Source organism: Glandiceps talaboti, chromosome 7, assembly GCF_964340395.1.
Source record: "Glandiceps talaboti chromosome 7, keGlaTala1.1, whole genome shotgun sequence".
Lineage (NCBI taxonomy): Eukaryota > Metazoa > Hemichordata > Enteropneusta > Spengelidae > Glandiceps > Glandiceps talaboti.
In genome coordinates, this window is record NC_135555.1 from 860001 (window position 1) to 1105000 (window position 245000).

A 245000-nucleotide genomic window follows, 5' to 3' on the forward strand; every position below is an offset into this window, starting at 1 on the left:
GGGACATCTACAACAGTCTACTCCAATGGCGGGATTATTCTGTCACATGATCCCAGCTTTTACCCGTCATACACCACCTGTACTCAGACTATTTTTGCCAATGGACACTATGACAACGTCTATCTCAAGTTCATCAAAATTGACTTAATATATTCGTATGGTAGGTTATCGTATTCTGATCCTTCAAATTCCTTTAACAGATAAATAGTCACTGGTTAGGAAGAGACTATAATAAGGTGTAAATGGAATACACTGGGATTATAGTAATGAAGTGAATAACAAGACCCAATCGATGATTTATTATCCTCCTTGACATTAGCCTAAAATCCAGACGACTGGGAATTTTAAAATTTAATTTCCCAGTCAAAATATTGTGTTGGGCAGATAACGAATCCAAAAAAAACCACCCGCATGGATTCCATGCTACTTTGAAACAATATCTACAAAACATACACAAAAAGTCATGAAAATATATCCCATTCAAAATATACATTCGTACCTATCCACCTACCTACCCATATTCATACATACACACATACACACCTATATACATACCTACCCATTCATCCATCTACTTACCCACCAATACCCATATATTTACACACACACACACCCCCCCACACACACACACACGGAAAGATTAGCTTAATACCACCAGTGCAAAATCTTCATCTCACTGACGTCCTCCACCCAGCTGACCCAGAAAAAAGCTTGTATTCAACCTTTTAGTAAAGACATAGTTTTCCTTTTTTATAATTTTAGGGTGCAGCAGTGACTACATTACAGTAACTGATGCATATGGTACTGTCCAGGGAATATTTTGTGACTACACGAGCACGACAGAGTTTACTACGGACAGTGGTAGCTTGACAGTCGCTTTTACGGCGGGTTACCATTACACTTCTTACGGTGGATTCGAAGCAATCTTTACTCTGTATAGTAATAATTGTAAGTATCACCCTGCATGTTGGTACTTATATTGTAAATATCGCCCTACACGTTGGTACATATATTGTAAATATCGCCCTACATGTTGGTACATATATTGTAAGTATCACCCTACATGTTGGTATATATATTGTAAGTATCACACTACATGTTGGTACATATATTGTAAATATCACCCCACATGTTGGTACATATATTGTAAATATCACCATGCATGTTGGTACATATATTGTAAGTATCACCCTACATGTTGGTACATATATTGTAAATATCACACTACATGTTGGTACATATATTGTAAATATCACCCCACATGTTGGTACATATATTGTAAGTATCACTCTGCATGTTGGTACATATATTGTAAATATCACACTACATGTTGGTACATATATTGTAAGTATCACTCTGCATGTTGGTACATATATTGTAAATATCACCCCACATGTTGGTACATATATTGTAAGTATCACTCTGCATGTTGGTACATAAATTGTACATACCTTACAGCTTAAGTACAAAGGCTTCTGACTACATTTTGTTTCGTTTCACCTCTTGATGGCTAAGCTTGCATGGATGTTTATGTTAGCACGCCCTCGAAATGTTGCAAACTGTCTACCCAGTAACAAACTGCCCAATCATGGCTCCCCTGATATCAAATTACAGATAACTTCTTGAAATAACGATGTTGCAATTAAAAATTTCGTCACTTGTCCAGTTTTCCAATTTTAGTACGAAATCATATAATTCATACAGATGATGAATGTTTTCATATCATGACCGGTGATTTGTTTGTTGTATTTCTTACACAGACGGTACTTGCTACAGCTATGATTTTAATTGTAATAACGATTGGTGTATAGACAATGCTCTTCGTTGCGATGGCAACAATCACTGTAGTGATTATTCAGACGAAGTTGATTGTGATGAACCAGGTATGTGAGATATTAGTCATCTCTTACAGGTATGTGAGGTATTAGTCATCTCTTACACGTATGTGAGATATTAGTCATCTCTTACAGGTATGTGAGGTATTAGTAATCTCTTACAGGCATGTGAGGTATTAGTCATCTCTTACAGGCATGTGAGATATTAGTCATCTCTTACAGGTATGTGAGATATTAGTCATCTCTTACAGGTATGTGAGGTATTAGTCATCTCTTACAGGTATGTGAGGTATTAGTCGTCTCTTACAGGTATGTGAGGTATTAGTCATCTCTTACAGGTGTGTGAGGTATCAGTCATCTCTTACAGGTATGTGAGGTATTAGTCATCTCTTACAGGTATGTGAGGTATTAGTCATCTCTTACAGGTATGTGAGGTATTAGTCATCTCCTACAGGTATGTGAGGTATTAGTCATCTCTTACGGGTATGTGATGTATTAGTCATCTCTTACAGGTATGTGAGGTATTAGTCATCTCCTACAGGTATGTGAGGTATTAGTCATCTCTTACGGGTATGTGAGGTATTAGTCATCTCTTACAGGTATGTGAGGTATTAGTCATCTCTTACAGGTATGTGAGGTATTAGTCATCTCTTACAGGTATGTGAGGTATTAGTCATCTCTTACAGGTATGTGAGGTATTAGTCATCTCTTACAGGTATGTGAGGTATCAGTCATCTCTTACAGGTATGTGAGGTATTAGTCATCTCTTACAGGTATGTGAGGTATTAGTCATCTCTTACAGGTGTGTGAGGTATTAGTCATCTCTTACAGGTATGTGAGGTATCAGTCATCTCTTACAGGTATGTGAGGTATTAGTCATCTCTTACAGGTATATGAGGTATTAGCCATCTCCTACAGGTATGTGAGGTATCAGTCATCTCTTACAGGTATGTGAGGTATTAGTCATCTCTTACAGGTATATGAGGTATTAGTCATCTCCTACAGGTATGTGAGGTATTAGTCATCTCTTACAGGTATGTGAGGTATTAGTCATCTCTTACAGGTATGTGAGGTATTAGTCATCTCTTACAGGTATGTGAGGTATTAGTCATCTCTTACAGGTATGTGAGGTACTAGTCATCTCCTACAGGTATGTGAGGTATTAGTCATCTCTTACAGGTATGTGAGGTATTAGCCATCTCTTACAGGCATGTGAGGTATTAGTCATCTCTTACAGGTATGTGAGGTATTAGTCATCTCCTACAGGTATGTGAGGTATTAGTCATCTCTTACAGGCATGTGAGGTATTAGTCATCTCTTACAGATATATGACGTATTAGTCATCTCCTACAGGTATGTGAGGTATTAGTCATCTCTTACAGGTATGTGAGGTATTAGTCAGCTCTTACAGGTATGTGAGGTATTATCATCTCTTACAGATATATGACGTATTAGTCATCTCCTACAGGTGTGTGAGGTATTAGTAATCTCTTACAGGTATGTGAGGTATTAGTCATATCTTACAGGTATGTGAAGTACTAGTCATATGTTACAGGTATGTGAGGTATTAGTCATCTCTTACAGGTATGTGAGGTATAATTTGAACTTCGATCATCCTTACAAGGGCCGGTGTATTGGCAACATGTAAATAACCCACGGGGGGGGGGGCTAAAACTAAAAGGAAAAACAGGTAATTTGAAAACTTACATAATACTCTCCTAAACGTAATTGGTGAATGACACCGAGTGTTAAAATGAGAGAACTAAAACTACGTATGGCAAAAATGGCTATGACAAAGTACTAAGAAAACCATTTTATCTTCCAAACAATGGAGTTTGTACTAAAGTTGACCTAGTATTCTTGAAATTTTTATAAGCAATGAATTAAGGCTTTCTCATCGTACTACGATTCATAGCGGGGTGGGGGTGGATTAGAACAATTAGAAGTCTAAACTTTATACCTTTATATCTTTAGCTGATATTGGAGCAATAGTTGGTGGAGTGGTTGGAGCCATCTTTGTTCTTATCGTCATAATAGCAATCGTAGCCTGCTGTTGTTGCTGTTCTAAAAAGTCATCATCAACCGCGCCATCTACCACAACACCAGCTGCGACAACACAACCAAATACGGGGAGCACCATGTAAGTATCTGCGGTACCTTATAAAATGTCATATAAGGTGACAACGGTAGTAGAGTGGACAGTAGCAGGTTTTGTGGTAGACAGATAATTCATATGAACTCACGTGTGTTTGAATTCCAAGATGATTCATCGTCAAACTGTTAATATCGATGCCATTAAGTTACTTATTAAATGCCTTGACAGACACTTTAAGCATTCTCCACTGTATATAACTAACAACAAAAGTAAACTTGTTTTCTGTGGTATCAGCACAATTGCCTATAGAAAACGATAAATGAAACAAATACCTAATAGAAACAAGGGTTTGGATATTATCTCACACTCGTGTCGAGTCTACATAAAATATTAATTTCTCGACCAATTTTTATTTATTGTTGTGTTTGTTGTTGTTTACAGTCCTACAGTCACTTACCATGTACGGATGGTTGCACCACAAGGCTACAGTGGTGGATACAACAATCAAGGTTATAATACAGGTCCACCTCCTATTCAGGGACAGACCAATACGGCAGCTGCTCCAGTAGATAACACTCCGATGCCACAATCTATGGGGTACAATCCGGCACAATATCCACCCCCAAAGTCGGATGCTGTGGGGTACAATCCAGTACAACATCCTCCCCCACAGTCACAATCTATGGGGTACAATCCGACACAACATCCTCCCCCACAGTCGGATTCTGTGGGGTACAATCCGGTACAACATCCACCCCCACAGTCGGATTCTGTGGGGTACAATCCGGCACAACATCCTCCACCACAGTCAGAATCTATGGGGTACAATCCGCAATACCCTCCCCCACAGTCAGAATCCACGGGGTACAATCCTGCACAATACCCTCCCCCACAGTCAGAATCTATGGGGTACAATCCAATGTACCCTCCTCAACAACAAGGATCTGCAGGATATAACCCTGCCTACCCACCTGCGACTCAGGGTGTAAATGTACCACCGGAATCAGTTGCCTATGGTGATACTGCGGGCTCCCCTCCTGCTATGCCTCCTCCAACCTATGACACCGCAGTGAGCCATAAATAAACCAGATTTAGACCGATTTACTTCCATATGGGCAAAGTCTTTAGATTTTCGTTCCTACACACAATAATTATTGGAATACAAAGTTCTTAGCCATAGCTACCATAAATGACATACCCCAAATAGTTATTCCCAGCTATGAGAAATCTGAAGTTTGTATATTTACGATGTTGCCTAGTTACCGAAAATAATTAATTATGCAAATGAATAATTCTAACTTTATAGGATACATATAATTTGTTAACATCAATGTGTGCATCAATGTGCAATTTGAAGCTTCTACTCTCAAATCATTAATTATAGAAATGATCGATTACAATTAAAAACTACATCAATTAACTATATCAATAACTGTAACAAATTAATACATCAGATACAGTCTAATTACTGAAAATCATTAATTATGCAAATGATGCATTAAAACTAAAAGCTATATCAACAAGCTTTTCCGAGCATGTGTAATTAGTTATGGTTGAAGTACGTATGTAACAAATTATATTGAATTTGAAGCTTGCGCTTTCAAAACTATAGCCTAATTACTAAAAATCGTTAATTCTGCCAATGTGTTACATAAATATGCTTTACAATTACAAGATACGTGCTCTCTGGTATCATGAATGTGTGTACCAAATTATATAGAATTTGAAGAATGCATTCTTAAGATATAGCCTAGTTACTGAAAATCATTAATTATGCAAATGACTCATTAAAACTAACCATATGCACATTCAATGCTAAGTCAGTGAATTTCGTTTACTTATTGTTTTCCAGGCAATAATTCACGATAGTAGATTTTTGTATACATAATGCAAACATTAGTCGAGAGAGGTGAATTAACAAACTTCTATTTTTCTATAAATACTACACCACAAGAGTTAAACAGACTGACTAGCAACTCAGTTACTCTACAATATTCACGTGTTTTGTGAGAATTTTTTTGAGATATCTTATTTTGTGAACTTGTGTTTTTGAGAAACCTTTATCTCAAATTGAACATTTACCACTTTGTATATAGTTATTTATCTTGATATCCAAGTGTGAGAAAAGTTCAACTAATATATACATAAATTCTTACTCTTTGCCAAACTATCACTGAAACATACTTATGTACTGAATTGTCATTATCTATCGTATTTGTTTACAATTCAGTATCTAGTGTAGGCTAATATATGGCATTAATTGACGATTAAGACATGTATGAAGATTTTCATCTAGTAAAGACAAAAGTCCCCATATTTGTGTTGTCATAGTGATAGAATTAAGACTTACGTATGTTTATTTGTAATCTTATATTATGATATTGAAGTACATACATTTACAAATATTTACAAACTTTTATTCTATGTCTTTCTATAACGTTTTAATGTAACAACGTCCAGAAACGATGTCTATAGAATTTATTATAATTCACAATGAAATATTAAAGGTTTTTGTCACGTGTTAAACTCTGCATTAATCATATCATTCTCCAGTAACTGTAAATAAAAACTTTCCTACAACAAGATCAAACCAATTCTTGAAAGATATCTGTTTTCTCATTCAGAAATGCCATATCACTCGTTAGTACGTTGCGAACCCCCTTATCTCCATGTAAGTGGTATGGTTATGTGGAGTCCATCATACATGTAATTTGGATGTCTTTCGTAAGGAGGAAAAAAGTAAGATTTGGTAATTCAAAAAAATATGCAAATTAGTCATTAATATAAAAGCCACAGCCATCATATCTATGAGACGTAAATGTCAAGATATAATCATTACATTCATCAACTTTGATAAATGAGATTTTGAGACACCATTTATATACATATCGCCTAATTGGTAAATACAATTGATTATGCAAATTAGTCAAGTAATATACATATCACATTTATCATATTTGCAGGACAATTGTGTCATAGTATCATGAATATATCCGCAAAGTTATTTGTAATTCTAAACAATCAAGTATTGCCTAATTAAGAAATGTCATTAATTATGCAAATAACTCATGTACGTGAAATGTTGCTTCGATAAGATTAACAGAATACTGCTTATCTTCAATTTAATTTGAAATTTGAAGTATGCATTCTTATATTATTAAATAAAGGAAAATCTCTTAATTATGCAAATGATTTATCAATGTGTATACACATAATGTTTACCGAACTCTAATTGGTTCTCACCCCGCTCATCAGAAATGTATTTACAAAATTGAATTAAAATTGAACAAAGATTTTTTGAGATATTGCAGTCATAAAGAGATACATTGTAGACAAACAAACATCGGTAAAACATTATATTACCAAAGACATAATTTCTACTCATAATTTAAGAACATTACATAATTACATAGAAATGAATATGAAAGAATATGGAGATATTGTAATACAGGTAGAAAGACCTTTCACAGACATAGTAGTGTATGTACAGGTCGGGTATGATGAAGTGAGAAGAGCTTTCAACACCACCACCCAGCTGCACTAGTCGGCGGCTTACTGGAAACACACCCTTTTTTTTAAATTCTGCATTAATGTTGACGCACACGAAAGGGGTTGTAACCGTTACGATTAACAGTATTCACTCAAACTACTGTCCCCTATGTAATCCATAGAGATGCGTAATCCTGCTTGTATGAGTGAATAACATTACAAATATGAACATAAATGATATTACTACTTTTAGTCCATCTTGCTTGTAGGGAAAAATACAAAATATACTATTGCCAAATTATGCTGCCAGTATATATTTTCCTTGTATCAAGTGAGCATTTATAGTTCAAATTTCCCCCATTGTAATGATACTGCAAACTATTTACACGAGGCCTTTAACAGTAGGAAAAACTTTATTTACAATTAAAACGTATGTGATATTTATTTATTTATGTATTTAATTTGATATTATTTGTGTCCTATAAGCCAGAGGGCTGGGTGTGGCTCTTTTTTGTGTGTAAATTTTATTTAAGTCCACACAGGACACCTTAATAAATATATGTATAGTGTATGGAAAAGACGCTTATACATAACACACATTATTTGACAGTTGGTGGGCCGTCATTGTATACATCTTCAATCCAGTCAACATTACTCGTCCCTGTGGTAGATATAATGCCGTCCTGGCGTTATATACATGTATGTAATACACCTTTAGTATATAGACATTTGTTCGAGCATAAACGTCGATGGTTCAAATGAACCGTAGCTGCCCCTTGCCTAGACTATGAAAAGATACACATACAATGGTCGACCACTTCCATTGGACAACTGACCCTTTCATAGTGTCATTCTTTGTACAGTTTCTAGTGCGCACTTCTTTTGTGACGTCATTTGTTTGCTTTTTTACTGTATATGTGTAGTTGTCAGGGAGAGGCCAACACAACATTCACTTAGAGCATATAATGAGAAATGTATGAAATCGCATAAGTGGCGCCCAGTTCGCAAGATTGACGGTGAATGTTCTCAATCATGTTTACGTGATTTTTGCAACTCGGAGCCTCAATCATGTCATAGACAGTTTAACATTTGATCAGTGGAAAATATATTTACGGTAAGTACAATATGCATGAACAGTGTATATTTTTATAACCGGTATATTGAAAAGTAAATGTGTTTCAAATCATCTCAGCACGGCACTTCTCTATAATTGACTACATGCAAAAGATATACTCTAGATATTAATGGTAGAAGGGTTTAAAAAAAGAAACATACTTTTTAAGTTTTTTTCCAAACAATGGTCACATTTGACAGTTTGATATGCCTTGCGACATAATGACAGAGTGAAAGGTGATTCATTACCTCGTGTGTTTAAATGAAACTATACAATCACATGTATATACAATGGAAATAGCCAACCTTTTCCTCTACGTCAGTACATTACTATATCGGTTAACACTTTCAAGGTTTCATATACGAAAACAATTCACAACACTCACTCACTCACTCACTCACTCACTCACTCACTCACTCACTCACTCACTTATATATCTATCTATCTACCTACCTACCTACCTACCTAACTACCTAACTAACTACCTATCTATCTATCTATCTATCTATCTATCTATCTATCTATCTATCTATCTATCTATCTATCTAGCTGTCCATCTAGCTGTCTATCTATGTGTATGTATCTGTGTGTGTTTGTGTGTATATGTATGTATGTATGTATGTATGTATGTATGTATGTATGTATGTATGTATGTATGTATGTATGTATGTATGTATGTATGTATGTATGTATGTATGTATGTATGTATGTATGTATGCGACCTATGTGTGTGTCTGCATGTGTGTTTGTTTGTGTGTGTGTGTGTGTGTGTGTGTGTGTGTATGTATGTGTGTGTGTGTGTATGTGTGTGTACGTGCCTATCTGTCTGTCTCTGACGCTTCGAACTTGATACAGTTGCAAATCAGTGACCAAGCCTTCTCTTGAGTCGAATATGTGTATTATCCATAAGCTTACAACAATTCATTTTTTTAAATGTCTCATAGCTCTAACCATGTATTTAAACCAGTTTATCAATGTCGCGCATGTATGCCTAGGGTACACATTTATAAAAAGACGAGGAAACTCAGGATAGTCTGGTAACTACCAAGCCTTCTTAAGTCATCTTAAGATATTGGAGTATACAGGTATCGAGACATATTGTATGATACCATGTTATCAGTTTTCGTTGACACTGTATGTATAAGTTATTTGCCTAGCGTACATCTAAGTACCCATATTGAATATATACAACTATCTACATTTCAGCCTCAAGACTGACACCTTCACCATCCTGATACAAATAACGAAATGTACAAGATAAAGACATTATTCATCATTGCATTTACCCTGATAGAGGGCGTCTTTCTCGTTCGAGATCATGGAACTGATGTAGTTCATCACCAAGGTAAGGGTAAAGTTGTGGTCATGGCAATAAAGCAGTTGAGATTAATTTCATCCATTGACATTTCTTTGACGTTGTAGTCTTGACTTTCTTAATACAGAAAGAAGAGCACTCGGAGACTGTGGTGGGAATTTTTATACAGATACAGGGCAATTGGCTTCACCAGGTTACCCAAGTGATTACTCAGATGATCAGAACTGTTATTATTATATATACACCACATCTAATCTACGGATACGTGTAAGTGTAGCCCGTGAAGTGTAGTTTTAGCTCATTTGCATTAGATATGCTATTGATCTCATATAAAGTGTAACCATGGTAACAGTATGAATAAGCTGATACCTCATTATAGTATCAGCAAGTCAGTCTTGGAGACCAACAAGGAAAAAACAGCCATCCAACATACCTACACACCTACACACACCTGTATTCACACAGACAGAAAGACAGACTGCATAGAGTACAAATACCTAAAATTTGCACTTCGGATTCATTCTAGTTGGCATTCTCGCTGTTCATCACTGAATCAACGCATGATTACGTAGAAGTGTACGACGGTTCAACGACATATGTCTCCTCATTTGGCAAGTACTCCGGGTCAACCATTCCCTCCATTATTCACTCCACGGGTTCATCCCTCCTCCTACATTTCCATTCCGACTACGCAGTCTCATATCAAGGATTCCTTGCCACATATACTAGTGTCTCTGAAGTTGCTGCTGACACATATAACTTTGGGGACTGTGGCGGTACTCTGACTTCAGAAACTGGGGCTATTGTGTCACCTAACTATCCGTACTATTACACTGAAAATGCAGACTGTTTTTTCTACATATCGATTTCATCAGGACAAACCGTAGAGGTAAGACAATGTGTATTTCAGAATCGTGTATGCCAACTCTGCTTTTCAGTGACACAATCAGATACACTTACATTCATATCATGACGAAAGAACTCAGCAACTATCAACTACAACATATATGTGTAAATGTGTAAAGGAAAAAACGTTCATTTATGACCTGCAGATGAGCCGGAGATATGTTTGGGGCAAAATGTTGGCGGGCGGGGGGGGGGGGGGGGGTACTCAAAAGACTGTGACAAGTAGGGCGTACTAAAATCTATTTTGTAGTATACAAAAATGGGTAAAAAGACATGAGGTTCATCGATAAAAATCTCAACAACAACAACAACAACAACAACAACAACAACAACAACAACAACAACAACAACAACAAATACCCATCATGTTACAACGATGTTATCCAAATTTCTATATTCAGTGATGTAGGCCTAGCGGCTAAGGATCTCTATAAGGTGATCTAAAGGCCAAACACATGGAGCTAGGGCTTACATTTGTACTTGTAAGATGGTGATTCCATGTATATATGTATGTATGTATGTATGTATGTATGTATGTATGTATGTATGTATGTATGTATGTATGTATGTATGTACGTACGTACGTACGTTCGTGCGTGCGTGCGTGCGTGCGTGCATGCATGCGTGCGTGCGTGCGTGCGTGCGTGCGTGCGTGCATGCATGCATGCATGCATGTATGTATGTATGTATGTATGTGTGTGTGTGTGTATGTATGTATTTATGTTTGTATGTTTGTACCATAGTATAGTCTTAACTAGTGATTGGCAGGAGATTAACTTTACCAGTAGCCAATAAGGATATGTATGTGTGTGTGTGTGTGTGTGTGTGTGTGTGTGTGTATGTATATATGTGCGTGTATGTGCTTGCGTGCGTACCATGGATGGGTGTATGGGTGTGAGTGTTGATGTATACCTGTTTATTATTCATGTGTTTATTTGACTATTGTAAATTGAAGCTAATCCTGTGTCCATTGTGAGTAAATAAGCAAGCAAAATAATCTAACTGTCTTTTCTTCAACAGCTTGAATTTGACACGTTTTCATTAGAAACGTGTTGTGATTACGTGGAGATTTTTGATGGAAGTTCAAGGTCATCACCTTCCATTGGCAAATACTATACATTCCCCGGTTCTGTGATTACGTCATCTGGGTCCAACCTCTTGCTCTACTTCCATTCTGATGATAGTATAAGCAGTCAAGGATTTTCTGCTTCATATGGACCTGGTACTGGAAGTAAAGCATACAGTATGTAAAAATGATATTATATTATATCATGCTACTATGCGCCATTCTGATTGGATAATAACTGTGGTAAAATCCCATTTTACCACGGCTGGCAGTGGTAAAATGGGCCCCTAAACTAGCATATGAATAGTACATACAAGCTGAATGTGTTCGTTCTTATACCAATAAGTTAACACTTCCCCAGAGTAAAGGTGTGTCAGGTATCCTGTACAATAGTTTGGGTTACAGTAGTCCAAATAATTCCACTGATGACCTTGCGATCGAAAGCAACTATCGATTAGTGGCTTCAACATCACTGATAAGGTACAAGTTCTCCCAATGCAACGAGCCGTCTCAGCGTCCTACTCTCGTTACGCGTTGAATCAAGCAACACCGATTCAACTTTTAACCATCAGTCAAGGTGCGTCAGGATTATTTCGAAACTGTACATTTTCAGGTTCGGTCAATGTTCAATTTGTTACCCATTAAATTAAAGTAGACTGTGTAACGTCGCGTCTCTGATTTACTGTCTCGCGCCTTCTCCGATTCAACGCCGAGACATCTATTTTTAGCAGTGTACAAGATTGTATTGTTCTTACGAAAATATCCAAACAAAATTGTTACTTTCTTTGACCTCTTACCCCCTTTTCTTTGTTGCTAGTTTTCAACGCGTTTTCGTTATGCATTATATGATGTAAATAAAGTAATTTATAAATGCAATGCAATGCATTGCAATGCAGTGTATGGTTGTGTTCATGCAGTGTGTGTGGGGGCTACATGAACGTATCCACTCATTAAAATATGCTCGTTCCCGACGATCTATTACCGACGATCTTTTTCTGTACGTGCGAATTCGCCTTTTCGGGCATATAAATAACCACAGAATCACATTTAGAAGAAATATACACACATTTTGATATAATATAATAGCAATAACTCCCGCCGAAGGAGGGTATACACTCGAATTTGGTACAATTCGCTCCATACCCGCCTTCGGCGGGGGTTATTGCTTAACTCTATGTAACTATAACGTTCCGTATTTGAACTGGACAAGTAAACTTCTACTTTAAACTTTCCAGGGTATATACATTTTGAACTGACGACAAAACCCCGGGAATCAATTTTCTATAAAAACCAAGTTTCTGAAAATTTCTTCAAACTATGCCATTTGAGAGTTTTGTCTGGTCCTTTTTGAAATAATCATAGAATTGTTGCTGTCGTAGTCTTTATTCAAATATCAATAAAATTATCAATCGTTGATTTTTCCACAGTATTTTGCGGCGGGTCATATTGGATTTTAAAATCGGCGGTCATATTGGATTTTAAAATCGGCTAATTTTTATATAATTTTGTCCCCTGTTTAAAACTTCTGTTCAGTAATCAAGAGAGAGGTTATCATTTTCTTTCTACGTTACATGTACATTTGTAATTTGTTATGACGAGTGGGGTTGATAGCCTATCGTCCCAAACAAACAAATCTCCTAGCAGGTGCAACGGTAGAAAAGATTTCAAAATTTCCCACACGTTTGTGCGTATAGAATATCAACGGAGGTGAAGAATGATTCATGGCCAAGCGTTCTTTAAAAAATCAGCCCATGAGAAGATTTTTCGAACAACACTGCAGGTAGATTCGCCATAACTTAAATTTTGGCTTTGTTTCAACTTTTAAGTTTGCAGTGACACTTCCTCGAGTGTGGATATATTCGGTGGTACCATCCAATCCCATGACCCTGACACAAATCCTTCATACACGACTTGTACTCGAACGATTGTTGCCGATGACAGCTTTAATCAAATATATCTCAAGTTCACCAAGATCAACCTTGCAGAAGATACTGGCGGTTAGTTAAAGTTTTAATATACTTTGTCATGACGCGTGACGTCAATGTACAGTACAAGGCACCCTGTAAGAAGAAAATCAGTTATCAGCTGCAGTGATTAACTTCTAACGAATCAGAGATTACTTGACAATGACAAGTTCATTGATACAGAATCAATGAATAATCAATAATATTTAAATTCTTAATTATCGCATTTCGCCTTGGAATTTATCCGAATATTATCAAATTTTACAGAAACAACAAGTCAACTTTATTAACTTTAATGACTTTGGACGCTACTTGGGAACATAATATAGTTTTCGTTCTGTTTGGTTTTCCAATTCTGTTTGGTTTACCAATATGTAGAGACAACGAGAAAGTTTACACAGGAGATGAAAAGTATTGTTTTTTATATGAACAACTTCTGATTGTAGTTTCGTTTGTTTTATCTGTCACACAATCTTACACGTGGTACAAATATTTCTAAATTGTCGTTATAAACAGTTGTGAAATAAGAATACAACACTTTCTGATTTAAAGTTATTGAAACTCCGAGTCGTGTGGTAAGTAGGTAAAATCTACCCGAATTCTTCCTGGTAATTTCATTGGGGTTCCTACCATGCAAAATTATGGTTCAAGGTATGGAAATCTGTCATGTAAGTTTTTTCAGAATTTCACCATCTTTTACTGGGGTTCACATACGAAAAGACTGACATATTAATGTGGTGACAGTTGTGAGAAGGTTTACCAGTCTGGAATAAAGACAAGCGGGAGAGGGTGTGTTAGACAATCGAACGACGAAATTTGCCTAAATCTGAATCAAATGTTTCTCCTTCTCTTTCAGGATGTGATAATGATTATGTTACTATTACTGATGCATACAGTAATCAACTTGGCAGTATATGTGACAGTGATGGCAACACAGAATTCACAACAAATAGTGGTAGTTTAACATTGTCTTTCACGGTTGGATACCATGATACACCTTATGATGGATTTGAAGCAGTTTTTACTCTCTACTATTCCTCATGTAAGCAACATTCGTCTGATGATTTATATATTATGTGATTTTAGCATGGAATGGCGAGAGAAAATTGAGGTCAAATGACATATAACGTTCTTTCAAATACATACAAGGGTATCGTTTTGATAAGAAGCAATTAATTATTCCGTCACCTGATCAATGCTGAAGATTTCGTCTACAGTGAAGCTTTCAAGTAAATTTTACAAGATTATTTTGACAAAATTATAAACTTTATAAAATTATGTTAAAGGAGTACATTTTGTAACTTTACGAATCGCACAAAGAAGGCAGTAACCAGGGTAACGAAGCGTGACCATGAGTCATATTGTTTCCTGACACCGTGATTTCAACGATTCTGATACGTCAAAAAAAATATACATTTGTGTTACTGTAGTATAACGTGAAGGAACGATGTCGACACCCACTCCGACTCATTCACTAGCATTTGAAATTGTATGACAGTGGAAGGGGTTCTTTCATTGAGCATTCTAGAAAATTATATTTTATTCATAAATATGATACAAGAATAATCGACCAAAACTATGTCAACCTAATACAACATTCAATCAGTCAAATGAACCGCACAGTTCTACACACACACACAAGCAGTTTGTGCAAACTGAGTTTACACGCTTTTTATACTAGGGAGACAATACTTCCATAGTAAACCTGTATATTCTTAGTTAATGTTGAGGCATACTTTCTGGGTGTGCGCGGCTTTGTGGGTATTACACATAGTCGTGAATGCCATTAACGGTTCATAGACTCGACACGTGTAGGGTCTACAGTTTCAGGTTGCTGACATACACACTTTTACAGATTTTTTTTTCGTATGTACCTTTGCAGACGGCGTTTGCTTCAGCGATCACTTCCTATGTGCCAATGACAAATGTATATATTCTACACTTCGTTGCGATGGTAACGACCACTGTGGAGATGATTCAGATGAAAAAGATTGTTCAAAAGGTACATTTGAATTTTTGTTCCAACTCAAGATCGATCTGAAAACAAGTAAATTCGATAGACAGACAGACAGACAGACAGACAGACAGACAGACAGACAGACAGACAGATAGATAGACACATGTATACCTAGCTAAACAGATACAAAGTCATACTCATATATACATATAAACTGACTGACTGACATATATCAACAGAGACATACAGCGACAGGATGACGGGTAGACATATACATCTATTGGATTGATGGACGGACGGACGAACGGATGGATGGATGGGTGGGTGGGTGGACGGACGGATGGATGAATGGATGAATGGATGGATGGATGAATGGATGAGTGGATGGATGGGTGGGTGGGTGGGTGGGTGGGTGGATGGATGGGTGGATAGATGGATGGATGGATGGATGGATGGATGGATGGATGGATGGATGGGTGGATGGGTGGATGGACGGACGAATGGGTGGATGGATGGATGGATGGGTGGGTGGGTGGATGGATGGGTGGATGGGTGGATGGGTGGATGGACGGACGAATGGATGGATGGATGGATGGATGGGTGGGTGGGTGGATGGATGGGTGGATGGATGGATGAATGGGTGGGTGGGTGGATGGATGGATGGATGGATGGGTGGGTGGATGGATAAATGAATGAGTGAATGAACGAACGAACGAATGGGTGGATGGATGGATGGTGGATGGATGGGTGGATGAATGGATGGATGGACGAGGTACGGACGGATTGATAGGCTGACGGATGGATAATGTCACGAAGACATCAGTCAAAATTTGTTACCCTCTATTTCTACCATACAGTTCCCGTCGGTGAAATTGTCGGTGGAGTTATTGGTGGTCTTATACTACTTGTTATTATCATAGTTATCATTTATTGCTGCTGTAAAAAATCGTCATCCAGTGCGCCCTCAACATCTACAGCTACATCAACAACTCGAACTGGAAGTAGGCCCAGACCAGTAACGACGACTGTCCGCCCAGTTGAGCCAAAACCAAAGGTGTATGTATTCATTTAATTTGATTGCAATATATCCAATTCTTAACCATACATATTTCAATAAATAAACCAATATGAACAAACATTTTACAAGTTATTACTAATGTAAAAATGTTTATTATTTTATACTCTTTGTCGACAGAACCGTCACATACAATATACGGATCACGGCAGCACCAGGATACACGGGTGGACAAAGCAACCCAGGATACGATCAAGGTCAATCATATCCACCACCATCCTCCAGTCCAATGTATCCTCCTCCAATGCAGGGACAGGGTCCGAGTACCAATACAACAGATGATCCGGCATACCCGCCATCGTATCCACCATCTACGGGATACGACATGGCATATGCACCTCCACCATCAGATATTAATGCACCAGGACCAGCAAAGTATGATGATCCGGCATACCCTCCACCATCAATGCCTCCCCCTTCGTCATAGGTAGCATTATATCAATACCCCCCACCCCCCACCCCCATACTCATAGACGGCATTGCATCTGACTACCCACTCCATTAATTCCCCGTTCGGCATACTGATGAAGTACTTGATGGGGTACTGATGAAGTACTTGATGGGGTACTCCTCAAGTGAAACTTGGAGAATTACTGGTATATTCAAGTAAATAACTACCCTAAACTTTAAATATGATATTTCGTTGTACATGTACAGGTATTAGTAAATGGCAATACTTCACAAATATCAGTATCGTATCTAATTTCTTCATTAAAAAGAAGAAAACAGATTATGAGAGGTTGCTTAGTAGCATAAATTGTGGCTCTGGTTTATTTCGCAATAAGTTTCATCTTTTTTGCAATGTATTTTTTCAGTGCATAGTTTTTATCTGTCGAGGTTTGCAAAAAAATTAACAAGGGGTACGTCAGTAATATAAAAAAGGGGCGAGGGCAAAAATTTGCTTCGATTACAGCAGCTAAGAGGTACTGTACACTAGACAGGGCTAGAGATGTGACTCTTCGCTTCGGTTACTGTAACTATCAAAATACTTTAGTCTGTACACTAGACAGAGATGTGACTCTTCCTCAATACTACATGTCGATTGAGTAGAATAATTCCAAAGACAACTATTTTAGCCGTAAAGATTTACATTTGTCGTAAGAAGAGTACAAATGGTATTTTTGTACAACAGACGCAATTTGTCAGGGAGGGAATATTGAAACATTTACAGGATGTTAATAACTACATTTTTTCGAGTTTTGAGCACAGAAATTTTATAATATTTATCTGCATTACATCCTCAGGTTTGACATTCCAACAACTGAAGTGTTGTCCACTTTATTGTAAATAGTAAAACTACATACACTGTATATATACTTTGAAACAACTAGCTCACTGAGGAGTTTGTTTCAAAACGATATAGATATTTTTTATATGTAATTTTCAATAACGATTTTGTTGTTTTTTAATGAAGACAATTTTCAAGAGAAACGTTGTGTTTATGTCTGTAAACAGAGGATTTTGTCAAATGCTGCAAAATACATCATAATCATATCTTCAATGATGCAATTATTTCTTGATACAACCAAATAATTTCTCAGAAGAATTTTGAAAGTTCCCTTATCTGAAGCAAATGATGAACCTTCATCTTAAACCTGAACTAGCTGCAACCGGGGCGTTTTCAAATAATAGCCAAAGATATATTCACTAAACATTGGTCCCTTACCTCTAAAAAGACATTGTATCTGTTGATTAGTGGTCAATATTATCTGTAGGTAGTGTAGTGGCAAGTTTTAAATTTGTCACCATGTTAAAACTGTACTAATTGTAACTGGAGTATCACTTTTGATCAGACAACCACAATATATTCATAGAAAATTGTCAAAATAAGAATAATTACACATTGTACATGTTGATCAGTAAGCAGTACAGAACAGGTTGAAATCGTGGTCGCCGTTGAGGGCGCTGCTACACGTTTATCCACAGGTGATGCGATACATTTCACGGTGTACGATACTATGAGTAAGTTATTACACCTAACAACACATTTTCAAAACAATACAAAAAACGTTCCAGTCGCAGCTATAGCTAGAACAACTTTAAGGGAAAAGAATTTTTTTTCGTGATGAAGTATTAAAATCGGATAACATCTGTTGACAAAGTTTTAAAACAACAGGAATAAGTAAAAAAAAAAGAACTTATCTAAAAACACATCTTACATATTGCTATTATTGAAATGTTGAATTTAGTAGTATTGTCTTTCTGCCACTTGTTTGACGGTATTATTAATAAAGGATCTCAATATATGGAACATGCATACTATTTGGGTGTTGTCATTGGCCACATTTGGTCAATCTGGAATTGCACTTTATCTCATTGGTCAACATAGAACACAATGTGTGTTTTGTGAATTGTCTAGTCTGCCACCACATTCCACAAAGCAAATAATAAGTGACTAACCAACCAGGTGGCATCCACGTCCTAGAATGACTGAACGAGAACATCCGGGTAGTGTGTGTGTTATGTACACTAACTAGGTAGACAAAGGGAAAGTGACCGTTTGAGCCATCTAAAGTGTAAATCCCTGACCATCTCAAGAAAGAGGAATCCAGCTAGGTCAGACTTATTCTTTAGAAACCCTAGACTTGTAGAAAAGGACAAACTGGGCTAAGCACATTTCAAACATCAAAGCCAGACAGAAGTATCAAACTAATACTTCTCGACCCCATCTAGCGTAAATCATTGCTTTGAATTAGTTTTCATCTAGACCCCTAGGAACATTTTTACCAAAATGCATTGAAGATATTTGGCCCAGTTGGCTTTGGAGTTCAATCTTTTGACTTTTACACTCACTTTGTCAATTTTGGGACCCTTATACCTACTTTTGATACAATGTTACACACACACACACACACACACACACACACACACACACACACACACACACACATGGGTCTTCTCATGATCAGATGTGATGTTTCCTTTATGCTTCCTTTGCATACGAATCATTGTCCACGAAATATACGTAGTGCTTTCGAGGCCGTCATTATTTTCATGAAGACCACGCGAAACGTAAAATCATTGCCGATAAATAAAAAGGAATTGGGCGAGGATGCTGGTCAGAGCAGGTCCTGGAGTGTGCCACCACGGAGATGTGGTACGCCAGATTCCTGGTAAGTAAGTGTTATCAGGGGTTCATCGCGCCCCGATAAATTTACCGGCGCTCCCCACGGGTACGTGTGGCAATGGTCAAAGTGAAAAAATATATAATACTTTGAAAACGGTGTTTTAAAGTGGCCGTATGGATGTCTATTTTGGATATTTATTTTGGATTTTTAATTTATAAAACAATTTTACCAAGGCTTCCTTCTTGAAAAATCAACGTGAACCAACATATGGTGTTCGTGGTGTTCGTTGAACATGTATAAAACATATATAAAGTGGGGTACACACAACCACTAACACTTTTTGTCTAGCTTCAATCCTTTCCTTTCTTTTCCACAAGGAAGATTTTGTGTAACAATGTGAAATGGAAATGGTCTAGATGTTGACTTTTCTCAGTTACTTTAATTTTATCTGAGTAGCTTCTTTTGTCATTCCACTTATCGAACACAAGTTAACACAGTTGAAAGTTCTGCTCAGAGAATAAACATAGTAATGCATGGTTCATTGCATTGAGTAATGCATCTAACAACTCGATGGAAATGAAAATGAAAGAGGAAATTGTTATATTATAGCATGCATTCAGTTGTACAATAACTACATGAGATGTGAATTACATACAAAATACATAAAGAGACAGTATGGATACTATATTGTACATTTTAATTTAAAATAAAGTACATAACAAATTATTTAGTTTTTGAAATTACAGTGATAATAAATGACTAAGTTGCACTTTACACCATTTTACATGTGATTATGATTACACCCATTCCATGATATCAAAATTACAAAGTTTTAAAACCACATCTCTTTGAGATGAATATTCTAAATAAATGTGTATGCAGGAGTGGCTTGAATATCTGCTTTTCATGTCAGATAAGAGGTTACACAATCTTATTACAATCTAAAGTAGGAATATGGCTAAATTTCTTTCATTTTCATCATACCTGTCATTGTTTTTTATTTGTGATTGTGAGAATGATCATCTTTACCTTAGGATGATTTGAATCAGATAGAAGACTACCAGGGTATTTGAGATAGGAGATTAACAGGGTATTTGAGATAGGAGATTACCAGGGTATTTGAGATAGGAGATTACCAGGGTATTTGAGATAGGAGACTACCAGGGTATTTGAGATAGGAGACAACCAGGGTATTTGCGATAGGAGACTACCAGGGTATTTGAGATAGCAAGGAATAGTTAAACATAAAATTATGCAATGTACAATAAGAAGACTCAAGCCATTTTAAAAATCTTATTTTAGTGTTGAATGTAATAAGTGACACTAATAAACCTAACAAGATCCAAACTATTTTTGTACTCATTTCCTGTAGAATAGTGCTAACCCCAAAACTACTATATGTGACTAAGTTACAACATATCATGGTGTATAGATATGTGCATATAATATACATACATGCATACATACATATGCACGCACACACACACATATGCATGCGTGCGCGCACACACACATACCAACTTGTGCGTATTGAACAGCAGAAATCGCTGCATTTCTACATACAACTGCTAAAATGGCAATGGATACAAATCTATTGTTAATGACAACAAGGTTCATTTTAATAGTGTTCAGGATATCACATGATTCTAAAATTGAAAACAAAGTCCTCAGTTTGTTTCACCCTGTCCTTATTTTTGAGATATTGCAAATTGAAATCCACACTATTTTCAAAAGTACTGAATCCATCTTGTACTTGTTAACTTGTGGTGACAATATTGGATTGCATCTTGTCAAAACTTATTTATTTTAGTATTACCTAGTGTTAATGGTATATATAATTTAAAAACTTGAACTGTCAGGTTTAGTGTTAGTCTGTAAGGTATGCCGTGACGGCATGCCCTCACACATCAGCCAACCCCTCCCAATGAGAGGAGGCCAGTGAGGGCGGAACGTCACGATATATATCTTAGTCTAGTTTAGTGTTAGTATGTACATATCCTTTTTTTTTAAATCTTTACATCTAAAAGTTGCCCGTTCCTCCCATTATTTCTATTTACATAAGATGATGGAAAATTGGATTTTATAAATTCTAGAAATTTGATAATGAGAGGAGCAGAGCTTTGCCAATTTTTATATTTAACAGAATACCAGTAGTAGTGACTACCATGGCATTGGGGCAGTGGTACCACACTCTAGCTTTTACAATCACATTACATTAAAATTGGACCACCAATTAACTTTTGAAACCCATACATGTGTCTCTTAGTCCACTACCAATTTTTCAAAAAGTCGACACAAAATATTAGTTTACAATGCATAAAAAAGTTTTAAATTTAAAATTCCTACAGTACAGTGTAGGTACCTTGGCTGCATTAGTTTTTTTTTTTACTTGCCTAGGGAGTCATAAAGCCATACTGTATATGACATTCTAAGGGTTAATCTGTCAATCATTATTACATTGACTACTAGATGCACTTTGGAAACTAGGTCAATCACGTACAATACCATATTTTTATTTTGTGTATGGGTGGTTTTATAGAATTACATACTGTGTTTCATAGAATTTTACTTGAATGTAATTTAACCACTTCTAACTATGCTATGAGAAATTACTAATCAGCTAGAATTTGACATCTGACCTTTGACCTTCCCTCAGTACTGATATACTATGTATACAATATTTGCATTCATAGATGCCATGCATAGTTCATCTCTCTTACAATTTACAAATGTAAAATACAAACAAATGTTTATTCCTACTGATCTGTTCTCTCCAACAATTATTTATTTCTGACGTGTGGAAGCTTATTGCTAAAATGGTGTCACGACATTGACCCAAATTTGCTGCAGTAAAATCAAAACTACTGATTCTTCAGATTTTTGTCCATTTTAGATTTTTAAACAGTTTATATATTAACATGTGAATTCATCACATTTTCTGATTACAATCATATGACCAGATCTTAACTTTACTTTCGTCAATCACAATATTATCCATTCTAATTAGTTCACTTGTCTAACAAGATATATTTTATTAATGTAGAATGCACCTCAGAAATAAACTATTTTAACTTTTATTGTTACTTTCTTCAAGAAAACTGACATCAAATTTTTGAAAGCGATGACATCATGAATTTATCAAAATGAAGCCATTTTAGAATCCAATATGGCCGCCAAATAGTGTTTTTATAATTTTGAGAAAATTCAAAAGATGTCAATGTCCTTAAAAACAAGATGGTGGACTTCCTTTATTATTTCAAAAGGACAAGGAGTAAGTTTCCATAGGGCAAAGTTTGGAGAAATTTAAAGAACTTTAGTTTTCAATGAAATTCATCCCCTAGGCACATTCTACCTTAAATCAAGCAAAAACATCTTATGTTGAAGTTCATTTTTTAAAGTTTACATTAAAATACTTAAAAACCGACACTAATGCAATTAACCTTACCAAGTATAAAATGTATATCAAAATAATGAAATGTTCTTACTGTAAATACTTAAATTTTGATAAAATGAGTTGCAAGTATATCTTACATAAAAATAATCAAAACAGCCTTTGACCAAAACCTTTATCTCCCAAAAAAATAAAATAAATATATACATCTATTTGTTTATCTTTTAATAGTTTTGTTGAGATAAAAGTTCATACCTGTATTTAACCACACTACAATAAACTGTGCGTTGTTTTGATTATAGTCTCTTTACATTCTCATTAAAAATGATGACTTATTATTTCTAGGTTTCTCATCACAATACATTTAAAATGATGGACCGGCTGGTTGGTTGGTCAGTTAAAAAAAGAAAAAAAACCCAGAAAAAGTAAGTGTATGCATATGTATTGGTGACACTTTCAATTTATCGATTTTGTTCAATTTATAATCATCGTTATAATTTAGGTTTGGAATAAATCCGTTCTAAGTTTAAGTTGCCGATTGTACTGTCTTTTCTGTACGTAACACTATAAACAGTCAATTTAGTTTATCAAAATGTCAGCAATCAAAAATGATTTTCATCCCTGTAGTGATTTTTACCTGATTTCACCATAGAGGGCGTCATTTCTATAAAAAAAATGATATACATACTGCGTTGGTTGGATCATGAGAAGTGATTTTTTTCTGATGCAGCTTTAGAGGACTACATCTTCTGAATGTTTTGGTCAACTGCTATGAATACAGGACCAGTCAAGTAATGAGAAGTACTTTTTCTTCATCTGGCCATACAGGGCATTATTTTCGAAATAAAATTTTTCATCGTCAGCTGCTTCTATAAATACAGAGTTGGTCAAGTCATAAGAAACATAGAAATAATAGAGCCATCTTTAATGAACAGCAGCAAAATATTAATGTACTGTTTGTTCCTCAAATGCTGAAAAATAACTTTACCAATTTTGTTCAACTTTGTAAATACCTGACTTTGATGAAAGTAAAAAGTTGCTTGTCTGTTTCTAGTTTTACATGATTAAGGCACCCATAAACAATATTAGAAATGTGAAGTTCTAAAAACTTTACTTATTACATAATTTGAAATCTTACCCACATTGTCTGATGTCACCAATTTTTATTATTCCTTATTTCTGATATTATCATTCATTTTCATTGTTTTCTTTTTGTGGTTACACTCTCTCTTTCTTTATTCATCTTTCTGTAAATATTTGCGTCTTGTAAGATGACGTGTGATAGCCAAAGCACCACCCTTGAGGAATCGTACAAAGTTATCCCCAACAAGTGGACCCATGGCAAACATACCAGGAGATGTAACACTTTCATGTGTGCAGTAGTCAATGGCAATAGGATTGCTTTTACACGTTATCGGAATTTTAGGATTAACTCCGAGACTCTGTCCATTGCAACACAAATATGACAAATTAGGTTTAGCACCGGTCATTGCCATCACCATGGATACTTTGATATATCTGCAGTCTTTAGGTCCAGAGATGACTATCGTGTTGTCTTCTTTGAACTCCTCAACTTGTTGTTTGTCATAGCATTGGTAAGTACCGGGGCATTTTATCTCCCCTACCATCATCTTGTAGACTTTGTGATATTCGGGGTACACTGTACCAAGGAGCTGTTTCAACATAATACCTGAGTCGTGTACATCTCGGCGGATAATATGAACGATGGGAATATTATTGTTATGTGCACATAAGATGGCATCTGCTGCACTGAGTCCAGCACCAATAATAACGACTGGGTCAGAATTGGAGTTAATGTGCCCTCTCTCAATTGCAAGTTCAAGGTCTTGAATGTTACTTTTGACATAACATCTATCATCTCCGGGCACCCCTAGTCTGTTTGGGAGGTCAGATGTACCCGTTGCCAAGACAACATTTCTTGCATGAATTTTAAACTGTGATGCCCTGCCTTCAACTTCATCAATCTGTTCACAAATAACTTCAAATAAGTTATCAGAATACTTGTCAATGTCATACCCAATTTCTGGCATATTTTCATTTTCTCCGTTTTCATTGTTTATCCTCTGACCTCTGATTCGTCGGACTGATTTCACGTTGACATGTGAAAGGAAATTATCCCTGATGTTCATCTGATCAACATAGTCGGTATAGTACTGAAAGACATCGCTGAAACTGGCTCTCTCTTGATTTTCACCATCGATATCTTCTTGCCTTAAAATCAATTAATATAATAACTATAAGTATTTAATCATTACACTGAATCATAAAAAATTCATAATTCTATAACCTCAATAATAAACCATTTCATCAATTTGACTATTTTTCATAACTGTACGTCATTAGCTGATCGTACCTCCTAGCCCTTGTATTCTCCGCTTGTCATGATTACTTTGTCAAAGCTGATAGTAATGGATTGACAATTTTTGCCAATGGCCTGGTCGATTACATCGTGCAGCCCTTCTAACATGACAACTAGTCAGACTGTCATTATTCAAATGAATCAGTACGTAAATATATACAAGTTACACTACATGATGTGGTAATTTACATGTTATTTACATATGTTTTATGTAAATTTAACCCTATGGGTGCTGGATAATCATGCTGACGACTTTGGGGGTGTGCCTACATGAATCATTTGAAATGTTTCCCAACACAAGCAGAGAATACAAGCTCAGGGCTAAGAGGTATGGCCAGCTAACGATGTATCTTGACAGTGCAGTAAACAGGCAGTGTTACTGAGTAAAAGGTGTCACTTACTCATGATTGCATCGTAACCAGTCTTCAAAGGAAAGTCCTGGCATTTCCATCCAGTTTTTTAGGCTCAATGTTAATTTAGAGTTTTCCATGTTCTGTAAAGAAGAACGAAAAACATTAAAACCATACTTCTTGAAACTCAATGTCAATTCAAAGTTCTCCATGCACTCCATGAATTACCACTTATGATTTCACTTGGAGGTCACACTACAGGTCAGAGGTCACATTGTAGGTCAGGCTGTCAATGCTGTCACTGAATACTAGTATTCCCAAGACACTGCTGGGACCGGACAGCTGGAAGGCAGGGACCTCCTCAAGGTGGCCAGCACCATCTGGTATTCATATAAAATAGCCAGAACAACAAAAATGCTGTTCACTACAAAACATTCTATTGTTCTTGGATGTTACTTATAATATAAGTACATAATAATATAATATAAATACTATCACACCAGCCATTGAAAATACATAAAGGTAACACATCTGAGGAGAATGGCACTTTGAAACAATGAGTAGGAAGACATTCAAAACTGGCCTGAAGTCCTGTAGACACCTGTGGTTATACATGTGTGAAAGTCCATATATGGCACCCCTTTGTTTCTCTTCATTACTATGTATTTATTTGTCGTTATGCTAATTATACCACAAATATTAATTAGCTCATGAATATTAATATCATCAGGGAGTGAGTCACAAACATTGACCATAACTGCAGTATGAGTTGCAACACCACGCAATATATAAATAGCATAATTGAAAGGTTACGAAGATAAATGATGGGAATATACAGATATACTGGTATTATAATATCAAAAACACTGGTGTTAACATGACACGACACAATTTTTGGTTGCAAGTATGTATGCCCTAGGTGAAACTCGGCGACACCGAGAACAATTTTATTCTGTATCCGACAACGACGACAAACTATGCACCTGCTACCTACATAATAGAGGATTATGTATGACAGCAGGAATAATGTATATATGAGTTTCATTTACTGTTCTTTACTTCTCTCAAAGAAAAACTGATTGCCTAGACCACATAACTCATCTTACAAAAAGTGTATTGAACTAGATCTTTCCCTTGATAGGATTATAACATTCATTTAGTCAATTCTAACATGGAGTGAAGACAGAGTACCGGATAACTTGGGGCTAATCACACTAACCCTATATCTGTTATCTAATTCAACCCTACATATGGAGCAAATTATCAAATGATTTGATTTAATATGATTTAATATGATTGCCATGGTAACATCCATGGCAAGTAAGGGAGAAAAGCCTTAAAGGCCTATATAATCCCTGTAGTGTTCCAGTACTGGTCCAAGACAATTTTAAAGTCTTTAACAGTTTCTGCTCCAATAACATGTTCTGGTAAATTGTTCCAGTGGAGTACAACACAATCAATCAATCAATCAATCAAACAATTTATATAGCGCCTGAATCCATTACTCAGAATGTTCAAAGGCACTTTACAGGACACTAAAAATAGTTCTTATCAAAATGCTCTCATAAAAAGATGAGTCTTAATGTCTTTCCTGAACTTGTCCAGGGTTGGTGATTGACGCAGAGCAACCGGAAGACTGTTCCATAATTGCGGGGCAGCTCGTGAAAAAGCACGTTCACCATAGGATTTAAGTTTGCAGGGTGGGATGTGTAATAGACCTTTGTTGTTAGAGCGAAGTACACGTGGAGCATGCTTATAACTGATCAGATCCGATATGTAACTAGGTGCAGCATTGTTGAGAGCTTTGTAGGTCATCAAGAGTATTTTGTAATGTATTCTGTAGTAGACTGGTAGCCAATGTAGATCCTTGAGAACTGGGGAGATATGATCTGATTTCTTGCGGCGTGAAACAATTCTGGCCGCTGTGTTTTGAGCGTGTTGTAGATGAGTAATGTCTTTAGATGCTAAACCATATAAGAGTCCATTACAGTAATCCAGTTTGCATGAGACAAGAGCATGGACTAGATTTTCACATGCTTCACTTGTCAGATAGCGACGAATGCGACCAATTTTTCGAAGATTGTAATAGATCGAATTGCATGTTATGGTAATGTGCTTCCTAAGAGTGTGTTTATCATCGAAGGTTACACCAATATTGCGTGCATAGTTAACCAAGTCAACAGAACATGATCCAATGTTTATACTGTCAATGGGACGGGGTATGCGCATAAACTGAGACCTAATGAGTAGTACCTCAGTTTTACCATCATTTAGTTGAAGTTTGTTTTGTGTCATCCATGATTTTATGTCCAGTACTGCAGTCTCCATCTTGGCAACAGTGGTGGATGTGTCAGCCAAAGCAAAGCCTTCATATAGTTGATTGTCATCAGCATATTGTATAAAATTCAAATCATGACGTCTTAATAGGGTGGCAAGTGGAGAAATGTAGATGCAAAATAGCAGTGGGCCTAGCACAGAGCCCTGGGGTACGCCATATTGTAGATGTTGTGCTTTGGAGGTGTTGCTTGATATCAATACTGATTGATGTCGGTTCTGTAGGTATGATTTAAACCATTGCAGTGGGATGCCGGTAATGCCGAGGTTTGATAATCTTGAAATGAGTATGTTGTGGTCTATTGTATCGAAAGCAGCTGACAAATCTAGAAGAACAAGTAGTACACATTGTCCTTTGTCAAGTGCTATACAGATGTCGTTGTTTACTTTGATGAGTGCTGTCTCTGTGCTGTGGTGTTTCCTGTAGGCAGATTGTAGTGGCTCTAGTAATGAATTAGCTGTAAGGTATGCGGTTAGTTGGGCTGCAACGATTTTCTCCATTATTTTAGAAAGGAATGGTAGATTGGAGACAGGTCTGTAGTTCTTGAATACATTGGTATCAAGTGACGATTTCTTGAGAATTGGTTTAATGACGGCTGACTTGAGTGATTCTGGAACATTACCATGAGTAAGAGATGAGTTAATGATGAAAGACAGAATGGTCCACAAGTGTTCTTGGCACTGTTTCAGAAGCGATGTGGGGATAGGATCGAGGGAACAGGTTTTTGACGGCGTGCTGTTAATAATTTTGCTGATATCATCTGCATTCACTGGGTTGAAGACAGACAGAGAAGACGAAGTATGGGTTTCCAGAGAGTCAAATGCAGGTGTTGGTTGTGAATTGTCAAAGTTAAGGCGGATATTTCTTATTTTGTCAATAAAATATTGACTGAATTTCTCAGTGATATCGTTGACTGAAGTGTGATCTGGTAGGTCATCTTTTTGAGAGTTACTGGACAGAGTGGAAAATATCTGAAATAGAGTCTTCTGGTTGTTTGAGTTTTCAAGTATCAGTTTGTTGTAGTATGTCTGCTTTGCTTTCTGTAGGAGTTGACGTACATCTTTGCCTTTCTCAAGGAAAATTTGTTTGTGAACTTCTAGTTTTGTGTTGCGCCATCGACGCTCAGCTGATCTTCGTCTCTTTTTTGCTTCATCAATCTCAGGTGTATACCATTTAGTATTAGGCCTTACTGTAATTGTACATTGCTTTAAGGGTGCATGTTTATCCAGAATCTCCGAGAGATGAGTATTATACGCTAATACGGCAAAGTCTAAGTCGGATGGTGGTTGTCTGAAATCTGTTACGGATCCAGTGTCCTTCATGAAATCATCAGTTGAGATTGAGGATATTTTGCGGTAAACTATCTTGCGGCGTAATAGTGGTGGTTTCTCCAGCATAATCTTAGCATGAACAGGATTATGATCTGATATTATTTGAGAGTCAACAGAAATTGATGAAATGCAGTTTGATTGGTTAGAGATGATGAGGTCTAAAATGTGGCCTTTCACATGAGTTGGTTCCGCTACCCATTGTAGAAGACTGAAGGTATCGAATAAATACTTCAATTGCTTGGTGGTAGGGTCTTGCAGATCATCCATGTGAATGTTAAAATCTCCAACAAGGTAGAGGTGCTTTGTCGTGACCACGAGCCTTTCTAACAATGAACTAAATTCTAGCAAAAACTGTGTATTTGTGAGTTTATTCTTGGCTGTGGGAGGTGGACGATATACAATGATAATTTTCAATGTGATGCCCTGATGACAAAGTGTAGCTTCTGTTGCTTCAAAGGATTTAGCAGATTTTATTGGATTCCATGCTTTGAGTTTGAGTGATGATTTGAATAACAAGCCAATTCCACCACCAGTAGAAGAAGTACGTGGAGTATGTTTAAAAGTGTAACCATCAGGGGTGAGTTCATTAATTATATGTTCATCGCCTCTTTCACTCAACCAAGTCTCAGTCAGAGCAAGGATGTCAATATCCTTCTCCCTAGTGTAGTCTTCTACTTCAGTTGTTTTGTTGCGGACGGATCTGACATTCCATGTAGTTAGCATGAGTTGGCACTGTCGTTTGATCACACCACATTTGTCGATGGAGTTACAGGTTGGTATTTGAATGAGGTTGTTGAAGTTGACTCCATTTGCACGTGGTTTATAATTGAGGTTTGTGATACTAGTAATATTTGTTGTTGTAAACGTTTGGATGGGTCGAACTTTCTTAGTACCACCTCTTGTGCCTCTGTGTGTCACTGGTTTGTGGTTGAGTCTCAGGGATTTAATGACATTCCATACTGAGGTAGGCAGTCTGGAGTGGTATGAGGTGTTAAAAAGTTGCATAAATGATCTGCTGTACTGCATTGTTCATCTGTTGAAATATTACCATATGAATACACACAATTTGAGTTGAAAACTATGCATACAGATGACATCTAGGCTGTGTAACTTCTCACACTTCTACATTACAAAATTTAGCAAGACTTTTACCAGATATTTAACTTGCTACGAGCGTCTCTGACTTCTGAGATGTTTTCACCGGTGTGACTGAGTATTCATAGACCGAAAGCTGCATTCATACACAGTAGAAAACGTCTGTAGTCTTGTCAAACTCAGGAAAGTTGTAGGAGCAGGGTTTGGAGGCTGCCAACATGAGGGCGCACAACCAGTTTACACGTTGAGAAAAGAAGTATTTCCGGATATTCAATCTGACAGTTGGTTTAAAAATCTTGAGTGAGTGTCCTCTTGTCCTGTTTGTTGGATGGTAGGTGAATAAAACGCTTTGATCAATTTTGTCAAATCCTTTCAGAAAACGAAAGACTTGTATCAAATCTCCTCGCAACCGTCTTTGTTCTAATGTTGTTAAACTGAGTGCTTCTAGCCTTTCAACGTAAGTGAGATGTCGAAGTTCATGATGAAATGATGATGAAACAAAGATTAATGGTTTATGGATTATCACATTCTGACATTTATCCACTAATCCTACATCTAATACCTAATCTTTACAAATAGGCCACTTCCTATGATACCAATTTTATGCATAATGTTAAAAAAGAAATCCATAATGTAGAAGTAATTGGTCAAAATCATTGATACATCATCAAGGAAGGCTCCAATAGACTGTAAGATATTTTGTGTTATTCAGCTCTAACCAGTCTTGTCTGAATGAGTACTGGCTGATAGGCTGATATGACATATCATATCTTACAGGTCAAGTTGTGTCATTCAGCCCTAGCCAGTCTTGTCTGACTGATATGTTGATATGACATATCATACAACAGTGAGACACTGTGTATACATTAAGTTGTATTGTTCAGTCCTTATCAGGCTTCTGGTATCTGCTAAGGTGGCATAACACAAAGTAACTTGCAAACTGATAAGGTTGCACAGCATGTTATATATGATGCACAAGCCAGATTATTGTCTATGAACAGAAAATATGGATTATGTATCCTAGGTTGTTCTACAACATGACAACCTATGTTTACGTCGATGATTCTGTGGTGTTTAGAATACTAGTCAATATGTTCCAAATTGCCATTATTTTTCCGGATTTTTCAAAGATTTTGCTTGAGAAGGAATAACGCTATTATTCCCACAATTGTTATGAATGACAAGGCCTCATTAGGTCATTCATACTTTCCTTGGGTGCATGATGAAAAATTATGGTTTCATTTTGGGGGCTGAAAGTTGTATATATTGACCCTGTATATTGACATCCTGCACATCTCTAATATATGAACTTGCCTTCAAAACTGTTGTTGTTATGTGATGATAAAAAAAGAACTGTGTTGATTGCAATAAATATACCATGTACCAGTAAAAGAGGATGGGTCTATTTTGGGAGGGTCATTCCTATTGCAACAATATGAGAGAGCTTGTTGAATATCTCAGGTACATGTTATGTATATGGTTAAAAGCAGAAATATATTCTAAGATTAAGTGCTTCTTTCCCATATTTTCTGTTGTTTTGAAATGTTGCCAATAATATCTTCTTCCAGTCAGCATTTATTTACTCTCTTTGTTTGAGTACATTACCAGAACAAATGGAAATGACTGATCATTGATCTTGAAGACAACATTTGATCTCACCTGCCAGACTCCCCCTGTTAAAATCTAGAAGACAACGTATGATTTCACCTGCCAGACCCCCCCCCCCCCCGTTAAAATCTAGAAAACAACGTATGATCTCACCTGCCAGACTTCCCCTGTTAAAATCTAGAAGACAATGTATGATCTCACCTGCCAGACCCCCCCTCCCCCCTGTTAAAATCTAGAAGACAACGTAAGATCTCACCTGCCAGACTCCCCCTGGTAGTCCTCTACCTAGTACAACATGTGGAATTGCATTGTCTTTGCTATGCTTCCAGTCCAAGCATGACATAGCATTAGATCCAGTGTCTGCATTAGGATGGTGTAAGGCATCATATAGTAATGCTACTGGGTTAGATGATCTACCTTCTAAACCATCACTTAGGTACTCCAAATCCTGAAATAAAGACAAACAAACAAACAAAATTCAAATTATTCTTTATTCTCCTGTCTTGTAGTTTATGCTATCTAAATGACATAGAGGCTAAGGAATTTACTATAAAAGAACATTCAATCAATTCATTCTACCTACAGCCAGTGCTGAAATCAAAAGGAACAATTTGATCAAATGGTTAAAAAAATAGTCTAAGACTGGATAAAGGTATTTTAGCTAGTTGACATTATGACTCGGTCTCAACTATGTAAAATAGATCCATTCAAGTATATTAAGATACAGAAAAACAGACACACAATATTAAAAACTTGGTAATAATAAAAACAAAGTGATAAAACAATGTCTACTCTGTGTGACATTGAACATTTAATTTCTTTTTAATGTGATTTCCCACTGTGTTGAAATAATATTCTTTTTAATGTGATTTCCCACTGTGTTGAAATAATATTCTTTTTAATGTGATTTCCCACTGTGTTGAAATAATATTCTTTTTAATGTGATTTCCCACTGTGTTGAAATAATATTCTTTTTAATGTGATTTCCCACTGTGTTGAAATAATATTCTTTTTAATGTGATTTCCCACTGTGTTAAAATAATACTTTTTTAATGTGCTTTCCCACTGTGTTGAAATAATATTTTTTTAATGTGCTTTCCCACTCTGTTGAAATAATATTTTTTAATGTGCTTTCCCACTGTGTTAAAATAATATTTTTTTAATGTGCTTTCCCACTGTGTTAAAATAATATTTTTTTAATGTGCATTCCCACTGTTTTGGAATAATAATCATACATAAAAATAGAAATTATTTAATGTGACTTTCCACCGTGCTGAAAAAATACATTTGTTTTGCTATAAAGTCAAATTTACCATTACAGAATACCAATTCACATTTTAATTCATATTTTTCATGAAGTTTTATAAGTGCAGCTAAGTGCATTTTTTATTTACAAACACATACATGTATTGGATTGAAAATATACACACAATAAACATAGCCCTGTTTTCTGTCTGCTATAATTATTTATGTGCTGTCCTAGTAATTAAAACATCACAATAACAGTTTGGTTTATAGCATACAGGATGCAAATATTTAATATAAATATATCTATATTTAGTTACAAGAGAAAATGTAATTCTGTGTAGCCATTTATGTGACAAAACTTCTAAATATCATTAATGATAAAATATATCATTTTTAGATTTCCAAATTCCTATATTTCAATTTTTGAATGAAATGAAAATGTCTAAATAAAGTAAGATAATCAGGACTTTTTTTATGAATGACAAAACAGAACAGTTTTGATATATTCAACCTGGGACATACATACATGCCTGATTCAAAATATTCATACCTTGAACACCTGATGAAGAATCAATCTGAGCTCAAAATGTAGTGGAATAAAGAAGTTTGATGTGTGGTCTTTCCTGTTCTTAAAATATCTTATCTCTGAGATGTAATTTTATGTCAATTGGACATTTCATTATGAATCATTAACATGTTTGAAGGTTAGCATAATCACCTCATAACATCAACATCACAATATATAGTTATCTCCTTCAACCCTAATTAAAACTTTAATCAGCATATCAATATATAATTAGGGAGCCACCATTATTTACGGTTGGGGGTCGGAGGAATGGGGAGGGGTCACTTGAAAATTGGAGTTGGTCCGCGGGGTGGGGCTACCGAAAAATGAGGGAAAGGTATAGGGTGGGGGGGGGGGGGCCTACACAAAAATCTGTTTGGAAAAACTTGTGTACACAGTATCAGGATTATTTAACCTGTTACATAATGTAACTTTATTAACATTTTAAAACAAATAGAAAATATTTTCAAAAGATGAAAGCTTTTGGTTTTCCTAAATATTTGTTTATGTACTACATGTGGAGTTGTGTGTGAAGTAGAAACTAAATTATATAACAATATATGAGTAAACCCTGAAAGCAAACTTTGAATCAATTAGTTGTCAGGTTGTCACCCAGTTTGTAAATATGTACTGAAGTCATTATAATTTGACAGGTGTCACTGTAACACTAGCTTGTCATCACTAGTTTGGTTCAGCTTAGAAGTGTCTCTGCTTTGTATTAAATAAGGTAAAAATTCTGATTGCAAATATATCAATGGAAAGTCTCGACTAGTAAAACACATTGCAAAAAAACTGTCTTACAGTCTCGTAAATTTCACCTGATTATTTCACTCTTTGGATAAAATACTACTAAAAACAAAGCTATGCATTGATGCAATACCTGTGAGCAGACAGATGACCATTCCAACAAACTTTGGGAATTTGGCTTACTTTAATATCACACATTATTGTGATGGTTACCCTTACTCTCACAAGACTTGCCTTGTTTCTGGTGAGTCTAAATTATTTAAATTACAAAGAAGTGAGACAAGGGTTGTAACTAGATTTGTTGTGGCAAAACTTTATCAGCACACTATTGTTTTTCTTTTAATTAAAATAAAACGGATAAAATATAAACTTTGTCATATACATGTATGTGTCCTCCATCTAGAGGCACTGCAGCAGATTGCAAAGATAAGATCGACGGACAGATTTAGGAAGAGGGAAGAGGAAGATGCTTTGACATATGAAATGTATGATTGGTTGTCATTAACTCTCAGTGGAACACTTTCAAAACTCAAAGTTAAAGAATTGGACAAATACCTTGAAAGACATAACTTATCAAAGAAAGGGAAAAAAGATGATAAAATGAAAGCCATTATGGCTGACTGTCTTCGAAAGTCAGTTGTTGACAATGCAAAGCTTTCAAAAACAAAATATTGTGTTGAAAGTGGGCCAGATGACAGTGATGAAGATGATGTTGTAATGAGAGACATTGACAGTGAGAGTGAGGAAAGTGACTGTGTCAGTCAGACTGAATCAGTTGTTGGGGGTCATCCCAATTTCTAAAGTCAGGTGGGGGGTCATTGACTTTTTCCCCTGCAGGATGGGGGGGGGGGGGGGGCAGTTGAATTTCCACTTCTGGTCAATTTAAGCATTTTCTTTTTTACTTTATTGTACTATACTGATATCTAAAATGATAGATAAGGTTGCAATAAAGTTTATTATTATTCTTATCAACCAATTTCTCTGAATAATGACGACTCCCTTAATACTTCATTTTTTAATCCTAATTAACATTTCTATCAATCTAACTACTATTATTGATAATACAACTAATATCAATTCATCAAATTAGACACCGTCTGTAGGGAGTCTTTGTATCAAGACAACGTCCCTAGGGAGTCTTTGTATCAGTTGATAGTAATTACTGTAACCAGCTAGTTTTAGTCATTGACTGTGCTATTATTGAGTTGGTATGCTGTGGTGTTGCCATACCATGTATGACATGTATAAAAATCTACCAATGTTCCCTAACATGTTTGACTATGGTTCCCATCTGATAACTTTGAAAAGCTGTTTTAGTGAGCAATGTAAGAAAAAACGATTGTCTAGCAAAACCGTAGCAAAAGTTAGTTCTGAACAAATGGATGATGTACTTTAAATCCTATCATGGTTCCACTGATAAAACAGTCTATCCAAGCTAAGACTGTGAGATGCAAACATTGGGGTTTATAATAGATTTCCTTCTCTGCTACCAGAACAGTAACACAAAGCCACTGAACCATGAATCAAACTAGTATAGAAACTATACATGTATGTGTAGGCTCATTTACAATGATCTCTCTCTCCACATATAGTCAAATGAATTCTACTGAAATTCTTGATAAATCTCCTGCTAGGGGAAGGATGTCAGTAGTAATCCATTACACACTGACAAGCAGTTGTAATTGGTTACTTCATTCAGTTTACTACAAACACAACCTCCAATTAAGTCACATGAGAACAGGGTAACATAATCATGTTTATATCAACAACACCGATAAACATAATCATGTTTATATCAACAACACCGATAGCATTTAGACTGTGACCACTGTTGATTGTGCAAACAAAATGTGCTAGAGAAAGCCACTTGCATATACAATGGAGAAAATGAACCCACACTATAGTTTCTAGAGCCATCCTAATTCTACATGGGGACCTAGCATACTAGTAACATTAACACCTGACAACAACAGTGGAGGGATACCTATTTCAATAGACACACTTCACCACAGAGACAATATTGGTGATCATTAAGCTAATAATTGAAAACAGTGGAGTTGACAAAGTATATACCACTGTCAAGTGAAGAGTGTACACAATGATGACATGCATTGTACTTGTAGTCAAGGAGTAATTTTATTCAAAGAGAGCTCATATTGTCCATGTGGCACTTGTTCATGGTAGTTTATACCAGTCCTGTTCATTCAGAGACCATGTACATACATACTTATAAAAAAAGGGCAATCTATTCAAATTTATTCAGTTATCAAACTTTGTACATTTTGGCCATAACCATTACTACTGAATAAAGTTAAACATACAATAAAAAATACTCAAAATTTTCAGTACTGATTCTGACATTGAGATTATGATACCAAATCATTTACATTAATTTACATGTTTCTACCCAGTTTGCATGACAAAGGTCTAATAGTTTGCATGACAAAGGTCTAGTAGTTTGCATGACAAAGGTTTGGTAGTTTGCATAACAAAGGTTTAGTAGTTTGCATGACAAAGGTTTAGTAGTTTGCATGACAAAGGTCTAGTAGTTTGCATAACAAAGGTCCAATAGTTTGCATGACAAAGGTATAATAGTTTGCATAACAAAGGTCTAGTAGTTTGCATAAGAAAAGTTTAGTAGTTTGCTTGACAACGGTCTTATAGTTCACATGACAACGGTTTAGTAGTTTGTATGACAAAGGTATAGTAAGTTCATATAAGTTTCTGGAATGACTAATTATCTTGTCTTACCTTTTCAATGATGGAAATGTCCGGATTTTCACTCAGTTTCCGTTGTAAATGAGGAGTAGGATGAGGTTTGCCATTGTAATATGGCCAGTAGCCAGATAAGAGGAAAGACAAACAGATTGCTGATGGTCCATTACCTGTAAAAACACAAATTACACAATATTTGTCTTAGCATTTCACAACTTTGATTTACAAGCTCCTTGGTGTGAACTTGGTAAATGTGTAACCTTTATCCTTCAACTAAGATGAACTATGAAACTGATAAATAGACATATTTCTGTAAAGTCCAGTTCTTAAGATAACCTACATCATTACACTTATTGTAGCATAAGACTAGAAAGGCACTGCACATATTCAAAAATATCAAATAATTTAATTCTAACTTATTTCAAAATACAACTGTTTCATACACTCACATTCATTATTTCCTTACTCTGGAATTATATCTTGTATCAGTTCTGAACTCAAAGTGTAAATAATTTACCTAGTATATTTTGGCTGAATCACTCTCAACTTTACTCTGTAAATTTAATACAATAATCTAACTGGATTATATTATCCATAGGTAACTATATTTATGCTCTGTGTTCAGATTAATACAAGGCATGTGGACATGTACAGTTAAGTTGTTGGCTTTTACTAATGAAGTACATATAATATGTATTCACTTGGTATTTGGTTTTTAACTGTAAGAAAACCTATTACTAAGTTGTCATAGTTACTATGTAAACATAGTTTTTGTAAAGTGATACAGTTCATTATTCTATTTCAAAGAAAAGCTCTGATACACCCCCTCACTTCAATGATGTCTTTCAAGTTTTATTTGTTTCTACACAAAGAATCAAAAGATGGTTCTAGTCAAGTACCTCCTCCACCAATCACTGTGGGCATGCAATATTACATTTCTGCTACTACTACTGTGTGTGTGTCCACATGTCTGTCTCTCTCTGTTCATGTCTGTCTCTGTCTATGTGTTCTGTCTGTCTGTCTGTCTGTCTGTCTGTTTCTGTTTGTCTCTGTCAATGTGTTCTATCTGTGTCTGTCTGTCTGTCTGTCTTTCACTGTCTCTGCCTTGCATGTGTACTTTTTCTCTCAGTCTCCCCCCCTCCTCCTCTCTCCCCCCTCCCCCTCTCCTCCCTTCCTACTTGACATCCCATCCTTACCATTCTATTATAGGATATACTTTCAGTACAAATACAAACACAAGCTATACATATGTCCTATTTACCTATAATGGCAACATCAGTAGTCCAAATATCCTTTTTATTTTGTATGTTGTCATCCATTTTAAACACAGCAGCCATACTTCATGCTATGAAGAATTGAACCATATGAGCTCTGCAGGAAACAAAAAACATACAATTTAGTCGATGGGTAAATCTGAACAATCTTTACTAAAAATTCATCATTCCAGGGAAAGATGTATGATAAGCTGATCAAGGAACACATAATGGTGATTCTTTCAATCTCGTACTACACTCTATGACATGTACTCACAATCAATGGACAGTTTGTCAAGCTTGCAAGATCAACTTTTTTGGCGAACTGATTCTTGCCATTCAAGTCAACTTCATGGATAGACTTCCATACTGTATGGGCCGGTGACAGCCAACTATTAGCAAGTTGTTGGCCTATTGATCATACAGAGAACACATACAACTACATCAAATGAAGGAGTCACTCTGTTAAAACCACAGCGCCTTCAACTTGTACTATTAAAAGACAATTCAAAGAATTTCTAGTTGTCTATTCAAGACTTCAAATTAATTGTTTTCTCTTTTCAGTCTTGTACTCTTTATTTGTCATTGTATAACAATGAACATGTATATATAGAAATGACATTACCTTTGCACACTACACCACACCACATGACAGAGTGCACATTCACTGATGACCTAGATACTTGTAATAGTGTTACCAGTATCACACCACCATATTAGCATCCCTATCTTTCTTCAAAATCACACAATCTTCTTCAAGGTAATTACTGTTCTGTGAAGACAAAAAAAAAAGATGCAGCATAAGATTGCATGTAACTGTAACACCAAATATCACTCTACAGCTAACTGATTCTGGTACGTCTGATCTGTAACACCAAATATCACTCTACAGCTAACTGATTCTAGCATGTCTGATCTGTACCACCAAATATCACTCTACAGCTAACTGATTCTAGCATGTCTAATCTGTAACACCAAATATCACTATACAGCTAACTAATTCTAGTACGTCTGATGTGAAATTAGTCATTTGCCATTTTGATATTTGTAAACGTTAATTTGAAACAGACATACAGTTTATTACTGATCATTTTAGGCCAAGTCACAAACCATGACAATGCAAACTGTGACATGATATGAATATGTAGCATTGTATAATGTGTAGGTAGAATACAACAATCAGATACTATTTGGAACTACATGTAGTCTTGACATAAAACACAGTTTCAGTTGAAGCATGACTCAAAGAAACAGGTAATCCATTACTTGTATTATAATACATAAACTGGTGATACGACTTTACCAGAAAGCACACAATTAGTCAATTCAATACTAGTAATACGTATACAGAGATACTAACTAATCATAGTTTTGGCAGAAATTCACACAAAAATCTACTTAGTTATCAAGTTCACCTTTATGCCATATATATGTTAAACCAACTGAAAGTATAGACCACATCAACTGAGTTATTAAGTTCAACTTTATGCCGTATATATGTTAAACCAACTGAAAGTATAGACCACATCAACTGAGTTATTCTGTTTTACCTTAGAGTTATACACATGATGTTATACATACAATGAAAACAACGGTATTGGTGACACTTCATGTCAACACATTGTGATAATGTGGACTACCAGGAATCACCAAACCTTGATACATTTGTATATTACCAATACACAGTCAGAGATTAGCACTTTCACAAGTGTAGTGAGTGAAAGTTAGTGCAGCAGAAAACACTGCAAGCACGAGTACAAATACCTCGAGTACCTATACTGGCAGTAACGCGGCATGGGGTTCTGTTATATCATGATATATGTTTATCCGAAACAACAAATTACCATAAAAACTGACACTATGCGATCACACTTTTTTCTCTGGAACAAATGATTGTGTCCTCATTTGCATGCAGGTATGGAATGTTTTTAGTATCGCAATGCAGTGCAAATACCACTAGTATGCATGCACACCGGTGCAAGTAATCTCTGGTACATACATACACTAACACAGAGAAGCTTATTCAGATATGTATTTCATATCATAGTTATCTTCCACACCATCCTTGCTGCATTTCAATACAGAAAGTATTAATACATTCACCAAGTCACCTCTTATAAGCCTTGGATATCAATGTTATTGACAATACATCTATAGCATATGTCAAAACAAATACTTACACATCTGCAGGTAGAGGTACTCAATGTGAAATGAGTGCACGTCAAAGAGACAAAAGAATTAATCCACCTCATATGAACCATATGGTTATTATATTCAAATATTGGGTATCTATTAAGGCAAATTTTTAAAATAAATCCATCCATAAGGTTGTCTTATCGGTACGTGATGAACACTTATTGTAGCAGAAAATATACTTCTCACATTATACACAGGGAAAAATAATCCGCTTTTTTTCTGATAACTTATATTGTAAGACCGAACACTTCTATCCAAATCCAAAGTAGAAAAAAAATTAGTAATGATTGGTCATATACTATTTTCTTTGATTTAATATTGGAATTGAAGTGTCCTTAAAAAGACAGAAACTCTATCCTCCAGATAACTTTTTGTGAAGTTAATAGTGCTAGTGTTAACACTTCCAAAAGCAAAAATAAATTCCATTTATGTTACAGTACAATCTCATAAACTTCAGCTAAGATTTACTAGTATCCACGGGAGAACCATCTTTCTCATGTAAATTAGTCTTAAAGTAAAAACTAAGAACCCTATTGGATTACATTTGACATTGACAGAGACATTGGGTTTTATATAGGATCATTCTACTGGTACTAATGTCACTTGGACAGCTGTTATCAGTTAAATTTGTATTTGTTCCTATAAATGTTTATAACTTGAAAACAAAATATCCTTTGCAGAAATATGTCATGATTTGTAGATGTATCTAATTAATTTGCATTAATTAGTAAATCATACATAAAGGAATCTAATATGCAACTGCATGTTTTCACTTTTAAAGTTCTTTGCAAGAGACATCACAAAAAGAGCTGCTTTTTCTCAAGGATTACCTTATTGCTAAATCTCACAGGATTGAAAAATCACCTCATTGTGAAATCTCCCCATTATAATATCTCAGGCTTTCAAGGCAAATGAGCACATAGGGTCAACTCCTTCCTTTGAACTTTTTTGACAGCTGACAATTTTGAATGACTTTGCATCTTCTGTGTAAAAACAGGGGGTCACACTGATATCAAAAATGGACAAATCTGCTGTATGAAGGTTTTACAAAGTTTTAGAGTTTGACAACAATTGGAAAGATTGAAATCCAAACTGACTGAAACTTTAGTAAATTTTAATGAACCTGAATGCTACTCCTAAGTGTATGAATACCCTATACATTGATCAAGTTCAAAACACTTTGAATACTAAATAGTCACAGTGATTATATCTATTGTTATATATATATATATATATATATATAGATTACTTGCACTTGTGCATGTGCATACTTGCAATATTTTCACTGCAGTGCAATACCGAAAACAAAATTGCATACCTGCATGCAAATGATATGCAAATGAGGGCACGGTTGTTTAAGACACATGAAATCCTGTGATCGTGCTGTATGATTTTTTATGGAAATTTGCTATTTCAGATAAACATACAATGTATGTAATATTAACAGAACCATGACACATGTGTTCCAGTGTTGGTACTCACTGGTATTTGCACTCGTGCTTGTAGTATTTTCTGCCATAGAAAACACTGCAAGCACTTGTGCAAATACCCCGAGTACCGACATCGGAATTCATGTGTCATGGTTCTGTTAATATTACTGAAGAGGCACCCCCTGACAAAGGAATCTAACAGTGCAGTATACAGCTTTTACTGTTTCAGTGTCAAAGTTATAAAAAAAAACCTTTCAATCCCTTAATAAAATGAGAAACGTTCCGAAAATCAAATAAACTTCTTGTCATTGTTTCTCTTCCACAAGGAAAACACAAGAAATGATTGTGTGGGAAGCCTGCCAAAATTATATACCTTGCCTCTGAAGCTCACTGTGTTGACATTCAAATTGTCAAATTGTAATTGGTTTGTTCTTTTTTCTGTATGCAAGTCTTCTTCTTCATTGTATTCTACACTGATGGCTGTTCATGTGGATAAAGTAGTAGTTATCATTATATAAAGAATAAACACACAAGACGACCCTAGAAGTCTCAGACACATATCACTTGAGTGAGTTCTAGTTTTACTGTGAAAACACAAGATGACCCTAGAAGTGTCAGACACATATCACTTGAGTAAGTTCTAGTTTACTGTAAAAGACACAAGACAACCCTAGAAGTGTCAAACACATATCACTTGAGTGAGTTCTAGTTTTACTGTAAAAGACACAAGACAACCCTAGAAGTGTCAAACACATATCACTTGAGTGAGTTCTAGTTTACTGTGAAAACACAAGACAACCCTAGAAGTGTCAGACACATATCACTTGAGTGAGTTCTAGTTTTACTTTGAAAACACAAGACAACCCTAGAAGTGTCAAACACATATAACTTGAGTAAGTTCTAGTTTTACTGTAAAAGACACAAGACAACCCTAGAAGTGTCAAACACATATCACTTGAGTGAGTTCTAGTTTACTGTGAAAACACAAGACAACCCTAGAAGTGTCAACCACATATCACTTGAGTGAGTTCTAGTTTACTGTGCAAAATAGATGAACATTTCTGTATGGGTGCAATTTGTGGAGAGCATTGGTATAATCTGTTATCCCTCCTTTCAAGTGTCTATCACAGCTTGTCTAAAATTTTCAATACATAAAAAGTCACTGTACAATGCACAAGGTCTACAGAATTGAAAAGCGAGTCCAACTTTAGACTTGCATTCCCAAAAGAAGTAAAGTCACAGTAATATGTGTTGTTCCTCTTTTATTTATCACAGCTATTTATTCTTTTACTAGTCAGCAGCTTTGAATCTTTTGTTATTTATGGTCTGAATTGAATGCTTTTGTGATTTGGTTGACAATATCATAATATGAGGACAGAGGTAGTTGTCCTCTCATTAACCGACCTTAGTTTGGAGATGATAGAGTGTGGGAAAGGTCACGTGAATGAGGAGATGTTGGCTAGAAATGATGTATTCAAGATGGTATGCAGTGGGGTATGACTGGGGTGTGTATAGTGGTACAGGTAAACAGGGTGGGGCGACAATACGGCTGTGGGAGCTGGGTGAGGATAGGACTGTGCAGTGGTCTGTATAATGGTACTAGAATGCAGGATGGGGTTGGGGTAGTATGCAGGGTGGGGGGGGTGATGATATGGCTGTGCAAGCTGGGTGAGAATAGGATGTAGTGATATCATTGCAGTACTAGAGTTCAGTCAAATGTGCATATGTCACAAAACAAAGTACTTCTGACTTGGTGTCTCATTTTATCAAAATCATGGTAACAGCTGTAATTGTTTATGTTTTCTCTGTTTACAAATGCACTGCTGTCAATCTAAGGTACACAATCTAGAGTGAGTGGGGATAAAAATACTCCAAAACATTATATTTAAATGAAAGGGATATAATTAATTTAATCACTGACACCAGTTGTGTAATTTTATAGAATATTGGTTTAGCTATACAATCATGTGATTTGTTCACAAAAATCATCCATATCATAATCCTGCATAAGAAAACTGTCCTCTTCTGTATGTGTAATGTAACCAGTTAGTTTAGTTGACACTGGAATCTGCAAGTTGTCAGTTCAAGTCTCATTGCAACTATTTGCTTTTGATTGGCTATAGGCAAGATCTAAACTATGGCAGTCCCTAGGTCAACCTGTTTGCATAATTAGGGACCTGGTAGGATAGTGGTATGTAGCTATGTGTAGGACTTCATCCTATAAGCTCAATGAGGCAGTAAGGATTATATGCTCCCTGCTGAGTTAACGAACCTGCCATGGCCACTGTCTTTTTACATGGACTTGACCTGAAGAGGGATAGGGCTGGAGTGTCAGGGTTAATGATTGTAAAGAGCTTTGAGCACAGTGTTAGAAATAGCTTTATTTTCATTGTACACTATAATACATGTATGAGTTGTATAAATGTTTTGTCCTGAAAAATCCCCAAACATGTATGTACATGATGCAGAATTAATTGTATACGTTATACTCTAAAATATTGTTGTCATATGAATCTACTGAACCAAACTTATCCACCATTTATTCAAATAAATTTATAAATTAGATACATTAAACGTTTTAATATATTCAAAAAAAAAGTTTTTGAACATGTTTTCAAAACAGACACGTGTACATGTCTAATAAGCAACCACTAAGAAACTGCCCATACTGCACTTTACGATACTTTATGATAGCAAGGTTGAATGAATACTGTAACAATTTTGGGACATTTTTCTAATTTAAACTAAACTAACAAGGCACAATGCAGACATCAAAACATTGGCACCTGTTTGCCTGAGTCTAGTTGTAGTATATTTAAATGGTTTATTTCATTCAGACAAAATGTAGCAAGAAATTATGACCTTGCCTTGTGTAGAATTATTGGTTTCTATGTACTTGTATCAAATATACCCATTGAACACTAACATGAAATGAGCTGTAACACAGCCAGTGAACACTAACATGAAACGAGCTATAACACAGCCAGTGAACACTGACATGAAATGAGCTGTAACACAGCCAGTAAACACTGACATGAAATGAGCTGTAACGCAGCCAGTGAACACTCACATGAAATGAGCTGTAACACAGCCAGTGAAAACTAACATGAAGCAGGCTGTAAAAACATACATGTACAGAAACATTACATGTATAAATATATGCACTGTACAGAAGTAGGGGATACAAAGGTGGAAGTTCAGACCTAATTATTATTCACACATCACAACATTGTTATCAGAACCATTGTAGCTTTGTCAACACAAATACTGCAAGTCATGCAAACTCAACATAAATACCACAACTGACATTCCAATTTGAGAAGCTCAAGTAGAGAAGAAACATGTATTTGCACTGCAAAGACAAATTTATCTGGTTGGAAAAATATTTGCTGACCCCAAAGTCTAGTCAGGGTCATAGAGTCCTGTGTTTTGCTATGTCGGGATGACTTGCAATGTGTTATATCATAGAGTTAATTTGTATTCAACTTTACATGGAGATTTTATGATGCAAACTTGGTCTTTTTTTAAAAAAAAGAACACAAGAACAAGATTTCATGATAAACACACACATATTAATGAATGGATGAAGTGGATAGCAGGTTTGCAGTGGAAAGGCATAATGATATGAAGTCAAACTGACCTGGTGATCACCCTGGAGTCTTTTACCAAATACTGGTATGTTATACAGATATGATGAACCTACATATCTCTCTGATATCACTATCTGACATATCGTCTGAATCAAAGATATCAATCCTAAGAGTAGAACTACACTGAGTGAATAAACAGATTTTCTCTCTCTCTCTCTCTCTCTCTCTCTCTCTCTCTCTCTCTCTCTCTCTCTCTCTCTCTCTCTCTCTCTCTCTCTCTCTCTCTCTCTCTCTCTCTCTCTCTCTCTCTCTCTCTCTCTCTCTCTCTCTCTCTCTCTCTCTCTCTCTCTCTCATATATCAGTATGGTGATCAATATGTAAATTGGGGGTTCAGAATCAAAATAAATGGTCTAACATTTGTATGCCACATATATTAAAAACTCAGTGTTCTGTCAATTGATGACAACTAATATAATAAAGTCATGAATTCCCTGTTATTTTACATTTAGTAACAAATATCTGAACCCTATGAAAAATATAACCTTTCTGTCAGTAGGGGGGGTGGGGGGGGGGGCTCTCAATCTGGAAACTATGTTAATCTTATTCAAATTTCCCTGTTACAAGGGGTGAGAATATGTCAATTTTTACCAGATCCCCTCCCCTCCCCCATGTACAAGGGTTTTAAACCCTCAGCAAAAAACATTGACTGTACTACTGCTGGAAACTTGTCAATTTGACCAAATCATTCCCATTCCCCAGGTTTAAATAATACCTCAGCAAAAACAGTAAATGTAATGGAAAAGACAAACTTAATTTCATCAAATTTCCCACATTTTATCGATACAATTGTCAAAATCGTCAAAAATCAAAATCATCAGCTACAACACTGTCTATAATATTACAAGCATTCTAAACCTTTAACATTCACCTACTGATCACTATTAACAAGACTGCATTGTGTGCATCATACCGTGTCATAAAATATGAAATTATGCATTATATATTTATGAAATGAAAATGAGTTCATTGTCTTCATGAAAAGCATGATAAAATCATCAATAATTCAAATTAATTAATGTCCTGTCTTGTAGTTCCTTCAAAACTGAATGGTTTCTAATAAAAACACCTGTACATATAGGAGGCTATAGTACTACATGTAAGTCTTTGGTACTCAGGCAGTGTGGACACTGTTCACATCTTTGGCCATAAGTTTTTGTCATATGTGTAACTATCCAGATCACAAATACATTTCGATCTCAAAGGATTCGGTCAATAGTCGAGTTCATTTCATCTATATCCACCAAAAGATCTGGTTGCCATCAGAATAAGAAATTGAGAAATCTTTGAATTCCTGGCCAAGTCAATCACTAAATCATGTATAATCATTTCCATTCAATGTTTTTGAGAAATTCATTTCATCTCCATGACGACTCTGTGGGGTGACATTTTACAACTAAGATGCCTCTGTCTACTAGTATTCCATCAAAATCTATCACAGGTCCATGGGTCAGAAGTGTAGATTTCAGTGTGAAGGTCTGGTAATATCTGCTTAGCTGTCCCACTTTGTATGTATTGTATGTATACATATAGTGAGTGACAGCTGTACATGTATATAAACTCCAGGGTCCAATGATATATAAGACTGGAGTGTTGTCTATAATTCTGTTGATAGGCTATCAATGTCTATCATATCTAACATACATGACGTAAAATGTTCTATAACTCAGCAGTTTTCATATGATAGATATTTCAAACCCTGTTATGTGATTCACTTGTAACCGATTCCTTGTATGTGTACTTTATATTTTGTTGGGAATACTGGCAAAGTGCTTTGTAGGAAAATACAGTTAGATTTTACCCACCGTAATATATCTGTTTACTGCACTGTTGAGATACATCATAAACTGGTCGTATCTCCTAGCCCTATAGCCTGTTTACTGCACTGTTGAGATACATCGTTAGCTGGTTGTACCTCCTAGCCCTATAGCCTGTTTACTGCACTGTTGAGATACATCGTTAGCTGGTTGTACCTCCTAGCCCTATAGCCTGTTTATTTCACTGAGATACATCGTTAGCTGGTTGTACCTCCTAGCCCTATAGCCTGTTTACTGCACTGTTGAGATACATTGTTAGCTGGTTGTACCTCCTAGCCCTATAGCCTGTTTATTTCACTGAGATACATCGTTAGCTGGTTGTACCTCCTAGCCCTATAGCCTGTTTACTGCACTTTTGCGATACATCATTAGCTGGTTGTACATGGTTCCTACCTCCTAGCCCTTGTATTCTCCACTTGTGCTGAGAAAAATTTCAAATGATTCACATAGCAACACCCCTTAAAGTCGTTATCATGGTTATCCAGCACCCATAGATTAAATTTACATAAAACATATGTAAATAACATGTAAATTACCACATCATGTAGTGTAACTTGTATATATTTACATACAGATTCATTTGAATAATGACAGTCTGACTAGTTGTCATGGTTGAAAGGCTGCATGTTATCATCAACCAGGCTATTGGATGAAATTTTTTAAGTCAGTTTTAACAATATAATCACTACAAGCAGTGAATACGAGGGCTAGGAGGAATGATCAGCTAATGATGTATCTCAACAGTACAGTAAACAGGCTACAGCATTTTACATATACACTCCTTATATAGCGTTTTTTCTGTCCTCAAAGCGCTTTACAATTATTAGCCCTGGCATGAATCAATGGCGGCACAACAACAGCCCTTTATTCTTCCTCAACTCCCTGGGAGCATACAATCCATTGCAGCCGTTTAAGATCATAGGATTAAAGCATTCACATTGCAACCTCTATTCCTCCCCAATTATACAGTTGGGTTGACAGAGGCACAGTCATGGTTCACACCGTACCCAAGGACTTTAGCCACTCGGAAACAAATGGCAGCGATGGGGCTCGAACCAGCAACCTGTAGATTCCAAGCTGGCCTCGCCCACCATTTGACCGTCATGACTCCATCTAAACATCTACATCTACATTTATTTCCTGACTTAGTGGGTTCACCCCAAGCCTTTAGGAAGGGGTGGGTTCCATTCCAGAGTTCTCCCATAACCTTCACAGGGCTAGATTTGTATGCAATACAGAACCCATTTAGAGATTGCAGATTTCCTCCAGGCTTTTACGGAGGAGTGGGTTCCATTCCAGAGTTCTCCTGTAACCTTCACAGGGCTAGACTTGTATGCAATACAGAACCCATTTAGAAATTGTAGATTTACTCCAGGCTTTTCTGAAGGAGTAGGTTCCAACCCAGAGTTCTCCATATTTTACTCAGTGATATACTTCAAACAAATATTATTGTGTAAATATCAATGTTCTATAATTATTTTCTGGCCTAAATAGTGAATCTTACAGTAATATTATATGTATGTGTTACAACTTACATACCATCACTGAGTTGATACCATTGGCCTAGATAGTCTATAGCCTTACAATATTCAATATGATACATGAATGATTCTATCAACAAATTACAATACCTCCATGGTCACAACTGTACAATATGGTGGTGGCCAAGGTGAAAATAACAGAAACGTGACTGTTTGCACTAAAGATTGCAATGTCAGAAATTTCACCTTGACCATAAGTACAGCTGTAGACCCCAAGGACTGCCATCTAATGGGGACTGCCATCTAAGGAATTCTTAGCTTGGAAGGATTTCATGTTTTCTGAAAATCGTACATATGTAAACGATCAATGGTATGAAATAATACATATCTTAAATATGAATTCTTCTCAAAATACACATTTTTTTTATTGTCAGTACACTTTCTAATGTAGAAACAGCTATCTTCCTTACAAATGTATGTATTTGTGACACTACATTGTATAACGACATAGTTCAGTATGAGTGAACACTTTCTGGTTATTCATCAGTACACATGCACCACTGACAGCAAACAATACAGTATAAAGACTAAATTCTGGTATTTGAATCAATTCGCCAATGAACCAAAACATCTTTTAACTGTTATCTTCAATCTTTTCTAAAATGCAGACAAACTTTACAGAATACAAATGTAATGGAAATAAGGTTCATAAAACAGGTCATTATGTTGGAAGCTTATAACCCCCTGTCCTGTCTTTAGGATGGTTAATGACAGTAGGTATAGCCTACGGGATAAACAGCACACTCTTTTATATTTTCATTTATAGTTTGTTTGCTTGGGTCATGGCAGCACTCATTCATCCAGATTAAACAATACACAATAAAGCTTATGTGCATTCAGCAAGGCTTGTCTGTAGAAATAATGGTTTGGTATACTATGGTATGAAGATGACTTCCCTTGGTTTAAAAACATAATGATGTACTGTAAACAAAACTTACAGTGTAGAGTGTGGTCTCAGACTACATTTTGTACATGCATAATAATAATCTTTATTTATACTGGATAGTTCTTTAAGCATATAAACACTTGTCTCCCAAGAAGTCCAGTGAGGGCCATCCCTCATGGGTTCAGTGTTAATGCAGGAGGAAACCGGAGTACCCGGGGAAAACCTGTGTTGTTCGGTAGAGTCAAACTGAATGACACTCTTCTTACTTACAGCGTGGTAAATTTAATCGAACCCTGAATGGGGTTCGAACCCCGACCGCAGTGGTAAGAGGCAAGTGGTTTAACCACTCAGCCACCGACAACCAGCCACCCATAACCTAGTGTCTTGAAGTGCATGATGATTAGTATACTAGTTATTTAACAATATTGGAAATGTACAACTTATATTTGATAATTATTAGCATTACCATGTATATACTGCCACAGATGTCCATTATATGACATTTATGTACAATTCCTACAGTGATAATATTTTTGCATTGCAAGTACACAGCTATGTTGACAGTAGCAGGGTTAACATTTTATTCAAGATAAAATCGACACTAGGCTCCAGGGAACTACATTAGGGTTCTTCTACCAGTAAGTTTTCTAGGGGTGCTATGTGTAGCTAAAATCTAACTGAGTTTACGAGTCATTTTAATACCAGGGTTTCTACCATTTTTATTTATTCATTTATTCCCTTTTTGTTTAGATCAATCTACCTGAATTCCCAGGGCATACATACCAGGGTTTTCTCCTAAAATCATTAACAATGTTAAATATATATAACACTTCTCGGCTGAAAAAAAATCACCAGTCTAAGCACATCTTAGGAATGAAAGCATACACCTTCTATTTGAGTACAACTACAAAGTTCAAACTATCTAGAATATATTTTTTATTTTTTCGTTCAGCACAAAGTGCATTTACAAAAGTACAAATGCTAACAAAGTACAACATTTGTGCAGGGCTAACGCAGAAAAGTATGCACAACTTGTTTCCATTGTGGTCCTCCACCAAAGTTGGGAAAATTGACAAAAGTTTCATAATATATGGCATCATATTATGATGAATACACCAATGATTTATAAACACCAGGTCAACTAAGTTATGGCCAAGAATACAGACAAGCTAATTTTCGTTTGTCAAAATTGTCATTTTTTTCAGCAATGGCTAATGGAAATCTACTATTCGTGAGTCTTATTGTCAATTCTGAATAGGATGACAACAACATACATTAGCTAATGATAAATTGAGAGAAAACATGACAATAGGGCATACTAGTACTTCAAGAATGGGTACACAATAGAAATCATGAAACATCTTTCACTTCAGACATGTACAGAGGAGGAATACTAATGCTTGGACTAGACACAAGTTTCTCACACTTTCCTTGGACTAAACACAAGTTTCTCACACTTTACTTGGACTAGACACAAGTTTCTCACACTTTCCTTGGACTAAACACAAGTTTCTCACACTTTACTTGGACTAGACACAAGTTTCTCACACTTTACTCGGACTAGACACAAGTTTCTCACACTTTACTTGGACTAAACACAAGTTTCTCACACTTTCCTTGGACTAAACACAAGTTTCTCACACTTTACTTGGACTAGACACAAGTTTCTCACACTTTACTTGGACTAGACACAAGTTTCTCACACTTTACTTGGACTAGACACAAGTTTCTCACACTTTACTTGGACTAGACACAAGTTTCTCACACTTTCCTTGGACTAGACACAAGTTTCTCACACTTTCCTTGGACTAAACACAAGTTTCTCACACTTTACTTGGACTAGACACAAGTTTCTCACACTTTACTGGGACTAGACACAAGTTTCTCACACTTTACTTGGACTAGACACAAGTTTCTCATCTTAGGGAGGGGTATGCTGCCTTCAATAACTCAAACTTCAAATCTTAGGGAGGGGCATGCTGCCTTCAATAACTCAAACTTCAAATCTTAGGGAGGGGCATGCTGCCTTCCAGCTGACAAGCAATGGCTGCAATACTAGTAGTCCTCTTGTGGAAAATTCAAGAGAGAAATTGATGGAAGGCTGTAATCTAATATACAAACTAGAGAACTTGTACATGTATATTGCGGAATAACCATGATATAAACTTACCAGTGTAAGATTTAGGGTTTGCACAGTAGCAGTACTTCCTCCAACTAAGTGTTAACCAAACAGTACAGATTAGCAGTGTTAACCCTTCCAACTAAGTGTTAACCAAAGAGTACAAGTATAAACTACAGTACTATAACATAATTCTAACTTTTATATCCACAGAGAATATGAGACAATGAGTCCTGCCCTTGTTTACTTTGAAATTGCGGCATAATCCTTTGTACAACCTCAGACCACTAACACATTTTTTAGTGGTCTGAGGAACAACAAAACCCTGCTACTGTTCATTTGTAATGGTTTTATGTCTACCTATTAAGTTCTTATGGCACTGTTTAGAGAGAATCTCTTGGCCGTTATCCAATTTTCTTTTCATACTCCTCACAAAGTCACACACTGTGACTTGTTTGGGCATTCTTCGTTTAAGAAATTAACTTTTCAGTCAACATGTTATAAACTTATATTATAGGTTTTCTGTTCATAATTATTGGGCCTTGGCAAGTACCTTAAAAATACATCATGTGATAACACAAATAAGTCATTCAAGTATCCAGTAAGGAAAAAGCCAAACAATAACTTATGATCACAGACAATATGGTGCCAAAATAAATTGTAAATGTATATGAACATGTAAGATGTTTTCAAAGTCTATTTCAAAACCTTGAAATCACAAATAGCAAGCAAAACTATTTCAATTGTTTTTTTTATATTTATATTGCAGTTAATAACAATTTTTTGATCAATTTAAACACTAGTTGCTAACTTACAGACAGTATGCAAAGTTCAAGGTGTAAACTGCTGAGAAATATGAAACTTTAAATTTGTTGATGTTTTTTTTATTATCAGAATATTGTACCTTATAAAAGTTACTAAATAAAACAGTGTGAAGTGTTATAGGGGTACATTTTCTGTAATGAATACCAGAAGTCACGTATATTAAAGTTATTCAAAAGATCACCTATATGGTTGATACTTGGAATGGATGGATGGATGGATGGATGGATGGATGGATGGGTGGGTGGGTGTCGGTGGGTGGGTGGTTGGGTGGGTGTTTGGGTGGATTAATGAATGGAAGGAAGGATGGATGGGTAGGTGGGTTAATGAATGTATGTGTGTATGTGTGTATATGCACACACACACACACACACACACACACACACACACACACGTATTGTACAACATTGTTTATACTACAAATTGTAGCCCCCAGAAATTAACTTCTAGGCTTGGTGGTCTAATTTTCAGATTAAGCCAAGTGGAAGTGCTACAGTTTTCTATTGATTTCCACTGGCCTAACAGACCACTGTATATATTTGACACTCTAGATGATGTTCAGAAGTCAATGTCCTGGACTACTCTTAATTTGCCAGTCTGTTTAGAAGTTTATGTGTTCTGGACTACTGTTAATCTGCCAGTCTGTTTAGAAGTTTATGTGTTCTGGACTACTGTTAATTTGCCAGTCTGTTTAGAAGTTTATGTGTTCTGGACTACTGTTAATTTGGTAGTCTGTTTAGAAGTTTATGTGTTCTGGACTACTGCTAATTCTTAGATCTGACGAGATGGGGAGGGAAGGTGTATTTCTGATTACAACACATCAATGAGTCACAGGAAACTGTTACACCTGACTTATAATGCATGGATTACAGAGATTAGATAGAATAATTCTGAAAGGATAGCAAGGTATTTAGAATCTGAGCATTGTTAGATTGGAAAGCTACTAATCAATATGAACATCTGATCAGTTACATTGTTTTTGTATAACTGTACTGTTAGACAATCAAACAGTGATATGTACATCACATATACATGTACATAACTCTGGAAATGCATTAAAACATTCAGAAAACAATTTACCCACAAAAAAGGTAAATGTCAATATTACAGATAAAATAGTCAGTCCCTATAAGTCTGTTATAACATAGATAACTTAGCCTATGGTGTATGGTGTCTGCAGTGGCGAAGTATAAAAAAACCCTGGGGAAATGGCAAACCCTGGTATGTACCTATATGATGCGTAATTGTAACATGACGCTTTTAGTATCTCAGTGGTAAAAAGATCCCCGGAGAGAAAACAGTGCCGACTTTGGTCTGGGCTATCATTATGAATGTATAGTAAACTGAGTTAAACTTTAAGCATTGGGAAACCCCGAAAAATTCACTTTAACTCCAGGTCTATGTTGTCTATGTAAAATGCATGATAGCCAGTGGTAAAAAGTAATGAAAGACACCACAGAAAACAGAGAAACCAAGGTCCAGACTAGCATCATAAAACACACTGCAGCTCTTAGCACAGTAATACGCATACGTCATATACCGGTATTTATCAATATTGTTTCATCACAAGTCAAAATTCAAGCTCAGTGAGTTTTAGGCAGTATAAACCATCAAAATATATTCTTTCTATTTATGTTGTAAGGCTTAAGTATAATAACATCATTGTTAATTTATGTGCTAGGCCATTCACCCTCATAAAAAATTGACAGTATCATTTGATACCTACCAACTGTCATTGTCAATGGAGTCTGCAACACCTGTAAAAGTCACTCACAGTATTGTACTTTGAAGTATACTTAACCATCACCAACAACTGACTGAACTCAAACCAGGTATTAAGATATAACAATAGACAGGGGAGATCTCCACTGTCTATGATATAACATACAAAAGATCTGATGACATAATTTACTGTACTATCAAAAGATGTCAAGAAATTCATACTAGACAATCGATAGTTCTAACAGTGCCAGAAGGTAACTGTAATGTTATAGAAAAGAACGCATACATTGACACTAACGTTAATATGTACTATAACTTACACTTTAATCGAAATTTTATGCAAGTATTTTCATTTGAGTATACAAAAAAAGTTTATAAACTCAGATTGTGCCACTTTAATTAATAAACCAGTCTTTGGGTATACTGATTGCCTGAATGATTTGATAAACGTATAAAATAGCTTTGCTGAGGATAACAGAAAAAGGTTAAAAACTTATTTCCATTGTGGTCATTTTTGTAGTACATAAAAAGGTATTAACCACCACAGTGTTGAGATTGTGGTCAAATTCAACAGGAAATCAATACTGACAAATTCCATGAATAGCCTCTTAGGAAATAAATTGACGATTTTATTACCATGACTTGCACATGGTATTAGTGTGGCCCTGTGCTGTATACCTTTCGTTGAATTGCTAACTGGCTTTACATCGGAGACACTTTCATGTTTTATGGTTAATAAATTTTGCCTCCCTACACTACAGTACCGAACTGCGAATCCAAGATACAGCACTGTAACTCACTAACTGTGGATAGTACACAATATAATAAAACACGGATCCGTGTGCAGTCCTGCTTGCATACGGAGTAAGTCGTCCCTTCCTTCTCGGCGTTCCAGCGAAACGCGTGCACAGTCTGCAAGCAGGACCAGGAAGGACTACTCCATACCTAGCTCTGGATGTATACGCTACGAGGTTCGACACAGGGGGAAGACGTGTACCGCGTGTGGAACCTCATTGCATTCAGAGCTACTCCATACCGAGACACAACTTCAGAACATTGAACGAAACGACACTTAGTTTGGTGACATTGACATATACTTCATGTGCGAAATCATGTGACGTTTAATACCCATGACACGAAGCCGAAATTCAAAAGTTATTATGATGATAAATATTGGTACGAAAATACGACAGCACAGAGAAAATTGCAATATATTGACTTATTGTCATTATTAAGAATATGTTTTTCTGTGGTATATTCGAGAGTGGGCTGAATTTGGTTCACCTTACCTTACACTGGTTCACCCGATGAGATTTTGTCAGACACCCTGGACAGCAGAGCAGGAGTAGTAGCTTGTTTCACTCGTCAACAACCGTGACTAGTAACAATACCCTCCACGGATGACATGTGAGATATAACGCTAACTCTGTGTGTACCATCAATTATTACAATGCAAATTACAATATATTTTTGGCGGCCAGTGCGCTGTCTGTTGCGAAGGCCCCGAGGACAGAGCTACACCGTTTACTGATTGTTTACCCTGACTGGGGTGTGGTGTGCAACTATCACCAATACAAGATCTTCTTATTTCGGTTAGATCTAATAAGACCGAAGGACGGATACAGCAAGCTAGCTCAGAGTTCACGGAATAAGGTCACATAGAAAGGGCATGATCGTTAAGATTCACCACAACCAGCATCAGATTGAGATTGCAAGCCACATCCGAATTGATCATTTTGCTAATAAAGGAAAATAAATAGAAACTAAACAACCACCTAAAACAAGATCTAACAAAACTTAACATTCTGGAAAATTTAGTGGTACGAACAGCAGTTAAGAGACTAATGTCATTTATTGTATTTGTATTACCAATCCCGTGACAATATTTAATATTGCTGATCTTGGATTTTAATAGGTTGAAATTTCGTCAATCGTTGTTTTTATGATGTCATCTATGGGAAAGAAGACACATTGTCAGTTCCAAAATTCATTAGTGGGCCTAGTATTCGTTGTATCAAAGAATTGTTTCAAGTTGGTGGGCTGAAATGAAAAGCTCCATCAACGCTACCGACTGGTTTATGCCAATTTTCCTTTTCCGTCCTGTATCCTGATCAGGCTGAAAACGTAAACATGTACCACGAAGGTCAATTCAGGCAAAATAACGAAGGTAAAATAGCAATGAACGATTAGCCGACATCTACATCGGATTTTAATCAGATTGATGATGGACCGTATTCCGTACTACGTTATCTTCATACTATAATGTATAATATGAAGATAACTTGTCACGAACTCGATATAGGCGGGTTACATTCCCGGGGGTTACATTGCTTATCACAGGACGGTGTTGAGCGAACCGACGATATGGTCATAATGATACAATAAACGGTCATAATGATATAGTAAAAATGGACATATTTAAGAAAGTCGTGGCTTTCGTGCACCTTCTGCAAGCAGGATTAATAAAAGTGCAACAGATAAAGCTGTATGAACTAAACGCGACTCCGAGGACGCCTAAACAGATATTCTAAAAAGATGATGATTCTGTTGCGAGCTGGAAGATAACTTAATCGAAACAACCAATACCGCGCTGAGGGCGCATTCCAGAGGATGCATAAATTGACCGTCGATCGTACTTCTCAGAACATGCAGAAACGATATGAGTCAGCAAAAGAAGGAAACGAACTACGTTGGGTTTCTCGTTCTCACCGTGACAAAGCAGATTTTTTAGTGGCCCTCGGTCCCTCGTAGCACATATACACAGAGGTAGATTTTTACGTATAAAAATATGTCAAAGTTTTACGATTAATACCGTTCGAATTCTCCACCGGTTTTTCCCAACAATTTACTCCGAATATAGAGAGTTTTACGTCGAATTTCCTGAATTTCGATGAAATCATGTATCATAAACCTGATATCGATCTAACATGTTACGTGAATGACAACATACCACTACTTTCTCTTTCAAATGGATCATATGTACGACAGATCTAACAATATCGGACGGTGTGAGCAGTGTTAATATTAATAAGTCCAAAAACATGGAATACATAAGCTTACAAGTAATCTAGTATGATATGAACATTTTGGTTGGGTTACACATGAAGTTTTCTCCACGATGGCTAAGGTCTTTAAAAAAGTGTTTGGTTCCCGGTTACCCCATCCACCTAGTTGTTCACTGCCGGCCCTAAACTTTTTGTTTACGTATTCGAGAAAAAATAAATTAAATCGCGAAAACTGTGGTCTCACGAGAATGCGGAAACTGACATCAACTGTACTGAAAAAGACAACATAACACTGTTCTTCCAATCTGTAATGGCTGTACATCTTATGAGAAGAAACCAATAACACAGAGACCATATGGAATTCAACAGAAAACATAAGTACCTGAACTAGACAGTCACACCTGAAGAAAAAAAAATCAACAACAACAAAAAATCTACCTATCCCACCTTTTCTAAAATTGAGCGCGTAATCGGAACAAGACAATTTTTAGGCCTAAAAAATTGAAAGTCCGGAAATGAGAATTCACTCCACAGAAAAATAAAACTGGGAAAGAATTTGTGGATAAAGTTGTGGTTGACTGACTCACATGAAATTAAATTTAACATTGCGTTCTTTTTTAATTTACAACTTGAGACGTACGACAGCCCAGCAAGTAATGTGTCAGAAAGTGATGACTGCGATTCCTGCATTCTTATGCAATCCTACATCCTAGTAATAATTCTCGAGCACGTTGTTTTTATATGCATCTGCTTAATATGCATTATTGTGGTAAGCTGAAGGGACACACTGATTTATTTTCCCGTACTCGGGCAATTTGTGTCAAAAATAATGTTTCATTTCTTCGCTATATGTTTGACATACAATACTCTAAATCTGTCTTAAGAAATTTGAAAACATCTGGTATGTCAGATGGGCTGACGGACAGTGTCAGACAGCTTTTATATGCGAAGGATCCACAGAGTTGTCAAATTCTTAGCATGTTGTTGATGCCATTTTGACATTATTTTGTATGATTGTAATGTATCGTTTTTTCTTTTTTTCTCAGTGTTGGTTTCTCTTCTTGTGAAGGCTTAATAAATAAATAAATAAATAAATAAAAAAAAAATTTATACGTATATCACTGATGGCCACAGTAAGATATAAAGGCAAGCTATACATCATTGAAATGGTTACAATATAAGCTTTATTTGCTACCGATAAAAATGCTGTGTCACTACACACTTCCACAGAACTACGTTTTGGTGCATAGCTACCCCTAAATCAATGGATTATGAATAGGACCATGTGACACCAAGTATCACTCTTAAACCAATAGACAACCACAGGAAAGAACTGCTGTTTGCATTGTACACACACTACACTTTTCATAGTAGCACTACTGTAAACCATTGTTCAGTTGTGCTAAAAATGAAGATAACAGAAGTTTGTAGGCACAGTTTCTATGGTACTGTATATTTAACTTTGCTGGAAATCACTTGAAATACTTGCCATGTACACATTGTTAAGTATGCATGAGGCACTATTCCGACAATTCCTCTACCAGTTTATTGAACTTTATTCCAACCTTTTAACAACCCTGGATGCATAAAATGATGGTGGCAGTACCCAAATACATAAAATGATGGTATTAAACCTATTTTTAGCAAAAAGGTCATGTACAAACTTGTTCATAATTCTATCCAATACTTGCTATGTTGGTGCTATATTCAATGGCAGTCCCTCCATCTATGATCTGACAGAGGGCCATGATTGTAATTCAATAAACTGATCAAATATAAAACTTGTCAACTCACAACTATGTTCACATTTGAAACAAAATAACCTAAAAGTTGTTTAGCAAGTATATCAATCACGTTTACACTTTTCTAAGGTTTTCAAAACCTTCTGTACTGTGAGGAAAACTCAGTACAGGTAAACTTTCCAAATCCTATTTACGAATATCTAACATTTAATCTTGTTCTGTCGTATTCATTCAAAACAAGATATTTGTGGAGGGAAAGTCACTACCACATGTTATGTGTGTTCAAGTTCCTCATAATACCCACAGTGTTACAGCTGGGTCTGACCTCACATCACTGGTGATAAAGATCGTCAGAAAGTAACACTGTATGCAAATACAGTACACAACAAAGACATATAAAGAAAGAATATGTATACCTATTGGTGAATACTTATTTTATTAACATATCCTGTATAGACAGTTTGTATTCACTAATTGCAAACACAATAAAGTAAACAATGCATGCAGTGTTTCACATTACCCACTCAAAGGGATACTTCGTAACAACTAAATTATGTACCCATTCAACTTTGGATGCTCTTTGGAGACCTGCTTCATAAGATTATATAATCATATGCAAGATAAAATATGCATGTGAACATGTTTTACTTGTCTTTACATTTAGGCAAAACACATTATACATTATTGGTAAATGGAATCTAACTCTATGTCTATCATCTCTATGTTATGAAATGACAGTGGTAAGATTCACATAGTCTTTTATTATAATGAACATTCCTTTGGCAGCAATGTTGTACTTGTGATGTGTATCTAATTACATTTACAGTGCACTGTGTTGTTTTGAGGAATATTCAATGCTGGCTCCACTTGATGGCTTTTAAATCAATTCCTTCTTGTACCATTTCCCACAAAGGACTGAAAACAAACACAGTCAATAATTACTGAATGCATATAGTAATAATAATAATAATAATAAATTTATTGCCAGAAATTATAGGCTTACAAAATATTCTAAATTTATCTACAAATGTCCAAAATATCAAAATGTACAAGTCAAGTGAGCCACAAAATAGATAATGTAGAGAATTACAAAATAAATTTCTGGCTAGGGCCACAAAAATAGTTCTTATGAACTAGTGGAGCTAGTGGCCCAAAAGAAGAACTCAGTGCGATTATGTGATGGTTGTCAGAAGGACAGCTTGGAAACAGAACAGAAACAATAAACAAATCAATCTGAAAAAAGATGTTGTTTCAAATGCAGTTTAAAGTTGGCTCTTTTACTAGTTTTTTTTTTTTTCAAATAGTCAGGCAGTCAATATGACTGACTTGTAACTACTTGTTATATATCAATTTGTCATAATTAAATGGTTGTTTTTGTTTGGTTTTTAAATGATTATCCTATTTTTGTAACAATACCTCATTTCTCGCAGTAATTTGACATGTTTGATACATTTATCAGCTGTGTAGTCAACTTCCTCCTCTGTAGTAAACCTACCAATACCAAACCTACCAAAACAAAGAATAAATTAATAAGACCTTAATAAAAAAATTATGTGGTTCCGATTACGTTCAATTTTAGAAGAGGTGAGGTAGGTAGATTTTTTATTTTATTTTATTTTTTTTTTTTCTGTGTGAGTGTCTATTTTAGGTTTTCCATTGTTTTCCAAATGGTCTCTGTGTTATTTATTTCTTCCTATGTACAGCCATTACAGATTGAAAGAACAGTTTTATTTTTAATTTTTAAGTTGATGTCAATTTTTGCACCCACTATTTCTCATGAGAATTCACAATTTTTGTGATTTTATTGTATTTTTTTCTCAAATACATTTTTAAAAAGTTTATTGTCTGCAGTGAAAAGCTAGGTGGGGGCGGGTAATCGGAACCACACAATTCTTTTTTTAGGCCTAAGCAAATGGTTTATGCAAAGACATTATCAGCAGTTCTAAATACAAACACACAAGAATAACAAATTCAATGCTGCTGGAATTCTTCATGACAATGGACACATTCCTTGAATAACAGTATCTGATATTTTATGGCATCATGAGAATCTCATTAAGTTTTATGACTGTATAATATAATTTTCTAATTTAGTCACTCAGAATAGACAACTTTGAAATAGTTCACATTGCTTTCACTAAGTATCTACAAATGAATAACTTCATCATTCTGTAGAACTATGTCAATGCATGATTTTCAGTAGATTAGAATCCAGGTCATGGCAATTCTGAATTTTGTGTTCCCTTCTCATTGTGTCAATCACACACACTGTGGTAACTTGGGTCCTGTAAACACTGCTACAGTCCCAGCATACTCCACTTGTATATTTCAATGTAACATCTGTATATTCAAATTTAAACTCAAGACACAATATTTGCTATTTTTGAAAATCACTATCAATTCAACATGATCAGGATATACTTGTAATGTTATAATTGTCCAGATGTTTGAATATCTGATGATATGGTGTGCTTTGAGATTTAAATATATTACTTCCTGATGATATACACATAGTGTAGTGTTTACTGGTACTAAATCACTCACTGGGGGCAAGGCTCCCACCTCTTTCAGTCAAAATCATTAGCCAGTTACTGGGACGGTTGGTTATAATGTGTCTTTTCTACAATTGTAGTGTGATTATTCTGGGCTAGGCCTTCATCTAACATTTCTACATACCTGATAGATGAATGAGCTAGGTCTTCATCTGCTCCTATAGCTCTCAATACATAGGATGGTTCTAATGATGCTGAGGTACAAGCACTGTAATAATTGTACAATATAATATGAACACAAAATATGACATTGATATATTTACGAACAGATAAATACTTGTCTGCAGAAAATATAAATGGTCCATGTTTGCCCCCCCCCAGTATGACAATATATCTGAGATGTACACATTACATCTAAAGAAATTTGGGATTACCAATCCTGAGAAATCAGAGCACCAATATTCAATCTCGGGGTTCCTCTTTAGAATGATTTGTTTGATTCTTACATCTGACCACTAGGTGGCAGTATAATAGGCCGATTGACTACAAGACCACAGAGGTCAACATTTGTTGTAAAGTGGATTATCAACCATAACTTTACTAAATGCACCATGGTGGTATTACATAATAATGTCATCCTTATATCTTAGGTTACTTTCACTTACACAAACGTCATTTCTATAACTGCAATTATCAACTTTTTGAAGAAACTGACCTAAAATTAATATCTTCCTTTATACATTGATGAGAACTATTTTAAATGTGAGATAGACAAGACTTGCTTGAAACCCAACCTTAGAAGGATTACACTTGTACCACCTGCTGTCATGATGAAAATTAAAAATCAAGCAAAGCTTTTTCATTTTTCTTACCTTCCTGAAGACAGTGCAATGTCTTTCAGCGCCATCAATAAGCTCTCACCCTCAACATATGCAAATGACAAATTTAGACAACCTGGAAACAACATATATGGATGTTAGTACAAAACAGACTTTAACTACGGCCAAGATAGAAATGTTGACATCCTGTATTTAACACATTATCAATCCTAGTAACATGTGAGAGAGAACATTTTAATGATCATTAGTTGAGGATATGATTCCCAACATTGGTAAAGAAGTTTGTAACATTTAGTATTACCTAAAAGAATTTATTATATTAAAAACAGGGAAGTACCTTATATTGCATGTAATTCACTAGAAATTGAATGACATCAATAATTCCTCTTTCTGTATACTTATCATCAGTTGTCAATAAGATATACAAGTATTACAAATTACAGATATCTTGTATCATAGATACATGTATATTCAATCATTTACTTGTGTTACTCACAACCTATCTCTCTTTCTGTTTCCCCTCTCTCTCACCCTTCAGAGTCCTCTTTTCATTTGTTAGCATTATACCTATTAAATGGAATGAATGACCTACTGACCTGCATAACCGAAGTGAATGACCTACTGACCTGCATAACCGAAGTGAATGACCTACTGACCTGGATAACTGAAGTGAATGACCTACTGACCTGGATAACTGTTGTCTTTGTCTCCATTTCTTATGACATGTGGGACTTCATTCATAATTTTATCAACTAATCGGTCAGACAAGAATTTGATACGTCTATGATCATACTGTGAACAGAGAACAAAATGCAATGTTACAGATTGACAGCTGGTAGTATTTTGATAACTTGACAAGTGAAATATGTAGGGGGGGGGGGGAATGTCAATAACTTATGCACAACTAATTAAGTCCTCTTTCCACAATTAATTTGCTTAGATGAATTAAAGGCCAATGTTTGATTAGAATTCAAATCTGGGAGTGAAAGACAGTTATCTTGCAGAGCTAGTTACATTTGATCTGCAACAAAATAATCCTTTTGAATGTTTATGGTTCCTGGTTGTGGGCAGTGATATGACAGAACTAATTCAAAAATTGGGGTTTAACAGTTGGATGGGAATTACATAATTTACATATTGCCATGGTAACATGCTAAATGATGAAACTGTAATCTCTATGATGAATAACAATTACTTCACAATGGCTGCACACATTGATGTTCAAAACAGTAAAATGTTAAGTCATTTCAATATTTAGTTATGAAATTTATCAACAAGCCAAAATCTATCAACAATGTAAGTCACTGCAACAAAGCTTCAGAAGAGTTCCTCACACTTTGACAAACTTCAAACAAACAAACAAACAAAGTTCTGTCAAAGGTATATAAATAGAGTAGGTCCAACTAACAGGTGTACACATGTCACAAGAAATGTACAACATGTGTATGACAGCTAGGTGTACAGATGTCACAAGAAATCAAAACTTTGTTTTAGTTCTTGAATCATACCTCCATTTCCTCTTGTGCAATTCTACAGGCAGCTCCAAATCCAACCACTAGGGGTGCTGGTACAGTTCCACTACGCATACCCCTCTCTTGTCCTCCACCACTCTGTAATGCTTCTATTCTCACTCTAGGTCTACGTCTAACATAGAGGGCGCCAACACCTAGTGTTAGAAAGAGATACACGTTATCACATAGCTCTGATGCCAGGCCTACACCTAACATAGAGATGCCAACACCATTGAAAATAGACTATGTAAAAATTGTAACACAATAGAAAATGGAGAACATTATTTGATATATTGCAAACCATATATATATAAAGCAAAGAAAATTATTTAGTTTAATTTATGATATCAATTCAGAATCCAATAGTAGAGAAAAGAAAGAGCAATTTAAGTTTATAATGAAATCAAATCAAAAAGATATTATAATTGCTCTCTGTATGTCTCTAAACTCGTGTAAAAATATTTAATCATGAAAATTGTTTTATTCATATACTTATAACTATCACAATGAAAGTGCACATACCTTTAGGTCCATATATTTTATGTCCACTGATTGACATGAGATCAATTTTCATATCATTTACATCGACTGGTATTTTACCAACAGCTTGTGCTGCATCGGTATGGAAAAACACTTTCCTTTCCCTGCATATTGCACCTGTATTGAAAGACAGTTTGTATAAACATTTTAACAATGCTGTAGCATTGAACTACACAAGTACAACTATAACATTATATCATATCTTACATCCCTTTGATGAGCACATTGCAGATTCACTTCCACAAGCTTCCCTTAGGGTTGTGTTCTAGGGTTTCATTAAAAACATGGACATTGTTTAAATCATCATTCTTACCATCAACAGTGACTATTTTAGATTCTGGGTAAGACTGGTTTCAGCATTTATTGATTTGTCCATTCTCCATTGTACCATTGTGTTATATCCTTTGTTTCACTGGTGTGTGTGTGTGTGGGGGGGGGGGGGGGGTGTCTGTCTCTGTGTGTGTGTGTGTGCATGTGCATCTGTGCATCTGTGTGTCTGTGTGTCAGTTATGTGATTTTTAATTCTCTTATTGAAGATAATGTTTTTAAATTGACTATTGACATAATACGTACCAATCTCTGCAACAGGTTGTTTGACTCCTATCTCATTATTGACTGTCATAACAGATACAAGAACTGTGTCTGGTCTAAGACTATCTTCAAGTAGCTAATGAACAAAAATAGAAATACATGTCAGGGAAAGGTCAAAAACTACACAATCAATGCTGCATCTAGTTCAGGATCTGAAGGTCAGGTCAAAGGTCAAAGACTACAAATTTATATAAATCCTAAGTTAGGTCTGTTAGGTTTTAAGGAGTTTGACATTAATACATTGACATGCATGGGTACATGTAGCTGAGCAGCTCTTAATTGGGTCAAAGGTCAAATAGATTTCATTCACCCAAAATTGAGCCAGTCAGAATTATATGTGTGGATGATTTGGCCTGGAGTTGCTAACTAACTGTATTGCATATCTGGTTTCGCTAATGTAATCATCTAGCACATAATGATGTATGCATTGCTGATTGGGCAGGAGCTATATATAACTCCCTAGAAGACTAAATGTATATATATATAAATATACCCGCCAGGCTTAGATATATGTATCTATCGATGTATTCACACCTGACTGGACTAGAAATATAGCTATGTAGGTCAATGACTGTATGCTTGCATGGTTGGTTGGTTGGTTGGTTGGTTGGTTGGTTGACACTAAATTACATGCACACCTTTAAATCAAGAAGTCCATTCTGTTGTACTGGTAGATATGTGACTTGGAATCCTTCACCTTCCAGAGCACGACAAGAATCTAACACACATTTATGTTCCTGTAAGTGATGAAGGAAATGAATGTGATTAGCGCTGACTTTACATCAATGTTTACATCGCACAAAACAAAGTGTACAAAATAATGAATAGGAAAATACTGTATGATGAAATGAATATTAAGGCTATCACAGACTGTAAAATGAAAACTTTCACAACATCTAAAGAAATATGACCTCAACTATTGAACTATAATTGCAAATGTTGACATGTTGAAAACAAACCTCAAAAACAAGTAATCAGCATGTTAATTTTTCACAACTTTCACATGCACACACACACACACATGCACACACACACACACACATGCACACACACACACACACACACATGCACACACACACACATACACACACACACAGACAGACAGACACAGCCATCACATATTGTACAAAAAATGTAATCTAATATGCCAAATTAGAAGACTCAATAATACTCACAGTTTGAGTTGTAATAATATGTTTCTTTTTACTCTTGTAAAACCTTGCCACACCTTTGACTGCTATGTTATTCGACTCTGTAGCTCCACTGGTAAAGATGATTTCTCTAGGGTCAGCTCCAATAATTTGTGCTACTTGCTAGAATAAGAAAAAAGTTTTCAACATTTTCTAATTTTAGTAAACAATACCATCAGATATATTTGTGTCCAGTTAGCAAAGTTCATCCTCAAATTGAAAGTGTCTGGTTTTTTAATATCTTTATCAGACTCAACATGTAGAAATGTCTGCACAATTTTCTTTACGTCCCAGACCTTCATTTGTATAATTCACATTCAAATATGTATTTTACTCACATTTTGGCTAACAAGTTTTGTCTATTTCTTAAAAGTGTGACTTCAAAATGTTAATCAAGTATTTAACAGTATTACATACCAGTAGGTATAACCTACTACATCACAATGCCCTAAAAAGAACAAGTCTAGGGTGTTGTCAGTACAGTACAAACTAAAACTGAACATGATGTTGACATAGATGACATGATGTTACATCTTGAAATAGTCAAGATTTTCTGAACTGACTTACTCCTCTTGCTGTTTCCATGGCATCTTCTGTTTCCCAGCCATAGGAATGAGTTCTGGAGTGAGGGTTGCCATAGTAACTCACATGGTATGGCAACATGGCATCGTGGACTCGTGGATCCTGAAATTCATGCCAAGTTGTTATTATAAACATATCCGACTTTCTAGTAAAAAGTTTAGACCCTACATTGACATTGTTATTACCTCATCACCAGGGTTTTTTTTCACTTGATAAAACTGATCATGAATTTCACGTTTCACTATGAACAGCATGTAAACCAAACATTAAAAATTTACAAACATACTGATTTCACAGCATGTACAAGTATATGTATGGCAAACATTAAATCATTAGAAAGTAATTTGCCTCAGCTTTCCAAATATCATCAGGAAATGAAAATAACTGAGTGAACTATCTGATCAAAATTTGTAGGAGAAGGACCAGGCTAGGTTAGCTTTAGTCAACATTGATACATTTGAGTCTACTTCTTCATTTTTTGTTCCCTCCACTATAAAGTTTCTATCTTTAATATGGATTACAACATATCAAACCACAACAAATGATCATAATTTTTTTATATATGTGTACACAATAATTGAATGGAACCTACTACCCTCAACTGTTTGTGCAGCCAAGGATATCAACTCTTTCAAAACATTTCTACAACTAATAAACTTACAAGAACAGCTAACTAGAGTCCATCAAAAATTGTAAACTCATCACATCCAGTGCTGTGGCTAAAGTTGAGGAACACCAATAAAAGGATGGGGGGAATATGGTAAAACTGGCGTAGTCTCCAATACATTGTATACCATTCACCACACTAGATGGTAGACGTGAAATATGGTAAAACTGGCGTAGTCTCCAATACATTGTATACCATTCACCACACTAGATGGTAGACGTGAAATATGGTAAAACTGGTGTAGTCTCCAATACATTGTATACCATTCACCACACTAGATGGTAGACGTGAAATATGGTAAAACTGGCGTAGTCTCCAATACATTGTATACCATTCACCACACTAGATGGTAGACGTGAAATATGGTAAAACTGGCGTAGTCTCCAATACATTGTATACCATTCACCACACTAGATGGTAGACGTGAAATATGGTAAAACTGGCGTAGTCTCCAATACATTGTATACCATTCACCACACTAGATGGTAGACGTGAAATATGGTAAAACTGGCGTAGTCTCCAATACATTGTATACCATTCACCACACTTGATGGTAGACGTGAAATATGGTAAAACTGGCGTAGTCTCCAATACATTGTATACCATTCACCACACTAGATGGTAGTCATGAAATATGGTAAATAAATCAAACAAAAAGCAAGTGTCTGACTTTTTGATCAGATTGGACAGCAAGCTATATAATTACCAAAGAACAACTTACCAAAGGTGTAGTTGCTTGAACATCTAGATACAATGCTTTACCAGATAATTCATTTTCTGACTTCCTTTCCTTAAAAGCTTTCACATTAAAAGAAAAACAAGGAAATATTTTAGAGTAATACACAATGGCTAGTTTGTCTGACTCCTAGAGAATTAATACTGAGTACAGAAATAAAAACATAAAATAATGTAACTACTAGAACAAGCTAACTGCCATGTACGATGAGAGCTCTATCTACCAGCTGCCATGTACGGTGAGAGTTCTATCAACCAGCTGCCATATATTGTGTGAGCTCTATCTACCAGCTGCCCTATATGGTGAAAGCTCTATCTACCAGCTGCCATATATGGTGAAAGCTCTATCTACCAGCTGCCATGTACGGTGAAAGCTCTATCTACCAGCTGCCATACAAGGTGAGACCTCTATCTACCAGCTGTCATATATGGTGAGACCTCTATCTACCAGCTGCCATGTACGGTGAGAGCTCTGTCTGCCAGCTGCCATGTACGGTGAGAGCTCTGTCTGCCAGCTGCCATACATGGTGAGAGCTCTATCTACCAGCTGCCATAAATGGTGAGACCTTTATCTACCAGCTAGCTGCCATACAAGAGTCACTTTGTTTTAGTACCAGGTATAGAGCATGCATATTTCAATATGCAACAGAATAATCACTTGTAAATGTTACAGACTGTGTCCTTTTAATTGAGTTATTTTGTTCGTATAATAATATAAATACTTCAAACGTGGCTGACAGTGACATGTAATAATAATAAAAATAATAATAATAATAATAATTTATTCCCACGTACAAAATGTGATTACTTACAGAACAGAACAAAATATCCTTATATAAACGTGTTATTCGGGAAAAGGGTGTGGAAGTAGTTGTTACACAACTAATCGAGTCCTCCCCTCACAAAACATATGACACTCATCATTAATTTTGCCCTGTTTCAATCAAGAATATTTAAACGTGGTAGATGATACATGGAAATACACTGAAATTATAAAATAAATTGTATCCCTAACTATGTATTTATGTTTGTATTGACATGTATCTCTCTATTATAAATAAGCAAATACTAGCTTCTGCTATAAGGACACATTCCGCATAGTTATGTCTGGTTACATTTGATATTGCTGACCATGCATTGCATTGGAGGAGAAAGTTGGACATTTCGAGGCAACATTTACATCATCTCTGGTGTCGGCCTGTTTTAATCACCATCCTTCGATTCGAAGTTCGAGACCGAGGTACTACGTAGCAATCTCAGTAGCTGGTCTAACTTACCTGTTTTCAATTTGTCGAAGCAAGCACTCTGTGTTCTAATACTTCTCTTCTGACTTAAAATTCCTACAAGTCTTGAACTTGATCTAAAGGCTGAAAGTGTTATACTGGGATGCATGGTGGCTTTTGACTTGCATTTGCACTACATAACACTCTCCGCGCCGTGATGTTGTTGCGTAAGTAGACTGTGATTAGCGACCTCTAGGGACAATAAATGGTGAGGAAAGTATGATTCTGACCCCCTAACTTTGTATTTATTTTTGTCATTCCTTAGTGGCGTTCCATCAAGACATTCCCAACAAATTAGAAGATTTTCGATAATCGATGTGACAGTCCATTCCAGATAAGTGTACTCATCATTCAACCAAATTTCTCCAGCCACACTGTTCGAAAACCTGGTAATTTCTGGAGTACGATAAAGGTCATATGAGGAAAGTTCGTAGGGTTGGTTACTTGAGGTCATCAGTCACCGAACGCGTTCTTGTGCCGACTCACTGAGAAGAAAGACATGGGCTGAAACGTGTTTTACACTTCGTACGAGGGTGATCTGAGAATTTGTGTATATTGAGACTGTATCTGCATAGATCAAGGTACATTTATTACAACTTGACAGCTGAATAGAAAACTCATTACTGTTAAATTTTAACAGCACGTAGGAATGCAGCTGATGGTCACTGGACTCAGTCGAGTGTCACAATGGAGACACGGCAGCAGAGTCCTCGGAAAGACATTTTCTGTACATCGGAAACATTCACTAGGACGGGAAAATGAAGTCTTCACATGTGTCAAACGATCATTTGGCCTTGGAGCACGTATGCACGCTATGCTGACTCCAACAGAAGTGAGTAATAAGTTACGAGAACACGAGTTATCCGTTAAATTAAACCCCTACGAGGGAGGGGTAGTTACGTCTTTCGACACCAGCCAGCTACACTCGAATTCTCCAATCGAAGACAGACGGGTTGCATCGAAGTGTTTACGGACTGGTGGATTATTGTTCGGTGTGTTTGATGGGCATGCTGGGCATGCATGTGCTCAGGCTGTGAAAGAACGTTTGTTTGAGTACATTGCTGTATCACTACTGCAGTATGACAGACTTGCTGAGATCCACGATGCAATAGTTGATCGAAGACAAAGTTTACAACTTGTCAAGTGGTACCAGAATCCAAATGATTACACAACCGAGCTGATGCGAGAAAGATACAGGAAAAGTCTATTCAAGTTTGTCTCTGATAGTTTGCAAATGAACGTGGAACATGAAGACATTGCTGATGCTTTGGAGTTGGCTTTTGTTCGTCTAGATGAAGACATCTCATCAGAAGCCAAAACACTACACAACAGACAAAGTGCTGCATATCAACATTCACTAAGGGTAGCTACCTCAGGATCATGTTCATGTGTTGTGTACATCAATGGTGTAGATGTCTATGTTGCTAACGTAGGTGACAGTAGAGCCATCCTTGGCTCACAAACTGACAGAAGTGCCAGCGGATGGACAGCCAAATCATTATCTCATCGACACAACGGTTACAACAAAAATGAGATAGAAAGAATAAGAAGAGCACACCCCAATAATGAAACTGCTTTTGTTATAAAAAATGGCAGACTATTATCTGAACTTGCACCATTACGAGCTTTTGGTGATGTCAAGTATAAATGGAGTGCAAATCATATAAGAGGGTTACCAGATGGAAAAGGTATAGTACCTAAGCACTACTTCTCACCTCCATATTTAATATCATCACCAGAGGTTATCCACCATAGACTATCTCCAAATGACAAATTCCTGGTGCTTGCTACAGATGGCCTGTGGGATTTAATGACAAAGGAAAAGGCTGTACAACTGATAGGTGATCATATATGTGGCAAAGAGACACTGGAACCATTCCGTATTAAGACCACTGCACATAAACAAACCTTAGCCGATGTTAACCGTCAGCTACAAGCTCGACAAGTAGGACTTGCATCACAACCAATTGATGAAAATGTTGCTACACATCTTGTACGTCATGCACTAGGTGACTCAGAACATGGTATTAGTCACACTCAGATATCTGAGTTATTGTCTCTACCTGACAACATAGTACGTGCACATAGAGATGATATTTCTGTTTATGTCATTTTCTTTGATGCTGAAAAGAAAGTTAGAAAACAGTTTATATGAACCAAGACTATAGGAAGCTGATGCAGGTTTTTTTTACCCACAATGCCGAGACTCTTTGACTAACCCTTCTAGTTGATGTTGTTGATAATAATAATGATTTGTTCTGAATAAATTATGTGTTTTTCATTGCTTTTGTCGATTTGTAATTCTGTTGTATGAGTTTTGGCAGTGTATGCATTTCATGGATATTGTTTGACATAAAAAGCCATCAAGTGGAGCCAGCATTGAATATTCCTCAAAACAACACAGTGCACTGTAAATGTAATTAGATACACATCACAAGTACAACATTGCTGCCAAAGGAATGTTCATTATAATAAAAGACTCTCTGAATCTTACCACTGTCATTTCATAACATAGAGATGATAAACAAAGAGTTAGATTCCATGTACCAATAATGTATAATGTGCTTTGCCTAAATGTAAAGACAAGTAAAACATTTTCACATGCATATTTTATCTTGCATATGATTATATAATCTTATGAAGCAGGTCTCCAAAAAGCATCCAAAGTTGAACGAGTACATTATTTAGTTGTTATGAAGTATCCCTTTGAGTGGGTAATGTGAAACACTGCATGCATTCTTTACTTTATTGTGTTTGCAATTAGTGAATACAAACTGTCTATACAGGATATGTTAATAAAGTAAGTATTCACCAATAGGTATACATATTCTTTCTTTATATGTCTTTGTTGTGTACTCTATTTGCATACAGTGTTACTTTCTGATGAGCTCTATCACCAGCTTGATGTGAGGTCAGACCCAGCTGTAACACTGTGGGTATTATGAGGAACTTGAACACACAACATGTGGTAGAGACTTTCCCTCCACAAATATCTTGTTTTGAATGAATACGACAAAACAAGATTAAATGTTAGATATTCTAAAATAGGATTTGGAAAGTTTACCAGAGTTTTCCTCACAGTACAGAAGGTTTTGAAAACCTTAGAAAAGTGTAAACATGATTGATATAAACAACTTTTAGGTTATTTTGTTTCAAATGTGAACATAGTTGTGAGTTGACAAGTTTTATATTTGATCAGTTTATTGAATTACAATCATGGCCCACTGTCAGATCATAGATGGAGGGACTGCCATTGTATATAGCACCAACATAGCAAGTATTGGATAGAATTATAAACAAGTTTGTACATGACCTTTTTAAATCTTGCCCAAGGACTTTAGCCACTCAGAAACAAACAGCAGGCAGCGACAGGGCTCGAACCTGCAACCTGTAGATTCCAAGCCGGTCACACTAACCATTCACCCATCGTGACTCCACTGGTATCATACCTATATCAGTGGTCACCCCCCCCCCCCATATAGTGGTTTTGGTATAACTGGTTTATCATACCTATATCAGTGGTCTAGGGTGATAACTGGTTTATCATACCTATATCAGTGGTCTAGGGTGATAACTGGTTTATCATACCTATATCAGAGGTCTAGGGTGATAACTGGTTTATCATACCTATATCAGTGGTCTAGGGTGATAACTGGTTTATCATACCTATATCAGTGGTCTAGGGTGATAACTGGTTTATCATGCCTGTATTAGTGGTCTAGGGTGATAACTGGTTTATCATACCTATATCAGTGGTCTAGGGTGATAACTGGTTTATCATGCATGTATTAGTGGTCTAGGGTGATAACTGGTTTATCATACCTATATCAGTGGTCTAGGGTGATAACTGGTTTATCATGCCTGTGTTAGTGGTCTAGGGTGATAACTGGTTTATTATACCTATATCAGTGGTCTAGGGTGATAACGTGTTTATCATGCCTGTATTAGTAATATAGGGATTCAGTGGCCGGTCTGGGGTGATAGTTTATCATATCAGTGGTCTTGATGATGATTAGTTTGTCATAACTACGTCACGCTAAACAAAAACCTGTATGTAATTCTATTCATTTTCCGCAGAGTCACACTGCAATACAATGGTTCTGTGGTTACCAGTTCGAGCCACGTATAATAAAGCAATATAGGAAGTCCTGTAATTGTTACAATACAATAGCGCGGATAAAATTTGCATGTGATAAAACGTTACGGTGCGGAACACGGTATCCACGCTTCATTTCTGAGCAATCTTGAAGATTCCATTCGTTACATACTAATGTCTATTGTAAAAAAAAAAATAATAACACCAAGGGCATGTCTATGGGCCGCGGCTTCAAGAGTCTGAAAAGTGCCTCTTTGTCCTCGCACATAAAGCTACAAAACAATTCGTACCTACAGACAACACTTGCATGGCCGACCTAAGCCGGCAGTATTTTGTACGTACAAATGTCAACCTGTAATTTGTTTGTGTCTAGTCCTGCTTGCATGCGGAGTAATCCGGGACTCGATTCTGACAATTGGTGTTTTAGAGTCAAGTCAGTAATATAGACTCGTGCACCGTCATGTAAGCAGGACTAGTTTGTGTTGTAAATATAAAGTGAGGGTGTAGGAAATAGACGGGTTCCGGCAACTTGATTACAGATAACTTCCCCATTTCGGGAAAATGGTAAGATGACGATACCATAAATAAAGGAACGAATAAAATTAATGAAAAGATGTGAGATTTTTTTGTTGATGTTCACTTGTGTTGGACGCGGTAGGCCTACTATATACAGTGCGTCAAAAGTTTTAATGCGTTTCGGGTTGAGTTACTACGGGAACTTTAACAATTGGTGGCGCTGTTTAGCAAAATAAAAAAGAAAGAAGTAGGTTGTAAATCAAACGACTCCTTAAAAAACCTGTTACTTGAAAATTGTGGAAAATTCATGTTTGAATTCTGCTCCGGAGATTTCTGGATTCTCTTCTTTCGTAAACAAACTCGTTCGTATATCGTAAAAGTCTGCTGACAACCAACACTTGACCAATTAATGAAGACAGTTAATCGTGCCTGGGTGTCTTAGCTTTACCATCTTCTAGTCACCCTTTCTCTTGGCCACGTTATCGTCGATTTCTTCATCCATAAGGGGCGAAGTCAAAACTTCAGTTTTGGATAAAAACTTTATTGCTGGGACTGGCAACATGTGCTCTAGCATTACTGCCGCACAACAATAGGAATATTCATTCCAACAGAACCTGTCATACCAAAACTTAACATACATGTAAATTTACCATGTTTAACACTGTAAACGCCACGGTTTCTTCTTTTATCTAATAATTTATACTGGCGTGATTGTAAAACAGAAGGCAAAGGCATGGTCTGTGGTGCGCAAAGACATGGTCTGTGGTGCGCCAAATAGTTCGACTGTATCTCGCGGCTTCTCGTTTTTTCTCGATCTGACCTATTCGGAAGTATGACGACACACGACAATGGAATAGAACGATTGCATATTAGCAAAAGTATTACGACTTCGTGGTTATCTAAAATTCACCCTCTGATGAACTAAATGATGACGAAAAATCAAAATGTGATACTTCTATCTTGCACAAGATGAGCAAAGCTGGAGATAAAGATAAAGCCATGACAGCTAAGGAGAAGTCTGAGAAGCAGCCTGCTGCTGCAACGTCAACCAAGGATAAAGCAGTATCAGTTTTAGAAGCACATGGCTTTTCTATGGGAGAAACTTTAGGACATGGAAGTTACGCTACTGTCAAATGGGCATATTCTACAAAACATAAATGTAAAGTTGCCGTTAAAATTGTATCGAAAAGGAAAGCACCGGAAGATTACCTGGCGAAATTCTTACCGAGAGAAATTGAAGTCATCAAACACCTGAAGCATCCGAATTTGATATGTTTTCTTCAGTCAGTGGAAACAACGAGCAGAGTTTATCTTATCATGGAGTTAGCTGAAAACGGTGACTTGTTGGATTACATCAAATCTAACGGTGCTGTGTCTGAAACCCAGGCTGGTATATGGTTTCACCACTTAGTAGCTGGTATAGAGTATTGCCATGGTCAAGGCGTTGTTCATCGAGATCTCAAATGTGAGAATCTTCTCCTAAACAAACACAATGTTCTGAAAATTACTGACTTCGGCTTCGCAAGAGGCAGTATGCTACCGAAAGATGGTCGCGTTATTCTGAGCGAGACTTACTGTGGGAGTTATGCTTATGCACCTCCAGAAATATTACGTGGGATCCCGTATGATCCAAACATGGGTGATATTTGGAGTATGGGAGTTATACTTTTTACAATGGTCTTCGGACGTCTTCCTTTCGATGATACAAATCACCGAACTTTAATTCAACAAGTTCAAAATCGAGTGCAGTTCCCGGGAAGCAAAACTGCTTCTGAAGACTGTAAGGATGTTATCTGTAGAATGTTAACACCAGCAAAGACACGGATTAACATGAAAGAAATTCGCCACTCTGCTTGGTTTAAGCGATTTTCTCACTACCATAAAGCAAAGAATCCAAAAGCCAAGGAAAAACAACCACAGCCGGAAAGCAGTGCTACGGGACAACCAGAAGTAACTAGCAGTACCAAAGGAAAAGAGAGCAAGGGAGCGGTTGGTAGTACCAAAGGAGAGAGTAAGGGAGTTGTTAGTTCGTAATGATGACAGTGTGCGCTGTACAGGAACCAGTTCGAAGATGTACTTCATGATTATGTTCAAGTTTGTTTTAGAGTCGTGTTTTACATTTTGTATCAAAAAAGAACTTGAAGGATAGCTATATATATGTCATATATATCTGTTATTACGTCATAGATATATGTTACTACGTCATAGATATACACCTAGGAGTTTAACTTTGCTTACATATGATGATAGAGTAAAGATTTCTTTAAAAGCAATAACTGTACAGTGTATTTATTTCGAAACGACAGTAGCTTGATAGATTGGTAAATATGAAATATTTAATGTTTTAGGAGATCTACATGTATTACAAGGTGGGTTTTTATTGTTTCTTTGCTAACATAACAAGTACACCATGAATTCTAAACCCTGCTGAGTCATAATATATAACCAGCATCATTTAAAATTTAATACTTTAACAAAAGTCCAGAGAAATTTGCAAAATTAGTTTTAGGTTTTTCATTTAAAAGTAGATATGAGAGATAAAACGTCTAACATTTAGAAGGTAAACAACTGTTGTTACACTAGTTTATACATTTTATACGGGTTTTCACAATAACAGAGCATCACAGTAACATGTCAACAAAGTCAGTACAATGATATTCAAGTACAAAATAGCCCTTTCTGCTGGCGACCCTCCCGAGGCTGTGAGAGAGTCTATGGTGGTCTAAAAAGTGATGTATTACATTTGTTCAATGTTGCATCTTAGTGGTAAGAAATTGATCACTCTCTGTGAAGACTTAGTAATACACTCCTGACTGACAGTAAGAACAGTAGACTTTGTATGTAATCATGATTGGGTTGCTATGGTGTTACTGATCAACCAATCATGATAGACCTTGTATGTAATCATGATTGGGTTGCCATGGTGTTACTGATCAACCACTCATTATCCTATGATGACCAAACTGTACATCATTTACATAATCAATGACACATGGACACTGTATAAGATATGATAAAAACAATTTAATAATTATACCACAGAAACTGAAAATAGGGAGTACACATAATTCTTGATTTGTTTTTATGTACAAAAGTTCTGTTGGTTTGACTTTGTTTTGTTTAAGATCTCCATCACCATATCCCTTCTGTTTGTAAGTATTATATCAAGTGGTATAACCCAATATAATAATATATATATATACATATACACTTTACATCTACAATAAACTACTTTGTTGGAGCATATAAACATCTCTGACCTGTTATCCTAATCCAAGGAGATCTACATGACATCTTCAGCATGTAACTGTCACTATACATTTGTGTGCAGCATAGACCCTGGGTCAGAGATGTTCTGATGTGTGCATCAAAGACTCTGCTTTATGAATGCAAACTTACAAAGGTTTTGACTGTTGTTGTCTGAAATGACATCTACATTTACATGTATATACTTTGACCTACAATTCAATAATTACAAATAAAATTACACATGCTGTCAGATATGTATCTCCTTTTTGCCAATATATACTGACTACATAACTACAATTGTCCCTGATACCCTGGGGTAACAAAACGGTTAATATGCCATATTCCAGTAATGAGAAAAACAAAAGATTGCAATGTTTGGCCACTAGGAGTGCTATTTGAAAGGAGATGTTGAGTTGGAAATGAGGGCCAACATTAACAATCCATATGAGTGCTGTGAGGTGCATTGAAAATTGTCTTCTTAAAGTCTTTAGCAGCAATGGAATTTTCAGCAGACTGAAATAATTTACTTTGTTTTATTTTCAAAGGTACATTTTTAGAAACAGATGACACCCTTTTACGTACAATGTTTACTTCTTTACACACTACCTTGCTATTGGATCAATGTTGAAAATGTTAACCCTCATTTTTCCCAATGTGGGGCGCCCTCACACGATGCTTCTTTTGAAAATGGGTAACTGGAGTATGGTGAATGGGATGGTTTACTATCAAGCTACTAATAATCATGTAAATATATTTAACAGAATTCAATAGTCAAACCAAATTTAAAGTAGTATTTCTCGAGTATTAACAAAAGGAAGTATATTATTATGGGCTGATGACATAAAAAGAAAACAAATGTAAAAGTCTGTAGAATATTTGGCAAACATGATATCGACACTACTGCAGTGGTATTATGTGGAGCTTTTCAAAAGGTTCACTATGATTGGTTAAAAAGCACTGGAAAAAGAGACGTCTGTTAATTCACTGATTATAATTCGAAAGTACAGCTTTCCAATCAGTTGAAACCTTCTGAAAGCTTCACATAACCCCACTACAGTGTTCATACCACAATTATTCCATACTTCTAATACATAAGTAGTCATTAGCATAGTATAATTGCATAATGTCTAGTCTTTGTTACACAGGCTCTCATGGTGGAACCCTCAGGGGTGTCATAGTGGAACCCTCAGGGGTCTCACGGTGGAACCCTCTGGGGTCCCATAGTGGAACCCTCAGGGGTCTCATGGTGGAACCCTCAGGGGTCTCATAGTGAAACCCTCAGGGGTCTTGTAGTAGAACCCTTAGGGGTCTCAGTGGCACCCTCAGGGGTCCCATGGTGGAACCCTCAGGGGTCTCATAGTGGAACCCTCAGGGGTCTCATAGTAGAACCCTCAGGGGTCTCATGGTGGAACCCTCAGGGGTCTCATAGTGGAACCCTCAGGGGTCTCGTAGTGGAACCCTCAGGGGTCTCGTAGTGGAACCCCAGGGGTCTCGTAGTGGAACCCTCAGGGGTCTCGTAGTGAAACCCTCAGGGGTCTCGTAGTAGAACCCTCAGGGGTCTCATGGTGGAACCCTCAGGGGTCTCATAGTGGAACCCTCAGGGGTCTCGTAGTGGAACCCTCAGGGGTCGTAGTGGAACCGCCAGGGGTCTTGTAGTGGAACCCTTAGGGGTCTCATAGTGGAACCCTCAGCAATGAGAGTCTGGGTAACCGCAAAGACTACATAATTTCAGGATGCAAATATTGTCAAGCTGATCCACTATCACTGTATAATGTGTCCATTTCCTTTGTAAAGTAGTGATAGGCTTCCTTGATTCAGTTTCTTGATTTCAATCCTTTCTTTGAATTGTCAGCACAGGAAAGGTGTCAGGAAAGAATTCAGTTGCCATTACATTGCTATCCATCTACCACAGAACTTCACATATATACTAAATGTATCGTCTGAGAACCATGCATACAAATATTTAATTTCTTAAAGCTTGCAACCTGAAGAAATAGAAAGACACAAAAGATGGTTATTATTAATCCTGAATCTGAAATCTCATTGACATATCAAACCATATTATATAGTACTCATAGATGTTTGTATAACATACTAACAAACAACTCTCCAATCTGAAATCTCATTGACATATCAAACCTTATCATACAGTACTCATAGATGTTTGTATAACATACTAACAAACAACTCTCCAATCTGACACCATATCACTTTGTACAAAATATTAGAATATATTAGAGGTATCTTCAGTGTTTGCCTTTAATAATTAGGTGTAAGTCTCTGTCCATGACAATAGACATTCATAAATATTGCTTCATTGTTAACAGTATACAATTTTTGTGCTAGTTTTCAGTATTTTTCAACAAGTTTTGAGCTAAATAGAGACACACACTGCAGAATGGTAAATCTAAGTTTAAACTAAATATTTCTTGATTTACAAGGGTTATAACACACAAGCAGTTCAAAGTTTTTTTTTACCATTTAGCTTTCGAAAACTTTGGACTGCTTATGTGTTATAACCTACATAAATCATTTGATCTACCAAAGTAAATGTTTGTTGTACATGTTACATACCTTCTTGATAACTGATCTTCTGCTTGCTGTGATCTAGCTGAAGCTGATAATCCACCTGTTGGTACTTGTACATCAGCTAATTGATCCATCACTTCTAAACCGGCTTCCTCTGCTACTTGTTTAATTAAATCATCAACTTGATCAGTTGGTGTCGTCAAAGTGGTAGCTGTTCCCATGGAGTCTTCTAAGACCTGTGTAATGGGTGAAGATAGACACATTTCACTATTGTGAAGTTGCTAACAAATACATAGAACTGAGATTACTGATATATACAGGAATGGTAATAATAATAATAATAAGGTTTTATTGCTTTACTAGGCCACTGACCCATATGCAAAAAGAGTACATAATATGAAACAAAAATAACATGCACTTATTGCACAGGTACAGAAATTCTAAATACAGGAATGGTGGGTATTGGACATGGGGCAAACAAACACAGTAACCTCTAATTCATTCTGATAGAATCAAATGAATACAATGATTTGTCAGACTTGTCCATATACTTTACAATGATAATACATCACCATATGGACAAAGTAACACATTTTCATATCAGTACATAAACGTTTTATGTACAGACTACAGCAATACAACATGATACAACAAATGTAACATCAGAGTATTCCAAATCACATTTTGTCCTCAAATAGTTTTAAACTTTGCATTTGTTATATTGATCAATAAATTAGAAGTAACACATACAATGTACTTGGGACAGAATTGGACATATTAACATTATAGTGAGGTTAGTTTTAGACTGTAAAAACAAGGCATCCTTATCATCCCTCCCCTTACAACTGTAGGATAGCGAAGTGGAATCAAAGCAATAGAATCCTGCCTACTGTTGCCAATAGACATCAGTTGTACATGTATATAAATTGTTGTGTAATCTCACATTTATAGGAGTCAAATATAAACATTCACACCTTGCTAAGAGTTATCTTATGATTTTGATCAGGTATACCATGTGCATTATGGACAAACATACATGATGTAACTATCAATAAACTGAAATGGAGTGATATGATTGGATGCAACGACATTTTGTTGGAAAACAGCAATAACATAGACCCCTTCAGTTGTTTGTAGAAAGGGATGAGAGAGCGCCCTCAATGGCTGGGATATGAGAGCACCCTCAATGGCTGATCTTTTAGTCTCCAAAGTCCTCTGACAATTAGTGTTTCCTATAACAGGGTGAATTAAATGTCATGACAACTACTTACACTAGTGTGTACATCTAAATCTTCAAATTGTTTCTCAAACTTTTCCATGACAGCTGAAACCTAAAACAGAAAGTAAAACAACATTACTAGTTGATACAATGGCAGCTAAGCATACAGTATCAGAGTGTAAGATAGTAAAACACTGTTAGTTGACATGGTGGCAGCTACAATATAAGAGAACAGTATCAGAGCACAAGATAATCAGACAAGAATGACCATGGGCCCAGCTCATTATGTGATAATATGACAGAACCCCATGATGTGCAAGTGCAAATGCAAATGTGGCATACTTGGTGTATTTGCTTGTATATTGCCAAATGCTTGTGGTGTTCTCTGTGGTCAAATTTTCACAAGCATAGCAAGAAATACAGTGCAAGGATGAGTGTAAATATCTCTGAGTAGCCATACTGGCACTAAAGTTGGATGGGTTTCTGTTATTATCAGATATGTTCATGCAAAACGACAATTTGCAAATTTGCATAAAATCATACCGGTACTGTGCAATTACGCAATTTCTTGTGCAAGGAACAATCATGTCCTTATTTGCATGCAGGTATGCAATAACATTTTTGGTATTGCACTGCTAATACGTTCTTTATTCAGAGTACTGTGACCAATCACTTTATATCAGTCCCTGAGATATATGTTTACATAAATTTCATTTGGTTATCAGTAGACATTGTCACACAACACTGTGTATCGTGGAATCATTTTCTCGTCACACTTGCATATTATATTTGAAAACTCTTCTTGTTGAAGTACACTAACTGTACAAGTATTACTTACTTTTTGGAGATCCATTGAAGCCATAGCTTTATCCAGACCTTTCACAACTTGACCCATACTCTTGGTTACCTTAAAGTCAATAAGTATATACATATAACTTTTCAATTATGCTATAGTGACCCACAATATACACTGTCTGTGGTCTTTTATACATCATATTTCAGATGGTCCTGGATTCTGGCATTGACAGGATAATTTTGCATATCATAGGCAAGAGAGCATATGAACAAAAATAAAACAAGTTGAGGACAGAGTCAGGAGTGTTTTAGTAAGTGTCCTACATCAGCATGTAGAGAATGTTGTATTTACAGCTTATAAGTTCTAACTGAGGTAAAAGTTAGTAAGCATTTTTCAACCCCTTGTAAATATAGACTGTAAGATGCATCATGTTGGTCCACCCTCACCGGCCTCTGAGGGCGCCCTGTCATGGTATACCTTACAGACCATAAATAGGGCATCTGTCAATTTGTAATTCTTGCTTCACAACCAATACACAGACAGAACTCTTACCTGTTTCATAGTTAAAGCAGTCTGTACTTTAGAAGACACTGCATCAACTCGAGATGCTAGCCTTAAATAATTTAAACCTTCATTCTTTTTCCTGATTGCATTTTCAGCATATATTCTAGCTCCTTCTACATTCTTCTGTTGCAATGCCTACAAAAAATCAAAAGGAATTATATACAAAAACTATGGTTAAAAATTGCTATCATGAGAATTATACAAAATTCTTAGTACATGAGGACATGAAATACTCATAATTTGTTATATACAGGTATGACTTTGCAATGGAAGACTAAGCAAACTAGCCATATACTTGAGAGGTACTAGTAACTGGTGTTTCATAATTTGCAATGGAAAGATGTCAAACCAGCTATACACTCAAGAGGTAGCAGTACCTGGTGTTTCATAGTTTGCAATGGGGGACTAATCAAACCAGCTATATACTTGAGAGGTAGTAACTGGTGCTTTGTACTTTGCTGTATATTTGCTATACATTGCAACCATAAGCAGAATCCAACAGAACAAATCTCTATTCAAGTTTCGATAATAACATTAATAGACTGACCTTTTTGACTTTACTTTGCTGAACCTTCTGTTCCTTTTCTGATTTCTTGGACAACCTTTCAAGTTGCTTACTAGTAAACTGATAAAAAGAGAAAAATCATTGTCAATGACTACTTCTCACTGTTCCTTCTTCATCTCCTTGCCAGAATGATAGTGAAGCCTAAGCAGCTCCTACAACTTTATAGAAACACAGTGATGCAAAAGAGTATACTAAATATAAATGCAGTATTTTTATCAAGGGTTGTAAATAAGTAAAATCTACCTGAGTTCTCAAGGTATTTTACTGCAGTTCCCCACTACAATTATGGCACAGTGTATGGAAGTCTCTATGTTTTACCTGCCTCCCTCCCCCCACCCCAGGACAGGCATTCCTAGATCCTAGTAAAAACACTGGAATACAATCTGAAACCACCTCAGACTTGTAGACTTCTGTACCAACACATCTAAGTTAACCAACATAATGATATCACTGATGCACACAAATTTGTTATCCTTTAATTGGTGACTAACAAGAAAATAAATTTGTTATACTTTTGACCAACAACAAAAAAACCATGTCTTTTATTGCACACGACAACTAAATACCAAATACATATGTACAACTGTTACCAAAATGAAGACTGGTGTCCTGGTTGATACTAAAGTCATCCACAAACTCAAAGCAAATCTTATATCAGAATACTTGTAATAAATATCTACAAAGACTTACCTTCAATTGAAATAATGTATCTTCAGATATAAAGACCATCACAAACCAAAGGAATATACAAGAAAAAGTATATATTGTAATCAGTGTATTAATGTGCTAAAGTGTATGAATGTGGCATATGTTGGTGACAGCCTTGTGTCCCAACTGGGACCGGGAGGACCCATAAATAGTGTAAATGTGCAACTTAACTGTGCTGAAAGTATGTGAATAGTCATTGGGGTCGTTCTAAATCACTGAATCATATTGACAATACTTGTCTGACTGTAATCAGTTTTATGGCCCTGGTACAATATGAGTGGTAATATATATATATATTTTTTTTACAAGAAAAGCTTTGCTAAAATATCCAATGTGCGTCAAGTTTTGGCTTGCACAAGATAAGTGGAATACTTCTCCATTTTTCTTTAGTCAGCAATAAAATATTTGTACTGTAACCAATGCTATAGTACTCTGTAAGTCATCTTTGACTAGTTCTAAACTTGAGAAATGGCACTACGACTATGTATCTTAGTCAAAGCTAACATGCCATGAAATGTGTACAGGGTTTACAGGTATAAATTTTAAGCTTTATTTTGACTTGACTTGTCACTGAGAGTGTACACTTTGCAACTATATTATGACATCACTAAATTAACGTGACGACATATAAATATACATATTGCCTCATTACCAATACAATGGTATGAATTTTCAAATCTACATTTACGATGAAAAAAATATCTGTGCTGTGACAGAGAAATGAAAAGAGTACACTAGATATTGCCATGTTTTTTTAATATTTTCACTATGATTATGAAAGATAACAGTGGGGTTTATTTGCAGGCAGCCACATCCACAGTCCATCTATCAATAAATCTGATTTGTAATTTTGCTTAGAATTGTATAAGAACAATAGAACAATGTTACCCCAAATATCATTAGCTATTGTAGTACGTTTACGTTTATATTTATATGTACCTTTACATGTAACTATGTTAACCCCTTGCCTACAGACAACACTGTACTGTGGTACAGACAGACTACAGTCGGTTTGCAACGCCAAAGACATGCTCGCAATACAATATATTACATCGGAAAATAATATATACATACCTTCTATACCTGACATGTTGAGTCTCTTTGAAATCTTAGGAAATTTAGAGATGGTCAGATCTGGAACTTCTATAAGTTACTCACTTGCAATATCAAAATATCCTGTCACAGAAACTATGATCGCCGTTCCGATTCGTATTTACTTCCTTACAATTTGAAATAATGTACGCATGCGTCATTAAGGTCACGCGAGACTTCGTAATCCGAAGTGCCAAGGTGACTCTGAATCATAACAGGTAAGATGCGTGCGTAAGATGCGTAATTATTTTCTTTCTGATGGAAAAATCAATGTGACAGTCTTCAGCGCAAGATTTTCGAGTTGATTTATCCAACTTGCAGGTACATTGTATGCACAATGCCTTTTCAGTTGTAAGTAGAACTAACAAGTCCTGGGATCGAAGGAGACAAAGTAATCACCAGCTTGAGGAGCCAGTCTGTATAAAACATGCAAATTTCCATTATTAAGCATACTAGATTTCGTGAAAGTGTTGTTGATGTTTAACGTTTTTACTTCAAGTGTACGATTGCCACTGATCCCTGAATATCCATCTTCTTTGGGGCAAAAAAAATGTTCCAATTTTAATTGCTGCATTGTTGTCAGATTTTGTCATTTTTAATAGTAAATTTTGGAGAAGATTCTTTATTGAATGTTTGTAAATGTGTACTGTAAATTAGTCTTTTTGTGTCTGTTTTTTATGTTGTTCGTGCAATTTATTTTGTTTATGAGCTTGCTCTCGAAATAAAACTATTATTATAATATTATTATTATCAACTACAGAGGGCGCACCCTGGTGGTGAATCACAGCCATGAGATATGGCCAAAACTGTGGTTCACCTTTCACATGTACGGCGACGTTTTTGTTCCAAAAGATATCTTAATTATAATTATTCTGTGAATGTTCTGATAATATTTTGTTTGACTTCGTAGAGAAGAAGTTATGCTTGGAATTCTTCAACAAATCAAATGTTCAAGAAAGAGGTCCTTTATTTACATTCTGAGCTGTGATATTCATTTTATCACTGCATGGGTAAATAACCGTTCATGTTAGTCAATGCTCAAATGTATGTTTCTTGGAAACATTTTGTTTGTTTTCAGTTCAAAGTATTCTATGAAAAAGCTTGTCACCAATAACAAGGAAAGTATTGGTATCCCAGGGTGCCATGCTTCAAAGGTGTTTTCCCATCCTTGTTTATCTTTCAAAATTCCTATGTTAAAGACATGTATATTATGGAGACCACATTATGGAAATCATCCATGCAAATTTATGTGATATTGATACGTACATGTATATTATCAAATTGTCATCCTTGCCATGTAGCCTGGGAGAACATGTGTAGTATTATTACACATTTACCAGAGATTACTTGCACCAGTGCACATGCATACTAATAGTTATTTACACTACATGCAAATGAGGGCATGATCATTTGAAAGCATGGAACCACAGCAATGAAATTTTTATGGAAATTTGCTATCATGCCACACAGATTCCAGTGTGGGTACTGGGCGATATTTGCACTGGTACTTGCAGTGTTTTCTGCTGCACTCATGTGCTACACTCATTACAGTATAGCCACAGAGAACATGCATACATATGTTCTTGGACTAGTATATCATGGGGTTCTGTCAGATCTTGATACAAACACAACCAAAATGGTAAATGAACACACTAAGCACCACAGTTTAAACTTTGTCCTTTATTCTTGTTGCAGCACCTTCAAAGTGAAACTACTCCAAATTAAAAACATTTCAAAACGTCTACTGAATAAACAAAAGTATACTAAATAGAAGATCTACAACAATTACTCAACAGAATCTTGATTTTCTAAATGAATTTACCCTAGACACTACTTCAGTTACTGTTACAAATATATGTTGTTTATTTACAAACCAATGCTCTTTTCCTACAGAAGATGTACATGTATAAGAAGAGCAATTCTTGACTAAATAGTTGCATTTATACTACAACAACCAGCTGAAAACTGATCTTTCAAAACCTTCACTTCATCTTACACTTGATCAAACATACAAACACATTTTCTTTTTCATCAAAAGCACACATCTTTGGAGGTTAAAAAGTATAAAATTCATGACTGGAACTTGGCAAAGTAAGTCTGCCTCACAGTACAACTATGATATGCAACAAATTATACTTATCACGATATAGTTTAAGATTTTTGGTACAAGTGGCCTTAACTGAACAAAAAGATTTTCCTTCCAAAAGCTTTGTGCTCAAACATGTGCAACTGTAACATTTTATTTTTGAAGTCTGGAACTGGGATAGCAACGCTTTTAATGAAAAAATTCATTTTCTGTCCTTTTTTTTTTTAAATTTAACATTTGCTATATTTGTAAGTACATAAAGAACTGTGCAGTGACAGTGTTGTATGGACTGAAAATATACCTCACTGCTGTTTTATCTAGGATGTACACAAACTGCAGAAACCGTGTTTATGGAAAACAAAAGCCTGCTATTTTGTTGTGAGGCATCGACCCATTGTGTTTTTGTTAAGAGTGGCACATGGGTAGCATTGACTCCAGATTCCTACATCTCTTCATTCCTTTCCAAATGTATAAATGTATCGGTAATAGAGCAAGATTTACCAGCTTTCCCTCTTTTTGTCACCATGGATAGAAATCAGCGCATGGAATACACATATACAGCGAAAATGTATTTTGGCATTCTATAGTATATTTTCTGGTATTTTTTTTTTAATTGGCGCATACAATACACAGATATGCAGCTAGAATATATCTTGGTTTTCCATAGCACATTTTCCACTTATTCCTTGGGATATGGTCAAAAGAATATCCTCAAGACAAAGATAAGTCTTCCACCCTCTCTTTCACTACTTGTATGCAATGTAGTCATTGCAATATTTCAATATGAAAATATACATCATTAGGTACTTCTTGGTATAAATATTCATCAAAATGTCTCTATTTCCAAGGTAGGATTCATCCCTGCTGAGATGATGGCAGTAACTGTTGTGTCATTGTTATCGCCTGAGGAAACAAGGCATGGTAGTTGGCAAGTGGTACATATGTAGCTGTAATCATTTTACCTGTGGGAAGAAGACAAAGAGTTTGTCAGAATTACTTCATGATCCAAATAAAATTAAGATGTTTAGTTAACATTGAACAAGGCCAAACTCACAGAATTAAACAATCCTAACAGTAGGTGTTATATAGAACAGAACAATGAAGAGAGTTGTTTTGCCACTTAGCAATATCAGTTACCCTGTTTTGGTTAACATGCACCTATTACCCCAAAAGCCCTGTAATATTCTGGTGGTATATTATAACTGTACAGTGAAAAAAGCCCTGTAATATTCTGATGGTATATTATAACTGTACAGTGAAAAAAGCCCTGTAATATTCTGATGGTATATTATAACTGTACAGTGAAAGCATAGTATAAAACATAATAGCTGGCTATACATACCTGCAAACCACCTTCCATGAAGTGCATTTACGGCCAGTTGTGCTGATTGAACATTTGCCCCTTTTACATACACCATCCCTTGTGGATTGCTTTTATCAACAAATATATGAACACAACCACCATTCTTTGAGCATTCCTCTATGACGTCATCTCGGATTTCTTGGTCCCAGGTGGGTGAGGTTTCACTGCATGACAAAAATACAGGAAGTATTACTATATCTATTATAATGTAGTCGGGTTAAAAAATAAGCGATTTACAAAACACAAAAAAATTACTTAATTTATACATCCCTTGGTTTGACAAAAAGTGGCATACATTGCAATACCATAGGAAACAATCACCCAGAGATAAACAACTCCAAATAATGTGTAATTCTATTAGACATTTTAAGTAGTACAAGACCCTTTTTAATTTGCAGTTTTTTTTACTTTCAAATTTCTGACCTTAATTATTTTCTAAATCTGCTCATTTTATAAATAAATGTCAATTTTTCCCAAACTCACTTGGTAGGGTCAAACATGTTGGACAAGACAAAACAAGGAGTCGCAATGGCTGGCATGGCAACAGTATTTGGAGCAGATGGATGGTGGAGAGCTGCAGCCTGTTGGTGGGCTTGTTGTTGTGCTGCTGCAAGTGATGCTTGTAAGTTGACTGGTTGTTGTGGTCCTTGTACTACTGGCAATCCAACTCCAGGCAGACCTGCTAAAGGATTGAGTGCTGCTGCAGCTGCTGCTGGCATTTGGAAACCAGTACCTGAATAAGCAAATTAGGACAACAATAATTTTAGTACATCAATCAATTTGACTTATGTTTTAATCCTCAAATCATTTTTTTATCCAACTTGAGAAAGTACATTGTCTTCAGTACCATAAACAGATTAAGTAGTGCCCCATGTGGCAAGCCTTTCCACAAAATACAAACCAGTAATAACTTCCTTATATTAGGATTAGGATTCACTTTCCAATACATATTGCGACATTTTTATTCAGCTCCTAAACTTTATATAGAGTGATTAAATCATGAACAGTATAAAAGCCATATACATCACAACAATTTACACGTTGTTGTCATGTTACTACAAATACAGTAAATACTGCATGCACATACCTTCAGCTAACTTGGCCATAAGTTGTAATCTTCCTGTTGTACCCAAATCAATTCCTGACCTCTCCAATTCATCACTGTCCAGGAAAGATGCATCTGTGACTGCATCTGATCTTTCAGTGACATGACCAACTTTCATAGGTCTTCCTGCTAGTTCAAATCCATTCAACTGTTCAAGAGCCTTCTTAGCATCCTCAGCATCATGGAACTGTAACAAGAAAATCAATATCAATATCATACTTTGAAGTGGTGGATTTCAGAGGAGCACCCTTGGTTGTATTACATATAAAGTGTGAGTTCCTAGTTCTCCCTAGCCATTTACAAAGCAGTGGGAGCTCTCTACACATCACTCGACGAGAACACAATATCGAACATAATACTGTGTCATTGTAAAGGAACCGAACCATATTGTAACTTGCTGAGGAGAAAAGTGATTTGTGAGGACAGATGGAGGGTGTACATAAATCTGTTACACCATGATAGTTTCAAGAAAACACAAATCATATACAAACATGAAACACAATGATTTACCACAAATTATACTTAGAAATTGTCATTATATAGTTCATAAATGTCATGTACACACAAAAGGTATAAGCAATGAATACTTACCGTAATAAAACCATATCCTTTAGATCTTCCTGTTTCATTATCTTTCATTAACTGGATGTTATCAATCTGAATGGAAAGGTACAAAAGAAAAAAAAGATTAGCAAATTTTTTTTTTACATCTGACTCTCAAAAGACTACTCAATGCTGCCTTTGATAATGGTTTAGAGTCATATATCATTCTATGATATTCAACACACTGATAGTGTAATCGTTTGCTATCAGGGTCTGGATCTAGCTGATTTTTACATTGTGAACGGTAACCGAGATGAGATTCTTTGTAAATGTCAACTTCACTATCATTATGTGCAAGTTTTGAGACTTACCTTGCCAAATGGTTCAAATATTCCTCGCAACATTTCTTCTGTGATGTTGAAGTGGAGAGAACCCACATATAACCTCATTGGACCGGCATTGCCCTTTTGAAGGTTTTGAGAATTCTGTGCTGCTCTGTTCTTTTCTGCCTGTGATGCCTGTACCATTATAGGTACACCAAGTACTTTTTGTCCACTTAATCCAAGAGCCTTAAAAATAAATCAAAATGGTACAGCTATAAAGTTTTTGATGACATCGTTTGCAAATTTCACAAAACCCCTACATTTCAGATTCAAACCTTGTGGACAACACATACCCGATTTTCCCTTCCAGTATTTTCCTTTCCCAGACAACAATCAGTGTATTTATTTGTAGCAAAATTGGGTATAGACTGTAGTAATATTCATAAATTAGTTTTGATCGAGATATCTTATATATCAACTTCATGAGACCCTAACTGGACCCATTCTCGCAAACCAGAGTTGTTATTTCTTCCGCTACACTGCGAAATAACCTTAACGTCATCACTGCGTTTCCTGTTTGATTACTTCAATTCATTCAGAAACTGTAGCTGATTTAAAAGCACAACAACTCTAACAATAGACTGCATGATACACTGCATCATTCCATCTCTTCAAATGGTAGCTGATAGGGTGGGCATAACACATTGCATCTTTCAAATAACTCCAATAACTATCAATGTCATTGAAAGAAAATCTTTGACTGCAATATCACATGAATATTCTGCTGACAGAAATTCATGTTTACATGGATCACGCTTACCAGTGGCACAGCATCTCTGTTTGTAAATTCTACATATGAAATTCCCTTTGAACGCCTAGAATTCCTGTCTGCTATGAGGCGAACATCTCGTACCTATGAAAAGAAAAGGAAGCTGGTCAAGTTTTGTGAACTTTACATTCATAATCAGCATGAGAGAATACGTGTTACAAAATCAATGTACAAGGTCTCTAAGCTTTCGCCATTTCATTCATGTAACTGCTACAATCTTGTACTTTTGATCATTCTAAGGAAATTTGCAGATGAATGTACTGCACTGCCATCACAGCTTTACTGTATCTTGAGATTTCCCTCAAAATAAATAGTGCAAGATTTATTTTTATTTTTTTTGAACATTCATATATCAACAGACCAGAGAATAATTGGAAACAATTTCATTATTCAAAGTTTCTGCAATTAATTAATTTTTTACTCACTTTTCCAACTGAAGAAAAGAACTCTTCCAAGTCTCTTGGTCTGATTCGTTGAGACAACTGCCAGCAGAACACAGTCCTTGCATCCCGTTCTTCTGGAGCAATATCAGGAGAGGGTTCTCTTTTCCTGTAAAATAAGCACATTCAGTTTACCATAACAGTTCTGAATACAAGACTAATATTATTATGATAAAGCTAAATTTTGAACATTTCATATCTTTTTTAGTGATCTTTAATTAGTCATACTCTTCAAAAGTTTCTATACAGGAAACTTAAATGGCTAAAGTACAAAAAAAAAATAGATCCATTTCATTGTAAATGTTTTAATAACTATGAACGCTGATCTTTTACACTTACTTTGCCTTCGCTGGACTCGGTGACTTCTGTTTACGTTCTTCACGCCTGTCATATCTTCCACGAGATCTGCTACGACTTCTTCGCCGTCTTTCACGACTCTTTGATCTACTTCTCCTGCCATGATGATGACGAGAATCCCTGTAACGACCTCTGCTGCGACTACGACTGCGGCGTCTGTTACGACCTGGACTGCGGCTTTTCCTGGAAGTCACAAGACAATTATAATATGTCATGATACAAAGTTGAGATAATGTGATTAATACTGTTGGCCATCTGTGCCCTTTAGTCAAAGAAAATAGTGACACTACCTCCCATTAAAGTAATTTGCCTACCAAATTTTAAAAGTAAGTATCAGCAAGGCTTTAGTCTGCATAAAGTTGAAATCTCAAGGGTTATTTCATATAAATGCTGATTTTAGGCAGAAACTTGAAAACACTCTAGTCTACACTTTACTGATTTATGCAGGACAACTCAGTTGTGCAAATATGTATTGGTGTTTAAGTCGGGGTGTTTATTTCAAAACATGGCTGTTTGTATGGATTACTCAGTCTTCTTTTGAGGTGAATTATCAATATTAATGTGTATATGTTATTTTTGAATAATTAACCATACCTGCGTCTCCGTTCTCTACTACGACTTCTGCTTCTGCTCCTTCTTCTGTTCCTGTAGAAATTAAACAACCACTTCAAATCAATATTTATATATTTCTGTCAGTTCTCTAAAAAGAATTGAGTCACTAGTGTTTTTATTCTAAGGGTTAATATCTTTTATGACATTCACAATAACAAATATTAAATTAGCCTGGCAAATGGAAACATAATTTGTGTTCTGAAAAAATTCCTAATTTTTCAAATATCCAAGTGTTGCACGCAAACAAATACTGTTTCATGCAGATATAAAAGTTTATCTATTTCCTATTTCATGATGAAAATAAATAGGCACAAATCACTCCAGCAAAAACTTGGGGCAATTCTACTGAAAGTAAAATCATATTGTACCATCAAATTGAGTTTGGAGAACCTACCTGGCAATATGTAGCAGCTTTCATTTATATTGATACAACAAAGGAAGCTTCAAGTGTTCAAATTACTGACCAAGACATAACTGCGACCTAATTGTAACAGTCACACATAGGGAGGATTAATTTTGATTTGCAAGACATAATTGTACACTTTGGTCATGAAACACCACTCTTGTAAGAACGAAACTTTCAACTGATTGTCTTAAGATATACCAGTATTTTAAACTCTGTGATATTTGAATGAAGTTATAATTGAGCATAAAAATGTAATATAATGAAATACTTACGATTTCTTGCTGTCTCGAGAGTTTTCAACTTCTTTAGAGTCCTCCTATCAAGGTCCAAACAGAACAGCAATATGAAGAACACAATACAGGTAGTACACAGGCAGGCAAGGAAAGGATAGGGAAAGGAAAAAAATAAAAAGAATAGAAGAAACTGATCAGATTATTTTGCTAAAGTCTTTTGCAGCTGACCCAAGTTCTGCCAGCAGTTGAGCATGTCCCTGCTCCATTTCACATCATACACACTTCCGCGATAAAATCCTACCTTGTGAGTCACACGACAGTGACAATGTGTGGTTGATGGGATGAATGTATTTTTCAGAAGAAGGAAAGTATTTTCAGTGCAACAGGAGAAACTGATATAATGGTAAAAGGTTGTCTTTACAAGGTGTCCCTTCAAATTTTTGAATTGTGAATGTTATAAATCAAGGGCTGGGACTTTTAAAAATGCAGTACAAACAGCAGGTTTTACATCCTGCCCCTGGGTTAGAAAGACAAGTGTAGCTTGTAGATGTAAGTTGATGTCCAGGTAAACGCTTCCATCACCTTCTGTTCTTCATGGTCGCATACTGACTGGTACCACTACTCATGCCCTAAGATGACGAGAGTGGGATGGTACTTTTAGTTTCAAATTGTGACATTTTTTCTTTTAGTAAAATTCTAAAAAAAAATTCAGTATCAAGGTTAAACTGAACTGTTTCTAAGACCTACTATCTCTAATCTGGTGATAAATGAAGTGTAATTCTGACATATCAAAGTTTAGCAGTCTCCAGTGATATTCATGTAATGTAGTTCACTTTTATTCTTGTCTCAGTGATATGAACTATGCCAAAAAGCTGTAAGATAATACGATTGGAATTTTATATGCAGCTGATACTAAAATTGGACTATTTTCTAACACGTCTTAGTTTCAAATTATGACATGTCTTTTTTGGTCATTTTCAACAGTGATGTATCAAATTAATTAGTGTCATGTTCATTCATGGTACATTTTGATATTATTGTGTAGTCTGTGATGTTTGATTTCACCTTCTACTTCATTCGTCTCTGTCAAGAAGCAGCTTGTTTTCAAATAGACAGTTGAGCACAAAAGACAAAAATCCCAAAGATGACTACCTCTTTGTGCCTTGAATGCTGCTATGCTGTAAGTCAAGGGTTCTATAAGAAATCAAATGGGCAATATAAAATGTCAGAATTTTGTATCCATCAACAAAAATGCAAAATCAAAAAGTATGACTTGACTGCACTATACTGCTGCGACTAAAGAGTAATCTTGATATATTAAATTATATGTGATCATTGTTTTTATTTATAAATAATCTTAGTAGTACTGAGATTAGGGAGTCTTTTCTACTTGTACCAGTCATGTTTCACTGTTTTTACAACTCTGACAAGCTAGAAGACTATCTTCTGGCCAAAAACCAACCTGGACATGTTACACGATTGAATGATAGTAATAAATATTCACATGTCATGTTGGATTATGCATTCCCGCCAACAACAGCAGATAATGATTACAAGGAAGGGTTACAAAACATCTGATGTTATGTGACTTAAGTTCACTGCATAACAGTGAAAATGAAATTCTTACTCAAAATGCATCTATTAGGACACTTACAACCCACTGCTGAAAGAGATAAACATTCTATCATACACAAACACATCTGACTAAAGTAAGCTCCAAAAACAGTTAAACTTGGCATGGGTGTATTGGGGTGGGCTAACATTGTAATTTCAGACATGCACTCACAAATACATATAGACATGGGCTCTACATTCTACAGATAAATGAATAAGAAATTTTGCAGTGCCAACTGTGCTGGTTTACATTACTACAATTTATTTGATAAAACTTTTTCATCAAATTCATGACTCGATTACTGCTGTAGTTGTACCCATATCTATATTAAATGTGACATTTTTCCATGTATTTTATTCATTCATAAATTTGATAGACTGGCAGGGATCTCTCGTAATCTATTAATCTGATTGAACTTTCATCAACTCTTGGAGACCACAAACCTAAATTATTGCATTTCAATAAACCTCTACTGAAGTCACATAATCTTTTTTTTTAATCTCCCTAGGACAGAACAGACTACTCAGAGACAACATTCCCCTGCAAAAAAGAAATTCATCCAGGAGAAATGCTTCAGTTTGCCACCCTGGGATTATTAGGTTACTGCTGTAACACACTGAGTGACACTGAAAGAAACAAGATAGACCATTACTTCAGATCCATTTGTATAGGCCTTTCAGAAATCTTTAACCTCAAACATGTTTAAAGCTGGGAGATTACTAATTTTTTTAACAACACCCCTTCTTATACTTGAAGACATGATGGGAGATAAGTGATTCATTGTATATAATTTGGCTGGTCAAACTTTAATATCACCTCTGCAGTATTCTGGAAGCCTGTCTACATTTTTCAAACTATATTACTACCATGATAATTTGGGTATATTTCGAACAAACCCACTCTACTTGTGTAAACCAACCCTTTTTGCAAGTTTTTTTTCTGTACCCAACATCATATTACCTTTAGCTTGTAGTATATCACTATGTATACAGTTCACTATAATTCTCACCTATACACCCTGCACGACTGAAGTATTGGCTTCTTTCTGTGGGGTAACCTACATCATGACCCTTTTACAGGCTTACAGCAGTATCAGTTATATGTAAACCCCAGTTGTAGCATGGAATGACGAGGCCAAAATGTATGTATATTACAGTAACAGAGTTTGTCTATTTCAATGTTGTTCTTCTTCAACTATAACACCACAATCACAATTTAAATAAGCTACAGACATCCTTATTGTTGAACTGCAAGAGCAGCAACTATTACATTCATTTCTTTTCACATAGGTGAGGGACCATACTGGAATGTTACGAACTACATGTCACTGCCCACACTGTAAAACACAGAACTAAAATGTTTTGGTTGACTTGGTAGATATCAGTTCTGAGAATTTGGTTACATAATTTGTCACTAGTCACCTGCAATCTTTTATTAAAACCTCCAATGACATTGGGCCCTCAAATTAGAATAGTCCTGAAAATGGCTAAAATGCGTTAAAATTTACATATTTCCTTGCATCAACTTTCATATTTACAATTCCACACTTGTGAACTAGTGTAGTGTAGATAGCTTGACTTAGAATGAGCAGAGGCAAACCTTACACACTTCTCTTTTCAGTCACACTATACTTTGAAGTCAAGAAAAATCCATAGGAACTGGGTTGATACTATCTTTGAACACAATGCTGACAGCTTTGGTAACATCTCAAGATTCATCTGTAGAATTTCAACCAGAAACAATTCATGAAATGGTTGTATTTTTGCATAACTTTCACATGTGTTTTCTGGAGGAGTTCTGAAGCATGTGATCACTGATGCACGGATTCCCCAACTGTTTCATCCAAATTTATTTGGACTTCTTCATGAACGATAACATCTTCACCCACCCAACACTTAACAGAACAGAAACCTACCTCTTTTTTGTATGGGGCTTCAAGCATAGCTTCGACATCAAAATCTTCTGCCATTGCACCGTCTTTCATGTGTCCAATTTTCTCTTATCAAGTAAACAAACCTGCCAAAAAAAGAGAGTAAAATATTACTAAATTACTTTAATATGCCACATACTCTTGTGAAATGGTAACAAACTACAGAGTTATGATATCACAACTGTAGGTACATAGGACATAAATAACTCCAAAACTACCAGTACCTCATCAATTAAAATAACAAACTTCACATTCTGAATTTCTTAGAAGAAATGCATTCTCCTGAAGACTTCTCCCAACATAATTTGTGTTCGTACAATGTAAGACTCTTACATTAGAGAGACAGGGTAGTGTGCACCAGTCCACATACCTGTGTACATTACTTATTTACCTAAACATTTCATTTATAGTACTATTCCACATGCTACATAGTATTATCATTATGTAATATTTTTTATAAACAAATTGTCATTTTGGCAATCAATCCGATTGCACATTCTCTCACAAAATGTAAGTTACTCCAGCTTTATTACACAAACACCTATCATGGATATATAATATCTCCATAATAGATCCATGCACTTTATAGAGTAAATTACTCGTTGAAGAAAATAATAGTTACTGTATTATCATTATTATAAACAACACGCGTGCTACCCACAACGCATCCTCACGCCATTGGACATCACCACAGCGCAAAGCTCTTGCTTCAAGTTCAAGCATGGAAAAATCACCGCCGATGATACTTCCATGCTTCCAGTGATGAATTAATGTGAACAAAAAATGTCACATTGAGATCTAGTACACCAAGAAGAAGTTTTACCATGTAAACTCACACAATTTGCAGATTAGATACGTTAATCACTAAAATCACACATGTATTACAAATGTACAAAGCCAGCGATGGCAACACACAACATGACTTCCGTCAACTCATACGCGATGCAACGTTTCGCCTTCGCTTTACTGTGCACATCTTACGCATTTTCGTACGTGTTCAAGGAAAACACTAAATTTTATATACCATCCACCGCACAATGGAGAGATCGAGAAACGTTGTCCCGACGAAAATTGCCTCAATATTGACGTTTCGGTTTGTAGTTTGCGCGTGACCTCATTATGTTTGCAAATTCGAAGTCTATTCTCCACTCCATTTGACTAAATACGTAACATGTTACAGAACCAGACGGTAAATGAAAGCGACACAATGATTTACAAATAATTTGTTAAACCATTCGAACTCGGTATTCGTCAAAAGAATACCTCTCAAAACTGCAACTCACCTTTCAAAACAGTAGTACAATATCACGTTGACTTTGGGCACTGTGTCGGCAGCGTAATGCTTGGATGGGGCGGAGCATTACACACTACGGGATTTCAGGTACTGGAATAAAAGGAAATATCGAATATCGGCGAAAGTACGCGCATGCTCAGTTCATCCGGCGCCCTATTTATTTTCAGTGTGTTTGACAGAAATTCTACATTTTATTCCGTGATGATTATTCCATCAAGCTTTTTACTTCTGTTAGTTTTTTTGCTATATGAAATTACTACACTTTTGTTTGGTCTAACCAGTCTATCTTTCTTCTAAAAGAGATGTCCCTGTTTGGCCAGGGTGTTTGGTGTTTGGCCTCACAATTGCATAATTGCAAGTACTTTAGACAAAAATAAACAAACAGAAAGCCCCATATTAAAATTTAAAATTCTTTGTTGAACACATACTTCCAACTTTTCACTTAGTAATTAATAATCTGACTTTTTTATGACAAATATGGCCATCAATTGGTCATCGTTATGAAGCAAAGAGATGTGAAATAATTATGAAGGTTACTGTATCTGACATTTGTGCCAGGTTTGGTTAGTTCTATGTAAATCAGAGTTGTGCACTAGTATGATGATTTGCAGCTGGATAAGATAGCGGTCAAGGTCAAGTAGTCTGGCTGACCAGATTGGTTTCTATTAAACCCAAACCAGTCTAGTGAAATCCCCTCAATCAGCACACATTCCTGTGCTCCCTTCTACAGCGTTCATATAAACATGATTATGTTGTTTTGCGTTCCCACGTGATTTAGTTTAAAAGGACTGGCTGTGGAGTCCTGGTTGGACATTGTCAAAAACAGCTATACCAAATGATTATTCAAAGAGCGGTGATGACAGCTGTTATTACTAGTGACATTCGCCCAATATGAGGGCGATCAGGATAAAAACGTAAACATGTACCACGAAGGTCAATTCAGGCAAAATAACAAAGGTAAAATAGCAATGAACGATTAGCCAACATCTACATCGGATTTTAATCAGATTGCCACACACCATGACCACAAACCACCACACCACTGGTGACCACAAACCACCACACACACCATGACCACATACCACCACATACCTTGACCAAACAAATACAATTATTCTCCACACACTTCTAAGCAGAAAATAACCACAACTTCATCATTTGCTTGTTTGTCTTTTTTTAATGATTTTCAATCATTTAACAGTTACTTTAAACTGAATAAAATTATAAGTTCTTTTTAATACTAGAAATATACTTTGTGAACCTTTGACTTATGAGTAATCATTTTATTTTTTTAGTTGGAAATACATGTCACTGGATTCAAACTGCATGATGTAACAATACTGTAAATGAAAACAAGAAACGAATACAAATCTTTAAAGTTACAAATCTACATAAATTATATACACGTTTTTAAGTTAAAATTACTTTGAACGGTGATCTGCAGAACAGACAGTGTATTTCCCCCAGAAGAGGCAGATGCAGTGTTCATACAGATGCCAGTAGATTCCCTCAGTAAATTTTAAACTTGCAAACTTGCATGGTGTGAGAATATGTCATTCTCTGTAACAGATCAATTTGACACTACACAGAATATCAAGCAGACATATAACAGACACTATCAGTAAAACACGGAAAAAAAGAAGGAAAAAAGACGGAAAAAAAGAAGGGAAAAAAGGAACACACACAAAATTTAATTGATCTTTACATTTTATATTTTGCTACGATCAATGCCTGAATTTATGGTAATCGATGTAACATGAACATTTCATTGGCTTACAGTTTGTCACATGACTGGAAGTACAAAATCAGTAGGCGATATAGCCATGTCCAGAAATGTATAACAAAGAATACATTCATTTTCCCTGAATATAAAACTTACAAGTTATGTAGATCTTGAGATTTTCATACAACTTTTCTTGGTATTATTTTTAAGTTTTGTTTATTTTTAGCCTATCAAGACCCCACAGGAACAATACGGCACCATTCTCTGACAATATATCATTACATTTGCAGTTGTCTTAAATTTTGTTGGTATTTGTACCCACCATACTACATTCTGTTCAAACTCTTTCACATTTTTTAGAAAGCAGTCACTGTATGTAACAGGAATAACTTAATATGATAGAGAGTGATTGGGTACATGATTGAATCACAGCTCCAAAATTAGAGACAGTTGTTACATCACATAAACAAAATGTATACATATAATTTTGAGTTGTGAAGTCACAGAATAATAGTATGAATGGACGTAGTTTTGAGTTGTGCAGCCACAGTGGCGTAGCATGGTTAGTTGCAGCATAAACATATACAACATGCGTGGGTGTAGTTTTGAGTTGTACACCCACAGTGTTGTAGTATTGTAAGTTGCAACATAAACACTCTTCAACATGAATGGATGTAATTTGGAGTTGTGCAGCCAGTGCTGTAACATGGTCAGTTGCAGCATCAACATATACAACATGCGTGGATGCAATTTTGAGTTGTGCATAGTTGTAGCATGGTGAGTTGCAGCATAAACATATACAACATGCGTAGCTGCAGTTTTGAGTTGTGCACAGTTGTAGCATGGTCAGTTGCAGCATCAACATATACAACATGCGTGGCTGTAGTTTTGAGTTGTGCACAGTTGTAGCATGGTCAGTTGCAGCATCAACATATACAACATGCGTTGATGTAGTTTTGAGTTGTGCACAGTTGTAGCATGATCAGTTGCAGCATCAACATATACAACATGCGCAGCTGCAGTTTTGAGTTGTGCACAGTTGTAGCATGGTCAGTTGCAGCATCAACATATACAACATGCATGGCTGCAGTTTTGAGTTGTGCACAGTTGTAGCATGGTCAGTTGCAGCATCAACATATACAACATGCGTGGCTGTAGTTTTGAGTTGTGCACAGTTGTAGCATGGTCAGTTGCAGCATCAACATATGCAACATGCGCAACTGCAGTTTTGAGTTGTGCACAGTTGTAGCATGGTCAGTTGCAGCATCAACATATACAACATGCGCAGCTGCAGTTTTGAGTTGTGCACAGTTGTAGCATGGTCAGTTGCAGCATCAACATATACAACATGCGTGGCTGTAGTTTTGAGTTGTGCACAGTTGTAGCATGGTCAGTTGCAGCATCAACATATACAACATGCGTTGATGTAGTTTTGAGTTGTGCACAGTTGTAGCATGATCAGTTGCAGCATCAACATATACAACATGCGCAGCTGCAGTTTTGAGTTGTGCACAGTTGTAGCATGGTCAGTTGCAGCATCAACATATACAACATGCATGGCTGCAGTTTTGAGTTGTGCACAGTTGTAGCATGGTCAGTTGCAGCATCAACATATACAACATGCGTGGCTGTAGTTTTGAGTTGTGCACAGTTGTAGCATGGTCAGTTGCAGCATCAACATATGCAACATGCGCAACTGCAGTTTTGAGTTGTGCACAGTTGTAGCATGGTCAGTTGCAGCATCAACATATACAACATGCGCAGCTGCAGTTTTGAGTTGTGCACAGTTGTAGCATGGTCAGTTGCAGCATCAACATATACAACATGCATGGCTGCAGTTTTGAGTTGTGCACAGTTGTAGCATGGTCAGTTGCAGCATCAACATATACAACATGCGTGGCTGTAGTTTTGAGTTGTGTAGTCATTGCAGCATCAACATCCACCACATGTAAGGATGCAGTTTTGGGCTACGATTTCTAGCATGGCGAGTTGCAGCATCAACAACTACAACCAACACACAAATGCAGTATATTGTTGCGAGTCAAATTTCTAGTATGGGGAGTTGCAGCATCAACATCTACAGCACATGCATGGATACAGTTTTGGGTTGTGCGATCACAAATCTAGCATAATGGGTTGCATGAAGTTTTTGGGCTTGCAGTCAGAGTTGTAGCACTGCTTGTAGTTTGGGTAGTGTAGTCACATTTCTAATAAGGCAAATTGTAGCATCAACTTCTACACCACATGCATGGATGTGCTTTTGGGTCTTGCAGTCACAGAGTTCTAGCATGGTGGGTTAGAGTTGCAGCATCAACTTCTACACCACATGCATACATGTACTTTTCAGTAAATCATACAGTTAAAAATATGACTGTCAACAATTACTGACTATTATGCAGTTGTGTGATAACAAAGTTGCACCATCTATTAACAGTGAACGTCAGTAAATGATAGCGTGATTGAGTTGTAGCACAATCTACAGCACATAATAACCATACAGTGCAAAGTCAAAGCTGCTGTCAATAGTCTACTATGGATATAGCTTTATGGAATTAGAATCTGCTGCCACAAATACCCTCAAATCTTACTCCTTTGTGCAATGATTGTTATTGCAGAACTATCTGTGTGAGAGCTGCTGGAGCATTCATCATTTGTTATCCATTCTGTGAGGTATATATGGCAGTGCTCTGTTAGTAATTTGTACTATCATCTACAGTGTACCATATATCAGAATGCAATGAAGTGTTAGTAGCATACCACTAAGTATGAACCCACATCACATAGTAGATGCGATGGATCAAAAGCTATTGTGTCATCATCATCATCATAAATACAAAGAGTTCAATTGTGCTATCAAGTTACACTGCTACATAGTATATGGTATGATGAGGCAGCTGCAACATAAGATACATCAGCAAACACTCAGAGAGTTTTATTATTGCCAACTACAAATCACCAGCATCAGACAACAAGATTATCATGACAAGACATCACAACCTGGTGACATAGTCTGACATAATAAGTGAACTATAGCCTTTTCAGATGCAGTCATTTGTCATGGCAGTCAGATACAACAACATGTGACAAACTAGGTCAGCTGCATACATCTAAAACAAAGTCAGTTGCAGCATCTAAAATATATAATATATACTACTGAATGTAAATATTATCAATAACCAATCTTGAGTGTACACTGCTGCAAGACCATGTACCAAATGAAACATCTAATACACTGTAGTTGGCTGCAAGACAGAACAAAACACCCAGTACAGTGTTCAATATTGCATTGTTGGCTGTAGTTGGCTGCAAGACTGAACAGAACATCAAATGCAGTGCTCAACATGACACTGGAGGATGCAGTCAGTCACAAGGCTAAACAAAACATCCAATGCTGTCAACTCGATATGACACCTTGTGCCTAGGCCCCAGCAATGAGCAAATTGTGTACAGAGTGCAGCATACACAGTACCATGGCTTCAACACTGGCAGCAGTTACTTGTTTCCTTTGGCAGTAGACAAATACAAAAATGTTATAAACTTCAGACAGCAATGACACCTTATTCAAGGTATTATCACAGGATGTAAAAGCACCCTAGTTTACCAACAAACTGAATTTAAACAACTTCTATTATTTCATTCTTGCAAATTTCAAAAATAAACAGGTACATGAATACTATAATACATTTACACATAATAAAAGCAAGCAAAAAAAGTGACTTTCACAAAATTAAAGTGCTTAAAATTTCATGGTATTAGCCTTGTGAAAGCAGACAGACATGTATTCTTACTGATGCAAGATTTAACATAGTCTGGATATTCAATGTCTAATTTCTGAAAATATTTTGGCTAAGTTCATCTATATTTACATCCAGTGTACTTCCAACCATTCTAATAAATTTGAATGTTGTCATTCAATTCTGTCAAAATATTACAATGTAATGAGACTTACTGTCATGGGTATATAACCTGCATAAGAACATGGGGGGAGGGGTAACCAATGTTTCAAAGGACTGCAATACTGTACAGGGTCTATTTATTGAAAGCTTTTGCTATCCTGAAAGTAAGTAGGGTGAAACTTGATACCTGTCAACAATTAATGCTAAGACTTATCTCAGTATTATTTCAGTACGTTGAAGATTGACTGAACATTGGTTCTCCAAATAATACTTATCACATTTTTATTTCAATGTTTACAGTTTCGAACTGTTTTATCTACTTCTGCACAAGGAGACAAGGATGTTATTGTAAATTGAGAGACAGTATTGAAAAAGGAAATGAAAATCTCTCAAGAATTTTTAGTCTTATTTTTCAATATTTGAAACTAGGCAGTCTTTGGTTGCTAATGAAAAATGTTTGGCACAAAACTACGAAGACCTCTTAATACAAAGTGAAGTAAGTATGGTAATATTTAAGTAAATGAATGGCTTATTTTGTTGTATATGTTGTAATTACTGAACCAGTAGTATCGTGCTCTCTTCATCATCTTTACTACCAGCCTACCAGCAGTGGACTTAAAATTATTTTTCTTATCATAATAAGTTTGAACAGAGCAAGGAACAGTCAAAACAAAAAAACTATACACAACAGAATAAGCCTGTAAAAAATACCATACAAATCAACCTGCCAAACCCAAGAAGCATTCTATAACATATGCTAATGCAATGGTGATGAATGTATACACTGTAACATGTGTAACTGATGGTGGATTATGAAAGTAAACTATCCCTACAATGGACTGGACGTTGGTAAAGTTTATTGTTTCATATATATATCTCTATATATATACAAAGAAAAATTTTGAACTTTGGAATTCCAACACAGATATGCTTTTGCACTGACTGACTGACTGACTGACTGACTGACTGACTGACTGAGTGAATGGGTGAGTGACTGACTGACCAAAAATAACATCTGTATCAACACATAAAAACACATATGGTTACCTAGAACAGTAAAATCAATGAGACCTGATGACAACTATATTGAAAATAAATCATTGACACAACTTTACCAAAATGTCTGGTTGTAATATTCAAAACAATGTTAGTGTACCTCAGTTATATGTCTACCTTTCATAGTTCATGAGGACAGCCAAGGGTTTCCTAAGAACATTAACCATGATGTCCACTTGACCTCTTAAGGTAAGGTTGATGTTATAACAATGGCAATGACTGTCCAAAGAATATGATCAAAACTCAAAATATTTGTATTTTATTGCTACTCCAGTCTGAGGAACAACGTAACATTCATATAAACCTAACTTACATTTTGTTTTTATTTTTTTCTTTCGAGTATCATGCTTATCAAAATGAAAATCTTGATGACAACCTTTTCCTAAACGATATGAAAAAAATATCTCATCATACTTGGCTATGGTTCTGAAACCATCATCATCCTCTTTTGAACAGTTGAGGCACACATTCCTATCTGGTCCATGAACACTAGAGGGAGCTGTACTAATACATGTATATATCAATTATTTGCAAATGCCAAAAATGCTTCAGTGTCTGTTTACCTCTTGAAATCCACATCAGCTGATTTAAAAATATCATAATAACAATGTCAAAATTTGTGTTTGTACATTTGCAGCTGTCTACTGCTGACAAGGCCATGGTAAAGCACTTTCCGGAGCAATCTTTATACAGCAACTCAAGTTCAATTATCAATTTTTTTTTCAATAGAACACAACCACAGCTCCTATACACAAATTTTGATTCAAAATCTGTGTTTTTTCTCAAAAAATCTGCTTGGCTGTGCTTGTGGATATTTTAAATCACTTTTTTTTTTCTTAAATATTTTTCCTTCATTTTCTTATGTTGAAACAGCTAAACTCTTGTATGTTCTTGGCTGTCTATTTCAAATCGGGTCTCTTGTGTTCCATTCCTATTTGACTTTTGGCTCATTCTGGTTCACTTTCTGTCACTGGTGTGTACTTGAGATTGAATTTGCCTGTGAACAGAAAATGAAACATCAATATCTATAGATGTAACAGTATCAACATTTGGCTGGTATTTATCTATCAACTAAAGTGTTTCATGCAGAATTTACATGCTATTATTAGTGAGGGTTGTCTACCAATAAACTGAGCAACTGAATGAACTAGTAGTTTCTATTACAATTATTGTAACTTGATATGTACTATTCTTTCCTTGAGTTAGGAAATCACAGAGACAACTGACGGGCTTCTCTCCTCAAAAGACTGCTTTGTATGTATGTATCACATAAGCTATATCCATATATCATTATATCATTATAAGTGAATAGATACATCTGAGCAATACAATGGACATGAAAAACAGAAAACAGACATAATATAACTAAAAGGATGGTAGACATACATGTACTTGTGCAATGGTTAGGTTTAGACAATCCTATCTAAAAATCATGAAATGAGATTCTAACTAAAAATTAGATGTATGAAATTCTATTCACTCGGACATCATCCACCCACCCACCCACCCACCCACCAACATGTAAACACACACACACACACACACACACACACACACACACACATATAAGTACATACGTACGTACGTACGTACGTACGTACGTACGTACACACATGCGCACACAGAGCAAGATTTCTACATAATTTCTTACTTTGTAGGGCTTCCATGGTGAATTCTTTGCATTCATTAGCTCTGTGTCCAACTCCGCCACAATTGTAGCAAGTGACTTTCTTATGTCCAACAATATGGTGAGTCGGGTTTCCTGGATGTGCAAATAGCCCTAGTGGAAGAGGGACGCCCTGAGGTAGCATACCCAAATTTCCAGCATTGCCAATCCAAAAATCACCAATGCCATTTTGGAATGGTGAGTGTGGCACACGTGGAGCATAACGATGAGTTCCTGGTATTCCTGGGCTTATTAACCCATTAATGTTAGGATGGAGAAAACCTGGAAAATTTGCATGTTGTAAAGCATTAGGCATGTGAGTTGCTGTATATCCTGGATTAGGAGGGAATTGAAAAGCAGCTGCTGTATTGTTGTTGAGTGGATTGTTGGTTGCACATGGACTACCACACGATGTACATACCATACTATTATTTGCACTGTTACACGCATTGCCATTATTACCAGTATTGTTAAAATTAGCGCCTGGTCCTCTATTACCACCAAAGTTATTTCCATTGTGTGGAAAATTGACGACATGGTTGCCATGATAATTGTTACCTTGGTTACCCCCATTTCCATAGTTGAGGGGAATGTTATTGTGCGAAGTAACGCCATGTTCAGCAGTACTGTAGGTATTGCTTGGCTGCAATGAAACACTTGGATTATGTCCAACACTTGGTGCAACCACAGTAGCAGGTGGCTGTAAACTGTTTACACCTGTGCCTTCGTTGCCTCCTCTAGGTGGTGCAGTCGTATAGGTTACATTTGTATGTGCAACTGTAGCTAGTGTTTTAGCAGTAGTGTAAATAGTTTCCACTTTGGCTGATGCACTACTAGTTAAACATACAGTGTGAGTGCTGTGTACTATGGTAATAGGGATGGCAGGAGATGATACAACACTCTCTGGTTTGATTGATGGCACAGCTGGTGTAGATATAAGTGGTGGTAATGCTGGAACTACTGAAGTAACAACTGACATTGCATTAGTTGTTTGATTAGGTACGTAGGCCATGGATGTCTTGTAAGTTGTTACAGTACTATTTTCCATGCTGGCAGTGATCCCTGGTGATTTAATGACATGTTGAGATGAAACAGTAGTAGTACAAGTTGAAACATCACTTTGGTTTATTCCAGAAGGATTTGAGGATAGCTTGGGTGTAAATACCATTGCACTTGATCTGAGTGGACTTGTTGCATTGATACTAGTATTAACCTGTGTGTGTTGCCTACTCTGGCCATCTCCTCCAGGTAGTTGCTGTATACTATGTATAGGCATAGCAGTTTGTTGTTGAATCTGTCTGAGAGACATTTCTGATGCTGGAGATGAGGGAGTAGAATGGCAATGAGAATGTGTACCTCCAGGACTCTGCTGTTTAGAGTCCTGACTACCAATACGTTCCATGGATCTTGATTTGACCACATTGCTGTATGTTGGCATGACAGCAGGATGACTGGATGTCTTAGTACTGACATTCAATTGTCGACTTCTGGCAGGTAAGTCCTGCATACTTTGAGACCTTGAAGAACCACATGATGTCATGTTGGAGGGATGTACTCGACCTGACTTCTCATCCTTCATCACTGATCTCCTGGACAGATTGGACTCTGGTATTGAAAACGATGAACTTTCACTAGCTTCTGAATCTGAAAGGAACGAATTCAAAATGTGAATCAGAATAATTAGCATGTCAATTGTGGGAGGCAATACACACACTGGATTGCAATATAGATTCTTTATAAGTGGTTATGATAAGAGTGTTTCAGAACAGACAAACAGACAGACAGACATACAGAGACAGGCAGACAGACAGACAGACAGACAGACAGACAGGCAGACAGACAGAGACAGACAGACAGACAGACAGACAGACAGACAGACAGACACAGACAGACAGACAGAGCCGCATACATAATGCACATCAATTTACACACAGATAAAATACACATTCACAGAGTATCTACTCTGTGTAACAGTTATCCTGTTCTTAGTTCAAACATCATGGTAACAATACAAAATTGACACAAGAGAAAACTGTATTAACTCATATGTATAGAGATCAACATTCCATTTTAGCTTTACTGTACAGTCTTACCTTTCTCATTTTCATCAGAACTTTCTCTTGGACTGGAAGGAGTTGATGAACTATCTGAACTGGAGTAGTCTCCACTGGGGTTGGTATTATGGTGCATGAATTGTGGAGTGGCGAAGAGACTCTGTACTGGAGGTTGTTGAGGTGATACAGAGATATGACTACTACTGCTATATGACCTGTTATGAGGTGGGCTTAGCAATTGTAATGCCTCTGTCAGTATTGTACGTTCAGTCACTCCATTCACACATCGTTTCCCATATAGTACCCTATGATAGAAAATGATTGTAGAAACACAATGATGAGCATAACCAGAAATGTTACAATACACTTAAAATGTTAGTACAACCACTACACAGCATGGGAGTAGCCATAGAAATAGACTCTTTGCCACCAAGAACTCAAGATTCAATGTTTTAATGCTACTCGGCTTGTCATGTAAATACAAATGCTCTCTCTGTACTATTCCTACTATTATTATTATTACACTGTGTAGTTAATATTGCGTTAGGTATAACCTTATCATTAAAATGCGGGTAAAGTCAAGCAATCCCCCCCCCCCCCCCCCATCTCCACCCTTCTCCTAGCATACACAGTCCCCATATTGTACAGACAGGTGTTCTTCACCTTGGAACCAGCAACAGGTCTTGTATAGCTTCTTGTTTTGTCTTTCTCCATATCAAATCTCTATACAGTATCCAGACATTCTAGGACTAACATATGAAGGAGGCTTTATACTTCTCTGACTAAATATCTTACCTGAGCTGTTCTATGTGAGTCATGAGTTTCTTTTTAGCTCCATCTGTGATACCTTGCCATTTGTCCAAGTCCTCCATTGTGAGTTGCATGAGCTGAAAATATAACAGGTTGTCAATGAGAGAGTCAATACTGAAAATATAACAGGTTGTTGATGAGTGAGTCAAAACATGCATAATTAGGTATTAACTTACAGAAGTGATGTGGCCATACCTCTAAAGTGCACTGGAGTGCAAATGTCTTTTATGGGTAAAAAATTTTGTTTTTACTAAAATGCATGCATTCATAGTACACAGCACAAAAATGGTATTCAAGAATGTCCTTAATGATTATAAACTATCTATCTTCATCTAGACTGAATATCAAATTATGTTTCCTTGTGGTGACAGAAGAAAACACTATGGTACTGGGGTAATACATGATAAAAGCTCATATGTGCAAATGTTTGGTCTATTACATAAATTTAACTTCATTTTGCACCAAGAAATATTAATAGCTCACCAAAGCTTTCACCAGGTATCCACCATATTGGTAATATTTGCTTAAAGAACTAAACAATGTGATCGACTTACCTGTTTGAAATTGAACTCTTGGAAATGATTTGAGTACTTATGTAATCTGAGACCCTTCAACCATTCCTGAACAAAAACGCCTGATGGTTCTTGTGGTCCAACAAAGCCACTGGGACTGTGCATTAGTTGTCTTGGTGATGACATTGATGAAGGAGAGACTGATGGAGATATGTGGGGAGAGGACAGTGGCGATGGCAATGGTGAGATTGCCAAAGGCTGATTGGACATACCCTGTGTGTATGTTGGCCTGTAATACAATCAGTATACACATATTAGTTGTACACTGGACTGTCGTACATAAAAATGTACACATTTTCAGGAGTACATGTACACATGCACACACACAACAAATACACACACATACATACATGCATGCACGCACGCACACATGCATGCACACATACGCACACACACACACACACACACATACACACACACACACACATACACATCTTGATAAAACATTTGGAGCACACTTTGGTGATGGTAGAAAAAACACTTCAGAAAGTATGTTACCTAATGTCAGTATTATTACATGTAAAGGACAACCTTTCAACACTTCAACACTAAAACAATATAACATGTGACTTAGTTTACATTTTGCATTTTTCACAAGGTCACCTTATGCGAGTAAACAAATAGCATTTGAATCTGACCTTAAAGATATGACAGACATGACAACAATAAGACTATTGTAAAATTCCTATCACATATGCAGCTTATATTGACAATCTTTTTTCGTTATCTTTACTGTTGGCATTGGTGCATGTCAAAATTAAACTTCAGTCATGGATACAAGTCAAAAATCAGACTCATACACGCATGCAAGTCAAAACAAAAAAATCAAAATTACACTTCATACATGGAATCGGATGTATTTCTTTAGTTTAACTAACATAATACATCTGCACTAAAGTTTGAAAATATCAATTTGGATAACTGCCAAATACTTGAGATGCTTCTGTTACACACCATACAGATTCATTCTGGTTACACACCATACAGATTCATTCTGGTTCTACTGAACACACAGAATCATTAGGGAATATACTAGTACCATACTCTCAACACCTCTATGTTTTTAATCAAACTGTTTGACTGTTTTGTGGTCACATAACTTTCTGCCCAATTGAACTTCAATTGAATGTTCCTGGTGAGTTTGAAGGTCTTGCTCTACCATATTCACTAGTTGTAAGCCTGATGACCCATACTCTATTACAAACAATGTACAACTCTTATCCTAAAGACTTGTTTATTCCAAGCAACACTTTTTATGACAGACTGAAATCATTAAACATTTCAAATCCAAGTCTTGAAATACACCACAATGTTTGAGTACTTATAACGAGACAGTTCCTTTACTTCATCATCTTATCAATGGAAAACAACTTGTTGTCATAGCAAAGTTTTCTGTAGCCCTTATATGATGCCTGTTGTGTGTTCCTGGACACAAAACCTTAACTGATAATGCAGTCTAATCCTTACCTGTTGGTTGTAGTGCTTGTGGACACTTTGTGAATTACAGGTTTTGACACAGCAGTTCCAGAAACATCTAGAAAGAGACAAATAAATGTACATATGTCAATGCTGTCAGTAGTAAGTAGAGTTGAAGAAAATCTGGATGCAGAGAGGGTAGTCTTTTTTTAAAAGGGCAGGAATTCTATCCCAGGTCCTTGCATATATAAGTAACTTTATCAGTGGCACTATGAGAATCATTCATTGTTCTGGACAAGTTTTTCAATAGCTCTGCCAAATAATTGTTTTTCTTACCCAAATGATAATCCTAATTTGACCTGGGATTTGTTTTCAACAAAAATGGTGTTGTCAAGATTCTGGTGAACTAACCTTGACCAGCAGAACAATTAAATTACCATGGTAACAGAAGCATTTATTAGAGTGACAAGTGGATGTTACAAACAAGTAATATTACACAGCATAAATAATACATGCACCCAACCCTTCTGGCTTGGAACTTGGAAGTGAAATCAAACAAGAGTATCTCTTGGTTTATGAAATTTCAGAGTAGTATTTTACTTGACAAACAATTCTCTTCTTGAAAGCATTTTTACATGTGATAATTTTTGCCACGTGTCAAACAATGTTTATTGAAAAATATGGTAATTTAATAGCACTAAGCACAATGTTCATTCTGGTCAATAACCTTGACCAATGACCACTAGCACAACTTACTGCTACAAGCACTGCGTGGGAAAGAAGTGAAGATGTCAATCTTGATCAACTCCTCTATTTAAACGTAAAATTACATTTTCAGAGTAATATTTTACTATTACAGTATATTGTTACTAGTAGTATGCCAATACATATTCTCATACATTGAGACAAGAGATTCCATCCCAGAAGGGGTTGAGTGCATATATTATTTATTCTGTGTAATATTACTTGTTTGTAACCTCTATTTGTCACTGGGATAAATGCTACTGTTACCATGGTAATTTAATTGTTCTGGTAGTCAAAAATGTTAAATTTGAATTTGATAATTTACACAAAATACAAACTCACTTATATATATGGTTATAGTCAGGAGTGGCAATAACTTGACAAACTATTCTGCAAAGTTTACTTTTTTAATAAGATGATAAATCAAGAAATTAAAATTATCTTAAAATTGACATATCTGAAACATACATGCCACCTGAGTTAGAGTATTACTTTGACTTACAATGACTTTTTTTACATAAGTCTTCTCATATTTTAATGATGGGTGGGGTGGGGTGGGGTGGGGGGGTGGGGGGTTATGTACTTTGATGAAATCTCACCTTGGATTTTTTGACTGCTAATAGTTGTACTGGTAGGTGCAGGCATTCTGACAGCTTGTTGAGGCATGTTTTGTGGAGTGGAAGTTTCTTGATACTGGAAGAAATTCAGCATTTCTTCACATTGAAGAATACGCCGAGGTAAAGCTACCAATTGCCTAGAATTATGAAAACATCATAGTTTATATTGTTATATCATATAGTTCTATGCAGTCAAGGTAAAGCTACCCATTCATCACTTTCTTGAACTCTGTCTGACCCATATCCTGGCATTCCAGGAGACACATAGTAAAAACCATTCAATCTGAACAAAAATTTCATATTTTTCAATATCTTAGTTCACTTCGGAAGCCACTAAAAATGTAAATCTTTGTTCTTGGTAGTGGTATTGTGATAATTAGGAACACAACGGTTTGACGGCATGTTTATAATTTGATGTAAGTTTAGTCAACAATACATCACATACTAGTTCAGTGTGAAACAAAAGTCCTGAAAGTAGACTACAGACTAAGAATAGTGACAACATATCACATTAAACTGAATCTGTTCATGTTATTTGGATTCATGGAGCTTCTCTTTACACCTGAAGAATACCTACCATCCATGAATGATGATAATAACATAATTCAAAACAGTATCATCTTTATAACATTGCATTTATAAATTCATATTTTCACATAAAAAAACATACAACAAACATAAGATTAAAGTCAATAACACAAAAACCCAATTAATCACACAGACATTCACAGACTTTACCTTGCATATTCTTTAACTTGTGGCAACACTTTCTCTAATTCTCCTTTGTGGGCCATCTGAGAGCTTTGTTTTGCTGTGATTTGAAAAATGAAAAAAAAATTTATACATCAAGTTGCCATGGGAACTCAAAATAACAGCAGAAGATAATAATGAGAATGGTAAATTATGCAGAGCTAGGTGCATAGATTGCTGTTCCTGATATAACTACTGCTGGAATGGATCAGTTTACTCAATTTCATTTGTGTTCATGTGTGCTTTTTGCATGTATACATTTTCATTTCTTAATAAGTTTGTTCTCATAAACTTGGGTGTTTTTTTTCATGTTTTCAGCCAGTTGGTGTGGTTAGATTTTTGCAATGTAAGAGTTTCATTTGCGAGCATATTTAAACTTGTGGGTAAAACGGTTCACTTGTTTGATTTGTTCCTGTGGAACCATGTGGTAACTTTTTGTATAATCTTTGACTCGTATCACAAGATTTTGTTTAAATTATCACACCATGAAGGAACATTTGCTGACTGCAGAAGATATACATATTTTTTATTGATGACTTTCATGGAGAATCCACAAATGTAGTTAAATCACAAGGTCTATTTATCCTTTGCATTTCAAGAGTACCATAATTATCAGATTGTCAAATTATTGTTTAAATGACAATCATTCAAACTTTGAAATCTGACCACAATGACAAGGTGAAGATCTGATTGTAATTAACATACTGTATTAAATCATAGAACAAAAGTAAAACTAAGACTATACCTGGCAGGTATGGCATATTGCAATCTGACTGATGTGAACCGACTTCTGGTAACTGATTGAGTATCTGCAAAAACCAAGTGAAGGACTTGAAATTAGTAATATTTCAGGGTACATAGACTATTTAATATTGCAGCTAGACTACCAAATTAGCAGTAGTCCAGGACACAGACTACTGAACATTGTATCTACACTACCAAATTAGCAGCAGTCCAGGGTACATAGACTATTAAAACATTGTATCTAGACTACCAAATTAGCAGTAGCCCAGGACACATAGACTATTAAACATTGTATCTAGACTACCAAATTAGCAGCAGTCCAGGGTACATAGAATATTAAACATTGTATCTACACTACCAAATTAGCAGTAGTCCAGGACACATAGACTACTTTATATCGTATCTAGACTTCCAATTGTATAAGATGGTAATATGTTAGACAAATGGAATTTAAAAGAAAAAGTGTTGCTAGAATATTTCAGATGGCTAAATCTGACTACTACGTGTAGAAATTCAATTCAAGTCCTTTAAGTACATGGCAAGATTTGATGATACATAACTATATCTGGTTGAGAAATATCATGTATATGCAAACAGATGAATCATAATTATGTAAACATAAATATCAAGGTCTAGATTCAAAGGAATTTGTAAGAATGTCCACGGTTTGGACTAGGTGATATCACTATAGGAAACTTATTATTAGATAATCAAGTAAGTTCAACACCAATATCTAGAACAAAAGATTTTGATACTATGAACCGTTACATAACGTCCTCCAAGAAAATACTTGTAATCTTAATCTACTACCAGTAAATTGACACTAAATGGTACATACCACTTGAATATGGTAGCTACTAAAAAATTCCTCAATATATCTAAAAATCTTTACATGATGTTTTCTAAAATGTGTATATCCCTTACTTTGCAGATCCAAATGAAATGGGAAAAATTATTTACACAAAGAAAATATTGGATAGTTGTTCTTTGGTGCTAAAAATTCATTTTAGGTGAATCATAAGATTCACAGACAGAAAAGAGGACTCTACATGTACCTACGTGACACATATCACTTTCATTATAATAAATTACTGCTGTTATCAGTAAAATGATTTCCTGTATTAATACTCTTCTTATTCATTTATAGATGATTTATATACATATATAGGCCATCACTGCTACTCAAGATAATGTTTCCACAATTTTGGCTCCCATTACCCTTTAGATCATAGACAAGACGTAAACATATTTAGTTCAGATACCCAATTTGTTTTGATCTATGTGACATATACATCTCCACAGTAAATAGTTATTATATAAAAGCCATCTATGTCAGAAGTAATTATTGGAGGAAAGAGACAACATTGACTTACTCTACACTGAAAGGCAAACAATTCTCCATGTGTTTTACCAACAGTATTGACGACACCATTTGACCAGGTTATCTGTAAAATAACAAGTTAAACCATCAAAATGCTAATACTGAAATTAACAAGATATAAAACATAAATAGGTATGAATAATTAAGAATTCAGTGTTTTTGTTAAGGAAAACATGTAGGTATCTCCATGAGGGGAATAGTTCCAAAGGTATTTTACCTGCGGAATATTAAGGTAGAAGGTATGGAAATACAAATTTAACAACATTCCCCTCCCCTCCCCTCCCCTCCCTCCCCTGTTACCAGGTCCTCAACCTTAGCAAAAACTCTGGTATTAATATCAATCTAAATGTGTTGTTGTTTTCTTTCCTTTGTGCGTTTGTTTTGTTTTTGTTTACTTTTAAATTTTCAAAGTTTTGTACAATATGCTGAAACACAATGTAGGGCACCCAACCATTCTATAATATATATACTTCATTTCAAGCTTGAGTTCTTCCATATTGTCACTCATAAATGTATCTTTTACAAATATTAAGAGTGTAAATTCATAGTTTTACTAAAAATTAAAGGAGTAACCAGTGATCACTTCAGCAAGAGTCCAGATAAAAAGTGTTCTGACTTGTGGGTAAAGGTTTAGAACCTGATTGCAGCTAGTCTTTGATGAAAAAGTTAATACATTTACTCAGTCACCACTGAAAGAAATAATGTGACATCTATTGAAGCATTTGTCATTTCACTGAGTTGGGAGTTCAGAAAAAGAGGCCTAGCATCTCTGTTACCATGTCAACGGAGAATACAGCTGACAGGTATTGTAAGGCTACATCCTTTGAGGACCGATTACAGTTTAATTTGACCTCAGATGGTTGTATCAATTTGAAATCATGGTACATTTGCCCAGCTGTTGTGGAATCTTGATCTACACAGTCATGTTATAATAATATGCTAGAACAATTATATCATTATTATATGTATGCAGAAGGCACACAAACAGATATACATTCACACATCAATGGGACCATATAGAATCAACAAACAGGGAGGATGAGTAGATCAATTGATTTAGAGCAGAACTACATGGTATGTGCAGATCAATCAGTCTACTGTTTTCTAAAACTTAGCGGGTTTCAACCCATAAACAAGTTAGGGCAAAACAGTAGCTCTTTTGTCCAAATAATCTTTCAACAACTTTCAAGTTTCATACCATTTCTCCTAGGAGAATATGCCCATTTCAATGCCTGGGGCATCACCACCAGTCATGATAGGGTTAATAAGTTCTTTTTTTGGGATTGAAATTTAGTTGACTTTAGCAAACGCATTATTTCACAGTAAAGTCACGTACTGCAACTACCAGGGTAGAAGCTGGTCGATATATATTTTATTTTATATTTCACAAGATTAGAAATTTGTGAAATCAAAAGCTGAATAAAGTCAGTCAATTTTACAATATATGAAACATAAGTCAACAGTTTCTACCTATACATAAATGGTTTTCAGTATTGCATTCAAGTGTACATACCACTGGTATGAGTGCACACTGGTGCAAGTTATCACTGGTACATATTTATTGCACTGCAGTGTAAATACCACTAGTACACACTACCCTGGTACAAGTAATCACTGGTACATGTGTATCACACTGCAGTGCAAATACCACTAGTACACACTACCCTGGTACAAGTAATCACTGGTACATATGTATTGCACTGCAGTACAAATACCACTAGTACACACTACCCTGGTACAAGTAATCACTGGTACATATGTATTGCACTGCAGTACAAATACCACTAGTACACACTACCCTGGTACAAGTAATCACTGGTACATATATATTGCACTGCAGTACAAATACCACTAGTACACACTACCCTGGTACAAGTAATCACTGGTACATATGTATTGCACTGCAGTGCAAATGCCACTAGTACACACTACCCTGGTACAAGTAATCACTGGTACATATGTATCACACTGCAGTGCAAATACCACTAGTACACACTACCCTGGTACAAGTAATCACTGGTACATATGTATCACACTGCAGTACAAATGCCACTAGTACACACTACCCTGGTACAAGTAATCACTGGTACATATGTATCGCACTGCAGTACAAATGCCACTAGTACACACTACCCTCCAAATTTTCACAGATTTATTTTCACTTCTTTTGCTGGAAAACAAAGATACAAATATAAGTAGTGACTAAAATGCCTTCTTGTAAATGAACACAATGTACCAATATGGCAATTAGTAAAATTTAGTCTTTGAAAACTAGCTGAAGACTAAAATCACTAGGTTTACAGTATATCTTACCTGAAAGATATATTCATATCGTTTGTCAGATGGACGCCTCTTCAAATCCTTCACCTCAATATCCTTTATGTAAACTGTTTAGTAGGAAAAGAAAGAAAGACAAAGATATGTATCAAAACAGAAAGTGACCAGACTAATATATAATGAAAGTTCAAATAGTGAAAAGCTATTATCTAAACGAGACTTACATGAATTAATGACATTTGGTCATCGTTATCTCTTTTCCTACATTTTAAACAGACTTATGTTTTATCAATAAGAGTTTTACATCCTTGTGTTTACATTTTTCAGGCCAAAGTATAAATATAGTTACATGATTTGGTGGCAGCTGTACAGGCTGACAAAATAGCTAATCGTAATTATTATTTCCATACCACAGATGGTCAACAAGCAATCCGTTCCAGACTCCCGAACACAACAATACATTATTTATCATGGTCAATACATACAATGTAGGTCATGAGGAGTAAATAACAGAGGGCAAACTTTGCATGTAGCAGATAAGCAGTCAGCCCTGCAGACAGGCATGTGATGAGGCAAACAGGCAGACAAACACTTGAAACAGACATACATATCACATAGAAGAGACAGGAAGTCAGACAGGCATATCATGCACCATACTAGAAAACAAAAAGACAGGCATATCACACAGTTACAAGAAGCCATACAAAAATGAAACATGCAGTATATCAAACAGGCAGACAGACAGGTATATCACACAGCAAACCAGACAGGCATGTCATACAGCAAACAGGCAGCTAACATACATGTAATATCGTATAGCAAGATGGCAGACATACAGAAACAGCATGCAACCACACAGACAGACATATCACTCAACAAATATACAAACACACAAACAGACATACATATGTAACCAAATAGGCAGAGTTGTTCTTTGTATCAAACTAATCATAATAAGTCCTTAAGTTCTGGCCTCCCTACATGTATGTATCAGTCTGCACTCTGTCTAGTGTAGTTGGACAGATCTTTGTCTACTTCACAAACAAATAGGTACACATATTCTGCAAACAGGTAGATGTTACTTAACATACATATCATGCTGCAAATGTAGACAAACAGATCAGACTGCTAACATGTAAATAAACCATAGACCCTGAAGAGTGCACTCTGAGCCAATTTGACACACCACTGACACACACAATTCCTAGAGATGCACCAAAATTTGGTGTTCCCACATCTCACAGTATGTGGTGATTCACAAGATATTCCAGCTTCTCTCTTTTGACTCACAACAACTAATTTTGGCTATCATGTAGTAGCGGGCACATTGGACCCTACACAACATATTGGCAGGGATATCATGTATTACAGTAGCAGACAAAAACATACAGGCATATCAATCATATAGTATACAACAGGCAAATAACACAGGTTTACAGAATCAACTACAAACAATAATCTAGCCAAGTAAACCTATAACTCTAGCCTTGGACAACAAATCTATATTTATCACATTCAAGGTTTTCAGTTGTTCTTCCTATGCCTCATCAAAATATTACTACATAATACATTCTAGGTAAAGATGAACTAGTCCATCTATTTTTCCATTAGATGTGTGCTCAGTGGATCTATACTCCAGATGTATTAATAATATTCTAATTCAATATATTTATTTACAAGAATATAGAATATTCAATAAACAAGGCAGATGTCAACCCATAGGGTAAACCTGCACTACATATCGCTTTACTAATGGTTCGATTCTTTGACCTTTGACCGCAAAAAGGGCACCCCTTTGCTGTTAACTGATCAATGTTGCTTACAGTTTAAGAATGGCAAGTATTTCAAATGTCATGTTTGGCAAATTTGACTGAGTAATCTCTCCGTAAAAAATAAACAGTACTGATGAAAATGATGTGATAGATGTCTTTATTTGTGATACTGTATAACTATACACTATTATATCTACCTATTCAACAATGTAGACTTATTGAAAACTATAATAAAATCAGAACAGAATAGAGGTATATTAGGCTGCCATAAAAATGGGATAATCGGTAAAATTTATGCAGCCAGTTGTCAGTGAGTGTCTGCACCATTACAAAGGCGATAACATTTGCAAGACTTCATGTGGAACACTAGTTACGTTTAAAATATGAAATTGTGCTGGCTGGTACATTTATGACTGTTTATTTGTGACAGCTATTTCCAGTACTATAAATAGCATCCCCGTATTCAAATTGAAGTAAGCTTTCAATATTTGTCCGTCTGCATCAGTGTTATCCATAGCTATGTATGTATTATTACCATCGCAGTATTGGCCCTCTCAAACAACACCCATCCGTTTAATATTTTACACAGAGACAGAACTTTCTGTATTGAATATTTAGATGTTATTCCCCAATATTTTTCTTCATTTAGCAAAGGAAAATACAAGTGCCCTAAGGGAACTTTGTCACTATGAGTCGCTAGATGAACAGTGACAAACTGTTAGGTCACAAGTTTTTCCAACAGAATGAAGAAAAATATTGGGGAATATCATAATTATACCAGTGATATTAATAGCAAAGAAAAATCAGGGAAAGTAATGGCAATTTTGAACGTTTTGACTCATATTTCAAATACAGCAGAACCAGTGACACAGACACACATTGTGATATAGACACGCGTCATTGTGATGTAGAATGACAAGAAGATAAAATTCCATATTTTTTTGTTTAACTTGGCTTGTGTTTGGTATAAGATTAGACATTTAAATCAAGGCAATTGCTACTGTAAGTAAGTTTACTCAATGTACATAGATATAGGTTGTTGTTAGGGGTTAGCTGGGTTCATGCTTGTTTTCATACAGTGGAGAACATTATACAAAATCTTCACATATGGGGTCTTAGTATTGTTTTAAGGTTACAACTTTCCCCCAGGATACATTGTGTAAACAGTACATGATTTGCACATGAATGTTAACATTCAAATTAACTGCAATTGTTTCTTGTAATTCAAGGGGGGAGGTATTAAGTTACCATCAAAATCAATGATGTCCCCCAATGGCTAAACTATCATTTTTGATGACGCAGTAAATTACTATAAACAACCAATATGTGGTTTATTCAATTCAATTCATGCTTATAAAAATGTCTTTCCTTTCCATGTTGACTGAAGTATATTTTAAGTTCTTCTCACAATGTTGGTTAAAAAGAACTATTTCCTTGAAAACTTGGATGATTTTGTGCTTGTCACCATTTATAACTATAATTAGCCTGTGTTTTTGGCAATGTTGTTCTCGATTTCCACATGTGGAATAAGAAAGCTATCAAAGATCATTTCATAAAGGGCAAGATATAGTGAGGTATGTGATGTCACACAACTGTGTATGGGTTTGGGATGTGAAGATGGCCGGATGACAAGCTGTTTGTGTGTATTTAGGAAGTAACTAACTGTGCCAAAATTTCAGCATACAGGATATTTCAATTTTAAACATCTAACACGTTATGAATGGTTTCCTTTATATTTGAGAGCTGAAGTACTTTAGGGGGGAACTTGACTTCAATTTTAATTAATAGGCACATGTATGTTTGCAAATGTTGGGGTATCATGGTTGCAATTTCAAAGTCCTGTGGAACCTCTAAAAATATGAAACTGCACTACACACATGGCTATAATTGAAAATATACGACTCGTTACGAGGAAAATATACCATCCCTGGCTTTGCAGATGAAGGTTGAATCAAGTTACGAAACCTAAAAACAGCCATTTGCACCTTCTGTGGTGAACAAAGCATGCAAATTGCACCTTTGACAGTTGACAGTGAACAGTGACCACAAGTGTCAACCTTTTCATTGTTCAAGGAGAGGAGAATACATACATGTAAATGTTTAGTACATAAACCTTGTCTTTTATAGATGAAAACATTGCATGTACAACTTTAATAAATGAAATTTTTTTCAATATTTATTTATATAGATTGTCATCTGGATTAGGGAAATTATAAGAAAGGAAATCTCAAAAGTGTTTTTTTTTTATGGAGAGAAACAATTTTGTTGACATGCAGTCTACACAAAAATGACACTTAGCTTTATCTTTATCAAATATATTCTATAAATACAGGAATCATTAACTTGCTTCAAGACCTAATCAATACTTTTCATAATGAGACATTGCACAACATTTCTCACAGGTTATCTTCATGCAAATAAGTAACATATGTTAAACATGGTGTGTGTGCATGGGTTAATTTTCTCAACAACTATATTCTTGCTACAGAGAATGAACTTCGATAGACAAACAAGATTTCTGAAATTACATTTACAAAAAATATTTTCTATTTTCTGAGACATCCATACCTGGTTGTGGACCTGGTTCACCATTTGGTATGACAGGACTTGTTGGAGTGGCCACGGGGATGGTTGGAGTACTCAATTGAGACATTTCAGGTAGACCTATCCCTCCTTCTTCCTCATCTTCAACGGTGTCACTACACGATGAAGCTTTGCAACAACCCTAAAATTACAAGTATTTATAATTATCAATTTGAGGACAATCTAATAATACCCTGCATACTTTTGTCATGTTAATTTGATATTGATCATTACAACATATATGACAGTAAACAAATTGTGTGGTGAACTACATCATAGTACATGTTTCTGACAGGTGCTGTGAGAGATTGTATGGGAGAAAAAAGTCATATTCACTAACTTTACATATTTGTCATTCATACTTATCTATGTTCCTTTAACTATACTTTCATTATGATCTAAATAACAAATTTTGAAGCTGCTCGAAGCAATATATAAGTATAAATTTCGGCAACTTTGACAGTCAGCGCGCAATCCTGTCTGACATTGTGAATTTTCCATTGCACTTAATCTGTTTTCGGTAGCTAGCTGTGCACATAGTGAAAGTCTGTTTACCTGTCTCTGTATTTCTCGAAGGCGTATCAGTCTGTCGAGATAACTTTTGAGGCTGTGTTTCTGGTGAAAGGCGAAAGCGGGGTGATGTACAGTCATGGTTAGCAGTAATAGGAATTCTTCGTAAATTTGATCATCTGAGAGAATGTTAGTAAAATGCGGCTCCAGATGAGCAACTTGAAGTTGAGACTCTAACGTTCTGTACACAATATCAGAACACTCACGATTCGCAGAATACAGCAAGGCAAGGCTCAGTGTAAGTTTACTACGAATGCAAGGCTCAAAAATACTGTTTAACTGTCTAACATAAGCTGCCTTGTTAGCGTTATTTTCGTCTTCCCTGAGATTATTGTACTCCTTTCTGGCCAGATCTTCGATACAGGCACCCAGATACCTCAATTCGAATGGTCCGCACTTTAGCAACAACCCACACAAGAAATCTATTCGACTAGAACCAGTAAGACAGTGGAACCAGTTATACACTTCCTCCTTATACACCATGATTTAGATGTCAGGTCGCTAAAGCACCACAGAAGTCATAAATATAGGCAAAAATCCGTCAAAATAATCTCCTATTTGGAAATACTTGCAAATTTGTCGCCATTTGCAAAAGCAGCCTGGAACAGCCAACACATCCGGGTACTCGATTTGGACATTTACACTTAAGAGGAGGACATTTTCTGAGTACGGTTTGTCCCTCATGTGTTTCACCGCGTCACTTACAATGCGAAAGTATGGTTTTTTCACGCAAAAGTTTTAAAGCTTAACAAATTTATACTGTGTTCCGATGATTCCACACATAAAATTCAAATGAATTCACACACATGACCTAATCTTGTAAATTTATTCACCCTACTATACAAGATGCCCCCCCCCCGCTAACATTGCTAATTGTCCGTCCAAGCGCCTTGTCAACAAAGACCTTTGACCCAACCTACCGTTGACCATTTTTGACATGTGCAGAAACCTGTCATTGCCACACTCTTTTATATTTAAACTCTGTGAACCTTTTAATCATATTTAAAGGAAATTAATTATGGGTAAAAAGAACAAGAAAAAAGATAAGAAAGGACGTGGAGCCGAAAAAACAGCAGAGAAAACCGCCAAGAAGGCAGAAAAGAGAGCTAGAAAGGAGTTAGATGTGAGTAGAACCCATATAATGATGTATGATAAATTGCTATGCAAAAGTTAAGCAGAAATTTGAGGTTGGATAAAACATGATTTGCACCACTTAATCCGGACGAGCTTCCTCCTCATGTATTTTATAGGAAATACTTCTATTACAGTTCCCCATTTTACCTGTCAGACCAAATCAAAAACACATAGCTTAATCATCTTTACAATCACCCACATCATGTGTTGCAAGTGTTACATGTGTAAATAATATCAGGAATGAATCTTGGGAGACAAATTCTTTGAAGAAAAATCGAGAGCCTCAAAAACCATATATTGTGTTAACTTTAATAACCACAATGACTATAACTAAAATGGATCCATATTTCGATTGTGTTAACTTTAATAACCACAATGACTATAAAGTGGATCCATATTTCCCAGAGTGCAGATTAGGTGCTTACTCTATTAAATGGATATTTTAAGTTATGAAACTGTAAGTTCATATATTTTGAAAACTTTTATTTATTACAGGAAGATCTGGAAGCTCTGATTGCAGAATTTACTGAGTTGGACAGAAAACGTACAGATACAACTGAAGAACCATGTCAAGCACCATCGCCAAGGTGGTATTTCCAACAAATCAGGGTCATTTATCAAAAAATAATTTATTATTTATAATTAATATGGATGTGAAAGATGCAAGCAGATTATACTATTATCTGTAATTTTTGTAAATTGGGAATTTTAACCTCTAACGCAAAGAGCCTGTTGCTTAAGATCTCAAGATAATATAGGGCACTTGTACAAGCATTCTTACAAGCCAGAGTTATTATTTCTACCACTACATTTTGAAATAAGAGGCTCGTTAAGAACGTTGCCATAAAATAGGCTGTGGTTTGCGACGATGATGTACAAGATAAAAGTGAAATCATGCTAAGTATTCTAATTACTTATCGTTATCCACAGACAATGAATTGTCTATGCTTTATCGATATCTCAAAAATCTGATATTAAATTAAATCAAATTGGACTGAAACTCTAGTTCTCTATGTTTTCTATGTGTCATCTGAAATTTGTACCATAGAAGGGAAAGAAGTCATTTAATTGTAGATCCCTATGGTGTACAGCCTGTCAGCATAATACTGGATCTCTGACTTCAATGGCTCTTGTCTACCCACTGAATGTGTTACATTGATAGCTTTCACCTGAGACCTCCCCACTGGATCTCTGACTTCAGTAGCTCTCACCTACCCACTGAATGTGACTTCGATAGCTCTCACCTCCCTCAGCTAAGAGCTATCAAATTCACAGCTCCAGTGACATAGAGAGGCTATATGGTGTAATGTATTCCCATGTTTTATCCCCAAACCCCATACATTCCATTTTATGAAGAAAGTTACAAGAATAAATATGTTTGGAAAATATTTAAGTAACATAGCCAAAAGGATTATTTTAGACAATAACTGCCGCCAAGATGTGTGTGGATTATAGATTTATTATCAGAATAGTTGACAAGAATATATTCATGGTAGCTGATGACAGGTTCTCTCCTCACTTTCTCTTTTTTTTCATCTAACAAAACATTTTACAATGTACAAGACAACAAATCTGTTTACTGTGATATCAATATATCTCCAATGCTGTATATGACCTCTGTATGTTGAAGGCTTTGCATAATTGACCTTGGATGATACTAAATGTTTGACCTGTAGCAACTGATTGGTCAAATTGATATATTACAACTTAATAAAAAGTTCAAGTATGCATTGATTAAAACTTGAAGGGATTTCATCCAAAGAGAATGACAAGCTAAGCTTCTTTATTATTGTAGTTATTTATTTTACTTAAATCATGCACAGGTTTTGAAACAATGCATGTAATGAAAGATTGTCATCAGTCAGTGCATAATTATGTATTGCTACTTGGTGATTAGGATAACTGTGTTGATTCTTGCTTCATAATTTCGTGTTTTGAAAACAGTAAAAACATGTGGCAAGTCCACTACTGTATATAAAACATACCCTCAAGCCACTAACAATGTAATGTGATAGTGAGACAACGCAGATATATTTTACTCCAAACACAGTACATGGTTTTACTCTATATTTTACTCCAAACATGTAACACAGAACATGGTTTTACTTTTTCTTTTTTTCCTTCTATTCAATGTTACTCAGATGCAATATGACACTTACAGCCCATCCAGACAAAGATGAACTCATTATGTTTGGTGGCGAATATTACAATGGCAAAAAGGTATGGATATGCTAATTTATGTAAATTTATATTTGCATATTCTGAATTTTGCTGTATTTTAGGTATATTTGGCCCTTTGTGACTCTTTATTGTGGTTTTACATATTACAATTATATTAATTATAATAGCGGTATGTGGCTAGATTTAATTTGGGGAGGATAAATGCTGAATTTGGCCACAATTTAGGACAGAAATGTATAGCACATAAACCGAACATAAAGTTTCAGTGGGTTGATACATATACATTTCATGCCCTTTAAATGGTACTCATCAGTTTAGGTAATCCTTACCTGTTGTCCCAATGGGACATCAGTGAGGAAAAATGATGTTACAGAAGGGTATGATCTTCTATGAATTATACCTAGAGTTCGGAAGGTACTAGCAACGGCCTTCTGAATTCTGACTGAACCATCTGATGAGTCAATTGTCATACTCAATATGTAAAATATTTTGCATGGCCTTTTATTCTGTATTCAACAAAAAAATTAACAAAATTGCAAAGATTTTTAAGTCTTACAAGAAAAAGTGAATGTGGAAACTGACATCAACTTAAAAAGACACTCTAAAACTGTTCTTCCAATCTGTAATGGCTTTACATCTGATATGAAGAAATAAACAACACACAGACCATTTGGAAAACAATGGAAAACCTGAACTTAGACACTCGCTCACTTACATATAGACAGATTTATCAGTCAAACAGACTGTAAGTCCTATTATTTGAATGGGAATGTTTGATTCTAATGAGATTTGTCTTGTCTTTAGAACTGTGTGAATATTTGTAAATTATCTACATTTACTATCATTGTTTCCCCAGACCTTTGTGTATAATGACCTATACATCTACAACATACGAAGAAATGAATGGTCATTGGTGAAAGCACCAAATGCACCTCCACCAAGATGTGCACATCAGGTATTTAAATTCTGCTGTCTCATCTCACCAGCATGTTTTAGTTTTTCTTCTCTGTTAGAAATACAATATTAATGTAACATGAACATTGTGGTCAGTTGTATTCATTGGTTTGCAAGTTTGTTAATCACAGGATTAGTGTACCATTTTGTGTACTCACAAAATTTGACTTTCTTTTTGTACACAGCTTTTGTTTCTCTCTCAATAGAAGTATCTTCATATGTAGAGTGACAATGATTCATGTATCGGTCATTAGGTCATTAAAGAACAAACACCTTTGACCACTTTAGCTGGACATCCAGCAGAATTGTTACAGTCACAATGGTGATTTTCAAAAGTTTTGAAATCCTGATTTCTTAACTCATGAAGTGAAGAACATTAAAATTTCCAGCTGGGTTTAAAATTTGTGCTTGATATGTGATTCTTTTTGGACCAACTTCAAGATATGTTACCACCAAAATCATGTCATTTCTTTGGTAGCCTACTGTATATCTCTTTATATTTTGGAGAGCATATGAAATTTTAATTTTTTTTCCATGGAATGTTTTCCTAAGGTATAAATTCATCACAGTAGATGTATGGAACAAATACCAAAAGTATTATTCTTTGCTAACATAAATTATTCATATTTGTTTCATACTGATAATCTCTTCATATGTTCATATGTCAATATTTTTGGCCTTAGCTTGACCTGATTCACCGATTGGTTGGTTGATTGATTGATTGATTATTGATTGATTGATTGATATGATTGATTGATTGATTGATTGATTGATTGATTGATTGATTGATTGATTGATTGATTGATTGATTGATTGATTGATTGATTGATTGATTGATTGTCCATATTTCTCCACCTAACTATCTCTATTTGTAGGCTGTAGCTATTTCTCAAGGTGGGGGACAGTTATGGATATTTGGGGGTGAATTTTCCTCCCCAAGTCAGTCACAATTTCATCATTACAAAGACTTATGGGTTTGGCATCTCTCAGAGAAGAAGTGGGAAAAAGTAAGGTGAGTAGAATTGATATGTTAATGTAGAATTTCAGCTGTGAGAATCTAGGTTAGCCTAGGTGAGTAAAGTTATCCACAGTAGCTATAATATAGATTTTAACTGTGAGAATCTAGGTTAGGGGAGTGGAATTGATATGTTATCCAAAGCAGCTATAATATAGATTTTAACTGTGAGAATCTAGGTTAGGTGAGTAGAATTGATATGTTATCCACAACAGCTATAATATAGAATTTAACTGTGAGAATCTAGGTTAGGGGAGTAGAATTGATATGTTATCCACAGCAGCTATAATATAGATTTTAACTGTGAGAATCTAGGTTAGGGGAGTAGAATTGATATGTTATCCACAACAGCTATAATATAGAATTTCAGCTGTGAGAATCTAGGTTAGGTGAGTTGAATTGATATGTTTGTTATCCACAGCAGCTATAATATAGATTTCAACTGTGAGAATCTGGTGATAAGAACAGCTGCTAATATGGAAATAATAGCAAATATGTCATCTGAAAATCTGTCTGCATAATTTTATAAATACAAAGACAGAAAAAAATGGTATAGGTAGATGAAATTTTCTAATAAATGAATAATAAAATGTGAAATATTTATAAGGTACTAAAGTTATATTGTAAGAAATGTAGAAATTATCAACAATTGAAAAATGAGTGAAATCATTGTTACTGTAAAATACAGGAAGTGATTTATAAATAAACCAAGTAAATACAAGTAATCAGTATATCAAGTCCAGTCTGCACTGCATCTGTTGTGTTTCCACATAAACTGAAATATCACGATGTAAACTAAGATAATAACTTGTGTCCATCCAGCTATTTGCAGTTTATTAACTTACAAACATGTCTTGCTGTTTTACATTGCATTTTCAAGTAGAGCAACATTGAAAAGTTATATTAATAAAAAAAATCCTAAATAAATATACATTTCTCATCCATATGGCCATTAAAAGTATACAATTCTGTATAAAAGGTATTATGAATTAGAGGCTGCTTGCACACTAACCTTAAAATACAATGTACAACTTAAAGGCAAAGACTTGCGTTACCGGTAGTGACTACATACATATGACTTGAAGATAAATTTACTACCCATGCATCAAAATACATGTACAAACTGTGGAACACTATATATTTTCAAAGGATTTAATTTGCAATAAAAATAGAAATGTTTGGGGTTTTTGGCCTAATTTCACTGATATGAGGAAGGTATGCTGGGTAACTATGAGTAAAAAGTATTTTCACAGGGTTTTATTTTATTGGAAAAATACATGAGTGAAAATAATGGAAATAAATTTCAAATTAAATTTTAATACCTCACAGAGAATAGATTATGTAGTTTCTTTTATGAAATATTAGTATAAGCCTGTACATCAGAATCACCAGAATGACAATGTACAGCCCTGTGTGTGAGACTGTCAGATTTTATCTAAGTAGTAATATTTTATATTTATATTTTATATCATCAATATTTATTTCCTAGTTCATCAGGAGCACCATCATCACGAAGTGGACACAGGATGGTTGCATGTAAAAGACAACTTATTATATTTGGTGGTTTTCATGAGAGCTTACGGTATGTCAATAAAACCTAATAGAATGAATCATGTTGTACATGATGTATTGATAATAATAAAAATGATATGCAATATTATCAGTACCTATCTTATGTTGAATACATGCTATGATTTGATATCTATAATATACTGAGTGTTGGAAAGGCCTTGTCTTTTTGCAAAAGTATAAATAAAGGAGCCTTGAGTAATTACAAGGGGGAGGAAGGGGGATTTGGAAGGGTCAGTTTTCACAAATCCGTTCTTTGCAGAAGTGTAAAGGAGCCTTGAGTAATTACAGGGGGGGGGGGGGGGGGGGTTGGAACGGTCACTTTTCACAAATTTCCCTCAATTTGTGATTTGATTGATATGTTCTGATATTATTAAAAAATTCATAAAGTGGAATGTCTATGTGAGCATTAGAAATTTAACCACTACACACAACATAATGTGATAAGCTGAGAGCTTATGACTGTAAACTGTCAGTCTTGTTCACTCTATGATAGATGGCGCTGTTTATTATGTTCATATTATTTTATGATGTTATCACAGAGAATGCTGCCATAGGTCTTAGAGTAAAAAACATCATTCTTATCTCAATTCATATTATTGGGCAATTCTTGATGTAGATAGCTCCCTTACAATTATTTTCAGTTTGTTAGTATCATATGTGAACATTATTCTGCTCACAAAATTTGAAGTAATTAATAGTATATGTTGTATTATCTATTTATTCACCTGTGGAAGTTTGATGCATCTTTCTGTGGTTACATACCCAGCTACATAAATTAATATTGTTTTCCTGCAGGGATTATCGCTATTTTAATGATGTCAATGCTTTTAACCTTGACACTTATAAATGGACAAAATTATCTATCTCTGGTAATGCACCATCACCACGGTCTGGATGTCAGCTGGTAGCACGTTCTGATGGAGCTCTAGTTGTTTATGGTGGTTATACCAAGAAACAGCTGAAAAAAGAAGTTGATACCGGTGTGACACATGAGGATCTTATGCTCCTGAGTCCAGTAAAGGAGGGTAAGATGTTTGTTAATAAGTTATTGTCAAGAACATCAAAATTATCTCATAACAGTACCTAAAACACCATTACACACCCATATGTTTATGTACCAAAATTTTCTGTTTCACATAAACAATATACGTGATAAAGATAGAACCCATGATGCATGGATGTCAGTGTTGGTATTCAATGTATATGCACTCACATCTGTATTTTGAACCCATGATGCATGGATGTCAGTGTTGGTATTCAATGTATAAGCACTCATACCTGTATTTTGAACCCATGATGCAGGGGTGTCAGTGTTGGTATTCAATGTATAAGCACTCACACCTGTATTTTGAACCCATGATGCATGGATGTCAGTGTTGGTATTCAATGTATAAGCACTCATACCTGTATTTTGAACCCATGATGCATGGATGTCAGTGTTGGTATTTAATGTATAAGCACTCACACCTGTATTTTGAACCCATGATGCATGGATGTCAGTGTTGGTATTTAATGTATAAGCACTCACACCTGTATTTTGAACCCATGATGCATGGATGTCAGTGTTGGTATTTAATGTATGCACTCACATCTGTATTTTGAACCCATGATGCATGGATGTCAGTGTTGGTGTTCAATGTATAAGCACTCACACCTGTATTTTGAACCCATGATGCATGGATGTCAGTGTTGGTATTCAATGTATATGCACTCATACCTGTATTTTGATTTGCTTTGGTCATGAAAGTATGACCACAGAGAATATTGCATATTATAGGAAGAACAAAATCCACCTTTTCTCTGACACACAAATCACACACATTGATTAATCCTGCCATAGCCACTCTTTTTTTACACGGACTTGACCTGAATTGAAGAGGGTTAATGGACTAGGGAGAACTCTAATTTGTGTAACTGTGTTATTGTTTGTTTTATTGTAGGATCAAAGGGTGATGCTGATGCAGCGGAACCTGCCCCCATTAAATGGAAGTGGTCAAGAATGAGTCAATCAGGAATGAAACCACTACCAAGAAGTGGTGCAGCTATGGCCTTGACAACAACTCCAGGTAGTAGGGCTATTATGTTTGGAGGTGTCTTTGATGTAGAAGATGATGATGAGGACATGGAAAGTGAATTCTACAATGATATCTATACATTAGATTTAGAAAAAGGTAGGTGGTTTGAAGTTAAACTAAGAGGACAGAAGAAGAAGAAAAGGCGTAGGAGGAAGAAAGAGAAAGAGGTTGCTAAGGAACAGACTGGGGATGGGAGTGATAAAGATAGTGACAGTGATGATGCCGATGAAGCTGAAGCTGAAGCTGAAGAAGATAAAAGTGATGTGGCAACAGCAGCTAGTTTTGTAAGTGAAGAGGTAGAACCTTGTGGAAGAATGAACACTTTATTGGCTGTCAAACATGGAATTTTATATTGTTATGGAGGAATCTATGAAGAAGGAGAAAAAGAAGTGACTTTATCAGATATGTATTCACTAGATATCCATAAACAGAATGAATGGAAATTATTACAAGCTATGGACACTAAACAGGTTTGTTAGTCTTAAATTATACACATAAGAAAACATTACATTTATAAGTCCAACAAGTACCATGACAGTTACCTGATATTTCATTACAGCTTGTAACCCCATCTCTGTAAACTGATAGTCTAGTAACTGCATATACATTTGTATAAATCTACTTTGAAATTTGCTATTTCATCAGCTACTACCATTCAACATACAAAAATTAACATCAGCTTGTATACCCAAGACAAAACGATTCTCATCTAACCAGTATGTTTCAATCCTGATCTCACAGTCCTGGTGACCTATTGTAAACAAAAACAACAGATTGAATGACAATGTTGTTCAGAATTTCCCCAACACCTATTTAATACAGGGACACAAACGTACCTCCTAACTCTTACTGGAGGTTGGAGTCTTGAGTTTATCATGTGTTTGTTACCTTAGATATGAATCTATCCTTAAACCATCACGAATGTGTACTGATGTACAACACCTACACTGAAACATTACTATACCTGTCTTGTATGTAATTGTGTATGACTGTGTAACATTTACTTTAATTGACCAATGACTGACCAGGAAATGACAAATGACTGCCCCATAATTGACCAATGACTGACCAGGAAATGAAAAATGACTGCCCCATAATTTGCCAATGACTGCCCAATAATTGACCAATGACTGACCAATAAATGAAAAATGACTGCCCCATAATTTGCCAATGACTGCCCCATAATTGGCCAATGACTGACCAATAAATGAAAAATGACTGCCCCATAATTGACCAATGACTGACCAATAAATGAAAAATGACTGCCCCATAATTGACCAATGAATGAAATGATTTACTGATTTGTATACTTATCATATCGCCAGGATTGGAAAGGTGAAAGTTCAAGTGGTGATGAAGAAGAAGATGATGATGACAAAGAGGATGAAGAGATGGATGATGATGATAATGATGATGATGATGATGATGGAAAACCAGTTGAAGGTACTACCATCAGTAAATTAGTAAATGGCATCTTTGAGTAATTAAAACGCATTATCCAGAATTATCAGATGTGGCACAAAGTGAAGTGTTTATATACACAGTTATTAGTTGAGGTTTGTAACTATCGAATGAAATCTGCCTGTCTAATGCCAAAGTATAGTTTCTGTAAACTTATGTCATGCAACACTTTACGTGTGTGAATAAACAACTTTAATGAACTTATACATTAAATAATATTACAATGCCTATATCCTCAATTGACATGTCTCCCCCAGTACATAATATATTAATCACCAAATTTCCATATATTAAATGTGTATAGTCAGTTACACCAAGCAAGAATATGAAGTAACATGTGACCTAGGGTCACATGAGTGCGCCCTCGTTGTTGCATGACTACAATGTATATTGTGATTTAATCCTTGTAATGAACACAAGTTAATTAACAAAAAACAAAACTAATCAGCTAATTATTAATTATTCATTTTAATTAACGAACAGTTTGATTTAATACAATGGTTCAATTCAATTTACAAGAACAATTCAACCTTACTACAAGTTGATTAGATTTCAACATGAACAGTGGAATGGAATTAAGATAGGAAAACAGTTAATTAACAAGTAACTGTTAGGTAGCTACAAAGTAAAGTGATTGATGAATAAGAAAGTACTCTTTTACAGGCAAGGAGTTTTGAATTGTACTCTACGACAACAAAGTTAAAACAATAATCACAAAAAATTTTACTATCAGGGAGCTAAATTAAGTATGAGTAATTTATTCAACAAAACTTAATTTCCTAAGTCAACAGTGCAACAAAATATCAGAGTGTTCCAATATTTAGACGACTGACAGCCATCTTCATCTGGGAATGAGGCTGTGACCTAAGGTGGTGTAAAAGTTAGAACAGGTTCCCCAGGTCTCCTCCCGTAGCAACTGTAGGTACAAATCTGGTAGAGTGGATCCATCATTCCTGTTCCGTGTTCTTCCTCTTAATTTGATGTATAGCCGCAAGCACTTTTCTGTATTGATCTCTTGATTCTCTATCCAATATTGTTACCTTGTCAATGAGTGGACCCTACCATTGCTACGGGAGGAGACACAGGGAACTAGTTCTAACTTTTACACCACCTTAGGCTTGAGGTCATAACCTCGTTTGGGTCATGGCCTCATTCCCAGATGAAGATGGCTGTTAGTCCTCAAAATATTGAAACACTCTGATATTTTATTGCACTTTTGATCGATATTTGTTGAGAATTCTATATAGTGAATTAAACTGTTTGAACCAAAAGTAATTTATTTCTGAACATGTAGTAATTTATTTATTTATTTATAGATTGTATCCAGTATGTAAATTTGTATACATGATGAAAATAATTGCATGAAGCAAACTACTGGAATGTGTTGCATAAATAGTTCATGGCAGTACAGGGAAAGTTACCTTACATAGAGAAATTTACATAAAATGGAGCTATTGCACTCATGTACAAATTAAACCAGAATGGCGGGTATGATAGGCCCCCTAACTTCGTGGGGGTGCTAACCTATTTGATTGATCTGATCTGTGTCAAATAGCAAACATTCAGATGTAAGATTAGGAAGTGTGAACCAAGTGATACTTCTTCATTGTAAATTTGATCTCTCCTTCTCAGCCTTCAATACTGTCAATCAAATTTCAAAAGGTGAAACAAGGGTGAATTTTTTATGCCATATAATATCTAGAAAATGAGACGTCATGAGAAAAAAACCTTCCTCAAACATTTCATATATGGTTCTATATATGGCCCTGGGTATGATTGCAATCATGCCAAAATCATTTTTCAAAAAAATAAAAAGTCTCAGGAAATAAAAAGAAAAGGTTTTAACAAGAGATTATAAAAGATTATTTTTTTCTCTTTTAGCCATCAAATTGATTTCCCATGGTGGGGTGAATAAACTGATTCTGAATCTAATGCTCAATTTTACTGTAAGGAAACACTGAACAATTTGTAAATCTTTATCAGGAAAGTGAGAATGTCACAGCTTAAGGTTATATCAGTAATATTCACCAAATTGCCGATGAATAATGCATGCTGGGATACAGTAAGAGTATTAGGCTATTCATTACTTTAATATCCCTTTGAAATATAAAAATACAAGCCTGCAAAGCTTGGATGTTGTCTTGATATGTTTTCCATATCTCACTATTTTCATTACAGGCATATCTCCTATGTTCAGTAATAGTTTCCCATTCAAGTTTAAATTGCCAATATTTGCCACCACTTAATGGTGTAATATATGGTCAACTACCTGACAACTGGTAAATGCAGTCTAGAAGAGGACTGGTGTACACTGGGGTGAGGAATTCTGGGGAACAAACAAAGTGAGGAACTCCTTATCTCTTTAACTCTTTATAACCCCTGCCCAAACAGTGCTAAGGCTAATGTGTATTAAAGAGATTGCTATAGGAGCTCCTAACTCTGTTTATATCCCATAATACCCCACCCAGTGTACAGCAAGCCTCTTCCAACCCAGAGTTGCCAACTTTTAGAGAGGTCACACAATGAAGAATTGGTGAAAATGTATGACTTTACTGGTCCAGAGTATAAAGAAATGAAGCTAAGATAGAACCAGCCTTGCTTTTGTTACCCTTGGAAGTTTACCAGATATTCATAATTTGTTACCAGTGTTGTATAACCATAGCAAACAATGGTTACTGGCTAAAACTTTCAAGTTTTGTGTTTCCACCACACAACCGCACTCTGCAAACACGAAGTATTGATATTATTACCAAACATGGTGTGACATTTCTTACATATTTCTATATCTCTGTAACCAGGTGATACAGCTGAAGGAGTTGCAGCATGTTCATGAGACTGACAGAAATCAAGTGACCCACCCAGAATGTTTAAGTTCCAGTCTGCCTTTTTCCAACCAGTCATTTACCAACCTGTATAGTATTAGTAAGCAAACAACCAAATAACTGTCTGAAGGCAAGGAAGAACAGTAGCCACCAGTGTTCAACCATACAAAAAGTGCATTTGTATGGCTTCTTCATCACCACTTGGAAAAAAAAACTTAAAGATATTCAAAGAGAATTTTGACTTCAGTAGATGCTGTATGCCTGTCATCATTGCAAGGCTATCTATGTATACTATCAATATGATCTGGAGAATAAATTTCATCATGAAAGAACAAGAGTTGACTTTGTTGTATAATTGACGCACATACATTGTAACATGTACATGTAGTGTACAATTAATTGCACTGTTTTAGATAATACTACAGTGAAATAGCTACTAGCCAAGTCATTACACATGTACAGAGGCCACTCACTAAGTCAGTGTAACTATGGTAACCCCTTGTGAGATACTACAGTGAGATAGCTACTAGCTAAGTTATTACACAAGTACAGAGGCCACTCACTAAGTCACAGTGTAAGTATGGTAACCACTTGTGAGATCTGTGCAGTTTCAGAGACTTTTGAATTCTGTTTCACAATTCCTTGGATGTGATAACAAAAAAAAAACTAATCCCTGCTTCTCCTGACCAACAGAAAGGAACAAAATGAAGCAGAAGCAGGTTAGAGATTTTACTTTTCTTTGATCAACCCAACAGTATAATACCCATATCTTATTATTTTGACCACAAGTAGTTCTATGCATGAACTCTGAAAACATCAACTACACAGTACCCCCCTCCCCCTGTGAAACACTCGGCATGCTGCAGGTATCAATATCAAGTGCTAAAACATTAACATCTGTCATATATTCTGGTACCAAACATATTTTCTGCACCAATATAGTCACACGTACCTCAAAATATGGTCCACAAGTTTGTAGTTCAGCTAATGATGGTTCATTTAAAGTAAAATGTGGTCCATATTTGATTCATCAATACTACAGATGAGATCGCCTATCTATGGCCACCACCACTGGTGTAACACTTTGTGTTGGTCAGTCCTTCCAAGCAACAGAATTGATATTAAAAAGTAATCAACTGCCATTCTTGTCCTATCAAAAACACTTCATCTGCATACTCATTTGACAGTCATTTAGGTTTATTGATGAAATCAAAATCTTGACACACACATTCACACTGATGGTATACTTGAGAAAAACATGATATAGCCTAGTAATGCCATAGACTGAAAGGTTTTGTGGTTTACATAACCATGTTGCTGTCACTTTATATATAATAAGCAACAACAGGAACGTGGCATATAATGTTGAATCATTCAGTCTACCTAATGCCACAGTTGTAAACACATACATGCATTCATACATACATTCATACATTCATACATACATACATACATACATACATACATACATACATACATACATACATACAAACCATGAATGATAAAATCTAGTTTGTGTAAGAGTTGTCCATCCACACACACCATTAATACATGAACCATGACATAACCAAACCTGTCCTACAACTTTCAACACACACACACACACAGGTAACCTAAACTTGTGCAACGTCAGCTTTCAACACAGGGCCAGACATGACAACCCAACTTGTGCCTCCAGCACAGCAAGGTCAAGAAAACATTGCTAGAAAACAGTCTTGCTGATTAACAACAAAGATTTTATTCTAAAGCTTTTTTGTCAAAGTCTGAAATTCTTTCTAAGTCGGCAAGTTACAACAAACCAAAGCAGAGGTCAAATGTAAAAGTTACATAATGTAATTGGAGAAGAATTATATTGATCAAGATTAATTGATGTCTTGAAGTAAACAAGTCAACTCTTATTGTCTTTGTATACACTGTCTTGCAGAGGCAAAATATGGAGGAAAGTGCAATGGCAAAATTTCCTCTCAGGCTGAGAAATGGAAATGCTGCATTTATGAAAAGCATTAAATCTGGTAAAGTCTGGCATGTTTATCAAAGTAAAATGTAGCAGTTCATGTATATATTGATTTGTGAAACTGCCAACTGAGGCAAACATCCTCTTACTCCATGGCTTTCTGATCAAAGATATAAGCAAGCAGAGCCAAGTCAATGGAGGATATAAACCATCTAGTAAATGATTGACCAGTTGTACAGTATTATCTTGTAGAATGCAAAGTAATCAAAACCAGCAGCTTACTAGTACTTGCACTGCTTTACATGAAATAACACAAAGAACTGGTGGCTGAACTGTAAAAATGGTAGACACCCTCCAGATGTGTGTGTGTGTGTGTGGGGGGGGGGGGGGGGTGTTTATCTGATTTACTGTTGATATCTAGTTAATGTGAGGTTGATACAAAATATCTAGTTACAGCGGTTAGTTAATCTGATTATACTAGAGGTTGATACAAAGTATCTAGTTATAACTTAAACACCTAGTTAAACTTAACGGGTTGATACAAAGTATCTAGTTATAACTGTTATCATCTAGTTAAACTTAACAGGGGTTGATACAAAGTATCTAGTTATAACTGTTATCTAGTTAAACTTAACAGGGGTTGATACAAAGTATCTAGTTATAACTATAATCATCTAGTTAAACTTAACACGGGTTGATACAAAGTATCTTGTTATAACTGTTATCATCTAGTTAAACTTAACAGGGGTTGATACAAAGTATCTTGTTATAACTGTTAACACCAAGTTAAACTTAACAGGGGTTGATACAAAGTATCTAGTTATAACTTCAACACCTGGTTAGACTTAATATGGATTGATACAAAGTTTCTAGTTATAACTTAACAAATAGTTAATCTGATTAACAAGATGTTTACACACTATGATTAAACTTATTTGTCGGAACTATTTGTTATAATTGGTTAATAACTAGTTATTACTGACTAAAACTTGAAATGGGCAACACAGTGTCAAATTATGCCTGGACACACACATATCTGACGGCATTAGATGTTAATGATACATAGTATCCAGTTATAACTTAACATATGCATCATATGATAGATGCAGGCTATTCCATGTATCTAGTTATGACTGGTAAAGAGTTGTTTAATTAGTTATGACTGGTAAAGATTTGTTCAAATTGGTTAACTAAAGTTTGATGCTACAAACCAACCAGTGGCAATAATGGTAGCAGAGGCAAATAAAATATGAATAGCAAGAAAATACTGAATAGTGGAGAAGTGAGACAACAAGTATTAAATCTTAAATAATTATTATTGATGAAAAAAGTAAATTGCTGTTAATATATAAGGCAAGCATAAATATGATAATAATTAACAATTATCTGTTAGTATACATACAATGATGTATGGTAAATACAATGAAGGCAACACTTTATATTCAATGTTGTAGTTATTTGTCTCTGGTCTCTCTACAGAATTCACTGTGTTGCAGTTTCTAGGCTCTGGTCTCTACAGAATTCACTGTGTTGCAGTCTCTACACTCCAGGTCTCTCTACAGAATTCACTATGTTGCAGTTTCTAGGCTCTGGTCTCTACAGAATTCACTGTGTTGCAATCTCTACACTCCAGGTCTCTCTACAGAATTCACTGTGTTGCAATCTCTAGGCACTGGTCTCTACAGAATTCACTGTGTTGCAATCTCTAGGCTCTGGTCTCTACAGAATTCACTGTGTTGCAATCTCTACACTCTGGTCTATACAGAATTCACTATGTTGCAATCTCTACACTCTGGTCTCTACAGAATTCATTGTGTTGCAGTCTCTACACTCTGGTCTCTACAGAATTCACTGTGTTGCAATCTCATGGCTCTGGTCTGTACAGAATTCACTGTGTTGCAGTCTCTACACACTGGTCTCTACAGAATTCACTGTGTTGCAATCTCTAGGCTCTGGTCTGTACAGAATTCACTGTGTTGCAATCTCTAGGCTATACAAGTATTGGTAAATGAATCAATGATTTGGCGAAATCTTCCTGTGCAGCCATTCCATTAGTCTGGTGGTGTGAAAAAAAACTTTCTCCTTTCTCAGACACTCTTTTATTATACACTACTACATCAAATCCAAGTCTACTACTTCTATCAATTACAAATACAGTACAGCCAATTCTAACAATCTACCAGAAAAATACAAATCTGGTGTTTAAACCTGTCAGAGAAAAAACCCATTCCATTTCACTACTGTAACTTCCTGGTTCTAAGTTTTGTCATGATATAAAAATATATCAAATTGCCACTGGAAGTTAGCTTCACTCTGTTTATACTCACACTCTCTATCGGATACCAATCTCAAAATATTAGTTTTAAATATCACAACAAAGTATCAAAATGCGCCATTTAAGCAATGTTGTCATGGTAGCATAAAATTGTCAAAATTCCCAGTAAACAGTAACAATGACTGAAGGTTGTGTAGCAGTGAAAAAAAGTAACAAAATATGAACAATAAAAAAATGTTGCAAAAATGTAAAATGTAGTAAAATTAGATTTGTTGAGGCAATATGAATGAAAAACAAAAAAGAGAATGTAACAAATAATCACACATAAAGTCTAGTCATTAAAAGAATACTTTTCTATTAATTATGAAAATTTGAATATTTGCACATGTATACTCATCAATTGGCAAGTACTGGTACAAAACAACAAAGTGGCAGTAAAAATCAAATATAGCAGCACATTATGTGATGCACAGCAGACACTCAAGGTATGTCTACGTTTAAAGATAACATTTAACTGTAACTGTACAGAAAATCAAAATCACACCATTTAAAAACATATAAATTGTTAGAAAGATTTGTTACTGTACAATGTAACATTAATTTAGATTTATAAATAACTCGTAGATTAGTAGTTATTCCTTACACCATTATACATAGTTCAAAAGTTGTGTTAGCATGATTATTAGTTAATATCTGGCACGTTATTTCTCTTGATTTTTTTGACAGTCCTAAAACTAATTTCTCTCCACCCATAGAAGCACAAGTGTGAAGCAAGACTTTCCGAGCCTCATGCAGACATTACAAATTTCTCACAAGAAATCTGGTTATTTTAGAGTGGACAAAGCTACTAAAATTGCAGATACCACAGCTATAAAAAGTGTGTTTCACATGTAACAGTCCGAGGAATTAAAGTCACTCAAGAAAAACTAATGAGTTGGAGGGACTTGTTTAACAGCCAGACAGTGCAAAGTCAATCAAATGCCTACCTAGGTGTGTGGAAAATCCAGTTAAACTTAAACATGAGCAGCATGTAACTAAAGAACAAACACAATTCTCAGTTTGTTGCCTAGTTATGTATTCACTATGAAATTCCAACAGCTCGGTAAATCCTCAAAGTTAGTGTGGCTGATTCAAATATCAAATAAGCTTTGATTTGGTATTATCCAGTAACTTGAGTTGGGGTCAATCTTCATTTGTGGAGTGTGTGACAATACATAGACTTAGATTAAATGTCTCCAACACGTAAAAAGGTTGTGCCATGGGATGCAAGCAGATAGTATACAAAATATGTATATAAACAGAGAGATGGAAAAAAGTTATAAAACTTAATTTCAAAATGTGTCAAATAAATACAAAATAGAAGTTTATTTCATAATATGATTCTTTTTAAAAAAATTGAAATAATGTAAAGCAATGTTTCAAGAGCAGCATCTGTATGGCACATCCTCTTCAAAGTGTGTTTTTGCTATGTGTGTCATATTCAGAAATTAGCCATCAAATAGTAACACTATCTGAAGACCATATTGAAAATATTAGTACACTGCAACAAACTGATGAGCATCGTATAATGTGTTGAAATGGTTGGCTGGAACATACTTTATTTACAGGGGAAATGGGGGCTCTTTAAAGTGATTTCAACAATTACTTTGAATGTTGATTCTTACATTAAGTTGTTGTAAATGATTAGTTTTCCAGCAATAATGTAAAATAGTGACTTAGCTGACAGTACTGACACATTATGGTACAAGTATTGCAGCATCACTGTCACATGTTTAATTAAAACCTTCCAACCCTATTCCATAAGAGCAAGAAGTATCAAATTATACAGAGGCCTAGAAGTAACATATAGCTCATATGTCTTCCCCAAAGCATATCAAATGATATAGTAGCCTAGGAGTTACATATCGCTCATGTTATCAAATAATACAGTGGCTTACAAGTGACATATAAAGACCATACCACAGAGACCAAGGAATATGAATGATACAGTGGCCAAGAGGTGACATTGACATACTGACCACACATATCAAATAATACAGTGGCCTAGAAGTGACATGTATCGGTCATGTCACATTAAACATGTAATGTAAAATGATAATTGGCCTAGAGGTGATATAAAGGTTATTCCAAATTCACCATAATATAAAATGATACAGTGGCCTAGAGGTGACACATGGCTCCCTCATTCCAAGAGATTATACCCAGTACTGTTATGTTGCCAAAGTGGAAAATATTTTGCAATATATTTACAGCCTTATGGTAAAAGCTGAGGTGGAGTTGAATTTCTTTGGTGTATTAGTAGCATTTGCAGTAGCTGCAATATGACACACATACATTGGGTTACAACTATAGTGCCCTAAGAGGGACACCTGGTTTTAAATAATAGCGGCTTAGAACCATTTAGCTGAGAGTACCATATTGTCTTAGGACCACCTAATTTGTATTATATTGTTCTACGACCATCTTGTTCTGAATACTATTAGTGTCCTTAGAGGACCCCCTAGCTTGTGTCCTTATAGAGGACCACCTAGCTTAGAATGAAAGTATAGTGGCCTAGCATCCAGCTAGGAATTCACTCAACTTGTACCCCTTTGGGTGAAGATCATTTCCTCTCTGCATTCAAATCATGTTATATGCCAGGAGAGATGGCAATGAGATTGAGGTAAATTTATCACACACAAAAACACCTACTAATATTTCCACACCATCAGTTATTACTATATACTGGGATTACCATTACAGCTACCATTTAACAACTACACGTCATTGGCCTTAGTATTAAAACCTACATATATCACAACCAAACACCTTGAAAAGTTTAAGGTCAATGTGATAAAAATATGTCAATGTATTATTTAATTTTTTTTGTAGTTTTTAAAAAGAGTGTCAAATTGCAAATGTCTGTTGGTCCTTTCCCAAGGCTTGCAATGAAAATATCAAACTTCACCAGCCTGGCATTCAAATTATTGACATTGTATGTTTTATATTACACTAATGTAGTTACAGCCAAAATACTGACATGGGTTTGAATTAGCTGCCAATGGTAGTCTAATTTAATTGCTTTGATAAGGTTGATAGTTAGGAAATGCTGTATTATTGGCAGGACCAGGGCTGTTCAGTCTCTGACTGTCGATTGTCTCAATAAGTAATCATTTTATGATCACTAAATTTCTGCTACTTTACAATGTTCTACAGCACTACAAATTCTAACCTTGGTGAATCATCTAAATTAAGGCCAAGGGTATCAGACAGAATTATTAAACTTGACATTTGAGGTGCTTTTCATTTCAAAAATGTTCATTCTGACTTAAATGTCTATTTCAAGTGGGGCACCTTTCAAATAAAAAATAATCCACGCTTCCATTTGAGTCACGCAGACCCAACACAGTTTGAGTCTTTTAATGTTCTTAGTCTATAATCGAAGGGACACAATCAGAATGTATTCAGTCTTCCTTCCTCATTAATAGAAGATTAGATTCTCATAGGATATTAATCATTATTATTACTGGTTTAAGATTAAGTTAATCCTAATTTGAATCTTTCCTGAATTTTAATGTCCATGAGGATTAATATTTTCCCATATACTGATGGTCTCTGATCAATACAATCCTGTACCATAGTAGATGTATATGCATTGCTCTGTACTTTTCTATTGTTAACAATGTACTACAAGATTAAATATGGTGAGTGATGAGTATAAGTTCCTACAGGGATTGCAAATGTATAGTGAATGTAGTCCTATAGGAATCTTGTATGTCTGTGTGTGGTGAATGTAGTCCAATAGGAATGGTGTATGTCTGTGTGTGGTGAATGTAGTCCTATACGAATGGTGTATGTCTGTGTGTAGTGAATGTAGTCCTATAGGAATGGTGTATGTCTGTGTGTGGTGAATGTAGTCCTATAGGAATGGTGTATGTCTGTGTGTGGTGAATGTAGTCCCATAGGAATCTTGTATGTCTGTGTGTGGTGAATGTAGTCTTATAGGAATGGTGTATGTCTGTGTGTGGTGAATGTAGTCCCATAGGAATCTTGTATGTCTGTGTGTGGTGAATGTAGTCCCATAGGAATCTTGTATGTCTGTGTGTGGTGAATGTAGTCCTATAGAATGGTGTATGTCTGTGTGTAGTGAATGTAGTCCTATAGGAATGGCGTATGTCTGTGTGTAGTGAATGTAGAATGGTGTATGTCTGTGTGTGGTGAATGTAGTCCTATAGGAATCTTGTATGTATGTATGTGTGTGTGTGTGTGTGTGTGTGTGTGTGTGTGTGTGTGTGTGTGTGTGTGTGTAACATAGTCCAATAGGATTTGAATGTTGTAAACCTATTTGTGTACACTGAATAAGTTAATTAGAATTCTAAGATATTTATGTGTATGTATAGTGAATCCCATCAGACTCCAAGATTTCCTAATGAAGTTCCTGTTACTTGCACAATACACTGATAACATCTATACGATTTGAGTTGTTATCACTTTGCTATATTCTAGTTGATGAGAACCTATATCAGCTGAGTTTTGTTTATTTGTTTGTTTTTTCTTGATAGGTATCTTTTAGATTAAATAAACCTTTCTGGTTACCTATTTATCTATAATAAATACTATAGGATAAATATTATGGGATATTGATCTTTCATGACACGTCACTCGTAATGACCAACTTTGTTCTTGACCAAATCTATCTGTCTGCCAAACAATGTCATGGAGGGAAATTAAATGTCTCGGTAGTTTTCAGAAGTGAGACAACTTCTCTTGTGACAATCGATGACATAGTTATTTGTATTTTTGTTTCTCCATATTTATATTTCTTCTTCTCACGGTATTAACTTTTTGAAGGTTGCATTAACAGCATCATCTCAACGTTGACTGATGACTGAGTTGTTTTTTTTCTAAAAATCTGGCATCTCTTGGATTTGAGTAAACAGTTGTGAAAAGAGAACTGTAAAACCTACATTGAGAAAAAGCACCAAAGCAACCATTTTACCACTGGCTGACCATTCCTGGGAAAAAGAACAAAATAAATGAATAATTATGGTTGATCTTTCATCCATAGCAACCAGTGATACAAACTACACAGATACAACTTTCCATAGCAACCAGTGAAACAAACTGAACAGATATAACATTATAGATTAATTGGTTACAGAATCAATTTTTCGGCCAAACAAAAGTAATAGTTCAGTTCATATAAGCCGTGTCTATGGCAACATCTATTCAGTAGCTTTTCATCTACAAACTGTACAATAATAAAGGCATTATTTCAAATGAAAAATATCAAATTCAAAATGGCTACTTTGAGTTTCAGAAAAAGATCAAATTCAAAATGGCTACTTTGAGTTTCAGTTATGTTGACTAAAGAGCATCAACTGCAGAGAACAGGTAAATTAAAATATATTTTATATTATCATTATAATCATGCGACATAAACAAGTCAGCTGAACACACACACACACACTCTATAATAAACACAATAAGTTCTTCCTTGGGGTCACAAGCTTGAATAAATCCTAAACAACCATTTTTTTGTGGTCCTGGCCACAAACATAATTTTGTAATTATTGAATTATCTATTCTTGACATGCATTGATTTGTAAATTTTCATAATTTGTACATTTGTAGTAAAATTATAATATTTTGATTTTTAAATTTCTGACAATAAAATTATTATTATCAAATTATTTGTATGATACAAGGTGAACAAACAAGAAAGGCAAAATTCTCCTTTTTCATATTTTAAAGATGGTAGGTTTAGTTCCCAAAAATTCCCTTCTGTAATTACTTATGCAAGAAAACACTGTAAATTTACTAGAACTTACTGTATTTGGTATTCAGGTTCCCATGGATACCATGAATAGGAATTGGTGTGAGTTTTACTAGATTTACCTTATCTATATTGTCATGCTACAAAGTTCTGAAAGTCAACATTGACTGATGACTGAGTTTTTCCAATTTCTTTTTTCTCCTACTAAATCTTTTGAATTGTAAACGTTTGTTTACTGTAAAGTGTGAGTTGTATTCAAAATTGAGAAGTATTGCGGTAAACTTACCACATTTTTACCCCGTACAACCATGACACCTTCTGGGTCCAAGTCAGGATCTCTACATTCATCATCACCTTCATCACCTTTGGGTATATAGGTAATACCGCATCCATCTATAAATCTCCCTGTTAGACTTCTATAGTGTCCTGGAGGTTTGTCTGATTTCAATGTAATCTCTGCATACTTGAACTTCGTTTTGATTTTCTTTTTCTTCTTTTCAGTTGTTTCTTCTTCATCATCAAGAGGTGGAAAATCATCAATTCCATTCATTTCACTATCAGATCCATTTGGTTCTTGTATCGTAACACGAGCACCATCGCTACTATGGGTATGACTATTGGAATGACTGTTCTCCTGTTCAAATTTTTGTTGACGTTGTAGTGTACTACGACGTTGCAATTTACCATGCTCTGAGAACTCTTTCCGATAACTTTTGCGTTCTGACTCAGACAATGTACTCACACCTGAATCTGGGGTAAGTTCAGCTGATGAACGGTCATGTCTTCCGTAGCGTGAATGCATCATATCCCTGTGCTGATCGTCAGCCGTGTCAGAGTAATAGCGATCATCGTAATCAGCTTTATTACTCTGATCATTATAGTGATAACCATGTGACTGCGATACTTTAGGTGATGCATCTAATGCTAGTCTGTCAGGTATTCGTCTCCTCTCATGATGATGATGATAATCTCGTGATTTAGGATCCATCATGGTTTCCACAGTATACGATTTGTCCATTTGTCTTCTCAACATCATGGGTGAACCTGATGGACTCATATCAGCGGCACTGGAGATACCTGATTCATGAGGGTGTCTGTATGAATTGTGTCGCAGAGATTCATAGTAATCTTGATTGTTATTTTCAGAACTTCCATGTAAAGCATCGGGGACCTGTAGTTGATTACCTACAGGAGATCTTGTCACTGTTCCTCGTAGTTTATGGCGCCGATCAAAACGATTAAAGAAACTTTTCTTCCGTTCCAGTTTGAGGTCTAGCTCAGACCCTGAACCTAGAATATTGATAAAAAGAAAGAATTAAATTCTATAATTATAATTTGGATGGTGTATCATCTATCATTTTTTTGCTATCATCCACTTTTCACATATAGGCAGTCTACAAATCACTAGATAAAATCAACAAACCTAACTCAGTGTCTGTGATTTACTGCTGATAGAGAGATAAATCAGGTAGCAGTCATGGAAGGTACAAATGAAACCATTATTTATGGGACACGGTAAGGTTTTAAATTTCAGACACTTTTATATTATCTGGGATGATTTTACTCCAGGTTAAATTAGATCCAGGACACGTGTCAGTGACATTTCATAGTACGTTATCTAGAACTCGATAAACTTACACAATTTTATGGTTCATTTGCAATTACAGAGTAGAGATTGGAATATTTCCACGCCAACACAAATCACCTTCCTGGTTCCAATGTTATACCTTTATTAAGTGCATTATGTATGCATTACTTGAACACACTGTTATATGTATTGGACTCTAAACCTGTTTGTAAGCCTTGCTTGAAACTGAGTAAAAATAATCCAGCATTAAAATGAAATCAAATTAATTTGTAAATTCAGAGTACAGTAACTGTAACTTTAAATGTGGATAATATAAAGTAACATGTAGCCAAAATTGCTTATCAGTATCACAGCTAGTATACAGCTATAGTCAATAAGTGTATCTTGTTAACACAGTGGGTGAATTTGATGATGAAGCTTGACTTCTGAATGAATGAAGTAATGAATGAAATACTTGGTAGATCTTAAAAATAGCTGATTACATACTAAATGATATACTGCCAAATTATTCAATACTTTATTCTAATTCATAGTGTCTGACTTTTAAATTAGAATATATATATAAACTCAGTATATGTAAAATGTCTATGCTGGAGTAAACAGTGCTCAATACATACGTATCTAGAGCCATTACACAGTGTTTCACACTATTGTGATCTTCGTCATCTGATGATTGCAACAGTGTGAAACACTAATGGCTCCTGTGTATCTTGTTTGATACTGTGTTTATTATATATAACAAACACAGTATCAAACAAGATACACAGGAGCCATTAGTGTTTCATACTGTTACAATCATCAGACGATGACGACGCAGATCACAACAGTGTGAAGGTGAAAATTTAATTGAATTGAATGGAACAAAATGTAAAGGACATATGCCCCTTATCAAGTTTGGTAATAAAGGTATCAAATATTCTAGATTATATAGATACATGTTAGTCTTCACTGAACACAATCTCATCCCCCATCCCATGGCACCCCATTTCAGTTCCACCCCATAAGTTGTAACTTAGAACAGACCTGGTGAAAAATGGATGAAAAATTGAAAACATGTTATAATTTTACTTGTCATATTTATAGACAAGAGAATTAAGGTAGAGATAGATTTAATATTCAAAGTCATACTCATTAGATAATTGCATTTGAGAGAAAATACTTCCATACTAATATTAGTTAGGATATTAGTACTTATCATTATTGGAATATTAAATATCAACAGCCTGTGAGATGAAATAAAGAGGATTATTTGAAGTTAATTTGTGACCTCAAAGAATATCAGGGTCATGAAACACTTTATTCAAACTGCGTTATAATCATTGTTGACACGACAGACTCTGAAGGCAACTGCCTGAAAAACGAGGCAAAAGACACTATATGCACATGCGCAAATATAAATGCATAAATTAGACTATAACGTACGCAGGCCTCCCACAAATCACCGACGAGTAATTACTCAAAATGATACATTTTAAACCAATTACTATCTTCCAACAAAAATCTACAAACTACCTTAAAAGTTAACTTGCTTAGGAAAGGTTGTTCATTAATGTAAAACTCCACTAGACTATACAATGAGGGGACTGGCATGTATGGACATCGTTTTAACTTTGTACTTGCATATAAAACATCATAGAGCCAACAGCTGTATCAACTCTGCCTGATACGTGTCAACATATGTTAGTTGGACCTAATTGTGCTGAAACCATTCTTACACAACGATAAATCAGTGACAAAATGTGGCTATGTTGAGTAAAACTTAAGAGAAAAAAGTTTAGTCAAATATGAGTGAAAGAAGCACACGAACTTGTAAATTTTAAAATTTCAAAGTTGAACTTTAAAAGTTCTGTATATTAAATAATGGTAAATAAAAAGCATATGTCAATTAATTTAATGTGTCAAAATTCTGTCATCGCTAACCAAAATAAGATGGTGCCTATATGAAAGGAAAATTGTCTGTCTGCCAAATATTTGTACACCACAGTACATACATCCACATGTATTTTTCCAACAAACCATCTACTTGTCCTACCCTCAGTGGGCCTGTATTGGCAAATGGGGTCATAAGGTCATGTGTCAGGGGTCAAGGGGTCACCTTCATCTAATCACCGAGTTGACTCGAGCCACAGAACTTGATCACTACCCACGTCACAGAATTCTCCTAGGGTACATCATTCATTCTAAAATAAGGTCATGTAGAACAGTGCAAATAAACTCACAAACATGTTGTGAATGCCTTCCTGAATATGTGTTTAATCATCTACGGATATGATCTAAAGAAATGTCATCACTAAGACCTCATAAAAATATGTTCATAACTAGAATGACTTGTAATGTTCAACAATGGATCACTTCAGTTGATGATTTCCTCTGATATCACATATGATAAAATTGATGTAATTGTTATTTCTATTTTTTTAGCAGAACTGAACTGATGAAAGCCTGGTTTAGTTTTAATGCTATCTATAGGCATGGTGTGGTGTCCATCTGTGTGTGTGCATGTGTGTGTGTGTGTGTGTGTGTGTGTGTGTGTGTGTGTGTATGTGTGTGTATGTGTGTGTATGTGTGTGTATGTATATGTGTGTGTGTGTGTGAGTGTGTGTGTGTGTGTGTGTGTGTGTGTGTGTGTGTGTGTGTGTGTGTGTGTGTGTATGTGTGGATGACATACACTCAAAAACCACCACACCAATTGCCTTGGTATTTGGTGGGGACATTATTTATGGTGTCTAGTTGGAAAATTATTCAAATGAAAATGATGGCATCAGAGATGTGTGTTTTGGGTTTAAAAATATGATTTTTGGTCAAAAAACATAAATTCCAAAACTACTTGGCAGATTGGTGTGAATGTTAATGAGAACATTCTTTAGGGGATGTTAATTAAGATTTGTTCATCACATGATGATTTCATCAGTGATATGCATATTAGGGCTAACGTGTCTTTTGGTGAAAAATTAGTAATACCAAAACTACTCAGCAGATTGGGCTGAAATTTAATGGGGATGCATCTGGGAATGTGTAGATGAAGTTGTACATTCATAACATGATGATCCCATCAGTGATATTCAAATTTGGTCTAAAAATCTCAATTTTTGGTCAAAAACTTACATATATATATTAAATTTCCTAACATTGACTGCATCTAAAAGCAACAGCTGCAAACAGTATGAATTAATTGTCACCTCTATTTGCCCTAAACAAAACAGTTCTATTTTTATAAGGTCAACATAAATGGCTTCAAAAAGCGTAATAAGCATAAATTATCCGGAATATGATACTAAATTACTGTAATAACATAAATTTCAGTTTTATGCTACATACAGAACAAAATATCACTTTGAAACTTAAGCTTCCTGATGCATATATTTTCTTGCATCAAAATAAGAGAAGTTATTTATTGACCACATACATTTATGGTTTACAGTATTGAGATTTGACTTTTATCAAATTAATCCGGTGACACTCTTGAACTGTTATGGCTAAGTATAGTGTCACTTTCAAAATAGTATCATGGCATTTGGATGATTGACAAATTTTTGATCAAAAGACATAACATTTAGCAATGAAAAAACATCTTAGGTTTCAACACAGTCAGTCAACAAGACTGATAGATGGTAAGATTCACGAACACACATTAGGGTCGTCATAGATACCATTAATGTGCTGTTCAGTCTATGTATTTTATCTATTAGTTAAAAAGTTTACTTCTCTCCAAAATTGTACACTTATTTTGAAATATGGTTTTTTACCATTTAAATATGTGTAGAACATTTTGTATTTGTTTATAGATGACTTTACCTGCAGGTGAGGGTGATAGTTCTTTGGAGTAAATTTTTGCTCTTGTTGCTTCTTCCCTTGCTTGAATTGCTACAACGTCAGCCATCTGGGACTTGTCTTTGGCGTGGGATGCTCTGAAAGGGATAAAAAATTGTACTGTACTCTGGTGGATACAGCGTGCTATTACAGTACTGTACTTGTTACAGCTGAATACACGTAAAAGTTTTACCTGCAGAAATAAATTTCACAAACATACTTTATAGTGTAGAAGTGTTAAATGACCTTGGCTAATACTGAAGTATTGTGTTGTGTTTCTTTGATAATTCTGCATTTCTACTGTACAATAGCCTGGAATCCATGTGGATGGGGATTTTAAATTTTGCTTTCCAATATGGATTCCATGCTAACTGTACAACGACTACTGTTTTTAACAAAGAGACCATGAAAATAAGTTCAAATGATACGAAATTCATATAATCGATAGTGCATAATTTCTCCTTCCACTGTCTGCCAAATCAAAGTGCACCTGGCTTAATCTAAGTTTTTGCCAGTCCACCAAATTGTTCATGTGCCGAAATAAATATGATTACGGTAGCTGTTGATATACAGTAGCTGTTGGTATATGGTAGCTGTTGGTATATAGTACATGTAGCTGTCGGTATACAGTACATGTATATAGTAGTTGTTGGTATACAGTAGCTGTATATAGTAGCTGTCGGTATATAGTAGTTGTTGGTATACAGTAGCTGTCAGTGTAAGTGTCAGTATAAAGTAGATGTTGAGCAAACCAAATGAATGACTGAATGACTCAAAATTGCCACTGACATCAAAATTGTAGAGAAATATGTATTAAAACCTAAATTCAACATTATGTAGATTTTCCAATCATTTCAAGACATAGTCTATATAATAGGACATTCATGCCATGCTAGCAGCTATTACTCAAAATGGTTTAGAAGCATGATAGCCTGAACAACACAATGTATCTTACAATCAATCCACAACACAGATAATGATAAATATCATAATAATATATCAGTTGTATAGTAGTATTTAATATTTAGATAAAATTAAAATCTCAAGTTGGCCTGTGTCCATTCAATATCATAGTAATTTTAATATGTATACAAGATTGAAGAATTGTGCATTTTAATAGTGACACAGAATCCTAGGTCTACAAAAAACTGGAGCATAGCAATGTAATCTTTGTAGGTCAGTGTTTTTACTAAGGTTGTGGAAACTTGGTAACAGAAATCACTGGTAATATACTGGCATACAATGTAGTTTGTACATTGTGCCAAAGTTTGCTTGGGTGTCCTAGCTAGTAAAGTGACTATAGTAAAACTTGGGTCAATTTTACCACTACATACCACCATTTATAGCACAAACACTGCAACCAGTAGGATTTTTTCAAGGGTGTCGTTACTAGGTGAAATCTCTACCTGAGTTTCTGATGTATTTTAATCAATGTTCCTAAACCAAATTTATGGAAATCTTGGAAGGTTTTACAAACCAAACATTCCTTTCTGTTACTGAGGTACCTAAATCTTATAGCCACAATAAGACTTAGTATACCATAGTTACTTCTCTGAGGTCTCCACCAAACTTAGGCAACAAGTAATGGAAAAAAATGTATGTACATTTCACCAGATACCTGCACCCTGTTACCAAGGTTACCAGCCTTAGTTGCAAGCACTAAATACCCAAAACCAATGTTGATTCAGCAAAGACAAGTACAAGACTTAGTTTGGTATGTCGTCTGCAGAAAACAGTGTTGTGTTGTGCTAAATGTCATCTAGGCACCTGATCCCATTAGAAGCAATGGGATTATCACACTGATAAGCCTCTATACACATTCAAACAGAGTTCACAGACTAAAAGTAATTAAACAGTTGATGGATTATTAGTCAGAAAGTATATGTATATCAACTGTTTTTAATTAAATTATAAGTTACCTGGAATTCATTTTAGTTTTTTCAGCTATTGTCTAAATTAAACTGAAAACATTACTTTTTAGGTCTTTCTATATTGTTCGTTATATGGGTGAAATTGAAATCAAATGTAGACAATCGACTTTTGGCTTTAGGCTGGCAAAAACTGCAGCCTTCAAAATACTTTTTTGGGGGGATGAATCTAACATGCAAAGCTATAGCTTACCTAGAGATTGCAATATCTGCTTTTTGCCTTGCAAGTTCTGCAGCCTGATTGGCCAGGTCAACAGCCCTTGCTACTCGATCTGAAATTTTCGCAGATCTCAGGGGAAATAATTTCTTCTTTCCAGAGGCAACAAGTTGATTATTTTTCCATTTTCCTTCTTCTCTGGCCCCATCCATGTATGTTGTAACTCCATATCCATGTTTCCTATTATTTTGCCATTCCCCTTCATATCGCAATCCATCAGATCGCTGACTGATTCCATATCCAGCACGTTTGTCTTGCTTCCATTCTCCCATGTATGCTTCAGTGAGATCGCCCTCTGGTTCCTCATTGAGATAACTGACATCATCGCCGTATAACGATGATGGTGCTGATCCTGAACTTAATGTACTAGTAGTACTACGTAACGAGTCTTGATGTGGTAATGACCGTGGTCTACCTGAACTTGAATGACTTCGTGAACTGGTTTGACTTGTTTGACTGGTTGCAGTCGACCTACTACGACGATCACTTTTTCTTAGTCTGAGTCCTTGCATTAAAGTCCGACGTAAACTACCAGTTCTTTGTAGTATACCTTTGTGGACAGGTTCTGGTGTTGGTTCAACATTGAGTACAAAACCCCCTCTATGACCAAAGTTATCCCCTGAATCTATTGAGCCGTTTGGATTCTCATGGTCACTACGTAATGATGTTAGGGAGGATCTAAGATTTGGTCGTATAATGGCTGCCACGTTATAAGGAACACTATTACGGATGCCGTATCCATGGCGCATCCCACCAACCCATTGCCCTTGGTAAGTTCCTACAATGAAACAAAATAATTATCAATTAATTCAAACTTCACATTTTATACATACATGTACACTTGCACAAAGGAATCCATAGAGAACTGCAATTTACATGAACTGAATATACGGACATTCAACAAGACTTGGACTTATCCACAAATCTAGAGTTATTTCATTAGCACTTTATAATTCTATACATGGTATGTTTTCATGAAATTGTTTTACATTAAATAGTTGAAAGATGGCTGTGACTTTTAATGTCAAAAGAACGAATTTTCACAATTTTTTCCACACTATCATCAGAAACTGAAAAAGGTATATTTTTTTTACTGATTTTGATTTACTGTTGTGGATATATGGTGCTATGTAATGTTTTTATTATTATTATCTTTATAATGTGCTGTAAAAGTATACCGATATACAATACTTTGTACTTTGTATTAGTTCTGAGTTCAAGATATGATTTCAGAACAAAGAAACAACACTTTTGGTTGTACAAGTAGTATGGGACAGTAAAATACTTACTTTGGAATTATGTCATTTCGATCCGGGTACTGTGGATGGATTGAAATGTCGTGTTTCTTTCTAATTTACCTCCGAAGTAACTATATTTTACTGTCCTATTGAGTTTTTGGAATGATTAACAACATATTCTGTACATTTAGTAAGTGTTTTAATTATTACCATTCACATCTATTACTTTCATTACAATTTACATGATGTTCCATTGCAAAGTGGTTTTCAAGTGATTGCTTTCTTTTCTCACGCCTGATATATAAATAACTTAACAAAGAATGAAAACTAATTTAAAAGTAAATTACTGTCAATATATAGCAAACATCACAATTTGATGAGACTACCATTCACACTGTGTTAGTATTCTAAAAGCGTATTCCTTCCACCCAGCCAGTATTAAATCACATGATCTTTCACATCCTGACCTTTCACCCCTCCCTATACTAGAATTCTAAATATAACCTGTGTTTGTGGTAATGTACCAGAGAGCTGACCTGGTACACACTGTACTTTTATTTCTGATAATGTGCTCAAACTGACCTTGTGGTACACCCAGTACTTACTGGAATCTACCACAACGCCAGCCATCATACCGAGAACACTGTACATATTGTCTACATCATTAGTCATACCAACTCGTATTTACCTAATGCTAATCTCAGCCTACAACACAAAACAAGTCCTAAATACTAACTAATCCTTATACAGGTTTACACTGAAATTACTTCATTACAGCACAAAGTACATTAATCAGATGCATTGTTATTTTAACACTTCTCTCAGCCTTCAATTAAATATTTCATAATTGATTTATCAAGATTGATATTTTTATCCTAAAACTATAGGAAACCAACTTTAGACAAAATTAAAAGTGAAAACATAGATTAATAAAGTCTGCCTACATCCACTACATATACTTTTTTTAGATATTAGATTCTTGCATGTATGATCTAAAGGGCACCCAATATTTACGTCATTGTCAAAATTCCCTGCTTTGACAATATTTTCTTTACAATTCATTCCACATATATAACCTGCAGCACTTATCATAAACCCTGCTTTTCAATTCTTAGACATTTTCCCATTTTCTTACTGACTGTTATGATAATGTTGCCATAGCAACATCCAACTTTCCTGATGCTTGGGGATGTTCGAATACATCATGATGACATATAAAGAAAATTGTCATGGTAACCAGATAAATGTATTGCAAATTAATGGTTTCTTACAAAATACCAAATGCATACCTTTAATATTGATATTTGGACTATCCAAGTTGGCTGATATTGATTAGGATGCACGATATCTTCTTTTTCACAGACATAGTCTCTCCTTTATACGTTGTCTTTTTTCATATACAATTTACATAACATTGATTTGGTAGATAACATACAATTAGATCATGAAATAGTTCCAAAGGCTTGTTTGCTCATTGCTTATATGCACCCCTATTAGGTAAATGGTACAGTCCACACTAACAATTTTTGTTGAAAATCCTTACATGTAGGTAATCCATGGAGCCTGCCACTTTGATCCTCAAAACCTTGTTTTCTATTAGTTGCACCATAATGATATATTTTTAGTCAGTATAATCTTTAAGAGCAGTAAGACTAGAGGAGATCAAATCTGTCAGAGTTCTTAATTCATTTTCAGGAGTTCCTCATCAAAATCAGGGTATATTTTAGGGAAAACAGAAATTTTACCATATTCCTATAAAGTGGAATTCTTAAGTTTTTAATAAAAAAACACTGAGAAAATGAGAAAACTTTATGAGACCTACTATTCCAGGTTGAGATGAGGCCTAATAGTAATAAAAAAAAAACTGTGTGGTTCCAGTTACCCAACTCCACCTAGTTTTTCACTACCAACCCTAAATCCTTTTTTTCATGTATTCAAGAAAAAAAATAATAAAATCGTGAAAATTGTGAACTCTTGCCAGAAATAATGGATGCAGAAACTGACATATATTTAAAAAAGACAATATAACACTGTTTTTTTCCAATCTGTAATGGCTGTACATCTGATGGGAAGAACCAATAACACAGAGACCATTTGGAAAACAACAGAAAACATAACTACATTAACTAGACACTCAGTGTCACACATGAAAAAAAAAAAAATAAACTAAAAAATCTACCTACCCCACCCATTCTAACATTGAGCGTAATTGGGACCACACAATTTTTTTTATTAGGCCTAATGTGAATTGAAGAGAGAGCTATATGTGAAACTTAGCAATCACTCCATGTCAAGATAAGGGTATGTGAATATGAGCTAACTCTATGAGATCTATCACTCCTGTTTGTGTGTCTGTGAGAGAAGGGAGAAGCTTATAATAGATATGTGAGGGTTTTCGTGAGTATGACAATAGAATCTTTATTGCATCCGTTAAGAAAACTACCCTTATTGTTACTGCAAGTATAAGAAAATAAGTCTGAAAGACGTCCTAGAGGTACCACTGTAGTTGAGATCTGAGTCACTACAAGTATGAGGAAAGTCTGAGAGACCTATCACTCCTAGTTAAGAGTCACTGAGTGGAGAAAGGAGCCACATCCTCCTGGTTGAGTGTGTGTGTAAGTGAAGAGAGAAGCTACATACGTCATGTACACATATCATCAGCTAAGGTCATGACTCACAACATATTTGTCATTCTATCAAACCAGCATATCTTAAGTATCAAGATTCAATTCTCATGAAAGGCCCACTTTGAACAAAAAATCACTTAGACCAAGGTTGTCTTCAATATATATAATAGCTTGAAGAGGTGATGTAGTTCAAGATAGTTTAAATTACATAGGAACGTACAAAACTCATCACACCCACAATTTTTATTTCTATAAACCCTTGCCTGTTTTTTTCTGCTAGAGTCTATTTTTGAAAACCAATAATACAATCTTGTGCCTATCTAAACTTGGAACCATAATAAATCAATTTTTTTTCCCTCGTAAAATTAGTAACTCATAGGTACAGAATAAAAATAACAGACCAATTCAAAGGGGAGTTCTATAGTCTATGCTTGTTACAGACTTACACAGCCCTTGTAATTAGACTTTAGTATTCTGTAAGTGTATCGGAAAAGACAAATCTGATATTCAAAGAAAGCCTTAAAGTATCTTTCCTCTGTATCATAATAATACCATTAAATCCACAAAACTTTGTGCAAACCATACCCGGTTTGCGTGCTGCATCACAAATGAGCTACATGTACTTCATCAGTGTGTCATGGTCTCTAATATCAGCTCCCTTGCACACCTCATTTTGTACACACTTCTGAAAACATTTTTTACTGAATCCATTGAAGTCAAATAACAATATAATTTGAAGCAATTAAAAGAATTTCTGTCAACCATGTTTATGCAAAGTTTATTAAGTTTGCAAATTAGTTATCTCTTTCAGAGGAACATTTTGATTTCTCACGGTAGAAATTTATAGTAAGATGAAAATGTTGCAAACAACTTCATGTCAACCATGTTTATGCAAAGTTTATTAAGTTTGCAAATTAGTTATCTCTTTCAGAGGAACATTTTGATTTCTCACGGTAGAAATTTATAGTAAGATGAAAATGTTGCAAACAACTACGTGGTCAGGATGCCAACTGTGGTGAGTGAAGGTATAAATCGTAGGATAATGTATAGGAACTAGATAACAACTTTACTGAGTACCAAGGTCTATACAAATATCAGATTTCTCATGAGCATGACCCCTTATGTAAATTAGCTCATTAATAGCTAAGTCACGAGTTACATGCATTTTATGTCAATCAACAATAACATATCAATATGCAAATTACTACATTTATATTCAAGTCACGACAATATGCAAATTACCAATTTCACCAAAATATGGGATTATTGAATTCATATTCAAGTCATGACAATATGTAATTACTAAATTTAGATTTCATTAGTGGCAAATAGGGAAAATTACTGAATGAATATTCAAGTTATGGCAATATGCAAATTACCATAGTTGCAAGTCATGGCAATACAACTAGCTTCATGTCATTCTAAGTTTCCCATATGGCAAACACAAATAAATTGTTAGACAAATAGGAATGAATAAGGTTCGTTCTCTATCAGGTGTTAATATGAAATGTATCACCATTATCATCAAAGAAATATTCTAACATTGAGAAGAATGTATGTCAACATATGTGGAAGGCCAACATGTGCGGAAACACCAACTGAAAGGGCAAAGACTTCACTCACATAGTTTATTCTTAAAATATCTGTAGAAAGGCAAAATGTCTACATTTTATTTTTTCATTTAAAGATCGAAGTACGTCACATCACAGCAGCAATACTGATTCCATGGTGTTGAACTACATACAAGTATTATTTCATGGTGTTGAACTACATACAAGTATTATTTCATGGTGTTGAACTACATACAAGTATTTTCCAGAACACTGAGTAATGTTAACAACTCAGTGAAGCATCATCTGGCCTCCAGATAACTGCCAACTCAGGGTCAACATAGTCATCCTTTTCCTCTGTAAATTATCCTCAACATCTGCGCTACTGAGATTATGGTAATTCCGCTGATAATACATCTAAAATATATGTACAAATTCAATCACTTAGTCACAAAAACTTGTATTAATTCTCACTTAGATTTTGTGTAAAGTACTTTTTTATCCAATTTATTTGGGCAGGATTGAATACATTACTCGATAGATATCTCAAATTACTTCTGATATAGCAACATCATGATCCATTCAGTCACAGCTGATATAGTATAACACTAAGAATTGCTTGACAGGTTTTAAAATAACTTGACAGTATTCACGTCAGACCCTTGTAAGCAATATCACTGGCAGCCAATCAGAAGGCCTCTTCTATACTAGGGATTCATTACGTATTTAATTCCCATCAGAGAACATGACCTTAGCTCTCAATCATCAACAATTTGTTTTTGTTTTTAAGGAATTTGTGATGTTGACAGGATGAACAACTATATTGGACAACCTTTGAATTGGAACTCTTGTTAATGTTCTATTCTTAAACTGTTATCAGTTTTGTACTTTTAAGTTAAAGCTAAATTCTTTACTTTGTACACTATACAGCATTCTATCAATCATTGGGTGTTACAACTGCTCTGGATCAAGTCAGTTTGAATTTTTGATGGGAAATTCGGATTGATTTTCAAAAGCTAAGTCTTAAAATAAAGAGAGTTTCGTTGCTATGTGTTCATTTGTTGTCATTTACTGACGACAAGCCTTTAGTATACAACATCAAGATTGACAATTCCCAAAATTAGGAGACTGTGGAATCTATTCCTCAAATTACGTATCTATCTTAGCAGATTATGGAATCTATTTCCTCAAATTTGGAGATTATGGAATCTATTCCTTCAATTAGGAGATTATGAAATCTATTCCTCAAATTTGGAGATTGTAGAATATATTCCTCAAATTAGCAGATTATAGAATCTATTCCTCAAATTATCAGAGTATGGAATATATTCCTCAAATTAGCAGATTTTATGGAATCTATTCCTCAAATTAACAAATTGCCTCCAAATCAATGAATAGTAAAACCAGGAAAAATAAATTGTGAATGGAATAAATAAACAAACCATGAACCAGTAAACATAAATTAGCCCTGATTTCAAATTGATGTCTCATAAGATGTGAATGATACCAAATTTTCATATTATATGAACATAGATTCATATCTATTTACAGATCACGAGGTATCATAATTTATCTTAATGTAATTTTTATTGGTGGGAGATATTTGTAGAAGATGGTGAAACATTCATCATTTGTTGATTAGTACCTTCCAATGATGACAAATTCAGGTATACACTGCAATATAACCATATGGCAGATATCTTCCACCATATGGTTAATGTACATTAAAAACATTTGGTATACTTTTGTTCCTTTTGAAATGCAAAATTTACTTTTAATGATTGAAATTACTTCTTTTTAACTAGTTTTGTGTTATAATTTGATGATCACACATAAGATGATTCAATACTTCATCTCATACATGTCAGTGATGAATATCTAGAATGGCAGCTGTTAAAACACTTACATCACTTCAGAAAGCAATATGATCTACTTGTCAATTATTCTACCACCCACTGGATATCTATTGTGTTCCATACCTGTCTATATTTTGTAAAATATTACAAAATTTTATCTACAGACTGCAATTCACATATTTATGTTTTTTTCCTATTATTGTGACCTCCCTGTGATTAATATGTAATGTCATATACTACCCTGTCAAAATAATACAAATTGCCTTGATATCTTTACCTTGATATTGATTAGATACAAAACAAGTAATATGCAAATTAGCTAATTAAACATGCTACCTTGAATATCAATTAAAATATCATGGTATTCTGATTTTGATTCTTGGCCAAATGTCTGTAGCTCAGATATTATCTACAAAACAAGTATATATGCAAATTAGCTACTTAAACTTGCAAACCACGTCACATAAGGTTTGGACAGCTACCTTGAATATCAATTAAAATTTCATGATTTTCTCTGTTTGCGATTCTTGGCAAAATGTCTGTAGCTGGGATATTATCTACAGCTGTATAACTAACTAGACTCTGGAGGCCACACTGCATCAGGCATACTTAAAATACTATGTTAATTAAAGAAGGCTTATTTTCATGACAATGTTCTTGATTAATAACTCAGCAAGCTGTAGCTGCATGTAAACACCACATTGATCACATAATTCATTCAAAACTACACACTGCTATATGTTATTAATTAACTATTAGGTGAACAGTTTTATTTTTTTCAACGCCCTTATTTCTTCACAATGGCCATATTTTAATCTTTATATTTCCATGTTAATACTCGATAATATTTTCATATAAAGAATGGCGTAATATTGTGTTAGATATCTGGATATTTTTCAATCATAATTCTTTCATAGAAATAATTAATATATATATAAATTCTGCATACAAAGAAATTACTACATATATCATAATATACAGTTTGGTTGATGTAAGCTGGTACTGTCTTTGGTTTTAAGATGTCTATCCATTAATTTATGAATACATATATTTCAATTTATTAGAAATTTTCCTACTATACCATGTCAGTCTAAACAGTATATCTTGGAGGCTGCATAATGGTCTGTGTCACTTGATTAACAATGGATTTATGCGTATAAATAGCTGATATTATTTATATGGTAGATTTGAACATACTGGATACTTCTGTACAGATAAACACAGCTCACAGCAATGTAATATATGTACATATATGTTGGAGATTCCTTTTAATTGTCGACATTTCAACATTGCATGCAAATCATAAAGGTGATGTGTTAGGTCTTTTTAATAATACTTTTGACAGTAGCAGTAACCATTATATCTGCTAAGTATTTCGACCAACTAAATGTATTTTTTCAAACCTTTCAAATAATGTGTTTGTTTTGTTTTTGGTTTGATCTGCAGACATCTAGCGATGACACATGGGGGCAGAATATATCCAAACTTACATGTAAACACACAGATGCAATAAGAAAGTAGTAGAAACTAAAACCCAACCTGGGCTTTATGAGTTTGGTCTCAAATATTTCCACAGCCAGATGACTGTAACAGCCAAATTTGACACCCAGAAGAAAGAAAACAATTACAAATGAAATAGTTCTTAATTTGCTGAAATTCCCAGGTTGAAGGAAGCATCAGGCTATCAATGGACAACATATTCAACATATACACTAGTGACATTTTGGAATGTAAAAACCTTGGTTTCTATGCTGTCCAGCTTCTAAGGGTAAATAAATAAAGGTTTCTGCATAAGCTTTTAACTGTTCTATTTACATACCTTATCACAGAAAAGATTTGGCAAAGTAAAGTTTCCAATGTGGTGATAACAGTGAAGTAATTGGGGGTTTTCTTAATTGATAATATCAAAGTTACTGACCACTAAACATACCATCTGATGTGAATGTTCAGGTCACCCACTATGGGGTCCACAGATTGAAAGGGATACTTTGTACAATGTAATTAAACCTTTATTGTTTAAATCCTCCTTAATATGTAAACTATAGGTATTGTCAATGGGTGGACAATTCACAATATCATTAACTGACACTTATAAGACCCTTAGATGAACCAAAAATCACAAATTGCTAAAATTTTAACCATAAAATATACCATCTGAATTAAGAACATAATGGTTTTTCTATAATTTTGAAAGTTAGCTAAAGCTACAGAAATTACTATTTTTTTCAAATTTCATATTTTTCTAACACCACATATCTGTTTGGTATTTTGATCTCTTCAATTTTGGAAAGGAGAGTGTAAGTTATGGGCACATTTTTAACCTAAATATTTTGAATTTTCAAAACTCTTTCAGAACACACTTATGTTTTCTAAAATTGTATTTCTTTTTTACAAAATCCATTCAATAAATTCTAATTTGCCCTTTTAATTTTGATTGGTCTTCAGAACTAAAGGTAAGTGTCTTCTTGTTTTCTATTCATTAAATACTGAGCTCACTCCTGCATGTAGACCTTTCATTAACAGTTGACTGATGAAAACACAGTCACAGCCCCATGGGAGCTTTTAAGATTCTACTCACAGGAAGACTAATTACTTGTTTTTGAACACACATTGCTACTAGTATGCACACTAAACCACTTCAACTCAGTCAAATGGAATTTATGGAATTATACATGACTTTGTTGAAACTAGTTTATAGAAAGTTTAGACTACCAGTGAGAGTATTGCACTTATGAATCGGACTATCAGTTCTTTTCTTTATACTAAAACATAAATACTACAACCTATAAAATGGCAAACATACATGATTCATAACTTGATTTCTCCTCTTCCGCTTTCCTTTACAACTGTTTTATACTATTCATTGAGTCTTCTAAAATAATTCTTTATTTCTGTGTAATTTGATTGTGTTTACACTTCACCCAAATCTTTCATTAAATATCATATTCAATTTAGGCTGTTGCATTTATGCAATTCAAAATCCTTCAGACTGACAAACAAGGAGAAATTGTTGCTGCCATAAAAATTAACCAAGGTTTCAGATGACACGACACATCTGCAAAAGTTTATAATCTGGTTCAACAGTCAACCATTACAAGGACTTTCAATTATAGGCATAGTTTTATAAATTTTGGAACTCCACAGCAAATTTTCCTTCATTATTTTCATCCAGTGCAAATAACCAACAGGTCAATATATTACCTATTATAACAAGACACTAGTTTGTCATGTATATACATGTGTGCATCTGCTTCTTATTACAGCCTTTCTTGCCTCCATGCAAGGTGACAGAGTCAAACAGTTACCACCAACTTCAATCAATGTAAAAAATACAAACTGTTCCCCTGTGGTACAATCAAGGAAATATATCAATGCCTGCATCAAATCCATATTGATTATTACAAGATTCAAACTTTTTTTTGCATTTGGCAGTTCACAATAAATCTCCAATTCTCCAATGAGATGTTCATTCACATTCCAATCAAGGACAGACATGTGTTGGGCCCCTAACACTAACAGTAAGTGAATATCACATTTCAATATCCACTGCAACTGCATGCCATTTACTGTGCTCCCTTTTAATTTATTCATATTTTAAAAAAAGTCTAGTTTCACATAAAATGTACATCCTTGTATCATGATCAACTTTAAGCTATTAGAATGCATTAATTATGAATGGTTGCACAAAGTCACCTTATGCTTTTAAAGTGCTATCAACTCTAATTATATAAAGCATATTAATTTGTTAAGAAAATAAATCTATGATTTAAAATCTAATTTCTCTGCTCAATATTTCATTTTTAAAACAAGACTTGCATACTAATATTGGGTATGTGTCCTTCCTGTGAGGTGATAGCGAGGGCAATTATGAAAGCTCGTTACAGACTCTATTGACAGCCTTCTATTCATTAGTCATCAATTGTACTTTAAAGCATTATAAGTCATGTTATTGTGAAATACCTTCCACAATGGCTGTCTACATAATTATATTCCAGTCATGTGACACATACACACACAAAATAAATAAATATCTTTTTTTTCCCAAACCAGGTGAAATTGCACAACCTGTGGCAGTCTTAGATCTACCCAGCCTACAATATTGACTATATATCTCGTATCTGTCTGTAGATATTCACCCCTATAAAATGTGACCTGAATATCATTTCATTTTAATGATTGATTGAATGGTGTAACACGTCGTTATTTTATCACGTACCTCCATCAGCATATGTTTCTTGGCCATATCCATCCTGTAAACCACTGCTCCACGTTCCTTCGTATTTAGCACCACTATTGAGGGACTGTCGAACCCCGTACCTTCCTTTGTAGGCTTGCGCCCATTCACCCTTATACACCCATCTTCCTTTCGATTCTATCCCGAGTCCATTGCGTCGACCGTTTTCCCATTGGCCTTCATACGTACTACCGCTCGGCCACATATATACACCTAACATCTCAAAACCAAAATGCCATGCTCCGCTAAATTCGCCCTTTCCTTTTGGGCCTGTACAACAACCATAGCCATGTGCTTTGCCTTCTTCCCAGCCACCGCAATACGACCCTCCATCGTCAAAATCAAAACGACCTCCACTCATTTGTAACGCAACACGTATATCACCAGCTCCGACTCACGACGGCGTAAAATCGCTACAATAAAATTTCCCTTTCGTTTCCACACAGGTTATTGGAGTTATTGTAGTTGAATTACTTGCCAATAAACTCATAACATCACAAAGTAGTCGGAATAACTACCCATCCCGCTATCTTAGTCCAGCCGCCATTTCTTGTATACTTTCTCCGCTGGTTACCATTGCATTTACTGTTTCCTTACGGTATTTTTCTTTCGATGACGCACGTCTTCCGCGTTGTTATTACCGAGATAGTTTACAAATAGATTTGTGTTTGACACGTGTTGCAGCTTTGTTTTGTAAAATCTTTGCGTGCGTGGATTGAATGCGACGTCTGTTGTTCTGCCTTTCCTTTTCTCGTAGCTTGTGTTGCTTCTGATACAGATGCACGAGCAGAAACAAAACACTTACTGCGGGTGCTTTTCGCCTCCTTTGTCCTATTCGAAAAGCGATCGTACCACAGTCAGTAATCCACACCCTTCCCTCACACTAAGAAATGTTAGGACGCGATGGTTTGTTGTAAAAGTCTGCGTCTTTTCGGAGGCGACGACAGTGAAAAGAGAAGGTGAACGTCGTATCACTGCATGGAAGCCATGATGGAATAGGAACTGTTCATCTATCCCAGATTCAAGGGGTGTCTCACCTAGTTTGCCCGAGAGCTCACAAAAATGTATCACTAACGTTATCGCCTATTGAATCGTAACAGATATACAACGATTTTTTAGGTAATTACTATAGTTTAATATCTAAATATGAATAGGATTATCTGGGATTTAAATCGAGATATGCACATGTAACACGGATTAAGTGTAATTGGAAAACGCCATCCCCCATTCAATAGTAAGGAGACCCAGCCAATGATATGTCAAATATTTGTTCGCGGAGCGACTATCTTGTGTAGATATATCAGGAAAGTGAAATGTTAATAACGACTCATTACTATTTTATGCGATAAACGTTTCAAATGGAGATAGCAATGAATGGTAAAATACATAGATAACTCTGCTATACACGTGCATGTACGCTATCTTTATTTCTGGCGGCTAAATTTATCTTTGATAAATGTTGGACTCATTCAGCGTATGCACAGATCATGATGATGTCGGTTGGCGCATGTTAAAGGAATGTAAAGACAACATATAGACTGTGGATAAATAAACAAATACATACAACATATATCACAAATAAATGAATATATTACGAATACCTGATAAAGAAACTATTAAAACCATATGTATGTATGTATGTATGTATGTATGTATGTATGTATGTATGTATGTATGTATGTATGTATGTATGTATGTATGTATGTATGTATGTATGTATGTATGTATGTATGTATGTATGTATGTATGTATGTATGTATGTATGTATGTATGTATGTATGTATGTATGTATGTATGTATGTATGTATGTATGTATGTATGTATGTATGTATGTATGTATGTATGTATGTATGTATGTATGTATGTATGTATGTATGTATGTATGTGTGCGTGTGTTTTCAACGTGGAAAATATTTATCTGTTGTTAGAAACACTTTTGATAGAATAGCTGTTACAAAATGAAGGATTTCAAACCATATAATTATTGCCAATTGAAACTGGCCGTTACAAGAACATTGAAAGGAAACAGAGATTATGCACGTTGTGTAGCTCGAGTATTGGAGATGAATTTCACTGTGCATTACTGTGTAAAAATGAAAAAAATTCAGAAGATAAGAGATGAATACTTGGACATTTTATTTAGTTTACAGTCGCAGTTACTTAAATTTAATAATCATTCTCTATCTAAGTACATTTTTCATTTGTAGATGATACTATAGCAAGTGTCATAGCTAAATATCTCAGTGACATACTTATCAATATTTTTAAGACATTGTAAACATCAGTGTTTCATTTGGTATATTTTCTTGCCAATGTCACTTCTTGTGTACACGACTTAATAAATAAATAAATAAATAAATTTTAAAAAATGATAAACAAAACATGTATATATGTATGTAGTATATATGTGTGTGTGCGTGTGTATATGTGTGTGTGTGTGTGTGTGTGTGTGTGTGTGTGTGTGTGTGTGTGTGTGTGTGTGACAGAAACAGTTATTACTAACAGTATATACATTCCAATGTAGGTCTTCACAGTATGACGTACCTTCTGTAACTTAGCACTTTGTACTTCACACATTCTTACACTGTTTCTTAACGCCAGCATATCTAAATTCGTGACACATGCATCAGGTCGTAGTTGAGTGACTTCAAGGTGCCTCAAAGATCTTTGTATATTCTGTACTGTCGTATCATTACGTGTTTGTAACCTTCGCTCCATGGCCAAAATCGTTCAACGTGTCTCTCTCCTTTTTCAAATTCAAATTTAAATTCAAATTATCTAATTTTATATAGTTTTGCGAGACAAGAAAGACCTACGAGTATACCTCTCAAAATGTTTCAAAGTGTAATTCTACACCGCTAACTTTTTCAGAGAGTAACACACAACTGTGAGAATCGATGCGTTATCAAATTAGAAGTGGCTATAAAAGTGAGCATAGAATAACTTTTAAGTTTCTATTACATGTAAATTCCTATATAGACCTAATAAATTATGAAGTAGTTCCTAGGACTACTTGTCAGAGTGTAATTGTTTATATACAGGGGTCTTAGCAATTGAGTTTATCTTGAAACATCACCGTAGTGTCTATTCCTTTCACGCTGGTCATGTGAATTTCATTGTATCTTGAAAAATCACCACAGTGTATATTCCTTTCACGCTGGTCATGTGAATTTCATTGTATCTTGAAAAATCACCGTAGTGTCTATTCCTTTCACGCTGATCACGTGAATTTCATTGTATCTTGAAAAATCACCATAGTGTATTCCTTTCACGCCGGTCATGTGAATTTCATTGTATCTTGAAACATCACTATAGTGTATATTCCTTTCACGCTGGTCATGTGGATTTCATTGTATCTTGAAACATCACCATAGTGTATATTCCTTTCACGCTGGTAATGTGAATTTCATTGTATCTTGAAAAATCACCATAGTGTCTATTCCTTTCACGCTGGTCATGTGAATTTCATTGTAGATATGTGTTGCATGGACGACAAAATTAATCAGTAACGATGCAAAGGCGTGAGCCTGCAACTGTATTTACCCGTTTATTGTTATTTATAGTGTGAAAGGTACGGGCATGTAAGTGCTATTGAGGACAGGTACTGGAGACACCTTGATAAATTATAATATTCAATACGTTGGTTTGCATGTTTGTTGCACTATTCGCCTTTGAAGTCCAATTAGATGAATCGCCTTTTATAACAAGGTAACAGCTGATCACTTCCTGGTTTAACGATTGTTTTTACTACTTCGCCCATAATCTATGTAAATATTGTATTTGCCAAACGGCGAAGGACATATCGACGCTTTCATGACAGGATGGGAATTATTTCGTTTACACGCTTTTGGTTGCTTCTAAAGATGGAGATTCGTGGTATTTTGTATAAATTATAATATTCTCTAGTTAGACTGTAAACATTGGAAATCTTGTCCTAGCCGACCTATGTGAGATGCAGTCTATTCTCATTTGCAGTAATCATGATTGATTCACTGACCTGTATCGTTTCTATGTCAACAACCTAATGAAACAAGATGAACATGTCAATTTCAAATCTGGTCATATATATTAATTCAATTCGATCATTTATCCGTGACTGGTATGCTTTACTTTGGGATCGGAAGGGGGGGAGGGGTTACTCAGCAAGAGACAAAAATAATGCAAGTAGTAATGCGTTTCGTATGAATCATTGCTGTCTAGCAACATTTTTCTTCTAATTTTATCAACACGATTGTTCAACCGAAGGTAGAATTGACGCATTTCTGCATACTTTTTTGTCATCTAAGTTCAATTATTGGACTGCTACATCTCGATATAGTCGTTAGTAAAATATTATATATTGCTTCAAAATTGACGAGATACGTGTCTTGCTTATTAGTCACGAGGTTTTAATAAATTGCCTCGAGCAAAAAGAAAGAAATACATTTGGGCAATCTGTAGGTTAGCAATAACTGAAAGTAACATAACGTGATGAGAAGTGGGCGAGAAGCTAACAAAATCGACACGAGAGTATATTTGCGCTGTTACAAATATTGAAATGTGTGAATTGATATTAATTTAGTTCAAAATATTTACGAGGACTGTGAAATATTAGCTCCAGATTTTTTACACTATGAAGAATCCGACACGTTTGTGTATGGAAACGTATCAGAGTTAAAGTACCCGCTGTGTGTATATCTAGAGTTAGTATACCATAATGTATAATACTTACATAGTGATCACGGCTATACTACAAGTGTACAAAGACAATCCAAGAACCTTGTACATTTTTGTACCTTCGGGTCTTTTTTCTTTCGTGTCCTGAATTTGTTCTGCACTTTTTAAGCCTCGTCATTATAATATGTATTACTCTGTTTCTTTCTTTGAAAAGTATTAAAACATTATTTTTAAAAAGACAACCCAAAAACGAGAGAAAACAAACGTGGAAATTACTGACTAATAATCAAGTTTTTAGGCCTATATTCTTTTCTAAATACCTTTTTATCACGAAAATGTTTTTTAAATGTAATTTGGTAGTTTGTTTTATAACTTTTGACCAACAAACTGAATAGGCGAGAAGACACCCCTATCTACCTGTGTCTGCAAATATAAAGCGATCATACATCACGTGATACGTTAGCGTAGTTTGTGAAGCGTTATGGAGGATCTGTATAGCGTGCATATACGGTCACAACAATCATACCCTTTTTGCAATTAATTGTTTATTATACACTTTGTGTAAACTGTAAGTTTCATTTTAATTTGTTTAAATATGCTATTTTTTAAAGAATAAAAACGTGGTATACGCATCGTCCCAACTGCCACTTATACAATCATTTTAATCTTCACTCCTCAATTCATATATAAGAGCTTATGTGAGACTACGAAAGAAATTGAAGTAGTGACCAATTATTTTGTTGTCGCTAACTCCTTAGTTTTGATCTATCAACATCATACCAACCACGTGACCCACCCTTCAATTCAATTCCATATTACAGTTTCGCTTTAATTGTGAGATGATTTTATTGTTTGACTTCATCATAAAAAAATAATTAAAACATTTTAATAATATGTGTCACAGTTTGTCACTTCAGAAAGATCGAGGAACTCTGGATGCAGTGAGCATACAAGAGAAATAAGATTGAACCAACATGTGAACTTTATTGAACGTCACTTGTGATATTTTGTTTTTGTGAATGTACATTATTTATGTTTGGAAACCGACTTTCAACTAAAGCAACTCGTAAATTATTTTAGTGGCAAGTATAAAATTTGACAGTGTTCCAGTTTTGAAATTCAAATATAATAATTATCGGAGTCGAAGTGCTTGGAGATATAGATGTAATACCGATATCCCCTATCAATTTCTAACAGACATCGGATGTCAAAAGTACTAAACCGGTCCAAACCAACTACATGTTAGTATCACCATACAAAACGTCATGTTTATCCAGACATTTCACCAAATGTTTGTTTATTTGTAATTATTATCTCTAATTATACCTATTGTGGGATGAACAGGGTTAGATCTATATAGTCACCCAAGTCATTCTTGTTGTCCTTTTAATAGACGTAAGACTCTAGCGACATTCATATGATTTGAGAATTGTCTGTGTTGTCAATGAAGTGATGAATTAAGACGTCAGCGAGTGTAATCAATATTTCAATATTTCAATTTCGGGGTTACGTGGAATCATCGAAAGGTTGCCATTGATTGGAAATCATGATACATAACTATATTTTATAATTTAATATTATATTTTATCGTTTAATATTATATTCACAGACAACAACATTTAATTTAGCTTTGTTTCAACAAAATCAACTGAAAGTAGACTTTCCGAAAGGTTTAGCTGTTGAGAATTATCTCGCTCCAAAGCTTTTTGAGTATCGATTTCTGGCATTATTTATTTGTCATTAATTTTTGGATGACCAAGAATCAACCATCGCAAAAATTACAAATAAATGACGTTAACAGATGGAATTCATCCTTGGCCTCGTGTGCTTATTTGAGATATATATATTTTCCTATCCCGTGGCTTTATCAGTATCAATTTGATCTTTAATTGCAGCGATCGTTTTTATGAACACTGGATTTTTTTCGTGTGTGAGTCGTCCTGAACAAAAACAATAAATTATTCAAGTGGAATTCATATTTCATTCTTAGCCTCGTGACCTTTATGGCTTACCATTTCTGAAACTTAATTTTCGCAATACATAAGTTTCCTAGTAGTAGTATTATTGTACTCAATATAACATACACTGTCGAATTGACAGTCGGGGTAATCATGTACAAGAAAGTCAACAGCCATTATTACATTGTTTTGTAATATTAAAATCAAAGATATGTCTGTCTCTCTGGCTCTGACTGTCTCTGGTTCTTTGTGTCTGTGTCTCTCTGTCTGTCTGTATGTCTGTCTGTCTGTCTGTCTGTCTGTCTGTCTGTCTGTCTGTCTGTCTGTCTGTCTGTTTCTCTCTCTCTCTCTTCGCGCATTCAAGAAATGACATGTTTAATATGACAGCTAGTCTGGGAATGTATACGATGTAGTGACACAGTATACTTTTAGAGTAATTCACATCGAGATAAACACAGTCTATTTAAAGCACATTCAACTATTGAATACATATCATGTGTAGTCAACAGAAAATCACACACAACCAGCTGTTGATGTCATTGCTCTTTTCCCAGGTTGACCTGGGTCTCAATCTGAATAAAATCCGATGTAGATGTCGGCTAATCGTTCAGTGCTATTTTACCTTCGTTATTTTGCCTGAATTGACCTTCTTGGTACATGTTTACATTTTTTAGCCTGATCCTAGAGGAGGCGATCAGGCTAAAAAATGTAAACATGTACCAAGAAGGTCAATTCAGGCAAAATAACGAAGGTAAAATAGCACTGAACGATTAGCCGACATCTACATCGGATTTTAATCAGATTGACCTGGGTCTCAATCAGTGGATACGGACTATCAACATTAAATAAATGGACATAAAGATTCATTGACAAAAATATTGTCAAGCGAATATGTTTACTATTCTTGAAAGCAAGACAAATAAAATGGACTCATATATGAATACATAATTTAAAGATATTGGTTTGTCTAATAATACGTTGTTTTATTTTATGACCCGTACGACCGTTCGTTTTGTTGAACTGTGTGTAATAAGACTAGGAATGTAAAGGGCTACCGGACGTCATCTATGCAATGTACACGCTATCATATTGTTTATGGTTGTTCTTTCTAGTTCTCTTCGTATAAAAAAACAAACAAGAGAAAAATGAACAACTAAATGCAGATGTCAACGGTTGGTCATTCATGAAATTAAACCTATAAAGTGTAATAATTGGTTTTAAATAAAATAATAGACGACTTTTGAAACAAGGATGACACACGTATACACTGATAAATACTTCATATTCATGAGATTAACGTCACGCACAGAAATGATACGTCACTAAGGAAAGAGACCAGCAGGTGTCGATTCTTTCTACCAATCAGAATACGGCTTGGATGGTGGTGACACATTACAGACATCGCTTGCATACCGTGCGTTCTCATAACAAGGCCCTATAAAGGTTTGATCTTGTTGTTTGTAACTTGTAAACATGGAATACCTAAGGTTATACTGTAACGTTGTACGTGTGTCTGAGGGGGGGGGGAGGGGGGTAGGGCCATAGGGGTGACTTTTAACGTTGATATGACTGATTAGTTATCGAACTCTGCTACCACTTATTCCAATGGCGAGCGTCAGCAAGTTTTATATGCACAGGGACAGTGCCCATATAGAAAGGGTGATTATGTGTATCAGTCTCATACACATAGAAAGGGGTTACGTGTATCAGCCACATGCCCACATAGAAAGGGTGATTATGTGTAGCAGTCACATACCCACATGGAAAAGGGATTATGTGTATCAGTCACATACCCACATAGAAAGGGTGATTATAGGTATCAGCCACATACCCACATGGAAAGGGGATTATGTGTATGTCACATACCCACATGGAAAGGGTGACTGTGTATCACTCACATACCCATAAAGAAAGGGGATTATGTGTATCAGTCACATACCCACATAGAAAGGGGACCATGTGTAGCTATCACATGCCCACATAGAAAGGAGATTGTGTGTATCAGTCACATACCCACATGGAAAGGGGATTATGTGTATCAGTCACATACCCACATAGAAAGGGGATCATGTGTAGCTATCACATACCCACATAGAAGGGAGATTATGTGCATCAGTCACATACCCACATAGAAAGGGGATTATGTGTATTATTCACATACCCACATAGAAAGGAGATTATGTGCACCAGTCACATACCCACATAGAAAGGGGATTATGTGTAGCTATCACATACCCACATGGAAAGGGGATTATGTGTATCAGTCACATACCCACATAGAAAGGGGGTCATGTGTAGCTATCACATACCCACATAGAAAGGAGATTATGTGTATCAGTCACATACCCACATAGAAAGGGTGGTTATGTGTATCAGTCACATACCCTCATAGAAATGGTGATTATAGGTATCAGCCACATACCCACATGGAAAGGGAATTATGTGTATGTCACATACCCACATGGAAAGGGTGACTGTGTATCAGTCACATACCCATAAAGAAAGGGGATTATGTGTATCAGTCACATACCCACATAGAAAGGGGATTATGTGTAGATATCACATACCCACATAGAAAGGGTGATTATGTGTATTAACCATGATCACACTATAAGTATATATTTGGACAATATTTATGAAAAAGAATTAAGTGGGAAAAATAAACAATGAACTTGTCACAGATAAATGGATCAGTCAAATGGAATAAACATGATGACAACTGTGTAAAGAATGGACATGGATATATTTAATTTGTAATTTTTTTAAAATATTGACATATATTTCTTTTTTATCTATTTGAAATAATTTCACCATTATTTTGGACATCTGCACACACTTCTTCTATTCTAACAAGTGATTTGATTGGCTGATATATTGGTTAGCAGACTCTGTTCAGTGATTAAGTTAAATGAACTTTGGTGATGCTTGTCAAAACCGTATCTTTACATGTAAACCTAATGAGGTTAATTTGCAGTATGGGTTTGTAGGATACAAGGGACATTGTCAGTTAATCAAACTCTTTGTAAACTGTGACACGAAGTTTTCACACTGTCATTTGTCTCTTGAATGTAAAGTACATTAATTAAAGAAAATACATGTATACATGACTGTGGCTAATAGACCATATGCATATACAGTCTAATACATGTAATATATATATATATATATGTGTGTCTTATATTGGAATTATTAAAGGTCCCTAAACTACTAGTTATAGCACTCATTTTGGACAAAAGACTCTTCCTTCAAAGTTTAAATGGTTGTGTCCTCATATCTGATTACTCTAACCAATACTAACTAAGAAACTTATACAATATCATCCATAACAGTATATTGAAAGACATATTCTAGCTCTGACTAACAGAAGACACAAAATATTGTTAATTCACAGAATAGGTAGTTCTAAAATAAACCGGGATTGTGCTAAATATCAAATATTCAATTCATTCCAAACATCCATACAGGTAATTCATATAGAATAGTAAATCTCTAAAATGCATGGAGAAATCTTTGAAGGGGTGTCAACTTCATATAGTGTAATAAAAATCAGGTGTATATTTCATTAGAAAACAGACATTTGGATCACTTTTCATTGATTCTTTATCTCCTTCCATGTTCCTGTCTCTGAATAGAGCACATAATTATCTTTTTTATACAGCATCAAATTAGTCACTCTTTTCTCATGGACATAATCATACAGTTCTGACACATGGTTTGGTATAGCATTATACTTTCCAATAGAACTGATATCAGCATCATATGCCCATTGTAAGGTACCCATACGATGAGCATAGCGATGTGGGAAACCCATGGCCAATCTCTTCTCATAGTCATGTGCTATGTCTTTCTCCATGTCTTCCTGACTGGGAAGCTCCATACTGCCATCCATAGATGCTATAGAAAATTCCACTTGACTATTAAACTGAGGGAAGGGACATATAGTGTGGCATATTCCAATAAATGCTAAATTTGGGTATTCAGTATGAATAACATGTTTGTAAAGTGGGGTGACACGTCCATCATTGACCTTGACATTACATTCTGGGGTCAAAAATGGAAATGTGTAGTCATACCCTGTACAGAACATCAATACATCAGTTTGGACTCTGTCACCATTAACAAATATAACTTCATTGCTAGTAAGTCTGTCTATGTTACACATTTGAGTTACATTATCTGGTAGTGGTGATCGCAAGGGTTCCTTTCTAGAACTTAGAATCACTTGTTTAGCTTCCTTGGCAACGTCAATTGCTATGTCTTGACCAGAAGCACCAGCTCCTAACATAACAATCACCTTGTCTTGGTATTGTTGTGGATACCGATAATCATGGCTGTGAGTGACTTCTCCTTGAAATTCATTCATTCCCGGTAAATGAGTACTTTTAGGGATAGAATAGTGCCTGCAAAAACACAATAACATTGGTTAATTTACTAGCTTTATGCTTTAGCACAACTTCACTTCACTTCAAGAGTGCTGTAGACATGGTTAAGTGTGTGTATATCTGAGTGTATTTGAATGATTAAGTGTAAATAAAAGAACACTTGACTCATTTGGTATTGGTGTGGGTGTCTACTTGGTACATTGTACAAAATATCGGGTCAAAAGGCTGAAACTCAAAAGCTACTACAGGCAGATTTATTGATAGTTGATTGGAATGTTTCAAAGGGTGTCTTAATATTATTTTAGATAACATATAATTGTACTTACCCATTACAAACTAATACAGCATCATATTGTTGTGTCTTTAGATTACCCTGACTTTGTGTCACATCTTTATAAGAAATATCCCAGGACACTTCTTTCTTCCCGTTTTGATGAACTGGGCTGACAGATTCAATTGATGTATTGAACTGTAAAACGATTAAAATTAAAAACACATTTCAAAATTTTACCTCATGGTCTATTAAATAGGACTAAAAAATCATATAACTCTATTGTAATTATGAGAGAGCACCTTGGAGAGCCCAGTGTCACCATCACCACTTCTAAGGATATAGCGCCCTCAGTTGGTCAGTTGTAGGTATGTAAGAACAAACAACTTTCTGATGAAGTAGTTACATTGTTTTAAACAAACCTCTAATGGAGCAGTATGATTGATCAAGTGTATATTGAATTGTGTCTACATATTGCATTGTATAATTATTTTGAGTTGTGTCAATACTTTGCTATGACTTTCTGTACATCACATGTAATATGTGAGAGGACAGGCCCAGACTAGCTGTAAGGTATTACCTGACTCTCCATTTACCAACTGTTACAGTTCATGTTTATTTGGTTTTTCAAATAAACTTATTATAAGTTACCCTTATGTTCAAATAGAGCTCATATTTAACAAGATCAATAGCATTTTGACCTTGGCTCCCTTCATGGTATCAAGGTCTGTTGTCATGGTAATTCAATATTGATCACTTCATTGCAACTATTATCTGTTGGAGATTTTAAGAGTAAGGTATGACATTATTTAAAAACAGAATTTAAGGAATTATGAAAATAAATCCTTCTTATATTAGTTTAGATATATAGCAAAACTTCTAAGCTTAAAACCACCTCTAATCTTTATCTTGTGTTCACATTATCTATCTGTCTGTCTGTCTGTCTGTCTGTCTGTCTGTCTGTCTGTCTCTTTCTGTCTATCTATCTAATAGTATCTATCTATCTATCTCTATCTAAAAGTATCTATCTATCTATCTATCTATCTATCTATCTATCTATCTATCTATCTATCTATGTATCTATATTATCTATCTATCTATCCCGCTCTCTCTCTCTATATATATCTCTCTGTCTATCTGTCTATCTATCTATCTATCTATCTGTCTGTCTGTCTGTCTGTCTGTCTGTCTGTCTGTCTGTCTGTCTGTCTATCTATCTATCTATCTATCTATCTATCTATCTCTCTCTCTCTCTCTCTATCTATCTATCTATCTATCTATCTATCTATCTATCTATCTATCTATCTATCTATCTATCTATCTATCTTGATATGATGTGTTGCTGAATCCTAGCTTTGTATCAGAGTGTTTTTCCTCTTGCAAAGAGAACAAAATGTGCTTATTAATATGAGATGAGTGGATTGCAGTGTCCATAGTGGTAGCCCCACTACTTAAATTGTGACTTACTTTGATGTATTTATTGAGATCAAAATGTTGACTGTAATTCTGGAGATATTGGAGGACATCTTGGTGAGTTATAAATGATGGTAAACTCTTGTTGAAGGGAAAGTCTGGAAATGCCATCACCTCTTTTGGTAGATTCGTTCTGTATAAATAGATAAATGAAATAATAAATATATCCATCAAATCACTTTATGAAATAATTACACAAAATATTTGTAAAGATAAACAGTGTGATGAATGTTTTAAGTTGACCTTGTCCTTGCTGATCTGACAATACTCTGAGAAAAGCTAGTCTGGTAGCTTCTTTAATAGTCTAAACATAATTCTTATCTATTTTCTTGTTATATTTGCATATTTCATTTCTTTTCAGATGTACAGCACAATACAGACTTAAGGTTATACCATTTCATGTCACCGTACTAGTCTGAATGCCTACATGGTCTCAGTTGAATGCCGTCATGGTCTTAGTTAGAATGCCGTTGTGGTCTTAGTCTGAATGCCAACGTGGTTTTAGTCTGAATGCCGTCGTGGTCTTAGTCTGAATGCCAACATGGTTTTAGTATGAATGCCAATGTGGTTTCTGAATGATTTGATTAAGGACATCACTAGAGGAGGAGAGATAATAATGTTTTCTTGTACCTTGTATCATTTTGTGGATATTCACAGATATGAAACTTTACTTGTCAGTGAAGTGTGTGTCAAATGATAGACCATTAGTGGAGGGTCTATTTATTGCCATCACTACTGTGGTTTTATGACACATTTTATCACTGTTATTTGTGACACTTTGACAGTTTCATAAAAGTATAATATATTACAAATAGTATGATACCTAATCCATAAGTCAACATATCTCATACTGTGTACAGTGTGGCTCTATGTTTGAACTTTGGAACTGAAATATGGGTTACTTACAGTGTAAACTAATATTTGAAATGAAGAGATACTGGGGAAACTTTATGCTAAAACTGTAAAATTTGAACTGTACAAAATAGTAATATTGGGGTACCTCAATACTAAAGATATACAATCAAATAATAAACATTGCTGTAGATGTAGGTTTGAAAAGCCTGAATAGACAGGGTAGGAAATATGGTAAACTTGTATACTTCGGTGTAAATCTCATTTCATAGAATAATTATGGTGAGGAACCAACAAATAACTAATGTAGATTATACCATCCCTTCATTGTTCCACACAAAATCACAAAACCAGACGTCTTTTGATGTATTTTTTCTTCTATAAGTTATAACATAGACCCTCCACTTGTAGTCATGTTCATACATTGACCATATCTTGTCATGTGAGGGCAGTATTGACATGTAAAACATACCTCAGATTCCAATACATACTGGAGTGTATAGCTTGTCCATATTCATCTTTACCAGTTTTATCTGTATACACCCATGTCCCACCAACAAGTTGAAACAATGATCTCTGTTGAGGATGCTGATTTTTGGGTGCGGACCCAAAAATAAATTTGATTTGATTTATCATGTATAGAGCTCCCCACATGTCACAGGTGATGCAATAGTGTTTATAGTGTACAATATTATGAGTATTAAAGTTACTGTACCTAACCTCACATTCCCGTTGCAGCTTGGGCAGCTTTAATTTCATAGAGTAAACAATTTTCAGGAGCCAAGAAAACTCAAGTAGATTATACCAGCCTTTCATTGCTCCAAACACAACCAAAAAACCAGAATTTTTATAACAATTTGCGGTCAATTTCATTGGCCATATCTCGTCATGTGAGGGCAGTATTGACATGTAAAACATACCTCAGATTCCAATACATACTGGAGTGTATAGCTTGTCCATATTCATCTTTACCAGTTTTATCTGTATACACCCATGTCCCACCAACTTGACCTGTCTTCTCAAACACATGAGGTTCAAATAAGTGAGGTCTGCTGGCTAAATGTCTTGCTGCACACAGTCCTGCTGCACCAGCCCCAATAACTGCAACACGTAACATTTTAGTTGGTGTACTGGACTCTGGCATTATACGTCTGTGATGTCACCTGATAAATGTCAAAACTGTCAAAGTTAATGACTATATACTTTATACAGTAACATGACAGTGTATTCAGTTACTTGGTTTAATGGTTCAGTTATTCAAGAGACTATTAGCTTACCTGTAGTCTTAAATGTAAAGGACAATGCAATGGATGATGCTACCACTATTTGATACATTTTACTTGTCATTTTAAAGACATATCTTTGTTTGTACAATAAAACTAGTATAGCTTATGGAAACAGAGGCTTCAAGAATGAGTTATACAAGAAACAACAGTGCAAGAATTGTGATATTCAGAAAATAAATTATTTTCTGAATATGATTATTACAGTAAACCCATTAGAAATTGAAAGTCTGATGCCAGAAAAAACATTACATGTTAGGCTTTAAAGGTGATTCTATACCCCACGTCACTCAACAAACATGAATTTTTTTTCCTTTGTTTATATATACCTATTCAAAAAGTGTGTGATAAGTGACATAACAAGTGTTACATATGTACGAGTATGGTTGATATTTTATGCCTCTAAACTGCTTCCTATATGTCTTTATTTTTACTAAAAAGATTTTAACCATGGGAAGGGAGATCCCCGCCCACATCCGATCCTCCCCACCAGCAGCCATAATGCTGTATGTCTTTTCCCATCACCCAAAAAAGTCATGGCTGTATTACTACCAATCCATAGTATTCGTACTAATAAATGTACATGTTTCGTGTCTCCAAAGGATCGGGGTGGGGTGGGGGGGGGGGCATAAGTCGTCCCTTGGTGTTGAGCGAAACGCGTGCACCGGTTGCATGCAAGCAGGAAGGTGTGTACGTGTGTTACGTGAAAAAAGGCAGGACAGGCCAGGGTGGCTAGCCTGTCGAACTGTCATTACCACTAGTCTCTATATATAGTAGTAGTAGTCGAGTCTCTACATGATCGAAGTTCACCGGACTGTCCCCATGCTAGCTCTGGATGTAATACGCTACGGGGTTTTGACGTCTTTTCCCCTCAGAAGACGTGTCGAACCCCGTTGCGTATACATCCAGAGCTAGAACTGAGAAGACATGTCGAAATCCCGTAGCGTCCAGCGCTACATGTGTAGTGACGATGTACATGCCAGCTTACCTAATAACATGAATAATACCATATACCGGTAGTATGCTAATTCTTCTCTCCGTAACTTGCGTAAGTTAAAATTTTGTGAGAGACACGTATATGCATGTGTCTACAAGATGAAGATAACTAAACCAGATAGCGTTGGACTAATACCTTACAGCTTCATGCATTTGACGTTGGCCAACTGATGCATAATATATAACTCATTGAAATACGTAGGTAAGGAACTTCCGGTCATATGATCCACTTTCTCATTAACTTCGAAAGCAGCTGTTTTTTCATCGCATGAGGGCAGCCTTTAGTGTAGGAGTGTCGCTTCGAGGGGCTTGCAACTAAAGTCTGGATTGTTTTTATTCACGTCATTATGCCATGTGTCACCCTGTCGAGTAAGCCCAGGTAGTTGCAGGTCTGTGGTACAGGTCAGTAGGTCAAAACTTAGTTGCAGGTCTGTGGTAAAGCTAGTTCAAGACTAGGCGCAGGTGTGTCCGGGGGGGGGGGGGGGTAATAGGTCAAGTGAAAGGTAATGGCCAGGTGTTTAATTACATATTCACTGGTACACCTGACGTGTACTAAAAGTAGTCTAAGAGTTGTTGCGGACTTTTTTCATGAGACAATTTATTCAGACGTCATTATTATTTTTTTCCATTTGCAGGTCATGATTTGACGAATATAAATTTGAGGTCACCCCAAATTTGACAAATCCACTAGATTTTCCCAATGTTATGTATTGGGATATCAGCAGAAATTATACTTTATTTTATTACTTAACAAGATGCTGTGGAAAGCATGGTACAGTAAACACAATACAAAACAATACAAAAAATACAAAAATATAAATATCATGCAGAGTTATGAGGTTGAATGGCACTTGTACCTCATGGTTGATGCCCTGTTATCTGTACAATGAGTCTTTTGAATTGTCAGTCTACATAATTACTAGAGACTTGTCCTTGATATTCAAGGTTGGTGGAGGATAGAAAAGCCATGACAAAGTCATTATCTATCTGTAGGCTAATGCTATTGTACATTCTTGTTGAATGAGAGTATTGTTATAGCCCTAAAGTGACATGTTTATTACCATACTTAATTCTATGTTTCTTGTTGTAACACCTTAAAAATGATGAACTTCATTAGAAAAAAATGATTTTATAAAAAAAGGGTAAGTGTATGAGTACAATGGTGATACTTAACAATTCATATCATACTTTGGCAGTTTGACTGACTTAGAAATGACAATTAAAGTCAGAAGAAATCTTTAAACTTCCAATTTCAGCAAATCAGTGATAATTTTCATGAGAGTCGACAGGTCATGAGAGTTGGGTCATGAGAGTCGGGTCACTAGAGTCAGGTCATGAGAGTTGGGTCATGAGAGTCGGGTTATGAGAGTTGGGTCATGAGAGTCAGGTTATGAGAGACAGGTCATGAGAGTCGGGTCAGGTCATGAGAGTCGGGTCACTAGAGTCAGGTCATGAGAGTTGGGTCATGAGAGTCGGGTCACTAGAGTCAGGTCATGAGAGTTGGGTCATGAGAGTCGGGTTATGAGAGTTGGGTCATGAGAGTCAGGTTATGAGAGACAGGTCATGAGAGTCGGGTCAGGTCATGAGAGTCGGGTCACTAGAGTCAGGTCATGAGAGTTGGGTCATGAGAGTCGAGTCATGAGAGTTGGGTCATAAGAGTCGGGTCACTAGAGTCAGGTCATGCGAGAGTTGGGTCATGAGAGTCGGGTCATGAGAGTTGGGTCATGAGAGTCGGGTCACTAGAGTCAGGTCATGAGAGTCGAGTCATGAGAGTCTGGTCATGAGAGTTGGATCATGAGAGTCAGGTCATGAGAGTCGGGTCATGAGAGTCGAGTCATGAGAGTCGCGTCATGAGAGTCAGAACACTGTAACCTCTTGAGATAACACCAATTTTAGACAAGTCTAGGCCAGAATGTTGTGGTGTATCACCTAACAGTATTTTCAAGCCAGCTAACCAGGTCTCTTGATAACTGAATCATTACAATATTAGTACTAATAATATATACTGGCATATTTCTGCCCAAAGTGCTTATATAGTCATTAACTTTGAAAGTTTTGACATTTATCAGGTGACATCACAGACGTATAATGTCAGAGTCCAGTACACCAACTAAAACATTACGTGTTGCAGTTATTGGTGCTGGTGCAGCAGGACTGTGTGCAGCAAGACATTTAGCCAGCAGACCTCACTTATTTGAACCTCATGTGTTTGAGAAGACAGGTCAAGTTGGTGGGACATGGGTGTATACAGATAAAACTGGTAAAGATGAATATGGACAAGCTATACACTCCAGTATGTATTGGAATCTGAGGTATGTTTTACATGTCAATACTGCCCTCACATGACGAGATATGGCCAATGAAATTGACCGCAAATTGTTATAAAAGTTCTGGTTTTTTGGTTGTGTTTGGAGCAATGAAAGGCTGGTATAATCTACTTGAGTTTTCTTGGCTCCTGAAAATTGTTTACTCTATGAAATTAAAGCTGCCCAAGCTGCAACGGGAATGTGAGGTTAGGTACAGTAACTTTAATACTCATAATATTGTACACTATAAACACTATTGTATCACCTGTGACATGTGGGGAGCTCTATACATGATAAATCAAATCAAATTTATTTTTGGGTCCGCACCCAAAAATCAGCATCCTCAACAGAGATCATTATTTCACCTTGTTTCTGTACTGGTTATGGATATCACAACCAGTGATTAACATGTACAATATCTAATTATTCTAACAATTTTCAGTGAATATATTGTGGTTGTCTAATCGAAAAATGATGCTCCAGTTAAAACTAGAACATCATCACACAGTTTATCATAAAAGTGCATTTGTATTTTTTTTTATTTGTGATTTGGTGGATATCTTTATTATTTCATTTATCTATTTATACAGAACAAATCTACCAAAAGAGGTGATGGCATTTCCAGATTTTCCCTTCAACAAGAGTTTACCATCATTTATAACTCACCAAGATGTCCTCCAATATCTCCAGAATTACTGTCAACATTTTGACCTCAACAAATACATCAAAGTAAGTCTGCTACTCACAATGTATGTATTCCATCATTTGGTTACATGTCAAATGTATTAAAACTAAACCTTTGTGTGGTAAAACATGGTACTCAGTTTTGATTTGTGGAGTGGAAGCGTAGAGATGTTAAAATTTGTTTCTGTTATTAATAACTGAGTTAATTTACTTGAATGTAATGATAGATTAGCTTTATCATTCGTAATCTTACATACCTACAATTGACCAACTGAGGGCGCTATATCCTTAGAAGTGGTGATGGTGACACTGGGCTCTCCAAGGTGCTCTCTCATAATTACAATAGAGTTATATGATTTTTAAGTCCTATTTAATAAACCATGAGGTAAAATTTTGAAATGTGTTTTTAATTTTAATTGTTTTACAGTTCAATACATCAATTGAATCTGTCAGCCCAGTTCATCAAACTGGGAAGAAAGAAGTATCCTGGGATATTTCTTATAAAGATGTGACACAAAGTCAGGGTAATCTAAAGACACAGCAATATGATGCTGTATTAGTTTGTAATGGGTAAGTACAATATGGTGGTGTATTAGTTTGTAATGGGTAAGTACAATATGATGCTGTATTAGTTTGTAATGGGTAAGTACAATATGATGCTGTATTAGTTTGTAATGGGTAAGTACAATATGATGCTGTATTAGTTTGTAATGGGTAAGTACAATATGATGCTGTATTAGTTTGTAATGGGTAAGTACAATATGATGCTGTATTAGTTTGTAATGGGTAAGTACAATATGATGCTGTATTAGTTTGTAATGGGTAAGTACAATATGATGCTGTATTAGTTTGTAATGGGTAAGTACAATATGATGCTGTATTAGTTTGTAATGGGTAAGTACAATATGATGCTGTATTAGTTTGTAATGGGTAAGTACAATATGATGCTGTATTAGTTTGTAATGGGTAAGTACAATATGATGCTGTGTTAGTTTGTAATGGGTAAGTACAATATGATGCTGTATTAGTTTGTAATGGGTAAGTACTTTGTAAGTTATCTACAATAATATGTAGACACTAATAGAAATATTGCCATCAACTTTAAGACAACCCTGCCCACAGTAGCTTTTGAGTTTAAAGCCTGTTGGTTGATCACATCTCTTTTTGCATTGCATTCTGATTTGAACAAACTACTAATTACCCAACACACCTGCCAAATACCAAAGTCCAGCTCTTTATAAATAGTCATTTTAATCATTCAAAAGTGCACACACACACACACACACACACACACACACACACACACACACACACACACACACACACACACACACACACACACACACACACACACCATGCCTATTGCAGTTATACTGAAGCTAAGTTCACTTTTGTAAATACATTACATGTAAGGTAGTGAAGTAACCAAGAATGTTATATTTTCCAGGCACTTTTCTGTCCCAAAAAGTCCACATTTACCGGGAATTGATGAATTTCAAGGAGAAGTCACTCACAGCCATGATTATCGGTATCCACAACAATACCAAGACAAGGTGATTGTTATGTTAGGAGCTGGTGCTTCTGGTCAAGACATAGCAATTGACGTTGCCAAGGAAGCTAAACAAGTGATTCTAAGTTCTAGAAAGGAACCCTTGCAATCACCACTGCCAGATAATGTAACTCAAATGTGTAACATAGACAGACTTACTAGCAATGAAGTTATATTTGTTAATGGTGACAGAGTCCAAACTGATGTATTGATGTTCTGTACAGGGTATTACTACACATTTCCATTTTTGACCCCAGAATGTAATGTCAAGGTCAATGATGGACGTGTCACCCCACTTTACAAACATGTTATTCATACTGAATACCCAAATTTAGCATTTATTGGAATATGCCACATTATATGTCCCTTCCCTCAGTTTAACAGTCAAGTGAAATTTTCTATAGCAGCTATAGATGGCAGTATGGAGCTTCCGAATCAGGAAGATATGGAGAAAGATATAGCAAATGACTATGAGAAGAGATTGGCCATGGGTTTCCCACATCGCTATGCTCATCGTATGGGTAACTTACAATGGGCATATGATGCTGATATCAGTTCTATTGGAAAGTATAATGCTATACCAAACCATGTGTCAAAACTTTATGATTATTTCTATGCGAAAAGAGCGACTAATTTGATGCTGTATAAGCGAAATAATTATGTGTTTAATTCAGAGACAGGAACATGGAAAGAGATAAAGAATCAATGAAAGCTTTATCAATATCTGTTTTCTAATGAAATATACACCTGATTGTTATCACACTATGAAATTAACACATTTTAGAAACGTTTATTTCAGAACTTAATTACTATAATGTGAAATATTGACTTTGCTTTTCCAGTAAGTTTTACATGTAGAATTGTTCATTCAATATACTTTGATATATATGGTGTAAGTTTCTTAGTATTGTATTTAAATTACTAAAGTGCTAAAATATGTTCACACTGCCATTTTTTCTTACATTTACTTACTTAGATTGGTATGTAATATTTTGTGAGTGGTAACAGGGCCCAGGTGAAAGTCAGCATTTGTTGTTTCCTGGCTATCCTGTTTTACAATTAAATTTACTACTACTACTGTTGCTGCTGCTGCTACCACCACCACTACCATATAAACATTACAAAGATGGTCTGTTGCTATAAACATTTTGTAACTTTTACTTTAGGACTGTTTGTACAAATTGATACTTCCAATATTGATACTTCCAATATGTGTTGTATAGGTACCATGCTGTGTGACTGTGAAGGCTGACATGCTGTCCAATAGTCACAAACTCATGTGTATACAGACAAGTTTGACTCTTTATTAACAATTATGATTCATAATTATATAATATTTATAACGTAGATAACGGTGTTTCACTGGAGAGAACAATGTTCGATGTAATATTAGAGGCCTGAGCATCTTAGATTTTATCCAAATAATTAGAAATTCACAGGTTGCAACTCATTCAACACTATTCATCTCTGAATTTTATTGACCTATATATATGTATATATTATATTATAACAGTATTTTAATAATATTTATTACCTTTCATAAAAAAAATTTAAGTGACCATTTTTGATGTCTTTAGATCTCTTGCTCATGAAAACCAGGTCATACTTTGTTATTTTCGTTACCATAGCAATAACAAAATTTATTTCTTGTGATTTATTTTGATCTGCCACTTCTTCAGATAAACCTAAGAATAGATGGAACTAATATATCATTTTGAGAACTTTTTGTAAAAAGATTTGATTATTGATTCTCAGTTAGTTTGGTTACCATGGTAACTACACTCACTTTTAATGGTACCATATGATCTGACACTTTCAGAAACCTAGGAATACATGAAACTATTGTTATTACTTTGTATATATATATTTGTATTTTGTACATGTATTTATATTTTTGTATGTTCTTTGCAAATGTAACATCATCTTTTTATCTGGTGAAATATTTTTTTTCTCTGCACATTCAAAAGACAGAAGTCCAGTGAACACTTTGTGACGGTAGTTTCCAAATACACAGAGGTTGATTTAATGATGATTAACCGGGTATAAGGCTACATATGAAAGATGGTGAACAGATATTGGTTATTACTTGTGAGAAACAACTATGTAATAGTACCAAGATTAACTTTCAGTATAGTTCAAATAGCACAGTTCACATTGTGACAATGTGTGTACTTGGCAGTGTGTCCACTAAGCTAATTTGAAGTGCTGATGCATAACAATCTATTGTGACCAACCAAACTGTGATGTTCCTCTATCACTTACACTGTGGTGACGACAGAAATCCTAGTTTTACACCCACAGCAAAATTATCCTGATACTTGGTTACCAATGCTAGACCCCCATTACATTTGAAAGTATATGTCTACACAGACGTAATATCCCAGAGAATTGACACAGACGTAATATCCCAGAAAACTGACATTCATAATCATACTATCACTCGGTATAAACACAAAATCACTCTTTCATACACTAACATTTTGTTTGTATGGTAAAGCAATAAAATCATTTAAAATGTTACCTTTTTTGTTATCTTAATTTCCATATCTTTATCTTTATATATTTTATATACCGGTATATATAATTATAGTATAGTGTCTGTGATGGATGGGTACATCAACATACATTAGAAAATGGGACTAAAGAGTATCTATAGGCAAGCCTACCAAGCTATTAAGAATATTTTTCAGTGGTTCCTGCCTTTCCATATTTTTTCCATCAACATCACTTGTGTATATGAACACTGTTAAAGATTTACTAATAAGTTATCCTTGAGAGTTGAGAATTACAGACAAAACTTCACCATATATAAGACTGCCAACAATATGTACTGCAGAACTGGATATCGAAGAGTTAAAGTTTCAAACTGTAGACATAAAATAAGCCATACAAACATCATTCTTTGTCAGATTGTGGGCAAGATATTAACAACAATGAATTTGTTGGGATACATTACATCATTTGAAGACAAGCATATCTTTAGAAAACAGAATTATCATCTACTATCCTTGACTAGAACCTCTAAGTTGGTGAACATTATTGATGTCATTTTGATCAATCAATATGCAGGAAGACTAAGTTTGAAATTTGATGGTGTTACTCAAATTAAAGAAATGTTGTTTGGGCAATGGAGCTCCTTAGTACAGTTAAATAAGTACAGCTATCAAAAGTAAAGGCTTCACGAATGAGTCATACAAAAAGAAACAACAGTACAAGAATTGTGATATTCAGAAAATATTTTATTTTCTGATTATGATTATTACAGTAAACCCATTAGAAATTGAAAGTCTGATGCCAGAAAAAACATTACACGCTATATTACAAAATATTTCACTTGATGAGAGCAATGTTATAAAAATCAACGGAACCTGCTGCTTATAATACATAAGACATAGTCATTGTGTTTACGTTTATCAAGTCTTCACAAAAATGACAGAACCATAGATTTTTATCACAACAAACTTATTAAGCCCATTTTGAAAACAAAAATATGAAGTGAAATGTTATCATTATCAATTGGCACGGAGCCTACTATACATTAATATTTGTTACTTGTTTAATAATAATTGCACACATTTAATAAAGAGGAACTGCATGACAATCAGAGAGATCTGATCTCATCATAGATTGCTGACACCGATAGTATACAACAAGAAGCAGAGTAAAAATAACAAGTTAAGAGATTCTGGCCAGCACACTGTATGAAGCGCTATGCTAAGACTGTAAATATGGCCATACATAGTATACATCATTAGACAGTACCAAAATATGGTGAAAAGGAATCACTAAAAAGAACAAATTGTGTCTTCATACATGCTGGCGGTGTTCACTTTGTTATCACCCTGTTCATTATGATATAGTTTGTATATATATGTACTCTTCATCTGATTTAAAGTGAAATTTCATCCCTTACTCTCCCCTTTTAATTTATTTGTTTTATCAACAGGTCAATTGTACTTTATACTAGTTAATCTTACAAAATAAAAGTATGAAATAGAAATCATGTGTTCTAATAAAACAAAAGTTTAAGGATACAAATCTTTATCACATGAATATCGTTCATATATATGTTAAGTTTGAAGGCAGGACATACAGCAGTATCAGCCCTTTACAGCCAGGATATGCAGCACTGTCAGTCCTGTATGGCCTGGACATACAGCATGGTCAGCCCTGCACAGGTAGGATATACAGCCCTGTACAGCTTGGGCATACAGCACTGTCAGCTCTGTATGGCCTGGGCATACAACACTGTCAGCCCTGTACAGTCAGGATATACAGCACTGTCAGCCCTGCACAGGTAGGATATACAGCCCTGCACAGTCAGGATATACAGCACTGTCAGCCCTGCACAGGTAGGATATACAGCACTGTACAGCCTGGGCATACAACACTGTCAGCTGGCCCTGCACAGCTAGGATATACAGCACTGTCGGCCTTTCACAACCAGGATATACAACACTGACAGCCCTGCACAGTCAGGACATGCAGCACTGTCAGCCCTATACAATCACAATATACAGCACTGTCAGCCCCATACTACCATGATATATGTCAGCCCTGTACAACTAGGGAACAGTGTTATCATTCTACTTATAACCAGCATGTATGGTATGACCCATGTTTTAAAACCTGCTACATACATTTTGTGAAGGCAATGACCAGATTAGACATCAGACATTTAGTATTCAGTCACTCATCTCAAAAAAAGGTACTTTTGCTAAAATAAACTTATGTAAGTAACAGAGAATTTGCCAGCTCAAATTGAAATTTTCTGAGATATATGCAAGTACAATTGTAACTCACAATGACATCAACATTGGTTAGCTCATTCTTCTGGCATAATAAGAGAACATAAAAACTTTAAAAGGGGGCACTCTATCCTATTATATGGGTCAAAGCTTGTGATACTTGGCATACACCAAAACATGTCTTGAAACTCATTGTTACTTCAGACACAGACACACACAGTGAGCAAAGCACACTAAGCAGAATTGTCCATCCCCATCCATCTATAAACAGGATGATTTCAGTAAAGTCAATTTTTTACAAATGAAAGGATATATAGCCCTGTCTGCTTACTGACTACACTGGAAGCAATTTATAGCAACAAAGCAAAGACAAAATCACTCCTATTTCTCATCACATTGTCTCAATTCATATGTGTTCCTTCAATTAACACATACAGTAATCAGTTAATACATCACAGTGTTTTGATGGACGTATTGTTGACAATAACTTGTCATTTCCTTAAAGATTACATTGGGTATCAGGGCATGAAGAATCAGAATATTCAAATGATGGGTATTAATAACACCCAATCAAATTAGTGTATTTGTCGGTATTTGTTTTGTCAGTTTTGATTTTTCAACTGCTAGGTCAAGTCATGGCATACAGTCAAATACTGTAATCCTTGGTTACTGTTACCATGGTAATATGTATAGTTTACCTAGCCACTAATACTGATACCCTACCCTACTTATACAGTTGCTATGACAATACACAATGTTTTTCCGTAATATTCTTGGACCTTCCATCTGGAAGTCTTGCATAATTTGAAGGAACCCAACACAGCAGTTTTGTCTTGTGGTGTCAAAGATCGACTCCATCGTGTTGTTTGACGTGTTACAGCTACTAAATTGTGAGTCTAATTGGGAGTAGGAAAGAAGTGTCACTGTGTTGTTTTGTTTTTTTACTGAATATTGTCATGATCCTTGGTATAGTTATTATCATCCATTGGATGCACTCTTCAAAACTTGTCATCTTCAAGTTATGATATTATTCTTGAGCGAATCCTTCAGTCTCCTCAATGGCATATGAAATTTTCTCAAGAAGTTGTTCATAACTTTTATATGGTGGCAGATCCAGGCGATTAAAACTGAAAGAGAAAAATTGAAAGTAACTGAATATGGGATGACACAGGAAGTTATTAGACAAGAATACTTTGTGACTAAATTTGTACTTCTTTTATGACTTGTTATGACAATGAGAGATGAATTGTTAGGATGCTAACACAGACTTACACTAAAATCACTATTATTACATGGTGATATAGGCTCTCACAGTAGGGTGACATTTCTCATAGTAAATTTGCCTCAATTCAATTGCATTCAATATTTCACTAATCTTCTTGATTACATGGGGATTAGATTTATTTTCACTACAACTTCTTTTCAACTTACACTGCCATATATACAATACTTTGTTCACTGACTCTGTGCTGTATCTTCTTTGAGAATCAAATCACAGCAAAAGCAATCAGTAACAGTTTTTGCCAAGGATAAATCACTTGAAATCAGCATATTCCACAGTATACAACTACAAAATCCATATTTACCATGTACATGTACCCACAACCTAATGTCAAAGGTCAGTTAACTTACCATGTATGACTTCTAGGTAGCCATGTATCCTTGCCAACTTTCTCTATACAGAATTTTTGTGGCCCATTGCTCCCTGGAAAATCACAAAAATATAATTAAATATTCAGTTTCATTTACAAAGTCAAGCAACAAAATCTAAGTAATCATTATTTGTATCTTGTTTATCATATATGATTCATTAATTTATGCCTTGTTTTGGTTCAGTGTCTACAAGTCAACAAAGGATAGCATGACACAATACACACATTATGGAGACAAAGCTTTTAGCTAGCTAAGATAGATACAAACTAAAACTATTGTTACAACAAACAAGATATATAGTAAGTTTGCATATAATAATGGTAACCTCTATCATGTATACCCCAAGGTACACACAGACAGGACGTAGAGTGCTACCATGACAAATTTTGGCAAGGTCCAGATATGTTGTCTGACAATAACTGTGATATACACATGTATACAAAAGTGGTCGCACATTTAGCCTCATTCAGTGTTTACACTATCTTGATTACAGGGTGATTTATATCTACATAACCTAGGCACTGCTATCACCCATGTCTATTCTACAACATGCAACATAATTCTACTTCATGTCTCCCTTAGGTCTCTGATAGCTCACTTTCCATAGTATAGCATTACACTAACAGGCTAGTCTAAGCATATATAGTAGGACTTAAAACTAACCCATGAGTTCTGTGAATCCACCGACAGGAAGTCGACAAGTACCCGTCACAAACTGTAAGAGACGAGCTCTCTTCTCATGATCAAACTCCTTGACAGCTTGCCAGAACCATACTACTTGTTTACTGGTCCTTGTGTAGTGTCTGTAGATAGTATGGCGTTGCCAGTCTTCCATGTCAATCTCTTGCATGCCACACAACATCAACTGATGACGAGAGAAAACAAAATACATGTGAAATCAATGTAAGTTTACCCATGAGAGTACAGCTTCACTTATATATATTTATCCTACCTTGGGTGTGTGTCTGATTACTGAGATAGGAATACTCTGGTAAATGCTTTCATGTCATGCATGGTAATATACACACAGAAGAGTTTACAAGAATTTTAAGAGGATTTCAGAACACCTCTTGTAGGTCTCCAAAGTCAGGACAGTTTCAGAACAGGTTAAGATGTTCTCATCTTTACAGACACCAAACACATTCAAAATGTTATCTTAGGTGGACATTAGGAGGCTTTTAATGTCTATAAAGTGACCATCAAAATATTTCTGAAACTTTATTCTTACTAGTAAAGTCTTATGAAACTTGAAATCCATTCACTATCTACACTTCTACATAAATCAGTTATTATTGAGATATAATGAGGAGTTCAGGAGCATTGTACAATATATCTTTTAGTGTCTCAAAATGGACAACTTACGGTTCTGTTAATCTTACCTCAAGTTCTCTCTCATCAAAGTACTGCAACCATTGCAATGGTAAAACTTCATTGAATCCTTCTAAGAATGCCTTGGTTTGTTCTTCAATGCCTCTGTTGAAGCGCCACTGAGTCATCAAACTGTTTACAATGAAATATGATATCAGGTCAACAAGGGAATACGTAGTGGAATTCAACTTTCTGAGTTCTAAAGAATGATATACTTTCAAAATTGGTAAAGAACTTTGCATCATCTTATAGAGATGTTTGTCTCACAGCTTACTACTCTTACAATAATTTACATACATTATAACTCTTACAATAGTAAGAATACACAGCTTGGACTAATGTATAGCCATTCTTACATACAGACCTGGTTAAATTTGACGCTTAGCTGGTTCAAATCCAGACTGCAGAGGTAAGAAGTGTACAAGTCAACTGCTTGGCTACTGACAACCGATGCCTAGCAGTTCAAAGACACTGCTAATTCAACAGTACAGGTACTAGTAGTCAGAAACTATTACATGACAACTGTCAAACTGCTAAGTGACTGCTAAGTATTAAATTTTCAATTGTATAAAGAAGAAGTCTGGATATCTAATGAAGTTGTCAAGTACACGGACATTATCATGGTATATTGTTTGTATAATGAAGTAGTCTGGACATCTAATGTAGTTGTCAAGTACAAGGACATCATCATGGTATATTGGACATCTAATGTAGTTGTCAAGTACATGGACATCATCATGGTATATTGGACATCTAATGTAGTTGTCAAGTACATGGACATCATCATGGTATATTGGACATCTAATGTAGTTGTCAAGTACATGGACATCATCATGGTATATTGGACATCTAATGTAGTTGTCAAGTACATGGACATCATCATGGTATATTGGACATCTAATGTAGTTGTCAAGTACAAGGACATCATCATGGTATATTGTTTTGTTGTTTACCTGATGTATTCTTCTTTGTTCTCCTCAGTCACATTAACATCTCTTCCTTCAGGTTTCAAATCATATGTGTCTATTTTACCAAGTATCTCAAAGTCAGCACTGAATGTCAAATCCAAACCACATTCCTCCACATTGTTGTCTCTGTCAAAATATAACACAGTTGATTAATACATTATTGTCTGTCAGAATATAATACAGTTGATTACATTAAATTTACCGGTTTTCATTTCTTTCAAGTCCATATACTGTATAACATTTCTGAAAGTCCTTCACTTTGTGCCAATGCCATACATATACACTGCATAAAACCCAGTTTACAGCAATCCAATGAGTGTGTGTGTGTGTGTGTGTGTGTGTGTGTGTGTGTGTGTGTGTGTGTGTGTGTGTGTGTGTGTGTGTGTGTCTAGAATTGATTCTGATTAATATTCTACATTCATTTAATTTTTAATGAATTGATCCTGTCCTTCCTTCAAACCTAACCTAGTAGGATAGTATTGAATGTGATAACAGCAAGAATGAACCATGGTTACACATAGTTACAGAGAGTCTAACGGTGGTTGAAACAGACTGGATGCTTAAAGTCAGATATGCTTGCAATGCTATATAAATATTGTAAGTTATATGTGACATAGAAATACTCCTGGCCATATAAATTGAAACTGTAGTATCAATCACAGCATACTAACCTGACCCATACTAAGGAGTTATAAAACTCTGGATCAATGGTTTCTAAATCTTTCACTATCAGTTTCTTGTTCAGCATTCTCTTATAAAATGGCATAGTAAAACCACTGTAGATGAACTTTTGATGGAATAAAGCCTGTAATGTACAAAGAGTCAACATTTAGATCTTTGCATTGTTAAGTACACAATAATATCAACACTACTGTTTACTTTGAAATTCTCTAAATTTTTATAAACCACTTGTATATAAAATAATCTCTTTGAAACATATTTTGAGAATACAGCTACCTTGCATTGTGAATTTTATTTTTTAGATTCAATATCATTAGCTTTGAGAAATCATTAATACTTGGCATGTGACATTTCTTTCTCATCATTTTTACTTTTTTTTAAAATCCACCCAGTATTAAAGTGAAGGGGTGATATGATTCTGCACATACAACTTAAAAACCTGAACCATCAAATCTAGTTATATACTGATTGTTTATTTGTTTTGGGGGTGAATGACATCACATAAAATTATGATGAAAATTAAAGACACATTTGCCTTTGTAAAATTACAAGATGTGAAAATAAAAATGCTCTTACCATAGCAATAAATCTTCCAACAAATCTGAAGTAAAGTAAATGATCTGGGTTGACTGACGATGCAGCATTGATTTGTAGACTGTAGTTACTCTTATTAGCATACTCAAACAAACAATACATGGGGTTCAACACTTCTTGTGAAAGCATAAAAAACCACTCTCTGTTGACAAAGAACACAACAAAAGTATGTTAGAAATCATTCTATTTGTTGAGTTTCATACAACCTAAAGATGTTCTAATATACTGAAATCACTAGCTGTGTCATTCACTTTTATATCAGTTAAAACAGCTAGTTGTGCTCTGAAAGAAAATGCCATATGCTAGTTTTTTTCTTCTTCAAGGTTAACATTATGTTCAACTATCCATAATTCCATATATCTGTAATATTATAATATTAATTCAAAATTTAGTAATCTAGTAAATTTCATTTTTCGGAATCAATGAAGAACTAATGTAACTTAAATTTGTCTGATGCTATTTCAGTGCTCTCACATCAATATGTTATCTGAGACCCTATGATTCTGTGGTTTATATTATACTATATACAAGCATTGACTCTACCACACGGATGAATCAACCAGCGTTACCTAGCAACACCACCATAATCCAAGCCTTCTTCTCCTTTGAAGATAATATAAAGTCTCCTCCTCAGATCAAATGGTTGAAGCCTCATCACCTACATGGACAAAATTAAGTTGTTGTTACTAGATGTAATAGTGTTGGTGTTCTAATACCACATTGCCCCTGACATCTGATTAATGTGACCTGGTTTGAGTGTGAATGTGAGTGTATTTATATGTGTACATAATAAGAGATGGGAATGTAGTTGATATCATAGCACATCATCACCACAAAAGTAGCCATGGTATTAGTAGGGTATACAGCTCAGTGCTCATGTTCCTCATTGTGTATCCTTTACATAAACAATAACTTAAAATTCAAAAGGTATGGCATGTGATGATGAGACATACTTATCACATGTTATGTACAAATTGTTGCTGACTCATCACTTTCTCATATGTTATTTACAGCTTATTTTTATTGAAATTTGAGCTATAGTTGCAATGTCTGAAACTCCAGATATTGTAGAGTTTAGGATAGGTTGATGTAAATTTTAAGCCACATACCTGCTGGAACGACTGTTCAAACAAAGAATCTCTGGAAACAGTGAGTTTGACATGGCTTGCTAAGGCATTGGACTGACATAGATATCTAAACTGGCCAAGCTTCCATCGGAAACTTCGTTCATATGCTATGGGAACTCCAAACGCTCCTTTCGGTCTGAAAATACACAGCAAAGATTAGGAATCTCGTGAAGGTCATGTTAGACATTTAATTAATATACAGAATTCTATCTAAACTTATTCTACTGTACAAATACAATAGCAGATTTGACACATGATCAGCTGGCTTAGATTTTGTACCAATAGATCATGAAAATATGACTTTCCATTTTCAATACATGTTTTCTAGTGTTTACAATTTCACATTTGATATTCCTCTGTCATACATACATACATACATACATACATACATACATACATACATACATACATACATACATACATACATACATACATACATACATACATACATACATACATACATACATACATACATACATACATACATACATACATACATACATACATACACACATACACACACACACACAAACAGTTGCATATATGCACACACAAAATACATATACACAATCCATACATACAAACACACACACACATGGATGTGAATGTACACATGTACATACAATGTATCTATATGTATATGGGTACAGTCACAGAACACACATAAACACATGTACACCCCCCCCCCCCCATACCCCTACAACTTACCCTTTGTTTCCAGTTCCTGACCTAGGATCTTGGAATGTGGTTGTTCTAGTGTTATGATCAACAAAGTACCTAACACCTTCATTTGTATACCTCATTTCCCAGCCTTCTGGTAATGGCTCTTCATTCAAGGCGCTGTAAAAACAAACCAAACACTCCTTAGATCACAAGATATGTGAAATTACAAGGCTGGATAATAGAGGCATGTTTCTTATTTCAAATACACACCTACAGTTTTTAGATTACAAATTATGTGAAATTTCAAGGATGAATGATAGGGATGTATTTGGTTGTGTTGTGATGTGGGTTGCAAAACGTTTAAAATTAAACATCTAAAGATAAAATTCTGTCCATAATAGAGTTGTAAAATATTTATTGTGTGAGAATACACACAAAATTGCATTTTAAAAAACCAAACATAATCATTAGATTGGACAACTCAATTAGTAGGGTCTTTCTTCACACTATTTCTAAAATGCTAGAATCAAGTCAAAGATTGTCACCATAATAATGCTATAGCTTACCCCTGTGTTCTTGGATCTTCCCACTGTGTTGTTCTTGTATGATGGTTAACAAAATATACACGTCCGTTGGCTTCCACTCTCTTTTCCCAACCAGCTGGTAAAGTACCCAGTGGATCACTACTTTCTACGGCATTCGCATTCTATAATACAGGAAGACATCAAAGTCTGTATTTTAATATCACAATAATTACAGCTTTAGTCATACAGAGATGAATATTATGATGATTTAGTAGCAATATGAAATGATGCTACGGTACTATTTTCATGTTTACATAATAAAACAGTCTATTCCTCTTGACTGAGGGGAAATCTAGGACCTAACCCTTTGATACTTAATATTTGGTTTCTTCACTATTTCCATTTTAAAAGTTTTTTGGGACAATTTATCTATTGACTGGTAAGCCTAGCGGGTTGGATGATGTAATGATTTGCTATTTTTTCTTATATGTTAATTTTGTTTGGTGTATCACATATCACTATAAAAACAATTTTACTACTATAGACCAGGAGAAACATGACAAGTAAAGGTGTTAGTAGTGGGGAGATGGGTCATGGTCAACCACCTAGATAATCAAACAGTTTTATGCACACATGCAAGAAACACTGTGAGAGGGTAGGGGCCGGAGGGGTTGATTAACTCCTACACATAATGAAACTTCCGTTTCTTCATACATACCGGGAAGAGGAATCTCTGTTGGAACTGTTGTAAAGTTGCATTATGCATTTGATTTCTGTGTTGATGCCATTGTTCAAAGTTTCTGACTGAATCCACTGTTGGTCTCTGCCATGTTGTAGTTCTAGTATTGTGATCGACATAGTAAACTCTGCCTCGTGGATCTGTGCGTCTTTCCCAACTGAAATATACAATGTATCATAGTCAATTCTCATGTTTTCATAGGTTTGGTTGGAGTATGTGAACTCATATACTACAAAATTTGAGATGATCCTGTATACAAACTATTAGCAGACATACTTAATATAAAAATATACCATCAATCTTCAAACTTTGTGTTAAACTTAATGCTCATGTGATGAATAATTTTGGATCCAAAGAAATTATCATTATTAAATGTCAACAAGTCAACTTTGACTTATACCAGTTACTAGTGGAGTTTATTAAATCAGTTGAGACTACTGGAGTATTACCCTACAAAAAAGTGATACAGTAGTTGTAAGTAGTGGTACCTATTTCTAGGTACATGTCAGCAAGTCTATTGAATTCATATTTTCTCTAGGAATTCTCTCACTGATGACTATCCAAATTAAATTTTCTCTGAATTGTCAGAAAGTTTTCTGTATGGTAAAATACATTTGCAATAGTTGATGTGATAACGAAACTAAAGTACTGCTGACAATTACTTACCCTGGTGGAAGAGGTTGTGGTCGTTCCCATGTAGTAGTTCTTGTGTTATGATCTACGTAGTACGGTCTACCATGTGGATCTATTCTCATCTCCCATCTATAAAACATAAACAGAAAGTCATATATTTATTACATATATCTAATGTTAAGACACACAGAGCGATTCTTCCAGTCTACTTGTCTACAAATCTTGTAATTCACCTTCTGAAAACAAAGAAATATATGAGTTTCATAGGTTATACAACTTGCAACAACTAACTATATGATTTCTGTAGTTTACTTTGGAGACAAATTTGGGTGTTGGATCAATTGGTGCACGTAAAATGACACTTTTGTGAATGTGATTGTTTTAGGTGAATGAACAACTGTTGATGGAGGATCTATGGTTTAGTATACCAGCTGTTCTACTCTGTATATTGAAGGCAAGTCCACTTTAGTTTCAGTGTGACATCAATAGGAGTAAACATGTATTATGTACCTGATGACTGTTAGCCTACTAGCATAGACGACAGGCTCACTAGTACTTGATTATCTCAGACTCAGAGTGGTGCCAAGATGTTGTCGATATTACAGTATTTTGTAAATTAAGTCATGAATAACATCACAGGCAGAATTTAATAGTAGTTGATTTTCTGATCATACCGTCACCTAGTGTGGTTAGCTGTAACTATTTGTCATCCCGATGAGGACCGTCGACTAAACACAGATTGAAAGTTCAGTGCTAAAAACTTTGAATTGCTTGTGTGTTATTATCTTTGTAAATCAATGTATTTTCTACTGATCACCAAAACATACATCAAAATTGCTGGTGGCAATAGCTGCAGAAGGTACATTGCGAAAACCATATAGTTAGATGTTGTGAGTTGTAAGCTATTTTCTGAGAAATTCAATTGTTATATATTTGATATGTAAACTATTCTTATCAACACACTGCAAACAGCTGACAGACAATTCATGAAAATTTAGAAGACAATAGAGAAAGGAATAACACAAGAGAATCATATTCCAAACTGTCTGACATTTGTAATATTTCACACAAAACTGTAAATTTACCCTCGTTCCTGAGATGACCTTTCATTTGTGTTTCCACTGCTAAAAGATACAATGTTACAAAATATGTACAAAATACTGTTTTCAATTCAGTGCAGTTCACAAGCAAATTCTCTCTATGTTTCCTTCACTTGTTGACAAAAGTTTTACAAATTAAACAAAACAGGCACATCAGAAGGACACTGCACCCATTTTTTGTGTGATAACAATTTTATATTGGTTGAAGTCTATACAATAGACTGTACTCTTAGCATTCCTATCCCTAATGTTACTTGTCACCTTTATTTTGTTGGAGTTATAAAATGAGCTATGTGTGGTACAGATACAGTGATACATGTTCTTCAGTCTTGCCTTGATGGCAAATCCACTATATAACTCATTTCAATTCAGATATGCACTTCATAAGGCCAAGTCAACTTTGTATTTGTGCAAAGCATATGGTAAATCACACTGCTTGTTGTATACATTGACAACACTTAAAATTTCAATGTCAAGAGATCATTATAAGATTTCCTTACGCTGGAGGCAGTGGTTGATTATTGACGTCCACTGTGATCGGTGCACCACTTCTAGCTGACCCTGCAGGTGGTGGTGCAGCATTCCGTGAAGTAGTGCTGTTTGTTGTTGCTGTTGTTGTAGTTGTAGATGGTGTTGTTGATGTGCTGCTTGTGGTTGTAGTTGAAGTGGTTATTGAAGTGGTACTGCTGCTGCTACCACTGGCTGTTGTGGCAGGGGTGGTTCCTGCTGTACCAACAAAACACACCATGACATTTATTATGGATATCTACACAGCAATAAATGCTATTATTATATCAGATGGAAGTTTAGAAAGAAAAGGCAGAATGACAGACATATATGTTAATCACTGTGATGGGTAGTTGTCAATGGACACTGTGCTGAGTAGTTGTATATGGACACTGTGATGGGTAGTTGTATATGGACACTGTGATGGGTAGTTGTATATGGACACTGTGCTGGGTAGTTGTATATGGACACTGTGATGGGTAGTTATATGTGGACACTGTGATGGGTAGTTGTATATGGACACTGTGCTGAGTAGTTATATGTGGACACTGTGATGGGTAGTTGTCAATGGACACTGTGCTGAGTAGTTATATGTGGACACTGTGATGGGTAGTTGTCAATGGACACTGTGCTGAGTAGTTGTATATGGACACTGTGATGGGTAGTTGTATATGGACATTGTGATGGGTAGTTGTATATGGACACTGTGCTGGGTAGTTGTATATGGACATTGTGATGGGTAGTTGTATATGGACACTGTGATGGGTAGTTGTATATGGACACTGTGATGGGTAGTTGTATATGGACACTGTGCTGGGTAGTTGTATATGGACACTGTGATGGGTAGTTATATATGGACACTGTGATGGGTAGTTGTATATGGACACTGTGATGGGTAGTTGTATATGGACACTGTGATGGGTAGTTATATATGGACACTGTGCTGGGTAGTTGTATATGGACACTGTGATGGGTAGTTATATATGGACACTGTGATGGGTAGTTGTATATGGACACTGTGATGGGTAGTTATATGTGGACACTGTGATGGGTAGTTGTATATGGACACTGTGCTGAGTAGTTATATGTGGACACTGTGATGGGTAGTTGTATATGGACACTGTGATGGGTAGTTGTATATGGACACTGTGCTGGGTAGTTGTATATGGACACTGTGATGGGTAGTTGTATATGGACACTGTGATGGGTAGTTGTATATGGACACTGTGATGGGTAGTTGTATAATTATGGGCACTGTGCTGGGTAGTTATATATGGACACTGTGATGGGTAGTTATATATGGACACTGTGCTGGGTAGTTGTATATGGACACTGTGATGGGTAGTTGTATATGGACACTGTGATGGGTAGTTGTATAATTATGGGCACTGTGCTGGGTAGTTATATATGGACACTGTGATGGGTAGTTATATATGGACACTGTGCTGGGTAGTTGTATATGGACACTGTGCTGGGTAGTTATATATGGACACTGTGCTGGGTAGTTGTATATGGACATTGTGCTGGGTAGTTGTATATGGACACTGTGCTGGGTAGTTGTATATGGACACTGTGCTGGGTAGTTGTATATGGACACTGTGCTGGGTAGTTATATATGGACACTGTGCTGGGTAGTTATATATGGACACTGTGATGGGTAGTTGTATATGGACATTGTGATGGGTAGTTGTATATGGACACTGTGATGGGTAGTTGTATATGGATACTGTGATGGGTAGTTGTATATGGACATTGTGATGGGTAGTTGTATATGGACACTGTGATGGGTAGTTGTATATGGACACTGTGATGGGTAGTTGTATATGGACACTGTGATGGGTAGTTGTATATGGACACTGTGATGGGTAGTTGTATATGGACACTGTGATGGGTAGTTGTATATGGACACTGTGATGGGTAGTTATATATGGACACTGTGATGGGTAGTTGTATATGGACACTGTGCTGGGTAGTTGTATATGGATACTGTGATGGGTAGTTGTATATGGACATTGTGATGGGTAGTTGTATATGGACACTGTGATGGGTAGTTGTATATGGACATTGTGATGGGTAGTTGTATATGGACACTGTGCTGAGTAGTTATATGTGGACACTGTGATGGGTAGTTGTATATGGACACTGTGATGGGTAGTTGTATATGGACACTGTGATGGGTAGTTGTATATGGACATTGTGATGGGTAGTTGTATATGGACACTGTGCTGAGTAGTTATATGTGGACACTGTGATGGGTAGTTGTATATGGACACTGTGATGGGTAGTTGTATAATTATGGGCACTGTGCTGGGTAGTTATATATGGACACTGTGATGGGTAGTTATATATGGACACTGTGATGGGTAGTTATATATGGACACTGTGATGGGTAGTTGTATATGGACACTGTGATGGGTAGTTGTATATGGACACTGTGATAGGTAGTTGTATATGGACACTGTGATGGGTAGTTGTATATGGACACTGTGATGGGTAGTTGTATATGGACACTGTGATGGGTAGTTGTATATGGACACTGTGATGGGTAGTTGTATATGGATACTGTGCTGGGTAGTTGTATATGGACATTGTGATGGGTAGTTGTATATGGACACTGCATGCTGGGTAATATTTCGTACAGTGTTGTACATGTATATGGACAGTTACATAGTTTTGAATGACACTTCTGATTGTTATCTTAAAATGAGCTACATTGTTGCAAAATTTGTGGAAGGTTCTGTAAAGTTTGCAATACATTTTATACAAGGTTGCAAGCATGCTATAAACTTGAACCTATTGGCAGTGGAAGAGGGACAACTGACAAGGGATGCTTGAAAAACAATTTCAAAAGTTGTATTGCAATGTATATATGAACAAGTGTTATACTAGAGAATCCAGATCAAAGCTTGGGAGAAATGTTGTCAAATTCATCTTAGTTTAGAAATGTTGTCAAATTCAGCTCAGTTTACACCATATTTTTGACATATAAATCTCTACTTGAAGTCTAGGTATATTGGAATCATTTTCCCAGTTATCACTACAAACAACATCACAATGGCTTACGACTTCTGTCAAAGTTGAATTTTGTAACTAAGGGATTTTAGCGCTGAGAATTAATTCTCTTTACTGCTGTCACTCAGCTTGCTTGCAAAGATACAGAATTAATATTCAAGCTTTTAGTAGATCTAGATCAAACACATTTACCAGTCAATGTTTGTAGGAAAATCAATAATGTAGTCAAGTCATATTTATTCAAACAATAAGCACAAACACCAACTTATCAACCAAACAACAAAAGTATTGTTAGTGAAGGTGATACACAAATACAACTATAAACTATGTATGTTCATCATGGAAGCACTATGATTCATACACAAGTTCTCTTCTTCCAGTTTTGATTAAGAAACAGACATGTTTTGTACAAATCACTTGTCCTTCAGTGTCTAACTGGATCTGACAGAATGATCCAAATTTACTGGAGGTGTTGAGTAACCAGAGGTGTGAAAAGGTTAGCTTCAATATATGCTACTATAACAGTGTATTAGTCATGTGATAAAACAGGTTAGTTTTTCATAGCTTTGACATTTACATTTGTCTAAAGAATTTTGGAATAAAGACATAATGGAAGGGTTCCATCTCATCTCAAATTTCTACAACTTACATGTATACAGCCACACTATATAATTAAGAGATTAATAAAACAATCTATGTACATGGAAATACATCATTGCAAAACCCTAAGAAGGGTTTCTATATTGCCACTGGAACAGGTAGCATACCTACCCATGTACACAGTGAAGGAATACATTATAGTTAGAGGAGTTGAAAACTGAGATAGAATCTGTAATACCACACAAAGAACATAGTAATAGATTGCACAATGGTAGGCGAGATATAGAGTTAACAAGGGCAGTATTATGATGTGAGAATTAAATACACCTTCTTGTAATGGTAGGAGTGTAGTAGTTAGTTGTGAGATTATAATGACGAACCAAGAATGTCTTGGTGATAATGGTAGGAGTGTAGTAGTTAGTTGTGAGATTTTAATGACGAACCAAGAATGTCTTGGTGATAATGGTAGGAGTGTAGTAGTTAGTTCTGAGATTTTAATGATGAACCAATAATGTCTTGGTGATAATGGTAGGAGTGTAGTAGTTAGTTCTGAGATTTTAATGACGAACCAATAATGTCTTGGTGATAATGGTAGGAGTGTAGTAGTTAGTTCTGAGATTTTAATGACGAACCAAGAATGTCTTGGTGATAATGGTAGGAGTGTAGTAGTTAGTTGTGAGATTTTAATGACGAACCAAGAACGTCTTGGTGATAATGGTAGGAGTGTAGTAGTTAGTTGTGAGATTTTAATGACGAACCAAGAATGTCTTGGTGATAATAGTAGGAGTGTAGTAGTTAGTTGTGAGATTTTAATGACGAACCAAGAACGTCTTGGTGATAATGGTAGGAGTGTAGTAGTTAGTTCTGAGATTTTAATGACGAACCAAGAACGTCTTGGTGATAATAGTAGGAGTGTAGTAGTTAGTTGTGAGATTTTAATGACGAACCAAGAACGTCTTGGTGATAATGGTAGGAGTGTAGTAGTTAGTTCTGAGATTTTAATGACGAACCAATAATGTCTTGGTGATAATGGTAGGAGTGTAGTAGTTAGTTGTGAGATTTTAATTACGAACCAAGAACGTCTTGGTGATAATGGTAGGAGTGTAGTAAAGATTTAAAACTAAAGTTAGTTGTGAGGTTTTAATACCACATCAACAACAACTTGTTGATAATGGCACCAGTTTAGTACAGCTTTGAAACTGAAGTACAAGTAGCAAGTGAGGCTTTACCTGAATCATTGTACACATCACCATTATAACTTTATATTTTCATATGGCCAAGTTACAAAATACTAGTTTTATGGTTCAAATTTCCAATACTATATTTTGAATTTTAAGGACATGAAGTAAAAATAAACTAAACTAATTTTTTGAACATTAGAATATTATTTTAGGATTGGAATGTATGTTGACTGTTACTTTTTTGGATAAACTTGTCAATGAGTATGACGCTTCTCACAATCATTTAATCAACATTTCTATCATATTATACTTTTTTTCACCTATTTCTTTTGAAACTGAAGTGTGAATTTCAGTTATCTGTGAAAACAGTGACAAGACATGTTTTGAAATGGCAGTATACCTAGACATATGAACTGATATGTCAGCACTGAGCTATGCTTGCAATTAGATGGGATAAATAACAGTCAAGCAGTATGGTATTTTAATGAATTAAACTATTCTATATAATATTGAAATAGTATTTAAGTGACTTAGCTAGTAATTTCTATATAATAATGATATGGTATTTTAGCGGGTAACTCGTGTGTGTTGGTAACTCCACGGTGTCATAATGAATGGATAACTTTTCCATGGAGCCATAATGAAATGTTTTATTAGTGGATAACTTTTCCATGGAGCCATAGCAAAATGGTATTTTAAATAACTAATAATGGCATTGACCTTTGACCCCTAATGAAATGATGTGTTTGTAATGATTCAGGTTACTCACCAGAACCAGATGAAGAAAGAGATCCACCACTAGCTCCACTTCGTTTGGGAGCTGGAGGAGGAGGAGGCAGAGGTCGAGGTGGTGGTGGTGGTGGTGGTGGTGGTGGTGCTGGTCTGCGGACATTACCTGTATTGCCTGAATTTGTACGTGGTCTGGCCCCTGTACTTGCAATGCTAGGTGAGGCTTGAGATTGGTTTGCTGTATTGGACCGAGACTGATTGTGGGAGACATCTCCGTTAGGTTGGGATGAGGGACCTATGGTATGTATGAAACAGTAGTATTAAACCCAACTCCCACAATGCTACTAATACCTATGTTATCTGGCCACCACCACATTCTATACAATATTGTTATCTACTGGGCTCTTTCTCTAATTTTCTTTCTATTTTATGATGTATTCCTGACCATGAATGCTTTTGAAGAATATTTGGTCACAAATCTTCCCATACACCAACAATTAAACAGTAAGACTGCATAAACATTGCAGGAGTAAACTCTGCTTAAAGCTGACACATTGGAACATATTGGTATGAGCATTACATATGTATGTCTCCTGCTAGTTTCTACACACTGACTTACTCATTGAAAAAAGACTTACCATTAGTTGGGATATATCTTGCAAGGACATCAGCTGATATTGATAAACCATCAAGATTTATATGTAAATCTCCACCTCTTGCTGGACCATTCTTGGTTTCTGACTTCAATTCCTGCTTCAGAGACACATTTTCCACTAGAGACAATAAAATGAGAAGTAGAAGACAAATTACATTATGCTGCTAAAATGATGTTTTGCTGATCAATATGAGTTATTTCACTGACTAACTTACAATATTTTTTATTTTCTTCAAATCTTATAACCATGTATTTCCATTCCATTTATTTTTGTCCAATTCAAATAGTGATTTAAATCTCCTTCTCTCACGTGTTATCACAAGATTGTTTGTTCATTATATATAATTTATCTGTGCTGTAGCTGTTGGGAAGACACACATGGGAAAATAGCTACTTAGGCCAAAAAAAACCGAATTGTTTCTGGTCAGGACATTTTGTCTAAAGTGGTATGACGATGCAATTTTTTTCAATTTTTATATTTTATTCTCAACCAACCTGTCACTCAATGTACTACATGTATTTATGGCAGTTACTGTTCTTTTGTATTTACTACTTTAGAGCAAGTGTGTATATGGGGCAGATGTCCTTTGCTTGTTCATAATTGGCTCTGCCGTTGCCTTCACTGAAGTACTGGTAGGGAGGGTTATTTTTGTGTTTCCCCCTAGAACCTGGATTTGCGGACTGAATGGGTTGGACCAGAGCAAGGGAATTCAAGTGATGCGCACACTGACCAAAAGTAATTCTTGGTGTTTTTTGGGCCTTACATTGGAGATCATAATTAAATATTTTATTTCCTCAAACTGATAACGCTAAAGGTGAAAGAAAGTGTAGTCAGTGTATATCCATTTTTATAACATAAGCCCAAACTTGATTACATTCATATTTCACATTTTCAGAACTGATGTAAGTATGTGATGATCTTTGCCACATCATGATTTGAACCCCCCCCCCCCCCCCCCCCCCAGCTTTTACAATTATATTAAATTCTTAATCTTCAGTTCAGTATCAACTATCCACATCCATACACTTCTACTAAATTCTACCGTAGACCCTACCAGGTCTATGGTTCTACATGGCCAATTTACTTACATTTTCCATTGTGTTTCTGTAATAGTGAAATCACATCTACTGCACATCTACCGATAACAACATCACTTTTGACAGAGAAATGGTTATACACCTTGAATTCCAATTTACTTTGTGGTGTCACAAGTCTGTAAGGAACACAAAACAGAAAATTGAACTTGTCATGAACAGGATAAATAATTCCTGATTATAAGATACTGTGGTAGTCAAATTAAAATAAAGCATAAGTTTTAACCAGACTTGGACTTTTCCTTTTATTCAAACTCAAGTTACATTATGAATAAAGTACAAAGGAACAGTCTTCTTACCTATTTAGGTTGAAATCATTATAACTATACTGCTGTTATAGCTATTGTCATGGTTACTGTTGCTAAGACCCCATGTAAAGCTCATACTGTGTTACTACCTGGGGCATCAATACACATATACCTTTGCACTGGCCAAAAAATACAACTGTGTGATGAAGTTACCCTTGGTGTGGCCATGGCTGCTACAGGCCTCTTTAATATATTCTACATGTATAAGTATTACAAAGCTACTGTATTTGCTATTTACACAACTGTTGTGTGTATTTTTAACTTTTGTTATCTGCCTTATCACCTATGTGACACTATTTTATGGTATAACATATCAACTTCCTCACATTTCTTGCTCCATTGTATGTTTTTGTATCTGTCAGAAACTGATGTAACTATTACACATAAAGTGGACTTACACTGTGAAATGTTCATTCCATTGTGGTGTCCATGTTTTCTTTATAACTTCTGTTTTTCTGGGTGGTTGACCATCAACACTTAGTTCTACATAGGGATCAGCTTTACCACTGAACCAACTGCCTGTGTTGTCTTTTAGCTTAGCTGAAGCAACTGTACAAGGAGATTAAGTAGAAAGATAAAACCACCTTACAAATCAGATCTGTCAGTTGTAGACAAACTGTTAACAGGAAGGCGAATTGTATTTGTACTATCACATACCCAAATCATTGCAAATTCTCACAAACACTGGAATTGTGTGCTAGTGAACACAATACATTCAAATCAAACAAAACTGCTTTAAACAGCCTACTTAGGTGCATTCTAGTCTTATACTTGTTGATGTTTTCTACTATCACTATCCTCTCCAAGTATAGTCAAACTGATACATTTAACTGAAAATCCTGCTGGGGCAATGGTGAACAGCACATGTCAGTAGTAATCCATCACAAACTGACAGGTAGTTGTAAGTGGTTACTTTATTGAGACAATTGCTCATTAATATTCAATTAGTACAGCTGTTTCGACATTTATATCAATACTCCAATACCATTAAACTATCATTATCAGGGTAAGCACAGCTGGAGTAACCAGTTTGACTATACGGTGTAGGTGATCATAACGTGTAAAGGAAACTAGACTAACTTAGGTGTGAAACTAGCCTAAAATTCAAGCCATTTTTTGCACTCATTGTCCAATAAACACTATTTGTTCACTCATATACTTGAATCTATTGTGAATTCATACATATATCCATGATAGTGTCCACACAATTGTAATGCAATGTAATATGAGATTTACACAAACTTACATCCACTTTATACACAATTGAAGAATAGTGACAAAGTTTTTAGTCATAATGTGTAAGATTCTTGAATATAGTGAAAATGTGATGCATTTCACACACACACACACACACACACACACACACACACAAACACACACATACACACACACAGAAACCGATGCCCCACCCACCCACCCACACAGACACACACAAGCATAATACAGACACACAAAAACACCCACCCACTCATCCACCCATCCACACAGACACAAATACACTTTCAAATAAAGAACAGACTGTACATACCTGTGACTTTTAACTGGGAAAAGGCTGGATTTGGTGCTTGACCTTGTTGAGTTTGTGAATTTGCCATTGGTCTTTGACAACAATAATTGGGTTAGTTTGGCTTCCTGTAAATAAAACAACACAATTATATTTGTGGTCTTAAATTACTAATAGCACTATGCTATATATTATATATACTCTGTACATGAATACATTCATAGCAGATGTCTGATACTAATAGCACTATGCTATATATTATATATACTCTGTACATGAACACATTCATAGCATATGTCTGATACTAATGGCACTATGCTATATATTATATATACTCTGTACATGAACACATTCATAGCAGATATTTGATACTGATGGCACTCAAACTCTGTGCTAATACTGGAAAGACTTACAAAGAGATATGTTATTATGAACTATTATAGTATAATTATTATTACTCTATATCTATGTATATTATAGTAATTGTAAGATTTAGTGTTACAGTAACTGTAACACTAAATCTTACAATTACAGTTACATACAGTGACCATACATACATATATATAAGTGATTATCACGTCATGTCTAGGTTACCACTACTCAATCATCTATGAACAAACCTAAATCCTCCAAGAACACAGAGAATGAACCCGGATCTAAAGGTCACCCCTAAGTAAGAGGTCACAGGTCAGATTAATACTATTACTCTCTGTATGTATATCACTGTAATTGTAAGATTCAGTGTTACAGTAACTGTAATTTACACTAAATCTGATAATTACAGTTATACACATATATATATACATGATTATCACATCATGTCTAGGTTACCACTACAATAAAAAAACTACTAAAAATATTCATTCTATTTGACAATCAATTCAACATAATTATTCAAAGATAAAAAATGATAGTTAATATTATCCTTTCTTTTTATCTTGTTGATTATGATGTGCATATCCATTTTCTCTCAAACTTATCTCACTCTTTATTTACACACACACACACACACATATACATATACACAGACAGACAGACCAATAGACATACAAATAGACACATATACACAGACAGGACACATACACACACACACACACAGTGCTATTAGTAAATGAAACATCTTACCCTAAGTAGCAATGGCAATACAATCTATCAAATGTCAACATCAAATAAATTATAATGGTTAGCAAGATAAATATCTTTGGATCAATTAAAATCAAAAGTCTTCTCTCACTCTTAATAATTTCTGTTCAGATTAACTCTGTAATTATTGTAATAATTTTTCATAACATTGTCAATTTATGCAAATGACAGAATTTAATACTTACATATAATTCTAGTTGAATTGCAACCTTCTTCTACATAGGAGTGGGTTACAAGATAACACAAGTAAGTATTATTCTGGTTTGGACACACCTCCAACTCTAATGGTAAAATAACTCTAAACACTGGAAGTATATACCTGCAGGATACAACACATAACATACAAAACAACTTTAGATCAGAATTTGCAAATACAGACTGTCAATGTTAGAAATAAGTATTGCTCTGGTTTGGACATACCTCACTATATACTGGTAAAATAACTAAATACTGGAAGTATACACATGTATACCTACAGGATATAAGTTAACACATAACATACAAAGAGATTGTCTGAGAAGGATATCCTATATTAACTCCCATTATGATCTGTGCCAACAAAATATATTACACAATGTACTGTAAATCAGCTAAATAACCTAAGGCAAACCAATATCTTAGGTTTCTGTGAAGCATTGATCATTTGAATTATTCCAGACAACTACTGAGTGTAGCCACAGGCCAAAGTCTCACCCTTTATCTTAATACATTTGTAAACCAAGAACGTCAGTCGATATAGATCTGACTGGTGAGAAAAAAAATTGGAATTCAAATGCCACAAGTAAGAAGTACCAAATCCTTTATATCAAAAACATGCTATGTATGTGTACATCAATTAAGTCAAGTATGGAATATGTGCTAAATTTCACATGAAAACATTCAAAGTCACTATGTATATGGAATCTGTGTTAAATTTCACATGAAAACATTCAGTCACTATGGAAACCTATACAAGTAAATGAAGCTTATTCCTACATCAGATTTTAATTAATTCGACTGGTATAAATCAATAAAGATTATCTAGTCTGTATATTCCTCTTAGTCTTTAATAAATATGACATTTATGGATATTATACATAATTTAGTATGCAAAACATAATCTGTGTGATGTCTTACATTGTAATTAATGTTTATAGGTTGTTCTCTGACTAGTTTTCTTCATCTGAATGCTATTATGTACATAAGATTATCTATCCAATCACAGTCTGATAGGTACATGAGTTGCATAGAGTAAATAAACAGGCTAGTGGAAATTAAAAACTGTGAAAAACACCCTGGATTTTGGACTTTGGTATGTGGTGCATTTTGTACACATATGTATATTGTAACCTGCATATGACCTTGTTGTTTACCAGTGTGCCCTATATAAGCCAATTTGACACACAATTTCTATGTACCAAAATTTGGTGTTCAAGTATCTCTTACTATGTGATGACTCATAAGAAATCCCAGTTTTTATCCCTTTGACACACAACAACAAATTTTTTGCTATTATTACTAAGATGGCACACTGTTGTCTACCTACACCCCACTACATTGCTGCAGTATGAAGCAAACTAACCACAAATCTGTCTGACCTTGGATCACCTCATATAATGCATGTTTAGTCATCAAATATTTTCTTAGGCCTAAAAAAAGAATTGGGTGGTTCTGATTACGCTCAATTTTAGAATAGGTGGGGTAGATAGATTTGTTGTTGTTGATTTTGTTTTTCATGTGAGTGTCTAGTTCAGGTAGTTGTAGTTATGTTGTCTGTTGTTTTCCATATGGTCTCTGTGTTATTGGTTTCTCCCCATCAGATGTACAGCCATTACACATTGGAAGAACAGCTTTATATTATCTTTTTTAGTTGATGTTAGTTTCTGCATCCACTATTTCTCACGATACTTCACAATTTTCATGATTTTTCTTTCTCAAATACATTTAAAAAAATTTATTAGTCGTAGTAGTGAAAATCTAGGGGGGAGGGGAACTGGAACCAAACAATTTGTTTATGCCTTATCAGATGCAACATCCAAATTACCGATCTATTTTCCATCTTCCACGAACCACTTTTTATAATGTCACACATATCAAGTTTCTGGGCTAAGGACATTGTCAAGTCAGATGGCCAAGTCTCTGGGCTAATAAGGACATTGTCAAGTCAGATGGCCAAGTCTCTGGGCTAATAAGGACATTGTCAAGTCAGATGGCCAAGTCTCTGGGCTAACAACATTGTCAAGTCAGATGGCCAAGTCTCTGGGCTAAGGACATTGTCAAGTCAGATGGCCAAGTCTCTGGGCTAAGGACATTGTCAAGTCAGATGGCCAAGTCTCTGGGCTAATAAGGACATTGTCAAGTCAGATGGCCAAGTCTCTGGGCTAACAACATTGTCAAGTCAGATGGCCAAGTCTCTGGGCTAAGGACATTGTCAAGTCAGATAGCCAAGTCTCTGGACTAATGACATTGTCAAGTCAGATGGCCAAGTCTCTGGACTAATGGCATTGTCAAGTCAGATGGCCAAGTCTCTGGGCTAAGGACATTGTCAAGTCAGATGGCCAAGTCTCTGGACTAAGGACATTGTCAAGTCAGATAGCCAAGCCTCTGGACTAAGGACATTGTCAAGTCAGATGGCCAAGTCTCTGGGCTAAGGACATTGTCAAGTCAGATGGCCAAGTCTCTGGACTAAGGACATTGTCAAGTCAGATAGCCAAACCTCTGGACTAAGGACATTGTCAAGTCAGATGGCCAAGTCTCTGGGCTAAGGACATTGTCAAGTCAGATGGCCAAGTCTCTGGACTAATGACATTGTCAAGTCAGATGGCCAAGTCTCTGGGCTAAGGACATTGTCAAGTCAGATGGCCAAGTCTCTGGGCTAAGGACATTGTCAAGTCAGATGGCCAAGTCTCTGGGCTAACAACACTGTCAAGTCAGATGGCCAAGTTTCTGACAAATCATCAAAGCCATAATTTTAGCAAATAGCTGTAGTTTGACAGTTTATTACTTTTATATCTAAGTATAAATTATGCATAAATATAGATGAAATATGAGAGTGGATAACTCCCTCCATGCTACTCTTTATCTGATTAATGCTGCAATACAAAATAATATCAATTGTGTTTTATCCCTAACCCTTAAATGACACCCCTGTGGTAAGGTAATATGACCCCCCCTGGTAAGGTAATATGGCACCCCTGTGGTAAGGTAATATGACATCCCTGTGGTAAGGTAATATGACCCCCCCCCCCCCCCCCCCCGTAAGGTAATATGACATCCCTGTGGTGGTGTAATATCACAAAGGTAATATGACATCCCTGTGGTAGCAATAAAATGTCATTTTTGTATCACCATACCAAGACATTATATTCTGTGATCATTGACAGTTGATTCTAATCCAAATATATTATCAATAATAAATAGTAGTTATGAAGAAACTAATTCTCCTTTGTTTAAGATTTGTGAAGAGTACAGTAAATTTCCATTTAGATTGACTGTGAATGTACATGACACCTGTATGTTAATATTCTAAAGCATTGGTGGAACAAGTAAATGATTCTTTGAGACTGCAAGGAGATAATTAGCATTACAATAAATAGTATTGTTTTGTAAATATTCAAATTTTCATCAAATGTAATTGAGGAACCATAGTTCAAGTAAACTCCAAGCTGAATACTAGCCTTAACAAACTAATCCTAAATACTTCTATCATAATCTTTAGAATGCTGCTGAGAAATACACCAGATTTTAAAAGTTACATTCAGCATCTCACAATACTGTCTACAACTTACAAGTCTACCAGATCTACAGTAAAGGTCACTCACCTTTCGTTGTGACCTTTAAACTTTGCATTGCATCATTTCTTTGCATTGTATAAACAGACTATTTTTGTTAACAATAAAGCCAAACATGGGAGCCATTCTCCTTTTAGTTGTAAAGGGATCCCTATGAGGTCTACTCAATCATCTACATGGACAAACCTAAATCCTCCAAGAACACAGAGAATGAACCCGGATCTAAAAGTCAGAGGTCAGATGGCATCACTTCAAAAGTAGCTACTCATGAAGTAAAATACACAATGTTGTAAGTTTATGTTCTTTGTCACCATACTCTTCTAATAAAATCACTTATGTCACTATGTAATCGAGACTGGTGTGGCGAGGGAGGGTGGGGGGGGGGACCAGATGACTAATCTACTTTCATGGAAATTTCAAGTGTTCAAATATCATCCAAGTGGAAACAGGAAATTTGGTATTGTATTACATTAAAATGAAACCATCAGTGATACACATTTTTTTACTTTTTATTCACCATAATAAAATTGATTATCTGATAAGATAGTTCCTGTAAAGCCAAAGACTACAAACACAATGCCTAATCAATTACAATATCTAGACTATATTATTTATAATGATAACATATTACTTCAGTTATGTCCATAGCAACATATCAAATTAAAGGATTTAAAGGTGAAATTAAGCTCAAACCAACACTGTTGTTCAAGTAGGGAATGATACGACCAAATAGACAACATGGCTTCCTGGCTAATCATATGATTTAGAATCCAATAACACAGTATTATAAGAAGTGTCAATTTATTTTATCGGGTGACTAGTGTGTCTACTAACAACACATGTCTGTTTTATATCACTTAAGATATGCTGAGAATCAAAGGTACAATACAAGTTGGTAAGAATAACATTCTACCATGTCAGATGACAAGACATATTTCATATATACGGCTTAGTCAGTCAGTCTGTGTGCGAATATCATCTGTAAATTAAGTTGGTGACCGGAGGTCAAAGTAGGTTGGTGACTGGAGGGCAAAGTAGGTTGGTGACTGGAGGGCAAATTTGTATAAGAAATGTGTAGACAATAATACCCAAGGGCTAAAATAGATATGATTACAATGTACACAATCCCATGGATTAATTTACATAAATACTTCTCATTAATTGCAATTGATCTGTTTTCACCCCAAACTATGTACAAAGATATAAATCAAAGACAAAATGATAAATAACACTGCTATGTTTATAAAGGATATTCTCAACTGCATATTTTCAAAGAATTCTCCCTTTCTTTTTAACATTTGCTTCAGCAAATAACTAATCTCATCTGATTTCTAATATGGTTGACACCTTCTCTGTTGAGAAGTCTGAATGGGTTGACTTGTCTATCATTATCACCTTAAAACATGCAGGATTCAATGGTAATTTGTTATATTAGATAGAACATTTATAAAGACAACCCAAGGGAATACCTAATCCTGTTGCAACATGTTTTGTGTTTCATAGATAAAAATATTAATGTATGACCTGGGCACATGAAATCGTATATTGAGGAAGCTATCAAATGCATATAAATTTGTATTGATTGTCTTTTCATAATTTTACTTCACAACCTCTGAATTAACTTCTTTATATATATATTTACATAATGAAGCATATATGTTATGTGGAAATGCTGCACTATTCCTATTTATGAATAATTTACAAAGCAGTTTTCTTTCCTTTATCACTCATTTTTAAAAATCCTACATTTACAGTACCCCCAAGCAGATTGATTATACTAAAGTAGGTACTGTGTACAGAGCTACATACAAATTACTTGCACTACACACAGTATAATTATCATGTTACCATTTTTGGCTAGACTAAAGAATAGTGGCTCCAATACATATATTCATGAAACCCTTCTACCTCCCATGATATGATCACTACACAAGTCTATTTTGAAACCAAACACAAATGAAAGGAACAAGGTTAGAGTAGATGAAATACTTGTATTGGACTTCATCCAATGCAAAATTGTTATAAAATGTAAAACTGGGCATAAAGCTGACTCTTGGTGTCCTTCAGTTGTTCCTGTGCTTCCATCAGCAGTGTTATCCTGAGTGAGTACATAAATACAATGTCATAATAAAGTATTGCATTGTGTTCAACTTTTCTGAAATCAATGAGTGGAATACAACTAACTAGTAAGAACCTTGTGATAGCTAAATCATGGAATAGGACTCATAAATAATAACATTATATACAAAAAATGAGAATCCAATGATAGATAATTACATACTAATGTGTGTTCTATAACCAAATTTATGCTTACTTTGAATCAAGTAGCACTTATCATTAGCTGAACAATTACTCTATTGTATCTGACCAACTTGATTAAATTTTGTAACTCAGAAATGATGGATATATTATGTATTGATCAAGTCCAACAAACATTTCAAGATCTGACCTAAGTAAGCAGTCACTATTATGGTTACAAATGTAAACAAGTCAGTCAACACTGAACCTCACATGGTGTGATTGGTTAGGCCTACCTATTATATCTTATGACGTCAATAAGAGTTAACAAATAACAAATAGTTCTTATAGTATCACCCTGAGACATGTTATCATGTTTTATATATTTTTCTTTTCTTTTCAAAAACAGGGCTATTAGCCATCAACTGGCAAAAAAATGGTATAGTAATTGTTTGTTGCACAGGATTTCACATGGTATGTAAGAAAATATGAAAATATTATTCATACCTGTATTATTATATTACCACCATTTTTATAGAATTATCATTTTTGTAGAATTTTCACAACAAGTGTTTGTAAGTCACAGATCACAGACTAAAAATCAAATGAATTTATTAATAACATCTACCAGCAGTAATCTGAAGGTTTTTTTTTTTTTTATCATTATCATATATTTCTGTATGGTTGGTTACATCAAAGTGTACTGTGAACACATATAATGTCAGCAGCACTTGTCTTTGTATTAGTATTACTATCATTCTATTGTTATCACTGACAAGACATCAAGGTGGAGTTGTATAATGCAAGACACATCAACAATACAGCTACTGTCTTGGACCTTACAATTCAGTATTCATGTCAGACTTTCAATTTAGTTGGTAAATCAATAATGAGTCCTTCCTATTTCAGTTTTAAGCAAACCCCTAGTTGTCATTAAACTTCTTCAACATGGATTCTAATTTATAACTAATGATCATCTTTGGGGAGTCAGTTATTAAGACTTTTAAGTACAATTCCTCTATGAGTCTGTATGTTTATGACATATGTGAGCAAAGATGTTTTATTTTCATTTGACAAAATGGGATGTCACAATATTATCTAGCTATAACCCAGTAAAATATGTACCCAAAACAAAAAGATGTACATATGATCAAAAAGGTATGGAACAGAGTGAGACATATATATTATATGTGAAGCAGCATGATTCAGCTAGAACTTATTTCATTAGTGTGGTTGTTTTGTTGATCTATTCAATTTCCATACTAAAATGCGCTTATAATATATAAATATGGTGGAAAATATGAATAATATATCTATTGTCATTCTACCATACTGGAATATTAGCTTGGTTTTGTACAATGGATGAGGTTCAAATACATATGGTATACGTAATCGACAACATTCGAATGCTACATACAAAATAGTCAATCACAAATTGACTCACTTCATTATTTTCTACAAAACCATGTACATGTAACATTTGTTGCGTTGATCTTGGTCAAACTCTAACAACTGAATTAACTCCAACTAACTAGGTACCACACTGAAATTTCGTAATACGTCACAATCACCTGATCGTGCACCAATCTCCCTCGATCAGAGTTACGGCATACGCCCATATATACGTCTAGCTGAACGCCGTGTCACCTGCTTTTGTATCATCACGTTGTTGACAATCCAACCCAAACGTTTTTACTGTAAAACCAGTTCCGTGTTTAGTTCCGTTTTTATTACAGTTATAAAATGCCAAATTCTAGATCGTTACTTTCGCAAGAAAAACATATGTACGTGAAAGGTTTACAATAACAATAAAATCATGGGTTAACAAAGACAACGGCCGGTCAGTAATTTTTGAACGTATCTAACTGGGTAATCGATAGCCGTTCAAACATCCATAGTCACCAGGTACGCCTGACAGATTGCGGTGTTTGCTATCCACAGGCAGGCGATCGACATAATCAATGGTGTGATATATCAACTACATTAAAAAGTTGAATTTCCTTAAGTCGGTGTATTATTCTTGCACTTGACTATATAAATCTGACATACGATTCCCCTACTCCAGCTCGGTAGGGTTTGCTAAATGGAATCCCACGAATAATATCACGAAGCCATCTTGGTTTTGAGAGAAAACATCGTCCACCTTGAAAACCAACAATGTATTTTTAAAGCCCCAAAAAGATAAACAAACTATGGTAATCGTTACGTTAATACTCACAGTTTCTTTCCGTTATGACGCCTTTCAGAAAAATGAATTAATCGAGGTATAGTTTCCACCTGGATCTAAGTTGTCAGCCAAGTTTTGGAGACACATCCGCCATCGCAGATTAAGTCACGTGATTTTGCAATGATGTAAATTGTGGCTGTGTCACGACGGTAAATAAATGTCAATTTAACCACGAGAAAAATTTAACCACGTCGTTAAAGGAGAGACTATTGAACTACAATCAATGATTTTACTCATTTCACTTATTTCAAAATATAACTTGTTATCACAAAATACTGTATTATATTCTTATTTATTTTTCCAGACATTACTATTTTTGAAAGAGGACGGATGGTAAAGCGCCCTCTAGCAGTCATCTTTAGATTGCACAATTTGCAAGATGGCTGGCCGCAAAGTGGCACATGTGATTGCAGACTCGGGCGCATTTATCAAAAACGCACCTATACAGGTAACATGGGATGTTATGTCATTTTTAGTAACGTATCAGCGTCAATATACAACATTTAAGGGATTCTTCTGAAGGACAATATCAGTATTTGACTGTTCTTAGTAAATTTTTGATAGATCTAGTCCAGTTTATGAGTATTTTGGATTCTGTGATTTAAAGACCATCATATTCAACTATTCTTTATAACATACACAAACTGATATGATAACTTTCAGTTCATTTCAACTAGATTACATTTTAACCCAGGTAACACAGAGAGAATTTTTTTATTTTCTATAAGTATTGATGTCTTAAACATTTATTTTGTATACATACATATATATATATATATATAATTATTATTATTATATACAAGATACAAGTGTCTCCAGTGAGAGAACAGTGCTCAATGCAATATTAGTAAAATATGTAAATGTTTGTGTGTGTGTGTGTGTGTGTGTGTGTGTGTGTGTGTGTATAAATATATATATATATATATATATATATATATATATATATATATATATATATATATATATATATATATATATATATATATATATATATATATATATATATATATATATATATGTGTGTGTGTGTGTGTGTGTGTGTGTGTGTGTGTATATAAACAGGTGTGTGTAGGTTCATAGATAGTGGTGGGGACTCAACTGAACATGCTTACATGTAGCTGCAATAATTGTAGCGTTTGATGTGATTTTGAGGGCTTTTCGTCTGTTTTTGTGCCTTTTTTCGTTCCGACGTTTAACCCGAATCAAACGCTACAATTCCTCTAACCCAAATGCAAATAGATGGAAGCGATTCAGATCTGAATCGCAAAGTTGGGCGGACTTTTCTGCTAAATTACGCCTTACCTGGCAAAATATCGGACATTTCATAACGCCAACATTAATTACGGATCCTTCAAGACCAAAGAAGTGTTCAGAGGTACCCCAATTCCGTCAAAATCGGCAAATGTAACAAGGCATGCAGCAGTTTGAAATGGGTAGTACGTTGACCCCTCGCTCACGTTTTCAATATGGTCTCGTCTATTTGCATTTGCATTAGAGGAATTGTAGCGTTTGATTCAGGTTAAACGTCAGAACGAAAAAAGGCACAAAAACAGACGAAAAAGCCCTCAAAATCACATCAAACGCGACAATTAATGCAGCTAGCATACATGATAAAACAGGACATGTAGCATGCTTTCAGTCCACTTGTAGCATCACATTCAACAGTGTGGGACATGCTTTCAGTCCACTTGTAGCATCACATTCAGCAGTGTGGGACATTAGAGAAGGACCTATTTGTCATTATCATAAAAAGAATTTACAAGGTCCATTTGAATTTAAATGCCAGAGAGACTTTTTGGATCAAAAGACTGAACTTTGACCCCTGAAGGCCTGAAAAGTGAAACACTGTTCACTGTCTAATATCCCTTTTAACACTTCTATGTCTTTTCACACCTTTTGTTGGTACAGGGCTTTTCACACACACACACTCACAGACACACACACACACACATACGTACTGTCATATTTTCTGTATATATAAAATACTTACCAAATATACGTTGTTTCTTATCATGTATTTTTTCAGGAAGTTGCTGAAAATGTTTACGCAATTCAAGATGTTATTTCAGAAATTCGAGATTCTGCCACAAAGAAGAGGTTGGCAGTTTTACCATATGAGATCCAGTATAGAGAGCCATCATCAGAACACATACTAACAGGTACACTATACTAGGGTTGTAGAAAGCCATCATCAGAACACATACTAAGAGGTACACTATACTAGGGTTGTAGAAAGCCATCATCAGAACACATACTAACAGGTACACTATACTAGGGTTGTAGAAAGCCATCATCAGAACATATACTAACAGGTACACTATACTAGGGTTGTAGAGAGCCATCATCAGAACACATACTAACAGGTACACTATACTAGGGTTGTAGAAAGCCATCATCAGAACACATACTAAGAGGTACACTATACTAGGGTTGTAGAGAGCCATCATCAGAACATATACTAACAGGTACACTATACTAGGGTTGTAGAAAGCCATCATCAGAACACATACTAAGAGGTACACTATACTAGGGTTGTAGAAAGCCATCATCAGAACACATACTAAGAGGTACACTATACTAGGGTTGTAGAAAGCCATCATCAGAACACATACTAACAGGTACACTATACTAGGGTTGTAGAAAGCCATCATCAGAACACATACTAACAGGTACACTATACTAGGGTTGTAGAAAGCCATCATCAGAACATATACTAACAGGTACACTATACTAGGGTTGTAGAGAGCCATCATCAGAACACAAACTAACAGGTACACTATACTAGGGTTGTAGAAAGCCATCATCAGAACACATACTAACAGGTACACTATACTAGGGTTGTAGAAAGCCATCATCAGAACACATACTAAGAGGTACACTATACTAGGGTTGTAGAGAGCCATCATCAGAACATATACTAACAGGTACACTATACTAGGGTTGTAGAGAGCCATCATCAGAACACAAACTAACAGGTACACTATACTAGGGTTGTAGAAAGCCATCATCAGAACACATACTAACAGGTACACTATACTAGGGTTGTAGAAAGCCATCATCAGAACACATACTAAGAGGTACACTATACTAGGGTTATAGAGAGCTGTAATCAAACTATTAATTATCAAAAGGGGATAGTCAAGGTGAGATGCCAGAGAAGCCCAAATTTTCAATATATGTGAATGTCATGAAAAGTGGGAGTGGGGGAGGGGGCAGTTTTTACATTTACAAACATTCACCAAATGTTGTCAAGTGTTGTAATGGAGATAGCAGAATGGATATCCACAATAATCCTAGCTGTTCAATCATGTTTACAGAAATTATGTTTGACTTTTCAGTGAGAGAGTTTGCCAAAAAGACAGGAGATTATCCCAGTTTGTCAGCAGTTGACATTCGTTTGATGGCTCTGGCATATCAGTTAACTAAAGAACATATAGGAATTGATCATTTGAAAAGTGAACCAGATAAACAGGTAAGCATCAGGCAAGTTGACATATAGGCGTCAGTAGTTGTATGCTGATAAAACATTCTTATCTAAAAGTTAAAGGCCCATGATGCCATCCCAGGTTTTCACATTAGTGATATCTTGTCAATGGAGCCATAAATATCAGATAGGAGTATCCTTTTGTTCTATAGCCACATCAGACAACTGTATCTTTAATTAAAGAATATGGTCTTCATAAAGATCCAGAGGCAAAAGCATGAATACAAGTTTATCGTTACTACCTAATCATGTGAAATCACTACTGCTAGATCTGTAACTAAACAGCTTGTTAAGTTATGAAGATGTAAAAATTTTATGGGAAAATACACAAAACTGACAGCTTTGTTTTTTCTTTTTTATCGTCCACACAGACAACTTGGAGCAGTTCATCCAGGCCACTGGAAAAACCTACTAACATTGCAGGCTGGTATCTTCCACCTAAAGTGAGTGAATTAAATGTATCTTATGATTAATTCATTTCAGAGTGAGTAGAGATTATTTATGTAATAATAGTGTTGCTAAACTGGACTGTTATTTGACAGTGATAGAAGAATGTTGTATGCACTTTTGAACTTAGAACCATGGACTTTTGTAACACTATCTTCATCATGGAAGCACTAAGATTCATACACAAGTTCTCTCCTTCCACTTTCGATTGAGAAACTGACATGTTTCAAATCACTTGTCCTTCAGTGTCTAACTGGATCTGACAGAATGATCCAAATTGACTATTGGAGGCCATGTACATCAAAGTCAATAATCTGTCTCAAAATGCCAACATAGGAAAATGTGACGTCCTTAGACTCCACTGGCTATGAATCAACCAATCGACAGTGACATTATCACAGTAGATGGACAGTTAGATGTACATAACTGACAAGTACTTTCACACCTCAATTTACATATATTGAAGCTAACCTTTTCACACCTCTGGTTACTCAACACCTCCAGTAAATTTGGATCATTCTATCAGATCCAGTTAGACACTGAAGGACAAGTGATTTGTACAAAACATGTCTGTTTCTTAATCTAACATTGTATCTCAAAAAATCTATATAGTATTTAGACTTATTTATGCTAAACATTAAAAATGTACAGACTGGAAAGAAAACATACAAAATTGTCATTAGTTGATATCAGGACTCAAAAAGTGGTTACTTTACGTAGAAATGACAGTCAGGTATTCAGATTTTTTAATTCTTAACTGTGTGAAAATGTTTTGTGCAAATGCTTGCATGGAAGATGATATGTGAAAAAACTATCATGCTTGTCTTCCTCTTGTTTTTCTAACAGTCCAATGTCAAACAGACATCTCCAGAACTACAAGGCGATGTTGACAATGTCAATACTAGATTGGAAGATGTTAGCATAGATGAAGACATCCACAGTAATGAAAAAACAAAAGAAGGCAATGTAATAGAAGAAATACAATCCAAAAATATAAGTAAAACAAATTCTAATAATGTTGAATCAGAAGTGTCGGAGGGGGTTGCAGTTGAAGAAAAACACAAGGACTGTTTGAGTGGAGAAGTTTTAGAAAAAAGTACTGAAGAAAGAACTCAAAATGAGGGTGGACTTGAAAGTAATTATAACAAAGTAGATGAACAGGACACAGTTAATGAACAGGCCAGTGTAGAACATGATGACAAAGAACAAAAGCAAAGTAGCCACCATCAAAAAGACAAAGGTGATCAAGAACAGGGTGATAGTGAGGGTGAAGATGGTGATGATGACGAAGGTGATGATGATGATGAAGAGGAGGAGGAGGAGGAGGAAGAAGAAGAGGATGATGATGATGATGGTGGATGGATAACACCAAAGAATATTCATAAAGTAAAAGCTGAAATAAATGATAATCTACAACCATTAGAAAGTGTTAGCGTTGCATGTATGACTGCTGACTTTGCTATGCAGGTAAACACTATACAAACATTATCTTCTCTTGTCTTCTTTTGGGTTATTATCAAAACTAGATACTGTAAGTAAGAATGTACATGACTTACACGTGTGCTGTAGAACTATTTGTAATTAATCATTGATAGAATTTATTGAGACCTATTTTGAATAAGGAAAGGGTACTCTAAAACTTGTAAGTAATTCAATTCAAATGAGCAAAGTTTATTATGAAAATAAGAATGGCATGTGATAGAATGAAAATGAAAACCCATCTATTTATAATCTTCAGACTGGTTATGGTTGTGTTCCGAAACAAGAAGTAAAGAAGTTCAACCATTTTGGGTAATATCAGATAGCAAAGTTAAAGTAATTAGACTTTAAACAGATGTAAAGTTAATTACTGGTATTTGTTATGATGCCACCTGTTTGTTGTTAATGATGGTATGCTATTGTTCTTTCAGAATGTGTTGATTCAAATGGGAATACCTGTACTGGCTATAAGTGGAATGTTGATCAAAAGAGCCAAGAGTTATGTATTGAAATGCCATGCTTGTTTTAAGTAAGTTTTTTTTGGGCGTCTACTCAAATATTGTCTATAGTTTCTAGGAGGTCCTCTGGGAAAAATTATTTGCTCCTGTCTTTTTGTGAAAATAGAGATTACCATAGTTTTAACTTATACCTGTGTTTGAATAACTAAGTGGAGTTGGTAGATTTTCTGTGTTAATTGCATGTACTTTTAGAATATGTGTTAGAGACAAATTTGTGAATCATGAGAGGAATCATGTTCACTGAACAGCGCCCTCTAGTGACAATTACAGTGAGGGCAATTCAACTGATTACTTATGCATATTTATATTTTTGGAGGGCGAATCAGATTAGTCTTAGAAAATTGCTGATCTGTACCCTGTAATTTAGATCAAATTGACATATACAAGTGTTTATATATGATTGATTGATTGACTGTAAAATACTAGAATCATGATAAATAAGCTATTATGAATGATATTACAAAAAAATGTGTTTTTCCAACTTTTCAGAAGACTTGTATGTATGTATGTATGTATGTATGTATGTATGTATGTATGTGTGTATGTATGTATGTATGTATACATGTATGTATGTATGTATGTATGTATGTATGTATGTATGTATGTATGTATGTATGTATGTATGTATGTATGTATGTATGTATGTATGTATGTATGTATGTATGTATGTATGTATGTATGTATGTATGTATGTATGTTTCATGTTAGGTCTAACATTAACTTTCATGTTGACCTTTTTGAGATCTGCTCAATACTTCTATATTTATTGATAAATTTTTTGTGTTGAGGCAGTGTAGAACCCAATACCTAATACTTTGTGACAAACTAATAACTTCAATTCTAATAATATAATTTTACTGCTCATATTACCAGAGTGACAAAGATTATGACAAAACAGTTTTGTCCTACCTGTGGAAACCATACATTGAGGAAGATAGCTGTAACAGTAAATGAGGATGGTACAGAACATTATCATATATCAAGGAGAAAACAAGATACCACTAGAGGACTCAAAGTAAGGAGTTAGCTACAATAACTCAAAGTGACAAGGGTGCTAACTTGTAATTTCTGAGCACTTTCTGAAAATCATACCCCAAAACTACTCCATTTTATATCAAAATTGTATCAAAACAATTAACAGACCAAACATCCTTTCTCCCTGATTATCAACTGGTAACTATAGTTGAGGTTATCAGTCTCTGGGTCCACTTTTGATAAAAAAGTCTAGGGAGAAAACCACTAGTAACTTCATTATTTTTCAAGCGACTGCTCCCAAGACAACAATAATTGTTAATCCTGTTCCTAACATCTATATTGAAATTTACAGAATTATCAAGTATTAAAACTCCATTGTAGTGGCTTTTTAAAGTCCCTTGTCATATGATTATTGATATGTTGGTTGGTTTGACCATTCAATGAGACCATGGCATGTCATATGATTATTGATATGTTGGTTGGTTTGACCATTCAATGAGACCATGGCATGTCATATGATTATTGATATGTTGGTTGGTTTGACCATTCAATGAGACCATGGCATGTCATATGATTATTGATATGTTGGTTGGTTTGACCATTCAATGAGACCATGGCATGACATATGATTATTGATATGTTGGTTGGTTTGACCATTCAATGAGACCATGGCATGTCATATGATTTATTGATATGTTGGTTGGTTTGACCATTCAATGAGACCATGGCATGACATATGATTATTGATATGTTGGTTGGTTTGACCATTCAATGAGACCATGGCATGTCATATGATTTATTGGTATGTTGGTTGGATTGACCATTCAACAAGACCATGGCATGGCATATGATTATTGGTATGTTGGTTGGTTTGACCATTCAACAAGACCATGGCATGTCATATGATTATTGGTATGTTGGTTGGTTTGACCATTCAACAAGACCATGGCATGTCATATGATTATTGGTATGTTGGTCGGTTTGACCATTCAACAAGACCATGGCATGGCATGGCATATGATTATTGGTATGTTGGTTGGTTTGACCATTCAATGAGACCATGGCATGGCATATGATTATTGGTATATTGGCTGACTTTGTCATGGGTCGTGAAATAACTTCAATTCTAATGGCATATGATTATTGGTATATTGGCTGACTTTGTCATGGGTCGCGAAATACTGTCACAGAAATATTTAGGGATTAAATGAAACCATAGAGGTGCTCTATCTCTAGATGTGATGTGATTAATTCATTGACATGCAAATAATATAACATGTAAATTTCATATTCAGGGCATAATAATTTATATATCTACCCACATATTACACTGATTGGATCACCTTTAATTCCATTTATGATAGACTAGATTTTTAACAAATGTATTTTAAGGCTCATGATTCAATCACATTCTCGCAGTGATTTCTTATCAGGAGATAATTCTAGGATATTCCTGCCTATCTGTTTCTATAACTTTGCCAAACGACTCTTTTTTCTCATTTTTAAATTTAAATCTTGATTGGAACTTGAGTCGGTGTTATATAACTTTCATTAATCTATTTTTTCCAGTATACATTACCTTTGCCAAAGGGAGGAAAACATTCAAATAATCCTGTACTTGTAGAAGATCAACCCATTCCACAAAACAGATCATCCAAGAAATCTTACCAGAAAACCAATGCCTTTGATCCTGATTATGTTGCTAATATGTCTCCATTTGCAACACGGGATGTGACAAGTCGTGCAGCACTACTTGGTGTCAGTAGAATCAATTCAGGTCACAGGAAAAATCCCAATGAAAATAGAAGGAAGAAAAGGAGATAACATCTCTCTAGAAATCTTGCAGGGTCAAAGTGAAATAGCAGGGAACTGAAATTTGATAGTATTAGACTTTTAACATTGGAAAGTATTAAAATTAATACTTCCAAAGCATTTTAATTTGAACTCCAGATAGATTCAATCATAGCCCCTACACGAACCCTTTCATGTTTGGTCTATGATTCAATGTTTGAATATTGAGAGACAAAGAGTCCAAAAGTGAATTTTCAAGTATATTTTGCTGCTGATCTACTCACACTCTGTACTCTGAAACTCTTGCAGACAACAAGAAAAGAAATTCATCAGACACAATAGTAGAACATTTAATATTTATACTGAATAGACATTTTAGGTTGCCTTATGCATAAAAAGAATATTCTACCCAAAAGGTATTTGAGACTGGTTCTTACAGTTAACAGTAAAGCTGAAAATATGATTTGATTAAAATCATGGAACCTGAAACAAAAGGTCAGCTAGCGCAACAAAAATCTTACTGACATTGCTACATTGTATCATCTGGCTTAACAAATATCTGTGTTGGTAAGATGTTTGTTGAACCAGATGATGTTTTGGTTCAGGTTTTGTGATTTTAATTGTAATGTAGCTCTTCAAGTTCTACTTTTATAATCATAAACTCATTGTCATGTATATCATGTGTAGAAAGATTGTCTTTCTTGATAATTAAAGAAATATATAAAGTAGAAAACACCAGACCATTGTGTTGTGTCCAGAGTATTTGTGGTGATCACATGGTGCATATGTTGTATGGCAATTGTAGATGATTGTGTGGCAAATGTGTGGTGTTGATTAATTGTATGGTGAAATGTAGGTTGTATGGCAAATGTATGGCAATCATGGTGAAATGTGTGGAAGTTGTATGGCAAGTGTATGTGATTGTATGGTGAAATGTGTGGTGTTGGTAACTAGGTTAATTGTATGGTGAAATGTAGATTGTGTGGCAAGTGTATGGCAATCATGGTGAAATGTGTGGTTTTGGTTGTATGGTGAAATATGTAGGTTTTATGACGGTTGTATGGTGAAATGTGTGTGGTGTTGGATGTATGGCAATTGTGTGGTGAAATGTGGGTTTTTGTTGGCAATTGTATGGTGAAATATGTAGGTTTTTATGGCAATTGCATTGTGAAATGTGGTGTAGATTATATGTCCATTGGGGAAATGCCCCTGTACTCCGTATTTTGATGGATTCTCATTGGTTGCTATGACAATAGGCTAAAGGTGAACACAATAAATTGGATGGTTATTTTGTTGCATTGCACTGTGTTACAGTTTTGAATTACCCCAGTTTGTGACTTATTTATGGGATTGCTCAATTCTTATATTGTTTTCAGTGATTTAATATAGCATAATGTATGCTTTATTCAATTTATAACATACCAGTACAATCACATGTATGGAGTGATGTGAACTTTAATACTGAGTGGAAAGAAAAAAGTTTGAAACTTTTTTGATCAAGAACAATACGCCAAAGGGAACTAGTGCTAGTCTAGATTATAATGCCTACAAATTGAGAAGAAGAATGATAAACAATGAAAACACCGCCCCCGCTCATGAAAAACAAATAAATGAACTAAAAAGAAACAGTAAACAAATACCACAAAAGGTATAATTTGTATATTTTTTGTCTGTTTGCCATTATTACATTTGTAAAATATTCCAAAGGGTACCTTTATTACAGTTTGCTACTGCGCACTTGAGTACCTCATTTATTTTTGCTTTATCTGTCGCATGTCGTAATTTTTAACCAGTTGTCAATCACTTTATACAGGTACTGCCTGTCATGCCTGTGTACTGCACAGCACTGCACATGTGTTTGCTGATCTACAACTTAATGTGACATGCGCAATAGAGGGGTCACCTGTGACGTCACATCCTAGCGTGTTGGGTGATGCAAGAGTGGTAAAAGAGTGCACGTAAATCATTGTAAATTGAAAGGCTGCTTGCTTTCAAAGCTAACAAAGTTCCAAGTGTGTTATTCTACGTTCTAGAGACTTATAGATTGTGTAGAAGATTTTCATTATGACTGAAGAAGACGCGGTAAGTCGATTTAATCACAATGTAATGTGGACTTGCTTTTCCAACATGTCTGCCACAGCAGTGCCAATGTCAACTCAACCGGCGTCGTAATCAGGCATGGTTTAGCCAAGAGTCACACACGTTCGTTCTAAAATAGTACATCACGACATGGTGTTAAGCTAAACATTTTTCGTGTGATGCATAGTATATCAAATATAGTCCCCACTAACACATTTATTTGAACCGCTTTGATTGTCATCCTGAACAGCTATATCAATCATAAGGTTGCATGCCAAGTAAATCATTCCGTGAAGCAGTGAAAAGAGCCCCCTCATGGCCTATCTCAGACTGCAATACTGGGGAGGAATTGAAAACTTCTACTAAAGGCGATGTAGTTTCAATGTTTCCAAGACGGTAGACGAAAGATTTTAACCAACAATTAGCCCTGAAATAAGTACCAAACAGTTTATGACTTGCATTGTTGAAGTGTATACAGATCAGTTTTTGCCAGCTGTGAAGATGAATATAGAATATTGTTACATGTAAGACTTACGCAATTCGTAACAGATGTCCATACAATTCCAGTGTAATCAGAACATCTATTGCCTTTTGAGGTACATATATAGAATGAATGAATGAAATTGAAGACATCAAATTATATTTTTTAACATGTTGAATTTTTTGGGTATCTCTTCTAGTCTAGCCCAGAAACTTGCCCTATCTGACTCAACATACTGGCTTGACAGTTCTTGCTTGTTCCCCTGAATGATGTTTTCAAACCAGCTAGTCAAATCAGATACTACTAGTCCTACTTTTATATTATGGGCATCAGTTCTAACAGTTATCCCTTCATTGATTCTCTGACGTGTGAAAATATACACCGAAATAACAGTGCACCAACAAAATGTAGAAGCAGTTGAACACGCACAAAAAAAATACTCCATTTGCCTGGATTGACTAGGTGACAAATTGTGATTGATAGAAGTGATAGTGAAATCATAGTCTGGATGCCAACGTGGTCTCTAAACTGTGTAAATCATAACGATACTGTATATGGACTAGACTAGTGAAATCATACAATCAGATAGAAAGACCTTCAAAATGATTTGAATATCCCACCTCACAATGTCAAAGTTGGCAGCCATTATGTGTTGCTATCTAGAATGTTTCATATTTTTGGTCTAGATTTCATTTCTTTGTACAATTTCACAGAGAATGAAGTTGCAATTCAAATTGCATAGGTACATGTAAAATACTACCATCAATCACCTTACTGATTTGAGTCATCACTGAACACAAAGTCTATGTTAGCCTTGAACTCGTGTCTTCCTTCAACAATATTTTATGTCTTTTCATGCTGAATTGTACAACAGGATTATACAACGCTGTAACACAGATCCAAGTGCAGTTGTTCCCCATTTGAGATTATTAGTAACTCTGACATCAACTGATATGTATTTCTTAATACTGTATTTGTAATGCCAGAAGGTATTGAGGAGTGTAGAGACTAGAAATTTTGTTGTAATAATAAGTTATCCTCAATATTTATGGTTTGTTAATTTTGTTAGCAAAGTATAATCATGAGTTGCAAATTTTATTGATGTCAATAGATTTTTGATCCCACCATGAAGAAAAAGAAGAAAAAGAAAAAGACTCCTTTTGATATGGAGGCAGCCATGACAGGAGAATCAACTGTAGAAAGTACTGCAACAGAAGCAGTCAATGAAAATGATAGTACAACACCAATGAAGGAGGAAGCACCTATACAAGAAGAAAAAACATATGATGGTAAGAAAGAGCAATTAATTTCTATCAGGAAAATGAAAAATCGACTACAGTAGTTTGGTGATATTTATATGGACACAATTCACATTACCTCTACTGTTTTACTTTGAACCTAAAACCCATTCTTTGTTTTAATATTTGACATCTGTGGTCTTTTATCTTAGATACGCTTGACTTGGATTTCGGTGGTAAAAAGAAGAAGAAGAAAAAGAAGCATTTTGACCTGGAGGGAATGGAAGAAGCATTACCAGTATGTCTTGTACATTTATTGTTTGTGATATCTCCTCTTTTTAGGTTTGAATGGAAAACTATGTATTCCCTAGAATGAAAACTATTATTATGATTTCAGTCTATGCAAAGAACAATTGAAGTAGTTTTGGGTAATTGTGTATGTTATGTGTGTTGATTATGGTTTTACAGTAGACCGATACTATCCGTAGTTTACCAGTTAAAGACTGAAAAGAAATACCAGTATATAATTAGACATGTTTGTTGTTGCATGGAGAATTGTTACTGGTTGAAGAGTGTTTGATGAATTATTCATCTATGCTGTTGAAATATTTCATCAGACTGTTTCAACTGATATTGCATCATTGTGTATATCGCCAGTACTCATACATGATATAAAAGTTGAAACTATCACTGCATTTGTTATATTCCTGAGAACTAGTAGAGTGCAAGGTTGTTCTTTACTGTCAATAACCCAAGGTTGTTTTTGTGTTTTTCATCATGGTTACACAGGATGTTGATAAAGATATGGAAAAGGAAAATGATAACACTGGATCATCCACTGTCACAGATAATGCTATAGATACAGAACTAGATTTTTCACTAACAAAAAAGAAAAAGAAGAAAAGGAGACCAGCACTGGAAGACGAATTGAAGGAAAATGAAAGTGAAAAAGCAGAGGAAGATGAAAGAGATGGTAATTTTGAAATTTTTAACAGAATTTGTTATATATTTGCTATTTTTGTATCAAGCAAATTTGTTCTGTGTATGTGATACTGTGACTGATATGTGGATGAGCTACTTAAGACCTCTACATTTCTTACATTTCTCTCTGAAAAAAGTAACTGGCAGATTTTCCCAAGCAAGTCTAAATTTTGTGTACTATTGTGTTTGGTACCTTGCAGTCAAGTTATGTAATGCACTATATACTTCCAAAAATCATTATTTTCTTTCCTATGTGAAATTGGCAAAAATTTGTTTCAGACGACTTTTAGGTTTACTTTATTGTAGACTAGTGCAACAATCATGAAACCACTTGCTGACTACAATATGTCTTGCATTTTCGAGTGTGAATATATTCCGAAATTTAAAAGTAACATTCAAGGGGAAACTCTTCCAAGATCAACAAGGAGAAAAAGCATGTTTTTGTGTGTGTTACTATTTTTGTAGCAAATACTGTATTTAATTAATGCGAGAAAAAGTCTCATGCAAAAGTACAACATCTGGTCTTAAAATGTGACTTTTCACTTCACCTAACTAACATTGTAACACCAAGGATTAACATTTGGTTTTTGTGTATTTCAGTGGAATCACCATTTGGCAAGCCTAAAGAGAGCACTTCATGGGCAGGTTCAGAAAGAGATTATACATACGATGAAGTAAGTTTCCTCAACATTGCATCACTTTCTTGAATGATCAGAAGCTACCCCTGTTGTATGTTCAAGTTTCGCAAGACATTTGAACAAACTAGATTGACTTTTGAACATTGGTAGCTTTACATGTATAACAGTTTACATAGGATATATTTGGAATTTGTTGATATAGCTACATGTATACCCATGTCTGAAAGTGGTAAATAAATTAATATGTAGATGACAAACTATGGTTCTGAAGATATAGAACAAGATCTTTGTTATGAAATTAATGTCATAAATTTTGCCAGTAAAAAGATGCATGTAAATATTGATTAATTGTATTCCTATTTCATTGATTACAGTTATTAACCAGAGTCTTTGATATAATGAGGGCCAAAAATCCTGACATGGTATCAGGAGAAAAGAAAAGGTTTGTCATGAGACCTCCTCAAGTTGTACGAGTAGGAGCCAAGAAAACGTCATTTGTAAATTTTGCAGAAATTTGTAAAATGTAAGTTTCATTTTAATCTAGGTATTTAAATGTATTCATCTTTTAGCTACAAATATATAACCATCGTTGGTGGAATTTGTTTGAATTTCATTGGTGTGTGTTATCTATTGAATGTACTTGTGTACTATTAGGTTGAAGCATAGTTGGAAGTAATGATAGTAATACCATGAATCTTGGTGATTACCCAATTTACTTTGTACTATAACATATCTCTAACTTTTGTTTGCAACTGGTTCCTGGACACAACAATTTGCCCATTCATGAGTCAGGTGTATTTTGCATCAATGTTTAACATGGTTACAAAAGAGAAATGATGATTACTGCATATTTTTTGTGCTGCTTTCTGACCTTATACACACTAGCATATATTTTAGCATTAGACAAGGCATTTCTGTTCACAGTATACATCTGTTTTGTGCTACATATTTGCTTCATGTTTTTGGCAACTTCATGTTTGTTTGAAATTAGTAGTTTGGAACTCATACATGGAAATGAAATGTATGTACTAACAATCATAAAGTATACTTGTGATATTTAATTTCCAGGAATGAATAACTTGAATATTGTTGTAGATTGTCTCTACTACTCTGGTTCTTAACTTCATCCATGGTTTCTTTTGTGACAGGCTTCATCGACAACCCAACCATTTACTTGCCTTCTTACTTTCTGAATTGGGTACCAGTGGTTCTATTGATGGCAATAATCAACTTATTATCAAAGGCAGATTTCAACAGAAACAAATAGAAAATGTCCTCCGACGATACATAAGTAAGTGTGTGCTTGAAATGGTTAGAGTTAGACTAAGGAAACCCTGTCAAACAGCTAGTATTGTGTATCACAAAGACTTGATGTATGACAACACAATCAGTCTACCAAATCAAAATATCTGCTGCTATACATGTATGTCAAACTGTTGTACATTTCAATACTTTATAGCCAGAGTCTAGGATGTGTGTCTGAATATTTCAAGCAAAAGATTAAATCAGTCAGTTACCATCAGCTGTCACCTGTCTGTGGAGGTCATCATGTGACAAATCACATGACCATGTTTAATAACAGTCTCATTTGTATATATACATTTAATTAATGCATGTTGAGTTCTCTTCTTACACTTGATATAAATTTGATGTAGCTCACCATGTGTCTACTCTCTATTTTCCTTTACAGAGGAGTATGTAACATGTCACACATGCCGATCACCAGACACCATTCTTCAAAAAGACAACAGATTGTTTTTCCTACAGTGTGAGACTTGTCATTCCAGGTGTTCTGTTGCTAGTATTAAATCAGGTTTCCAGGCAGTCACAATGAAAAGAGCACAAATCAGAGCTAAAACCACCTAGTGCAGTACACCCTATCTCATTTCAAACCATAATACCATGTCATCTTAGATGTACTAAGTCTCATCAATTCAAGATACTTTCATGTTTTCAATACTGTAGCTACATAACTTCATATTTTCTGAGTTTGAAATGGAATCTATTTCCTTCAAGTTAAATCTTCCCTTCTTTAGATTTTGTATCATTAGTGTATAGCCCACTTACCACCATCACTGTAATGCTGTTGAATCAAAGCTTCTATGCATTGATATATGAGTGTTTTAGCACATAACTTTACTGAAACTATTACACTTCTAAAGTCAAGGCAGTGTATGAACTTGTAGAACAGATATACTGGTATGTGACAATAGATTTCATATATATCGTCAGCCAGTGTTAGCTCAACTCCACATCAGTGCTGAGACTGTCCACCAATGTTATTATCTTCAGATGTGTGTGAGCTTTCAATATTTTTCTCAGTCAGACATTTTTGTCTTGGGTCAATAAAGCTGCACTAAAATTTTATACAAAACATTTGAACCATTCTTTTGAGTCAAAACAGAGGAACACTTTGTTATTTGAGATAAATATGAAAACTTCACTTACAATTTTGTATATGTTACTAGAACAGAAGTAGCATGTAAAGTGGTATTTTTATGACGCTGAAATGTATTGAACATAGTATGTCCTCTTGTTTAAGGGCAAAGAAAGAAAGAACAGATTCTGTGATTGAATTTGTGAGAAATATAATAAGTTGAGGGGATGACAGTTCGAATGTATACTTCATGTTGTACATATACGTGTATGTTCACTTCAGTGATCGTCTATTAAGAATATGTAATATTACAATATGCATGATACAGGGTTTAGAAAATCTGTGATTGCTTAGTGATCGGTATGATTGTAGTACTCGGTCACCTCACATGGTTTATTACAGGTTGCTAAGTTTAGTCATGTATGTAGGGAGTGATATTTCAACAGTTGGCCACTTTGACAAAACCTTTGTCCTTCAATGCCCATTATACAATAGTCTGATTAGTGCCTACGGTGTTTCATTTGAATCTAAGTTATTTGTTGCATGTGATTCAATACTATCCCATGGGTCATATAGAAAGCACACTGAAAAATACTAATGTCAGACTGCAGCTAGCATGTATTTAAAAATGTTCAATAGGAAGTCAGTGGACACTTCTTGGAGAATTCAGTCATCTCAGTTGGTGCTTGTTTTTGGAGGGGGAGGGGGCGTCAGTCATTTCGGTGGATGCTTTTTTTCGGGGGGGGGGGTGGACTCGGTCGTTTAGATGAATGTAATCATTCAGTCTTATTTTGTTGTAGCTGCAATATTTGTGTTATGATGGGAGAAATATATTGATATGTCATCTGTGATTTTATGATTTGTAAGAAAGGAATATGTATCTTGATTGGTAGTACCATATACACACATTACCTGCTACTAAATAAAGAGAAGCAATGTAGGAGAAACGTCGATTTTCATTGACATACTGTAAAATTGTGATATTAAACACCCTTTTTATGGATTTCTCCTTATCCTATATCATTGATAGCAACTGTTAGGGAGATTTCATTTTACAGATAGTCCAAATATTGAATATAATAATATTTGATATATGGGTGATCATAGAATATTTGATTCAAAACATCGTCCAAGTACTTTTCAACAAACAAAGGAATCCAAATTTATCACTCACAGTTCTACTTTGGTGAAAACCTAGTACTACAAGGGTTTCCATCCATCTTGTAGAGTGAATTGTTACAAGTCACCACAAGGTGGCAGTATTCAGTGGCAAGCTGGCAGTATGACTATCCCATCATTGAGCTTGTTTGAGTAGCAGGCAGACTTCCCTTGGAAAATTGTTTGACTAGAACAGAATATTTCAGCCACAGTTTCACATTTACTTTTGATTGCAGTATATTAAATGACAGGTTGAATACATATATACACATGTATTTTCTGTATGAATATTAATAATCAAAATGAAATACCTAGTATGCAGGTAGTGTGTGTAATAATATTGAAAATAATCTTTATTGTGATTGATTTTGGTAATAAAGGATTTCTTTTTTGTTCAATTCTTGTGTGTGCATTGTTTCACGAAAACAGAGAATGTTGTTTGAGAGAAGTCCTTACTTGTTTACTACCATTGACTTTACAATCAAGGATACACTTTGATTACAATTACAATAAAGTGGCCATATGGATGAGATAAATACTCATTTGTCATCCATATAGTGTGTTTCCAGTAACCCCTAACGCTAAAGATGTTTATGCATGCATGATGGGGCGCCCTCAAACATCGGCCAACCCTAGGAGCCCGGTGAGGGCGAAACGCCACGACGTATCTTACAGTCTAGCATAAATTAAAATGGTAACTATTTACCTCAATTTCTATGTACACCTTCATGCCTTTGCCTCTGATCTGTGGTCATTTAAAAAGAAATCATATTCTAGTGAGAAACCATGTCTTTTTAAACTAAAAGTACATTCTGCATAACATCTTATAATTGTATTCATTTACTTCTTTTACACCTCATCAAAAAATCAGAAGTATTGTGACCATCGAGTATCTTATATTGGGGGTCAGAGTAATTTAAAAAATCTAAACTAAAACAAAATAAAATTCCGACCTACCTACCCTATTTTCTGAAGTCATGTTATCGTAACGTAAACAAACGGTTTTTTTTAATTATTATTTTGCCTTATCATAGTCAGTCTACAGTGTAGTCAGCTTTCCTTTCTCTTTGATGTTGTAGACTTTGACAATCTATTTTTAATGGGCCGTATTTTATTTGACAAATCTATGCATGACGCACTGGGGCACAAAGTTTTCCATGTGTGGATGAGTATTACTTTATGAATAGGAAAAACGTTGCTACTTTTATGCCGTCTTATTTGTTTGAGTGGATGTATAGTAAAATATAATTTCAACCGGTGTAAAAAAATTTAAAGATTAGTATTCGTAGCAATGTTATTTGTATTCATACTAATCAGACTGGTAATAGTATTTGCTAATATAAACATCGTATCTAAGCAATAGTACATGTCCTTGTGACAGGATATGCATAGAACTAAACCCGGAATCCACACACATAAATAGAATGAATACCAGTAGGCTGCTGGTCATTTTTGCATCCAATTGAAACCATTGTAATGTTTATGTAATCCAGCTATCATAGTGCATATCCTTCCCCCACCAATTCTTGGAATTTTATTGTCAGTTATAAAGTGAGAAAAGCATTCTATATAACTTTCGAGGTATGTTTTATTTCTCTTTACATTTGAATAACAAATAAAGAGTCTAAAAATACTGAATAGAAAAAATATCAAAAAGAGTAATTATTTTACTGAGGGGTGTACCGGTGTTGAATAGTAAAGTTTACGAAGCAACATCAGACGAGTTTGTTGAATATAAATATATACAGATAGAACATTAATGTAAAGTTACTGAAATGGTCTTTCGATCGAATGTTTTTAGCAGTTTTTACACAATTATTGTATTACATAATTATAAAATAGCTGAGGATCACGGACACAGTTCGATCAAGTCGTAGTTCTTTTCCAGTACACACAGGCAGAGTAGAGAGTTTTTTTTCAGTTCTGTACCAAAGAAGTCTGTACTACGAAAAGACCCAGCTCTATTTAGCAACAACGCTTTCGTTATATCATATTAGTATTATTACCAAGAAAACTTCGTCCATGTACTTTATCACGTTTGTTGTGTGTCATCAGTGCTAGAGAATACTGCGTCAGCGCGCCCTCTACAGTTTGGAACGGCTCATCTCGAATCTCCCTAAGCTAGCTGGAATGCGAGAAGAGATTATCACCACTGACTTGAAAGACGCTAAATTTTCACAAATACATACTTTATTAGATTTATAAGTGATTTCAAATTAATAATATGTTTGTTTTGACCAAAACTGTGCCATTTTGATTGTACGTAGCTATATTAAGACATTGTGTCAGCTGTTTACATGATGAAGTACTACAAACTTGAAAGGTTCATAACTTCCGGTCTAATAGCGTGCTGATTTTCCTGGAAAGAAGTAACCCGGCTGAATATTCGTGGAAACAACCACTGATAATGGTAGTTTTCGAGTAAGGCGCTAGCAGCAATGGAAGAAGAGTTTGAAAATATCGACGGACGAAATGGCTGGCACTTATTGTTTATGGTAGATATATGATTTTTTGTTGTGTTTGGCATGAATTCCTAGCTTATGATAATATGCTGTTATAAGTTACTGTTCATAACACTTATACAGTATGATTGAATGGAAAAATGTGGCTTGGCACCAACTGGTCCAAGCTTTGGCCATTGTAGTATTAATTTGCATGAAGCACTGGCCAGTTATAGTGACCTACATAAGTACGACATTACACATCACAGTGCACAAACAATATGGTTTAGTTTGCCTATTCCTTCGGTCACATCTCTACACAATTCCTCAACTTCATTATAATCCAAGTGTTCTGATACTTTATTTGACACAGAATGGACTACATAGTCGTGAACTTCAAGTTAATATGCCATGGTTACGCCCACACCCCTTGAAACGGTTGAATTCAACCAAATATATGTGAATCTTACCAAGTTTAAACATGTACACTGTCAAACTGTAGCATCCTATGCCCAAATATCTAACTAAATGTAAATACTACACTATAGTATGAAGAATGATACTGCAAGTGTCAATGCATACAACTAACGGTAGTGTATTTTAGCCATAAAATTTGGCTGTATGCCCACCCTACAGTGTAGAGGGTTGGTTGTATTTTAGCCAGAAAATTTGGCTGTATGCCCACCGTACAGTGTAGAGGGTTGGTTGACTGACCCAGTTTGAGGTCACACAGACCACCCCATTCATACATTTACTATATTTGCATTATGATTTTATGGTGCAAGGCAAGACGTAGATACTTTGACACACTGTATACCGCAAGGTTTCTGACACTAACCCATTTTTGAAAGTAATAAAAATGAGACTGAATACGATATTGGATATCATTCAAAGCTTTAAAGTCGTAACTTGAGACCAGTCCTCTTTATGAGAGTTTTGTGTATGTAATGACTGACCCTCGTGTCTTGATGTAGTATACTGAGCCATATATCGGTTACTACAGCGGAAACTGAGATTTCAGCTTACTATGATTGACATAAACTAAAACTATTGTTGTGACATGTTGATAGAGGCTCTTGAATGGACATTGGTCTAATAATGCTGACAATAAGGTGGCATTTCTGATGACATCTTATCTTGCATTGTACATTTGCACTTCCAATGTTCCATCCCAGTATGCTCTCTAAAGGCATAATATATAATAATTGTTTATTCACTACCTAGAGGCCATTGCCCTTTGGGACAATCTTGGTAAACAAGTCAGACAAAAACCCTCTGAGGTCAAAGGTGAACCTCTAGTTTGAAGTATACAAAGGTAAAAACATTTAGCAAGTTTTACATAACAGAATAGCAAAGCCATCTAGTACAAGTCACAGTGTCATGCAAACATTGAGATTTTATGTTTTGAGAGAATCTAATGAAAAATGTAGAATTTGAATGACCTGTTCAGTGTCCTTCTTTTCTCCTTTTGTGTTGATGTTACCCACTTGGTGAAAACAATCTGACTCACCTGCTTCATACTGCTAAATAGATTTGAACCACTGTATGGCTTCCTTTCCTCCACTCAGTGGGTAACCAGTTGAAAAGGGATTACTGATATTTCAACATGATGTCTTTGGCTTCTATCACAGGCAATACTTATTTTTTATTCTTTTCAAGAACTTCAATATATTAAATGGTTTATAATAGCGTTTAGACTTTCATGAATATAACCTGTTTGGCCTGATAATGGATTCACTGTTAATAAGATGAAAGGCATAGTGTTTATCAACCTGTAGAGTTCAGTTTTATTGAGCCCACACAGTTTTTGTGTGTGCTGTATGCTTATAATCAAGTCCTCATATAAGTCTTAAATGATTATAATTATTCCTGAGCTGCTGATGCTGTTCTGTAGACATGTAGAAAACTATTAGTAGTAGTCAGAGTGGTTTGAAACCTGGAGTTGAGTTTTACTGTGAGCATTGAGGTTTCTATGTGTCTTTTTGTTTTATGATGACAATCAAATCCTCATATTAAAAGTTTGTATTAAGTTGTTTAACTATTGAGAGCTAACTTCTCTTGTATCTTATTTGCTCTCAATAGTACATTCAACAGAAAGTAGAAGTAGACCATCATATTGACCAGTTGCTTACATATGAAGTCTAAAAATTGGATAAAAATTGACACAAATATTGAAAGCATAAATTTGATAATAATAATGATAATAATTATACCTGGAGAAAATCTGTGTTCTTCAGCAGGGTCAAACTGAGCACCCCACCCACCCTCATACAGTTAAATTTTAATCAATATCATAAGACTAGCATGATATGAAGTATGAAAAAATGGATTAATGTTTAATAATTTAGAAAGGTAATTTTTTACCCAGTAAAGGCATGTGTTTCTGGTCCTACATTTAAAATATCTAAGATGTGATGTGATACAAGGCATTCCACTATTAAAAAGCTGTATGGCAATAATATATGTAACAGTAGTTCCAATTGACTGATGTACATTGACAAGGATTATAAGAGAGGAGGAAAGTATATTTCCCATTATTAAGTTTTAGAATAACGTGTCTTACACATCCCAATATTTCCAGACTACCACCTAAGCTAGGATGCCATCTACAGATAGACTGAACACTGGTTCAAGATCCAGACCTTGGGAACACCACAGATTAGGAATTGTACCTTAGACAAAAATGATCCTATATTGACAGACTCTTTCCATACTAATAAACTGAGAAATAATATGTGTCAGATCAAAAAAAGGATAGTTTTGACAGTACATGTACAAAAGAAGCTGAATATTACATCCAATGAGGCACTATAACCCTCCTGGTTTGAATTAGTAGGGATGCAACTTGTAGTTGTCTCAGGTAGTAGAAGGGAAACCCACACAAGATTCTAACACTTTCAACTTTAGAATAGATGAAGGGATCAGAGTAATCTAAAGTTTCACAAGGTGGATTGACTACACTCGGGTCATTCAGCCTTTTATGTCTTTACAAGTATGGTCAAAGGTGACTGTTCTCAATGGAAATGTGAAAGTACTATAAATCTGGTATATAAAAGATTTACTGGGCAGTGAGGTAATGTGTGGGTGTTTTGTTCTTCTAGTCAAACACAGTGTACATGTATATGTATGCATGTATGTGGGTGGAAACACCAGTAGGGTAATGTTCGTACTCTGATATTTTTCATCAACAAATGTTAGAAAGTGAAAACACTGGAAATTGATAAGTTTAGTGACTAGTACCGATGATATTAATACTTTATTTGCCTTTTTCCTCTGTATCTTTTTTCATAAAAAGTTTTCCTTCCTCTGCCTAGTGATACATTTTCAAGACAAATTTAACATTGTAGTGTATGTACCGTTCAATGTTTGAATACACCAATCATCATGATCATACTAACTCAGCATCATGTGACTGATCACCATGATGATTCATCTGTGAGAGTGAAAGTCCTTACTCAATGCAAAAATTCCATTCACTTTCTGATCTTATTTATTTCCATTGGTAATTGTCTGTGTTATTCAAGCCACACGTTCCTTTTCACTAAAATTTTATCCTCAAATAATGAAATTGCATTGCTTTATTCTGAAACAGTACATTTTACTTTTGCGATATTTTAATAAACAATACTTGTATTCAAGAGTTACCAGTAAATGGCATATGTGTTGAAATGTCACTTAAAATCACTTCATACTTTGATTTGGGTAATTTGTGGGTAAAAATGTGAAAATATGTGAAAATGATTTCTGAATGCATTGTCTTGGTTGACATATGCATAGTTACGTGAAAAAGCCTTAGTTAGCATGTATTTAAACCCTACTGCTTTGTCCTCTTTACAAGTGAACCTCATTAGGGCTTTTGTTACATACCAAACACTTTACATCAAAACCAGCCATTGTTAACATGCAAAACAATTTATGAGTTCTGGTTATGAAAGAAAAGACATTCATATTACAAATAAAGATGTCTCACATATGAATTGGTAATATCTTCAGATTTTATAACATCTGATATGAAATCAAAGTACCATTGTAACATGTTGTTATTTTACTATGGATCAAGTATTAATAGTGAGTTCTAAAAATAAACTGAAATCTGTATATTACGTTGCATACTTTTATACCATTGAAAGATATAAACTGATGAATCAGCATTTTCTGCATGCCTCCTATAATAGGTGGTAGAATTCAAAGCAATACAATGTACATGGAATTGAAATGGTGAATTGTATGGATTTGAATGCCATTAGTATGCTTGTCACTCCTGATAAATTGAAAGTAGCATTCCCTGTTCACAATCCAAACTTTACCTTAGAAACGGATACTGTTGTACAATGTATATGTCAATGAGTGTTTATTGTTTACCTAAATAATACCACGAATAGTCTGTTTACTATGCTGGTGATATACATGTACATCATTAGTTGGTTTTATCTCGTAGCCCTATAGCCTGTTTACTGCACTGTTGAGATACATCATTAGTTGGTTGTACCTCCTAGCCGTATAGTCTGTTTACTGTACTGTTGGGATACATCATTAGTTGGTTGTATCTCCTGGCTCTATAGCCTGTTTATTGCACTGTTGAGATACATCATGAGTTGGTTGTACCTCCTAGCCCTATAGCCTGTTTACTGTACTGTTGAGATACATCATTAGTTGGTTGTACCTCCTAGCCCTATAGCCTGTTTACTGCACTGTTGAGATACATCATGAGTTGGTTGTACCTCCTAGCCCTATAGCCTGTTTACTGCACTGTTGAGATACATCATTAGCTGGTTGTATGTCCTAGCCCTATAGCCTGTTTACTGCACTGTTGAGATACATCATTAGTTGGTTGTATGTCCTAGCCCTATAGCCTGTTTACTGCACTGTTGAGATACATCATTAGCTGGTTGTATGTCCTAGCCCTATAGCCTGTTTACTGCACTGTTGAGATACATCATTAGCTGGTTGTACCTCCTAGCCCTATAGCCTGTTTACTGCACTGTTGAGATACATCATTAGCTGGTTGTATCTCCTAGCCCTATAGTCTGTTTACTGTACTGTTGAGATACATCATTAGTTGGTTGTACCTCCTAGCCCTATAGTCTGTTTACTGTACTGTTGGGATACATCATTAGTTGGTTGTATCTC

At 35.3% G+C, this 245000-nt stretch overlaps 17 protein-coding genes and 1 non-coding gene across 19 annotated transcripts in view; 10 read left to right on the forward strand and 8 right to left on the reverse strand.

Annotated features, from left to right (window-relative positions):
* LOC144437329 (uncharacterized) overlaps positions 1–6251 on the forward strand; it is an 11294-nt gene extending 5043 nt beyond the window's left edge. Inside the window, exons 6-10 of the mRNA XM_078126253.1 lie at positions 1–160; positions 763–948; positions 1761–1883; positions 3810–3975; positions 4372–6251. The exon at positions 1–160 is cut by the window's left edge and continues 8 nt beyond it. Coding sequence (XP_077982379.1) covers positions 1–160; positions 763–948; positions 1761–1883; positions 3810–3975; positions 4372–5014 — 1278 coding nt within the window. The 3' untranslated portion in view covers positions 5015–6251. The remainder of the gene's footprint in view (positions 161–762; positions 949–1760; positions 1884–3809; positions 3976–4371) is intronic.
* A 2090-nt stretch (positions 6252–8341) lies between these two features.
* On the forward strand, positions 8342–19018 carry LOC144437409 (bone morphogenetic protein 1-like). The gene is made up of 10 exons (XM_078126338.1): positions 8342–8533; positions 9740–9878; positions 9976–10115; positions 10375–10737; positions 11775–11997; positions 13647–13817; positions 14641–14826; positions 15667–15786; positions 16599–16797; positions 16937–19018. The coding sequence occupies exons 2-10, from the start codon at positions 9782–9784 to the stop codon at positions 17241–17243; spliced, it is 1806 nt and encodes a 601-aa protein (XP_077982464.1). The 5' UTR covers positions 8342–8533; positions 9740–9781; the 3' UTR covers positions 17244–19018.
* Positions 19019–20953: 1935 nt separating this feature from the next.
* On the reverse strand, positions 20954–56730 carry LOC144437169 (oxidative stress-induced growth inhibitor 1-like). Of its 2 annotated transcripts, none has more exons than XM_078126046.1 (7): positions 56372–56730; positions 39528–39674; positions 38911–39018; positions 37686–37819; positions 32631–32822; positions 26057–26148; positions 20954–25507 (listed from the first exon to the last, which is right to left on the reverse strand). In XM_078126046.1, exons 3-7 carry the CDS (start codon positions 38984–38986, stop codon positions 24511–24513), a joined length of 1491 nt encoding a protein of 496 aa, XP_077982172.1. In that variant the 5' UTR covers positions 38987–39018; positions 39528–39674; positions 56372–56730; the 3' UTR covers positions 20954–24510. The 2 variants fall into 2 exon arrangements, with proteins under 2 accessions (XP_077982172.1, XP_077982173.1); XM_078126047.1 differs by having other exon boundaries at positions 56367–56730.
* A 2543-nt stretch (positions 56731–59273) lies between these two features.
* LOC144437230 (cysteine desulfurase-like) lies at positions 59274–70432 on the reverse strand. The gene is made up of 13 exons (XM_078126131.1): positions 70254–70432; positions 68963–69039; positions 67560–67676; positions 66978–67115; positions 66441–66539; positions 65785–65878; positions 65194–65328; positions 64669–64826; positions 63847–63952; positions 63194–63275; positions 62506–62589; positions 61246–61335; positions 59274–60744 (listed from the first exon to the last, which is right to left on the reverse strand). The coding sequence occupies exons 1-13, from the start codon at positions 70366–70368 to the stop codon at positions 60681–60683; spliced, it is 1359 nt and encodes a 452-aa protein (XP_077982257.1). The 5' UTR covers positions 70369–70432; the 3' UTR covers positions 59274–60680.
* A 300-nt stretch (positions 70433–70732) lies between these two features.
* Positions 70733–72488, forward strand: LOC144437828 (pyruvate dehydrogenase [acetyl-transferring]-phosphatase 1, mitochondrial-like). Its single transcript, XM_078126856.1, has one exon. It carries the CDS (start codon positions 70909–70911, stop codon positions 72412–72414), a length of 1506 nt encoding a protein of 501 aa, XP_077982982.1. The 5' UTR covers positions 70733–70908; the 3' UTR covers positions 72415–72488.
* Positions 72489–75930: 3442 nt separating this feature from the next.
* LOC144437331 (testis-specific serine/threonine-protein kinase 4-like) lies at positions 75931–76905 on the forward strand. The gene has a single exon (XM_078126254.1). It carries the CDS (start codon positions 75964–75966, stop codon positions 76903–76905), a length of 942 nt encoding a protein of 313 aa, XP_077982380.1. The 5' UTR covers positions 75931–75963.
* Positions 76906–77913: 1008 nt separating this feature from the next.
* On the reverse strand, positions 77914–85734 carry LOC144437579 (charged multivesicular body protein 1a-like). The gene is made up of 8 exons (XM_078126546.1): positions 85576–85734; positions 84484–84503; positions 83776–83853; positions 83217–83363; positions 82707–82775; positions 81921–81980; positions 80695–80885; positions 77914–80105 (listed from the first exon to the last, which is right to left on the reverse strand). The coding sequence occupies exons 1-8, from the start codon at positions 85589–85591 to the stop codon at positions 80084–80086; spliced, it is 603 nt and encodes a 200-aa protein (XP_077982672.1). The 5' UTR covers positions 85592–85734; the 3' UTR covers positions 77914–80083.
* Positions 85735–87259: 1525 nt separating this feature from the next.
* Positions 87260–98798, reverse strand: LOC144438307 (RNA-binding protein 39-like). Its single transcript, XM_078127368.1, has 13 exons — positions 98719–98798; positions 97421–97521; positions 93930–93973; positions 93234–93284; positions 92622–92822; positions 92268–92391; positions 91834–91926; positions 91062–91259; positions 90739–90804; positions 90130–90334; positions 89526–89775; positions 89022–89206; positions 87260–88641 (listed from the first exon to the last, which is right to left on the reverse strand). Exons 2-13 carry the CDS (start codon positions 97487–97489, stop codon positions 88535–88537), a joined length of 1593 nt encoding a protein of 530 aa, XP_077983494.1. The 5' UTR covers positions 97490–97521; positions 98719–98798; the 3' UTR covers positions 87260–88534.
* A 7553-nt stretch (positions 98799–106351) lies between these two features.
* LOC144437332 (uncharacterized) lies at positions 106352–123843 on the reverse strand. The gene is made up of 14 exons (XM_078126255.1): positions 123346–123843; positions 122776–122932; positions 118472–118545; positions 116151–116222; positions 114779–114842; positions 114022–114094; positions 113266–113420; positions 112679–112732; positions 111974–112040; positions 110489–110735; positions 109920–110011; positions 109164–109429; positions 107056–108714; positions 106352–106401 (listed from the first exon to the last, which is right to left on the reverse strand). The coding sequence occupies exons 1-14, from the start codon at positions 123841–123843 to the stop codon at positions 106352–106354; spliced, it is 3528 nt and encodes a 1175-aa protein (XP_077982381.1).
* A 465-nt stretch (positions 123844–124308) lies between these two features.
* LOC144437598 (kelch domain-containing protein 4-like) lies at positions 124309–136879 on the forward strand. Its single transcript, XM_078126567.1, has 10 exons — positions 124309–124483; positions 124990–125081; positions 126636–126714; positions 127532–127630; positions 128505–128641; positions 130134–130226; positions 131012–131241; positions 132157–132761; positions 133617–133734; positions 136551–136879. Exons 1-10 carry the CDS (start codon positions 124379–124381, stop codon positions 136583–136585), a joined length of 1593 nt encoding a protein of 530 aa, XP_077982693.1. The 5' UTR covers positions 124309–124378; the 3' UTR covers positions 136586–136879.
* LOC144438354 (U8 small nucleolar RNA) lies at positions 126982–127122 on the forward strand. The gene has a single exon (XR_013481051.1). It is a non-coding gene; the product is annotated as a U8 small nucleolar RNA (small nucleolar RNA).
* Positions 136880–145234: 8355 nt separating the features above from the next.
* Positions 145235–166580, reverse strand: LOC144437562 (junctophilin-3-like). Its single transcript, XM_078126524.1, has 5 exons — positions 165589–166580; positions 154078–154879; positions 151942–152054; positions 146845–147848; positions 145235–145797 (listed from the first exon to the last, which is right to left on the reverse strand). The coding sequence occupies exons 1-5, from the start codon at positions 165965–165967 to the stop codon at positions 145687–145689; spliced, it is 2409 nt and encodes an 802-aa protein (XP_077982650.1). The 5' UTR covers positions 165968–166580; the 3' UTR covers positions 145235–145686.
* An 8030-nt stretch (positions 166581–174610) lies between these two features.
* Positions 174611–180357, reverse strand: LOC144437726 (uncharacterized). The gene is made up of 4 exons (XM_078126735.1): positions 180119–180357; positions 178341–178479; positions 176929–177071; positions 174611–176620 (listed from the first exon to the last, which is right to left on the reverse strand). Exons 1-4 carry the CDS (start codon positions 180340–180342, stop codon positions 175810–175812), a joined length of 1317 nt encoding a protein of 438 aa, XP_077982861.1. The 5' UTR covers positions 180343–180357; the 3' UTR covers positions 174611–175809.
* Positions 180358–183565: 3208 nt separating this feature from the next.
* On the forward strand, positions 183566–186725 carry LOC144437333 (uncharacterized). Its single transcript, XM_078126256.1, has 4 exons — positions 183566–183789; positions 184374–184512; positions 184895–185037; positions 185915–186725. The coding sequence occupies exons 1-4, from the start codon at positions 183566–183568 to the stop codon at positions 186723–186725; spliced, it is 1317 nt and encodes a 438-aa protein (XP_077982382.1).
* A 2517-nt stretch (positions 186726–189242) lies between these two features.
* LOC144438289 (NEDD4-like E3 ubiquitin-protein ligase WWP1) lies at positions 189243–219913 on the reverse strand. The gene is made up of 21 exons (XM_078127345.1): positions 219775–219913; positions 211734–211867; positions 210430–210533; positions 209300–209450; positions 208588–208712; positions 207482–207616; positions 206884–207138; positions 201315–201540; positions 199748–199843; positions 199061–199238; positions 198385–198524; positions 197864–197995; positions 197138–197291; positions 196598–196686; positions 196011–196170; positions 195425–195558; positions 194739–194879; positions 193797–193917; positions 193081–193282; positions 192397–192469; positions 189243–191891 (listed from the first exon to the last, which is right to left on the reverse strand). Exons 3-21 carry the CDS (start codon positions 210494–210496, stop codon positions 191792–191794), a joined length of 2679 nt encoding a protein of 892 aa, XP_077983471.1. The 5' UTR covers positions 210497–210533; positions 211734–211867; positions 219775–219913; the 3' UTR covers positions 189243–191791.
* LOC144438290 (RNA-binding protein NOB1-like) lies at positions 217967–229103 on the forward strand. Its single transcript, XM_078127346.1, has 9 exons — positions 217967–218030; positions 220088–220231; positions 221810–221942; positions 223122–223255; positions 223639–223710; positions 224561–225181; positions 225625–225722; positions 226585–226726; positions 228256–229103. The coding sequence occupies exons 2-9, from the start codon at positions 220163–220165 to the stop codon at positions 228508–228510; spliced, it is 1524 nt and encodes a 507-aa protein (XP_077983472.1). The 5' UTR covers positions 217967–218030; positions 220088–220162; the 3' UTR covers positions 228511–229103.
* A 1294-nt stretch (positions 229104–230397) lies between these two features.
* On the forward strand, positions 230398–237804 carry LOC144437505 (eukaryotic translation initiation factor 2 subunit 2-like). The gene is made up of 8 exons (XM_078126447.1): positions 230398–230559; positions 232149–232326; positions 232488–232573; positions 233065–233248; positions 233857–233930; positions 234269–234417; positions 235043–235185; positions 235585–237804. The coding sequence occupies exons 1-8, from the start codon at positions 230542–230544 to the stop codon at positions 235758–235760; spliced, it is 1008 nt and encodes a 335-aa protein (XP_077982573.1). The 5' UTR covers positions 230398–230541; the 3' UTR covers positions 235761–237804.
* Positions 237805–239797: 1993 nt separating this feature from the next.
* The window catches only part of LOC144437454 (tyrosine-protein phosphatase non-receptor type 1-like), a 25555-nt gene continuing 20352 nt past the window's right edge, over positions 239798–245000 (forward strand). Inside the window, exon 1 of the mRNA XM_078126397.1 lies at positions 239798–239924. Within this exon, the coding sequence (XP_077982523.1) occupies positions 239868–239924 (57 nt within the window). The 5' untranslated portion in view covers positions 239798–239867. The remainder of the gene's footprint in view (positions 239925–245000) is intronic.

Coding starts and splice junctions, on each gene's coding strand:
- LOC144437409 (XM_078126338.1), top strand. CDS start 9,782: ATGTACAAGATAAAGACATTATTCATCATTGCATTTACCCTGATAGAG. Junction 9,879..9,975: donor TGATGTAGTTCATCACCAAG/GTAAGGGTAAAG, acceptor TTCTTAATACAG/AAAGAAGAGCACTCGGAGAC. Junction 10,738..11,774: donor CATCAGGACAAACCGTAGAG/GTAAGACAATGT, acceptor TTTCTTCAACAG/CTTGAATTTGACACGTTTTC.
- LOC144437169 (XM_078126046.1), bottom strand. CDS start 38,986: ATGGCTGCTGTGTTTAAAATGGATGACAACATACAAAATAAAAAGGAT. Junction 32,823..37,685: donor ACATTTCCATCATTGAAAAG/GTAAGACAAGAT, acceptor TCTTTATTTCAG/GATTTGGAGTACCTAAGTGA. Junction 25,508..26,056: donor TGGTTACGATGCAATCATGA/GTAAGTGACACC, acceptor ATTGATTTTAAG/GCAAGAAGATATCGATGGTG.
- LOC144437230 (XM_078126131.1), bottom strand. CDS start 70,368: ATGCATCCCAGTATAACACTTTCAGCCTTTAGATCAAGTTCAAGACTT. Junction 67,116..67,559: donor CCATGGAAACAGCAAGAGGA/GTAAGTCAGTTC, acceptor TTCTTATTCTAG/CAAGTAGCACAAATTATTGG. Junction 63,276..63,846: donor CAAAGACAACAGTTATCCAG/GTCAGTAGGTCA, acceptor TGTTGTTTCCAG/GTTGTCTAAATTTGTCATTT.
- LOC144437828 (XM_078126856.1), top strand. CDS start 70,909: ATGCAGCTGATGGTCACTGGACTCAGTCGAGTGTCACAATGGAGACAC.
- LOC144437331 (XM_078126254.1), top strand. CDS start 75,964: ATGGGAGAAACTTTAGGACATGGAAGTTACGCTACTGTCAAATGGGCA.
- LOC144437579 (XM_078126546.1), bottom strand. Junction 83,854..84,483: donor ATACATTATTTCAATTGAAG/GTAAGTCTTTGT, acceptor TCTTTTTATCAG/TTTACTAGTAAGCAACTTGA. Junction 80,106..80,694: donor GAAGATCAGTTATCAAGAAG/GTATGTAACATG, acceptor CTATTTCTTCAG/GTTGCAAGCTTTAAGAAATT.
- LOC144438307 (XM_078127368.1), bottom strand. CDS start 97,489: ATGAAAGACGGTGCAATGGCAGAAGATTTTGATGTCGAAGCTATGCTT. Junction 93,974..97,420: donor AAGCCCCATACAAAAAAGAG/GTAGGTTTCTGT, acceptor GGACCTTGATAG/GAGGACTCTAAAGAAGTTGA. Junction 91,927..92,267: donor TCTTTTCTTCAGTTGGAAAA/GTGAGTAAAAAA, acceptor TTCTTTTCATAG/GTACGAGATGTTCGCCTCAT.
- LOC144437332 (XM_078126255.1), bottom strand. CDS start 123,843: ATGGTGTATAAGGAGGAAGTGTATAACTGGTTCCACTGTCTTACTGGT. Junction 114,095..114,778: donor CAATATGCCATACCTGCCAG/GTATAGTCTTAG, acceptor TTCAAATCACAG/CAAAACAAAGCTCTCAGATG. Junction 112,733..113,265: donor TAGCAGTCAAAAAATCCAAG/GTGAGATTTCAT, acceptor ACGTTTAAATAG/AGGAGTTGATCAAGATTGAC.
- LOC144437598 (XM_078126567.1), top strand. CDS start 124,379: ATGGGTAAAAAGAACAAGAAAAAAGATAAGAAAGGACGTGGAGCCGAA. Junction 130,227..131,011: donor GGTTTTCATGAGAGCTTACG/GTATGTCAATAA, acceptor GTTTTCCTGCAG/GGATTATCGCTATTTTAATG. Junction 133,735..136,550: donor TGATGGAAAACCAGTTGAAG/GTACTACCATCA, acceptor CTCTGTAACCAG/GTGATACAGCTGAAGGAGTT.
- LOC144437562 (XM_078126524.1), bottom strand. CDS start 165,967: ATGAGTGGAGGTCGTTTTGATTTTGACGATGGAGGGTCGTATTGCGGT. Junction 147,849..151,941: donor ACTATCACCCTCACCTGCAG/GTAAAGTCATCT, acceptor TCAATATTCTAG/GTTCAGGGTCTGAGCTAGAC. Junction 145,798..146,844: donor TTGTACGGGGTAAAAATGTG/GTAAGTTTACCG, acceptor TCTTTTTCCCAG/GAATGGTCAGCCAGTGGTAA.
- LOC144437726 (XM_078126735.1), bottom strand. CDS start 180,342: ATGCCAGAGTCCAGTACACCAACTAAAATGTTACGTGTTGCAGTTATT. Junction 177,072..178,340: donor ATCTCAATAAATACATCAAA/GTAAGTCACAAT, acceptor ATCGTTTTACAG/TTCAATACATCAATTGAATC. Junction 176,621..176,928: donor GCTGTATTAGTTTGTAATGG/GTAAGTACAATT, acceptor GTGTTTTTGCAG/GCACTATTCTATCCCTAAAA.
- LOC144437333 (XM_078126256.1), top strand. CDS start 183,566: ATGTCAGAGTCCAGTACACCAACTAAAACATTACGTGTTGCAGTTATT. Junction 183,790..184,373: donor AGTATGTATTGGAATCTGAG/GTATGTTTTACA, acceptor CTATTTATACAG/AACAAATCTACCAAAAGAGG. Junction 185,038..185,914: donor GCTGTATTAGTTTGTAATGG/GTAAGTACAATA, acceptor TATATTTTCCAG/GCACTTTTCTGTCCCAAAAA.
- LOC144438289 (XM_078127345.1), bottom strand. CDS start 210,496: ATGGCAAATTCACAAACTCAACAAGGTCAAGCACCAAATCCAGCCTTT. Junction 201,541..206,883: donor TCTTTCTTCATCTGGTTCTG/GTGAGTAACCTG, acceptor TTGTTGGTACAG/CAGGAACCACCCCTGCCACA. Junction 197,996..198,384: donor GAAGATCCAAGAACACAGGG/GTAAGCTATAGC, acceptor TTGTTTTTACAG/CGCCTTGAATGAAGAGCCAT.
- LOC144438290 (XM_078127346.1), top strand. CDS start 220,163: ATGGCTGGCCGCAAAGTGGCACATGTGATTGCAGACTCGGGCGCATTT. Junction 225,182..225,624: donor CTGCTGACTTTGCTATGCAG/GTAAACACTATA, acceptor TTGTTCTTTCAG/AATGTGTTGATTCAAATGGG. Junction 226,727..228,255: donor ATACCACTAGAGGACTCAAA/GTAAGGAGTTAG, acceptor TATTTTTTCCAG/TATACATTACCTTTGCCAAA.
- LOC144437505 (XM_078126447.1), top strand. Junction 232,574..233,064: donor GAATGGAAGAAGCATTACCA/GTATGTCTTGTA, acceptor ATGGTTACACAG/GATGTTGATAAAGATATGGA. Junction 233,249..233,856: donor AGAGGAAGATGAAAGAGATG/GTAATTTTGAAA, acceptor TGTGTATTTCAG/TGGAATCACCATTTGGCAAG.